Here is a 288358-nt window from a genome sequence, read left to right on the forward strand (position 1 = left end):
TGGTTTGTTTCCTATTGATGTAGCCCTAAGCAGAGACTTGCACAAATCACTTTCATGGAAAGGGGTTGCCAAGCTTCCAAAAAACTACAAGTTTCCTGAAATGTCAGCACACATTATTTCACCCAATCTTGATGACAATTTCAGGTAATGATCAGTACCCCAGTGCCACTTGGCTCACCAAATTTCGTACTTCTAGGTTAAACCGTTCGTTGGCAGTAACAGTTTTTATTTTTATTTTTCACTCTGTTTTCTCCTATATGGAAACATGTAGTTGGAACTCTAAATCAAACACGGTTTGTGCTAGCTCTTTGAAACTTGACACAATAAAGTAGTTCCAAGTCCTGTCTCTATGGTTTCTCTCCTATTGATGTAGCCCTAAGCAGAGACTGGCGCAAATCACTTTCATGGAAAGAAGTTGCCAAGCTTCCAAAAAACTACGAGTTTCCTGAAATCTCAGCACACATTTTTTCACCAATCTTGATGACACTTTCAGGTCATGATCAGTACCCCAATCCCACTTGGCTCACCAAATTTCCTTCTTCTAGGTTAAACTCTTAGTTGGCAGTAACAGTTTTAATTTTTAGGTTTCACTGTTATCTCCTATATGGATACATGTAGTTGGAACTGTAAATCAAACACCTTTTGTGCTAGCTCTTTGAAACTTGACACAATAAAGTAGTTCCAAGTTGTATCATATGGCTTTTTTCCTATTGATGTAGCCCTAAGCAGAGACCGGCAAAAATCACTTTAATGGAAAGGGGTTGCCAGGCTTCCAAAAAACTACGAGTTTCCTGATATCTCAGCACATATTTTTTCACCCAATCTTGATGACATTTTCAGGTAATGATCAGTACCCCAATCCCACTTGGCTCACCAAATTTCGTTCTTCAATATTAAACCGTTCGTTCGTAGTAACAGTTTTAATTTTTAGGTTTCACTCTGTTTTCTCCTATATGGATACATGTAGTTGGAACTCTAAATCAAACAGGGTTTGTGCTAGCTTTTGAAACTTGACACAATAAAGTAGTTCCAAGTTCTATCTCTATGGTTTGTTTCCTATTGATGTAGCCCTAAGCAGAGACCTACACAAATCACTTTCATGGAAAGGGGTTGCCAAGCTTCCAAAAAACTACGAGTTTCCTGAAATCTCAGCACACATTTTTTCACCCAATCTTGATGACACTTTCAGGTAATGATCAGTACCCCAGTGCCACTTGGCTCACCAAATTTCGTTCTTCTAGGTTAAACCGTTCGTTGGCAGTAACAGTTTTTATTTTTAGGTTTCACTCTGTTTTCTCCTATATGGATACATGTATTTGGAACTCTAAATCAAACAGGGTTTGTGCTAGCTCTTTGAAACTTGACACAATAAAGTAGTTCCTTGTTCTATCTCTATGGTTTGTTTCCTATTGATATAGCCCTAAGCAGAGACCGCCACAAATCACTTTCATGGAAAGGGGTTGCCAACCTTCCAAAAAACTACGAGTTTCCTGAAATCTCAGCACACATTTTTTCACCCAATCTTGATGACACTTACAGGTAATGATCAGTACCCCAGTGCCACTTGGCTCACCAAATTTCGTTCTTCTAGGTTAAACCGTTCGTTGGCAGTAACAGTTTTAATTTTTAGGTTTCACTCTGTTTTCTCCTATATGGATACATGTAGTTGGAACTCTAAATCAAACACGGTTTGTGCTAGCTCTTTGAAACTTGACACAATAAAGTAGTTCCTAGTTCTATCTCTATGGTTTGTTTCCTATTGATATAGCCCTAAGCAGAGACCGGCATAAATCACTTTCATGGAAAGGGGTTGCCAACCTTCCAAAAAACTACGAGTTTCCTGAAATCTCAGCACACATTTTTTCACCCAATCTTGATGACACTTACAGGTAATGATCAGTACCCCAGTGCCACTTGGCTCCCCAAATTTCGTTCTGCTAGGTTAAACCGTTCGTTGCCAGTAACAGTTTTAATTTTTAGGTTTCACTCTGTTTTCTCCTATATGGATACATGTAGATGGAACACTAAATCAAAGACGATTTTTGCTAGCTCTTTGAAACTTGACACACTAATGTAGTGCCAAGTCCTATCTCTATGGTTTGTTTCCTATTGATGTAGCCCTAAGCAGAGACCGGCGCAAATCACTTTCATGGAAAGGGGTTGCCAAGCTTCCAAAAAACTACGAGTTTCCTGAAATCTCAGCACACATTTTTTCACCCAATCTTGATGACACTTTCAGGTAATGTTCAGTACCCCAATCACACTTGGCTCACCAAATTTCCCTCTTCTAGGTTAAACCATTTGTTGGCAGTAACAGTTTTAATTTTTAGGTTTCACTCTGTTTTCTCCTATATGGATACATGTAGTTGGAACTCTAAATCAAACAGGGTTTGTGCAAGCTCCTTGAAACTTGACACAATAAAGTAGTTCCAAGTTCTATCTCTATTGTTTTTTTTCCTATTGATGTAGCCCTAAGCAGAGACCTGCACAAATCACTTTCATGGAAAGGGGTTGCCAAGCTTCCAAAAAACTACGAGTTTCCTGAAATCTCAGCACACATTTTTTCACCCAATCTTGATGACACTTTCAGGTAATGATCAGTACCCCAGTGCCACTTGGCTCACCAAATTTCGTTCTTCTACGTTAAACCATTTGTTGGCAGTACCAGTTTTTATTTTTAGGTTTCACTCTGTTTTCTCCTATATGGATACATGTAGTTGGAACTCTAAATCAAACACGGTTTGTGCTAGCTCTTTGAAACTTGACACAATAAAGTAGTTCCTAGTTCTATCTCTATGGTGTGTTTCCTATTGATATAGCCCTAAGCAGAGACCGGCACAAATCACTTTCATGGAAAGGGGTTGCCAACCTTCCTAAAAACTACGAGTTTCCTGATATCTCAGCACACATTTTTTCACCCAATCTTGATGACACTTACAGGTAATGATCAGTACCCCAGTGCCACTTGGCTGACCAAATTTCGTTCTTCTAGGTTAAACCGTTTGTTGGCAGTAACAGTTTTAAGTTTTAGGTTTCACTCTGTTTTCTCCTATATGGATACATGTAGTTGGAACTCTAAATCAAAGACGGTTTATGCTAGCTCTTTGAAACTTGACACAATAAAGTAGTTTCAAGTTCCATCTCTATGGTTTGCTTCCTATTGATGTAGCCCTAAGCAGAGACTGGTGCAAATCATTCTCATGGAAAAGGGTTGCCAAGCTTCTAGAAAACTACAAGTTACATGAAATCTCAGCACACATTTTTTCACCCAATCTTGATGACACTTTCAGGTAATGATCAGTTCCCCAATCCCACTTTGCTCACCAAATTTCGTTCTCTTAGGTTAAACTGTTCGTTGGCAGTAACAGTTTTAATTTTTCGGTTTCACTCTGTTTTCTCCTATATGTATACATGTAGTTGGAACTCTAAATCAAACACGGTTTGTGCTAGCTCTTTCAAACTTGACACAATAAAGTAGTTCCAAGTTCTATCTCTACGGTTTGTTTCCTATTGATGTAGCCCTAAGCAGAGACCGGCGCAAATCACTTTCATGGAAAGGGGTTGCCAAGCTTCCAAAAAACTACGAGTTTCCTGAAATCTCAGCACACATTTTTTCACCCAATATTGATGACACGTTCAGGTCATGATCAGTACCCCCATCCCACTAGGCTCAACAAATTTCGTTCTTCTAGGTTAAAATGTTCGTTGGCAGTAACAGTTTTAATTTTTAGGTTTCACTCCGTTTTCTCCTATATGGATACATGTAGTTGGAACTCTAAATCAAAGACGGTTTATGCTAGCTCTTTGAAACTTGACACAATAAAGTAGTTCCTAGTTCTATCTCTAAGGTTTGTTTCCTATTGATGTAGCCCTAAGCAGAGACTGGCGCAAATCACTTTCATGGAAAGGGGTTTCCAAGCTTCTAAAAAACTACGTGTTTTCTGAAATCTCAGCACACGTTTTTTCACCCAGTATTGATGACACTTTCAGGTAATGATCAGTACCCTAATCCCACTTGGCTCACCTAATTTCATTCTCCTAGGTTAAACCGTTCGTTCGCAGTAACAGTTTTAATTTTTAGGTTTCACTCTGTTTTCTCCTATATGGATACATGTAGTTGGAACTCTAAATCAAACACGGTTTGTGCTAGCTTTTTGAAACTTGACACAATAAAGTAGTTCCAAGTTCCATCTGTATGGTTTGTTTCCTATTGATGTAGCCCTAAGCAGAGACTGGCGCAAATCACTTTCATGGAAAGGGGTTGCCAATCTTCCAAAAAATTATGAGATTCCTGAAATCTCAGCACACATTTTTTCACCCAATATTGATGACACGTTCAGGTAATGATCAGTAACCTAATCCCACTTGGCTCACCTAATTTCATTCTCCTAGGTTAAACCGTTCGTTCGCAGTAACAATTTTAATTTTTAGGTTTCACTCTGTTTTCTCCTATATGGATACATGTAGTTGGAACTCTAAATCAAACACGGTTTGTGCTAGCTTTTTGAAACTTGACACAATAAAGTAGTTCCAAGTTCCATCTGTATGGTTTGTTTCCTATTGATGTATCCCAAAGCAGAGACTGGCGCAAATCACTTTCATGAAAGGGGTTGCCAAGCTTCCAAAAAACTACGAGTTTCCTGAAATCTCAGCACAAATTTTTTGACCAAATCTTGATGACACTTTCAGGTAATGATCAGTACCCCAATCACACTTGGCTCACCAAATTTCGTTCTTCTAGGTTAAACCGTTCGTTGGCAGTAACAGTTTTAATATTTAGGTTTCAGTCTGTTTTCGCCTATATGGATACATGTAGTTGGAACTCTAAATCAAACACGGTTTGTGCTAGCTCTTTGAAACTTGACACAATAAAGTAGTTCCAAGTTATATCTCTATGGTTTGTTTCCTATTGATGTAGCCCTAAGGAGAGACCGGTGCAAATCACTTTAATGGAAAGGGGTTGCCAAGCTTCTAAAAAACAACGAGTTTCCAGAAATCTCAGCACACATTTTTTCACCCAATCTTGATGACACTTTCAGGTAATGATCAGTACCCCAATCCCACTTGGCTCACCATATTTTGTTCTTCTAGGTTAAACCGTTCGTTGGCAGTAACAGTTTTAATTTTTAGGTTTCACTCTGTTTTCTCCTATATGGATACATGTAGTTGGAACTCTAAATCAAAGACGGTTTATTCTAGCTCTTTGAAACTTGACACAATAAAGTAGTTTCAAGTTCCATCTCTATGGTTTGCTTCCTATTGATGTAGCCCTAAGCAGAGACTGGCGAAAATCACTTTCATGGATAGGGTTTGCCAGACTTCTAAAAAACTACAAGTTTCCTGAAATCTCAGCACACATTTTTTCACCCAATCTTGATGACACTTTCAGGTAATGATCAGTTCCCCAATCCCACTTGGCTCACCAAATTTCGTTCTCTTAGGTTAAACTGTTCGTTGGCAGTAACAGTTTTAATTTTTCGGTTTCACTCTGTTTTCTCCGATATGTATACATGTAGTTGGAACTCTAAATCAAACACGGTTTGTGCTAGCTCTTTGAAACTTGACACAAAAAAGTAGTTCCAAGTTCTATCTCTATGGTATGTTTAATATTGATGTAGCCCTAAGCAGAGACTGGCGCAAATCACTTTCATGGAAAGGGGTTGGGGGGCTTCCAAAAATTACGAGTTTCCTGAAATCTCAGCACACATTTTTCACCCAATCTTGATGGCACTTTCAGGTAATGATCAGTACCCCAATCCCAATTGGCTCACCAAATTTCGTTATTCTAGGTTAAACCATTCATTGGCAGTAACACTTTTAATTTTTAGGTTACACTCTGTTTTCTCCTACATGGATGCATGTAGTTGGAACTCTAAATCAAAGACCATTTGTACTAGCTCTTTGAAACTTGACACAATAAAGTAGTTCCAAGTTCTATCTCTATGGTTTGTTTCCTATTGATGTAGCCCTAATCAGAGAATGGCGCAAATCACTTTCATGGAAAGTGATTGGCAAGCTTCTAAAAAACTACGAGTTTCCTGAAATCTCAGCACACATTTTTTCACCCAATCGTGATGACACTTTCAGGTAATGATCAGTACCCAATCCCACTTGGCTCAACAAATTTCATTCTTCTAGGTTAAACCATTCGTTGGCAGTAACAGTTTTAATTTTTAGGTTTCACTCTGTTTTCTCCTATATGGATACATGTAGTTGGGACTCTAAATCAAACACGGTTTGTGCTAGCTCTTTGAAACTTGACAAAATAAAGTAGGTCCAAGGTCTATCTCTATGGTTTGTTTCCTATTTATGTCGCCCTAAGGAGAGACTGGCGCAATTCACTATCATGGAAAGGGGTTGCCAAGCTTCCAGAACACTACGAGTTTCCTGAAATCTCAGCACACATTTTTTCACCCAATCTTGATGAAATTTTCAGGTAACGATCAGTACCACAATCCCACTTGGCTCACCAAATTTCATTCTTCTAGGTTAAACATTTTCTTGGCAGTAACAGTTTAAATTTTTAGGTTTCACTCTGTTTTCTCCTATATGGATACATGTATTTGGAACTCTAAATCAAACACGGTTTGTGCTAGCTCTTTGAAACTTGACACAATAAAGTAGTTCCAAGTTCTATCTCTATGGTTTGTTTAATATTGATGTAGCCCTAAGCAGAGACTGGCGCAAGTCACTTTCATGGAAAGGGGTTGCCAAGCTTCCAAAATCTACGAGTTTCCTGAAATCTCAGCACACATTTTTTCACCCAATCTTGATGACACTTTCAGGTAATGATCAGTACCATAATCCCACTTGACTCACCAAATTTTGTTCTTCTAGGTTAAACAGTTCGTTGGCAGTAACAGTTTTAATTTTTAGGTTTCACTCTGTTTTCTCCTATATGGATACATGTATTTGGAACTCTAAATCAAACATGGTTTGTGCTAGCTCTTTGAAACTTGACACAATAAAGTAGTTCCAAGTTCCATCTCTATGGTTTGTTTCCTATTGATGTAGCCCTAAGCAGAGTCTGGCGCAAATCACTTTCATGGAAAGGGGTTGCCAAGCTTCCAAAAAACTACGAGTTTCCTGAAATCTCAGCAAACATTTTTCAACCCAATCTTGATGACACTTTCAAGTAATGATCAGTACCCCAATCCCACTTGGCTCAAAAAATATCGTTCTTCTAGGTTAAACCGTTCGTAGGTAGTAACAGTTTTAATTTTTAGGTTTCACTCTGTTTTCTCCTATATGGATACATGTAGTTGGGACTCTAAATCAAACACGGTTTGTGCTAGCTCTTTGAAACTTGACAAAATAAAGTAGGTCCAAGGTCTATCTCTATGGTTTGTTTCCTATTTATGTCGCCCTAAGGAGAGACTGGCGCAATTCACTATCATGGAAAGGGGTTGCCAAGCTTCCAGAACACTACGAGTTTCCTGAAATCTCAGCACACATTTTTTCACCCAATCTTGATGAAATTTTCAGGTAACGATCAGTACCACAATCCCACTTGGCTCACCAAATTTCATTCTTCTAGGTTAAACATTTTCTTGGCAGTAACAGTTTAAATTTTTAGGTTTCACTCTGTTTTCTCCTATATGGATACATGTATTTGGAACTCTAAATCAAACACGGTTTGTGCTAGCTCTTTGAAACTTGACACAATAAAGTAGTTCCAAGTTCTATCTCTATGGTTTGTTTAATATTGATGTAGCCCTAAGCAGAGACTGGCGCAAGTCACTTTCATGGAAAGGGGTTGCCAAGCTTCCAAAATCTACGAGTTTCCTGAAATCTCAGCACACATTTTTTCACCCAATCTTGATGACACTTTCAGGTAATGATCAGTACCATAATCCCACTTGACTCACCAAATTTTGTTCTTCTAGGTTAAACAGTTCGTTGGCAGTAACAGTTTTAATTTTTAGGTTTCACTCTGTTTTCTCCTATATGGATACATGTATTTGGAACTCTAAATCAAACATGGTTTGTGCTAGCTCTTTGAAACTTGACACAATAAAGTAGTTCCAAGTTCCATCTCTATGGTTTGTTTCCTATTGATGTAGCCCTAAGCAGAGTCTGGCGCAAATCACTTTCATGGAAAGGGGTTGCCAAGCTTCCAAAAAACTACGAGTTTCCTGAAATCTCAGCAAACATTTTTCAACCCAATCTTGATGACACTTTCAAGTAATGATCAGTACCCCAATCCCACTTGGCTCAAAAAATATCGTTCTTCTAGGTTAAACCGTTCGTAGGTAGTAACTGTTTTAATTTTTAGGTTTCACTCTGTTTTCTCCTATATGGATACATGTAGTTGGAACTCTAAATCAAACACGGTTTGTGCTAGCTCTTTGAACCTTGACACAATAAAATAGTTCCAAGTTCTGTCTCTAAGGTTTGTTTCCTATTGATGTAGCCCTAAGCAGAGACTGGCGCAAATATCTTTCAATGAAAGGTGTTGCCAAGCTTCCAAAAAACGACAAGTTTCCTGAAATCTCAGCAAACATTTTTAAAACCAATCATCATGACACTTTCAGGTAATGATCAGTACCCCAATCCCACTTGGCTCACCAAATTTCGTTCTTCTAGGTTAAACCGTTCGTTGGCAGTAACAGTTTTAATTTTTAGGTTTCACTCTGTTTTCTCCTATATGGATACATGTAGTTGGAACTCTAAATCAAACACGGTTTGTGCTAGCTCTTTGAACCTTGACACAATAAAATAGTTCCAAGTTCTGTCTCTATGGTTTTTTTCTTATTGATGTAGCTGTTAGCAGAGACTGGCGCAAATCTCTTTCATGGAAAGGGGTTGCCAAGCTTCCAAAAAACTATGAGTTTCCTGAAATCTCAGCACACATTTTATCACCCAATCTTGATGACACCTTCAGGTAATGATCAGTACCCCGATCCCACGTGGCTCACCAAATTTCATTCTTCTAGGTTAAACGGTTCGTTGGCAGTAAAAGTTTTAATTTTTAGGTTTCACTCTGTTTTCTCCTATATGGATACATATATTTGGAACTCTAAATCAAACACGGTTTGTGCTAGCACTTTGAAACTTGCCACAATAAATTAGTTCCAAGTTCTATCACTATGGTTTGTTACCTATTGTTGTAGCCCTAAGCATAGACCAGCGCAAATCACTTTCATGGAAAGGGGTTGCCAAGCTTCCAAATAACTACGAGTTTCCTGAAATCTTAGCACACATTTTTTCACGCAATATGGATGACACATCATGTAGTGATCAGTACCCGAATCCCACTTGGCTCACCAAATTTCGTTCTTCTAGGTTAAACCGTTCGTTGGCAGTAACAGTTTTAATTTTTAGGTTTCACTCTGTTTTCTCCTATATGGATACATGTAGTTGGAACTCTAAATCTAACACGGTTTTTGCTAGCACTTTGAAACTTGACACAATAATGTAGTTCCAAGTTCTATCTCTATGGTTTGCTTTTAATTGATATAGACCTAAGTAGAGACTGGCGCAAATCACTTTCATGGAAAGGGGTTGCCAAGCTTCCAAAAAACTACGTGTTTCCTGAAATCTCAGCACACATTTTTTCACCCAATCTGGATGACACTTTCAGGTAATGATCAGTACCCCAATCCCACTTGGCTCACCAAATGTCATTCTTCTAGGTAAACCGTTCTTTGGCAGTAACAGTTTTAATTTTTAGGTTTCACTCTGTTTTCTCCAATATATATAAATGTAGATGGAACTCTAAATCAAACACGGTTTCTGCTAGCTCTTTGAAACTTGACACAATAAAGTAGTTCCAAGTTCTATCTCTATGGTTTATTTCCTATTGATGTAGCCCTAAGCAGAGACTGGCGCAAATCACTTTCATGGAAAGGGGTTGCCAAGCTTCTAAAAAACTATGAGTTTCCTGAAGTCTCAGCACACATTTTTCACCCAACCTTGATGACACTTTCATGTAATGATCAGTACTCCAATCCCACTTGGCTCACCAAATTTTGTTCTTGTATGTTAAACAGTTCGTTGGCAGTAACAGTTTTAATTTTTAGGTTTCACTCTGTTTTCTCCTATATGGATACATGTAGTTGGGACTCTAAATCAAACACGGTTTGTGCTAGCTCTTTGAAACTTGACACAATAAAGTAGTTCCAAGGTCTATCTCTATGGTTTGTTTCCTCTTGATGTAGCCCTAAGCAGAGACTGGCGCAAATCACTTTCATGGAGAGGGGTTGCCAAGCTTCCAAAGACTACGAGTTTCCTGAAATCTCAGCACACACTTTTTCACCCAATCTGGATGACACTTTCAGGTAATGATCAGTACCCCAATCCCACTTGGCTCACCAAATTTGTTTCTTCTAGGTTAAACCGTTCGTTGGCAGTAACAGTTTTAATTTTTAGGTTTCACTCTGTTTTCTCCTATATGGATACATAAAGTTGGAACTCTAAATCAAAGACGGTTTGTGCTAGCTCTTTGAAACTTGACACAATAAAGTAGTTCCAAGTTCTATCTCTATGGTTTGTTTCCTATTGATGTAGCCCTAAGCAGAGACTGGCGCAAATCACTTTCATGGAAATGGGTTGGGGGGCTTGCAAAAAACTACGAGTTTCCTGAAATCTCAGCACACATTTTTCACCCAATCTTGATGGCACTTTCAGGTAATGATCAGTACCCCAATCCCAATTGGCTCACCAAATTTCGTTATTCTAGGTTAAACCATTCATTGGCAGTAACACTTTTAATTTTTAGGTTACACTCTGTTTTCTCCTACATGGATGCATGTAGTTGGAACTCTGAATCAAAGAACGTTTGTGCTAGCTCTTTGAAACTTGACACAATAAAGTAGTTGCAAGTTCTATCTCTATGGTTTGTTTCCTATTGATGTAGCCCTAATCAGAGAATGGCGCAAATCACTTTCATGGAAAGTGATTGGCAAGCTTCTAAAAAACTACGAGTTTCCTGAAATCTCAGCACACATTTTTTCACCCAATCGTGATGACACTTTCAGGTAATGATCAGTACCCAATCCCACTTGGCTCAACAAATTTCATTCTTCTAGGTTAAACCGTTCGTTGGCAGTAACAGTTTTAATTTTTAGGTTTCACTCTGTTTTCTCCTATATGGATACATGTAGTTGGGACTCTAAATCAAACACGGTTTGTGCTAGCTCTTTGAAACTTGACACAATAAAGTAGTTCCAAGGTCTATCTCTATGGTTTGTTTCCTATTTATGTCGCCCTAAGGAGAGGCTGGCGCAATTCACTATCATGGAAAGGGGTTGCCAAGCTTCCAGAACACTACGAGTTTCCTGAAATCTCAGCACACATTTTTTCACCCAATCTTGATGACACTTTCAGGTAATGATCAGTACCCCAATCCACTTGGCTCACCAAATTTCATTCTTCTAGGTTAAACATTTTGTTGGCAGTAACAGTTTTAATTTTTAGGTTTCACTCTGTTTTCTCCTATATGGATACATGTAGTTGGGACTCTAAATCAAACACGGTTTGTGCTAGCTCTTTGAAACTTGACACAATAAAGTAGTTCTAAGTTCTATCTTTATGGTTTGTTTCCTATTGATGTAGCCTTAAGCAGAGAATGGCGCAAATCACTTTCATGGAAAGTGGTTGGCAATCTTCAAAAAAACTACGAGTTTCCTGAAATCTCAGCACACATTTTTTCACCCAATCGTGATGACACTTTCAGGTAATGATCAGTACCCAATCCCAATTGGCTCAACAAATTTCGTTCTGCTAGTTTAAACCGTTCGTTGGCAGTAACAGTTTTAATTTTTAGGTTTCACTCTGTTTTCTCCTATATGGATACATGTATTTGGAACACTAAATCAAACACGGTTTGTGCTAGATATTTGAAACTTGACACAATAAAGTAGTTCCAAGTTCTATCTCTATGGTTTGTTTCCTATTAAAGTAGCCCTAAGCAGAGAATGGCACAAATCACTTTCATGAAAAGCGGTTGGCAAGCTTCCAAAAAACTACGAGTTTCCTGAAATCTCAGCACACAATTTTTCACCCAATCTTGATGGCACTTTCAGGTAATGATCAGTACCCCAATCCCACTTGGCTCACCAAATTTCGTTCTTCTAGGTTAAACCGTTCGTTGGCAGTAACAGTTTTAATTTTTACGTTTCACTCTGTTTTCTCCTATATGGATACATGTAGTTGGGACTCTAAATCAAACACGGTTTGTGCTAGCTCTTTGAAACTTGACACAATAAAGTAGTTCTAAGTTCTATCTTTATGGTTTGTTTCCTATTGATGTAGCCTTAAGCAGAGAATGGCGCAAATCACTTTCATGGAAAGTGGTTGGCAATCTTCAAAAAAACTACGAGTTTCCTGAAATCTCAGCACACATTTTTTCACCCAATCGTGATGACACTTTCAGGTAATGATCAGTACCCAATCCCAATTGGCTCAACAAATTTCGTTCTGCTAGGTTAAACCGTTCGTTGGCAGTAACAGTTTTAATTTTTAGGTTTCACTCTGTTTTCTCCTATATGGATACATGTATTTGGAACACTAAATCAAACACGGTTTGTGCTAGATATTTGAAACTTGACACAATAAAGTAGTTCCAAGTTCTATCTCTATGGTTTGTTTCCTATTAAAGTAGCCCTAAGCAGAGAATGGCACAAATCACTTTCATGGAAAGCGGTTGGCAAGCTTCCAAAAAACTACGAGTTTCCTGAAATCTCAGCACACAATTTTTCACCCAATCTTGATGGCACTTTCAGGTAATGATCAGTACCCCAATCCCACTTGGCTCACCAAATTTCGTTCTTCTAGGTTAAACCGTTCGTTGGCAGTAACAGTTTTAATTTTTACCTTTCACTCTGTTTTCTCCTATATGGATACATGTAGATGGAACTCTAAATCAAAGACGGTTTGTGCTAGCTCTTTGAAACTTGACACAATAAAGTAGTTCCAAGTTCCATCTCTATGGTTTGTTTCCTATTGATGTAGCCATAAGCAGAGACTTGCGCAAATCACTTTAAAGAAAAGGGGTTGCCAAGCTTCCAAAAACTACGAGTTTCCTAAAATCTCAGCACACATTTTTTCACCCAATCTTGATGACACTTTCAGGTAATGATCAGTACCCCAATCCCACTTGGCTCATCAAATTTCATTCTTCTAGGTTAAACATTTTGTTGGCAGTAACAGTTTTAATTTTTAGGTTTCACTCTGTTTTCTCTTATATGGTTACTTGTAGTTGGAACTCTAAATCAAACACGGTTTGTGCTAGCTCTTTGAAACTTGACACAATCAAGTAGTTCCAAGTTCTATCTCTATGGTTTGTTTCCTATTGATGTAGCCCTAAGCAGAGACTGGCGCAAATCTCTTTTATGGAAAGGGGTTGCCAAGCTTCCAAAAAAGTAGGAGTTTCCTGGAATCTCAGCAAACATTTTTCAACCCAATCTTCATGACACTTTCAGGTAATGATCAGTACCCCAATCCCACTTGGCTCACCAAATTTCGTTCTTCTAGGTTAAACCGTTCGTTGGCAGTAACAGTTTTAATTTTTAGGATTCAATCTGTTTTCTCCTATATGGATACATGTAGTTGGAAGTCTAAATCAAACACGGTTTGTGCTAGCTCGTTGAAACATGACACAATAAAGTAGTTCCAAGATCTATCTCTATGATTCCTTTCCTATGGATGTAGCGCTAAGCAGAGACTGGCGCAAATCACTTTCATGGAAAGAGGTTGTCAAGCTTCCAAAAAATTAGGAGTTTCCTGAAATACCATCACACATTTTTTTACCCAATCATGATGACACTTTCAGGTAATGATCAGTACCCCAATCCCACTTGGCTCACCAAATTTCCTTCTTCTAGGTTAAACCGTTCGTTGGCAGTAACAGTTTTAATTTTCAGGTTTCACTCTTTTTTCTCCTATATGGATACATGTAGTTGGAACTCTAAATCAAACACGGTTTGTGCTAGCTCTTTGAAACTTGGCACAATAAAGTAGTTCCACATTCTGTCTCTATGGTTTGTTTCCTATTGATGTAGCCCTAAGCAGAGACTGGCGCAAATCACTTTAATTGTAAGGGGTTGCCAAGCTTCCAAAACACTACGAATTACCTGAAATCTCAGCACACATTTTTTCACCCAATCTTGATGACACTTTCTGGTATTGATCAGTGCCCCAATCCCACTTGGCTCACCAAATTTCATTCTTCTAGGTTAAACCATTCGTTGACAGTAACAGTTTTAATTTTTAGGTTTCACTCTGTTTTCTACTATATGGATACATGTAGTTGGAACTCAAAATCAAACACGGTTTGTACTAGCTCTATGTAACTTGACACAATAAAGTAGTTCCAAGTTCTATCTCTATGTTTTGTTTCCTATTGATATAGCCCTAACAGAGACTGGCGCAAATGACTTTCATGGAAAGGGGTTGCCAAGCTTCCAAAAATCTATGAGTTCCCTGACATCTCAGCACATATTTTTTCACCCAATCTTGATGACACTTTCAGGTAATGATCAGTACTCCAATCAAACTTGGCTCACCAAATTTCATTCTTCTAGGTTAAACCGTTCGTTGGCAGTAAGGGTTTTAATTTTTAGGTTTCACTCTGTTTTCTCCTATATGGATACATGTAGTTTGAACTCTAATTCAAACACAGTTTGTGCTACCTCTTTGAAACTTGACACAATAAAGAAGTTCCAAGTTCTATCTCTATGGTTTGATTCCTATTGATGTAGCCCTAAGCAGAGCCTGGCGCAAATCACTTTCGTGGAAAAGGGTTGCCAAGCTTCCAAAAATCTACGAGTTCCCTGACATCCCAGCACACATTTTTTCACCCAATCTTGATGACACTTTCAGGTAATGATCAGTACTCCAATCAAACTTGGCTCACCAAATTTCATTCTTCTAGGTTAAACCGTTCGTTGGCAGTAAGGGTTTTAATTTTTAGGTTTCACTCTTTTTTCTCCTATATGGATACATATAGTTGGAATTCTAAATCAAACACGGTTTGTGCTAGCTCTTTGAAACTTGACACAATAAAGTAGTTCCAAGTTCTATCTCTATGGTTTGTTTCCTATTGATGTAGCCTTAAGCAGAGACTGTCGCAAATCACTTCCATGGTAAGGGGTAGCAAAGCTTCCAAAAAATGACGAGTTTCCTGAAATCTCAGCACACATTTTTTCACCCAATCTTGATGACACTTTCAGATAATGATCAGTACTCCAATCAAACTTGGTTCACCAAATTTCATTCTTCTAGGTTAAACCGTTCGTTGGCAGTAACAGTTTTAATTTTTAGGTTTCACTCTGTTTTCTCCTATATGGATACATGTAGTTTGAACTCTAATTCAAACACGGTTTGTGCTACCTCTTTGAAACTTGACACAATAAAGGAGTTCCAAGTTCTATCTCTATGGTTTGTTTCCTATTGATGTAGCCCTAAGCAGAGCCTGGCGCAAATCACTTTGGTGGAAAAGGGTTGCCAAGCTTCCAAAAATCTACGAGTTCCCTGACATCTCAGCACACATTTTTTCACCCAATCTTGATGACACTTTCAGGTAATGATCAGTACTCCAATCAAACTTGACTCACCAAATTTCATTCTTCTAGGTTAAACTGTTCGTTGGTAGTAAGGGTTTTCATTTTTAGGTTTCACTCTTTTTTCTCCTATATGGATACATATAGTTGGAATTCTAAATCAAACACGGTTTGTGCTAGCTCTTTGTAACTTGACAAAATAAAGTAGTTCCAAGTTCTATCTCTATGGTTTTTTTCCTATTGATATAGCCCTAAGCAGAGACTGTCGCAAATCACTTCCATGGTAAGGGGTTGCCAAGCTTCCAAAAAATGACGAGTTTCCTGAAATCTCAGCACACATTTTTTCACCCAATCTTGATGACACTTTCAGGTAATGATCAGTACTCCAATCAAACTTGGTTCACCAAATTTCATTCTTCTAGGTTAAACCGTTCGTTGGCAGTAACAGTTTTAATTTTTAGGTTTCACTCTGTTTTCTCCTATATGGATAACTGTATTTGGAACTCTAAATCAAACACGGTTTGCGCTGGCTCTTTGAAACTTGACACAATGAAGTTTTCCAAGTTCTATCTCTATGGTTTGTTTCCTATTGTTGTAGCCCTAAGCAGAGACTGGCACAAATCACTTTCATGGAAAGGGGTTGCCAAGCTTCCATAAAACGACGAGTTTCCTGAAATCTCAGCACAAATTTTTTCACCCAATCTTGATGACACTTTCAGGTAAGAATCAGTACCCCAATCCCACTTGGCTCACCAAATTTCGTTCATCTAGGTTAAACCGTTCGTTGGCAGTAACACTTTTAATTTTTAGGTTTCACTCTGTTTTCTCCTATATGGATACATGTAGTTGGAACTCTAAATCAAACACGGTTTGTGCTACCTCTTTGAAACCTGACAGAATAAAGTAGTTCCAAGTTCTGTCTCTATGGTTTGTTTCCTATTGATGTAGCCCTAGGCAGAGACTGGCGAAAATCACTTTCATGGAAAGGGGTTGCCAAGCTTCCAAAAAACTACGAGTTTCCAGAAATCTCATCACACATTTTTTACACAATCTTGATGACACTTTCAGGTAATGATCAGTTCCCCAAGCCCACTTGGCTCACCAAATTTCGTTCTTCTATGTTAAACCGTTAGTTGGCAGTAACGGTTTGAATATTTAGGTTTCACTCTGTTTTCTAATATATGGATATATGTAGTTGGAACTCTACATCAAACACGGTTTGTGCTAGCTCCTTCAAACTTGACACAATAAAGTAGTTCAAAGTTCTATCTCTATGGTTTGTTTCCTATTGTTGTAGCCTTAAGAAGAGACTGGCACAAATCACTTTCATGGAAAGGGTTTGCCAAACTTCCAAAAAACTACGAGTTTCCTGAAATCTCATCACACATTTTTTCACCCTATCTTGATGACACTTTCAGGTAATGATCAGTACCCCAATCCCACTTTGCTCACCAAATTTCATTCTTCTAGGTTAAACCGTTCGTTGGCAGTAAGGGTTTTAATATTTAGGTTTCACTCTGTTTTCTCCTATATGGATACATATAGTTGGAATTCTAAATCAAACACGGTTTGTGCTAGCTCCTTGAAACATGACACAATATAGCAGTTCAAAGTTCTATCTCTATGTTTTGTTTGCTATTGATGTAGCCCTAAGAAGAATCTGGCGCAAATCACTTTCATGGAAAGGGTTTGCCAAACTTCCAAAAAACTACGAGTTTCCTGAAATCTCATCACACATTTTTTCACCCAATCTTGATGACACTTTCATGTAATGATCAGTACCCCAATCCCACTTGGCTCACCAAAATTTGTTCTTCTAGGTTAAACCGTTCGTTGGCAGTAAGGGTTTTAATTTTTACGTTTCACTCTGTTTTCTCCTATATGGATACATGTAGTTGGAAGTCTAAATCAAACACGGTTTGTGCTAGCTCGTTGAAACATGACACAATAAAGTAGTTCCAAGATCTATCTCTATGATTCCTTTCCTATGGATGTAGCGCTAAGCAGAGACTGGCGCAAATCACTTTCATGGAAAGAGGTTGTCAAGCTTCCAAAAAATTAGGAGTTTCCTGAAATACCATCACACATTTTTTTACCCAATCATGATGACACTTTCAGGTAATGATCAGTACCCCAATCCCACTTGGCTCACCAAATTTCCTTCTTCTAGGTTAAACCGTTCGTTGGCAGTAACAGTTTTAATTTTCAGGTTTCACTCTTTTTTCTCCTATATGGATACATGTAGTTGGAACTCTAAATCAAACACGGTTTGTGCTAGCTCTTTGAAACTTGGCACAATAAAGTAGTTCCACATTCTGTCTCTATGGTTTGTTTCCTATTGATGTAGCCCTAAGCAGAGACTGGCGCAAATCACTTTAATTGTAAGGGGTTGCCAAGCTTCCAAAACACTACGAATTACCTGAAATCTCAGCACACATTTTTTCACCCAATCTTGATGACACTTTCTGGTATTGATCAGTGCCCCAATCCCACTTGGCTCACCAAATTTCATTCTTCTAGGTTAAACCATTCGTTGACAGTAACAGTTTTAATTTTTAGGTTTCACTCTGTTTTCTACTATATGGATACATGTAGTTGGAACTCAAAATCAAACACGGTTTGTACTAGCTCTATGTAACTTGACACAATAAAGTAGTTCCAAGTTCTATCTCTATGTTTTGTTTCCTATTGATATAGCCCTAACAGAGACTGGCGCAAATGACTTTCATGGAAAGGGGTTGCCAAGCTTCCAAAAATCTATGAGTTCCCTGACATCTCAGCACATATTTTTTCACCCAATCTTGATGACACTTTCAGGTAATGATCAGTACTCCAATCAAACTTGGCTCACCAAATTTCATTCTTCTAGGTTAAACCGTTCGTTGGCAGTAAGGGTTTTAATTTTTAGGTTTCACTCTGTTTTCTCCTATATGGATACATGTAGTTTGAACTCTAATTCAAACACAGTTTGTGCTACCTCTTTGAAACTTGACACAATAAAGAAGTTCCAAGTTCTATCTCTATGGTTTGATTCCTATTGATGTAGCCCTAAGCAGAGCCTGGCGCAAATCACTTTCGTGGAAAAGGGTTGCCAAGCTTCCAAAAATCTACGAGTTCCCTGACATCCCAGCACACATTTTTTCACCCAATCTTGATGACACTTTCAGGTAATGATCAGTACTCCAATCAAACTTGGCTCACCAAATTTCATTCTTCTAGGTTAAACCGTTCGTTGGCAGTAAGGGTTTTAATTTTTAGGTTTCACTCTTTTTTCTCCTATATGGATACATATAGTTGGAATTCTAAATCAAACACGGTTTGTGCTAGCTCTTTGAAACTTGACACAATAAAGTAGTTCCAAGTTCTATCTCTATGGTTTGTTTCCTATTGATGTAGCCTTAAGCAGAGACTGTCGCAAATCACTTCCATGGTAAGGGGTAGCAAAGCTTCCAAAAAATGACGAGTTTCCTGAAATCTCAGCACACATTTTTTCACCCAATCTTGATGACACTTTCAGATAATGATCAGTACTCCAATCAAACTTGGTTCACCAAATTTCATTCTTCTAGGTTAAACCGTTCGTTGGCAGTAACAGTTTTAATTTTTAGGTTTCACTCTGTTTTCTCCTATATGGATACATGTAGTTTGAACTCTAATTCAAACACGGTTTGTGCTACCTCTTTGAAACTTGACACAATAAAGGAGTTCCAAGTTCTATCTCTATGGTTTGTTTCCTATTGATGTAGCCCTAAGCAGAGCCTGGCGCAAATCACTTTGGTGGAAAAGGGTTGCCAAGCTTCCAAAAATCTACGAGTTCCCTGACATCTCAGCACACATTTTTTCACCCAATCTTGATGACACTTTCAGGTAATGATCAGTACTCCAATCAAACTTGACTCACCAAATTTCATTCTTCTAGGTTAAACTGTTCGTTGGTAGTAAGGGTTTTCATTTTTAGGTTTCACTCTTTTTTCTCCTATATGGATACATATAGTTGGAATTCTAAATCAAACACGGTTTGTGCTAGCTCTTTGTAACTTGACAAAATAAAGTAGTTCCAAGTTCTATCTCTATGGTTTTTTTCCTATTGATATAGCCCTAAGCAGAGACTGTCGCAAATCACTTCCATGGTAAGGGGTTGCCAAGCTTCCAAAAAATGACGAGTTTCCTGAAATCTCAGCACACATTTTTTCACCCAATCTTGATGACACTTTCAGGTAATGATCAGTACTCCAATCAAACTTGGTTCACCAAATTTCATTCTTCTAGGTTAAACCGTTCGTTGGCAGTAACAGTTTTAATTTTTAGGTTTCACTCTGTTTTCTCCTATATGGATAACTGTATTTGGAACTCTAAATCAAACACGGTTTGCGCTGGCTCTTTGAAACTTGACACAATGAAGTTTTCCAAGTTCTATCTCTATGGTTTGTTTCCTATTGTTGTAGCCCTAAGCAGAGACTGGCACAAATCACTTTCATGGAAAGGGGTTGCCAAGCTTCCATAAAACGACGAGTTTCCTGAAATCTCAGCACAAATTTTTTCACCCAATCTTGATGACACTTTCAGGTAAGAATCAGTACCCCAATCCCACTTGGCTCACCAAATTTCGTTCATCTAGGTTAAACCGTTCGTTGGCAGTAACACTTTTAATTTTTAGGTTTCACTCTGTTTTCTCCTATATGGATACATGTAGTTGGAACTCTAAATCAAACACGGTTTGTGCTACCTCTTTGAAACCTGACAGAATAAAGTAGTTCCAAGTTCTGTCTCTATGGTTTGTTTCCTATTGATGTAGCCCTAGGCAGAGACTGGCGAAAATCACTTTCATGGAAAGGGGTTGCCAAGCTTCCAAAAAACTACGAGTTTCCAGAAATCTCATCACACATTTTTTACACAATCTTGATGACACTTTCAGGTAATGATCAGTTCCCCAAGCCCACTTGGCTCACCAAATTTCGTTCTTCTATGTTAAACCGTTAGTTGGCAGTAACGGTTTGAATATTTAGGTTTCACTCTGTTTTCTAATATATGGATATATGTAGTTGGAACTCTACATCAAACACGGTTTGTGCTAGCTCCTTCAAACTTGACACAATAAAGTAGTTCAAAGTTCTATCTCTATGGTTTGTTTCCTATTGTTGTAGCCTTAAGAAGAGACTGGCACAAATCACTTTCATGGAAAGGGTTTGCCAAACTTCCAAAAAACTACGAGTTTCCTGAAATCTCATCACACATTTTTTCACCCTATCTTGATGACACTTTCAGGTAATGATCAGTACCCCAATCCCACTTTGCTCACCAAATTTCATTCTTCTAGGTTAAACCGTTCGTTGGCAGTAAGGGTTTTAATATTTAGGTTTCACTCTGTTTTCTCCTATATGGATACATATAGTTGGAATTCTAAATCAAACACGGTTTGTGCTAGCTCCTTGAAACATGACACAATATAGCAGTTCAAAGTTCTATCTCTATGTTTTGTTTGCTATTGATGTAGCCCTAAGAAGAATCTGGCGCAAATCACTTTCATGGAAAGGGTTTGCCAAACTTCCAAAAAACTACGAGTTTCCTGAAATCTCATCACACATTTTTTCACCCAATCTTGATGACACTTTCATGTAATGATCAGTACCCCAATCCCACTTGGCTCACCAAAATTTGTTCTTCTAGGTTAAACCGTTCGTTGGCAGTAAGGGTTTTAATTTTTACGTTTCACTCTGTTTTCTCCTATATGGATACATGTAGTTGGAACTCTAAATCAAACACGGTTTGTGCTAGCTCTTTGAAACTTGACAGAATAATGTAGTTCCAAGTTCTGTCTCTATGCTTTGTTTCCTATTGATGTAGCCCTAGGCAGAGACTGACGCAAATCATTTTCATGGAAAGGGGTTGCCAAGCTTCCAAAAAACTACGAGTTTCCTGAAATCTCAGCACACATTTTTTCACCCAATCTTGATGACACTTTCAGGTAATGATCAGTTCCCCAATGCCACTTGGCACACCAAATTTCGTTCCTCTAAGTTAAACCGTTCATTGGCAGTAACGGTTTTAATATTTAGGTTTCACTCTGTTTTCTCCTATATGGATATATGTAGTTGGAACTCTAAATCAAACACGGTTTGTGCTAGCTCTTTGAAACTTGACACAACGAAGTAGTTCCAAGTTCTATCTCTATGGTTTGCTTCCTATTGATGTTGCCCTAAGCAGAGACTGGCGCAAATCACTTTCATGGAAAGGGGTTGCCAACCTTCCAAAAAACTACGAGTTTCCTGAAATCTCAGCACACATTTTTTCACCCAATCTTGATGACCCTTTCAGGTAGTGATCAGTACCCCAATCCCACTTGGCTCACCAAACTTTCGTTCTTCTAGGTAAAATCGTTCGTTGGTAGTAACTGTTTAATTTTTAGGTTTCACTGTTTTCTCCTATATGGATACATGTAGTTGGAACTCTAAATCAAACACGGTTTGTGCTAGCTCTTTGAAACTTGACAGAATAAAGTAGTTAAAAGTTCTGTCTCTATGGTTTGTTTCCTATTGATGTAGCCCTAGGCAGAGACTGGCGTAAATCATTTTCATGGAAAGGGGTTGCCAAGCTTCCAAAAAACTACGAGTTTCCTGAAATCTCAGCACATATTTTATCACCAAATCTTGATGACACATTCAGGTAATGATCAGTACCCCAATCCCACTTGGCTCACCAAATTTCGTTCTTCTAGGTTAAACCGTTCGTTGGCAGTAATGGTTTTAATATTTAGGTTTCACTCTGTTTTCTCCTATATGGATACCTGTAGTTGGAACTCTAAATCATACACGGTTTGTGCTAGCTCCTTGAAACTTGACACAATTAAATAGTTCCAAGTTTTAACTCTATGTTTTGTTTCCCATTGATGTAGCCCTAAGCAGAGACTGGCGCAAATCACTTTCATAAAAAGGGGTTGCCAAGCTTCCAAATAACGAAGAGTTTCCAGAAATCAGCACACATTTTTTCACCCAATCTTGATGACACTTTCAGGTAATGATCAGTACCCCAATCCCACTTTGCTCACCAAATTTCGTTCTTCTAGGTTAAATCGTTCGTTGGTAGTAACAGTTATATTTTAGGTTTCACTCTGTTTTCTCCTATATGGATTCATGTAGTTGGAAATCTAAATCAAACACGGTTTGTACTAGCTCTTTGAAACTTGACACAATAAAGTAGTTCCAAGTTCTATCTCTATGTTTTGTTTCCTATTGATGTAGCCCTAAGCAGAGAATGGCGCAAATCACTTTCATGGAAATGGGTGACCAAGCTTCCAAAAAACTACGAGTTTCCTGAAATCTCAGCACACATTTTTTCACCCAAACTTGATGACACTTTCAAGTAATGATCAGTACCCCAATCCCACTTGGCTCAAAAAATATCGTTCTTCTAGGTTAAACCGTTCGTTGGCAGTAACAGTTTTAATTTTTAGGTTTCACTCTGTTATCTCCTATATGGATATATGTAGTTGGAACTCTAAATCAAACACGGTTTGTGCTAGCTCTTTGAACCTTGACACAATAAAGTAGTTCCAAGTTCTGTCTCTAAGGTTTGTTTCCTATTGATGTAGCCCTAAGCAGAGACTGGCGCAAATATCTTTCATGGAAAGGTGTTGCCAAGCTTTCAAAAAACGACAAGTTTCCTGAAATCTCAGCACACATTTTTTCACCCGATCGTGATGACACTTTCAGGTAATGATCAGAACCCCAGTCCAACTTGGCTCACCAAATTTCGTTCTTCTAGGTTAAATCGTTCGTTGGTAGTAACAGTTTAATTTTTAGGTTTCACTCTGTTTTCTCCTATATGGTTACTTGTAGTTGGAACTCTAAATCAAACACGGTTTGTGCTAGCTCTTTCAAACTTGACACAATAAAGTAGTTCCAAGTTCTGTCTCTATGGTTTGTTTCCTATTGATGTAGCCCTAAGCAGAGACTGGCGCAAATCTCTTTCATGGAAAGAGGTTGCCAAGCTTCCAGAAAAGTAGGAGTTTCCTGAAATCTCAGCAAACATTTTTAAAACCAATCTTCATGACACTTTCAGGTAATGATCAGTACCCCAATCCCACTTGGCTCACCAAATTTCGTTCTTCTAGGTTAAACCGTTCGTTGGCAGTAACAGTTTTAATTTTTAGGTTTCTCTCTGTTTTCTCTTATATGGATACATGTAGTTGGAACTCTAAATCAAACACGGTTTGCTAGCTCTTTGAAACTTGACACAATGAAGTAGTTCAAAGTTCTATCTATATGGTTTGTTTCCTATTGATGCAGCCCTAAGCAGAGACTGGCACAAATCACTTCCATTGAAAGGGGTTGCCAAGCTTCCAAAAAACGACGAGTTTCCTGAAATCAGCACACATTTTTTCACCAAATCTTGATGACACTTTCAGGTAATGATCATTACCCCAATCCCACTTGGCTCACCAAATTTCGTTCTTCTAAGTTAAACAGTTCGTTGGCAGTAACTGTTTTAATTTTTAGGTTTCACTCTGTTTTCTCCTATACGGATACATGTAGTTGGAACTCTTTATCAAACACGGTTTGTGCTAGCTCTTTGAAACTTGACACAATAATGTAGTTCCAAGTTCTATCTCTATGGATTGTTTCCTATTGATGTAGCCCTAAGCAGAGACTGGCGCAAATCACTTTCATGGAAAAGGGTTACCAAACTTCCAAAAAACTACGTGTTTCCTGAAATCTCACCACAAATTTTTTCACCCAATCTTGATGACGCTTTCAGGAATTGATCAGTACCCCAATCCCACTTTGCTCACCAAATTTCGTTCTTCTAGGTAAACCGTTCGTTGGCAGTAACGGTTTTAGATTTTAGGTTTCACTCTGTTTTCTCCTATATGGATACATGTAGTTGGAACTCTAAATCAAACACGGTTTGTGCTTGCTCTTTTAAACTTGACACAATAAAGTAATTCCAAGTTCTATCTCTATTGTTTGTTTCCTATTGACGTAGCCCTAAGCAGAGACTGGCGCTAATCACTTTCATGGAAAGGGGTTACCAAACTTCCAAAAAACTACGAGATTCCTCAAATCTCAGCACACATTTTTTTCACCCAATCTTGATGACACTTTCAGGTAATGATCAGTACCCCAATCACACTTTGCTCACCAAATTTCATTCTTCTAGGTTAAACCATTCATTGACAATAACAGTTTTAATTTTTAGGTTTCACTCTGTTTTCTCCCATATGGATACATGTAGTTGGAACTCTAAATCAAACACGGTTTGTGCTAGCTCTTTGAAACTTGACACAATAAATTAATTCCAAGTTCTATCTCTATGGTTTGTTTCCTATTGATTTAGCCCTAAGCAGAGACTGGCGCAAATAACTTACATGGTAAGGGTTTGCCAAGCTTCCAAAAAACGAGGAGTTTCCTGAAATCTCAGCACAAATTTTTTCACCCAATCTTGATGATACTTTCAGGTATTGATCAGTACCCCAATCCCACTTAGCTCACCCAATTTCGTTCTTCTAGATAAAATCGTTCGTTGGTAGTAACAGTTTAATTTTTAGGTTTCACTCTGTTTTCTCATATATGGATACATGTAGTTGGAACTCTAAATCAAACACAGTTTGTAATAGCTCTTTGAAACTTGACACAATAAAGTAGTTCCAAGTTCTATTTCTATGTTTTGTTTCCTATTGATGTAGCCCTAAGCAGAGACTGGCGCAAATCACTTTCATGGAAAGGGGTTGCCAAGCTTCCAAAAAACTACGAGTTTCCTGAAATCTCAGCACACATTTTTTCACTCAATCTTGATGACACTTTCAGGTAATGATCAGTACCCCAATCCCACTTGGCTCACCAAATTTCGTTGCTCTAGTTTAAACCGTTCATTGGCAGTAACACTTTTAATTTTTCGTTTTCACTCTGTTTTCTCCTATAAGGATACATGTATTTGGAACTCTAAATCAAACACGGTTTGTGCTAGCTCTTTGAAACTTGACACAATAATGTAGTTCCACTTTCTATCTCGATGGTTTGTTTCCTATTGATGTAGCCCTAAGCAGAGACTGGCGCAAATCACTTTCATGGAAAGGGGTTGCCAAGCTTCTAAAAAACTACGAGTTTCCTGAAATCTCAGCACACATTTTTCACCCAGTCTTGATGACACTTTCAGGTAATGATCAGTACCCTAATCCCACTTGGCTCACCAAATTTTGTTCTTCTAGGTTAAACCGTTCGTTGGCAGTAACGGTTTTAACTTTTAGGTTGCACTCTTTTTTCTCCTATATGGATACATGTATTTGGAACTCTAAATCAAACACGGTTTGTGCTAGGTTTTTGAAACTTGACACAATAAAGTAGTTCCAAGTTCTGTCTCTAAGGTTTTTTTCCTATTGATGTAGCCCTAAGGAGAGACTGGCGCAAATCACTTTCATGGAAAGGGGTTGCCAAGCTTCTAAAAAACTACGAGTTTCCAGAAATCTCAGCACACATTTTTCACCCAGTCTTGATGACACTTTCAGATAATGATCAGTGCCCCAGTCCCACTTGGCTCACCAAATTTTGTTCTTCTAGTTTAAACCGTTCGTTGGCAGTAACAGTTTTAACTTTTAGGTTGCACTCTGTTTTCTCCTATATGGATACATGTATTTGGAACTCTAAATCAAACACGGTTTGTGCTAGCTCTTTGAAACTTGACACAATAAAGTAGTTCCAAGTTCTATCTCTATGGTTTGTTTCCTATTGATGTAGCCCTAAGCAGAGACTGGCGCAAATCACTTTCATGGAAAGGGGTTGCCAAGCTTCCAAAAAACGAGGAGTTTCCTGAATCTCATCACACATTTTTTCACCCAATCTTGATGACACTTTCATGTAATGATCATAACCGCAATCCCACTTGGCTCACCAAATTTCGTTCGTCTAGGTTAAACCGTTCGTTGGCAGTAAGAGTTTTACTTTTTCGGTTTCACTCTGTTTTCTCCTATATGGATACCTGTAGTTGGAACTCTAAATCAAACACGGTTTGTGATAGCTCTTTGAAACTTGACACAATAATGTAGTTCCAAGTTCTATCTCTATGGTTTGTTTCCTATTGATGTAGCCCTAAGCAGAGACTGGCGCAAATAACTTTCAAGGAAAGGGGTTGCCAAGCTTCCAAAAAACTACGAGTTTCCTGAAATCTCAGCACACATTTTTCACCCAGTCTTGATGACACTTTCACGTAATGATCAGTACCCCAATCCCACTTGCATCACCAAATTTTGTTCTTCTAGGTTAAACCGTTCGTTGGCAGTAACAGTTTTAACTTTTAGGTTGCACTCTGTTTTCTCCTATATGGATACATGTATTTGGAACTCTAAATCAAACACGGTTTGTGCTAGCTCTTTGAAACTTGACACAATAAAGTACTTCCAAGTTCTATCTCTATGGTTTGTTTCCTATTGATGTAGCCCTAAGCAGAGACTGGCGCAAATCACTTTCGTGGAAAGGGGTTGCCAAGCTTCCAACAAACTACGAGTTTCCTGAAATCTCAGCCCACATTTTTTCACCCAATCTTGATGACACTTTCAGGTAATGATCATAACCGCAATCCCACTTGTCTCACCAAATTTCGTTCTTCTTGGATAAACCGTTCGTTGGCAGTAAGAGTTTTAATTTTTCGGTTTCACTCTGTTTTCTCCTCTATGGATACATGTATTTGGAACTCTAAATCAAACACGGTTTGTGCTAGCTCTTTGAAATTTGACACAATAAAGTAGTTCCTAGTTCTATCACTATGATTTGTTTCCTATTGATGTAGCCCTACGCAGAGACTGGCGCAAATCACTTTTATGGAAAGGGGTGGCCAACCTTCTAAAAAACTACGAGTTTCCTGAAATATCAGCACAAATTTTTTCACCCAATCATGATGTCACTTTCAGGTAATGATCAGTACCGCAATCCCACTTGGCTCACCAAATTTCGTTCTTCTACATTAAACCGTTCATTGGCAGTAAGAGTTTTAATTTTTCGGTTTCACTCTGTTTTCTCCTCTATGGATACATGTATTTGGAACTCTAAATCAAACAGGGTTTGTGCAAGCTCCTTGAAACTTGACACAATAAAGTAGTTCCAAGTTCTATCTCTTTGGTTTGTTTCCTATTGATGTAGCCCTAAGCCGAGACCAGCGCAAATCACATTCATGGAAAGGGTTTGCCAAGCTTCCAAAACACTACGTGTTTCCTGAAATCTCAGCACACATTTTTTCACCCAATCTTGATGACACTTTCAGGTAATGATCAGTACCCCAATCCCACTTGGCTTACCAAATCTAGTTCTTCTAGGTTAAACCGTTCGTTGGCAGTAACACTTTTAATTTTTAGGTTTCACTCTGTTTTCTCCTATATGGATACATGTAGTTGGAACTCTAAATCAAACACGGTTTGTGCTACCTCTTTGAAACCTGACAGAATAAAGTAGTTCCAAGTTCTGTCTCTATGGTTTGTTTCCTATTGATGTAGGCCTAGGCAGAGACTGGCGAAAATCACTTTCATGGAAAGGGGTTGCCAAGCTTCCAAAAAACTACGAGTTTCCAGAAATCTCATCACACATTTTTTTACACAATCTTGATGACACTTTCAGGTAATGATCAGTTCCCCAAGCCCACTTGGCTCACCAAATTTCGTTCTTCTATGTTAAACCGTTAGTTGGCAGTAACGGTTTGAATATTTAGGTTTCACTCTGTTTTCTCCTATATGGATACATATAGTTGGAACTCTAAATCAAACACGGTTTGTGCTAGCTCCTTCAAACTTGACACAATCAAGTAGTTCAAAGTTCTATCTCTATGTTTTGTTTGCTATTGATGTAGCCCTAAGCAGAATCTGGCGCAAATCACTTTCATGGAAAGGGTTTGCCAAACTTCCAAAAAACTACGAGTTTCCTGAAATCTCATCACACATTTTTTCACCCAATCTTGATGACACTTTCAGGTAATGATCAGTACCCCAATCCCACTTTGCTCACCAAATTTCATTCTTCTAGGTTAAACCGTTCGTTGGCAGTAAGGGTTTTAATTTTTAGGTTTCACTCTGTTTTCTCCTATATGGATACATATAGTTGGAATTCTAAATCAAACACGGTTTGTGCTAGCTCCTTCAAACTTGACACAATATAGCAGTTCAAAGTTCTATCTCTATGTTTTGTTTCCTATTGATGTAGCCCTAGGCAGAGACTGACGCAAATCATTTTCATGGAAAGGGGTTGCCAAGCTTCCAAAAAACTACGAGTTTCCTGAAATCTCAGCACACATTTTTTCACCCAATCTTGATGACACTTTCAGGTAATGATCAGTACCCCAATGCCACTTGGAACACCAAATTTCGTTCTTCTAAGTTAAACCGTTCATTGGCAGTAATGGTTTTAATATTTAGGTTTCACTGTGTTTTCTCCTATATGGATATATGTAGTTGGAACTCTAAATCAAACACGGTTTGTGCTAGCTCTTTGAAACTTGACACAATGAAGTAGTTCCAAGTTCTATCTCTATGGTTTGCTTCCTATTGATGTTGCCCTAAAAAGAGACTGGCGCAAATCACTTTCAAGGAAAGGGGTTGCCAACCTTCCAAAAAACTACGAGTTTCCTGAAATCTCAGCACACATTTTTTCACCCAATCTTGATGACACTTTCAGGTAATGATCAGTACCCCAATCCCACTTGGCTAACCAAATTTCGTTCTTCTAGGTTAAACCGTTCGTTGGCAGTAACGGTTTTAATATTTAGGTTTCACTCTGTTTTCTCCTATATGGATACCTGTAGTTGGAACTCTAAACCATACACGGTTTGTGCTAGCTCCTTGAAACTTGACACAATTAAATAGTTCCAAGTTTTAACTCTATGTTTTGTTTCCCATTGATGTAGCCCTAAGCAGAGACTGGCGCAAATCACTTTCATAAAAAGGGGTTGCCAAGCTTCCAAATAACGACGAGTTTCCAGAAATCAGCACACATTTTTTCACCCAATCTTGATGACACTTTCAGGTAATGATCAGTACCCCAATCCCACTTTGCTCACCAAATTTCGTTCTTCTAGGTTAAATCGTTCGTTGGTAGTAACCGTTATATTTTAGGTTTCACTCTGTTTTCTCCTATATGGATTCATGTAGTTGGAAATCTAAATCAAACACGGTTTGTACTAGCTCTTTGAACCTTGACACAATAAAGTAGTTCCAAGTTCTGTCTCTAAGGTTTGTTTCCTATTGATGTAGCCCTAAGCAGAGACTGGCACAAATCTCTTTCATGGAAAGAGGTTGCCAAGCTTCCAAAAAAGTAGGAGTTTCCTGAAATCTCAGCAAACAATTTTAAAACCAATCTTCATGACACTTTCAGGTAATGATCAGTACCCCAATCCCACTTGGCTCACCAAATTTCGTTCTTCTAGGTTAAACCGTTCGTTGGCAGTAACAGTTTAAATTTTTAGGTTTCACTCTGTTTTATCCTATATGGATACATGTAGTTGGAACTCTAAATCAAACACGGTTTGTGCTAGCTCTTTCAAACTTGACACAATAATGTAGTTCCAAGTTCTATCTCTATGGTTTGTTTCCTATCGATTTATCCCTAAGCAGAGACTGGCGCAAATCACTTTCATGGAAAGGGGTTGCCAAGCTTCCAAAAAACTATGAGTTTCCTGAAATCTAAGCACACATTTTATCACCCAATCTTGATGACACCTTCAGGTAATGATCAGTACCCCGATCCCACTTGGCTCACCAAATTTCGTTCTTCTAGGTTAAACCGTTCGTTGGCAGTAACGGTTTTTCATTTTAGGTTTCACTCTGTTTTCTCCTATATGGATACATGTAGTTGGAACTCTAAATCAAACACGGTTTGTGCTAGCTCTTTGAAACTTGACACAATAAAGTAGTTCCAAGTTCTGTCTCTATGCTTTGTTTCCTATTGATGTAGCCCTAAGCAAAGAATGGCGCAAATCTCTTTCATGGAAAGGGGTTGCCAAGCTTCCAAAAAACTACGAGTTTCCTGAAATCTCAGCACACATTTTTTCACCCAATCTTGATGACACTTTGAGGAATTGATCAATACCCCAATCCCACTTGGCTCACCAAATTTCGTTCTTCTAAGTTAAACCGTTCGTTGGCAGTAACAGTTTTAATTTTTAGGTTTCTCTCTGTTTTCTCTTATATGGATACATGTAGTTGGAACTCTAAATCAAACACGGTTTGCTAGCTCTTTGAAATTTGACACAATGAAGTAGTTCAAAGTTCTATCTATATGGTTTGTTTCCTATTGATGTAGCCCTAAGCAGAGACTGGCACAAATCACTTCCATTGAAAGGGGTTGCCAAGCTTCCAAAAAACGACGAGTTTCCTGAAATCAGCACACATTTTTTCACCAAATCTTGATGACACTTTCAGGTAATGATCATTACCCCAATCCCACTTGGCTCACCAAATTTCGTTCTTCTAAGTTAAACAGTTCGTTGGCAGTAACAGTTTTAAATTTTAGGTTTCACTCTGTTTTCTCCTATATGGATACATGTAGTTGGAACTCTTTATCAAACACGGTTTGTGCTAGCTCTTTGAAACTTGACACAATAATGTAGTTCCAAGTTCTATCTCTATGGATTGTTTCCTATTGATATACCCTAAGCAGAGACTGGCGCAAATCACTTTAATTGAAAAGGGTTACCAAACTTCCAAAAAACTACGTGTTTCCTGAAATCTCACCACACATTTTTTCACCCAATCTTGATGACGCTTTCAGGAATTGATCAGTACCCCAATCCCACTTTGCTCACCAAATTTCATTCTTCTAGGTAAACCGTTCGTTGGCAGTAACGGTTTTAGATTTTAGGTTTCACTCTGTTTTCTCCTATATGGATACATGTAGTTGGAACTCTAAATCAAACACGGTTTGTGCTTGCTCTTTTAAACTTGACACAATAAAGTAATTCCAAGTTCTGTCTCTATTGTTTGTTTCCTATTGATGTAGCCCTAAGCAGAGACTGGCGCAAATAACTTACATGGTAAGGGGTTGCCAAGCTTCCAAAAAACGAGGAGTTTCCTGAAATCTCAGCACAAATTTTTTCACCCAATCTTGATGATACTTTCAGGTATTGATCAGTACCCCAATCCCACTTGGCTCACCAAATTTCGTTATTCTAGATAAAATCGTTCGTTGGTAGTAACAGTTTAATTTTTAGGTTCACTCTGTTTTCTCCTATATGGATACATGTAGTTGGAACTCTAAATCAAACACAGTTTGTAATAGCTCTTTGAAACTTGACACAATAAAGGAGTTCCAATTTCTATCTCTATGTTTTGTTTCCTATTGATGTAGCCCTAAGCAGAGACTGGCGCAAATCACTTTCATGGAAAGGGGTTGCCAAGCTTCCAAAAAACTACGAGTTTCCTGAAATCTCAGCACACATTTTTTCACTCAATCTTGATGACACTTTCAGGTAATGATCAGTACCCCAATCCCACTTCGCTCACCAAATTTCGTTGCTCTAGGTTAATCCGTTCGTTGGCAGTAACACTTTTAATTTTTAGTTTTCACTCTGTTTTCTCCTATAAGGATACATGTATTTGGAACTCTAAATCAAACACGGTTTGTGCTAGCTCTTTGAAACTTGACACAATAAAGTAGTTCCACTTTCTATCTCGATGGTTTGTTTCCTATTGATGTAGCCCTAAGCAGAGACTGGCGCAAATCACTTTCATGGAAAGGGGTTGCCAGGCTTCTAAGAAACTAAAAGTATCCTGAAATCTCAGCACACATTTTTTTCACCCAATCTTGATGACACTTTCAGGTAATGATCAGTACCCCAATCCCACTTGGATCAGCAAATTTCGTTCTTCTATGTTAAACCGTTCGTTGGCAGTCACAGTTTTAATTTTTAGGTTTCACTCTGTTTTCTCCTATATGGATACATGTAGTTGGAACTCTAAATCAAAGACGGTTTGTGCTAGCTCTTTGAAACTTGACACAATAAAGTAGTTCCAAGTTCTATCTCGATGGTTTGTTTCCTATTGATGTAGCCCTAAGGACAGACTGGCGCAAATCACTTTCATGGAAAGGGGTTGCCAAGCTTCTAAAAAACTACGAGTTTCCAGAAATCTCAGCACACATTTTTCACCCAGTCTTGATGACACTTTCAGATAATGATCAGTGCCCCAGTCCCACTTGGCTCACCAAATTTTGTTCTTCTAGGTTAAACCGTTCGTTGGCAGTAACAGTTTTAACTTTTAGGTTGCACTCTGTTTTCTCCTATATGGATACATGTATTTGGAACTCTAAATCAAACACGGTTTGTGCTAGCTCTTTGAAACTTGACACAATAAAGTAGTTCCAAGTTCTATCTCTATGTTTTGTTTCCTATTGATGTAGCCCTAAGCAGAGACTGGCGCAAATCACTTTCATGGAAAGGGGTTGCCAAGCTTCCAAAAAACGAGGAGTTTCCTGAATCTCAGCACACATTTTTTCACCCAGACTTGATGACACTTTCAGGTAATGATCAGTACCCAATCCCACTTGCATCACCAAATTTTGTTCTTCTAGGTTAAACCGTTCGTTGGCAGTAACAGTTTTAACTTTAAGGTTGCACTCTGTTTTCTCCTATACGGATACATGTATTTGGAACTCTAAATCAAACACGGTTTGTGCTAGCTTTTTGAAACTTGATACAATAAAGTAGTTCCAAGTTCTATCTCTATGGTTTGTTTCCCATTGATGTAGCCCTAAGCAGAGACTGGCGCAAATCACTTTCATGGAAATGGGTTGCCAGGCTTTTAAGAAACTAAAATTATCCTGAAATCTCAGCACTCATTTTTTCACCCAATCTTGATGACACTTTCAGGTAATGATCAGTACCCTAATCCCACTTGGATCAGCAAATTTCGTTCGTCTAGGTTAAACCGTTCGTTGGCAGTAACAGTTTTAATTTTTAGGTTTCACTCTGTTTTCTCCTATATGGATACATATATTTGGAACTCTAAATCAAACACGGTTTGTGTTGGTCTTTGAAACTTGACACAATAAAGTATTCCAGTTTGATCTCTATGGTTTGTTTCCTATTGATGTAGCCCTAAGCAGAGACTGGCGCAAATCACTTTCATGGAAAGGGGTTGCCAAGCTTCTAAAAAACTACGAGTTTTCTGAAATCTCAGCACAAATTTTTTCACCCAATCCTGATGACACTCTCAGGTAATGGTCAGTACCCCAATCCCACTGGGCTCACCAAATTTCGTTCTTCTATGTTAAACCGTTCGTTGGCAGTAACAGTTTTAATTTTTAGGTTTCACTCTGTTTTCTCCTATATGGATACATGTAGTTGGAACTCTAAATCAAAGACGGTTTATGCTAGCTCATTGAAACTTGACACAATAAAGTAGTTCCAAGTTCTATCTCGATGGTTTGTTTCCTATTGATTTAGCCCTAAGGAGAGACTGGCGCAAATCACTTTCATGGAAAGGGGTTGCCAAGCTTCTAAAAAACTACGAGTTTCCTGAAAACTCAGCACACATTTTTCACCCAGTCTTGATGAAACTTTCAGATAATGATCTGTGCCCCAGTCCCACTTGGCTCACCAAATTTTGTTCTTCTAGGTTAAACAGTTCGTTGGCAGTAACAGTTTTAACTTTTAGGTTGCACTCTGTTTTCTCCTATATGGATACATGTATTTGGAACTCGAAATCAAACACGGTTTGTGCTAGCTCTTTGAAACTTGACACAATAAAGTACTTCCAAGTTCTGTCTCTATGGTTTGTTTCCTATTGATGTAGCCCTAAGCAGAGACTGGCGCAAATCACTTTCGTGGAAAGGGGTTGCCAAGCTTCCAAAAAACTACGAGTTTCCTGAAATCTGAGCACACATTTTTTCACCCAATCTTGATGACACTTTCAGGTAATGATCATAACCGCAATCCCACTTGTCTCACCAAATTTCGTTCTTCTAGGATAAACCGTTCGTTGGCAGTAAGAGTTTTAATTTTTCGGTTTCACTCTGTTTTCTCCTATATGGATACATGTAGTTGGAACTCTAAATCAAACATGGTTTGTGCTAGCTCTTTGAAACTTGACACAATAAAGTAGTTCAAAGTTCTATCTCTATGGTTTGTTTCCTATTGATGTAGCCCTAAGCAGAGACTGGAGCAAATCACTTTCATGGAAAGGGGTTGCCAAGCTTCCAAAAACTACGAGTTTCCTGAAATCTCAGTACACATTTTTTCACTCAATCGTGATGACACTTTCAGGTAATGATCCGAAACCCAGTCCAACTTGTCTCCCCAAATTTCCTTCTTCTAGGTTAAACCGTTCGTTGGCAGTAACAGTTTTAATTTTTAGGTTTCACTCTGTTTTCTCCTATATGGATACATGTAGTTGGAACTCTAAAACAAAGACGGTTTGTGCTAGCTCTTTGAAACTTGACACAATAAAGTAGTTCCAAGTTCTATCTCTATGGTTTGTTTCCTATCGATGTAGCCCTAAGCAGAGACTGGCGCAAATCACTTTCATGGAAAGGGGTTCCAACCTTCCAAAAAAATAAGAGTTTCCTGAAATCTCAGCAAATATTTTTCATCCAATCTTGATGACACTTTCAGGTAATGATCAGTACCCCAATCCCTCTTGGCTCCATCATTTTTGTTCTTCTAGGTTAAACCGTTCGTTGGCAGTAACAGTTTTAATTTTTAGGTTTCACTCTGTTTTCTCCTATATGAATAAATGTAGTTGGAACTCTAAATCAAACAGGGTTTGTGCTAGCTCTTTGAAACTTGACACAATAAAGTAGTTCCAAGTTCTATCTCTATGGTTTGTTTCCTATTGATGTAGCCCTAAGCAGAGACTGGCGCAAATCACTTTCACGGAAAGGGGTTGCCAAGCTTCCAAAAAACTACGAATTTCCTGAAATCTCAGCACACATTTTTTCACCCAATCTTGATGGCACTTTCAGGTAATGATCAGTACCCCAATCCAACTTGGCTCCCCGAATTTCGTTCTTCTAGGTTAAACCGTTCGTTTGCAGTAAGACTTTTAATTTTTAGGTTTCACTCTGTTTTCTCCTATAGGATACATGTAGTTGGAACTCTAAATCAAACACGGTCTGTGCTAGCTCTTTGAAACCTGACACCATAAAGTAGTTCCAAGTTCTATCTCTAAGGTTTGTTTCCTATTGATGTAGCCCTAAGCAGAGACCGGCGCAAATCACTTTCAAGGAAAGGAGTTGCAAGGTTCCAAAAAAATATGAGTTTCCTGAAATCTCAGCACACATTTTTTGACCCAATATTGATGACACTTTCAGGTGTTGATCAGGATCCAATCCCACTTGGCTCCCCAAATTTCGTTCTTCTAGGTTAAACCGTTCGTTGAGAGTAACAGTTTTAATTTTTAGGTTTCACTGTTTTCTCCTATATGGATACATGTAGGTGGAACACTAAATCAAATACGGTTTGTGCTAGCTCTTTGAAACTTGACACAATAAAGTCGTTCCAAGTTGTATCTCTATGGCTTGATCCTATTGATGTAGCCCTAAGCAGATACCCGCGCAAATCACTTTCATGAAAAGGGGTTGCCAAGCTTCCAAAAAAATACGAGTCTCCTGAAATCTCAGCACACAATTTTTCACCCAATCTTGATGACACTTTCAGGTCTTGATCAGTACCCCAATCCCACTTGGCTCACCAAATTTCGTTCTTCTAGGTTTAACTGTTAGTTGGCAGTAACAGTTTTAATTTTTAGGTTTCACTATGTTTTCTCCTATATGGATACATGTAGTTGGAACTCTAAATCAAAGACGGTTTGTGGTAGCTCTTTGATACTTGACACAATAAAGTAGTTCCAAGTTCTATCTCTATGGTTTCTTTCCTATTGTTTTAGCCCTAAGCAGAGACTGGCTCAAATCACTTTCATGGAAAGGGGTTGCCAAGCTTCCAAAAAATTACGAGTTTCCTGAAATATCAGCACACATTTTTTCACCCAATCTTGATGACACTTTCAGGTAATGATCAGTACCCCAATCCCACTTGGCTCACCAAATTTTGTTCTTCTAGGTTAAACCGTTCATAGGCAGTAACAGTATTAATTTTTAGGTTTCACTATGTTTTCTCCTATATGGATACATGTAGTTGGAACTCTAAATCAAAGACGGTTTGTGCTAGCTCTTTCATACTTGACACAATAAAGTAGTTCCAAGTTCTATCTCTATGGTTTCTTTCCTATTGTTTTAGCCCTAAGCAGAGACTGGCGCAAATCACTTTCATGGGAAGGGGTTGCCAAGCTTCCAAAAAACTACGAGTTTCCTGAAATCTCAGCACACATTTTTTCACCCAATCGTGATGACACTTTCAGGTAATGATCAGAACCCCAGTCCAACTTGTCTCCCCAAATTTCCTTCTTCTAGGTTAAACCATTCGTTGGCAGTAACAGTTTTAATTTTTAGGTTTCACTCTGTTTTCACATATATGGATACATGTGGTTGGAACTCTAAATCAAACAGGGTTTGTGCTAGCTCTTTGAAACTTGACACAATAAAGTAGTTCCAAGTTCTATCTCTGTGGTTTGTTTCCTATTGATGTAGCCCAAAGCAGAGACCGGCACAAATCACTTTCATGGAAAAGGGGTTGCCAACCTTCCAAAAAACTACGAGTTTCCTGAAATTTCAGCACACATTTTTTCACCCAATCTTGATGACACTTACAGGTAATGATCAGTACCCCAGTGCCACTTGGCTCCCCGAATTTCCTTCTTCTAGGTTAAACCATTCGGTCGCAGTAACAGTTTTAATTTTTAGGTTTCACTCTGTTTTCTCCTATATGGATACATGTAGTTGGAACACTAAATCAAACACGGTTTGTGCTAGCTCTTTGAAACATGACACAATAAAGTAGTTCCACGTTCGATCTCTATGGTTTGTTTCCTATTGATGTAGCCCTAAGCAGAGACCGGCACAAATCACTTTCATGGAAAGGGGTTGCCAAGCTTCCTAAAAAACGACGAGTTTCCTGAAATCTCAGCACACATTTTTTCACCCAATCTTGATGACACTTTCAGGTAATGATCAGTACCCCTATCCCTCTTGGCTCCATCATTTTTGTTCTTCTAGGTTAAACCGTTCGTTGGCAGTAACAGTTTTAATTTTTAGGTTTCACTCTGTTTTCTCCTATATGGATACATGTAGTTGGCACTCTAAATCAAAGACGGTTTGTGCTAGCTCTTTGAAACTTGACACAATAAAGTAGTTCCAAGTTCTATCTCTATGGTTTGTTTCCTATCGATGTAGCCCTAAGCAGAGACTGGCGCAAATCACTTTCATGGAAAGGGGTTCCATGCTTCCAAAAAAATACGAGTTTCCTGAAATCTCAGCACATATTTTTCATCCAATCTTGATGACACTTTCAGGTAATGATCAGTACCCCAATCCCTCTTGACTCCATCATTTTTGTTCTTCTAGGTTAAACCGTTTGTTGGCAGTAACAGTTTTAATTTTTAGGTTTCACTCTGTTTTCTCCTATATGAATACATGTAGTTGGAACTCTAAATCAAACAGGGTTTGTGCTAGCTCTTTGAAACTTGACACAATAAAGTAGTTCCACGTTCTATCTCTATGGTTTGTTTCCTATTGATGTAGCCCTAAGCAGAGACTGGCGCAAATCACTTTCACAGAAAGGGGTTGCCAAGCTTCCAAAAAACTACGAATTTCCTGAAATCTCAGCACACATTTTTTCACCCAATCTTGATGACACTTTCAGGTAATGATCAGTACCCCAATCCCACTTGGCTCCCCGAATTTCGTTCTTCTAAGTTAAACCGTTCGTTTGCAGTAAGACTTTTAATTTTTAGGTTTCACTCTGTTTTCTCCTCTATGGATACATGTATTTGGAACTCTAAATCAAACACGGTTTGTGCTAGCTCTTTGAAACTTGACACAATAAAGTAGTTCCAAGTTCTATCTCTCTGGTTTGTTTCATATTGATGTAGCCCTAAGCAGAGACTGGCGCAAATCACTTTCATGGAAAGGGGTTGCCAGGCTTCCAAAAAACGACGAGTTTCCTGAAATCTCAGCCCACATTTATTTACCCAATCTTGATGACACTTTCAGGTAATGATCAGTACCCCAATCCCACTTGGCTCACTAAATTTCCTTCTTCTAGGTTAAACCGTTCATTGGCAGTAACAGTTTTAATTTTTAGGTTTCACTGTTTTCTCCTATATGGATACATGTAGTTGGAACTCTAAATCAAACACGGTTTGCGCTAGCTCTTTGAAACTTGACACAATAAAGTAGTTCCAAGTCCTATCTCTATGGTTTGTCTCCTATTGATGTAGCCCTAAGCAGAGACTGGCACAAATCACTTTCATGGAAAGGGGTTGCCAAGCTTCCAAAAAACTACGAGTTTCCTGAAATCTCAGCACACATTTTTTCACCCAATCTTGATGACACTTTCAGGTAATGGTCAGTACCCCAATCCCACTTGGCTCCCCGAATTTCCTTCTTCTAGGTTAAACCATTCGGTCGCAGTAACAGTTTTAATTTTTAGGTTTCATTCTGTTTTCTCCTATATGCATACATTAGTTGGAACTCTAAATCAAACACGGTTTGTGCTAGCACTTTGAAACTTGACACAATAAAGTAGTTCCAAGTTGTATCTCTATGGCTTGTTTCCTATTGATGTAGCCCTAAGCAGAGACCAGCGCAAATCACTTTCATTGAAAGGGGTTGCCAAGCTTCCAAAAAACTACGAGATTCCTGAAATCTCAGCACAGGTTTTTTTCACCCAATCTTGATGACACTTTCAGGTAATGATCAGTACCCCAATCCCACTTGGCTCACCAAATTTCGTTCTTCTAGGTTAAACCGTTCCTTGGCAGGAACAGTTTTAATTTTTAGGTTTCACTCTGTTTTCTCCTATATGCATACATGTAGTTGGAACTCTAAATCAAAGACGGTTTGTGCTAGCTCTTTGAAACTTGACACAATAAAGTAGTTCCAAGTTCTATCTCTCTGGTTTGTTTCCTATTGATGCAGCCCTAAGCAGAGACTGGCACAAATCACTTCCATGAAAAGGGCTTTCCAAGCTTCCAAAAAACAACGAGTTTCCTGAAATCTCAGCACACATTTTTTCACTCAATCTTGATGACATTTTCAGGTAATGATCAGTACCCCAATCCCACTTGGCTCACCAAATTTCGTTCTTCAATGTTAAACCGTTCGTTGGTAGTAACAGTTTTAATTTTTAGGTTTCACTCTGTTTTCTCCTATATGGATACATGTAGTTGGAACTCTAAATCAAACACGGTTTGTGCTAGCTCTTTGAAACTTGACACGATCAAGTAGTTCCAAGTTCTATCTCTATGGTTTGTTTTCTATTGATGTAGCCCTAAGCAGAGACTGGCGCAAATCACTTTCATGGAAAGGGGTTGCCAAGCTACCAAAAAACTACGAGTTTCCTGAAATCCCAGCACACAGTTTTTCACCCAATTATCATGACACTTTCAGTTAGTGATCACTACCCCAATCCCACTTGGCTCCCCGATTTTCGTTCTTCTAGGTTAAACCATTATTTGGCAGTAACAGTTTTAATTTTTAGGTTTCACTCTGTTTTCTCCTATATGGATACATGTAGTTGGAACTCTAAATCAAACACGGTTTATGCTAGCTCTTTGAAACTTGCTCAATAAAGTAGTTCCAAATTCTATCTCTATGGTTTGTTTCCTATTGATGTAGCCCTAAGTAGAGACTGGCGCAAATCACTTTCATGGAAATGTTTTGCCAAGCTTCCAAAAAACTACGAGTTTCCTGAAATCTCAGCACACATTATTTCACCCAATCTTGATGACACTTTCAGGTAATGATCTGTACCCCAGTCACACTTGGCTCACCAAATTTCCTTCTTCTAGGTTAAACCGTTCGTTGGCAGTCACAGTTTTAATTTTTAGGTTTCACTCTGTTTTCTCCTATATGGATACATGTAGTTGGAACTCTAAATAAAACACGGTTTGTGCTAGCTCTTTCAAACTTGACACCATAAAGTAGTTCCAAGTCGTATCTCTATGGTTTGTTTCCTATTGATGTAGCCCTAAGCAGAGACTGGCGCAAATCACTTTCATGGAAAGGGGTTGCGAAGCTTCCAAAAAACTACGAGTTTCCTGAAATCTCAGCACACACTTTTCACCCAATCTTGATGACACCTTCAGGTAATGATCAGTACCCCAATCCCACTAGGCTCACCATATTTCCTTCTTCTAGGTTAAACCGTTCATTGGCAGTAACAGTTTTAATTTTTAGGTTTCACTCTGTTTTCTCCTATATGGATACATGTAGTTGGAACTCTAAATCAAACGCGGTTTGTGCTAGCTCTTTGAAACTTGACAGAATAAAGTAGTTCCAAGTTGTATCTCTATGGCTTGTTTCCTATTGATGTAGCCCTCAGCAGAGACCGGTGCAAATCACTTTCAAGGAAAGGGGATGCCAAGCTTCCAAAAAACTACGAGTTTCCTGAAATCTCAGCACACATTTTTTCACCCAATCTTAATGACACTTTCAGGTAATGATCAGTACCCCAATCCCACTTGGCTCACCAAATTTCGTTCTTCAAAGTTAAACCGTTCGTTTGTAGTAACAGTTTTAATTTTTAGGTTACACTCTGTTTTCTCCTATATGGATACATGTAGTTGGAACTATAAATCAAACACGGTTCGTGCTAGCTCTTTGAAACTTAACACAATAAAGTAGTTCCAAGTCCTATCTCTATGGTTTGTCTCCTATTGATGTAGCCCTAAGCAGAGACTGGCACAATTCACTTTCATGGAAAGGAGTTGCCAAGCTTCCAAAAAACTACGAGTTTCCTGAAATCTCAGCACACATTTTTTCACCCTGTCTTGATGACACTTTCAGGTAATGATTAGTACCCCAATCCCATTTGGCTCACCAAATTTCCTTCTTCTAGGTTAAACCATTCGTTGGCAGTAACAGTTTTAATTTTTAGGTTTCACTCTGTTTTCTCCTATATGGATACATGTTGTTGGAACTCTAAATCAAACACGGTTTGTGCTAGCTCTTTGAAACTTGACACGATCAAGTAGTTCCAAGTTCTATCTCTATGGTTTGTTTTCTATTGATGTACCCCTAAGCAGAGACTGGCGCAAATCACTTTCATGGAAAGGGGTTGCCAAGCTTCCAAAAAACTACGAGTTTCCTGAAATCCCAGCACACAGTTTTTCACCCAATTATCATGACACTTTCAGTTAGTGATCACTACCCCAATCCCACTTGGCTCCCCGATTTTCTTTCTTCTAGGTTAAACCATTATTTGGCAGTAAAAGTTTTAATTTTTAGGTTTCACTCTGTTTTCTCCTATATGGATACATGTAGTTGGAACTCTAAATCAAACACGGTTTATGCTAGCTCTTTGAAACTTGCTCAATAAAGTAGTTCCAAATTCTATCTCTATGGTTTGTTTCCTATTGATGTAGCCCTAAGTAGAGACTGGCGCAAATCACTTTCATGGAAATGTTTTGCCAAGCTTCCAAAAAACTACGAGTTTCCTGAAATCTCAGCACACATTATTTCACCCAATCTTGATGACACTTTCAGGTAATGATCTGTACCCCAGTCACACTTGGCTCACCAAATTTCCTTCTTCTAGGTTAAACCGTTCGTTGGCAGTCACAGTTTTAATTTTTAGGTTTCACTCTGTTTTCTCCTATATGGATACATGTAGTTGGAACTCTAAATAAAACACGGTTTGTGCTAGCTCTTTCAAACTTGACACCATAAATTAGTTCCAAGTCGTATCTCTATGGTTTGTTTCCTATTGATGTAGCCCTAAGCAGAGACTGGCGCAAATCACTTTCATGGAAAGGGGTTGCGAAGCTTCCAAAAAACTACGAGTTTCCTGAAATCTCAGCACACACTTTTCACCCAATCTTGATGACACCTTCAGGTAATGATCAGTACCCCAATCCCACTAGGCTCACCATATTTCCTTCTTCTAGGTTAAACCGTTCATTGGCAGTAACAGTTTTAATTTTTAGGTTTCACTCTGTTTTCTCCTATATGGATACATGTAGTTGGAACTCTAAATCAAACGCGGTTTGTGCTAGCTCTTTGAAACTTGACAGAATAAAGTAGTTCCAAGTTGTATCTCTATGGCTTGTTTCCTATTGATGTAGCCCTCAGCAGAGACCGGTGCAAATCACTTTCAAGGAAAGGGGATGCCAAGCTTCCAAAAAACTACGAGTTTCCTGAAATCTCAGCACACATTTTTTCACCCAATCTTAATGACACTTTCAGGTAATGATCAGTACCCCAATCCCACTTGGCTCACCAAATTTCGTTCTTCAAAGTTAAACCGTTCGTTGGTAGTAACAGTTTTAATTTTTAGGTTACACTCTGTTTTCTCCTATATGGATACATGTAGTTGGAACTATAAATCAAACACGGTTCGTGCTAGCTCTTTGAAACTTAACACAATAAAGTAGTTCCAAGTCCTATCTCTATGGTTTGTCTCCTATTGATGTAGCCCTAAGCAGAGACTGGCACAATTCACTTTCATGGAAAGGAGTTGCCAAGCTTCCAAAAAACTACGAGTTTCCTGAAATCTCAGCACACATTTTTTCACCCTGTCTTGATGACACTTTCAGGTAATGACTAGTACCCCAATCCCATTTGGCTCACCAAATTTCCTTCTTCTAGGTTAAACCATTCATTGGCAGTAACAGTTTTAATTTTTAGGTTTCACTCTGTTTTCTCCTATATGGATACATGTTGTTGGAACTCTAAATCAAACACGGTTTGTGCTAGCTCTTTGAAACTTGACACGATCAAGTAGTTCCAAGTTCTATCTCTATGGTTTGTTTTCTATTGATGTACCCCTAAGCAGAGACTGGCGCAAATCACTTTCATGGAAAGGGGTTGCCAAGCTTCCAAAAAACTACGAGTTTCCTGAAATCCCAGCACACAGTTTTTCACCCAATTATCATGACACTTTCAGTTAGTGATCACTACCCCAATCCCACTTGGCTCCCCGATTTTCTTTCTTCTAGGTTAAACCATTATTTGGCAGTAAAAGTTTTAATTTTTAGGTTTCACTCTGTTTTCTCCTATATGGATACATGTATTTGGAACTCTAAATCAAACACGGTTTGTGCTAGCTCTTTGAAACTTGACACAATAAATTAGTTCCAAGTCCTATCTCTATGGTTTGTCTCCTATTGATGTAGCCCTAAGCAGAGACTGGCGCAAATCACTTTCATGGAAAAGAGTTGCCAAGCTTCCAAAAAACTACGAGTTTCCTGAAATCTCAGCACACATTTTTTCACCCAATCTTGATGACACTTTCAGGTCATGATCAGTACCCCAATCCCACTTGGCTCACCAAATTTCCTTCTTCTAGGTTAAACTGTTCGTTGGCAGTAACAGTTTTAATTTTTAGGTTTCACAGTTTTCTCCTATATGGATACATGTAGTTGGAACTCTAAATCAAACACTGTTTGTGCTAGCTCTTTGAAATTTGACACAATAAAGTAGTTCCAAGTTGTATCTCTATGGATTGTCTCCTATTGATGTAGCCCTAAGCAGAGACCTGCACAAATCACTTTCATGGAAAGGGGTTGCCAAGCTTCCAAAACACTACGAGTTTCCTGACATCTCAGCATATATTTTTTCACCCAATCTTGATGACATTTTCAGGTAATGATCACTACCCCAATCCCACTTGGCTCAACAAATTTCATTCTTCAATATTAAACCGTTCGTTCGTAGTAACAGTTTTAATTTTTAGGTTTCACTCTGTTTTCTCCTATATGGATACATGTAGTTGGAACTCTAAATCAAACTCGGTTTGCTAGCTCTTTGAAACTTGACACAATAACGTAGTTCCAAGTCCTATCTCTATGGTTTGTCTCCTATTGATGTAGCCCTAAGCAGAGACTGGCGCAAATCACTTTCATGGAAAGGAGTTCCAAACTTCCAAAAACTACGAGTTTCCTGAAATCTCAGCACACATTTTTTCACCGAATCTTGATGACACATACATGTCATGATCAGTACACCAATGTCACTTGGCTCACCAAATTTCGTTTTTTTAGGTTAAACCGTTCGTTGGCAGTACCACTTTTAATTTTTAGGTTTCACTCTGTTTTCTCCTATGTGGATACACGTATTTGGAACTCTAAATCAAACACGGTTTGTACTATCTCTTTGAAACTTGACACAATAAAGTAGTTCCAAGTTCTATCTCTATGGTTTGTTTCCTATTGATGTAGCCCTAAGCAGAGACTGGCGCAAATCACTTTCATAGAAAAGGGTTGCCAAGCTTCCAAAACACTACGAGTTTCCTGACATCTCAGCATATATTTTTTCACCCAATCTTGATGACATTTTCAGGTAATGATCAGTACCCCAATCCCACTTGGCTCAACAAATTTCATTCTTCAATATTAAACCGTTCGTTCGTAGTAACAGTTTTAATTTTTAGGTTTCACTCTGTTTTCTCCTATATGGATACATGTAGTTGGAACTCTAAATCAAACTCGGTTTGCTAGCTCTTTGAAACTTGACACGATCAAGTAGTTCCAAGTTCTATCTCTATGGTTTGTTTCCTATTGATGTAGCCCTAAGCAGAGACCGGCGCAAATCACTTTAATGGGAAGTGGTTGCCAAGCTTCCAAAAAACTTCATGTTTCCTGAAATCTCAGCACACATTTTTTCACCCAATCTTGATGACACTTACAGGTTATGATCAATACCCCAATGCCACTTGGCTCACCAAATTTTGTTCTTCTAGGTTAAACCGTTCGTTGGCAGTAACAGTTTTAATTTTTAGGTTTCACTCTGTTTTCTCCTATATGGATAAATATAGTTGGAACTCTAAATTAAACACGGTTTGTGCTAGCTCTTTGAAACTTGACACAATAAAGTTGTTCCAAGTTCTATCTCTATGGTTTGTTTCCTATTGATGTAGCCCTAAGCAGAGACTGGCGCAAATCACTTTCATAGAAAAGGGTTGCCAAGCTTCCAAAAAACTACGAGTTTCCTGAAATCTCAGCACACATTTTTTTACCCAATCTTGATGGCACTTACAGGTAATGATCAGTACCCCAATGCTACTTGGCTCACCAAATTTCGTTCTTCTAGGTTAAACCGTTCGTTGGCAGTAACAGTTTTAATTTTTAGGTTTCACTCCGGTTTCTCCTATATGGATACATGTATTTGGAACTCTAAATCAAACACAGTTTGTGCTAGCTCTATGAAACTTGACACAGTAAAGTAGTTTCAACTTCTATCTCTATGGATTGTTTCCTATTGATGTAGCCCTAGGCAGAGACTGGCGCAAATCACTTTCATGGAAAGGGTTTGCCAGGCTTCCAAAAAACTACGAGTTTCCTGAAATCTCAGCACACATTTTTTCACCCAATCTTGATGACACTTACAGGTAATGATCAGCACCCCAATGCCACTTGGCTCACCAAATTTCGTTCTTCTATGTTAAACCGTTCGTTGGCAGTAACAGTTTAAATTTTTAGGTTTCACTCTCTTTTCTCCTATGAGGATACATATACTTGGAAGTCTAAATCAAACACGGTTTGTGCTAGCTCTTTGAAACTTGACACAATAAATTAGTTCCATGATCTATCTCTATGGTTTGTTTCCTATTGATGTAGCCCTAAGCAGAGACTGGCGCAAATCACTTTCATGGAAAGGGTTTGCCAGGCTTCCAAAAAACTACGAGTTTCCTGAAATCTAAGCACACATTTTTTCACCCAATCTTGATGACACTTTCAGATAATGATCAGTACCCCAATCCCACTAGGCTCCCCAAATTTCGTTCTTCTAGGTTAAACCGTTCGTTGGCAGTAACAGTTTTAAATTTTAGGTTTCACTCTGTTTTCTCCTGTATGGATACATGTTGTTGGAACTCTAAATCAAACACGGTTGTGCTAGCTCTTTGAAACTTGACACAATAAAGTGGTTCCAATTTCTATCTCTATGTTTTTTTTCCTATTGATGTAGCCCTAAACAGAGACCAGCGCAAACCACTTTCATGGAAAGGGGTTGCCAAGCTTCCAAAAAACTACGAGTTTCCTGAAATCACAGCACAATTTTTTTACCCAATCTTGATGACACTTTCAGGTAATGATCAGTACCCCAATCCCACTTGGCTCACCAACTTTCGTTGTTCTAGGTTAAACCGTTCGTTGGCAGTAACACTTTTAATTTTACGTTTCACTCTGTTTTCTCCTATATGGATACATGTAGTTGGAACTCTAAATCAAACACGGTTTGTGCTAGCTCTTTGAAACTTGACACAATAAAGTAGTTCCAAGTTCTATCTCTATGGTTTGTTTCCTATTCATGTAACACTAAGCAGAGACTGGCGCAAATCACTTTCATGGAAAGGGGTTGCCAAGGTTCCAAAAAACTACGAGTTTCCTGAAATCTCAGCACACATTTTTTCACCCAAACTTGATGACACTTTCAGGTAATGATCAGTACCCCAATCCCACTTGGCTCACCAAATTTTGTTCTTCTAGATTAAACTGTTGGCAGTAACAGTTTTAATTTTTAGGTTTCACTCTGTTTTCTCCTATATGGATACATGTAGTTGGAACTCTAAATCAAACACGGTTTGTGCTAGCTCTTTGAAACTTGACACAATAAGGTAGTTCCAAGTTCTATCTCTATGGTTTGTTTCCTATTGATGTAGACCTAAGGAGAGACTGGCGCAAATCACTTTCATGGAAACGGGTTGCCAAGCTACCAAAAAACTACGAGTTTCCTGAAATATCAGCACACATTTTTTCACCCAATCTTGATGACACTTACAGGTCATCATCAGTACACTAATGTCACTTGGCTCACCAAATTTCGTTCTTCTAGGTTAAACCGTTCGTTGGCAGTAACACTTTTAATTTTAGGTTTCACTCTGTTTTCTCCTATATGGATACATGTAGTTGGAACTCTAAATCAAACACGGTTTGTGCTAGCTCATTGAAACTTGACACAATAAAGTAGTTTCAAGTTCTATCTCTATGGTTTGTTTCCTATTGATGTAGCCCTAAGGAGAGACTGGCGCAAATCACTTTCATGGAAATGGGTTGCCAATCTTCCAAAAAACTACGAGTTTCCTGAAATCAAAGCACACATTTTTTCACCCAATTTTGATGACACTTTCAGGTAATGATCAGTACCCCAGTCCCACTTGGCTAACCAAATTTCGTTCTTCTAGGTTAAACCGTTCGTTGGCAGTAACAGTTTTAATTTTTAGGTTTCACTCTGTTTTCTCCTATATGGATACATGTAGTTGGAACTCTAAATCAAACACGGTTTCTGCTAGCTCTTTGAAACTTGACACAATAAAGTAGTTCCAAGTTCTATCTCTATGGTTTGTTTCCTATTGATGTAACCCTAAGCAGAGACTGGCGCAAATGACTTTCATGGAAAGGAGTTGCCAAGCTTCCAAAAAACTACGAGTTTCCTGATATCTCAGCACACATTTTTTCACCCAATCTTAATGACACTTTCAGGTAATGATCATTACCCCAATCCCACTTGGCTCACCAAATTTTGTTCTTCTAGATTAAACTGTTTGTTGGCATTAACAGTTTTAATTTTTAGGTTTCACTCTGTTTTCTCCTATATGGATACATGTAGTTGGAACTCTAAATCAAACACGGTTTGTGCTAGCTCTTTGAAACTTGTCACAATATAGTAGTTCCAAGTTGAATCTATATGGCTTGTTTCCTATTGATGTAGCCCTAAGCAGAGACCGGCGCAAATCACTTTCATGGAAAAGGGTTGCCAAGCTTCCAAAAAACTACGAGTTTCCTGAAATCTCAGCACACATTTTTTCACCCAATCTTGATGACACTTACAGGTCATGATAAGTACACCAATGTCACTTGGCTCACCAAATTTCCTTCTTCTAGGTTAAACCTTTCATTCGCAGTAACAGTTTTAATTTTTAGGTTTCACTCTGTTTTCTCCTATATGGATACATGTAGGTGGAACTCTAAATCAAACACGGTTTGTGCTAGCTCTTTGAAACTTGACACAATAAAGTAGTTCCAAGTTCTATCTCTATGGTTTGTTTCCTATTGATGTAGACCTAAGCAGAGACTGGCGCAAATCACTTTCATGGAAAGGGGTTGCCAAGAGTCCAAAAAACTACGAGTTTCCTGAAATCTCAGCACACATTTTTTAACCCATTCTTGATGACACTTTCAGGTGAAGATCAGTACTCCAATCCCACTTGGCTCACCAAATTTTGTTCTTCTAGGTTAAACCGTTCGTTGGCAGTAACAGTTTTAATTTTTAGGTTTCACTCTGTTTTCTCCTATATGGATACATGTAGATGGAACTCTAAATCAAACACGGTTTGTGCTAGCTCTTTGAAACTTGACACAAAAAAGTAGTTCCAAGTTCTATCTCTATGGTTTTTTTTCCTGTTGATGTAGCCCTAAGCAGAGACCAGCGCAAATCACTTTCATGGAAAGGGGTTGCCAAGCTTCCAAAAAACTACGAGTTTCCTGAAATCAAAGCACACATTTTTTCACCCAATCTTGATGACACTTTCAGGTAATGATCAGTACCCCAATCCCACTTGGCTCACCAAATTTCGTTCTTCTAGATTAAACTGTTTGTTGGCAGTAACAGTTTTAATTTTTAGGCTTCACTCTGTTTTCTCCTATATGGATACATGTAGTTGGAACTCTAAATCAAACACGGTTTGTGCAAGCTCTTTGAAACTTGACACAATAAAGTAGTTCCAAGCTCTATCTCTATGGTTTGTTTCCTATTTATGTAGACCTAAGCAGAGACTGGCGCAAATCACTTTCATGGAAAGGGGTTGACAAGCTTCCAAAAAACTACGAGTTTCCTGATATCTAAGCACACATTTTTTCCCAGAATCTTGATGACACTTTCAGGTAATGATCAGGACCCCAATCCCACTTGGCTCACCAAATTTCGTTCTTCTAGGTTAAACCGTTCGTTGGCAGTAACAGTTTTAATTTTTAGGCTCCAGTCTGTTTTCTCCTATATGGATACATGTAGTTGGAACTCTAAATCAAACACGGTTTGTGCTAGCTATTTGAAACTTGACACAATAAAGTAGTTCCAAGTTCTATCTCTATGGTTTGTGTCCTATTGATGTAGCCCTAAGCAAAGACTGGCGCAAATCACTTTCATGGAAAGGGGTTGCCAAGCTTCAAAAAAAATACGAGTTTCCTGAAATCTCAGCACACATTTTTGTCACCCAATCTTGAATACACTTTCAGGTAATGATCAGTACCCCAAACCCACTTGGCTCACCGAATTTCGTTCTTCTAGGTTAAACCGTTCGTTGGCAGTAACTGTTTTAATTTTTACGTTTCACTCGGTTTTCTCCTATATGGATACATGTAGTTGGAACTCTAAATCAAAGACTGTTTGTGCTATCTCTTTGAAACTTGACAAAATAAAGTAGTTCTAATTTGTATCTCTATGACTTGTTTCCTATTGATGTAGCACTAATCAGAGACCAGCGCAAATCACTTTCATTGAAAGGGGTTGCCAATCTTCCAAAAAACTACGAGTTTCCTGAAATCTAAGCACACATTTTTTCACCTAATCTTGATGACACTTACAGGTAATGATCAGTACCTAATCCCACATGGCTCACCGAATTTCGTTCTTCTAGGTTAAACCGTTCGTTGGCAGTAACAGTTTAAATTTTTAGGTTTCACTCGGTTTTCTCCTATATGGATACATGTAGTTGGAACTCTAAATCAAACACGGTTTGTGCTAGCTCTTTGAAACTTGACACAATAAAGTAGTTCCAAGTTCCATCTCTATGGTTTGTTCCCTATTGATGTAGCCCTAAGCAGAGACTGGTGCAAATCACTTTCATGGAAAGGGGTTACCAAGCTTAAAAAAAACTTCGAGTTTCCTGAATTCTCAGCACACATTTTTTTCACCAAATCTTGATGACACTTACATGTAATGATCAGTATCCCAATGCCACTTGGCTCACCACATTTCGTTCTTCTAGGTTAAACCGTTCGTTGGCTGTAGCAGTTTTAATTTTTAGGTTTCACTCTGTTTTCTCTTATATGGATACATGTAGTTGGAACTCTAAATCAAACACAGTTTGTGCTAGCTCTTTGAAAGTTGACACAATAAAGTAGTTCCAAGTTCTATCTCTATGTTTTTTTTTCCTATTTATGTAGCCCTAGGCAGATACTGGCGCAAATCACTTTCATTGAAAAGGGTTGCCAAGCTTCCAAAAAACTACGAGTTTCTTGAAATCTCAGCACACATTTTTTCTCCCAATCTTGATGACACTTTCAGGTAATGATCAGTACCCCAATCCCACTTGGCTCACCAAATTTCTTTCTTCTAGGTTGAACCGTTCGTTAGCAGTAACAGTTTTAATTTTTAGGTTTCACTCTGTTTTCTCCTATATGGATACATGTAGTTGGAACTCTAAATCAAACACGGTTTGTGCTAGCTCTTTGAAACCTGACACAATAAAGTAGCTCCAAGTTCTATTTCTATGGTTTGTTTCCTATTGATGTAGCCCTAAGCAGTGACTGGCGCAAATCACTTTAATGGAAAGGGGTTGCCAAGAGTCCAAAAAACTACGATTTTCCAGAAATCTCAGCACACATTTTTTCACCCAATCTTGATGACACTTTCAGGTAAAGATCAGTACTCAAATCCCACTTGGCTCACCAAATTTCTTTCTTCTAGGTTGAACCGTTCGTTAGCAGTAACAGTTTTAATTTTTAGGTTTCACTCTGTTTTCTCCTATATGGATACATGTATTTGGAACTCTAAATCAAACACGGTTTGTGCTAGCTCTTTAAAACTTGACACAATAAAGTAGTTCCAAGTTCTATCTCTATGGTTTGTGTCCTATTGATGTAGCCCTAAGCAAAGACTGGCGCAAATCACTTTCATGGAAAGGGGTTGCCAAGCTTCAAAAAAAATACGAGTTTCCTGAAATCTCAGCACACATTTTTGTCACCCAAACTTGAATACACTTTCAGTTAATGATCAGTACCCCAAACCCACTTGGCTCACCGAATTTCGTTCTTCTAGGTTAAACCGTTCGTTGGCAGTAACTGTTTTAATTTTTACGTTTCACTCGGTTTTCTCCTATATGGATACATGTAGTTGGAACTCTAAATCAAACACTGTTTGTGCTAGCTCTTTGAAACTTGACACAATAAAGTAGTTCTAATTTGTATCTCTATGACTTGTTTCCTATTGATGTAGCACTAATCAGACCGGCGCAAATCACTTTCATTGAAAGGGGTTGCCAATCTTCCAAAAAACTACGAGTTTCCTGAAATCTAAGCACACATTTTTTCACCTAATCTTGATGACACTTTCAGGTAATGATCAGTACCCCAGTCCCACTTGGCTAACCAAATTTCGTTCTTCTAGGTTAAACCGTTCGTTGGCAGTAACAGTTTTAATTTTTAGGTTTCACTCTGTTTTCTCCTATATGGATACATGTAGTTGGATCTCTAAATCAAACACGGTTTGTGCTAGCTCTTTGAAACTTGACACAATAAAGTAGTTCCAAGTTCTGTCTCTATGGTTTGTTTCCTATTCATGTAACACTAAGCAGAGACTGGCGCAAATCACTTTCATGGAAAGGGGTTGCCAAGGTTCCAAAAAACTACGAGTTTCCTGAAATCTCAGCACACATTTTTTCACCCAAACTTGATGACACTTTCAGGTAATGATAAGTACCCCAATCCCACTTGGCTCACCAAATTTTGTTCTTCTAGATTAAACTGTTGGCAGTAACAGTTTTAATTTTTAGGTTTCACTCTGTTTTCTCCTATATGGATACATGTAGTTGGAACTCTAAATCAAACACGGTTTGTGCTAGCTCTTTGAAACTTGACACAATAAGGTAGTTCCAAGTTCTATCTCTATGGTTTGTTTCCTATTGATGTAGACCTAAGGAGAGACTGGCGCAAATCACTTTCATGGAAACGGGTTGCCAAGCTACCAAAAAACTACGAGTTTCCTGAAATATCAGCACACATTTTTTCACCCAATCTTGATGACACTTACAGGTCATCATCAGTACACTAATGTCACTTGGCTCACCAAATTTCGTTCTTCTAGGTTAAACCGTTCGTTGGCAGTAACACTTTTAATTTTAGGTTTCACTCTGTTTTCTCCTATATGGATACATGTAGTTGGAACTCTAAATCAAACACGGTTTGTGCTAGCTCATTGAAACTTGACACAATAAAGTAGTTTCAAGTTCTATCTCTATGGTTTGTTTCCTATTGATGTAGCCCTAAGGAGAGACTGGCGCAAATCACTTTCATGGAAATGGGTTGCCAATCTTCCAAAAAACTACGAGTTTCCTGAAATCAAAGCACACATTTTTTCACCCAATTTTGATGACACTTTCAGGTAATGATCAGTACCCCAGTCCCACTTGGCTAACCAAATTTCGTTCTTCTAGGTTAAACCGTTCGTTGGCAGTAACAGTTTTAATTTTTAGGTTTCACTCTGTTTTCTCCTATATGGATACATGTAGTTGGAACTCTAAATCAAACACGGTTTCTGCTAGCTCTTTGAAACTTGACACAATAAAGTAGTTCCAAGTTCTATCTCTATGGTTTGTTTCCTATTGATGTAACCCTAAGCAGAGACTGGCGCAAATCACTTTCATGGAAAGGAGTTGCCAAGCTTCCAAAAAACTACGAGTTTCCTGATATCTCAGCACACATTTTTTCACCCAATCTTAATGACACTTTCAGGTAATGATCATTACCCCAATCCCACTTGGCTCACCAAATTTTGTTCTTCTAGATTAAACTGTTTGTTGGCATTAACAGTTTTAATTTTTAGGTTTCACTCTGTTTTCTCCTATATGGATACATGTAGTTGGAACTCTAAATCAAACACGGTTTGTGCTAGCTCTTTGAAACTTGTCACAATATAGTAGTTCCAAGTTGAATCTATATGGCTTGTTTCCTATTGATGTAGCCCTAAGCAGAGACCGGCGCAAATCACTTTCATGGAAAAGGGTTGCCAAGCTTCCAAAAAACTACGAGTTTCCTGAAATCTCAGCACACATTTTTTCACCCAATCTTGATGACACTTACAGGTCATGATAAGTACACCAATGTCACTTGGCTCACCAAATTTCCTTCTTCTAGGTTAAACCTTTCATTCGCAGTAACAGTTTTAATTTTTAGGTTTCACTCTGTTTTCTCCTATATGGATACATGTAGGTGGAACTCTAAATCAAACACGGTTTGTGCTAGCTCTTTGAAACTTGACACAATAAAGTAGTTCCAAGTTCTATCTCTATGGTTTGTTTCCTATTGATGTAGACCTAAGCAGAGACTGGCGCAAATCACTTTCATGGAAAGGGGTTGCCAAGAGTCCAAAAAACTACGAGTTTCCTGAAATCTCAGCACACATTTTTTAACCCAATCTTGATGACACTTTCAGGTGAAGATCAGTACTCCAATCCCACTTGGCTCACCAAATTTTGTTCTTCTAGGTTAAACCGTTCGTTGGCAGTAACAGTTTTAATTTTTAGGTTTCACTCTGTTTTCTCCTATATGGATACATGTAGATGGAACTCTAAATCAAACACGGTTTGTGCTAGCTCTTTGAAACTTGACACAAAAAAGTAGTTCCAAGTTCTATCTCTATGGCTTTTTTTCCTGTTGATGGAGCCCTAAGCAGAGACCAGCGCAAATCACTTTCATGGAAAGGGGTTGCCAAGCTTCCAAAAAACTACGAGTTTCCTGAAATCAAAGCACACATTTTTTCACCCAATCTTGATGACACTTTCAGGTAATGATCAGTACCCCAATCCCACTTGGCTCACCAAATTTCGTTCTTCTAGATTAAACTGTTTGTTGGCAGTAACAGTTTTAATTTTTAGGCTTCACTCTGTTTTCTCCTATATGGATACATGTAGTTGGAACTCTAAATCAAACACGGTTTGTGCAAGCTCTTTGAAACTTGACACAATAAAGTAGTTCCAAGCTCTATCTCTATGGTTTGTTTCCTATTTATGTAGACCTAAGCAGAGACTGGCGCAAATCACTTTCATGGAAAGGGGTTGACAAGCTTCCAAAAAACTACGAGTTTCCTGATATCTAAGCACACATTTTTTCCCAGAATCTTGATGACACTTTCAGGTAATGATCAGGACCCCAATCCCACTTGGCTCACCAAATTTCGTTCTTCTAGGTTAAACCGTTCGTTGGCAGTAACAGTTTTAATTTTTAGGCTCCAGTCTGTTTTCTCCTATATGGATACATGTAGTTGGAACTCTAAATCAAACACGGTTTGTGCTAGCTATTTGAAACTTGACACAATAAAGTAGTTCCAAGTTCTATCTCTATGGTTTGTGTCCTATTGATGTAGCCCTAAGCAAAGACTGGCGCAAATCACTTTCATGGAAAGGGGTTGCCAAGCTTCAAAAAAAATACGAGTTTCCTGAAATCTCAGCACACATTTTTGTCACCCAATCTTGAATACACTTTCAGGTAATGATCAGTACCCCAAACCCACTTGGCTCACCGAATTTCGTTCTTCTAGGTTAAACCGTTCGTTGGCAGTAACTGTTTTAATTTTTACGTTTCACTCGGTTTTCTCCTATATGGATACATGTAGTTGGAACTCTAAATCAAAGACTGTTTGTGCTATCTCTTTGAAACTTGACAAAATAAAGTAGTTCTAATTTGTATCTCTATGACTTGTTTCCTATTGATGTAGCACTAATCAGAGACCAGCGCAAATCACTTTCATGGAAAGGGGTTGCCAAGCTTCCAAAAAACTACGAGTTTCCTGAAATCTAAGCACACATTTTTTCACCTAATCTTGATGACACTTACAGGTAATGATCAGTACCTAATCCCACATGGCTCACCGAATTTCGTTCTTCTAGGTTAAACCGTTCGTTGGCAGTAACAGTTTAAATTTTTAGGTTTCACTCGGTTTTCTCCTATATGGATACATGTAGTTGGAACTCTAAATCAAACACGGTTTGTGCTAGCTCTTTGAAACTTGACACAATAAAGTAGTTCCAAGTTCCATCTCTATGGTTTGTTCCCTATTGATGTAGCCCTAAGCAGAGACTGGTGCAAATCACTTTCATGGAAAGGGGTTACCAAGCTTAAAAAAAACTTCGAGTTTCCTGAATTCTCAGCACACATTTTTTTCACCAAATCTTGATGACACTTACATGTAATGATCAGTATCCCAATGCCACTTGGCTCACCACATTTCGTTCTTCTAGGTTAAACCGTTCGTTGGCTGTAGCAGTTTTAATTTTTAGGTTTCACTCTGTTTTCTCTTATATGGATACATGTAGTTGGAACTCTAAATCAAACACAGTTTGTGCTAGCTCTTTGAAAGTTGACACAATAAAGTAGTTCCAAGTTCTATCTCTATGTTTTTTTTTCCTATTTATGTAGCCCTAGGCAGATACTGGCGCAAATCACTTTCATTGAAAAGGGTTGCCAAGCTTCCAAAAAACTACGAGTTTCCTGAAATCTCAGCACACATTTTTTCTCCCAATCTTGATGACACTTTCAGGTAATGATCAGTACCCCAATCCCACTTGGCTCACCAAATTTCTTTCTTCTAGGTTGAACCGTTCGTTAGCAGTAACAGTTTTAATTTTTAGGTTTCACTCTGTTTTCTCCTATATGGATACATGTAGTTGGAACTCTAAATCAAACACGGTTTGTGCTAGCTCTTTGAAACCTGACACAATAAAGTAGCTCCAAGTTCTATTTCTATGGTTTGTTTCCTATTGATGTAGCCCTAAGCAGTGACTGGCGCAAATCACTTTAATGGAAAGGGGTTGCCAAGAGTCCAAAAAACTACGATTTTCCAGAAATCTCAGCACACATTTTTTCACCCAATCTTGATGACACTTTCAGGTAAAGATCAGTACTCAAATCCCACTTGGCTCACCAAATTTCTTTCTTCTAGGTTGAACCGTTCGTTAGCAGTAACAGTTTTAATTTTTAGGTTTCACTCTGTTTTCTCCTATATGGATACATGTATTTGGAACTCTAAATCAAACACGGTTTGTGCTAGCTCTTTAAAACTTGACACAATAAAGTAGTTCCAAGTTCTATCTCTATGGTTTGTGTCCTATTGATGTAGCCCTAAGCAAAGACTGGCGCAAATCACTTTCATGGAAAGGGGTTGCCAAGCTTCAAAAAAAATACGAGTTTCCTGAAATCTCAGCACACATTTTTGTCACCCAAACTTGAATACACTTTCAGTTAATGATCAGTACCCCAAACCCACTTGGCTCACCGAATTTTGTTCTTCTAGGTTAAACCGTTCGTTGGCAGTAACTGTTTTAATTTTTACGTTTCACTCGGTTTTCTCCTATATGGATACATGTAGTTGGAACTCTAAATCAAACACTGTTTGTGCTAGCTCTTTGAAACTTGACACAATAAAGTAGTTCTAATTTGTATCTCTATGACTTGTTTCCTATTGATGTAGCACTAATCAGACCGGCGCAAATCACTTTCATTGAAAGGGGTTGCCAATCTTCCAAAAAACTACGAGTTTCCTGAAATCTAAGCACACATTTTTTCACCTAATCTTGATGACACTTACAGGTAATGATCAGTACCCCAATCCCACTTGGCTCACCGAATTTCGTTCTTCTCGGTTAAACCGTTCGTTGGCAGTAACAGTTTTAATTTTTAGGTTTCACTCGGTTTTCTCCTATATGGATACATGTAGTTGGAACTCTAAATAAAACACTGTTTGTGCTAGCTCTTTGAAACTTGAACAATAATGTAGTTCTAATTTGCATCTCTATGGCTTGTTTCCTATTGATGTAGCACTAATCAGAGACCAGCGCAAATCACTTTCATGGAAAGGGGTTGCCAAGCTTCCAAAAAACTACGAGTTTCCTGAAATCTCAGCACACATTTTTTCACCCAATCTTGATGACACTTTCAGGTAATGATCAGGACCCCAATCCCACTTGGCTCACCTAATTTTGTTCTTCTAGGTTAAACCGTTCGTTGACAGTAACAGTTTTAATTTTTAGGCTTCACTCTGTTTTCTCCTATAAGGATACATGTATTTGGAACTCTAAATCAAACACGGTTTTTGCTAGCTCTTTGAAACTTGACACAATAAAGTAGTTCCAAGTTCTATCTCTATGGTTTGTGTCCTATTGATGTAGCCCTTAGGAGAGACTGGCGCAAATCACTTTCATGAAAAGGGGTTGCCAAGCTTCCAAAATAACTACAAATTTCCTGAAATCTCAGCACATATGTTTTTACCCAATCTTGATGGCACTTAGAGGTAATGATAAGTACCCCAATCCCACTTGGCTCACCAAATTTCGTTCTTCTAGATTAAACCGTTCGTTGGCAGTAACAGTTTTAATTTTTAGGTTTCACTCTCTTTTCTCCTATATGCATACATGTATTTGGAACTCTAAATCAAACACGGTTTGTGCTAGCTCTTTGAAACTTGACACAATAAAGTAGTTCCAAGTTCTATCTCTATGGTTCGTTTCCTATTGATGTAGCCCTAATCAAAGACTGGCGCAAATCACTTTCATGGAAAGGGGTTGCCAAACTTCCAAAAAACTTCGAGTTTCCTGAAATCTCAGCACATATTTTTTCACCCTATCTTGATGACACTTTCAGGTAATGATCAGTACCCCAATCCCACTTGGCTCACCTAATTTCATTCTTCTTGGTTAAACCGTTCGTTGGCAGTAACAGTTTTAATTTTTAGGTTTCACTCTGTTTTCTCCTATATGGATACATGTAGTTGGAAGTCTAAATCAAACACGGTTTGTGCTAGCTCTTTGAAACTTGACACAATAAAGTAGTTCTAATTTGTATCTCTATGGCTTGTTTCCTCTTGATGTAGCCCTAAGCAGAGACCGGCTTAAATCACTTTAATTGAAAGGGGTTGCCAAGCTTCCAAAACCTACGAGTTTCCTGAAATCTCAGCACACATTTTTGTCACCCAATCTTGAATACACTTTCAGTTAATGATCAGTACCCCAAACCCACTTGGCTCACCGAATTTCGTTCTTCTAGGTTAAACCGTTCGTTGGCAGTAACTGTTTTAATTTTTACTTTTCACTCGGTTTTCTCCTATATGGATACATGTAGTTGGAACTCTAAATCAAACACTGTTTGTGCTAGCTCTTTGAAACTTGACACAATAATGTAGTTCTAATTTGCATCTCTATGGCTTGTTTCCTATTGATGTAGCTCTAATCAGAGACCAGCGCAAATCACTTTCATTGAAAGGGGTTGCCAATCTTCCAAAAAACTACGAGTTTCCTGAAATCTAAGCACACATTTATTCACCTAATCTTGATGGCACTTACAGGTAATGATCAGTACCCCAATCCCACTTGGCTCACCGAATTTCGTTCTTCTAGGTTAAACCGTTCGTTGGCAGTAACAGTTTAAATTTTTAGGTTTCACTCTGTTTTCTCCTATAAGGATACATGTAGTTGGAACTCTAAATCAAACACGGTTTGTGCTAGCTCTTTGAAACTTGACACAGTAAAGTAGTTCCAAGTTCTATCTCTATGCTTTGTTTCCTATTGATGTAGCCCTAAGCAAAGACTGGCGCAAATCACTTTCATGGAAAGGGGTTGCCAAACTTCCAAAAAACTTCGAGTTTCCTGAAATCTCAGCACACATTTTTTCACCCAATCTTGATGACACTTTCAGGTAATGATCAGTACCCCAATGCCACTTGGCTCACAAAATTTCGTTCTTCTAGGTTAAACCGTTCGTTGGCAGTAACAGTTTAAATTTTTAGGTTTCACTCGGTTTTCTCCTATATGGATACATGTAGTTGGAACTCTAAATCAAACACGGTTTGTGCTAGCTCTTTGAAACTTGACAAAATAAAGTAGTTCCAAGTTCTATCTCTATGGTGTGTTTCCTATTGATGTATCCCTAAGCAGAGACCGGCGCAAATCACTTTCATGGAAAGGGGTTGCCAAGCTTCCAAAAAACTACAATTTTCCTGAAATCTCAGCACACATTTTTTCACCCAATATTGATGACACTTTCAGGTAATGATCAGGACCCCAATCCCACTTGGCTCACCTAATTTCGTTCTTCTAGGTTAAACCGTTCGTTGGCAGTAACAGTTTTAATTTTTAGGTTTCACTCGGTTTTCTCCTATAAGGATACATGTAGTTGGAACTCTAAATCAAACACGGTTTGTGCTAGCTCTTTGAAACTTGACACAATAAATTAGTTCCAAGTCTATCTCTATGGTTTGTTTCCTATTGAGGTAGCCCTAAGCAGAGACTGGCGCAAATCACTTTCATGGAAAGGGGTTGCCAAGCTTCCAAAAAACTACGAGTTTCCTGAAATCTCAGCACACAATTTTTTCACCCAATCTTGATGACACTTTCAGGTAATGATCAGTACCCCAGTCCCACTTGGCTCACCAAATTTCGTTCTTCTAGGCTAAACCGTTCGTTGGCAGTAACAGTTTAAATTTTTAGGCTTCACTCTGTTTTATCCTATAAGGATATACATACTTGGAAATCTAAATCAAACACGGTTTGTGCTAGATCTTTGAAACTTGACACAATAAAGTAGTTCCAAGTTCTATCTCTATGGTTTGTTTCCTATTGATGTAGCCCTAAAGAGAGACTGCCGCAAATCACTTTCATGAAAAGGGTTTGCCAAGCTTCCAAAAAAACTGCGAGTTTCCTGAAATCTCAGCACATATTTTTTCACCCAATCTTGATGACACTTTCAGGTAATGATCAGTACCCCAATCCCACTTGGCTCACAAAATTTCGTTCTTCTAGGTTAAACCGTTCATTGGCAGTAACAGTTTAAAAATTTGGTTTCACTCTGTTTTCTCCTATATGGAAACATGTAGTTGGAACTCTAAATCAAACACGGTTTGTGCTAGCTCTTTGAAACTTGACACAATAAAGTAGTTCCAAGTTCTATCTCTATGGTTTGTTTCCTATTCATGTTGCCCTAGGCAGAGACTGGCGCTTATGACTTTCATGGAAAGGTGTTGCCAAGCTTCCAAAAAACTACGAGTTTCCTGAAAACTCAGCACACATTTTTTCACCCAATCTTGATGGCACTTACAGGTAATGTTCAATACGGCAATGCCACTTGGCTCACCAAATTTCGTTCTTCTAGGTTAAACCGTTCGTTAGCAGTAACAGTTTAAATGTTTAGGTTTCACTCTGTTTTCTCCTATAAGGATACATGTAGTTGGAACTCTAAATCAAACATGGTTTGTGCTAGCTCTTTGAAACTTGACACAATAAATTAGTTCCAAGTTCTATCTCTATTGTTTGTTTCCTATTGATGTAGACCTAAGCAGAGACTGGCGCAAATCACTTTAATGGAAAGGGGTTGCCAAGCTTCCAAAAAACTACGAGTTTCCTGCAATCTCAGCACACAATTTTTCCCAGAATGTTGATGACACTTTCAGGTAATGATCAGTACCCCAATCCCACTTGGCTCACTATATTTCGTTCTTCTATGCAAAACCGTTCGGTGGCAGTAACAGTTTTAATTTTTAGGCTTCACTCTGTTTTCTCCTATAAGGATACACATACTTGGAAATCTAAATCAAACATGGTTTGTGCTAGATCTTTGAAACTTGACACAATAAAGTAGTTCCAAGTTCTATCTCTATGGTTTGTTTCCTATTGATGTAGCCCTAAAGAGAGACTGCCGCAAATCACTTTCATGAAAAGGGTTTGCCAAGCTTCCAAAAAAACTGCGAGTTTCCTGAAATCTCAGCACATATTTTTTCACCCAATCTTGATGACACTTTCAGGTAATGATCAGTACCCCAATCCCACTTGGCTCACAAAATTTCGTTCTTCTAGGTTAAACCGTTCATTGGCAGTAACAGTTTAAATTTTTTGGTTTCACTCTGTTTTCTCCTATATGGATACATGTAGTTGGAACTCTAAATCAAACACGGTTTGTGCTAGCTCTTTGAAACTTGACACAATAAAGTAGTTCCAAGTTCTATCTCTATGGTTTGTTTCCTATTCATGTTGCCCTAGGCAGAGACTGGCGCTTATGACTTTCATGGAAAGGTGTTGCCAAGCTTCCAAAAAACTACGAGTTTCCTGAAAACTCAGCACACATTTTTTCACCCAATCTTGATGGCACTTACAGGTAATGTTCAGTACGGCAATGCCACTTGGCTCACCAAATTTCGTTCTTCTAGGTTAAACCGTTCGTTAGCAGTAACAGTTTAAATTTTTAGGTTTCACTCTATTTTCTCCTATAAGGATACATGTAGTTGGAACTCTAAATCAAACATGGTTTGTGCTAGCTCTTTGAAACTTGACACAATAAATTAGTTCCAAGTTCTATCTCTATGGTTTGTTTCCTATTGATGTAGACCTAAGCAGAGACTGGCGCAAATCACTTTAATGGAAAGGGGTTGCCAAGCTTCCAAAAAACTACGAGTTTCCTGCAATCTCAGCACACAGTTTTTCCCAGAATCTTGATGACACTTTCAGGTAATGATCAGTACCCCAATCCCACTTGGCTCACCAAATTTCGTTCTTCTATGCAAAACCGTTCGGTAGCAGTAACAGTTTTAATTTTTAGGCTTCACTCTGTTTTCTCCTATAAGGATACACATACTTGGAAATCTAAATCAAACACGGTTTGTGCTAGATCTTTGAAACTTGACACAATAAAGTAGTTCCAAGTTCTATCTCTATGGTTTGTTTCCTATTGATGTAGCCCTAAAGAGAGACTGGCGCAAATCACTTTCATGAAAAGGGTTTGCCAAGCTTCAAAAAAACTACGAGTTTCCTGAAATCTCAGCACACATTTTTTCACCCAATCTTGATGACACTTTCAGGTAATGATCAGTACCCCAATCCCACTTGGCTCACCAAATTTCGTTCTTCTAGATTCAACCGTTCGTTGGCAGTAACAGTTTAAATTTTTAGGTTTCACTCTGTTTTCTCCTATATGCATACATGTAGTTAAAACTCTAAATCAAACACGGTTTTTGCTAGCTCTTTGAAACTTGACACAATAAAGTAGTTCCAAGTTCTGTCTCTATGGTTTGTGTCCTATTGATGTAGCCCTAAGGAGAGACTGGCGCAAATCACTTTCATGAAAAGTGGTTGCCAAGCTTCCAAAATAACTACGAGTTTCCTGAAATCTCAGCACACATTTTTTCCCAGAAACTTGATGACACTTTCAGGTAATGATCAGAACCCCAATCCCTCTTGGGTCACCAAATTTCGTTCTTCTAGGTTAAACCGTTCGTTGGCAGTAACAGTTTTAATTTTTAGGCTTCAGTCTGTTTTCTCCTATATGGATACATGTAGTTGGAACTCTAAATCAAACACGGTTTTTGCTAGCTCTTTGAAACTTTACACAATAAAGTAGTTCCAAGTTCTATCTCTATGGTTTGTGTCCTATTGATGTAGCCCTAAGGAGAAACTGGCGCAAATCACTTTCATGAAAAGGGGTTGCCAAGCTTCCAAAATAACTACAAATTTCCTGAAATCTCAGCACATATTTTTTTACCCAATCTTGATGGCACTTAGAGGTAATGATAAGTACCCCAATCCCACTTGGCTCACCAAATTTCGTTCTTCTTGATTAAACCGTTCGTTGGCAGTAACAGTTTTAATTTTTAGGTTTCACTCTCTTTTCTCCTATATGCATACATGTAGTTGGAACTCTAAATCAAACACGGTTTGTGCTAGCTCTTTGAAATTTGACACAATAAAGTAGTTCCAAGTTCTATCTCTATGGTTCGTTTCCTATTGATGTAGCCCTAATCAAAGACTGGCGCAAATCACTTTCATGGAAAGGGGTTGCCAAACTTCCAAAAAACTTCGAGTTTCCTGAAATCTCAGCACATATTTTTTCACCCTATCTTGATGACACTTTCAAGTAATGATCAGTACCCCAATCCCACTTGGCTCACCTAATTTCATTCTTCTTGGTTAAACCGTTCGTTGGCAGGACAGTTTTAATTTTTAGGTTTCACTCTGTTTTCTCCTATAAGGATACATATACTTGGAAATCTAAATCAAACACGGTTTGTGCTAGATCTTTGAAACTTGACACAATAAAGTAGTTCCTAGTTCTATCTCTAAGGTTTGTTTCCTATTGATGTAGCCCTAAGGAGAGACTGGCACAAATCACTTTCATGAAAAGGGGTTGCCAAGCTTCCAAAAAAACTACGAGTTTCCTGAAATCTCAGCACACATTTTTTCACCCAATCTTGATGACACTTTAAGGTAATTATCAGTACCCCAATGCCACTTGGCTCACAAAATTTCGTTCTTCTAGGTTAAACCGTTCGTTGGCAGTAACAGTTTTAATTTTTAGGTTTCACTCTGTTTTCTCCTATATGGATACATGTAGTTGGAAGTCTAAATCAAACACGGTTTGTGCTAGCTCTTTGAAACTTGACACAATAAAGTAGTTCTAATTTGTATCTCTATGGCTTGTTTCCTCTTGATGTAGCCCTAAGCAGAGACTGGCGTAAATCACTTTAATTGAAAGGGGTTGCCAAGCTTCCAAAACCTACGAGTTTCCTGAAATCTAAGCACACATTTTTTCACCTAAACTTGATGACACTTACAGTTAATGATCAGTACCCCAATCCCACTTGGCTCACCGAATTTCGTTCTTCTAGGTTAAACCGTTCCTTGGCAGTAGCAGTTTTAATTTTTAGTTTTCACTCTGTTTTCTCCTATATGGACACATGTAGTTGGAATTCTAAATCAAACACGGTTTGTGCTAGCTCTTTGAAACTTGACACAATAAAGTAGTTCCAAGTTCTGTCTCTATGGTTTGTGTCCTATTGATGTAGCCCTAAGGAGAGACTGGCGCAAATCACTTTCATGAAAAGGGGTTGCCAAGCTTCCAAAATAACTACGAGTTTCCTGAAATCTCAGCACACATTTTTTCCCAGAAACTTGATGACACTTTCAGGTAATGATCAGGACCCCAATCCCTCTTGGGTCACCAAATTTCGTTCTTCTAGGTTAAACCGTTCGTTGGCAGTAACAGTTTTAATTTTTAGGCTTCAGTCTGTTTTCTCCTATATGGATACATGTAGTTGGAACTCTAAATCAAACACGGTTTGTGCTAGCTCTTTGAAACTTGACACAATAAAGTAGTTCCAAGTTCTATCTCTATTGTTTGTTCCCAATTGATGTAGCCCTAAGCAGAGACTGGCACAAATCACTTTCATGGAAAAAGGTTGCAAAGCTTCCAAAAAACTATGAGTTTCCTGAAATCTCGGCACACAGTTTTTCCCAGAATCTTGATGACACTTTCAGGTAATGATCAGGACCCCAATCCCACTTGGCTCACCAAATTTCGTTCTTCTAGGCTAAACCGTTCGGTGGCAGTAACAGTTTTAATTTTTAGGCTTCACTCTGTTTTCTCCTATAAGGATACACATACTTGGAAATCTAAATCAAACACGGTTTGTGCTAGATCTTTGAAACTTGACACAATAAAGTAGTTCCAAGTTCTCTCTCTATGGTTTGTTTCCTATTGATGTAGCCCTAAAGAGAGACTGGCGGAAATCACTTTCATGAAAAGGGTTTGCCAAGCTTCCAAAAAAACTACGAGTTTCCTGAAATCTCAGCACACATTTTTTCACCCAATCTTGATGACACTTTCAGGTAATGATCAGTACCCCAATCCCACTTGGCTCACTGAATTTCGTTCTTCTAGGTTAAACCATTCGTTGGCAGTAACAGTTTTAATTTTTTGGTTTCACTCTGTTTTCTCTTATATGGATACATGTAGTTGGAACTCTAAATCAAACACGGTTTGTGCTAGCTCTTTAAAACTTGACACAATAAAGTAGTTCCAAGTTCTATCTCTATGGTTTGTTCCCTATTGATGTAGCCCTAAGCAGAGACTGGCGCAAATCACTTTCATGGAAAGGGGTTACCAAGCTTAAAAAAAACGTCGAGTTTCCTGAAATCTCAGCACACATTTTTTTCACCCAATCTTGATGACAATTACAGGTAATTATCAGTACCCCAATGCCACTTGGCTCACCAAATTTCCTTCTTCTAGGTTAAACCGTTCGTTGGCTGTAACAGTTTTAATTTTTAGGTTTCACTCTGTTTTCTCTTATATGGATACATGTAGTTGGAACTCTAAATCAAACACGGTTTGTGCTAGCTCTTTAAAACTTGACACAATAAAGTAGTTCCAAGTTCTATCTCTATGGTGTGTTTCCTATTGATGTATCCCTAAGCAGTGACCGGCGCAAATCACTTTCATGGAAAAGGGTTGCCAAGCTTCCAAAAAACTACGAGTTTCCTGAAATCTCAGCACACATTTTTTCACCCAATCTTGTTGACACTTTCAGGTAATGATCAGTACCCCATTCCCACTTGGCTCACAAAATTTCGTTCTTCTAGGTTAAACCGTTCATTGACAGTAACAGTTTTAATTTTTTGTTTCACTCTGTTTTCTCCTATATGGATACATGTAGTTGGAAGTCTAAATCAAACACGGTTTGTGCTAGCTCTTTCAAACTTGACACAATAAAGTAGTTCCAAGTTCTATCTCTATGGTTTGTTTCCTATTGATGTAGCCCTAAGCAAAGACTGGTGCAAATCACTTTCATGGAAAGGGGTTGCCAAGCTTCCAAAAAACTACGAGTTTCCTGAAATCTCAGCACACATTTTTTTCACCCAATCTTGATGACACTTTCAGGTAATGATCAGTACCCCAATGCCACTTGGCTCACCAAATTTCATTCTTCTAGGTTAAACCGTTCGTTGGCAGTAACAGTTTTAATTTTTTGGTTTCACTCTGTTTTCTCCTATATGGATACATGTAGTTGGAACTCTAAATCAAACACGGTTTTTGCTAGCTCTTTGAAACTTGAGACAATAAAGTACTTCCAAGTTCTATCTCTATGGTTTGTTTCCTATTCATGTAGCCCTAGGCAGAGACTGGTGCATATCACTTTCATGGAAAGGTGTTGCCAAGCTTCCAAAAAACTACGAGTTTCCTGAAATCGCAGCACACATTTTTTCACCCAATCTTGATGGCACTTACAGGTAATAATCAGTACGGCAATGCCACTTGGCTCACCAAATTTCGTTCTTCTAGGTTAAACCGTTCGTTAGCAGTAACAGTTTTAATTTTTAGGTTTCACTCTGTTTTCTCCTATAAGGATACATGTAGTTGGAACTCTAAATCAAACACGGTTTGTGCTAGCTCTTTGAAACTTGACACAGTAAAGTAGTTCCAAGTTCTATCTCTATGCTTTGTTTCCTATTGATGTAGCCCTAAGCAAAGACTGGCGCAAATCACTTTCATGGAAAGGGGTTGCCAAACTTCCAAAAAACTTCGAGTTTCCTGAAATCTCAGCACACATTTTTTCACCCAATCTTGATGACACTTTCAGGTAATGATCAGTACCCCAATGCCACTTGGCTCACAAAATTTCGTTCTTCTAGGTTAAACCGTTCGTTGGCAGTAACAGTTTTAATTTTTAGGTTTCACTCGGTTTTCTCCTATATGGATACATGTAGTTGGAACTCTAAATCAAACACGGTTTGTGCTAGCTCTTTGAAACTTGACACAATAAAGTAGTTCCAAGTTCTATCTCTATGGTGTGTTTCCTATTGATGTATCCCTAAGCAGAGACCGGCGCAAATCACTTTCATGGAAAGGGGTTGCCAAGCTTCCATAAAACTACGAGTTTCCTGAAATCTCAGCACACATTTTTTCACCCAATATTGATGACACTTTCAGGTAATGATCAGGACCCCAATCCCACTTGGCTCACCTAATTTCGTTCTTCTAGGTTAAACCGTTCGTTGGCAGTAACAGTTTTAATTTTTAGGTTTCACTCGGTTTTCTCCTATAAGGATACATGTAGTTGGAACTCTAAATCAAACACGGTTTGTGCTAGCTCTTTGAAACTTGACACAATAAATTAGTTCTAAGTCTATCTCTATGGTTTGTTTCCTATTGAGGTAGCCCTAAGCAGAGACTGGCGCAAATCACTTTCATGGAAAGGGGTTGCCAAGCTTCCAAAAAACTACGAGTTTCCTGAAATCTCAGCACACAATTTTTTCACCCAATCTTGATGACACTTTCAGGTAATGATCAGTACCCCAGTCCCACTTGGCTCACCAAATTTCGTTCTTCTAGGCTAAACCGTTCGTTGGCAGTAACAGTTTAAATTTTTATTTTTCACTCTGTTTTATCCTATAAGGATATACATACTTGGAAATCTAAATCAAACACGGTTTGTGCTAGATCTTTGAAACTTGACACAATAAAGTATTTCCAAGTTCTATCTCTATGGTTTGTTTCCTATTGAAGTAGCCCTAAAGATAGACTGCCGCAAATCACTTTCATGAAAAGGGTTTGCCAAGCTTCCAAAAAAACTGCGAGTTTCCTGAAATCTCAGCACATATTTTTTCACCCAATCTTGATGACACTTTCAGGTAATGATCAGTACCCCAATCCCACTTGGCTCACAAAATTTCGTTCTTCTAGGTTAAACCGTTCATTGGCAGTAACAGTTTAAATTTTTGGTTTCACTCTGTTTTCTCCTATATGGATACATGTAGTTGGAACTCTAAATCAAACACGGTTTGTGCTAGCTCTTTGAAACTTGACACAATAAAGTAGTTCTAGTTCTATCTCTATGGTTTGTTTCCTATTCATGTTGCCCTAGGCAGAGACTGGCGCTTCTGACTTTCATGGAAAGGTGTTGCCAAGCTTCCAAAAAACTACGAGTTTCCTGAAAACTCAGCACACATTTTTTCACCCAATCTTGATGGCACTTACAGGTAATGTTCAGTACGGCAATGCCACTTGGCTCACCAAATTTCGTTCTTCTAGGTTAAACCGTTCGTTAGCAGTAACAGTTTAAATGTTTAGGTTTCACTCTGTTTTCTCCTATAAGGATACATGTAGTTGGAACTCTAAATCAAACATGGTTTGTGCTAGCTCTTTGAAACTTGACACAATAAATTAGTTCCAAGTTCTATCTCTATTGTTTGTTTCCTATTGATGTAGACCTAAGCAGAGACTGGCACAAATCACTTTAATGGAAAGGGGTTGCCAAGCTTCCAAAAAACTACGAGTTTCCTGCAATCTCAGCACACAATTTTTCCCAGAATCTTGATGACACTTTCAGGTAATGATCAGTACCCCAATCCCACTTGGCTCACCATATTTCGTTCTTCTATGCAAAACCGTTCGGTGGCAGTAACAGTTTTAATTTTTAGGCTTCACTCTGTTTTCTCCTATAAGGATACACATACTTGGAAATCTAAATCAAACACGGTTTGTGCTAGATCTTTGAAACTTGACACAATAAAGTAGTTCCAAGTTCTATCTCTATGGTTTGTTTCCTATTGATGTAGCCCTAAAGAGAGACTGCCGCAAATCACTTTCATGAAAAGGGTTTGCCAAGCTTCCAAAAAAACTGCGAGTTTCCTGAAATCTCAGCACATATTTTTTCACCCAATCTTGATGACACTTTCAGGTAATGATCAGTACCCCAATCCCACTTGGCTCACAAAATTTCGTTCTTCTAGGTTAAACCGTTCATTGGCAGTAACAGTTTAAATTTTTTGGTTTCACTCTGTTTTCTCCTATATGGATACATGTAGTTGGAACTCTAAATCAAACACGGTTTGTGCTAGCTCTTTGAAACTTGACACAATAAAGTAGTTCCAAGTTCTATCTCTATGGTTTGTTTCCTATTCATGTTGCCCTAGGCAGAGACTGGCGCTTATGACTTTCATGGAAAGGTGTTGCCAAGCTTCCAAAAAACTACGAGTTTCCTGAAAACTCAGCACACATTTTTTCACCCAATCTTGATGGCACTTACAGGTAATGTTCAGTACGGCAATGCCACTTGGCTCACCAAATTTCGTTCTTCTAGGTTAAACCGTTCGTTAGCAGTAACAGTTTAAATTTTTAGGTTTCACTCTGTTTTCTCCTATAAGGATACATGTAGTTGGAACTCTAAATCAAACACGGTTTGTGCTAGCTCTTTGAAACTTGACACAATAAATTAGTTCCAAGTTCTATCTCTATGGTTTGTTTCCTATTGATGTAGACCTAAGCAGAGACTGGCGCAAATCACTTTAATGGAAAGGGGTTGCCAAGCTTCCAAAAAACTACGAGTTTCCTGCAATCTCAGCACACAGTTTTTCCCAGAATCTTGATGACACTTTCAGGTAATGATCAGTACCCCAATCCCACTTGGCTCACCAAATTTCGTTCTTCTATGCAAAACCGTTTGGTAGCAGTAACAGTTTTAATTTTTAGGCTTCACTCTGTTTTCTCCTATAAGGATACACATACTTGGAAATCTAAATCAAACACGGTTTGTGCTAGATCTTTGAAACTTGACACAATAAAGTAGTTCCAAGTTCTATCTCTATGGTTTGTTTCCTATTGATGTAGCCCTAAAGAGAGACTGGCGCAAATCACTTTCATGAAAAGGGTTTGCCAAGCTTCAAAAAAACTACGAGTTTCCTGAAATCTCAGCACACATTTTTTCACCCAATCTTGATGACACTTTCAGGTAATGATCAGTACCCCAATCCCACTTGGCTCACCAAATTTCGTTCTTCTAGATTCAACCGTTCGTTGGCAGTAACAGTTTAAATTTTTAGGTTTCACTCTGTTTTCTCCTATATGCATACATGTAGTTAAAACTCTAAATCAAACACGGTTTTTGCTAGCTCTTTGAAACTTGACACAATAAAGTAGTTCCAAGTTCTGTCTCTATGGTTTGTGTCCTATTGATGTAGCCCTAAGGAGAGACTGGCGCAAATCACTTTCATGAAAAGGGGTTGCCAAGCTTCGAAAATAACTACGAGTTTCCTGAAATCTCAGCACACATTTTTTTCCCAGAAACCTGATGACACTTTCAGGTAATGATCAGGACCCCAATCCCTCTTGGGTCACCAAATTTCATTCTTCTAGGTTAAACCGTTCGTTGGCAGTAACAGTTTTAATTTTTAGGCTTCAGTCTGTTTTCTCCTATATAGATACATGTAGTTGGAACTCTAAATCAAACACGGTTTTTGCTAGCTCTTTGAAACTTGACACAATAAAGTAGTTCCAAGTTCTATCTCTATGGTTTGTGTCCTATTGATGTAGCCCTAAGGAGAGACTGGCGCAAATCACTTTCATGAAAAGGGGTTGCCAAGCTTCAAAAAAACTACGAGTTTCTTGAAATCTCAGCACACATTTTTTTTCACCCAATTTGATGACACTTTCAGGTAATGATCAGTACCCCAATCCACTTGGCTCACAAAATTTCGTTCTTCTAGGTTAAACTGTTCGTTGGCAGTAACAGTTTAAATTTTTAGGTTTCACTCCGTTTTCTCCTATATGGATACATGTAGTTGGAACTCTAAATCAAACACGGTTTGTGCTAGCTCTTTGAAACTTGACACAATAAAGTAGTTCCAAGTTCTATCTCTATTGTTTGTTCCCAATTGATGTAGCCCTAAGCAGAGACTGGCACAAATCACTTTCATGGAAAAAGGTTGCAAAGCTTCCAAAAAACTATGAGTTTCCTGAAATCTCAGCACACATTTTTTCCCAGAATCTTGATGACACTTTCAGGTAATGATCAGGACCCCAATCCCACTTGGCTCACCAAATTTCGTTCTTCTAGGCTAAACCGTTCGGTGGCAGTAACAGTTTTAATTTTTAGGCTTCACTCTGTTTTCTCCTATAAGGATACACATACTTGGAAATCTAAATCAAACACGGTTTGTGCTAGATCTTTGAAACTTGACACAATAAAGTAGTTCCAAGTTCTATCTCTATGGTTTGTTTCCTATTGATGTACCCCTAAGCAAAGACTGGCACAAATCACTTTCATGGAAAGGGGTTGCCAAGCTTCCAAAAAACTACGAGTTTCCTGAAATCTCAGCACACATTTTTTCAGCTAATCTTGATGACACTTACAGGTAATGATCAGTACCCCAATCCCACTTGGCTCACCGAATTTCGTTCTTCTAGGTTAAACCGTTCGTTGGCAGTAACAGTTTTAATTTTTGGGTTTCACTCGGTTTTCTCCTATATGGATACATGTAGTTGGAACTCTAAATCAACCCGGTTTGTGCTAGCTCTTTGAAACTTGACACAATAAAGTAGTTCCAAGTTCTATCTCTATGGTTTGTTCCCTATTGATGTAGCCCTAAGCAGAGACTGGCGCAAATCACTTTCATGGAAAGGGGTTACCAAGCTTAAAAAAAACTTCGAGTTTCCTGAAATCTCAGCACACATTTTTTTCACCCAATCTTGATGACAATTACAGGTAATTATCAGTACCCCAATGCCACTTGGCTCACCAAATTTCGTTCTTCTAGTTTAAACCGTTCGTTGGCTGTAACAGTTTTAATTTTTAGGTTTCACTCTGTTTTCTCTTATATGGATACATGTAGTTGGAACTCTAAATCAAACACGGTTTGTGCTACCTCTTTAAAACTTGACACAATAAAGTAGTTCCAAGTTCTATCTCTATGGTGTGTTTCCTATTGATGTATCCCTAAGCAGAGACCGGCGCAAATCACTTTCATGGAAAAGGGTTGCCAAGCTTCCAAAAAACTACGAGTTTCCTGAAATCTCAGCACACATTTTTTCACCCAATCTTGTTGACACTTTCAGGTAATGATCAGTACCCCATTCCCACTTGGCTCACAAAATTTCGTTCTTCTAGGTTAAACCGTTCATTGGCAGTAACAGTTTTAATTTTTTGGTTTCACTCTGTTTTCTCCTATATGGATACATGTAGTTGGAAGTCTAAATCAAACACGGTTTGTGCTAGCTCTTTCAAACTTGACACAATAAAGTAGTTCCAAGTTCTATCTCTATGGTTTGTTACCTATTGATGTAGCCCTAAGCAAAGACTGGGGCAAATCACTTTCATGGAAAGGGGTTGCCAAGCTTCCAAAAAACTACGAGTTTCCTGAAATCTCAGCACACATTTTTTTCACCCAATCTTGATGACACTTTCAGGTAATGATCAGTACCCCAATGCCACTTGGCTCACCAAATTTCGTTCTTCTAGGTTAAACCGTTCGTTGGCAGTAACAGTTTTAATTTTTTGGTTTCACTCTGTTTTCTCCTATATGGATACATGTAGTTGGAACTCTAAATCAAACACGGTTTGTGCAAGCTCTTTGAAACTTGAGACAATAAAGTACTTCCAAGTTCTATCTCTATGGTTTGTTTCCTATTCATGTAGCCCTAGGCAGAGACTGGCGCATATCACTTTCATGGAAAGGTGTTGCCAAGCTTCCAAAAAACTACGAGTTTCCTGAAATCGCAGCACACATTTTTTCACCCAATCTTGATGGCACTTACATGTAATAATCAGTACGGCAATGCCACTTGGCTCACCAAATTTCGTTCTTCTAGGTTAAACCGTTCGTTAGCAGTAAGAGTTTTAATTTTTAGGTTTCACTCTGTTTTCTCCTATAAGGATACATGTAGTTGGAACTCTAAATCAAACACGGTTTGTGCTAGCTCTTTGAAACTTGACACAGTAAAGTAGTTCCAAGTTCTGTCTCTATGCTTTGTTTCCTATTGATGTAGCCCTAAGCAAAGACTGGCGCAAATCACTTTCATGGAAAGGGGTTGCCAAACTTCCAAAAAACTTTGAGTTTCCTGAAATCTCAGCACACAGTTTTTCACCCAATCTTGATGACACTTTCAGGTAATGATCAGTACCCCAATGCCACTTGGCTCACAAAATTTCGTTCTTCTAGGTTAAACCGTTCGTTGGCAGTAACAGTTTTAATTTTTAGGTTTCACTCGGTTTTCTCCTATTTGGATACAAGTAGTTGGAACTCTAAATCAAACACGGTTTGTGCTAGCTCTTTGAAACTTGACACAATAAAGTAGTTCCAAGTTCTATCTCTATTGTTTGTTCCCAATTGATGTAGCCCTAAGCAGAGACTGGCACAAATCACTTTCATGGAAAAAGGTTGCAAAGCTTCCAAAAAACTATGAATTTCCTGAAATCTCAGCACACATTTTTTCCCAGAATCTTGATGACACTTTCAGGTAATGATCAGTACCCCAATCCCACTTGGCTCACCAAATTTCGTTCTTCTAGGCTAAACCGTTCGGTGGCAGTAACAGTTTTAATTTTTAGGCTTCACTCTGTTTTCTCCTATAAGGATACACATACTTGGAAATCTAAATCAAACACGGTTTGTGCTAGATCTTTGAAACTTGACACAATAAAGTAGTTCCAAGTTCTATCTCTATGGTTTGTTTCCTATTGATGTACCCCTAAGCAAAGACTGGCACAAATCACTTTCATGGAAAGGGGTTGCCAAGCTTCCAAAAAACTACGAGTTTCCTGAAATCTCAGCACACATTTTTTCAGCTAATCTTGATGACACTTACAGGTAATGATCAGTACCCCAATCCCACTTGGCTCACCGAATTTCGTTCTTCTAGGTTAAACCGTTCGTTGGCAGTAACAGTTTAAATTTTTAGGTTTTACTCTGTTTTCTCCTATATGGATACATGTAGTTGGAACTCTAAATCAAACACGGTTTGTGCTAGCTCTTTGAAACTTGACACAATAAAGTAGATCCAAGTTCTATCTTTATGGTTTGTTTCCTATTGATGTAGCCCTAAGCAATGACTGGCGCAAATCACTTTCATGGAAAGGGGTTGCCAAGCTTCCAAAAAACTACGAGTTTCCTGAAATCTCAGCACACATTTTTTCACCTAATCTTGATGACGCTTACAGGTAATGATCAGTACCCCAATCCCACTTGGCTCACCGATTTTCGTTCTTCTAGGTTAATCCGTTCGTTGGCAGTAACAGTTTTAATTTTTAGGTTTCACTCGGTTTTCTCCTATATGGATACATGTAGTTGGAACTCTAAATCAAACACGGTTTGTGCTAGCTCTTTGAAACTTGACACAATAAAGTAGTTCCAAGTTCTATCTCTATGGTTTGTTCCCTATTGATGTAGCCCTAAGCAGAGACTGGCGCAAATCACTTTCATAAAAAGGGGTTACCAAGCTTAAAAAAAACTTTGAGTTTCCTGAAATCTCAGCACACAGTTTTTTCACCCAATCTTGATGACACTTACAGGTAATGATGAGTACCTCAATGCCACTTGGCTCACCAAATTTCGTTCTTCTAGGTTAAACCATTCGTTGGCTGTAACAGTTTTAATTTTTAGGTTTCACTCTGTTTTCTCTTATATGGATGCATGTAGTTGGAACTCTAAATCAAACACGGTTTGTGCTAGCTCTTTAAAACTTGACACAATAAAGTAGTTCCAAGTTCTATCTCTATGGTGTGTTTCCTATTGATGTATCCCTAAGCAGAGACCGGCGCAAATCACTTTCATGGAAAGGGGTTGCCAAGCTTCCAAAAAACTTCGAGTTTCCTGAAATCTCAGCACACATTTTTTCACCTAATCTTGATGACACTTACAGGTAATGATCAGTACCCCAATCCCACTTGGCTCACCGATTTTCGTTCTTCTAGGTTAAACCGTTCGTTGGCAGTAACAGTTTTAATTTTTAGGTTTCACTCGGTTTTCTTCTATATGGATACATGTAGTTGGAACTCTAAATCAAACACGGTTTGTGCTAGCTCTTTGAAACTTGACACAATAAAGTAGTGCCAAGTTCTATCTCTATGGTTTGTTCCCTATTGATGTAGCCCTAAGCAGAGACTGGCGCAAATCACTTTCATAAAAAGGGGTTACCAAGCTTAAAAAAAACTTTGAGTTTCCTGAAATCTCAGCACACAGTTTTTTCACCCAATCTTGATGACACTTACAGGTAATGATGAGTAGCCCAATGCCACTTGGCTCACCAAATTTCGTTCTTCTAGGTTAAACCATTCGTTGGCTGTAACAGTTTTAATTTTTAGGTTTCACTCTGTTTTCTCTTATATGGATACATGTAGTTGGAACTCTAAATCAAACACGGTTTGAGCTAGCTCTTTAAAACTTGACACAATAAAGTAGTTCCAAGTTCTATCTCTATGGTGTGTTTCCTATTGATGTATCCCTAAGCAGAGACCGGCGCAAATCACTTTCATGGAAAGGGGTTGCCAAGCTTTCAAAAAACTACGAGTTTCCTTAAATCTCAGCACACATTTTTTCACCCAATCTTGATGACACTTTCAGGTAATGATCAGGACCCCAATCCCACTTGGCTCACCTAATTTCGTTCTTCTAGGTTAAACCGTTCGTTGGCAGTAACAGTTTTAATTTTTAGGCTTCACTCTTTTTTCTCCTATAAGGATACATGTAGCTGGAACTCTAAATCAAACACGGTTTGTGCTAGCTCTTTGAAACTTGACACAATAAAGTAGTTCCAAGTTCTATCTCTATGGTGTGTTTCCTATTGATGTATCCCTAAGCAGAGACCGGCGCAAATCACTTTCATGGAAAGGGGTTGCCAAGCTTTCAAAAAACTACGAGTTTCCTGAAATCTCAGCACACATTTTTTCACCCAATCTTGATGACACTTTCAGGTAATGATCAGTACCCCAATGCCACTTGGCTCACCAAATTTCGTTCTTCTAGGTTAAACCGTTCGTTGGCAGTAACAGTTTTAATTTTTAGGCTTCAGTCTGTTTTCTCCTATATGGATACACGTAGTTGGAACTCTAAATCAAACACGGTTTTTGCTAGCTCTTTGAAACTTGACACAATAAAGTAGTTCCAAGTTCTATCTCTATGGTTTGTGTCCTATTGGTGTAGCCCTAAGGAGAGACTGGCGCAAATCACTTTCATGAAAAGGGGTTGCCAAGCTTCAAAAAAACTACGAGTTTCTTGAAATCTCAGCACACATTTTTTTTCACCCAATTTGATGACACTTTCAGGTAATGATCAGTACCCCAATCCACTTGGCTCACAAAATTTCGTTCTTCTAGGTTAAACTGTTCGTTGGCAGTAACAGTTTAAATTTTTAGGTTTCACTCCGTTTTCTCCTATATTTATACATGTAGTTGGAACTCTAAATCAAACACGGTTTGTGCTAGCTCTTTGAAACTTGACACAATAAAGTAGTTCCAAGTTCTATCTCTATTGTTTGTTCCCAATTGATGTAGCCCTAAGCAGAGACTGGCGCAAATCACTTTCATGGAAAAAGGTTGCAAAGCTTCCAAAAAACTATGAGTTTCCTGAAATCTCAGCACACATTTTTTCCCAGAATCTTGATGACACTTTCAGGTAATGATCAGGACCCCAATCCCACTTGGCTCACCAAATTTCGTTCTTCTAGGCTAAACCGTTCGGTGGCAGTAACAGTTTTAATTTTTAGGCTTCACTCTGTTTTCTCCTATAAGGATACACATACTTGGAAATCTAAATCAAACACGGTTTGTGCTAGATCTTTGAAACTTGACACAATAAAGTAGTTCCAAGATCTATCTCTATGGTTTGTTTCCTATTGATGTAGCCCTAAAGAGAGACTGGCGCAAATCACTTTCATGAAAAGGGTTTGCCAAGCTTCCAAAAAAACTACGAGTTTCCTGAAATCTCAGCACACATTTTTTCACCCAATCTTGATGACACTTTCAGGTAATGATCAGTACCCCAATCCCACTTGGCTCACTGAATTTCGTTCTTCTAGGTTAAACCGTTCGTTGGCAGTAACAGTTTTAATTTTTTGGTTTCACTCTGTTTTCTCCTATATGGATACATGTAGTTGGAATTCTAAATCTAACACGGTTTGTGCTAGCTCTTTGAAACTTGACACAATAAAGTAGTTCCAAGTTCTATCTCTATGGTTTGTTTCCTATTGATGTAGCCCTAAGCAAAGACTGGCACAAATCACTTTCATGGAAAGGGGTTGCCAAGCTTCCAAAAAACAACGAGATTCCTGAAATATCAGCACACAGTTTTTTCACCCAATCTTGATGACACTTTCAGGTAATGATCAGGACCCCAATCCCACTTGGCTCACCAAATTTCGTTCTTCTAGGCTAAAACGTTCGGTGGCAGTAACAGTTTTAATTTTTAGGCTTCACTCTGTTTTCTCCTATAAGGATACACATACTTGGAAATCTAAATCAAACACGGTTTGTGCTAGATCTTTGAAACTTGACACAATAAAGTAGTTCCAAGTTCTATCTCTATGGTTTGTTTCCTATTGATGTAGCCCTAAAGAGAGACTGGCGCAAATCACTTTCATGAGAAGGGTTTGCCAAACTTCCAAAAAAACTACGAGTTTCCTGAAATCTCAGCACGTATTTTTTCACCCAATCTTGATGACACTTTCAGGTAATGATCAGGACCCCAATGCCACTTGGCTCACAAAATTTTGTTCTTCTAGGTTAAACCGATCGTTGGCAGTAACAGTTTAAATTTTTAGGTTTTACTCTGTTTTCTCCTATATGGATACATGTAGTTGGAACTCTAAATCAAACACGGTTTGTGCTAGCTCTTTGAAACTTGACACAATAAAGTAGTTCCAAGTTCTATCTCTATGGTTTGTTTCCTATTGATGTAGCCCTAAGCAAAGACTGGCACAAATCACTTTCATGGAAAGGGGTTGCCAAGCTTCCAAAAAACTACGAGATTCCTGAAATATCAGCACACAGTTTTTTCACCCAATCTTGATGACACTTTCAGGTAATGATCAGGACCCCAATCCCACTTGGCTCACCAAATTTCGTTCTTCTAGGCTAAACCGTTCGTTGGCAGTAACAGTTTTAATTTTTAGGCTTCACTCTGTTTTCTCCTATAAGGATACACATACTTGGAAATCTAAATCAAACACAGTTTGTGCTAGATCTTTGAAACTTGACACAATAAAGTAGTTCCAAATTCTATCTCAATGGTTTGTTTCCTATTGATGTAGCCCTAAAGAGTGACTGGCGCAAATCACTTTCATGAAAAGGGTTTGCCAAGCTTCCAAAAAAACTACGAGTTTCCTGAAATCTCAGCACACACAATTTTTCACCCAATCTTGATGGCACTTACAGGTAATGATCAGTACCCCAATGCCACTTGGCTCACCAAATTTCGTTCTTCTAGGTTAAACCGTTGGTTAGCAGTAACAGTTTTAATTTTTAGGTTTCACTCTGTTTTCTCCTATAAGGATACATGTAGTTGGAACTCTAAATCAAACACGGTTTGTGCTAGGTCTTTGAAACTTGACACAATAAAGTAGTTCCAAGTTCTATCTCTATGCTTTGTTTCCTATTGATGTAGCGCTAAGCAAAGACTGGCGCAAATCACTTTCATGGAAAGGGGTTGCCAAACTTCCAAAATCTTCGATTTTCCTGAAATATCAGCACATATTTTTTCAACCTATCTTGATGACACTTTCAGGTAATGATCAGGACCCCAATCCCACTTGGCTCACCTAATTTCGTTCTTCTAGGTTAAACTGTTCGTTGGCAGTAACAGTTTTAATTTTTAGGCTTCAGTTTGTTTTCTCCTATATGGATACATGTAGTTGGAACTCTAAATCAAACACGGTTTTTGCTAGCTCTTTGAAACTTGACACAATAAAGTAGTTCCAAGTTCTGTCTCTTTGGTTTGTTTCCTATTGATGTAGCCCTAAGCAGAGACTGGCGCAAATCACTTTCCTGGAAAGGGGTTGCAAGGTTCCAAAAAACTACGAGTTTCCTGAAATCTCAGCACACACTTTTTTCACCCAATCTTGATGACACTTTCAGGTAATGATCAGTACCCCAATCCCACTTGGCTCACCAAATTTCGTTCTTCTAGGCTAAACCGTTCGTTGGCAGTAACAGTTTTAATTTTTAGGCTTCACTCTGTTTTTTCCTATAAGGATACACATACTTGGAAATCTAAATCAAACACGGTTTGTGCTAGATCTTTGAAACTTGACAGAATAAAGTAGTTCCAAGTTCTATCTCTATGGTTTGTTTCCTATTGATGTAGCCCTAAAGAGAGACTGGCGCAAATCACTTTCATGAAAAGGGTTTGCCAAGCTTCCAAAAAAACTACGAGTTTCCTGAAATCTCAGCACACATTTTTTCACCCAATCTTGATGACACTTTCAGGTAATGATCAGTACCCCAATCCCACTTGGCTCACAAAATTTCTTTCTTCTAGGTTAAACCGTTCGTTGGCAGTAACAGTTTTAATTTTTAGGTTTCACTCTGTTTTCTCCTATATAAATACATGTAGTTGGAACTCTAAATCAAAGACCATTTGTGCTAGCTCTTTGAAACTTGACACAATAAAGTAGTTCCAAGTTCTATCTCTATGGTTTGTTTCCTATTGATGTAGCCCTAAGCAGAGACTGGCGCAAATCACTTTCATGGAAAGGGGTTGCAAAGCTTCCAAAAAACAACGAGTTTCCTGAAATCTCAGCACATATTTTTTCACCCAATCTTGATGACACGTTTAGGTAATGATCAGTACCCCAATCCCACTTGGCTCACCAAATTTCGTTCTTCTAGTTTAAACCGTTCGTTGGCAGTAACCGTTTTAATTTTTAGGTTTCACTCTGTTTTCTCCTATATGTGTACATGTAGTTGGAACTCTAAATCAAACACGGTTTCTGCTAGCTCTTTGTAACTTGACACAATAAAGTAGTTCCAAGTTCTATCTCTTTGGTTTGTTTCCTATTGATGTAGCCCTAAGCAGTGAACGGGCGCAAATCACATTCATGGAAAGGGGTTGCCAAGCTAACAAAAAACTATGAGTTTCCTGAAAACTCAGCACACATTTTTTCACCCCACCTTGATGACACTTTCAGGTAATGATAAGTACCCCAATCCCAGTTGGCTCACCAAATTTGGTTCTTCTAGGTTAAACCGTTTGTTGGCAGTAACAGTTCTAATTTTTAGGTTAAACTCTGTTTTCTCCTATATGGATACATGTATTTGGAACTCTAAATCAAAACCGCTTGTGCTAGCTCTTTGAAACTTGACACAATAAAGTAGTTCCAACTTCTATCTCTATGGTTTGTTTCCTATTGATGTAGCCCTAAGCAAAGACTGGCACAAATCACTTACATTGAAAGGGGTTGCCAAGCTTCCAAAAAACTACGAGTTTCCTGAAATCTCAGCACACATTTTTTCAACCAATCTTGATGACACTTTTAGGTAATGATCAGCACCCCAATCCCACTTGGCACACAAAATTTCGTTCTTCTACGTTAAACCATTCGTTGGCAGTAACCGTTTTAATTTTTAGGTTTCACTCTGTTTTCTCCTATATGGATACATGTAGTTGGAACTCTAAATCAAACACCGTTTGTGCTAGCTCTTTGAAAATTGACACAATAAAGTAGTTCCAAGTTCTATCTCTATGGTTTGTTTCCTATTGATGTAGCCCTAAGCAGAGACTGGCGCAAATCACTTTCATGGAAAGGGGTTGCCAAGCTTCCAAAAAACTACGAGTTTCCTGGAATCTCAGCACACATTTTTTCACCCAATCTTGGTGACACGTTCAGGTAATGATCAGTACCCCAATCCCACTTGGCTCACCAAATTTCGTTCTTCATGATTAAACCATTCGTTGGCAGTAACAGTTTTAATTTTTAGGTTTCACTCTGTTTTCTCCTATAGGGATATATATAGTTGGAACTCTAAATCAAACACGGTTTGTGCTAGCACTTTGAAACTTGACACAATAAAGTAGTTCCAAGTTCTATCTCTATGGTTTGTTTCCTATTGATGTAGCCTTAAGCATAGACTGGCGCAAATCACTTTCATGGAAAGGGGTTGCAAAGCTTCCAAAAAACAATCAGTTTCCTGAAATCTCAGCACATATTTTTTCACCCAACCTTGATGACACTTTCAGGTAATGATCAGTACCCCAATCCCACTTGGCTCACCAAACTTTCGTTCTTCTAGGTTAAACCGTTCGTTGGCAGTAACCGTTTTAATTTTTACGTTTCACTCTGTTTTCTCCTATATGTGTACATGTAGTTGGAACTCTAAATCAAACACGGTTTGTGCTAGCTCTTTGAAACTTGACAGAATAAAGTAGTTCCAAGTTCTATCTCTATGGTTTGTTTCCTATTGATGTAGCCCTAAGCAGTGACTGGCGCAAATCACTTTCATGGAAAGTGGTTGCCACGCTCACAAAAAACTATGAGTTTCCTGAAATCTCAGCACACATTTTTTCACGCCACCGTGATGACACTTTCAGGTAATGATAAGTACCCCAATCCCAGTTGGCTCACCAAATTTCGTTCTTCTAAGTTAAACCGTTCGTTGGCAATAACTCTTTTAATTTTTAGGTTACACTCTGTTTTCTCCTATATGGATACATGTAGTTGCAATTCTAAATCAAACACGGTTTGTGCTAGCTCTTTGAAACTTGACACAAAAAAGAAGTTGCAAGTTCTATCTCTATGGTTTGTTTCATATTGATGTAGCCCTCAGCAGAGACTGGCGCAAATCACTTTCATGGAAAGGGGTTGCCAAGCTTCCAAAAAACAACGAGTTTCCTGAAATCTCAGCACATATTTTTTCACCCAACCTTGATGACACTTTCAGGTAATGATCAGTACCCCAATCCCACTTGGCTCACCAAACTTGCGTTCTAGTAGGTTAAACCGTTCGTTGGCAGTAACCGTTTTAATTTTTACGTTTCACTCTGTTTTCTCCTATATGTGTACATGTAGTTGGAACTCTAAATCAAACACGGTTTGTGCTAGCTCTTTGAAACTTGACAGAATAAAGTAGTTCCAAGTTCTATCTCTATGGTTTGTTTCCTATTGATGTAGCCCTAAGCAGTGACTGGCGCAAATCACTTTCATGGAAAGTGGTTGCCAAGCTCACAAAAAACTATGAGTTTCCTGAAATCTCAGCACACATTTTTTCTCGCCACCTTGATGACACTTTCAGGTAATGATAAGTACCCCAATCCCAGTTGGCTCACCAAATTTCGTTCTTCTAAGTTAATCCGTTCGTTGGCAATAACTGTTTTAATTTTTAGGTTTCACTCTGTTTTCTCCTATATGGATACATGTAGTTGCAATTCTAAATCAAACACGGTTTGTGCTAGCTCTTTGAAACTTGACACAAAAAAGAAGTTGCAAGTTCTATCTCTATGGTTTGTTTCATATTGATGTAGTCCTCAGCAGAGACTGGCGCAAATCACTGTCATGGAAAGGGGTTGCCAACCTTCCAAAAAACTAAGAGTTTCCTGAAATCTCAGCACACATTTTTTCACCCAATCTTGATGGCACTTACAGGTAATGATCAGGACCCCAATGCCACTTGGCTCACCAAATTTCGTTCTTCTAGGTTAAACCGTTCGTTAGCAGTAACAGTTTTAATTTTTAGGTTTCACTCTGTTTTCTCCTATAAGGATACATGTAGTTGGAACTCTAAATCAAACACGGTTTGTGCTAGGTCTTTGAAACTTGACACAATAAAGTAGTTCCAAGTTCTATCTCTATGCTTTGTTTCCTATTGATGTAGCCCTAAGCAAAGACTGGCTCAAATCACTTTCATGGAAAGGGGTTGCCAAACTTCCAAAATCTTCGATTTTCCTGAAATATCAGCACACATTTTTTCAACCTATCTTGATGACACTTTCAGGTAATGATCAGGACCCCAATCCCACTTGGCTCACCTAATTTCGTTCTTCTAGGTTAAACCGTTCGTTGGCAGTAACCGTTTTAATTTTTAGGCTTCACTCTGTTTTCTCCTATAAGGATACATGTAGTTGGAACTCTAAATCAAACACGGTTTGTGCTAGCTCTTTGAAACTTGACACAATAAATTAGTTCCAAGTTCTATCTCTATGGTTTGTTTCCTATTGATGTAGACCTAAGCAGAGACTGGTGCAAATCACTTTAATGGAAAGGGGTTGCCAAGCTTCCAAAAAACTACGAGTTTCCTGCAATCTCAGCACACATTTTTTCCCAGAATCTTGATGACACTTTCAGTTAATGATCAGGACCCAAATCCCACTTCACTCACCAAGTTACGTTCTTCTAGGTTAAACTGTTCGTTGGCAGTAACAGTTTTAATTTTTAGGCTTCAGTTTGTTTTCTCCTATATGGATACATGTAGTTGGAACTCTAAATCAAACACGGTTTTTGCAAGCTCTTTGAAACTTGACACAATAAAGTAGTTCCAAGTTCTATCTCTTTGGTTTGTTTCCTATTGATGTAGCCCTAAGCAGAGACTGGCGCAAATCACTTTCATGGAAAGGGGTTGCAAAGCTTCCAAAAAACAATCAGTTTCCTGAAATCTCAGCACATATTTTTTCAACCAATCTTGATGACACTTTTAGGTAATGATCAGTACCCCAATCCCACTCGGCTCACCAAATTTCGTTCTTCTAGTTTAAACCGTTCGTTGGCAGTAACCGTTTTAATTTTTAGGTTTCACTCCGTTTTCTCCTATATGTGTACATGTAGTTGGAACTCTAAATCAAACACGGTTTGTGCTAGCTCTTTGTAACTTGACACAATAAAGTAGTTCCAAGTTCTATCTCTTTGGTTTGTTTCCTATTGATGTAGCCCTAAGCAGTGACTGGCGCAAATCCCATTCATGGAAAGGGGTTGCCAAGCTAACAAAAAACTATGAGTTTCCTGAAAACTCAGCACACATTTTTTCACCCCACCTTGATGACACTTTCAGGTAATGATCAGGACCCCAATGCCACTTGGCTCACCAAATTTCGTTCTTCTAGGTTAAACCGTTCGTTAGCAGTAACAGTTTTAATTTTTAGGTTTCACTCTGTTTTCTCCTATAAGGATACATGTAGTTGGAACTCTAAATCAAACACGGTTTGTGCTAGGTCTTTGAAACTTGACACAATAAAGTAGTTCCAAGTTCTATCTCTATGCTTTGTTTCCTATTGATGTAGCCCTAAGCAAAGACTGGCTCAAATCACTTTCATGGAAAGGGGTTGCCAAACTTCCAAAATCTTCGATTTTCCTGAAATATCAGCACACATTTTTTCAACCTATCTTGATGACACTTTCAGGTAATGATCAGGACCCCAATCCCACTTGGCTCACCTAATTTCGTTCTTCCAGTTTAAACCGTTCGTTGGCAGTAACCGTTTTAATTTTTAGGTTTCACTCCGTTTTCTCCTATATGTGTACATGTAGTTGGAACTCTAAATCAAACACGGTTTGTGCTAGCTCTTTGTAACTTGACACAATAAAGTAGTTCCAAGTTCTATCTCTTTGGTTTGTTTCCTATTGATGTAGCCCTAAGCAGTGACTGGCGCAAATCCCATTCATGGAAAGGGGTTGCCAAGCTAACAAAAAACTATGAGTTTCCTGAAAACTCAGCACACATTTTTTCACCCCACCTTGATGACACTTTCAGGTAATGATAAGTACCCCAATCCCAGTTGGCTCACCAAATTTGGTTCTTCTATGTTAAACCGTTTGTTGGCAGTAACAGTTCTAATTTTTAGGTTAAACTCTGTTTTCTCCTATATGGATACATGTATTTGGAACTCTAAATCAAAACCGCTTGTTCTAGCTCTTTGAAACTTGACACAATAAAGTAGTTCCAACTTCTATCTCTATGGTTTGTTTCCTATTGATGTAGCCCTAAGCAACGACTGGCACAAATCACTTTCATTGAAAGGGGTTGCCAAGCTTCCAAAAAACTACGAGTTTCCTGAAATCTCAGCACACATTTTTTCAACCAATCTTGATGACACTTTTAGGTAATGATCAGCACCCCAATCCCACTTGGCACACCAAATTTCGTTCTTCTACGTTAAACCATTCGTTGGCAGTAACCGTTTTAATTTTTAGGTTTCACTCTGTTTTCTCCTATATGGGTACATGTAGTTGGAACCCTAAATCAAACACGGTTTGTGCTACCTCTTTGAAACTTGACACAATAAATAAGTTCCAAGTTCTATCTCTATGGTTTGTTTCCTATTGATGTAGCCCTAAGCAGAGACTGGCGCAAATCACTTTCATGGAAAGGGGTTGCCAAGCTTCCAAATAACTAGGAATTTCCTGAAATCTAAGCACACATTTTTTCACCCAATCTTGATGACACGTTCAGGTATAATCAGTACCCCAATCCCACTTGGCTCAACAAATTTCGTTCTTCTAGGTTAAACCTTCGTTGGCAAGTAACAGTTTTAATTTTTAGGTTTCACTCTGTTTTCTCCTATATGGATACATGTAGTTGGAACTCTAAATCAAACACCGTTTGTGCTAGCTCTTTGAAAATTGACACAATAAAGTAGTTCCAAGTTCTATCTCTATGGTTGTTTCCTATTGATGTATCCCTAAGCAGAGACTGGCGCAAATCACTTTCATGGAAAGGTGTTGCCAAGCTTCCAAAAAACTACGAGTTTCCTGAAATCTCAGCACACATTTTTTCACCCAATCTTGGTGACACGTTCAGGTAATGATCAGTACCCCAATCCCACTTGGCTCACCAAATTTCGGTCTTCTAGGTTGAACCGTTCGTTGGCAGTAACAGTTTTAATTTTTAGGTTTCACTCTGTTTTCTCCTATAGGGATATATGTAGTTGGAACTCTAAATCAAACACGGTTTGTGCTAGCACTTTGAAACTTGACACAATAAAGTAGTTCCAAGTTCTATCTCTATGGTTTGTTTCTTATTGATGTAGCACTAAGCAGAGACTGGCGCATATCACTTTAATGGAAAGGGGTTGCCAAGCTTCCAAAAAACAACGAGTTTCCTGAAATCTCAGCACACATTTTTTCACCCAATCTTGATGACACTTTCAGGTAATGATCAGTACCCCAATCCCACTTGGCTCACCAAATTTCGTTCTTCTAGTTTAAACCGTTCGTTGGCAAGTAACAGTTTTAATATTTAGGTTTCACTCTGTTTTCTCCTATATGGATACATGTTGTTGGAACTCTAAATCAAACACTGTTTGTGCTAGCTCTTTGAAACTTGACACAATAAAGTAGTTCCAAGTTCTATCTCTATGGTTTGTTTCCTATTGATGTAGCCCTAAGCAGTGACTGGCGCAAATCACTTTCATGGAAAGTGGTTGCCAAGCTCACAAAAAACTATGAGTTTCCTGAAATCTCAGCACACATTTATTCACGCCACCTTGATGACACTTTCTGGTAATGATAAGTACCCCAATCCCAGTTGGCTCACCAAATTTCGTTCTTCTAGGTTAATCCGTTCGTTGGCAATAACTGTTTTAATTTTTAGTTTACACTCTGTTTTCTCCTATATGGATACATGTAGTTGCAATTCTAAATCAAACACGGTTTGTGCTAGCTCTTTGAAACTTGACACAAAAAAGAAGTTGCAAGTTCTATCTCTATAGTTTGTTTCATATTGATGTAGCCCTCAGCAGAGACTGGCGCAAATCACTTTCATGGAAAGGGGTTGCCAACCTTCCAAAAAACTAAGAGTTTCATGAAATCTCAGCACACATTTTTTCACCCAATCTTGATGACACGTTCAGGTATAATCAGTACCCCAATCCCACATGGCTCACCAACTTTCGTTCTTCTAGATTAAACCTTCGTTGGCAAGTAACAGTTTTAATTTTTAGGTTTCACTCTGTTTTCTCCTATATGGATACATGTAGTTGGAACTCTAAATCAAACATGGTTTGTGCTAGCTCTTTGAAAATTGACACAATAATGTAGTTCCAAGTTCTATCTCTATGGTTTGTTTCCTATTGATGTAGCCCTAAGCAGAGACTGGCGCAAATCACTTTCATTGAAAGGGGTTGCCAAGCTTCCAAAAACTACGAGTTTCCTGAAATCTCAGCACACATTTTTTCACCTAATCTTGATGACACGTTCAGGTAATGATCAGTACCCCAATCCCACTTGGCACACCAAATTTCGTTCTTCTAGGTTAAACCGTTCGTTGGCAGTAACCGTTTTAATTTTTAGGTTTCACTCTGTTTTCTCCTATATGGGTTCATGTAGTTGGAACTCTAAATCAAACACGGTTTGTGCTAGCTATTTGAAACTTGACACAATAAAGTAGTTCCAAGTTCTATTTCTATGGTTTGTTTCCTATTGATGTAGCCCTAGGCAGAGACTGGCGCAAATCACTTTCATGGAAAGGGGTTGCCAAGCTTCCAAAAAACTAGGAGTTTTCTGAAATCTCAGCACACATTTTTTCACCCAATCTTGATGACACGTTCAGGTAATGATCAGTACCCCAATCCCACTTGGCTCACCAAATTTCGTTCTTCTAGGTTAAACCGTTCATTGGCAGTAACCGTTTTAATTTTTAGATTTCACTCTGTTTTCTCCTATATGGGTACATGTAGTTGGAACTCTAAATAAAACACGGTTTGTGCTACCTCTTTGAAACTTGACAGAATAAATAAGTTCCAAGTTCTATCTCTATGGTTTGATTCCTATTGATGTAGCCCTAAGCAGAGACTGGCGCAAATCTCTTTCATGGAAAAGGGTTGCCAAGCTTCCAAAAAACGAGTTTCCTGAAATATCCGCACACATTTTTTCACCCAATCTTGATGACACTTTCAGGTAATGATAAGTACCCCAATCCCACTTGGCTCACCAAATTTCGTTCTTCTAGGTTAAATCGTTCGTTGGCAAGTAACAGTTTTAATTTTTAGGTTTCACTCTGTTTTCTCCTATATGGATACATGTATTTGGAACTCTAAATCAAACACGGTTTGTGCTAGCTCTTTGAAACTTGACAGAATAAAGTAGTTCCAAGTTCTATCTCTATGGTTTGTTTACTATTGATGTTGCCCCACGCAGAGACTGGCGCAAATCACTTTCATGGAAAGGGGTTGCCAAGCTTCCAAAAAAGTACGAGTTTCCTGAAATCTCAGCACACATTTTTTCACCCAATCTTGATGACACGTTCAGGTAATGATCAGTACCCCAATCCAACTTGGCTCACCAAATTTCGTTCTTCTAGTTTAAACCGTTCGTTGGCAAGTAAGAGTTTTAATTTTTTGGTTTCACTCTGTTTTCTCCTATATGGATACATGTATTTGGAACTCTAAATAAAACACGGTTTGTGCTACCTCTTTGAAACTTGACAGAATAAATAAGTTCCAAGTTCTGTCTCTATGGTTTGATTCCTATTGATGTAGCCCTAAGCAGAGACTGGCACATATCACTTTCATGGAAAGGGGTTGCCAAGCTTCCAAAAAACTACGAGTTTCCTGAAATCTCAGCACACATTTTTTCACCCAATCTTGATGACACGTTCAGGTAATGATAAGTACCCCAATCCCAGTTGGCTCACCAAATTTGGTTCTTCTATGTTAAACCGTTTGTTGGCAGTAACAGTTCTAATTTTTAGGTTAAACTCTGTTTTCTCCTATATGAATCATGTATTTGAAACTCTAAATCAAAGACCTCTTGTGCTAGCTCTTTGAAATTGACACAATAAAGTAGTTCCAAGTTCTATCTCTATGGTTTGTTTCCTATTGATGTAGCCCTAAGCAGAGACTGGCGCAAATCACTTTCATGGAAAGGGGTTGCCAAGCTTCCAAAAAACTACGAGTTTCCTGAAATCTCAGCACATATTTTTTCAACCAATCTGGATGACACATTCAGGTAATGATCAGCACCAAAATCCCACTTGGCACACCAAATTTCGTTCTTCTAGGTTAAACCATTCGTTGGCAGTAACCGTTTTAATTTTTAGGTTTCACTCTGTTTTCTCCTATATGGGTACATGTAGATGGAACTCTAAATCAAACACGGTTTGTGCTACCTCTTTGAAACTTGACACAATAAAGAAGTTCCAAGTTCTATCTCTATGGTTTGTTTCCTATTGATGTAGCCCTAAGCAGAGACTGGCGCAAATAACTTTCATGGAAAGGGGTTGCCAAGCTTCCCAAAAACTACGAGTTTCCTGAAATCTCAGCACACATTTTTTCACCCAATATTTATGACACTTTCAGGTAATGATCAGTACCCCAATCCCACTTCCTCACCAAATTTCGTTCTTCTAGGTTAAACCGTTCGTTGGCAATAACTGTTTTAATTTTTAGTTTTCACTCTGTTTTCTCCTATATGGATACATGTAGTTTCAATTCTAAATCAAACACGGTTTGTGCTAGCTCTTTGAAACTTGACACAAAAAAAGAAGTTCCAAGTTCTATCTCTATGGTTTGTTTCCTATTGATGTAGCCCTCAGCAGAACTGGCGCAAATCACTTTCATGGAAAGGGGTTGCCAAGCTTCCAAAAAACTAAGAGTTTCCTGAAATCTCAGCACACATTTTTTCACCCAATCTTGAGGACACGTTCAGGTAATTATCAGTACCCCAATCCCACTTGGCTCACCAAATTTCGTTCTTCTAGGTTAAACCGTTCATTGGCAGTAACCGTATTAATTTTTAGATTTCACTCTGTTTTCTCCTATATGGGTACATGTAGTTGGAACTATAAATCAAACACGGTTTGTGCTACCTCTTTGAAACTTGACACAATAAATAAGTTCCAAATTCTATCTCTATGGTTTGTTTCCTATTGATGTAGCCCTAAGCAGAGACTGGCGCAAATCACTTTCATGGAACGGGGTTGCCAAGCTACCAAAAAACTACGAGTTTCCTGAAATCTCAGCACACATTTTTTCAACCAGTCTTGATGACACGTTCAGGTATTATCAGTACCCCAATCCCACTTGGCTCACCAAATTTCGTTCTTCCTGGTTAAACCGTTCGTTGGCAGTAACAGTTTTAATTTTTAGGTTTCACTCTGTTTTCTCCTATTTGGATACATGTAGTTGGAACTCTAAATCGAACACGGTTTGTGCTAGCTCTTTGAAACTTGACACAATAAAGAAGTTCCAAGTTCTATCTCTATGGTTTGTTTCCTATTGATGTAGCCCTAAGCAGAGACTGGTGCAAATAACTTTCATGGAAAGGGGTTGCCAAGCTTTCAAACAACTACAAGTTTCCTGAATTCTCAGCACACATTTTTTCACCCAATCTGGATGAAACTTTTAGTTAATGATCAGCACCCCAATCCCACTTGGCACACCAAATTTTGTTCTTCTAGTTTAAACCGTTTGTTGGCAGTAATAGTTTTAATTTTCAGGTTTCACTCTGTTTTCTCCTATATGGATACATGTAGTTGGAACTCTATATCAAACACGGTTTGTGCTAGCTCTTTGAAACTTGACACAATAAAGTAGTTCCAAGTTCTATCTCTATGGTTCGTTTCCTATTGATGTAGCCCTAAGCAGAGACTGGCGCAAATCCCTTTCATGCAAAGGGGTTGCCAAGCTTCCAAAAAACTACGAGTTTCCTGAAATCTCAGCACACATTTTTTCACCCAATCTTCATGGCACTTTCAGGTCATGATCAGTACCACAATCCAACTTGGCTCACCAAATTTCGTTCTTCTAGGTTAAACCGTTCGTTGGCAGTAACAGTTTTAATTTTTATGTTTCACTCTGTTTTCTCCTATATGGATACATGTAGATGGTACTCTAAATCAAAGACGGTTTGTGCTAGCTCTTTGAAACTTGACAAAATAAAGAAGTTCCAAGTTCTATCTCTATGATTTGTTTCCTATTGATATCGCCCTAAGCAGAGACTGGCGCAAATCACTTTCATGGAAAGGGGTTGCCAAGCTTCCAAAAAACAACGAGTTTCCTGAAACCTCTGCACACATTTTTTCACCCAATCTGGATGACACGTTCAGGTAATGATCAGTACCCCAATCCCACTTGGCTCAAAAAATTTCGTTCTTCTAGGTTAAACCGTTCGTTGGCAGTAACCGTTTTAATTTTTAGGTTTCACTCTGTTTTCTCCTATATGGGTACATGTAGTTGGAACTCTAAATCAAACACGGTTTGTGCTACCTCTTTGAAACTTGACACAATAAAGTAGTTCCAAGTTCTATCTCTATGGTTTGTTTCCTATTGATGTAGCCCTAAGCAGAGACTGTTGCAAATCACTTTCATTGAAAGGGGTTGCCAACTTCCAAAAAACTACGAGTTTCCTTAAATCTCAGCACACATTTTTTCAACCAATCTGGATGACACTTTCAGTTAATGATCAGCACCCCAATCCCACTTGGCACAACAAATTTTGTTCTTCTAGGTTAAACCGTTCGTTGGCAGTAACAGTTTTAATTTTTAGGTTTCACTCTGTTTTCTACTATATGGGTACATGTAGTTGGAACTCTAAATCAAACACGGTTTCTGCTAGCTCTTTGAAACTTGACACAATAAAGAAGTTTTAAGTTCTATCTCTATGGTTTGTTTTCTATTGATGTAGCCCTAAGCAGAGACTGGCGCAAATCACTTTAATGGAAAGGGCTTGCCAATCTTCCAAAAAACGACGTGTTTCCTGAAATCTCAGCACACATTTTTTCACCCAATCTTGATGACACGTTCAGGTAATTATCAGTACCCCAATCCCACTTGGCTCACCAAATTTCGTTCTTCTAGGTTAAACCGTTCATTGGCAGTAACCGTATTAATTTTTAGATTTCACTCTGTTGTCTCCTATATGGGTACATGTAGTTGGAACTATAAATCAAACACGGTTTGTGCTAGCTCTTTGAAACTTGACACAATAAAGTAGTTCCGAGTTCTATCTCTATGGTTTGTTTCCTATTGATGTAGCCCTAAGCAGAGACTGGCGCAAATCACTTTCATGGAAAGGGGTTGCCAAGCTTCTAAAAAATTACGAGTTTCCTGAAATCTCAGCACACATTTTTCAAACCAATCTTGATGACACCCTCAGGTAATGATCAGTACCCCAATCCCACTTGGCTCACCAAATTTTGTTCTTCTAGGTTAAACCGTTCGTTGGCAGTAACAGTTTTAATTTTTAGGTTTCACTCTGTTTTCTCCTATATGGATACATGTAGTTGGAACTCTAAATCAAACACGGTTTGTGCTAGCTCTTTGAAACTTGACACAATGAAGTAGTTCCAAGTTCTGCCTCTATGGTTTTCTTCCTATTGATGCAGCCCTAAGCAGATACTGGCGCAAATTACTTCAATTGAAAGGGGTTGCCGAGCTTCCAATAAACGACGAGTTTCCTGAAATCAGCACACATTTTTTCACCCAATCTTGATGACACTTTCAGGTAATGATCAGTACCCCAATCCCACTTGGCTCACCAAATTTCATTCTTCTAGGTTAAACCGTTCGTTGGCAATAACTGTTTTAATTTTTAGGTTTCACTCTGTTTTCTCCTATATGGATACATGTAGTTGCAATTCTAAATCAAACACGGTTTGTCCTAGCTCTTTGAAACTTGACACAAAAAAGAAGTACCAAGTTCTATCTCTATGGTTTGTTTCCTATTGATGTAGCCCTCAGCAGAGACTGGCGCAAATCACTTTCATGGAAAGGGGTTGCCAAGCTTCCAAAAAACTAAGAGTTTCCTGAAATCTCAGCACACATTTTTTCACCCAATCTTGATGACACTTTCAGGTAATGATCAGTACCCCAATCCCACTTGGCTCACCAAATTTCGTTCTTCTAGGATAAACTGTTCACTGGCAGTAAGCGTTTTAATTATTAGATTTCACTCTGTTTTCTCCTATATGGGTACATGTAGTTGGAACCCTAAATCAAACACGGTTTGTGCTACCTCTTTGAAACTTGACCCAATAAATAAGTTCCAAATTCTATCTCTATGGTTTGTTTACTATTCATGTAGCCCTTAGCAGAGACTGGCGCAAATCACTTTCATGGAAAGGGGTTGCCAAGCTTCCAAAAAACTACGAGTTTCCTCAAATCTCAGCACACATTTTTTCACCCAATCTTGATGACACGTTCAGGTATAATCAGTACCCCAATCCCACTTGGCTCACCAACTTTCGTTCTTCCAGATTAAACCTTCGTTGGCAGTAACAGTTTTAATTTTTAGGTTTCACTCTGTTTTCTCCTATATGGATATATGTAGTTGGAACTCTAATTCAAACACGGTTTGTGCTAGCTCTTTGAAAATTGACACAATAAAATAGTTCCAAGTTCTATCTCTATGGTTTGTTTCCTATTGATGTAGCCTTAAGCAGAGACTGGCGCAAATCACTTTCATGGAAAGGAGTTGCCAAGCTTCCAAAAAACTAAGAGTTTCCTGAAATCTCCGCACACATTTTTTCACCCAATCTTGTTGACACTTTCAGGTAATGATCAGTACCCCAATCCCACTTGGCTCACCAACTTTCATTCTTCTAGATTAAACCTTCGTTGGCAAGTAACAGTTTTAATTTTTAGGTTTCACTCTCTTTTCTCCTATATGGATACATGTATTTGGAACTCTAAATAAAACACGGTTTGTGCTAGCTCTTTGAAACTTGACACAATAAAGTAGTTCCAAGTTCTATCTCTATGGTTTGTTTCCTATTGATGTAGCCCTAAGCAGAGACTGGAGCAAATCACTTTCATTGAAAGGCGTTGCCAAGCTTCCAAAAAACGACGAGTTTCCTGAAATCTCAGCACACATTTTTTCACCCAATATTGATGACACTTTCAGGTAATGATCAGTACCCCAATCCAACTTGGCTCACCAAATTTTGTTCTTGTAGGTTAAACCGTTCATTGGCAATAACTGTTTAAATTTTTAGGTTTCACTCTGTTTTCTCCTATATGGATACATGTAGTTGCAATTCTAAATCAAACACGGTTATTGCTATCTCTTTGAAACTTGACACAAAAAAGAAGTTCCAAGTTCTATCTCTATGGTTTGTTTCCTATTGATGTAGCCCTCAGCAGAGACTGGCGCAAATCACTTTCATTGAAAGGGGTTGCCAAGCTTCCAAAAAACTAAGAGTTTCCTGAAATCTCAGCACACATTTTTTCACCCAATATTGATGACACTTTCAGGTAATGATCAGTACCCCAATCCCACTTGGCTCACCAAATTTCATTCTTCTAGGTTAAACCGTTCGTTGGCAATAACTGTTTTAATTTTTAGGTTTCACTCTGTTTTCTCCTATATGGATACATGTAGTTGCAATTCTAAATCAAACACGGTTTGTCCTAGCTCTTTGAAACTTGACACAAAAAAGAAGTACCAAGTTCTATCTCTATGGTTTGTTTCCTATTGATGTAGCCCTCAGCAGAGACTGGCGCAAATCACTTTCATGGAAAGGGGTTGCCAAGCTTCCAAAAAACTAAGAGTTTCCTGAAATCTCAGCACACATTTTTTCACCCAACCTTGATGACACTTTCAGGTAATGATCAGTACCCCAATCCCAGTTGGATCACCAAATTTGGTTCTTCTAGGTTAAACCGTTTGTTGGCAGTAACAGTTTTAATTTTTAGGTTTCACTCTGTTTTCTACTGTATGGATACATTTAGTTGGAACTCTAAATCAAAAACGGTTTGTGGTAGCTCTTTGAAACTGGACACAATAAAGTAGATCCAAGTTATATCTCTATGGTGTGTTTCCTATTAATGTAGCCCTAAGCAGAGACCAGCGCAAATCGCTTTCATGGAAAGGGGTTGCCAAGCTTCTAAAAAACTACGAGTTTCCTGAAATCTCAGCACACATGTTTTCATCCAATCTTCATGACACTTTCAGGTAATGATCAGTACCCCAATCCCACTTGGCTCACCATATTTCGTTCTTCTAGGTTAAACCATTCGTTCACAGTAACAGTTTTAATTTTTAGGTTTCAATCCGTTTTCTCCATTATGGATACATGTATTTGGAACTCTAAATCAAAGATGGTTTATGCTAGCTCTTTGAAACTTGACACAATAAAGTAGTTCCAAGTTCTATCTCTATGGTTCGTTTCCTATTGATGTAGCCCAAAGCAGAGACTGGCGCAAATCACTTTCATGGAAAGGGGTTTCCAAGCTTCTAAAAAACTACGAGTTTCCGGAAATCTCAGCACACATTTTTTCACCCAATCTTGATGACACTTTCAGGTAATGATCAGTACGCAAATCCCACTTGGCTCACCATATTTCGTTATTCTAAGTTAAACCGTTCGTTGGCAGTAAGAGTTTTAAATTTTAGGTTTCACTCTGGTTTCTCCTATATGGATACATGCATTTGGAACTCTAAATCAAACACGGTTTGTGCTAGCTCTTTGATACTTGACACAATAATGTAGTTCCAAGTTATATCTCTATGCTTTGTTTCCTATTGATGTAGCCCTAAGCAGAAACCAGCTCAAATTAGTTTCATTGAAAGGGGTTGCCAAGCTTCCAAAAAACTACGAGTTTCCTGAAATCTCAGCACACATTTTTCACCCAATCTTGATGACACTTTTAGGTAATGATTAGTACCCCATTCCAACTAGGCTCACCAAATTTCGTTCTTCTAGGTTAAACCGTTCGTTGGCAGTAACAGTTTTAATTTTTAGGTTTCACTCTGTTTTCTACTATATGGATACATGTAGTTGGAACTCTAAATCAAACACGGTTTGTGCTAGCTCTTTGAAACTTGACAGAATAAAGTAGTTCCAAGTTCTGTCTCTATGGTTTGTTTCCTATTGATGTAGCCCTAGGCAGAGACTGGCGCAAATCACTTTCATGGAAAAGGGTTGCCAAGCTTCCAAAACACTACGAGTTTCCTGAAATCTCAGCACACATTTTTCAACCCAATCTTGATGACAGTTTCAGGTAATGATCATTACTCCAATCCCACTTGGCTCAACAAATTTCGTTCTTCTAGGTTAAACCGTTCGTTGGCAGTAACAGTTTTAATTTTTAGGTTTCACTCTGTTTTCTCCTATATGGAATAATGTAGTTAGAACTCTAAATCAAACACGGTTTGTGCTAGCTCTTTGAAACTTGACACAATGATGTAGTTCCAAGTTCTATCTCTATGGTTTGTTTCCTATTGATGTAGCCCAAAGCAGAGACTGGCGCAAATCAATTCCATTGAAAGTTGTTGCCAAGCTTCCAAAAAACTAAGAGTTTCCTGAAATCTCAGCACACATTTTTTCACCCAATCTTGATGACACTTTCAGGTAATGATCAGTACCCCAATCCCACTTGGCTCACCAAATTTCGTTCTTCTAAGTTAAACCGTTCGTTGGCAGTAACAGTTTTAGATTTTATGTTTCCCTCTGTTTTCTCCTATATGGATACATGTAGTTGGAACTCTAAATCAAATACGGTTTGTGCTAGCTCTTTGAAACTTGACACAATAAAGTAGTTCCAAGTTCTATCTCTATGTTTTGTTTCCTATTGATGTAGCCCTAAGCAGAGACTAGTGCAAATCACTTTCATGAAAAGGGGTTGCCAAGCTTCCAATACACTACGAGTTTCCTGAAATCTCAGCACACATTTTTTCACCCAATCTTGATGACACTTTCAGGTAATGATCAGTACCCCAATCCCACTTGGCTCACCAAATTTCGTTCTTCTAGATTAAACCGTTCGTTGGCAGTAACAGTTTTAATTTTTAGCTTTCACTCTGTTTTCTCCTATATGGATACATGTAGTTGGAACTCTTAATCAAACACGGATTGTGCTAGATCTTTGAAACTTGACAGAATAAAGTACTTCCAAGTTCTGTCTCTATGGTTTGTTTCCTATTGATGTACCCTAGGCAGAGACTGGCGCAAATCACGTTCATGGAAAGGGGTTGCCAAGCTTCGAAAAAACGACGAGTTTCTTGAAATCTCAGCACAAATTTTTTCACCCAATCTTGATGACACTTTCAGGTAATGATCAGTACCCAAAGCCCACTTGGCTCACCAAATTTCGTTCTTCTACATTAAATCGTTCGTTGGTAGTAAGAGTTTAATTTTTAGGTTTCACTCCGTTTTATCCTATATGGATACATGTATTTGGAACTCTAAATCAAACACGGTTTATGCTAGCTCTTTGAAACTTGACACAATAAAGTAGTTCCAAGTTCTATCTCTATGGTTTGTTTCCTATTGATGTAGCCTTAAGCAGAGACTGGCGCCAATCACTTTCATGGAAAGGGGTTGCCAAGCTTCCAAAAAACTACGAGTTTCCTGAAATCTCCGCACACATTTTTTCACCCAATCTTGATGACGCGTTCATTTAATGATCAGTACCCCAATCCCAGTTGGCTCACCAAATTTGGTTCTTCTAGGTTAAACCGTTTGTTGGCAGTAACAGTTTTAATTTTTAGGTTTCACTCTGTTTTCTCCTATATGGGTACATGTAGTTGGAACCCTAAATCAAACACGGTTTGTGCTACCTCTTTGAAACTTGACCCAATAAATAAGTTCCAAATTCTATCTCTATGGTTTGTTTCCTACTCATGTAGCCCTTAGCAGAGACTGGCGCAAATCACTTTCATGGAAAGGGGTTGCCAAGCTTCCAAAAAACTACGAGTTTCCTCAAATCTCAGCACACATTTTTTCACCCAATCTTGATGACACGTTCAGGTATAATCAGTACCCCAATCCCACTTGGCTCACCAACTTTCGTTCTTGCAGATTAAACCTTCGTTGGCAGTAACAGTTTTAATTTTTAGGTTTCACTCTGTTTTCTCCTATATGGATACATGTAGTTGGAACTCTAATTCAAACACGGTTTGTGCTAGCTCTTTGAAAATTGACACAATAAAGTAGTTCCAAGTTCTATCTCTATGGTTTGTTTCCTATTGATGTAGCCTTAAGCAGAGACTGGCGCAAATCACTTTCATGGAAAGGAGTTGCCAAGCTTCCAAAAAACTACGAGTTTCCTGAAATCTCAGCACACATTTTTTCACCCAACCTTGATGACACCTTCAGGTAATGATCAGTACCCCAATCCCAGTTGGATCACCAAATTTGGTTCTTCTAGGTTAAACCGTTTGTTGGCAGTAACAGTTTTAATTTTTAGGTTTCACTCTGTTTTCTACTGTATGGATACATTTAGTTGGAACTCTAAATCAAAAACGGTTTGTGGTAGCTCTTTGAAACTGGACACAATAAAGTAGATCCAAGTTATATCTCTATGGTGTGTTTCCTATTAATGTAGCCCTAAGCAGAGACCAGCGCAAATCGCTTTCATGGAAAGGGGTTGCCAAGCTTCTAAAAAACTACGAGTTTCCTGAAATCTCAGCACACATTTTTTCATCCAATCTTCATGACACTTTCAGGTAATGATCAGTACCCCAATCCCACTTGGCTCACCATATTTCGTTCTTCTAGGTTAAACCATTCGTTCACAGTAACAGTTTTAATTTTTAGGTTTCAATCCGTTTTCTCCATTATGGATACATGTATTTGGAACTCTAAATCAAAGACGGTTTATGCTAGCTCTTTGAAACTTGACACAATAAAGTAGTTCCAAGTTCTATCTCTATGGTTCGTTTCCTATTGATGTAGCCCAAAGCAGAGACTGGCGCAAATCACTTTCATGGAAAGGGGTTTCCAAGCTTCTAAAAAACTACGAGTTTCCGGAAATCTCAGCACACATTTTTTCACCCAATCTTGATGACACTTTCAGGTAATGATCAGTACGCAAATCCCACTTGGCTCACCATATTTCGTTATTCTAAGTTAAACCGTTCGTTGGCAGTAAGAGTTTTAAATTTTAGGTTTCACTCTGGTTTCTCCTATATGGATACATGCATTTGGAACTCTAAATCAAACACGGTTTGTGCTAGCTCTTTGATACTTGACACAATAATGTAGTTCCAAGTTATATCTCTATGCTTTGTTTCCTATTGATGTAGCCCTAAGCAGAAACCAGCTCAAATTAGTTTCATGGAAAGGGGTTGCCAAGCTTCCAAAAAACTACGAGTTTCCTGAAATCTCAGCACACATTTTTCACCCAATCTTGATGACACTTTTAGGTAATGATTAGTACCCCATTCCCACTAGGCTCACCAAATTTCGTTCTTCTAGGTTAAACCGTTCGTTGGCAGTAACAGTTTTAATTTTTAGGTTTCACTCTGTTTTCTACTATATGGACACATGTTTTTGGATCTCTAAATCAAACACGGTTTGTGCTAGCTCTTTGAAACTGGACACAATAAAGTAGTTCCAAGTTCCATCTCTATTGTTTGTTTCCTATTGATGTAGCCCTAAGGAGAGACTGGTGCAAATCACTTTCATGGAAAGGGGTTGCCAAGCTTCTAAAAAACTACGAGTTTCCTTAAATGTCAGCACACATTTTTTCACCTAAGCTTGATGACACTTTCAGGTAATGATCAGGACCCCAATTCCACTTGGCTCACCAAATTTCATTCTTCTAGGTTAAACCGTTCGTTGGCAGTAACAGTTTTAATTTTTAGGTTTCACTCTGTTTTCGCCAATATGGATACATGTAGTTGGAACGCTAAATCAAACACGGTTTGTGCTAGCTCTTTGAAACTTTACACAATAAAGTAGTTCCAAGTTGTATCTCTATGGTTTGTTTCCTATTGACGTAGCCCTAAGAAGAGACTGGCGCAAATCGCTTTCATGGAAAGGGTTTGCCAAGCTTCCAAAAAACTACTAGTTTCCTGAAATCACAGCACACATTTTTTCACCCAGTCTTGATGACACTTTCACGTAATGATCAGTACCCCAATCGGACTTGGCTCGCCAAATTTTGTTCTTCTAGGTTAAACAATTCTTTGGCAGTAACAGTTTTAATTTTTAGTTTTCACTCTGTTTTCTCCTACATGGATACATGTAGTTGGAACTCTAAATCAAACACGGTTTGTGCTAGCTCTTTGAAACTTGACACAATAAAGTAGTTGCAAGGTGTATCTCTATGCTTTGTTTCCTATTGATGTCGTCCTCAGCAGAGACTGGCGCAAATCACTTTCATGGAAAAGGGTTGCCAAGCTTCTAAAAAACTACGAGTTTCCAGAAAACACAGCACACATTTTTTCACCCAATATTGATGACACTTTCAGGTAATGAACAGTACCCCCATCCAACTTGGCTCACCAAATTTCGTTCTCCTAGGTTAAGCTGTTCGTTCGCAGTAACAGTTTTAATTTATAGGTTTCACTCTGTTTTCTCCTATATGGATACATGTATTTGGAACTCTAAATCAAAGACGGTTTATGCTAGCTCTTTGAAACTTGACACAATAAAGTAGTTCCAAGTTCTGTCTCTATGGTTTGTTTCCTATTGATGTAGCCCTAAAAGAGACCGGCGAAAATCACTTTCATGGAAAGGGTTTGCAAAGCTTCCAAAAAACTACGAGTTTCCTGAAATCTCAGCACACATTTTTTCACCCAATCTTGATGACACATTCAGGTAATGATCAGTACCCCAATCCCACTTGGCTCACCATATTTCCTTCTCTTAGGTTAAACTGTTCATTTCCAGTAACAGTTTTAATTTTTAGGTTTCACTCTGTTTTCTCCTATATGGATACATACAGTTGGAACTCTAAATCAAACAAGGTTTGTGCTACCTCTTGAAACTTGACACAATAAAGTAGTTCCAAGTTCCATCTCTATGGTTTGTTTCCTATTGATGTAGCCCTAAGCAAAGAATGGCACAAATAACTTTCATGGAAAGGGGTTTCCAAGCTGCTAAAAAACTTCGAGTTTCCTGAAATCTCAGCACACATTTTTTCACCCAATCTTGATGACACTTTCAGGTAATGATCAGTACCCCAATCCCACTTGGCTCACCAAATTTCGTTCTCTTAGGTTAAACTGTTCATTGGCAGTAACACTTTTAATTTTTAGGTTTCACTCTGTTTTCTCCTATATGGATACATGTAGTTGGAACTCTAAATCAAACACGGTTTGTGCTAGCTCTTTGAAACTTGTCACAATATAGTAGTTCCAAGTTGAATCTATATGGCTTGTTTCCTATTGATGTAGCCCTAAGCAGAGACCGGCGCAAATCACTTTCATTAAAAGGGGTTGCCAAGCTTCCAGAAAACTACGAGTTTCCTGAAATCTCAGCACACACTTTTTCACCCAAACTTGATGACACTTTCAGGTAATGATCAGTACCCCAATCCAACTTGGCTCACCAAATTTTGTTCTTCTAGGTTAAACCGTTCGTTGGCAGTAACAGTTTTAATTTTTAGGTTTCATTCTGTTTTCGCCTATATGGATACATGTAGTTGGAACTCTAAATCAAACACGGTTTGTGCTAGCTCTCTGAAACTTGACACTATAAAGTAGTTCCAAGTTCTATCACAATGGTTTGTTTCCTGTTGATGTAGCCCTAAGCAGAGACCCGCGCAAATCACTTTCATGGAAAGGGGTTGCCAACCTTCCAAAAAACTACGAGTTTCCTGAAATATCAGGACACATTTTTTTCACCCAATCTTGATGACACTTTCAGGTAATTATCAGTACCCCAATCCCACTTGGATCACCAAATTTCGTTCTTCTAGGTTAAACCATTCATTGGCACTAAGAGTTTTAATTTTTATGTTTCTCTCTGGTTTCTCCTATATGGATACATGTATTTGGAACTCTAAATCAAACACGGTTTGTGCTAGCTCTTTGAAACTGCACACAATAAAGTAGTTCCAAGTTATATCTCTATGGTTTGTTTCCTATTGATGTAGCCCTAAGCGGAGACCAGCGCAAATCACTTTCATTGTAAAGGGGTTGCCAAGCTATCAAAAAACTACGAGTTTCCTGAATCTCAGCACACATTTTATCAGCCAATCTTGATGACACTTTCAGGTAATGATCAGAACTGCAATCCCACTTGGCTCACCATATTTCGTTCTTCTAGGTTAAACCATTCCTTGGCAGTAAGAGTGTTAATTTTTAGGTTTCACTCTGGTTTCTCCTATATAGATACATGTATTTGGAACTCTAAATCAAACACGGTTTGTGCTAGCTCTGAAACTTGACACAATAAAGTAGTTGCAAGTTGTATCTCTATGCTTTGTTTACTATTGATGTCGTCCTCAGCAGAGACTGGCGCAAATCACTTTCATGGAAAGGGGTTGCCAAGCTTCTAAAAAACTACGAGTTTCCAGAAAACACAGCACACATTTTTTCACCCAATATTGATGACACTTTCAGGTAATGAACAGTACCCCAATCCAACTTGGCTCACCAAATTTCGTTCTCCTAGGTTAAGCTGTTCGTTCGCAGTAACAGTTTTAATTTATAGGTTTCACTCTGTTTTCTCCTATATGGATACATGTAGTTGGAACTCTAAATCAAAGACGGTTTATGCTAGCTCTTTGAAACTTGACACAATAAAGTAGTTCCAAGTTCTGTCTCTATGGTTTGTTTCCTATTGATGTAGCCCTAAGCAGAGACCGGCGAAAATCACTTTCATGGAAAGGGTTTGCAAAGCTTCCAAAAAACTACGAGTTTCCTGAAATCTCAGCACACATTTTTTCACCCAATCTTGATGACACATTCAGGTAATGATCACTACCCCAATCCCACTTGGCTCACCATATTTCCTTCTCTTAGGTTAAACTGTTCATTGCCAGTAACAGTTTTAATTTTTAGGTTTCACTCTGTTTTCTCCTATATGGATACATGTAGTTGGAACTCTAAATCAAACAAGGTTTGTGCTACCTCTTGAAACTTGACACAATAAAGTAGTTCCAAGTTCCATCTCTATGGTTTGTTTCCTATTTATGTAGCCCTAAGCAAAGAATGGCACAAATAACTTTCATGGAAAGGGGTTTCCAAGCTGCTAAAAAACTTCGAGTTTCCTGAAATCTCAGCACACATTTTTTCACCCAATCTGGATGACACTTTCAGATAGGGATCTGTACCTCAATCCCACTTGGCTCACCAAATTTCGTTCTTCTAGGTTAAATCGTTCGTTGGCAGAAACAGTTTTAATTTTTAATTTTCACTCTGTTTTCTCCTATATGGATACATGTAGTTGGGACTCTAAATCAAACACGGTTTGTGCTAGCTCTTTGAAACTTGACACAATAAAGTAGTTCCAAGTTCCATCTCTATGGTTTGTTTCCTATTGATATAGCCCTAAGCAGAGACTTACGCAAATCACTTTCAAGAAAAGGGTTTGCCAAGCTTCCAAAAAACTACGAGTTTCCTAAAATCTCAGTACACATTTTTCACCCAAACTTGATGACACTTTCAGGTAATGATCAGTACCCCAATCCCACTTTTCTCACCAAATTTCGTTCTTCTAGGTTAAACCGTTCGATGGCAGAAACAGTTTTAATTTTTAATTTTCACTCTGTTTTCTCCTATATGGATACATGTATTTGGGACTCTAAATCAAACACGGTTTCTGCTAGCTCCATGAAACATGACAAAATAAAGTAGTTCCAAGTTCTATCTCTATGGATTGTTTCCTATTGATGTAGCCTTAGCAGAGACTGGCGCAAATCACTTTCATGGAAAGGGGTTGCCAAGCTTCCAAAAAACTACGAGTTTCCTGAAATCTCAGCACACATTTTTTCACCCCATCTGGATGACAATTTCAGGTAATGATCAGTACCCCAATCCCACTTGGCTCACCAAATTTCGTTATTCTGGTTAAACCATTCATTGGCAGTAACAGTTTTAATTTTTAGGTTTCACTCTGTTTTCTCCTTTATGGATTCATGTAGTTGGAACTCTAAATCAAAGACGGTTTGTGCTAGCTCTTTGAAACTTGACACAATAAAGTAGTTCCAAGTTCTATCTCTATGGATTGTTTCCTACTGATGTAGCCCTAAGCAGAGAATGGCGCAAATCACTTTCATGGAAAGTGATTGGCAACCTTCCAAAAAACTACGATTTTCCTGAAATCTCAGCACACATTTTTTTCACCCAATCGTGATGACACTTTCAGGTAATGATCAGTAACCAATCCCACTTGGCTCACCAAATTTCGTTCTTCTAGGTTAAACCGTTCGTTGGCAGTAACAGTTTCAATTTTTAGGTTTCCCTCTGTTTTCTCCTATATGGATATATGTATTTGTGACTCTAAATCAAACACGGTTTGTGCTAGCTCTTTGAAACTTGACACAATAAAGTAGTTCCAAGGTCTATCTCTATGTTTTGTTTCCTATTGATGTAGCCCTAAGCAGAGACTGGCGCAATTCACTTTCATGGAAAGGGGTTGCCAAGCTTCCAGAACACTACGAATTTCCTGAAATATCAGCACACATTTTTTCACCCAATCTTGATGACACTTTCAGGTAACGATCAGTACCACAATCCCACTTGGCTCACCAAATTTCGTTCTTCTAGGTTAAACCGTTCGTTGGCAGTAACAGTTTTAATTTTTACGTTTCACTCTGTTTTCTCCTATAGGGATACATGTAGTTGGAACTCTAAATCAAGCACGGTTTCTGCTAGCTCTTTGAAACTTGACACAATAAAGTAGTTTCAAGTTCTATCTCTATGGTTTGTTTTCTATTTATGTAGCCCTAAGCAGAGACTGGCGCAAATCACTTTCATGGAAAGGGGTTGCCAAGCTTCCAAAACACTACGAGTTTCCTGAAATCTCAGCACGCATTTATTCACCCAAACTTGATGACACTTTAAGGTAATGATCAGTACCCGATTCCCACTTGGCTCACCAAATTTCGTTCTTCTAAGTTAAACATTTTGTTGACAGTAACAGTTTTAATTTTGAGGTTTCACTCTGTTTTCCTTATATATATATACATATATTTGGAACTCTAAATCAAACAAGGTTTGTGCTAGCTCTTTGAAACTTGACACAATAAAGTAGTTCAAAGTTCTATCTCTATGGTTTGTTTTCTATTGATGTAGCCCTAAGCATAGACTGGCGCAAATCACTTTCATGGAAAGGGGTTGCCAAACTTCCAAAAAACGACGAGTTCCCTGAAGTCTCAGCACAAATTTTATCACCCAATCTTGATGACACTTTCAGGTAATGATCAGTACCCCAATCCCACTTGGCTCACCAAATTTCGTTCTTCTAGGTTAAATCATTTGTTGTTAGTAACAGTTTAATTTTTATGTTTCACTCTGTTTTCTCCTATATGGATACATGTAGTTGGAACTCTAAATCAAACACAGTTTGTACGAGCTCCTTGAAACTTGACACAATAAAATACTTCAAAGTTCTATCTCTATGTTTTGTTTGCTATTGATGTAGCCCTAAGCAGAGACTGGCGCAAATCTCTTTCATGGAAAGTGGTTGCCAAGCTTCCAAAAAACTACGAGTTTCCTGAAATTTCAGCACACATTTTTTCACCCAATCTTGATGACACTTTCAGATAATGATCAGTACCCCAATCCCACTTGGCTCACCAAATTTCATTCTTCTAGGTTAAACCGTTCGTTCGCAGTAACGGTTTTAATATTTAGGTTTCACTCTCTTTTCTCCTATATGGATACATGTATTTGGAACTCTAAATCAAACACGGTTTGTGCTAGCTCTCTGAAACTTGACACAATGAAGTAGTTCCAAGTTCTATCTCTATGGTTTGTTTCCTATTGATGTAGCCCTAAGCAGAGACTGGCGCAAATCACTTCCATTGAAAGTGGTTGCCAAGATTAAAAGAAACGAGGAGTTTCCTGAAATCAGCACACATTTTCTCACCCAATCTTGATGACACTTTCAGGTTATGATCATTACCCCAATCACACTTGGCTCACCAAATTTCGTTCTTCTAAGTTAAACCTTTCGTTGGCAGTAACAGTTTTAATTTTTAGGTTTCACTCTGTTTTCTCCTATATGGATACATGTAGTTGGAACTCTAAATCAAACACGGTTTGTGCTAGATCTTTGAAACTTGACACAATAATGTAGTTCCAAGTTCTATCTCTATGATTTCTTTCCTACTGATGTAGCCCTAAGCAGAGACTGGCGCAAATCACTTCCATGGAAAGGGGTTGCCAAGCTTCCAAAAAACGACGATTTTCCAGAAATCAGCACACATTTTTTCACCCAATCTTGATGACACTTTCAGGTAATGATCAGTACCCTATTCCCACTTGGCTCACCAAATTTCATTCTTCTATGTTAAACCATTCGTTGGCAGTAACAGTTTTAATTTTTAGGTTTCACTCTGTTTTCTCCTATATGGATACATGTATTTGGAACTCTAAATCAAACACAGTTTGTGCTAGCTCTTTGAAACTTGACAGAATAAAGTACTTCCAAGTTCTGTCTCTATTGTTTGCTTCCTATTGAAGTAGCCCTAAGCAGAGACTGGCCCAAATCACTTTCTTGGAAAGGGGTTGCCAAGCTTTTAAAAAACTAGGACTTTCCTGAAATCTCAGCACACATTTTTTCAACCAATCCTGATGACACTTTCAGGTAATGATCAGTACCCCAATCCCACTTGGCTCACCAAATTTCGTTCTTCTAAGTTAAACCGTTCGTTGGCAGTATCAGTTTTAATTTTTAGGTTTCACTCTGTTTTCTCCTATATGGATACATGTAGTTGGAACTCTAAATCAAACACGGTTTGTGCTAGCTCTTTGAAACTTGACACAATAAAGTAGTTCCAAGTTCTATCTGTATGGTTTGTTTCCTATTGATGTAGCCCTAAGCAGAGACTGGCGCAAATCACTTTCAAGAAAAGGGGTTGCCAAGCTTCCAATACACTACGAGTTTCCTGAAATCTCAGGACACATTTTTTCACCCAATCTTGATGACACTTTCAGGTAATGATCAGTACCCGATTCCCACTTGGCTCACCAAATTTCGTTCTTGTAGGTTAAACCGGTCGTTAGCAGTAACGGTTTTACATTTTAGGTTTCACTCTGTTTTCTCCTATATGGATACATGTAGTTGGAACTCTAAATCAAACACGGTTTGTGCTAGATCTTTGAAACTTGACACAATAAAGTAGTTCCAAGTTCTGTCTCTATGCTTTGTTTCCTATTGATGTAGCCCTAAGCAGAGACTGGCGCAAATCACTTTCATGGAAAGGGGTTGCCAAGCTTCCAATAAACGACGATTTTCCAGAAATCAACACACATTTTTTCACCCAATGTTCATGCCACTGTCAGGTCATGATCATTACCCGATTCCCACTTGGCTCACCAAATTTCGTTCTTCTAAGTTAAACCGTTCGTTGGCAGTATCAGTTTTAATTTTTAGGTTTCACTCCGTTTTCTCCTATATGGATACATGTAGTTGGAACTCTAAATCAAACACGGTTTGTGCTAGCTCTTTGAAACTTGACAAAATGAAGTAGTTCCAAGTTCTATCTCTATGGTTTGTTTCCTATTGATGTAGCCCTAAGCAGAGACTGGCACAAATCACTTCCATGGTAAGGGGTTGCCAAGCTTCCAAAAAACGACGAGTTTCCTGAAATCTCAGCACAAATTTTTTCACCCAATCTTGATGACACTTTCAGGTAATGATCAGTACCCCAATCCCACTTGGCTCACCAAACTTCGTTCTTCTAGGTAAAATCGTTCGTTGGTAGTAACTGTTTAATTTTTAGGTTTCACTCTGTTTTCTCCTATATGGATACATGTAGTTGGAACTCTAAATCAAACACGGTTTGTTCTAGCTCTTTGAAACTTGACACAATAAAGTAATTCCAAGTTCTATCTCTATGGTTTGCTTCCTATTGATGTAGCCCTAAGCAGAGACTGGCGCAAATCACTTTCATGGAAAGGGGTTGCCAAGCTTCCAAACAACTAGGAGTTTCCTGAAATCTCAGCACTCATTTTTCAACCAATCCTGATGACACTTTCAGGTAATGATCAGTACCCCAATCCCACTTGGCTCACCAAATTTCGTTCTTCTAGGTTAAACCGTTCGTTGGCAGTAACGGTTTTAATATTTAGGTTTCACTCTGTTTTCTCCTATATGGATACATGTAGTTGGTACTCTAAATCATAAACGGTTTGTGCTAGCTCCTGGAAACTTGACCCAATAAAATAGTTACAAGTTATATCTCTATGTTTTGTTTCCTATTGATGTAGCCCTAAGCAGAGACTGGCGCAAATCACTTTCATGGAAAGGGGTTGCCATGCTTCCAAAAAACGACGATTTTCCAGAAATCAGCACACATTTTTTCACCCAATCTTGATGACACTTTCAGGTAATGATCAGTACCCCAATCCCACTTGGCTCATCACATTTCGTTCTTCTAGGTTAAACCGTTCGTTGGTACTAACAGTTTAATTTTTAGGTTTCACTCTGTTTTCTCCTATATGGATACATGTAGTTGGAGCTCTAAATCAAACACGGTTTGTGCTAGCTCTTTGAAACTTGACACAATAAAGTAGTTCCAAGTTCTATCTCTATGGTTTGTTTCCTATTGATGTAGCCCTAAGCAGAGACTGGCGCAAATCACTTTCTTGGAAAGGGGTTGCCAAGGTTCCAATACAGTACGAGTTTCCTGAAATCTCAGCACACATTCTTTCACCCAATCTTGATGACACTTTCAGGTAATGATCAGTACCCCAATCCCACTTGGCTCAACAAATTTCATTCGTCTAGGTAAAACCATTCATTGACAGTAACAGTTTTAATTTTTAGGTTTCACTCTGTTTTCTCTATATGGAAAATGTAGTTGGAACTCTAAATCAAACACGGTTTGTGCTATCTCTTTGAAACTTGACAAAATAAAGTGATTCCAAGTTCTAGCTCTATGGTTTGTTTCCTATTGATGTAGCCCTAAGCAGTGACTGGCGCAAATCACTTTCATGGAAAGAGGTTGCCAAGCTTCAAAAAACTACGAGTTTCCTGAAATCTCAGCACACATTTTTCAACCCAATCTTGATGACACTTTCAGGTAATGATCAGTACCCTAGTCCAACTTGGCTCACCAAATTTTGTTCTTCTAAGTTAAACCGTTCGTTGGCAGTAACAGTTTTAATTTTTAGGTTTCACTCTGTTTTCTCCTATATGGATACATGTAGTTGGAACTCTAAATCAAACACGGTTTGTGCTAGCTCTTTGAAAATTGACAAAATGAAGAAGTTCCAAGTTCTATCTCTATGGTTTGTTTCCTATTGATGTAGCCCTAAGCAGAGACTGGTGCAAATCACTTCCATTGAAAGGGGTTGCCAAGATTCCAAAAAACGAGGAGTTTCCTGAAATCAGCACACATTTTCTCACCCAATCTTGATGACACTTTCAGGTAATGATCAGTACCCCAATCCCACTTGGCTCACCAAATTTCGTTCTTCTAAGTTAAACCGTTCGTTGGCAGTATCAGTTTTAATTTTTAGGTTTCACTCTGTTTTCTCCTATACGGATACATGTAGTTGGAACTCTAAATCAAACACGGTTTGTGCTAGCTCTTTGAAACTTGACACAATAAAGTAGTTCCAAGTTTTATCCCTATGTTTTGTTTCCTATTGATGTAGCCCTAAGCAGAGACTAGTGCAAATCACTTTCATGGAAAGGGGTTGCCAAGCTTCCCATACACTACGAGTTTCCTGAAATCTCAGTACACATTTTTTTCACCCAATCTTGATGACACTTTCAGGTAATGATCAGTACCCCAATCCCACTTGGCTCACCAAATTTCGTTCTTCTAGGTAAAATCGTTCGTTGGTAGTAACAGTTTAATTTTTAGGTTTCACTCTGTTTTCTCCTATATGGATACATGTAGTTGGAACTCTAAATCAAACACGGTTTGTGCTAGCTCTTTGAAACTTGACACAATAAAGTAATTCCAAGTTCTATCTCTATGTTTTGCTTCCTATTGATGTAGCCCTAAGCAGAGACTGGCGCAAATCACTTTCATGTAAAGGTGTTGCCAAGCTTCCAAAAAACTACGAGTTTCCTGAAATCTCAGCACACATTTTTTCAACCAATATTGATGACACCTTCAGGTAATGATCAGTACCCCAATCCCACTTGGCTCACCAAATTTCGATCTTCTAGGTTAAACCGTTCTTTGGCAGTAACGGTTTTAGATTTTAGGTTTCACTCTGTTTTCTCCTGTATGGATACATGTAGTTGGAACTCTAAATCAAATCGGTTTGTGCTAGCTCTTTGAAACTTGACACAATAAAGTAGTGCCAAGTTCTATCTCCATGTTTTGTTTCCTATTGATGTAGCCCTAAGCAAAGACTGGCGCAAATACTTTCATGGAAAGGGGTTGCCAAGCTTCCAAAACAGTAGGAGTTTCCTGAAATCTGAGCAAACATTTTTCAACTTAATCTTGATGACACTTTCAGGTAATGATCAGTACCCCAATCCCACTTGGCTCACCAAATTTCATTCTTCTAGGTTAAACGGTTCTTTGGCAGTAACAGTTTTAATTTTTAGGTTTCACTCTGTTTTCTCCTATATGGATACATGTAGTTGGAATTCTAAATAAAACACGGTTTGTGCTAGCTCTTTGAAACTTGACACAATAAAGTAATTCCAAGTTCTATCTCTATGGTTTGTTTTCTATTGATGTAGCCCTAAGCAGAGACTGGTGCAAATCACTTTCATGGTAAGGGGTTGCCAAGCTTCCAAAAAACGACGAGTTTCGTGAAATCAGCACACATTTTTTTCACCCAATCTTGATGACACTTTCAGGTAATGATCAGTACCCCATTCCTACTTGGATCACCAAATTTCCTTCTTCTAGGTTAAACCGTTCGTTGGCAGTAACGGTTTTAATATTTAGGTTTCACTCAGTTTTCTCCTATATGGATACATGTAGTTGGAACTCTATATCAAACACGAGTTGTGCTAGCTCCTTGAAACTTGACACAATAAAATAGTTCCTAGTTCTATCTCTATGGTTTGTTTCATATTGATGTAGCCCTAAGCAGAGACTGTCGCAAATCACTTTCATGGAAAGGGGTACCAAACTTCCAAAAAACGACGAGTTTCCTGAAATTTCAGCACACATTTTTTCACCCAATCTTGATGACAGTTTCAGGAATTGATCAGTACCCCAATCCCACTTGGCTCACCAAATTTTGTTCTTCTAGGTAAAATCGTTCGTTGGTAGTAACAGTTTAATATTTAGGTTTCACTCTGTTTTCTCCCATATGGATACATGTGGTTGGAACTCAAATCAAACACGGTTTGTGCTAGCTCTTTGAAACTTGACAGAATAAAATAGTTCCAAGTTCTTTCTTTATGGTTTGTTTCCTATTGTTGTAGCCCTAACCAGAGACTGGCTCAAATCACTTTAATTGTAAGGGGTTGCCAAGCTTCCAAAAAACGACGAGTTTCCTGAAATCTCAGGAAATATTTTCACCCAATCTTGATGAGACTTTCAGGTAATGAACAGTACTCCAATCCTACTTGGCTCACCCAATTTCGTTCTTCTAGGTTAAACCGTTCGTTGGCAGTAACACTTTTAATTTTTAGGTTTCACTCGGTTTTCTCCTATAGGGATACATGTATTTGGAACTGTAAATCAAACACGGTTTGTGCTAGCTCTTTGAAACTTGACACAATAAAGTACTTCAACGTTCTATCTCTATGGTTTGTTTCCTATTAATGTAGCCCTAAGCAGAGAATGGCACAAATCACTTTCATGGAAAGGGGTTGCCAAGCTTCCAAACAACTAGGAGTTTCCTGAAATCTCAGCACTCATTTTTCAACCAATCCTGATGACACTTTCAGGTAATGATCAGTACCCCAATCCCACTTGGCTCACCAAATTTCGTTCTTCTACGTTAAACCGTTCGTTGGCAGTAACGGTTTTAATATTTAGGTTTCACTCTGTTTTCTCCTATATGGATACATGTAGTTGGTACTCTAAATCATAAACGGTTTGTGCTAGCTCCTGGAAACTTGACCCAATAAAATAGTTACAAGTTATATCTCTATGTTTTGTTTCCTATTGATGTAGCCCTAAGCAGAGACTGGCGCAAATCACTTTCATGGAAAGGGGTTGCCATGCTTCCAAAAAACGACGATTTTCCAGAAATCAGCACACATTTTTTCACCCAATCTTGATGACACTTTCAGGTAATGATCAGTACCCCAATCCCACTTGGCTCATCACATTTCGTTCTTCTAGGTTAAACCGTTCGTTGGTACTAACAGTTTAATTTTTAGGTTTCACTCTGTTTTCTCCTATATGGATACATGTAGTTGGAGCTCTAAATCAAACACGGTTTGTGCTAGCTCTTTGAAACTTGACACAATAAAGTAGTTCCAAGTTCTATCTCTATGGTTTGTTTCCTATTGATGTAGCCCTAAGCAGAGACTGGCGCAAATCACTTTCTTGGAAAGGGGTTGCCAAGCTTCCAATACAGTACGAGTTTCCTGAAATCTCAGCACACATTCTTTCACCCAATCTTGATGACACTTTCAGGTAATGATCAGTACCCCAATCCCACTTGGCTCAACAAATTTCATTCGTCTAGGTAAAACCATTCATTGACAGTAACAGTTTTAATTTTTAGGTTTCACTCTGTTTTCTCTATATGGAAAATATCGTTGGAACTCTAAATCAAACACGGTTTGTGCTATCTCTTTGAAACTTGACAAAATAAAGTGATTCCAAGTTCTATCTCTATGGTTTGTTTCCTATTGATGTAGCCCTAAGCAGTGACTGGCGCAAATCACTTTCATGGAAAGAGGTTGCCAAGCTTCAAAAAACTACGAGTTTCCTGAAATCTCAGCACACATTTTTCAACCCAATCTTGATGACACTTTCAGGTAATGATCAGTACCCTAGTCCAACTTGGCTCACCAAAATTTGTTCTTCTAAGTTAAACCGTTCGTTGGCAGTAACAGTTTTAATTTTTAGGTTTCACTCTGTTTTCTCCTATATGGATACATGTAGTTGGAACTCTAAATCAAACACGGTTTGTGCTAGCTCTTTGAAAATTGACAAAATGAAGAAGTTCCAAGTTCTATCTCTATGGTTTGTTTCCTATTGATGTAGCCCTAAGCAGAGACTGGTGCAAATCACTTCCATTGAAAGGGGTTGCCAAGATTCCAAAAAACGAGGAGTTTCCTGAAATCAGCACACATTTTCTCACCCAATCTTGATGACACTTTCAGGTAATGATCAGTACCCCAATCCCACTTGGCTCACCAAATTTCGTTCTTCTAAGTTAAACCGTTCGTTGGCAGTATCAGTTTTAATTTTTAGGTTTCACTCTGTTTTCTCCTATACGGATACATGTAGTTGGAACTCTAAATCAAACACGGTTTGTGCTAGCTCTTTGAAACTTGACACAATAAAGTAGTTCCAAGTTTTATCCCTATGTTTTGTTTCCTATTGATGTAGCCCTAAGCAGAGACTAGTGCAAATCACTTTCATGGAAAGGGGTTGCCAAGCTTCCCATACACTACGAGTTTCCTGAAATCTCAGCACACATTTTTTCACCCAATCTTGATGACACTTTCAGGTAATGATCAGTACCCCAATCCCACTTGGCTCACCAAATTTCGTTCTACTAGGTTAAACCGTTTGTTAGCAGTAACGGTTTTAATTTTTAGGTTTCACTCTGTTTTCTCCTATATGGATACATGTAGTTGAAACTCTAAATCAAACACGGTTTGTGCTAGCTCTTTTAAACTTGATACAATAAAGTAGTTCCAAGTTCTGTCTCTATGGTTTGTTTCCTATTGATGTAGCCCTAGGCAGAGACTGGCACAAATCACTTTCATGGAAAGGGGTTGCCAAGCTTCCAAAAAACGATGAGTTTCCTGAAATCTCAGCACACATTTTTTTCACTTAATCTTGATGACACTTTCAGGTAATGATCATTATCCCAATCCCACTTGGCTCACCAAATTTTGTTCTTCTAAGTTAAACCGTTCGTTGGCAGTAAGAGTTTTAATTATTAGGTTTCACTCTGTTTTCTCCTATATGGATAAATGTAGTTGGAACTCTAAATAAAAAACGGTTTGTGCTAGCTCTTTGAAACTTGACACAATAATGTAGTTCCAAGTTCTATCTCTATGGTTTGTTTCCTATTGATGTAGCCCTAAGCAGAGACTGGCGCAAATCACTTTCATGGAAAGGGGTTGCCAAGCTTCTAAAAAATTACGAGTTTCCTGAAATCTCAGCACACATTTTATCACCCAATCTTGATGACACCATCAGGTAATGATCAGTATCCCAATCCCACTTGGCTCACCAAATTTTGTTCTTCTAGGTTAAACCGTTCGTTGGCAGTAACAGTTTTAATTTTTAGGTTTCACTCTGTTTTCTCCTATATGGATACATGTAGTTGGAACTCTAAATCAAACATGGTTTGTGCTAGCTCTTTGAAACTTGACACAATGAAGTAGTTCCAAGTTCTATCTCTATGGTTTTTTTCCTATTGATGTAGCCCTAAGGAGGTACTGGCGCAAATCACTTAAATTGAAAGGGGTTGCCAAGCTTTCAAAAAATGACGAGTTTCCTGCAATCAGCACTCATTTTTTCACCCAATCTTGATGACACTTTCAGGTAATGATCAGTACCCCAATCCCACTTGGCTCACCAAATTTCGTTCTTCTAGGTAAAATCGTTCGTTGGTAGTAACAGTTTAATTTTTAGGTTTCACTCTGTTTTCTCCTATATGGATACATGTAGTTGGAACTCTAAATCAAACACGGTTTGTGCTAGCTCTTTGAAACTTGACACAATAAAGTAATTCCAAGTTCTATCTCTATGTTTTGCTTCCTATTGATGTAGCCCTAAGCAGAGACTGGCGCAAATCACTTTCATGTAAAGGTGTTGCCAAGCTTCCAAAAAACTACGAGTTTCCTGAAATCTCAGCACACATTTTTTCAACCAATCTTGATGACACCTTCAGGTAATGATCAGTACCCCAATCCCACTTGGCTCACCAAATTTCGATCTTCTAGGTTAAACCGTTCTTTGGCAGTAACGGTTTTAGATTTTAGGTTTCACTCTGTTTTCTCCTGTATGGATACATGTAGTTGGAACTCTAAATCAAATCGGTTTGTGCTAGCTCTTTGAAACTTGACACAATAAAGTAGTGCCAAGTTCTATCTCCATGTTTTGTTTCCTATTGATGTAGCCCTAAGCAAAGACTGGCGCAAATACTTTCATGGAAAGGGGTTGCCAAGCTTCCAAAACAGTAGTAGTTTCCTGAAATCTGAGCAAACATTTTTCAACTTAATCTTTATGACACTTTCAGGTAATGATCAGTACCCCAATCCCACTTGGCTCACCAAATTTCATTCTTCTAGGTTAAACGGTTCTTTGGCAGTAACAATTTTAATTTTTAGGTTTCACTCTGTTTTCTCCTATATGGATACATGTAGTTGGAACTCTAAATAAAACACGGTTTGTGCTAGCTCTTTGAAACTTGACACAATAAAGTAATTCCAAGTTCTATCTCTATGGTTTGTTTTCTATTGATGTAGCCCTAAGCAGAGACTGGTGCAAATCACTTTCATGGTAAGGGGTTGCCAAGCTTCCAAAAAACGACGAGTTTCGTGAAATCAGCACACATTTTTTTCACCCAATCTTGATGACACTTTCAGGTAATGATCAGTACCCCATTCCTACTTGGATCACCAAATTTCCTTCTTCTAGGTTAAACCGTTCGTTGGCAGTAACGGTTTTAATATTTAGGTTTCACTCAGTTTTCTCCTATATGGATACATGTAGTTGGAACTCTATATCAAACACGAGTTGTGCTAGCTCCTTGAAACTTGACACAATAAAATAGTTCCTAGTTCTATCTCAATGGTTTGTTTCATATTGATGTAGCCCTAAGCAGAGACTGTCGCAAATCACTTTCATGGAAAGGGGTACCAAACTTCCAAAAAACGACGAGTTTCCTGAAATCTCAGCACACATTTTTTCACCCAATCTTGATGACAGTTTCAGGAATTGATCAGTACCCCAATCCCACTTGGCTCACCAAATTTTGTTCTTCTAGGTAAAATCGTTCGTTGGTAGTAACAGTTTAATATTTAGGTTTCACTCTGTTTTCTCCCATATGGATACATGTGGTTGGAACTCAAATCAAACACGGTTTGTGCTAGCTCTTTGAAACTTGACAGAATAAAATAGTTCCAAGTTCTTTCTTTATGGTTTGTTTCCTATTGTTGTAGCCCTAACCAGAGACTGGCTCAAATCACTTTAATTGTAAGGGGTTGCCAAGCTTCCAAAAAACGACGAGTTTCCTGAAATCTCAGGAAATATTTTCACCCAATCTTGATGAGACTTTCAGGTAATGAACAGTACTCCAATCCTACTTGGCTCACCCAATTTCGTTCTTCTAGGTTAAACCGTTCGTTGGCAGTAACACTTTTAATTTTTAGGTTTCACTCGGTTTTCTCCTATAGGGATACATGTATTTGGAACTGTAAATCAAACACGGTTTGTGCTAGCTCTTTGAAACTTGACACAATAAAGTACTTCAACGTTCTATCTCTATGGTTTGTTTCCTATTAATGTAGCCCTAAGCAGAGAATGGCAAAAATCACTTTCATGGAAAGGGGTTGCCAAGCTTCCAAATAACTACGAGATTCCTGAAATCTCAGCACACATTTTTTCACCCAAACTTGATGACACTTTCAGATAATGATCAGTACCCCAGTCCCACTTGGCTCACCAAATTTCGTTCTTCTAGGTTAAACCGTTCGTTGGCAGTAACAGTTTTAATTTTTAGGTTTCACTCTGTTTTCTCCTATAGGGATACATGTAGTTGGAACTCTAAATCAAACACGGTTTGTGCTAGCTTTTTGAAACTTGATACAATAAAGTAGTTCCAAGGTCTATCTCTATGGTTTCTTTCCTATTGATGTAGCCCTAAGCAGAGGGTGGCGCAAATCACTTTCATGAAAAGGGGTTGCCAAGCTTCCAGAATACTACGAGTTTCCTGAAATCTCAGCACACATTTTTTCACCCAATCTTGATGACACTTTAAGGTAATGATCAGTACCCCAATCCCACTGGGCTCACCAAATTTCGTTCTTCTAGGTTAAATCGTTCGTTGGCAGTAACGGTTTTAATATTTATTTTTCACTCTGTTTTCTCCTATATGGATACATGTAGTTGGAACTCTAAATCAAACACGGTTTGTGCTAGCTCCTTGAAACTTGACACAATAAAATAGTTCCAAGTTCTATCTCTATGGGTTGTTTCCTATTGATGTAGCCCTAAGCAGTGACTGGCGCAAATCACTTTCATGGAAAGGGGTTGCCAAACTTCCAAAAAACTACGAGTTTCCTGAAATCTCAGCACATTTTTTTTCACCCAATCTGGATGACACTTTCAGGTAATGATCTGTACCCCAATCCCACTTGGCTCACCAAATTTCCTTCTTCTAGGTTAAACCGTTCGTTGGTAGTAACAGTTTAATTTTTAGGTTTCACTCTATTTTCTCCTATATGGATACATGTAGTTGGAACTCTAAATCAAACACGGTTTGTGCTAGCTCTTTGATACTTAACACAATAAAGTAGGTCCAAGTTCTATCTCTATGGTTTGTTTCCTATTGATGTAGCCCTAAGCAGAGACTGGAGCAAATCACTTTCATGGAAAGGGGTTGCCAAGCTTCCAAAAAACTACGAGTTTCCTGAAATCTCAGCAAACATTTTTCAACTCAATCTTGATGACATTTTCATGTAATGATCAGTACCCCAATCCCACTTGGCTCACCAAATTTTGTTCTTCTAGGTTAAACCGTTCGTTGGCAGTAACTGTTTTAATTTTTAGGTTTCACTCTGTTTTCTCCTATATGGATACATGTAGTTGGAACTCTAAATGAAACACGGTTTGTGCTAGCTCTTTGAAACTTGACACAGTAAAGTAGTTCCAAATTCTATCTCTATGGTTTGTTTCCTATTTATGTAGCCCTAAGCAGAGACTGGCACAAATCACTTTCATGGAAAGGGGTTGCCAAGCTTCAAAAAAACTACGAGTTTCCTGAAATCTAAGCACACATTTTTTCACCCAATCTTGATGACACTTTCAGGTAATGATCAGTACCCCAATCCCACTGGGCTCACCAAATTTCGTTCTTCTAGGTTAAACCGTTCGTTGGCAGTAACAGTTTAAATTTTTAGGTTTCACTCTGTTTTCTCCTATATGGATGCATGTAGTTGGAACTCTAAATCAAAGACGGTTTGTGCTAGCTCTTTGAAACTTGACAAAATAAAGTAGTTCCAAGTTGTATCTCTATGGTTTTTTTTCCTATTGATGTAGCCCTAAGCAGAGAATGGCGCAAATCACTTTCATGGAAAGTGATTGGAAAGCTTCCAAAAAACTACAAGTTTCCTGAAATCTCAGCACACATTTTTTCACCCAATCTTGATGACACTTTCAGGTAATGATCAGTTCCCAATCCAACTTGGCTCAACTAATTTCGTTCTTCTAGGTTAAACCGTTCGTTGGCAGTAACAGTTTTAATTTTTAGGTTTCACTCTGTTTTCTCCTATATGGATACATGTACTTTGAACTCTAAATCAAACACGGTTTGTGCTAGCTCTTTGAAACTTGACACAATAAAGTAGTTCCAAGTTCTATCTCTATGGTTTGTTTCCTATTAATGTAGCCCTAAGCAGAGACTGGCGCAAATCACTTTAATGGAAAGGGGTTGCCAAGCTTCCAAAAAAGTACGAGTTTCCTGAAATCTCAGCACACATTTTTTCACCCAATCTTGATGACTCTTTCAGGTAATGATCAGTACCCTAATGCCACTTGGCTCACCAAATTTCGTTCTTCTAGGTTAAACCGTTCGTTGGCAGTAACAGTTTTAATTTTTAGGTTTCACTCTGATTTCTAATATAGTGATACATGTAGTTGGAACTCTAAATCAAACACGGTTTGTGCTAGCTCTATGAAACTTGATACAATAAAGTAGTTCCAAGTTCTATCTCTATGGTTTGTTTTCTATTTTTGTAGCCCTAAGCAGAGACTGGCCCAAATCACCTTCATGGAAAGGGGTTGCTAAGCTTCCAAAATACTACGAGTTTCCTGAAATCTCAGCACACATTTTTTCACCCAATTTTGATGACACTTTCAGGTAACGATCAGTACCACAATCCCACTTGGCTCACCAAATTTCATTCTTCTAGGTTAAACCTTTTGTTGGCAGTAACAGTTTTAATTTTTAGGTTTCACTCTGTTTTCTCCTATATGGATACATGTAGTTGGAACTCTAAATCAAACACGGTTTGTGCTAGCTTCTTGAAACTTGACACAATAAAATAGTTCCAAGTTCTATCTCTATATTTTGTTTCTTATTGATGTAGCCCTAAGCAGAGACCGGCGCAAATCACTTTCATGGAAAGGGGTTGCCAAACTTCCAAAAAACTACGAGTTTCCTGAAATCTCAGCACACATTTTTTCACCCAATCTGGATGACACTTTCAGGTAATGATCAGTACTCCAATCCCACTTGGCTCACCAAATTTCGTTCTTCTAGGTTAAACCGTTCGTTGGCAGTAATGATTTAAATTTTTAGGTTTCACTCTGTTTTCTCCTACATGGATACATGTAGTTGGAACTCTAAATCAAACACGGTTTGTGCTAGCTCTTTGAAACTTGACACAATAAAGTAGTTCCAAGTTCTATCTCTATGTTTTGTTTTCTATTGATGTAGCCCTAAGCATAGACTGGCGCAAATCACTTTTTTGGAAAGGGTTGCCAAGCTTCCAAAAAACGACGAGTTCCCTGAAGTATCAGCACAAATTTTATCACCCAATCTTGATGACACTTTCAGGTAATGATCAATACCCCAATCCCACTGGGCTCACCAAATTTCGTTCTTCTAGGTTAAATCGTTTGTTGGCAGTAACAGTTTAATTTTTACGTTTCACTCTGTTTTCTCCTATATGGATACATGTAATTGGAACGCTAAATCAAACACGGTTTGTTCTAGCTCTTTGAAACTTGACAAAATGAAGTAGTTCCAAGTTCTATCTCTATGGTTTGTTTCCTATTGATGTAGCCCTAAGCAGAGACTGGCGCAAATCACTTTCATGGAAAGGGGTTGCCAAGCTTCCAATATACTACGCGTTTCCTGAAATCTCAGCACACATTTTTTCACCCAATCTTGATGACACCATCAGGTAATGATCAGTATCCCAATCCCACTTGGCTCACCAAATTTTGTTCTTCTAGGTTAAACAGTTCGTTGGCAGTAACAGTTTTAATTTTTAGGTTTCACTCTGTTTTCTCCTATATGGATACATGTAGTTGGAACTCTAAATCAAACATGGTTTGTGCTAGCTCTTTGAAACTTGACACAATGAAGTAGTTCCAAGTTCTATCTCTATGGTTTTTTTCCTATTGATGTAGCCCTAAGGAGGTACTGGCGCAAATCACTTAAATTGAAAGGGGTTGCCAAGCTTCCAAAAAATGACGAGTTTCCTGCAATCAGCACTCATTTTTTCACCCAATCTTGATGACACTTTCAGGTAATGATCAGTACCCCAATCCCACTTGGCTCACCAAATTTCGTTCTTCTAGGTAAAATCGTTCGTTGGTAGTAACAGTTTAATTTTTAGGTTTCACTCTGTTTTCTCCTATATGGATACATGTAGTTGGAACTCTAAATCAAACACGGTTTGTGCTAGCTCTTTGAAACTTGACACAATAAAGTAATTCCAAGTTCTATCTCTATGTTTTGCTTCCTATTGATGTAGCCCTAAGCAGAGACTGGCGCAAATCACTTTCATGTAAAGGTGTTGCCAAGCTTCCAAAAAACTACGAGTTTCCTGAAATCTCAGCACACATTTTTTCAACCAATCTTGATGACACCTTCAGGTAATGATCAGTACCCCAATCCCACTTGGCTCACCAAATTTCGATCTTCTAGGTTAAACCGTTCTTTGGCAGTAACGGTTTTAGATTTTAGGTTTCACTCTGTTTTCTCCTGTATGGATACATGTAGTTGGAACTCTAAATCAAATCGGTTTGTGCTAGCTCTTTGAAACTTGACACAATAAAGTAGTGCCAAGTTCTATCTCCATGTTTTGTTTCCTATTGATGTAGCCCTAAGCAAAGACTGGCGCAAATACTTTCATGGAAAGGGGTTGCCAAGCTTCCAAAACAGTAGTAGTTTCCTGAAATCTGAGCAAACATTTTTCAACTTAATCTTTATGACACTTTCAGGTAATGATCAGTACCCCAATCCCACTTGGCTCACCAAATTTCATTCTTCTAGGTTAAACGGTTCTTTGGCAGTAACAATTTTAATTTTTAGGTTTCACTCTGTTTTCTCCTATATGGATACATGTAGTTGGAACTCTAAATAAAACACGGTTTGTGCTAGCTCTTTGAAACTTGACACAATAAAGTAATTCCAAGTTCTATCTCTATGGTTTGTTTTCTATTGATGTAGCCCTAAGCAGAGACTGGTGCAAATCACTTTCATGGTAAGGGGTTGCCAAGCTTCCAAAAAACGACGAGTTTCGTGAAATCAGCACACATTTTTTTCACCCAATCTTGATGACACTTTCAGGTAATGATCAGTACCCCATTCCTACTTGGATCACCAAATTTCCTTCTTCTAGGTTAAACCGTTCGTTGGCAGTAACGGTTTTAATATTTAGGTTTCACTCAGTTTTCTCCTATATGGATACATGTAGTTGGAACTCTATATCAAACACGAGTTGTGCTAGCTCCTTGAAACTTGACACAATAAAATAGTTCCTAGTTCTATCTCTATGGTTTGTTTCATATTGATGTAGCCCTAAGCAGAGACTGTCGCAAATCACTTTCATGGAAAGGGGTACCAAACTTCCAAAAAACGACGAGTTTCCTGAAATCTCAGCACACATTTTTTCACCCAATCTTGATGACAGTTTCAGGAATTGATCAGTACCCCAATCCCACTTGGCTCACCAAATTTTGTTCTTCTAGGTAAAATCGTTCGTTGGTAGTAACAGTTTAATATTTAGGTTTCACTCTGTTTTCTCCCATATGGATACATGTGGTTGGAACTCAAATCAAACACGGTTTGTGCTAGCTCTTTGAAACTTGACAGAATAAAATAGTTCCAAGTTCTTTCTTTATGGTTTGTTTCCTATTGTTGTAGCCCTAACCAGAGACTGGCTCAAATCACTTTAATTGTAAGGGGTTGCCAAGCTTCCAAAAAACGACGAGTTTCCTGAAATCTCAGGAAATATTTTCACCCAATCTTGATGAGACTTTCAGGTAATGAACAGTACTCCAATCCTACTTGGCTCACCCAATTTCGTTCTTCTAGGTTAAACCGTTCGTTGGCAGTAACACTTTTAATTTTTAGGTTTCACTCGGTTTTCTCCTATAGGGATACATGTATTTGGAACTGTAAATCAAACACGGTTTGTGCTAGCTCTTTGAAACTTGACACAATAAAGTACTTCAACGTTCTATCTCTATGGTTTGTTTCCTATTAATGTAGCCCTAAGCATAGAATGGCACAAATCACTTTCATGGAAAGGGGTTGCCAAGCTTCCAAATAACTACGAGATTCCTGAAATCTCAGCACACATTTTTTCACCCAAACTTGATGACACTTTCAGATAATGATCAGTACCCCAGTCCCACTTGGCTCACCAAATTTCGTTCTTCTAGGTTAAACCGTTCGTTGGCAGTAACAGTTTTAATTTTTAGGTTTCACTCTGTTTTCTCCTATAGGGATACATGTAGTTGGAACTCTAAATCAAACACGGTTTGTGCTAGCTTTTTGAAACTTGATACAATAAAGTAGTTCCAAGGTCTATCTCTATGGTTTCTTTCCTATTGATGTAGCCCTAAGCAGAGGGTGGCGCAAATCACTTTCATGAAAAGGGGTTGCCAAGCTTCCAGAATACTACGAGTTTCCTGAAATCTCAGCACACATTTTTTCACCCAATCTTGATGACACTTTAAGGTAATGATCAGTACCCCAATCCCACTGGGCTCACCAAATTTCGTTCTTCTAGGTTAAATCGTTCGTTGGCAGTAACGGTTTAAATATTTATTTTTCACTCTGTTTTCTCCTATATGGATACATGTAGTTGGAACTCTAAATCAAACACGGTTTGTGCTAGCTCCTTGAAACTTGACACAATAAAATAGTTCCAAGTTCTATCTCTATGGGTTGTTTCCTATTGATGTAGCCCTAAGCAGTGACTGGCGCAAATCACTTTCATGGAAAGGGGTTGCCAAACTTCCAAAAAACTACGAGTTTCCTGAAATCTCAGCACATTTTTTTTCACCCAATCTGGATGACACTTTCAGGTAATGATCTGTACCCCAATCCCACTTGGCTCACCAAATTTCCTTCTTCTAGGTTAAACCGTTCGTTGGTAGTAACAGTTTAATTTTTAGGTTTCACTCTATTTTCTCCTATATGGATACATGTAGTTGGAACTCTAAATCAAACACGGTTTGTGCTAGCTCTTTGAAACTTAACACAATAAAGTAGGTCCAAGTTCTATCTCTATGGTTTGTTTCCTATTGATGTAGCCCTAAGCAGAGACTGGAGCAAATCACTTTCATGGAAAGGGGTTGCCAAGCTTCCAATATACTACGAGTTTCCTGAAATCTCAGCACACATTTTTTCACCCAATCTTGATGACACGTTCAGGTAATTATCAGTACCCCAATCCCACTTGGCTCACCAAATTTCATTCTTCTAGGTTAAACCGTTCGTGGGCAGTAACATTTTTAATTTTTAGGTTTCACTCTGTTTTCTCCTATATGGATACATGTAGTTGGAACTCTAAATCAAAGATGGTTTGTGGTAGCTTTTTGAAACTTGACACAATGAAGTAGTTCCAAGTTCTATCTCTATGGTTTGTTTCCTTTTAATGTAGCCCTAAGCAGAGACTGGCGCAAATCACTTCCATTGAAAGGGGTTGCCAAGCTTCCAAAAAACGACGAGTTTCCTAAAATCAGCACAGAATTTTTCACCCAATCTTGATGACACTTTCAGGTAATGATCATTACCCCAATCCCACTTGGCTCAACAAATTTCGTTCTTCTATATTAAACCGTTCGTTGGCAGTAACAGTTTTAATATTTATTTTTCACTCTATTTTCTCCTATATGGATTCATGTATTTGGAACTCTAAATCAAACACGGTTTGTGCTAGCTCCTTGAAACTTGACAGAATAAAATAGTTCCAAGTTCTATCTCTATGTTTTGTTTCTTATTGATGTAGCCCTAAGCAGAGACCGGCGCAAATCACTTACATGGAAAGGGGTTGCCAAACTTCCAAAGAACTACTGGTTTCCTGAAATCTCAGCACACATTTTTTCACCCAATCTGGATGACACTTTCAGGTAATGATCAGTAGCCCAATCCCACTTGGATCACCAAATTTCGTTCTTCTAGGTTAAATCGTTCGTTGGTATTAACAGTTTAATTTTCAGGTTTCACTCTGTTTTCTCCTATATGGATACATGTAGTTGGAACTCTAAATCAAACACGGTTTGTGCTAGCTCTTTGATACTTGACACAATAAAGTAGTTCCAAGTTATATCTTTATGGTGTGTTTCCTATTGACGTAGCCCTAAGCAAAGACTGGCGCAAATCACTTTCATGGAAAGGGGTTGCCAAGCTTCCAAAAAACTACGAGTTTCCTGAAATCTCATCAAACATTTTTCATCCCAATCTTGATGACACTTTCAAGTAATGATCAGTACCCCAATCACACTTGGCTCAAAAAATATCGTTCTTCTAGGTTAAACCGTTCGTTGGCAGTAACAGTTTTAATTTTTAGGTTTCACTCTCTTTTCTCCTATATGGATACATGTAGTTGGAACTCTAAATCAAACACGGTTTGGGCTAGCTATTTGAAACTTGACACAATAAAGTAGGTCCAATTTCTGTCTCTATGGTTTGTTTCCTATTGATGTAGCCCTAAGCAGAGACTGGCGCAAATCACTTTCATGGAAAGGGGTTGCCAAGCTTCCAAAAAACTACGAGTTTCCTGAAATCTCAGCACACATTTTTCAACCCAATATTGATGACACATTCAGGTATTGATCAGTACTCCAATCCCACTTGGCTCACCAAATTTCGTTCTTCTACGTTAAACCGTTCGTTGGCAGTAACAGTTTCGATTTTTAGGTTTCACTCTGTTTTCTCCAATATGGATACATGTAGTTGGAACTGTAAATCAAACACGGTTTGTGCTAGCTCCTTGAAACTTGACACAATAAAATAGTTCAAAGTTCTATCTCTATGTTTTGTTTGCTATTTATGTAGCCCTAAGCAGAGACTGGCGCAAATCACTTTCATGGAAAGGGTTTGCCAAACTTCCAAAAAACTATGAGTTTCCTGAAATCTCAGCACACATTTTTTCACCCAATCTTGATGACACTTTCAGGTAATGATCAGTACCCCAATCCCACTTGGCTCTCCAAATTTCGTTCTTCTAGGTTAAACCGTTCGTTGCAGTAACGGTTTTAGATTTTAGGTTTCACTTTTTTTCTCCTATATGGATACATGTATTTGGAACTCTAAATCAAACACGGTTTGGGCTAGCTCTTTGAAACTTGACACAATAAAGTAGTTCCAAGTTCTATCTCTATGGTTTGTTTCCTATTGATGTAGCCCTAAGCAGAGACTGGCACAAATCTCTTTCATGGAAAGGGGTTGCCAAGCTTCCAAAAAAACTACGAGTTTCCTGAAATCTCAGCACACATTTTTTCACCCAATCTTGATGACACTTTCAGGTAATGATCAGTACGCCAATCCCACTTCCCTCAGCAAATTTCGTTCTTCTAGGTTAAACCGTTCGTTGGCAGTAACAGTTTTAATATTTATTTTTCACTCTGTTTTCTCCTATATGGATACATGTAGTTGGAACGCTAAATCAAACACGGTTTGTGCTAGCTTTTTGAAACTTGACACAATAAATTCGTTCCAAGTTCTATCTGTATGGTTTGTTTCCTATTGATGTAGCCCTAAGCAGAGACTGGCGCAAATCACTTTCAGGGAAAGGGGTTGCCAAGCTTCCAAAAAAGTAGGAGTTTCCTGCAATCTCATCACACATTTTTTCACCCAATCTTGATGACACTTTCAGGAAATGATCAGTACCCCAATCCCACTTGGCTTACCAAATTTCGTTCTTCTATGTTAAACCGTTCATTGGCAGTAACAGTTTTAATATTTATTTTTCACTCTATTTTCTCCTATATGGATACATGTAGTTGGAACTCTAAATCAAACATGGTTTGTGCTAGCTCTATGAAACTTGACACAATAAAGTAGTTCCAAGTTCTATCTCTATGGGTTGTTTCCTATTTATGTAGCCCTAAGCAGAGACTGGCGCAAATCACTTTCATCGAAAGGGGTTGCCAAGCTTCCAAAAAACGACGAGTTTCCTGAAATCTGAGCACAAATTTTTTCACCCAATCTTGATGACACTTTCAGGTAATGATCAGTACCCCAATCCCACTTGGCTCACCAAATTTCGTTCTTCTAGGTTAAACCGTTCGTTGGCAGTAACAGTTTTAATTTTTAGGTTTCACTCTGTTTTCTCCTATATGGATACATGTAGTTGGAACTCTAAATAAAACACGGCTTGTGCTACCTCTTTGAAACTTGACAAAATGAAGTAGTTCCAAGTTCTATCTCTATGGTTTGTTTCCTATTTATGTAGCCCTAAGCAGAGACTGGTGCAAATCACTTTCATCGAAAGGGTTTGCCAAGCTTCCAAAAAACGACGAGTTTCCTGAAATCTGAGCACAAATTTTTTCACCCAATCTTGATGAGACTTTCAGGTAATTATCAGTACTGCAATCCCACTTGGCTCACCAAATTTCGTTCTTCCAGGTAAAATCGTTCGTTGGTAGTAACAGTTTAATTTTTAGGTTTAACTCGGTTTTCTCCTATATGGATACATGTAGTTGGAACTCTAAATCAAACACGGTTTGTGCTAGCTCCTTGAAACTTGATACAATAAAATAGTTCCAAGTTCTATCTCTATGTTTTCTTTCCTATTGATGTAGCCCTAAGCAGAGACTGGCGCAAATCACTTTCATGGAAAGGGGTTGCCAAGCTTCCAAAAAAGTAGGAGTTTCCTGAAATCACATCACACATTTTATCACCCAATCTTGATGACTCTTTCAGGTAATGATCAGTACCCCAATCTCAATGGGCTCACGAAATTTCGTTCTTCTAGGTTAAACCGTTCGTTGGCAGTAACAGTTTTAAATTTTAGGTTTCACTCTGTTTTCTCCTATATGGATACATGTAGTTGGAACTCTAAATCAAACACGGTTTGTGTTAGCTCTTTGAAAATTGACAGAATAAAGAAGTTAAAAGTTCTGTCTCTATGGTTTGTTTCCTATTGATGTAGCCCTAGGCAGAGACTGGCGCAAATCATTTTCATGGAAAGGGGTTGCCAAGCTTCCAAAAAACGACGAGTTTCCTGAAATCTCAGCACACATTTTTTCACCCAATCTTGATGACACTTTCAGGTAATGATCAGTACCCCAATCCCACTTGGCTCACCAAATTTCGTTCTTCTAGGTAAAATCCTTCGTTGGTAGTAACTGTTTAATTTTTAGGTTTCACTCTGTTTTCTCCTATATGGATACATGTAGTTGGAACTCTAAATCAAACACGGTTTGTGTTAGCTCTTTGAAAATTGACAGAATAAAGTAGTTAAAAGTTCTGTCTCTATGGTTTGTTTCCTATTGATGTAGCCCTAGGCAGAGACTGGCGCAAATCATTTTCATGGAAAGGGGTTGCCAAGCTTCCAAAAAACTACGAGTTTCCTGAAATCTCAGCACACATTTTTTCACCCAATCTTGATGACACTTTCAAGTAATGATCAGTACCCCAATCCCACTTGGCTCACCAAATTTCGTTCTTCTAAGTTAAACCGTTCATTGGCAGTAACGGTTTTAATATTTAGGTTTCACTCTGTTTTCTCCTATATGGATATATGTAGTTGGAACTCTAAATCAAACAGGGTTTGTGCTAGCTCTTTGAAACTTGACACAATGAAGTAGTTCCAAGTTATATCTCTATGGTTTGCTTCCTATTGATGTTGCCCTAAGCAGAGACTGGTGCAAATCACTTTCATGTAAAGGGGATGCCAAGCTTCCAAAAAACTACGAGTTTCCTGAAATCTCATCAAACATTTTTCATCCCAATCTTGATGACACTTTCAAGTAATGATCAGTACCCCAATCCCACTTGGCTCACCAAATTTCGTTCTTCTAGATTAAATCGTTCGTTGGTAGTAACAGTTATATTTTAGGTTTCACTCTGTTTTCTCCTATGTGGATTCATGTAGTTGGAAATCTAAATCAAACACGGTTTGTGCTAGCTCTTTGATACTTGACACAATAAAGTAGTTCCAAGTTATATCTTTATGGTGTGTTTCCTATTGACGTAGCCCTAAGCAAAGACTGGCGCAAATCACTTTCATGGAAAGGGGTTGCCAAGCTTCCAAAAAACTACGAGTTTCCTGAAATCTCATCAAACATTTTTCATCCCAATCTTGATGACACTTTCAAGTAATGATCAGTACCCCAATCACACTTGGCTCAAAAAATATCGTTCTTCTAGGTTAAACCGTTCGTTGGCAGTAACAGTTTTAATTTTTAGGTTTCACTCTCTTTTCTCCTATATGGATACATGTAGTTGGAACTCTAAATCAAACACGGTTTGGGCTAGCTATTTGAAACTTGACACAATAAAGTAGGTCCAATTTCTGTCTCTATGGTTTGTTTCCTATTGATGTAGCCCTAAGCAGAGACTGGCGCAAATCACTTTCATGGAAAGGGGTTGCCAAGCTTCCAAAAAACTACGAGTTTCCTGAAATCTCAGCACACATTTTTCAACCCAATATTGATGACACATTCAGGTATTGATCAGTACTCCAATCCCACTTGGCTCACCAAATTTCGTTCTTCTACGTTAAACCGTTCGTTGGCAGTAACAGTTTCGATTTTTAGGTTTCACTCTGTTTTCTCCAATATGGATACATGTAGTTGGAACTGTAAATCAAACACGGTTTGTGCTAGCTCCTTGAAACTTGACACAATAAAATAGTTCAAAGTTCTATCTCTATGTTTTGTTTGCTATTTATGTAGCCCTAAGCAGAGACTGGCGCAAATCACTTTCATGGAAAGGGTTTGCCAAACTTCCAAAAAACTATGAGTTTCCTGAAATCTCAGCACACATTTTTTCACCCAATCTTGATGACACTTTCAGGTAATGATCAGTACCCCAATCCCACTTGGCTCTCCAAATTTCGTTCTTCTAGGTTAAACCGTTCGTTGCAGTAACGGTTTTAGATTTTAGGTTTCACTTTTTTTCTCCTATATGGATACATGTATTTGGAACTCTAAATCAAACACGGTTTGGGCTAGCTCTTTGAAACTTGACACAATAAAGTAGTTCCAAGTTCTATCTCTATGGTTTGTTTCCTATTGATGTAGCCCTAAGCAGAGACTGGCGCAAATCTCTTTCATGGAAAGGGGTTGCCAAGCTTCCAAAAAAACTACGAGTTTCCTGAAATCTCAGCACACATTTTTTCACCCAATCTTGATGACACTTTCAGGTAATGATCAGTACGCCAATCCCACTTCCCTCAGCAAATTTCGTTCTTCTAGGTTAAACCGTTCGTTGGCAGTAACAGTTTTAATATTTATTTTTCACTCTGTTTTCTCCTATATGGATACATGTAGTTGGAACGCTAAATCAAACACGGTTTGTGCTAGCTTTTTGAAACTTGACACAATAAATTCGTTCCAAGTTCTATCTGTATGGTTTGTTTCCTATTGATGTAGCCCTAAGCAGAGACTGGCGCAAATCACTTTCAGGGAAAGGGGTTGCCAAGCTTCCAAAAAAGTAGGAGTTTCCTGCAATCTCATCACACATTTTTTCACCCAATCTTGATGACACTTTCAGGAAATGATCAGTACCCCAATCCCACTTGGCTTACCAAATTTCGTTCTTCTATGTTAAACCGTTCATTGGCAGTAACAGTTTTAATATTTATTTTTCACTCTATTTTCTCCTATATGGATACATGTAGTTGGAACTCTAAATCAAACATGGTTTGTGCTAGCTCTATGAAACTTGACACAATAAAGTAGTTCCAAGTTCTATCTCTATGGTTTGTTTCCTATTTATGTAGCCCTAAGCAGAGACTGGCGCAAATCACTTTCATTGAAAGGGGTTGCCAAGCTTCCAAAAAACTACGAGTTTCCTGAAATCTCAGCACACATTTTTTCACCCAATCTTGATGACACTTTCAAGTAATGATCAGTACCCCAATCCCACTTGGCTCACCAAATTTCGTTCTTCTAGGTTAAACCGTTTGTTAGCAGTAACAGTTTTAATTTTCAGGTTTCACTCTGTTTTCTCCTATATGGATACGTGTAGTTGGAACTCTAAATCAAACAAGGTTTGTGCTAGCTCTTTGAAATTTGACACAATAAAGTAGTTCCAAGTCCTATCTCTATGGTTTGTCTCCTATTGATGTAGCCCTAAGCAGAGACTGGCGCAAATCACATTCATGGAAAGGAGTTGCCAAGCTTCCAAAAAACTACGAGTTTCCTGAAATCTCAGCACACATTTTTTCACCCAATCTTGATGACACTTTCAGGTAATGATGAGTACCCCAATCCCACTTGGCTCACCAAATTTCCTTCTTCTAGGTTAAACCGTTCGTTGGTAGTAACAGTTTTAATTTTTAGGTTTCACTCTGTTTTCTCCTATATGGATACATGTAGTTGGAACTCTAAATCAAACATGGTTTGTGCTAGCTCTTTCAAACTTGACACAATAAAGTAGTTCCAAGTTCTATCTCTATGGTTTGTTTCCTATTGATGTAGCCCTAAGCAGAGACTGGCGCAAATCACTTTCATGGAAAGGGGTGCCAAGCTTCCAAAAAACTACGAGTTTCCTGAAATCTCAGCACACATTTTTTCACCCAATCTTGATGACACTTTCAGGTAATGATCAGTACCCCACTGCCACTTGGCTCACCAAATTTCGTTCTTCTAGGTTAAACCGTTCGTTGGCAGTAACAGTTTTAATTTTTAGGTTTCACTCTGTTTTCTTCTATATGGATACATGTAGTTGGAACTCTAAATCAAACACGGTTTGTGTTAGCTCTTTGAAAATTGACAGAATAAAGTAGTTAAAAGTTCTGTCTCTATGGTTTGTTTCCTATTGATGTAGCCCTAGGCAGAGACTGGCGCAAATCATTTTCATGGAAAGGGGTTGCCAAGCTTCCAAAAAACGACGAGTTTCCTGAAATCTCAGCACACATTTTTTCACCCAATCTTGATGACACTTTCAGGTAATGATCAGTACCCCAATCCCACTTGGCTCACCAAATTTCGTTCTTCTAGGTAAAATCCTTCGTTGGTAGTAACTGTTTAATTTTTAGGTTTCACTCTGTTTTCTCCTATATGGATACATGTAGTTGGAACTCTAAATCAAACACGGTTTGTGTTAGCTCTTTGAAAATTGACAGAATAAAGTAGTTAAAAGTTCTGTCTCTATGGTTTGTTTCCTATTGATGTAGCCCTAGGCAGAGACTGGCGCAAATCATTTTCATGGAAAGGGGTTGCCAAGCTTCCAAAAAACTACGAGTTTCCTGAAATCTCAGCACACATTTTTTCACCCAATCTTGATGACACTTTCAAGTAATGATCAGTACCCCAATCCCACTTGGCTCACCAAATTTCGTTCTTCTAAGTTAAACCGTTCATTGGCAGTAACGGTTTTAATATTTAGGTTTCACTCTGTTTTCTCCTATATGGATATATGTAGTTGGAACTCTAAATCAAACAGGGTTTGTGCTAGCTCTTTGAAACTTGACACAATGAAGTAGTTCCAAGTTATATCTCTATGGTTTGCTTCCTATTGATGTTGCCCTAAGCAGAGACTGGTGCAAATCACTTTCATGTAAAGGGGATGCCAAGCTTCCAAAAAACTACGAGTTTCCTGAAATCTCATCAAACATTTTTCATCCCAATCTTGATGACACTTTCAAGTAATGATCAGTACCCCAATCCCACTTGGCTCACCAAATTTCGTTCTTCTAGATTAAATCGTTCGTTGGTAGTAACAGTTATATTTTAGGTTTCACTCTGTTTTCTCCTATGTGGATTCATGTAGTTGGAACTCTAAATCAAACACGGTTTGTGTTAGCTCTTTGAAAATTGACAGAATAAAGTAGTTAAAAGTTCTGTCTCTATGGTTTGTTTCCTATTGATGTAGCCCTAAGCAGAGACTGGCACAAATCACTTTTTTAGAAATTGGTTGCCAAGCTTCTAAAACACTACGAGTTTCCTGAATTCTCAGCACACATTTTTTCACCCAATCTTGATGACACTTTCAGGTAATGATCAGTACCCCAATCCCACTTGGTTCACCAAATTTCATTCATCTACGTTAAACCGTTCATTGACAGTAACAGTTTTAATTTTTAGGTTTCTCTCTGTTTTCTACTATATGGATACATGTATTTGGATCTCTAAATCAAACACGGTTTATGCTAGCTCTTTGAAACTTGACAGAATAAAGTAGTTCCATGTTCTCTTTCTATGGTTTGTTCCTATTGATGTAGCCCTAGGCAGAGACTGTGGCAAATCACTTTCATGGAAAGGGGTTGCCAAGCTTCCAAAAACTACGAGTTTCCTGAAATCTCAGCACACATTTTTTCACCCAATCTTGATGACACGTTCAGGTAATGATCAGTACCCCAATCCCACTTGGCTCACCAAATTTCGTTCTTCTAGGTTAAACCGTTCGTTGGCAGTAACAGTTTTAATATTTAGGTTTCACTCTGTTTTCTCCTATATGGATACATGTTGTTGGAACTCTAAATCAAACACGGTTTGTGCTAGCTCCATGAAACTTGACAAAATAAAATAGTTCCAAGTTCTATCTCTATGTTTTGTTTGCTATTGATGTAGCCCTAAGCAGAGACTGGCGCAAATCACTTTCATGGATAGGGGTTGCCAAGCTTCCAAAAAACTACGAGTTTCCTGAAATCTCAGCACACATTTTTTCACCCAATCTTGATGACACTTTCAGGTAATGATCAGTACCCCAATCCCACTTGGATCACCAAATTTCGTTCTTCTAGGTTAAATCGTTCGTTGGTAGTAAGAGTTTAATTTTTAGGTTTCACTCTGTTTTATCCTATATGGATACATGTATTTGGAACTCTAAATCAAACACGGTTTGTTCTAGCTCTTTGAAACTTGACACAATAAAGTAGTTCCAAGTTCTATATCTATGGTTTGTTTCCTATTGATGTAGCCTTAAGCAGAGACTGGCGCAAATCACTTTCATGGAAGGGGTTTCCAAGCTTCCAAAAAACTACGAGTTTACTGAAATCTTAGCACACATTTTTCAAACCAATCTTGATGAAACTTTCAGGTAATGATCAGTACCCTAATTCCACTTAGGACACCAAATTTCGTTCTTCTACGTTAAACCGTCCGTTGGCAGTAACAGTTTTAATTTTTAGGTTTCACTCTGTTTTCTCCTATATGGATACATGTTGTTGGAACTCTAAATCAAACACGGTTTGTGCTAGCTCTTTGAAACTTGACACAATATAGTAGTTCCAAATTTTGTCTCTATGGTTTGTTTCCTATTGATGTAGCCCTAAGCAGAGACTGGCGAAAATCACTTTCTTGGAAATGGGTTGCCAAGCTTCTAAAACACTACGAGTTTCCTGAAATCTCAGCACACATTTTTTCACCCAATCTTGATGACACTTTCAGGTAGTGATCAGTACCCCAATCCCACTTGGTTCACCAAATTTCATTCGTCTAGGTTAAACCGTTCATTGACAGTAACAGTTTTAATTTTTAGGTTTCACTCTGTTTTCTCCTATATGGATACATGTAGTTGGATCTCTAAATCAAACACGGTTTGTGCTAGCTCTTTGAAACTTGACACAATAAAGTAGTTCCAAGTTCTATCTCTATGGTTTGTTTCCTATTGATGTAACCCTAAGCAGAGACTGGCGCAAATCACTTTCATGGAAAGGGGTTGCCAAGCTTCCAAAAAACTACGAGTTTCCTGAAATTTCAGCACACATTTTTTCACCCAATCTTGAATGCACTTTCAGTAAGGATCAGTACCCCAATCCGACTTGGCTCACCAAATTTCATTCCTCTAGGTTAAACCGTTCGTTGGCAGTAACAGTTTTAATTTTTAGGTTTCACTCTGTTTTCTCCTATATGGATACATGTAGTTGGAACTCTAAATCAAAGACGGTTTATGCTAGCTCTTTGAAACTTGACACAATAAAGTAGTTCCAAGTTCTATCACTATGGTTTGTTTCCTATTCATGTAGCCCTAAGTAGAGATTGGCTCAAATCACTTTCATGGAAAAGGGTTGCCAAGCTTCCAAAAAACTACGAGTTTCCTGAAATCCCAGCTCACATTTTTTCACCCAATCTTGATGACATTTTCAGGTAATGATCAGTACCCCAATCCCACTTGGCTCAACAAATTTCGTTCTTCTAGGTTAAACCGTTCGTTGGCAGTAACAGTTTTAATTTTTAGGTTTCACTCTGTTTTCGGCAATATGGATACATGTAGTTGGAACTCTAAATCAAACACGTTTTGTGCTAGCTCTTTGAAACTTGACACAATAAAGTAGTTCTAAGTTCTATCTCTATGGTTTGTTTCCTATTGATGTAGCCCTAAGCAGAGACTGGCGCAAATCACTTTCATGGAAAGGGGTTGCCAGGCTTCTAAAAAACTAAAAGTTTCCTGAAATCTCAGCACCTTTTTTTCACCCAATGTGGATGACACTTTCAGGTAATGATCAGTACGCCAATCCCACTTGTCTCACCAAATTTCGTTCTTCTAGGTTAAACAGTTCGTTGTCAGTAACAGTTTTAATTTTTAGGTTTCATTCTGTTTTCTCCTATATGGATACATGTAGTTGGAACTCTAAATCAAAGATGGTTTATGCTAGCTCTTTGAACTTGACACAATAATGTAGTTCCATGTTCTATATCTATGGTTTGTTTCCTATTGATGTAGCCCTAAGCAGAGACTGGCGCAAATCACTTTCATGGAAAGGGGTTGCCTAGCTTCCAAAAAACTACGAGTTTCCTGAAATCTCAGCACATATTTATTCACCCAAACTTGATGACACTTTCAGGTAATGATCAGTACCCGAATCCCACTTGGCTCACCATATTTCGTTCTTCTAGGTTAAACCGTTCGTTGTCAGTAACAGTTTTAATTTTTAGGTTTCACTCTGTTTTCTCCTATATGGATACATGTAGTTGGAACTCTAAATCAAAGACGGTTTATGCTAGCTCTTTGAAACTTGACACAATAAATTAGTTCCAAGTTCTATCTCGATGGTTTGTTTCCTATTGATGTAGCCCTAAGCAGAGAATGGCTCAAATCACTTTCATGGAAATGGTTTGCCAAGCTTCCAAAAAACTACGAGTTTCCTGAAATCCGAGCTCACATTTTTTCACCCAGTCTTGATGATACTTTAAGGTAATGATCAGTACCCCAATCCCACTTGGTTCACCAAATTCCGTTTTTCTAGGTTAAACCGTTCGTTGGCAGTAACAATTTTAATTTTTCGGTTTCACTCTGTTTTCTCCTATATGGACACATGTAGTCGGAACTCTAAATTGAACACGGTTTGTGCTAGCTCTTTGAAACTTGACACAATAAAGTAGTTCCAAGATCTGTCTCTATGCTTTGTTTCCTATTGATGTAGCCCTAAGCAGAGACTGACACAAATCTCTTTCATGGAAAGGGGTTGCCAAGCTTCAAAAAAACTACGAGTTTCCTGAAATCTAAGCACACATTTTTTCAACCAATCTTGATGACACTTTCAGATAATGATCTGTACCCCAATCCCACTTGGCTCACCAAATTTTGTTCTTCTAGGTTAAACCGTTCGTTGGCAGTAACGGTTTTAATATTTACGTTTCACTCTGTTTTCTCCTATATGGATACATGTAGTTGGAACTCTAAATCAAACACGGTTTGTGCTAGCTCTTTGAAACTTGACACAATGAAGTAGTTCCAAGTTCTATCTCTATGGTTTGTTTATTATTGATGTAGCCCTAAGCAGAGACTGGCACAAATCACTTTCATGGAAAGGGGTTGCCAAGCTTCCAAAAAACTATGTGTTTCCTGAAATCTCAGCACACAATTTTTCAACCAATCTTGATGACACGTTCAGGTAATGATCAGTTCCCCAATACCACTTGGCTCACAAAATTTCGTTCTTCTAGGTTAAACCGTTCGTTGGCAGTAACCGTTTTAAATTTTAGATTTCACTCTGTTTTCTCCTATATGGGTACATGTATTTGGAACTCTAAATCAAACACGGTTTGTGCTACCTCTTTGAAACTTGACACAATAAAGAAGTTCCAAGTTATATCACTATGGTTTGTTTCCTATTGATGTAGCCCTAAGCAGAGACTGGCACAAATCACTTTCATGGAAAGGGGTTGCCAAGCTTCAAAAAAACAAGAAGTTTCCTGAAATCTCCGCACACATTTTTTCACCCAATCTTGATGACACTTTCAGGTAATGATCAGTACCCCAATCCCACTTGGCTCACGAACTTTCGTTCTTCTAGTTTAAACCTTCGTTGGCAAGTAACAGTTTTAATTTTTAGGTTTCACTCTGTTTTCTCCTATATGGATACATGTATTTGGAACTCTAAATCAAACACGGTTTGTGCTAGCTCTTTGAAACTTGACACAATAAAGAAGTTCCAAGTTCTATCTCTATGGTTTGTTTCTTATTGATGTAGCCTTAAGCAGAGACTGGTGCAAATCAATTCATGGATAGGGGTTGGCAAGCTTCCAAAAAACTACGAGTTTCCTGAAATCTCAGCACACATTTTTTCACCCAATCTTGATGACACATGCAGGTAATGATCAGTTCCCCAATCCCACTTGGCACACCAAATTTCGTTCTTCTAGGTTAAACAGTTCGTTGGCAGTAACAGTTTTAATTTTTAGGTTTCACTCTGTTTTCTCCTATATGGGTACATGTATTTGGAAATCTAAATCAAATACGGTTTGTGCTAGCTCTTTGAAACTTGACACAATAAAGTAGTTCCAAGTTCTATCTCTATGGTTTGTTTCCTATTGATGTAGCCCTAAGCAGAGACTGGCGCAAACCAGTTAATTGAAAGGGGTTGCCAAGCTCCAAAAAACAACGAGTTTCCAGGAATCTCAGCACATATTTTTTCACCCAATCTTGATGACACTTTCAGGTAATGATCAGCACCCCAATCCCACTTGGCACACCAAATTTCGTTCTTCTAGGTTAAACCGTTCCTTGGCAGTAACAGTTTTAATTTTTAGGTTTCACTCTGTTTTCTCTTATATGGATACATGTAGTTGGAACTCTAAATCAAACACGGTTTTTGCAGGCTCTTTGAAACTTGACACAATAAAGAAGTTCCAAGTTCTATCTCTATGGTTTGTTTCCTATTGATGTAGCCCTAAGCAGAGACTGGTGCAAATCACTTTCATGGAAAGGGGTTGCCAAGCTTCCAAAAAACTAAGAGTTTCCTGAAATGTCAGCACAATTTTTTCACCCAACCTTGATGACACTTTCAGGTAATGATCAGTACCCCAATCCCAGTTGGCTCACCAAATTTGGTTCTTCTAGGTTAAACCGTTTGTTGGCAGTAACAGTTCTAATTTTTAGGTTTCACTCTGTTTTCTCCTATATGGATACATGTAGTAGGAACTCTAAATCAAAGACCGCTTGTGCTAGCTCTTTGAAACTTGACACAATAAAGTAGTTCCAAGTTCTATCTCTATGGTTTGTTTCCTATTGATGTAGCCCTAAGCAGAGACTGATGCAAATCACTTTCATGGAAAGGGGTTGCCAACTTCCAAAAAACTACGAGTTTCCTGAAATCTTAGCACACATTTTTTTAACCAATCTGGATGACACTTTCAGGTAATGATCAGCACCCCAATCCCACTTGGCACACCAAATTTCGTTCTTCTAAGTTAAACCGTTCGTTCGCAGTAACAGTTTTAATTCTTAGGTTTCACTCTGTTTTCTCCAATATGGTTACATATTTTTGGAACTCTAAATCACACAGGGTTTGTGCTAGCTCTTTGAAACTGGACACAATAAAGAAGTTCCAAGTTCTATCTCTGTGGCTTGTTTCCTATTGATGTAGCCCTAAGCAGAGGCCGGCGCAAATCACTTTCATGGAAAGGGGTTGCCAAGCTTCCAAAAAACTACGAGTTTCCTGAAATCTCAGCACACATTTTTTCACCCAATCTTGATGACACTTTCAGGTAATGATCAGTACCCCAATCCCACTTGGCTCCCCAAATTTCGTTCTTCTAGGTTAAACCATTCGTTGGCAGTAACAGTTTTAATTTTTAGGTTTCACTCTGTTTTCTCCTATATGGATACATGTAGTTGGAACTCTAAATCAAACACGGTTTGTGCTAGCTCTTTGAAACTTGACACAATAAAGTAGTTCCAAGTTCTATATCTATGGTTTGTTTCCTATTGATGTAGCCCTAAGCAGAGGGTGGCGCAAATCACTTTCATGGAAAGGGGTTTCCAAGCTTCCAAAAAACTACGAGTTTCCTGAAATCTCAGCACACATTTTTTCACCCAATCTTGATGACACTTTTAGGTAATGATCACTACCCCAATCCCACTTGGCTCTCGAAATTTCGTTCTTCAATGTTAAACCGTTCGTTGGTAGTAACAGATTTAATTTTTAGGTTTCACTCTGTTTCTCCTATATGGATACATGTAGTTGGAACTCTAAATCAAACAGGGTTTGTGCTAGCTCTTTGAAACTTGACACAATAAAGTAGTTCCAAGTTGTATCTCTATGGCTTTTTTCCTATTGATGTAGCCCTAAGCAGAGACCGGCGCAAATTACTTTCATGGAAAGGGGTTGCCAAGCTTCCAAAAAACTACGAGTTTCCTGAAATGTCAGCACAATTTTTTCACCCAACCTTGATGACACTTTCAGGTAATGATCAGTACCCCAATCCCAGTTGGCTCACCAAATTTGGTTCTTCTAGGTTAAACCGTTTGTTGGCAGTAACAGTTTTAATTTTTAAGTTTCACTCTGTTTTCTCCTATATGGATACATGTAGTTGGAACTCTAAATCAAACACGGTTTGTGCTAGCTCTTTGAAACTTGACACAATAAAGTAGTTCCAAGTTCTGTCTCTATGGTTTGTTTCCTATTGATGTAGCACTAAGCAGAGACTGGCACAAATCACTTTCATGGAAAGGGGTTGCCAACCTTCCAAAAACTACGAGTTTCCTGAAATCTCAGCACACATTTTTTCATCCAAACTTGATGACACTTTCAGGTAATGATCAGAACCCCAATCCCACTTGGCTCCCCAAATATCGTTCTTCTAGGTTAAACCGTTCCTTGGCAGTAACAGATTTAATTTTTAGGTTTCACTCTGTTTTCTCCTATATGGATACATGTAGTTGGAACTCTAAATCAAACATGGTTTGTGCTAGCTCTTTGAAACTTGACACAGTAAAGTAGTTCCAAGTTCTATCTCTATGGTTTGTTTCCTATTGATGTAGCCCTAAACAGAGACTGGCGCAAATCACTTTCATGGAAAGGGGTTTCCAAGCTTCCAAAAAACTACGAGTTTCCTGATATCTCAGCACACATTTTTTCACCCAATCTTGATGACACTTTCAGGTAATGATCAGTACCCCAATCCCACTTGGCTCACCAAATTTCGTTCTTCAAGGTTAAACCGTTCGTCGGTAGTAACAGTTTTAATTTTTAGGTTTCACTCTGTTTTCTCCTATATGGATACATGTAGTTGGAACTCTAAATCAAACAGGGTTTGTGCTAGCTCTTTGAAACTTGACACAATAAAGTAGTTCCAAGTTCTATCTCTATGGTTTGTATCCTATTGATGTAGCCCTAAAAGAGACCAGCACAAATCACTTTCATGGAAAGGGGTTGCCAACCTTCCAAAAAACTACGAGTTTCCTGAAATGTCAGCACACACTTTTTCACCCAATCTTGATGACACTTACAGGTAATGATCAGTACCCCAGTGCCACTTGGCTCACCAAATTTCGTTCTTCTAGGTTAAACTGTTCGTTGGAAGTAACAGTTTTAATTTTTAGGTTTCACTCTGTTTTCTCCTATATGGATACATGTAGTTGGAACTCTAAATCAAACACGGTTTGTGCTAGCTCTTTGAAACTTGACACAATAAAAGAGTTCCTAATTCTATCTCTATGGTTTGTTTCATATTGATGTAGCCCTAAGCAGAGACTGTCGCAAATCACTTTCATGGAAAGGGGTTACCAAACTTCCAAAAAACGACGAGTTTCCTGAAATCTCAGCACACATTTTTTCACCCAAACTTGATGACACTTTCAGGAATTGATCAGTCCCCCAATCCCACTTGGCTCACTAAATTTTGTTCTTCTAGGTTAAACCGTTCGTTGGCAGTAACAGTTTTAATTTTTAGGTTTCACTCTGTTTTCTCCTATATGGAATAATGTAGTTGGAACTCTAAATCAAACACGGTTTGTGCTAGCTCTTTGAAACTTGACACAATGAAGTAGTTCCAAGTTCTATCTCTATGGTTTGTTTCCTATTGATGTAGCCCAAAGCAGAGACTGGCGCAAATCAATTCCATTGAAAGTTGTTGCCAAGCTTCCAAAAAACTACGAGTTTCCTGAAATCTCAGCACACATTTTTTCATCCAAACTTGATAACGCTTTCAGGAATTGGTCAGTACCCCAATCCCACTTGGCTAACCAAATTTCGTTCTAGGTTAAACCGTTCATTGGCAGTAACACTTTTAATTTTTAGGTTTCACTCTGTTTTCTCCTATATGGATACATGTAGTTGGAAATCTAAATCAAACACGATTTGTGCTAGCACCTTGAAACTTGACACAATAAAATAGTTCCTAGTTCTATCTCTATGTTTTCTTTCCGATTGATGTAGCCCTAAGCAGAGACTGGCGCAAATCACTTTCATGGAAACGGGTTACCAAATTTCCAAAAAACTATGAGTTTCCTGAAATCTCAGCACACATTTTTTCACCCAATCTTGATGACGCTTTCATGAATTGATCATTACCCCAATTCCACTTGGCTCACCAAATTTTGTTCTTCTAGGTTAAACCGTTCATTGGCAGTAACACTTTTAAATTTTAGGTTCACTCTGTTTTCTCCTATATGGATACGTGTAGTTGGAACTCTTAATCAAACACGGTTTGTGCTAGATCTTTGAAACTTGACAGAATAAAGTAGTTCCATGTTCTGTCTCTATGGTTTTTTTCCTATTGATGTACCCTAGGCAGAGACTGGCGCAAATCACTTTCATGGAAAGTGGTTGCCAAACTTCCAAAAAACTACGAGTTTCCTGAAATATCAGCACACATTTTTTCACCCAATTTGATGACACTTTCAGGTAATGATCAGTACCACAATCCCACTTGAGTAACCAAATTTCATTCTTCTACGTTAAACCGTTCGTTGGCAGTAACACTTTTAATTTTTAGGTTTCACTCTGTTTTCTCCTATATGGATACATGAAGTTGGAACTCTTAATCAAACACGGTTTGTGCTAGATATTTGAAACTTGAGAGAATAAAGTAGTTCCAAGTTCTGTATCTATGGTTTGTTTCCTATTGATGTACCCTAGGCAGAGACTGGCGCAAATCACTTTCATTGAAGGGGGATGCCAATCTTCCAAAAAACTAGGAGTTTCCTGAAATCTCAGCACACATTTTTCAACCCAATCTTGATGACACTTTCAGGTAATGATCAGTACTCCTATCCTACTTGGCTCACCAATTTTCGTTTTTCTAGGTTAAACCGTTCGTTGGCAGTAACAGTTTTAATTTTTAGGTTTCACTCTGTTTTCTCCTACATGGATACATGTAGTTGGAACTCTAAATCAAACACGGTTTGTGCTAGCTCTTTGAAACTTGACACAATAAAGTAAATCCAAGTTCTATCTCTATGGTTTGCTTCCTATTGATGAAGCCCTAAGCAGAGACTGGCGCAAATCACTTTCATTGAAATGGGTTGCCAATCTTCCAAAAAACAACGAGTTTCCTGAAATCTCACAACACATTTTATCACCCAATCTTGATGACACCTTCAGGTAATGATCAGTACCCAATCCCTCTTGGCTCACCAAATTTCGTACTTCTAGGTTAAACTGTTCGTTGGCAGTAACGGATTTAGGTTTTAGGTTTCACTCTGTTTTCTCCTATATGGATACATGTAGTTGGAACTCTAAATCAAAGACGGTTTGCGCTAGGTCTTTTAAACTTGACACAATAAAGTAGTTCCAAGTTCTGTCTCTATGGTTTGTTTCCTATTGATATAGTCCTAAGCAGAGACTGGCGCAAATCTCTTTCATGGAAAGGGGTTGCCAAGCTTCCAGAAAACTACGAGTTTCCTGAAATCTCAGCACACATTTTTTCACCCAATCTTAATGACACTTTCAACTAATGATCAGTACCCCAATCCCACTTGGCTCACCAAATTTCATTCTTCTAGGTTAAACCGTTCGTTGGCAGTAACGGTTTTAATATTTATTTTTCACTCTGTTTTCTCCTATATGGATACATGTAGTTGGAACTCTAAATCAAACACGGTTTGTGCTAGCTCCTTGAAACTTGACACAATAAAATAGTTCCAAGTTCTATCTCTATGGGTTGTTTCCTATTGATGTAGCCCTAAGCAGTGACTGGCGCAAATCACTTTCATGGAAAGGGGTTGCCAAACTTCCAAAAAACTACGAGTTTCCTGAAATCTCAGCACATTTTTTTTCACCAAATCTGGTTGACACTTTCAAGTAATGATCTGTACCCCAATCGCACTTGGCTTACCAAATTTCGTTCTTCTAGGTTAAATCGTTCGTTGGTAGTAACAGTTTTAATTTTTAGGTTTCACTCTGATTTCTCCTATAGGGATACATGTAGTTGGAACTCTAAATCAAACACGGTTTGTGCTAGCTCTTTGAAACTTGATACAATAAAGTAGTTCCAAGTTCTATCTCTATGGTTTGTTTTCTATTTATGGAGCCCTAAGCAGAGACTGGCCCAAATCACCTTCATGGAAAGGGGTTGCCAAGCTTCCAAAATACTACGAGTTTCCTGAAATCTCAGCACACATTTTTTCACCCAATTTTGATGACACTTTCAGGTAACGATCAGTACCACAATCCCACTTGGCTCACCAAATTTCATTCTTCTAGTTGAAACCTTTTGTTGGCAGTAACAGTTTTAATTTTTAGGTTTCACTCTGTTTTGTCCTATATATATACATATATTTGGAACTCTAAATCAAACAAGGTTTGTGCTAGCTCTTTGAAACTTGACACAATAAAGTAGTTCCAAGTTCTATCTCTATGGTTTTTTTTCTATTGATGTAGCCCTAAGCATAGACTGGCGCAAATCACTTTCATTGAAAGGGTTGCCAAGCTTCCAAAAAACTACGAGTTACCTGAAATCTCAGCACACATTTTTTCACCCAATCTTGATGACACTTTCAGGTATTGATCAGTACGACAATCCCACTTGGCTCACCTAATTTCGTTCTTGTAGGTTAAACTGTTTGTTGGCAATAACGGTTTAAATTTTTAGGTTTCACTCTGTTTTCTCCTATATGAATACATGTAGTTGGAATTCTAAATCAAACACGGTTTGTGCTAGCTCTTTGAAACTTGACACAATAAAGAAATTCCAAGTTCTATCTCTATGGTTTGTTTCCTAATGATGTAGCCCTAAGCAGAGACTGGCGCAAATCACTTCCAAGGTAAGTGGTTGACAAGCTTCCAAAAAACGACCAGTTTCCTGAAATCTCAGCACACATTTTTTCACCCAATCTTGATGACACTTTCAGGTAATTATCAGTACCCCAATCCCACTTGGCTCACCAAATTTCATTCTTCTAGCTTAAATCGTTCGTTGGTAGTAACAGTTTAATTTTTAGGTTTCACTCTGTTGTCTCCTATATGGATACATGTAGTTGGAACTCTAAAACAAACACGGTTTGTGCTAGCTCTTTGAAACTTGACACAATAAAGTAGTTCCAAGTTCTATCTCTATGGTTTGTTTCCTATCGATGTAGCCCTAAGCAGAGACTGGCGCAAATCACTTTCATGGAAAGGGGTTGCCAAGTTTCCAAAAAAGTAGGAGTTTCCAGAACTCTCAGCAAACTTTTTTCAACCCAATCTTGATGACCCTTTCAGGTAATAATCAGTACCCCAATCCCACTTGGCTCACCAAATTTCGTTCTTCTATGTTGAACCGTTCGTTGGCAGTAACAGTTTAAATTTTTAGGTTTCACTCTGTTTTCTCCTATATGGATACATGTAGTTGGAACTCTAAATCAAAGACGGTTTGTGGTAGCTCTTTGAAACTTGACACAATGAAGTAGTTCCAAGTTCTATCTCTATGGTTTGTTTCCTATTGATGTAGCCCTAAGCAGAGACTGGCGCAAATCACTTCAATGGAAAGGGGTTGCCAAACTTCCAAAAAACTAGGATTTTCCTGAAATCAGCACACATTTTTTCACCCAATCTTGAAGACACTTTCAGGTAATGATCAGTACCCCAATCCCACTTGGCTCACCAAATTTCGTTCTTCTATGTTAAACCATTCGTTGGCAGTAACAGTTTTAATTTTTAGGTTTCACTCTGTTTTCTCCTATATGGATACATGTAGTTGGAACTCTAAATCAAACACGGTTTGTGCTAGCTCTTTGAAACTTTACAGAATAAAGTAGTTCCAAGTTCTGTCTCTATGGTTTGTTTCCTATTGATGTAGCCCTAGGCAGAGACTGGCGCAAATCACTTTCATGGAAAGGGGTTGCTAATCTTCCAAAAAACTACGAGTTTCCTGCAATCACATCACACATTTTTTCACCCAATCTGGATGACACTTTCAGGTAAAGATCAGTACCCCAATACCACTTGGCTCACCAAATTTCGTTCTTCTAGGTTAAACCGTTCGTTGGCAGTAACAGTTTTAATATTTAGGTTTCACTCTGTTTTCTCCAATATGGATACATATAGTTGGAACTCTAAATCAAACACGGTTTGTGCTAGCTCCTTGAAACTTGACACAATAAAATAGTTCAAAGTTCTATCTCTATGTTTTGTTTGCTATTGATGTAGCCCTAAGCAGAGACTGGCGCAAATCACTTTCATGGAAAGGGGTTGCCGAACTTCCAAATAACTATGAGTTTCCTGATATTTCAGCACACATTTTTTCACCCAATCTTGATGACACTTTCAGGTAATGATCAGTACGCCAATTCCACTTGGCTCACCAAATTTCGTTCTTCTAGGTTAAATCATTCGTTTGTAGTAACAGTTTAATTTTTAGGTTTCACTTTGTTTTCTCCTATATAGATACATGTATTTGGAACTCTATATCAAAAACGGTTTTTACTAGCTCTTTGAACCTTGACACAATAGAGACGTTCCAAGTTCTGTCTCTATGGTTTGTTTCCTATTGGTGTAGCCCTTAGCACAGACTAGCGCAAATCTCTTTCATGGAAAGGGGTTGCCAAGCTTCCAAAAAACTATGAGTTTCCTGAAATCTCAGCACACATTTTTTCAGACAATCTTGATGACACTTTCAGGTAATAATCAGTACCCCAATCCCACTTGGCTCACCAAATTTCGTTCTTCTAGGTTAAACCGTTCGTTGGCACTAACGGTTTTAATATTTATTTTTCACTCTGTTTTCTCCTATATGGATACATGTATTTGGAACTCTAAATCAAACACGGTTTGTGCTAGCTCCTTGAAACTTGACACAATAAAATAGTTCAAAGTTCTATCTCTATGTTTTGTTTCCTATTGATGTAGCCCTAAGCCGAGACCAGCGCAAATCACTTTCATGGAAACGGGTTGCCAAGCTTCCAAAATACTACGCGTTTCCTGAAATCTCAGCACACATTTTTCAACCCAATCTTGATGACACTTTCAGGTATTGATCAGTACTCCAATCCCACTTGGCTCACCAAATTTCGTTCTTCTAGGTTAAACCGTTCGTTGGCAGTAACAGTTTTAATTTTTACTTTTCACTCTGTTTTCTACTATATGGATACATGTAGTTGGAACTCTAAATCAATGACGGTTTGTGCTAGCTCTTTGAAACTTGACACAATAAAGTAGTTCCAAGTTCTATCTCTATGGTTTGTTTCCTATTGATGCAGCCCTTAGCAGAGACTGGCGCAAATCACTTTCATGGAAAGGGGTTGCCAAGCTTCCAAAGACTACGAGTTTCCTGAAATCTCAGCACACATTTTTTCACCCAATCTGGATGACACTTTCAGGTAATGATCAGTACGTCAATCCCACTTGGCTCACCAAATTTCGTTCTTCTAGGTTAAACCGTTCGGTGGCAGTAACAGTTTTAATTTTTAGGTTTCACTCTTTTTTCTCCTATATGGATACATGAATTTGAAACTCTAAATCAAAGACGGTTTGTGCTAGCTCCTTGAAACTTGACACAATAAAGAAGTTCCAAGTTCTATCTCTATGGATTTATTCCTATTGATGTAGCCCTAAGTAGAGACTCGCGCAAATCACTTTCATGGAAAGGGGTTGCCAAGCTTCCAAAAAAGTACGAGTTTCCTGAAATCTCAGCACACATTTTTTCACCCAATCTTGATGACACTTTCAGGTAATGATCAGTACCCCAATCCCACTTGGCTCACCAAATTTCGTTCTTCTAGGTTAAACCGTTCGTTGGCAGTAACAGTTTTAATTTTTAGGTTTCACTCTGTTTTCTCCTATATATATACATATATTTGGAACTCTAAATCAAACAAGGTTTGTGCTAGCTCTTTGAAACTTGACACAATAAAGAAGTTCCAAGTTCTATCTCTATGGTTTGTTTTCTATTGATGTAGCCCTAAGCATAGACTGGCGCAAATCACTTTCATGGAAAGGGGTTGCCAAGCTTCCAAAAAACGATATGTTCCCTGAAGTATCAGCACAAATTTTATCACCCAATCTTGATGACACTTTCAGGTAATGATCAGTACCCCAATCCCACTTGGCTCACCAAATTTCGTTCTTCTAGGTTAAATCGTTTGTTGGCAGTAACATTTTAATTATACGTTTCACTCTGTTTTCTCCTATATGGATACATGTAGTTGGAACTCTAAATCAAACATGGTTTGTTCTAGATCTTTGAAACTTGACAAAATAATGTAGTTCCAAGTTCTATCTCTATGGTTTGTTTCCTATTGATGTAGCCCTTAGCAGAGACTGGCGCAAATCACTTTCATGGAAACTGGTTACCATGCTTCCAAAAAACTACGAGTTTCCTGAAAACTCAGCACACATTTTTTCACCCAATCTTGATGACACTTTCAAGTAATGATAAGTACACCAATCCCACTTGGCTCACCAAATTTCGTTCTTCTAGGTTAAACCGTTCGTTGGCAGTAACAGTTTTAATTTTTAGGTTTCACTCTGTTTTCTCCTATATAGATACATGTAGATGGAACTCTAAATCAAAGACGGTTTGTGCTAGCTCTTTGAAACTTGACACAATAAAGTAGTTCCAAGTTCCATCTCTATGGTTTGTTTCCTATTGATATAGCCCTAAGCAGAGACTTACGCAAATCACTTTCAAGAAAAGGTTTTGCCAAGCTTCCAATAAACTACGAGTTTCCTAAAATCTCAGTACACATTTTTCACACAATCTTGATGACACTTTCAGTTAATGATCAGTACCCCAATCCCACTATTCTCACAAAATTTTGTTCTTCTAGGTTAAACCGTTCGATGGCAGAAACAGTTTTAATTTTTAATTTTCACTCTGTTTTCTCCTATATGGATACATGTATTTGGGACTCTAAATCAAACACGGTTTGTGCTAGCTCTATGAAACATGACAAAATAAAGTACTTCCAAGTTCTATCTCTATGGTTTGTTTTCTATTGATGTAGCCTTAGCAGAGACTGGAGCAAATCACTTTCATGGAAAGGGGTTGCCAAGCTTCCAAAAAACTACGAGTTTCCTGAAATCTCAGCACACATTTTTTCACCCAATCTGGATGACAATTTCAGGTAATGATCAGTACCCCAATCTAAATTGGCTCACCAAGTTTCGATCTTCTAGGTTAAACCGTTCGTTGGCAGTAACAGTTTTAATTTTTAGGTTTCACTCTCTTTTCTCCTATATGGATATATGAAGTTGGAACTCTAAATCAAACACGGTTTGTGCTAGCTCTTTGAAACTTGACACAATAATGTAGTTCCAAGTTCTATCTCTATGGTTTGTTTCCTATTGATGTAGCCCTAAGCAGAGACTAGTGCAAATCACTTTCATGGAAAGGGGTTGCCAACCTTCCAAAAAACTACGAGTTTCCTGAAATCTCAGCACACATTTTTTCACCCAAACTTGATGACACTTTCAGGTAATGATCAGTACCCTAATCCCACTTAGCTCACCAAATTTTGTTCTTCTAGGTTAAACCGTTCGTTGGCAGTAACAGTTTTAATTTTTAGGTTTCACTCTGTATTCTCCTATATGGATACATGTAGTTGGAACTCTAAATCAAACAGGGTTTGTGCTAGCTATTTGAAACTTGACACAATAAAGTAGTTCCAAGTTCCATCTCTATGGTTTGTTTCCTATTGATGTAGCCCTAGCAGAGACTGCCGCAAATCACTTTCATGGAAAGGGGTTGCCAAGCTTCCAAAAAACTACGAGATTCCTGAAATCTCAGCACACATTTTTTTACCCAATCTGGATGACACTTTCAGGTAGTGATCAGTACCCCAATCCCACTTGGCTCACCAAATTTCATTCTACTAGGTTAAACCGATCGTTGACAGAAACAGTTTTAATTTTTAATTTTCACTCTGTTTTCTCCTATATGGATACATGTAGTTGGGACTCTAAATCAAACACGGTTTGTGCTAGCTCTTTGAAACTTGACACAATGAAGTAGTTCCAAGTTCTGTCTCTATGGTTTGTTTACTATTGATGTAGCCCTTAGCAGAGACTGGCAAAATTCAGTTTCATGGAAAGGGGTTGCCAAGCTTCCAAAAAATTACGAGTTTCCTGAAATCTCAGCACACATTTTTTCACCCAATCTGGATGACACTTTCAGGTAGGTATCAGTACTCCAATCCCACTTGGCTCACCAAATTTCGTTCTTCTAGGTTAAACCGTTCGTTGGCAGTAACAGTTTTAATTTTTAATTTTCAATCTGTTTTCTCCTGTATGGATACATGTAGTTGGAACTCTAAATCTAACACGGTTTGTGCGAGATCTTTGAAACTTGACAATATAAAGTAGTTCCAAGTTCTATCTCTATGGTTTGTTTCCTATTGATGTAGCCCTAAGCAGAGACTGGCGCAAATCACTTTCAGGGAAAGGGGTTGCCAACCTTCCAAAAAACTACGAGTTTCCTGAAATCTCAGTACACATTTTTTCACCCAATCTTGATGGCACTTTCAGGTAATGGTCAGTACCCCAATCCCACTTGGCTCACCAAATTTCATTCTTCTAGATGAAACCGCTCGTTGGGAGTAACAGTTTTAATTTTAATTTTCACTCTGTTTTCTCCTATATGGATACATGTAGTTGGGACTCTAAATCAAGCACAGTTTGTGCTAGCTCTATGAAACATGACACAATAAAGTAGTTCCAAGTTCTATCTCTATGGTTTGTTTCCTATTGATGTAGCCCTTAGCAGAGACTGGTGCAAATCACTTTCATGGAAAGCGGTTGCCAAGCTTCCAAAAAACTATGAGTTTCCTGAAATCTCAGCACACATTTTTTCACCCAATCTGGATGACATTTTCAGGTACTGATCAGTACCCCAATCCCACTTGACTCACCAAATTTTGTTCTTCTAGGTAAAACCGTTTGTTGGCAGTAACAGTTTTAATTATTAGGTTTCACTGTGATTTCTCCTATATGGGTACATGTAGTTGGAACTCTAAATCTAACACGGTTTGTGCGAGATCTTTGAAACTTGACAATATAAAACAGTTCCAAGTTCTATCTCTATGGTTTGTTTCCTATTGATGTAGCCCTAAGCAGAGACTGGCGCAAATCACTTTCATGGAAAGGGGTTGCCAACCTTCCAAAAAACTACGAGTTTCCTGAAATCTCAGCACACATTTTTTCACCCAATCTTGATGGCACTTTCAGGTAATGATCAGTACCCCAATCCCACTTGGCTCACCAAATTTCGTAATTCTAGATTAAACCGTTCGTTGGCAGTAACAGTTTTAATTTTTAGGTTTCACTAGGTTTTCTCCTATATGGATACATGTAGTTGGGACTCTAAATCAAACACGGTTTGCGCTAGCTCTTTGAAACTTGACACAATAAAGTATTTCCAAGGTCTATCTCTATGGCTTGTTTCCAATTGATGTAGCCCTTAGCAGAGACTGGCGCATATCACTTACATGGAAAGGGGTTGCCAAGCTTCCAAAAAACTACGAGTTTCCTGAAATCTCAGCACACATTTTTTCACCCAATCTGGATGACAATTTCAGGTAATGATCAGTACGCCAATCCCACTTGGCTCACCAAATTTCATTCTTCTAGATTAAACCGTTCGTTGGCAGTAACAGTTTTAATTTTTAGCTTTCACTCTGTTTTCTCCTATATGGATACATGAAGTTGGAACTCTAAATCAAACACGGTTTGTGCGAGATCTTTGAAACTTGACAATATAAAGTAGTTCCAAGTTCTATCTCTATGGTTTGTTTCCTATTGATGTAGCCCTAAGCAGAGACTGGCGCAAATCACTTTCAAGGAAAGGGGTTGCCAACCTTCCAAAAAACTACGAGTTTCCTGAAATCTCAGTACACATTTTTTCACCCAATCTTGATGGCACTTTCAGGTAATGATCAGTACCCATATCCCACTTGGCTCACCAAATTTCATTCTTTTAGATGAAACAGCTCGTTGGGAGTAACAGTTTTAATTTTAATTTTCACTCTGTTTTCTCCTATATGGATACATGTAGTTTGGACTCTAAATCAAGCACGGTTTGTGCTAGCTCTATGAAACATGACACAATAAAGTAGTTCCAAGTTCTATCTCTATGGTTTGTTTTCTATTGATGTAGCCCTTAGCAGAGACTGGCGCAAATCACTTTCATGGAAAGGGGTTGCCAAGCTTCCAAAAAACTATGAGTTTCCTGAAATCTCAGCACACATTTTTTCACCCAATCTGGATGACACTTTCAGGTACTGATCAGTACCCCAATCCCACTTGACTCACCAAATTTTGTTCTTCTAGGTAAAACCGTTATTGGCAGTAACAGTTTTAATTTTTAGGTTTCACTGTGTTTTCTCCTATATGGGTACATGTAGTTGGAACTCTAAATCTAACACGGTTTGTGCGAGATCTTTGAAACTTGACAATATAAAATAGTTCCAAGTTCTGTTTCTATGGTTTCTTTCCTATTGATGTAGCCCTAAGCAGAGATTGGCGCAAATCTCTTTCATGGAAAGGGGTTGCCAAGCTTCCAAAATACTACGCGTTTCCTGAAATCTCAGCACACATTTTTCAACCCAATCTTGATGACACTTTCAGGTATTGATGAGTACTCCAACCCCACTTGGCTCACAAAATTTCGTTCTTCTAGGTTAAACCGTTCGTTGGCAGTAAGAGTTTTAATTTTTAGGTTTCATTCTGTTTTCTCCTATATGGATAAATGTAGTTGGAACTCTAAATCAAACACGGTTTGTGCTAGCTCTTTGAAACTTGACACAATGAAGTAGTTCCAAGTTCTATCTCTATGGTTTGTTTCCTATTGATGTGGCCCTAAACAGAGACTGGCCGAAATCACTTTCATGGAAAGGGGTTGCTAAGCTTCCAATAAACGACGAGTTTTTTGAAATCTCAGCACAAAATTTTTCATCCAATCTTGATGACACATTCAGGTAAGGATCAGTACCCCAATCCCACTTGGCTCACCAAGTTTCGTTCTTCTAGTTTAAACCGTTCGTTGGCAGTAACAGATTTAATATTTAGGTTTCACTCTGTTTTCTCCTATACGGATACATGTTGTTGGAACTCTAAATCAAACACGGTTTGTGCTAGCTCCTTTGAACTTGACACAATAAAATAGTTCCAAGTTTTATCTCTATGTTTTGTTTCCTATTGATGTAGCCCTAAGTCGAGACCAGTGCAAATCACTTTCATGGAAAGGGGTTGCCAAGCTTCCAAAATACTATGAGTTTCCTGAAATCTCAGTACACATTTTTTCACCCAATCTTGATGACACTTTCAGGTAATGATCAGTACCCCAATCCCACTTTGCTCACCAAATTTCGTTCTTCTAAGTTAAACCGTTCGTTGGCAGTAACAGTTTTAATATTTAGGTTTCACTCTGTTTTCTCCAATATGGATACATATAGTTGGAACTCTAAATCAAACACGGTTTGTGCTAGCTCCTTGAAACTTGACACAATAAAATAGTTCAAAGTTCTATCTCTATGTTTTGTTTGCTATTGATGTAGCCCTAAGCAGAGACTGGCGCAAATCACTTTCATGGAAAGGGGTTGACAAACTTCCAAAAAACTATGAGTTTCCTGATATCTCAGCACGCATTTTTTCAACCAATCTTGATGACACTTTCAGGTAATGATCAGTACCCCAATCCCACTTGGCTCACCAAATTTTGTTCTTCTAGGTTAAACCGTTCGTTGGCAGTAATGGTTTTAATATTTATTTTTCACTCTGTTTTCTCCTATATGGATACATGTAGTTGGAACTCTAAATCAAACACGGTTTGTGCTAGCTCTTTGAAACTTGACACAATAAAGTAGTTCCAAGTTCTTTTTCTATGGTTTCTTTGCTATTAATGTAGCCCTAAGCAGAGATTGGCGCAAATCTCTTTCATGGAAAGGGGTTGCCAAGCTTCCAAAATACTACGCGTTTCCTGAAATCTCAGCACACATTTTTCAACCCAATCTTGATGACACTTTCAGGTATTGATCAGTACTCCAACCCCACTTGGCTCACAAAATTTCGTTCTTCTAGGTTAAACCGTTCGTTGGCAGTAAGAGTTTTAATTTTTAGGTTTCACTCTGTTTTCTCCTATATGGATAAATGTAGTTGGAACTCTAAATCAAACACGGTTTGTGCTAGCTCTTTGAAACTTGACACAATGAAGTAGTTCCAAGTTCTATATCTATGGTTTGTTTCCTATTGATGTAGCCCTAAGCAGAGACTGGCGCAAATCACTTTCATGGAAAGGGGTTGCCAAGCTTCCAATAAACGATGAGTTTTTTGAAATCTCAGCACAAATTTTTTCATCCAATCTTGATGACACTTTCAGTTAAGGATCAGTACCCCAATCCCACTTGGCTCACCAAGTTTCGTTCTTCTAGGTTAAAGCGTTCGTTGGCAGTAACGGTTTTAATATTTAGGTTTCACTCTGTTTTCTCCTATATGGATACATGTAGTTGGAACTCTAAATCAAACACGGTTTGTGCTAGCTCCTTGAAACTTGACACAATAAAATAGTTCAAAGTTCTATCTCTATGTTTTGTTTGCTATTGATGTAGCCCTAAGCAGAGACTGGCGCAAATCACTTTCATGGAAAGGGGTTGCCAAACTTCCAAAAAACTATGAGTTTCTTGAAATCTCAGCACACATTTTTTCACCCAATCTTGATGACACTTTCAGGTAATGATCAGTACCCGATTCCCACTTTGCTCACCAAATTTCGTTCTTCTAGGTTAAACCGTTTGTTGGCAGTAACAGTTTAAATTTTTAGGTTTCACTCTGTTTTCTCCTATATGGATACATGTAGTTGGGACTCTAAATAAAACACGGTTTGTGCTAGCTCTTTGAAACTTGACACAATAAAGTAGTTCCAAGGTCTATCTCTATGGTTTGTTTCCTATTGATGTAGCCCTAAGCAGAGACTGGCGCAAATCACTTTCATGGAAAGGGGTTGCCAAACTTCCAAAAAACTATGAGTTTCTTGAAATCTCAGCACACATTTTTTCACCCAATCTTGATGACACTTTCAGGTAATGATCAGTACCCGATTCCCACTTTGCTCACCAAATTTCGTTCTTCTAGGTTAAACCGTTTGTTGGCAGTAACAGTTTAAATTTTTAGGTTTCACTCTGTTTTCTCCTATATGGATACATGTAGTTGGGACTCTAAATAAAACACGGTTTGTGCTAGCTCTTTGAAACTTGACACAATAAAGTAGTTCCAAGGTCTATCTCTATGGTTTGTTTCCTATTGATGTAGCCCTAACGAGAGACTGGCGCAAATCACTTTCATGGAAAGGGGTTGCCAAGCTTCCAGAACACTACGATTTTCCTGAAATCTCAGCACATATTTTTTCACCCAATCTTGATGACACTTTCGGTAACGATCAGTACCACAATCCCACTTAGCTCACCAAATTTCATTCTTCTTGGTTAAACCTTTTGTTGGCAGTAACATTTTAAATTTTTAGGTTTCACTCTGTTTTCTACTATATATATATATATATATATATATATATATATATATATATATATATATATATATATATATATATATAGTTGGAACTCTAAATCAAACAAGGTTTGTGCTAGCTCTTTGAAACTTCACACAATAAAGTAGCTCCAAGTTCTATCTCTATGGTTTGTTTTCTATTGATGTAGCCCTAAGCAGAGAATGGCGCAAATCACTTTCATGGAAAGGGGTTGCCAAGCTTCCAAAAAACGATGAGTTCCCTAAAGTCTCAGCAAAAATTTTTTCACCCAATCTTGATGACACTTTCAGGTAAGGATCAGTACCCCAATCCCACTTGGCTCAAAAATTTCGTTCTTCTATGTTAAACCGTTTGTTGGCAGTAACAGTTTAAATTTTTAGGTTTCACTCAGTTTTCTCCTATATGGATACATGTAGTTGGAACTCTAAATCAAACTCGGTTTGTGCTAGCTCTTTGAAACTTGACACAATAATGTAGTTCCACGTTCTATCTCTATGGTTTGTTTCCTATTGATGTATCCCTAAGAAGACACAGTCGCAAATCTCTTTCATTGAAATGGGTTGCCAAGCTTCCAAAAAACTACGAGTTTCTTGAAATCTCAGCACACATTTTATCACCCAATCTTGATGACACCTTCAGGTAGTGATCAGTACCCCAATCCCACTTGGCTCACCAAATTTCGTTCTTCTAGTTTAAACCGTTCGTTGGCAGTAACGGTTTTATATTCTAGGTTTCACTCTGTTTTCTCCTATATGGATACATGTAGTTGGAACTCTAAATCAAACACCGTTTCTGCTAGCTCTTTGAAATTGACACAATAAAGTAGTTCCAAATTCTGTCTCTATGGTTTGTTTCCTATTGATGTAGCCCTAAGCAGAGACTGGCGCAAATCTCTTTCATGGAAAGGTGTTAACAAGCTTCCAAAAAAGGACAAGTTTCCTGAAATCTCAGCACACATTTTTTCACCCAAACTTTATGACACTTTCATGTAATGATCAGTACCCCAATCCCACTTGGCTCACCAAATTTCGTTCTTCTAGGTTAAATCGTTCGTTGGTAGTAACAGTTTAATTTTTAGGTTTCACTCTGTTTTCTCCTATATGGATACTTGTAGTTGGAACTCTAAATCAAACACGGTTTCTGCTAGTTCTTTGAAACTTGACACAATAAAGTAGTTCCAAGTTCTATCTCTATGATTCGTTTCCTAAAGATGTAGCCCTAAGCAGAGACTCGCGCAAAACACTTTCATGGAAAGAGGTTGTCAAGCTTCCAAAAAATTAGGAGTTTCCTGAAATCTCATCACACATTTTTTTCACCCAATCTTGATGACACTTTCAGGTAATGTTCAGTACCCCAATCCCACTTGGCTCACCAAATTTCATTCTTCTAAGTTAAACCGTTTTTTGACAGTAACAGTTTTAATTTTTAAGTTTCACTCTGTTTTCTACTATATGGATACATGTAGTTGGAACTCTAAATCAAACACGGTTTGTACTATTTCTTTGAAACTTGACACAATAAAGTAGTTCCAAGTTCTATCTTTATGTTTTGTTTCCTCCTGATGTAGCCCTAAGCAGAGACTGGCGCAAATCACTTTCATGGAAGGGCGTTGCCAAGCTTCCAAAAAACTACGAGTTTCCTGAAATCCCAGCACACATTTTTTCACCCAATCTTGATGACACTTTCAGGTAATGATCAGAACTCCAATCAAACGTGGCTCACCAAATTTCGTTCTTCTAGGTTAAACCGTTCGTTGGCAGTAACAGTTTAAATTTTTAGGTTTCACTCTGTTTTCTCCTATATGGATACATGTAGTTGGGAGTCTAAATCAAACACGGTTTGTGCTAGCTCTTTGAAACTTGACACAATAAAGTAGTTCCAAGGTCTATATCTATGGTTTGTTTCCTATTGATGTAGCCCTAAGCAGAGACTGGCGCAAATCACTTTCATGGAAAGGGGTTGCTAAGCTTCCAGAACACTACGAGTTTCCTGAAATCTCAGCACATATTTTTTCACCCAATCTTGATGACACTTTCGGTAACGATCAGTACCACAATCCCACTTAGCTCACCAAATTTCATTCTTCTAGGTTAAACCTTTTGTTGGCAGTAACATTTCTAATTTTTAGGTTTCACTCTGTTTTCTCCTATATGGATACATATAGTTGGAAGTCTAAACAAAAGACAGATTGTGCTAGCTCTTTGAAACTTGACACTATAAAGTAGTTCCGAGTTCTATCTCTATGGTTTGTTTGCCATTGATGTAGCCCTAAGCAGAGACTGGTGCAAATCACTTTCATGGAAAGGGGTTGCCATCTTCCAAAAAACTACGAGTTTCCTGAAATCTCAGCACACATTTTTTCAACAAATCTGAATGACACTTTCAAGTAATGATCAGCACCCCATTCCCACTTGGCACACCAAATTTCGTTCTTCTAGGTTAAACCGTTCGTTGGCAGTAACAGTTTTAATTTTTAGGTTTCACTCTGTTTTCTACTATATGGATACATGTAGTTGGGACTCAAAATCAAACACGGTTTGTCCTAGTTTTTTGAAACTTGACACAATAAAGAAGTTCCAAATTCTATCTCTATGGTTTGTTTCCTATTGATGTAGCCCTAAGCAGAGACTGGCGCAAATCACTTTCATGGAAAGGGGTTGCCAAGCTTCCAAAAAACTACGAGTTTCCTGAAATCTCAGCACACATTTTTTCACCCAAACTTGATGACACGTTCAGGTAATGATCAGGACCCGAATCCCACTTGGCTCACCAAATTTCGTTCTTCTAGGTTAAACCGTTCGTTGGCAGTAACAGTTTTAATTTTTAGGTTTCACTCTGTTTTCTCCTATATGGATACATGTAGTTGGAACTCTAAATCAAACACGGTTTGTGCTAGCTCTTTGAAACTTGACACAATAAAGTAGTTCCAAGTTCCATCTCTATGGTTTGTTTGTTATTGATGTAGCCCTAAGCAGAGACTGGCGCATATCACTTTCATGGAAAGGGGTTGCCAAGCTTCCAAAAAACTAGGAGTTTCCTGAATTCTCAGCACACATTTTTCACCAATCTGAATGACACTTTCAGGTAATGATCAGATCCCCAGTCCCTCTTGGCACACCAAATTTCGTTCTTCTAGGTTAAACCGTTCGTTGGCAGTAACAGTTTTAATTTTTAGGTTTCACTCTGTTTTCTCCTATATGGGTACATGTATTTGGAAGTCTAAATCAAACACGGTTTGTGCTAGCTCTTTGAAACTTGACACAATAAAGTAGTTCCAAGTTCTATCTCTATGGTTTGTTTCCTATTGATGTAGCCCTAAGCAGAGACTGGCGAAAATCACGTTAATGGAAAGGGGTTGCCAAGCGTCCAAATAACAACGAGTTTCCAGAAATCTCAGCACATATTTTTTCACCCAATCTTTATGACACTTTCAGGTATTGATCAGTACCCCAATCCCTCTTGGCTCACCAAATTTCGTTCTTCTAGTTTAAACCGTTCATTGGCAGTAACCGTTTTAATTTTTAGGTTTCACTCTGTTTTCTCCTATATGGGTACATGTAGTTGGAACTCTAAATCAAACACCGTTTGTGCTAGCTCTTTGAAACTTGACACAATATAGTAGTTCCAAGTTCTATCTCTATGGTTTGTTTCCTATTGATGTAGCCCTAAGCAGAGACTGGCGCAAATCACGTTAATGGAAAGGGGTTGCCAAGCGTCCAAAAAACAACGAGTTTCCAGAAATCTCAGCACACATTTTGTCACCCAATCTTGATGACACTTTCAGGTAATGATCAGTACACCAATCCCACTTGGCTCACCAAATTTCGTTCTTCTAGGTTAAACCATTCGTTGGCAGTAACAGTTTTAATTTTTAGTTTTCACTCTGTTTTCTCCTATATGGATATGTGTAGTTTGAACTCTAAATCAAAGAACGTTTGTGCTAACTCTTTGAAACTTGACACAATAAAGTAGTTCCAAGTTCTATCTCTATGGTTTGTTTCCTATTGTTGTAGCCCTAAGCAGAGACTGGCGCAAATCACTTTCATGAAAAGGGGTTGCCAAGCTTCCAAAAAAATATGAGTTTCCTCAAATCTCAGAACACATTTTTTCACCCATTCTTGATGACACTTTCAGGTAATGATCAGTACCCCAATCCCACTTTGTTCACCAAATTTCGTTCTTCTAGTTTAAACCGTTCGTTGGCAGTAACACTTTTAATTTTTAGGTTTCACTCTGTTTTCTACTATATGGGTACATGTAGTTGGAACTCTAAATCAAACACGGTTTGTGCTAGCTTTTTGAATCTTGACACAATAAAGAAGTTCCAAATTCTATCTCTATGGTTTGTTTTCTACTGATGTAGCCCTAAGCAGAGACTGGCGCAAATCAGTTTCATGGAAAAGAGTTGCCAAGCTTCCAAAAAACTACGAGCTTCCTGACATCTCAGCACAGATTTTTTCACCCATTCTTGATGACACTTTCAGGTAATGATCAGTACCCCAATCCCACTTTGGTCACCAAATTTCGTTCTTCTAGTTTAAACCGTTCGTTGGCAGTAACACTTTTAATTTTTAGGTTTCACTCTGTTTTCTACTATATGGGTACATGTAGTTGGAACTCTAAATCAAACACGGTTTGTGCTAGCTTTTTGAAACTTGACACAATAAAGAAGTTCCAAATTCTATCTCTATGGTTTGTTTCCTACTGATGTAGCCCTAAGCAGAGACTGGCGCAAATCAGTTTCATGGAAAAGAGTTGCCAAGCTTCCAAAAAACTACGAGCTTCCTGACATCTCAGCACAGATTTTTTCACCCAATCTTGATGACACGTTCAGGTAATGATCAGTACCCGAATCCCACTTGGCTCACCAAATTTCTTTCTTCTAGGTTAAACCGTTCGTTGGCAGTAACAGTTTTAATTTTTAGGTTTCACTCTGTTTTCTCCTATATGGATGCATGTAGTTGGAACTCTAAATCAAAGACCGCTTGTGCTAGCTCTTTGAAACTTGACACAATAAAGTAGTTCCCAGTTCTATCTCTATGGTTTGTTTCCTATTGATGTAGCCCTAAGCAGAGAGTGGTGGAAATCACTTTCATGGAAAGGGGTTGCCAAGCTTCCAAAAAACTACGAGTTTCCTGAAATCTTAGCACACTTTTTTTAACCAATCTGGATGACACTTTCAGGTAATGATCAGCACCCCAATCCCACTTGGCACACCAAATTTCGTTCTTCTAGGTTAAACCGTTCGTTCGCAGTAACAGTTTTAATTTTTAGGTTTCACTCTGTTTTCTCCAATATGGTTACATATTGTTGGAACTCTAAACCAAACACGGATTGTGCTAGCTCTTTGAAACTTGACACAATAAAGTAGTTCCAAGTTCTATCTCTGTGGTTTTTTTGCTATTGATGTAGCCTTAAGCAGAGACTGGCGCAAATCACTTTCATGGAAAGGGGTTGCCAAGGTTCCAAAAAACTACGAGTTTCCTGAAATCTCAGCACACATTTTTTCAGCCAATCTTGATGACACTTTCAGGTAATGATCAGTACCCCAATCCCACTTGGCACACCACATTTCGTTCTTCTAGGTTAAACCGTTCGTTCGCAGTAACAGTTTTAATTTTTAGGTTTCACTCTGTTTTCTCCAATATGGTTACATGTTGTTGGAACTCTAAATCAAACACGGTTTGTGCTAGCTCTTTGAAACTTGACACAATAAAGTAGTTCCAAGTTCTATCTCTATGGTTTGTTTCCTATTGATGTAGCCTTAAGCAGAGACTGGCGCAAATAACTTTCATGGAAAGGGGTTGCCAAGGTTCCAAAAAACTACGAGTTTCCTGAAATCTCAGCACACATTTTTTCAACCTATGTTGATGACACTTTCAGGTAATGATCAGGACCCCAATGCCACTTGGTTCACCAAATTTTGTTCTTCAGGTTAAACCGTTCGTTGGCATAACAGTTTTAATTTTTAGGTTTCACTCTGTTTTCTCCTATATGGATACATGTAGTTGGAACTCTAAATCAAACACGGTTTTTGCTAGCTCTTTGAAACTTGACACAATAAAGTAGTTCCAAGTTCTGTCTGTTGGTTTCTTTCCTATTGATGTAGCCCTAATCAGAGCCTGGCGCAATTCACTTTCATGGAAAGCGGTTGCCAAGCTTCCAAAAAGTACGAGGTTCCTGAAATCTCCGGACACATTTTTTCACCCAAACTTGATGACACTTTCAGGTAATGATCAGCACCCAAATCCCACTTGGCACACCAAATTTCATTCTTCTAGATTAAACCGTTCGATGGTTGTAACAGTTTAAATTTTTAGGTTTCACTCTGTTTTCTCCTATATGGATACATGTAGTTGAAACTCTAAATCAAACACGGTTTGTGCTAGCTCTTTGAAACTTGACACAATAAAGTAGTTCCGAGTTCTATCTCTATGGTTTGTTTCCTATTGATGTAGCAATAAGCAGAGACTGGCGCAAAACACTTTCATGGAAAGGGTTTGCCAAGCTTCCAAAAAACTACGAGTTTCCTGAAATCTCAGCACACATTTTTTCACCCAATCTTGATGGCACTTACAGGTAATGATCAGTACCCCAGTGCCACTTGGCTCACCAAATTTCGTTCTTCTAGGTTAAACCGTTCGTTGGCAGTAACAGTTTAAATTTTTAGGTTTCACTCTGTTTTCTCCTATATGGATACATGAAGTTGGAACTCTAAATCAAACACGGTTTGTGCTCGCTCTTTGAAACTTCACAAAATAAAGTAGTTCCAAGTTCTATCTCTATGTTTTGTTTCCTATTGATGTAGCCCTAAGCAGAGACTGGCAAAAATCACTTTGTTGGAAAGGGGTTGCCAAGCTTCCAAAAAACTACGAGTTTCCTGAAATCTCAGCACACATTTTTTCACCCATTCTTGGTGACACTTACAGTTAATGATCAGTAGCCCAATGCCACTTGGCTCACCAAATTTCGTTCTTCTAGGTTAAACCTTTCTTTGGCAGTAACAGTTTTAATTTTTAGGTTTCACTCTGTTTTCTCCTATATGGATACATGTATTTGGAACTCTAAATAAAACACGGTTTGTGCTAGCTCTTTGAAACTTGACACAATAAAGTAGTTCCAAGTTCTATCTCTATGTTTTGTTTCCTATTGATGTAGCCCTAAGCAGAGACTGGCACAAATCACTTTCATGGAAAAGTTTTGCCAAGCTTCCAAAAAACTATGAGTTTCCTGAAATCGGAGCACACATTTTTTTCACCCAATCTTGATGACACTGTCAGGTAATGATCATTACCCCAATCCCACTTGGCTCACCAAATTTCGTTCTTCTAGGTTAAACCGTTCGTTGGCAGTAACAGTTTTAATTTTTAGGTTTCACTCTGTTTTCTCCTATATGGATACATGTACTTGGAACTCTAAATCAAACACGGTTTGTGCTAGCTCTTTGAACTTGACACAATTAAGTAGTTCCAAGTTCTATCTCTATGGTTTGTTTCCTATTGATGTAGCCCTAAGCAGAGACTGGCGCAAATCACTTTCATGGAAAGGTGTTGCCAAGCTTCACAAAAACTTCGAGGTTCCTGAAATCTCAGCACACATTTTTCATCCTATCTTGATGACACTTTCAGGTAATGATCAGTACCCCAATGCCACTTGGCTCACCAAGTTTCGTTCTTCTAGGTTAAAGGGTTCGTTGGCAGTAACGGTTTAATATTTAGGTTTCACTCTGTTTTCTCCTATATGGATACATGTAGTTGGAACTCTAAATCAAACACGGTTTGTGCTAGCTCCTTGAAACTTGACACAATAAAATAGTTCAAAGTTCTATCTCTATGTTTTGTTTGCTATTGATGTAGCCCTAAGCAGAGACTGGCGCAAATCACTTTCATGGAAAGGGGTTGCCAAACTTCCAAAAAACTATGAGTTTCTTGAAATCTCAGCACACATTTTTTCACCCAATCTTGATGACACTTTCAGGTAATGATCAGTACCCGATTCCCACTTTGCTCACCAAATTTCGTTCTTCTAGGTTAAACCGTTTGTTGGCAGTAACAGTTTAAATTTTTAGGTTTCATTCTGTTTTCTCCTATATGGATACATGTAGTTGGGACTCTAAATAAAACAAGGTTTGTGCTAGCTCTTTGAAACTTGACACAATAAAGTAGTTCCAAGGTCTATCTCTATGGTTTGTTTCCTATTGATGTAGCCCTAAGGAGAGACTCGCGCAAATCACTTTCATGGAAAGGGGTTGCCAAGCTTCCAGAACACTACGATTTTCCTGAAATCTCAGCACATATTTTTTCACCCAATCTTGATGACACTTTCGGTAACGATCAGTACTACAATCCCACTTAGCTCACCAAATTTCATTCTTCTTGGTTAAACCTTTTGTTGGCAGTAACATTTTAAATTTTTAGGTTTCACTCTGTTTTCAACTATATATATATATATATATATATATAGTTGGAACTCTAAATCAAACAAGGTTTGTGCTAGCTCTTTGAAACTTCACACAATAAAGTAGCTCCAAGTTCTATCTCTATGGTTTGTTTTCTATTGATGTAGCCCTAAGCAGAGAATGGCGCAAATCACTTTCATGGAAAGGGGTTGCCAAGCTTCCAAATAACGATGAGTTCCCTAAAGTCTCAGCAAAAATTTTTTCACCCAATCTTGATGACACTTTCAGGTAAGGATCAGTACCCCAATCCCACTTGGCTCTTTGAATTTCGTTCTTCTATGTTAAACCGTTTGTTGGCAGTAACAGTTTAAATTTTTAGGTTTCACTCAGTTTTCTCCTATATGGATACATGTAGTTGGAACTCTAAATCAAACTCGGTTTGTGCTAGCTCTTTGAAACTTGACACAATAATGTAGTTCCAAGTTCTATCTCTATGGTTTGTTTCCTATTGATGTATCCCTAAGAAGACACAGGCGCAAATCTCTTTCATTGAAATGGGTTGCCAAGCTTCCAAAAAACTACGAGTTTCTTGAAATCTCAGCACACATTTTATCACCCAATCTTGATGACACCTTCAGGTATTGATCAGTACCCCAATCCCACTTGGCTCACCAAATTTCGTTCTTCTAGTTTAAACCGTTCGTTGGCAGTAACGGTTTTATATTCTAGGTTTCACTCTGTTTTCTCCTAATGATACATGTAGTTGGAACTCTAAATCAAACACCGTTTCTGATAGCTCTTTGAAATTGACACAATAAAGTAGTTCCAAATTCTGTCTCTATGGTTTGTTTCCTATTGATGTAGCCCTAAGCAGAGACTGGCGCAAATCTCTTTCATGGAAAGGTGTTAACAAGCTTTCAAAAAAGGACAAGTTTCCTGAAATCTCAGCACACATTTTTTCACCCAAACTTGATGACACTTTCATGTAATGATCAGTACCCCAATCCCACTTGGCTCACCAAATTTCGTTCTTCTAGGTTAAATCGTTCGTTGGTACAAACAGTTTAATTTTTAGATTTCACTCTGTTTTCTCCTATATGGATACTTGTAGTTGGAACTCTAAATCAAACACGGTTTCTGCTAGTTCTTTGAAACTTGACAGAATAGAGTAGTTCCAAGTTCTATCTCTATGGTTTGTTTCCTAATGATGTACCCCTAAGCAGAGACTGGCGCAAATCTCTTTCATGGAAAGGGGTTGCCAAGCTTCCAAAAAAGTAGGAGTTTCCTGAAATCTAAGCAAAACATTTTCAACCCAATCTTGATGACACTTTCAGGTAATGATTAGTACCCCATTTCCACTTGGCTCACCAAATTTCGTTCTTCTAGGTTAAACCGTTCGTTGGCAGTAACAGTTTTAATTTTTAAGTTTCACTCTGTTTTCTCCTATATGGATACATGTAGTTGAAACTCTAAATCAAACACGGTTTGTGCTAGCTCTTTGAATGTTGACACAATAAAGTAGTTCCAAGTTCTATCTCTATGATTCGTTTCCTAAAGATGTAGCCCTAAGCAGAGATTCGCGCAAATCACTTTCATGGAAAGAGGTTGTCAAGCTTCCAAAAAATTAGGAGTTTCCTGAAATCTCATCACACATTTTTTTCACCCAATCTTGATGACACTTTCAGGTAATGTTCAGTACCCCAATCCCACTTGGCTCACCAAATTTCATTCTTCTAAGTTAAACCGTTCGTTGAGAGTAACAGTTTTAATTTTTAAGTTTCACTCTGTTTTCTACTATATGGATACATGTATTTGGAACTCTAAATCAAACACGGTTTGTACTATTTCTTTGAAACTTGACACAATAAAGTAGTTCCAAGTTCCATCTTTATGTTTTGTTTCCTCCTGATGTAGCCCTAAGCAGAGACTGGCGCAAATCACTTTCATGGAAGGGCGTTGCCAAGCTTCCAAAAAGCTACAAGTTTCCAGAAATCCCAGCACACATTTTTTCACCCAATCTTGATGACACTTTCAGGTAATGATCAGTACTCCAATCAAACGTGGCTCACCAAATTTCGTTCTTCTAGGTTAAACCGTTCATTGGCAGTAACAGTTTAAATTTTTAGGTTTAACTCTGTTTTCTCCTATATGGATACATGTAGTTGGGAGTCTAAATCAAACACGGTTTGTGCTAGCTCTTTGAAACCTGACACAATAAAATAGTTCCAAGTTCTATCTCTATGTTTTCTTTCCTATTGATGTAGCCCTAAGCAGAGACTGGCGAAAATCACTTTCATGGAAAGGAGTGACCAAGCTTCCAAAAAACTACGAGTTTCCTGAAATCTCAGCACACATTTTTTCACCCAATCTTGATGACACCTTCAGGTAATGATCAGTACCCCAATCCCACTTGGCTCACCAAATTTCGTTCTTCTAGGTTAAACCGTTCGTTGGCAGTAACGGTTTTAGATTTTAGGTTTCACTCTGTTTTCTCCTATATGGATACATGTAGTTGGAACTCTAAATCAAACACGGTTTGTGCTAGCTCTTTGAAACTTGACACAATAAAGTACTTCCAAGTTCTATGTCTATGGTTTGTTTCCTATTGATGTACCCCTAAGCAGAGACTGGCGCAAATCTCTTTCATGGAAAGGGGTTGCCAAGCTTCCAAAAAACTACGAGTTTCCTGAAATCTAAGCACACATTTTTTCAACCAATCTTGATGACACTTTCAGATAATGATGAGTACCCCAATCCCACTTGGCTCACCAAATTTCGTTCTTCTAGGTTAAACCGTTCGTTGGCAGTAACGGTTTTAATATTTACGTTTCACTCTGTTTTCTCCTATATGGATACATGTAGTTGGAACTCTAAATCAAACACGATTTGTGCTAGCTCCTTGAAACTTGACCCAATAAAATAGTTCCAAATTCTATCTCTATGTTTTCTTTCCTATTGATGTAGCCCTAAGCAGAGACTGGCGCAAATCACTTTCATGGAAATGGGTTTTCAAGCTTCCAAAAAACTACGAGTTTCCTGAAATCTCAGCACACATTTTTTCACCCAATCTTGATGACACTTTCAGGTAATGATCAGTACCCCAATCGACTTGGCTCACCAAATGTTGTTCTTCTAGTTTAAACCGTTCGTTGGCAGTAACAGTTTTAATTTTTAGGTTTCACTCTGTTTTCTCCTATATGGGTACATGTAGTTGGAACTCTAAATCAAACACAGTTTGTGCTACCTCTTTGAAACTTGACACAATACAGAAGTTCCAAGTTCTATCACTATGGTTTGTTTCCTATTGATGTAGCCCTAAGCAGAGAATGGCGCAAATCACTTTCATGGAAAGGGGTTGCCAAGCTTACAAAAAACAACCAGTTTCCTGAAATCTGCGCACACATTTTTTTACCCAACCTTGATGACACTTTCAGGTAATGATCAGCACCCAAATCCCACTTGGCACACCAACTTTCGTTCTTCTAGGTTAAACCGTTCGTTGGCAGTAACAGTTTTAATTTTTAGGTTTCACTCTGTTTTCTCCTATAGGGGTTCATATAGTTGGAACTCTAAAAAACACGGTTTGTGCTAGCTCTTTGAAACTTGACACAATACAGAAGTTCCAAGTTCTATCTCTATGGTTTGTTTCCTATTGATGTAGCCCTAAGCAGAGAATGGTGCAAATCACTTTCATGGAAAGGGGTTGCCAGGCTTCCAAAAAAATACGAGTTTCCTGAAATCTCAGCACACATTTTTTCAACCAATTTGGATGACAATTTCAGGTAATGATCAGTACCTTAATCCCACTTGGCTCACCAAATTTCGTTCTTCTAATTTAAACCGTTCGTTGGCAGTAACAGTTTCCTGAAATCTCAGCACACATTTTTTCACCCAACCTTGATGACACTTTCAGGTAATGATCAGTACTCCAACAAATTGGCTCACCAAATTTGGTTCTTCTAGGTTAAACCGTTTGTTGGCAGTAACAGTTCTAATTTTTAGGTTTTACTCTGTTTTCTCCTATATGGATACATATAGTTGGAAGTCTAAACAAAAGACAGCTTGTGCTAGCTCTTTGAAACTTGACACAATAAAGTAGTTTCGAGTTCTATCTCTATGGTTTGTTTGCCATTGATGTAGCCCTAAGCAGAGACTGGTGCAAATCACTTTCATGGAAAGGGGTTGCCAAACTTCCAAAAAACTACGAGTTTCCTGAAATCTCAGCACACATTTTTTCAACCAATCTGAATGACACTTTCAAGTAATGATCAGCACCCCATTCCCACTTGGCACACCAAATTTCGTTCTTCTAGGTTAAACCGTTCGTTGGCAGTAACAGTTTTAATTTTTAGGTTTCACTCTGTTTTCTACTATATGGGTACATGTAGTTGGGACTCAAAATCAAACACGGTTTGTCCTAGCTTTTTGAAACTTGACACAATAAAGAAGTTCCAAATTCTATCTCTATGGTTTGTTTCCTATTGATGTAGCCCTAAGCAGAGACTGGCGAAAATCACTTTCATGGAAAGGGGTTGCCAAGGTTCCAAAAAACTACGAGTTTCCTGAAATCTCAGCACACATTTTTTCACCCAAACTTGATGACACGTTCAAGTAATGATCAGGACCCGAATCCCACTTGGATCACCAAATTTCGTTCTTCTAGGTTAAACCGTTCGTTGGCAGTAACAGTTTTAATTTTTAGGTTTCACTCTGTTTTCTCCTATATGGATACATGTAGTTGGAACTCTAAATCAAACACGGTTTGTGCTAGCTCTTTGAAACTTGACACAATAAAGTAGTTCCAAGTTCCATCTCTATGGTTTGTTTCCTATTGATGTAGCCCTAAGCAGAGACTGGCGCATATCACTTTCATGGAAAGGGGTTGCCAAGCTTCCAAAAAACTAGGAGTTTCCTGAATTCTCAGCACACATTTTTTCACCCAATCTGAATGACACTTTCAGGTAATGATCAGTTCCCCAGTCCCACTTGGCACACCAAATTTCGTTCTTCTAAGTTAAACCGTTCGTTGGCAGTAACAGTTTTAATTTTTAGGTTTCACTCTGTTTTCTCCTATATGGGTACATGTATTTGGAAGTCTAAATCAAACACGGTTTGTGCTAGCTCTTTGAAACTTGACACAATAAAGTACTACCAACTTCTATCTCTATGGTTTGTTTCCTATTGATGTAGCCCTAAGCAGAGACTGGCCCAAATCACGTTAATAGAAAGGGGTTGCCAAGATTCCAAAAAACAACGAGTTTCCAGAAATCTCAGCACATATTTTTTCACCCAATCTTTATGACACTTTCAGGTAATGATCAGTACCCCAATCCCACTTGGCTCACCAAATTTCGTTCTTCTAGGTTAAACCATTCGTTGGCAGTAACCGTTTAAATTTTTAGTTTTCACTCTGTTTTCTCCTATATGGATACGTGTAGTTTGAACTCTAAATAAAAGAACGTTTGTGCTAACTCTTTGAAACTTGACACAATAAAGTAGTTCCAAGTTCTATCTCTATGGTTTGTTTCCTATTGTTGTAGCCCTAAGCAGAGACTGGCGCAAATCACTTTCATGGAAAGGGGTTGCCAAGCTTCCAAAAAAATACGAGTTTCCTCAAATCTCAGAACACATTTTTTCACCCATTCTTGATGACACTTTCAGGTAATGATCAGTACCCCAATCCCACTTTGGTCACCAAATTTCGTTCTTCTAGTTTAAACCGTTCGTTGGCAGTAACAGTTTTAATTTTTAGGTTTCACTCTGTTTTCTACTATATGGATACATGTAGTTGGAACTCTAAATCAAACACGGTTTGTGCTAGCTTTTTGAAACTTGACACAATAAAGAAGTTCCAAATTCTATCTCTATGGTTTGTTTCCTACTGATGTAGCTCTAAGCAGAGACTGTCGCAAATCAGTTTCATGGAAAAGAGTTGCCAAGCTTCCAAAAAACTACGAGCTTCCTGACATCTCAGCAGAGATTTTTTCACCCAATCTTGATGACACGTTCAGGTAATGATCAGTACCCCAATCCCACTTGGCTCACCAAATTTCATTCTTCTAGGTTATACTGTTCGTTGGCAGTAACTGTTTTAATTTTAAGGTTTCACTCTGTTTTCTCCTATATGGATACATGTAGTTGGAACTCTAAATCAAACACGGTTTGTGCTAGCTCTTTGAAACTTGACACAATAAAGTAGTTCCAAGTTCTGTCTTTATGGTTTGTTTCCTATTGATGTAGCCCTAAGCAGAGACTGGCGCAAATCACTTTTATGGAAAGGGTTTGCCAAGCTTCCAAAAAACTACGAGTTACCTGAAATCTGAGCACACATTTTTTCACCCAATCTTGATGACACGTTCAGGTAATGATCAGTACCCCAATCCCACTTGGCTCACCAAATTTCGTTCTTCTAGGTTAAACCGTTCGTTGGCAGTAACAGTTTTAATTTTTAGGTTTCACTCTGTTTTCTCCTATATGGATACATGTAGTTGGAACTCTAAATCAAACACGGTTTGTGCTAGCTCTTTGAAACTTGACACAGTAAAGTAGTTCCAAGTTCTATCTCTATGGTTTGTTTCCTATTGATGTAGCCCTAAGCAGAGACTGGCGCAAATCACTTTCATAGAAAGGGGTTGCCAAGCTTCCAAAAAACTAAGAGTTTCCTGAAATCTCAGCACACATTTTTTCACCCAATCTTGATGGCACTTACAGGTAATGATCAGAACCCCAATGCCACTTGGCTCACCAAATTTCTTTCTTCTAGTTTAAACTGTTCGTTGGCAGTAACAGTTTTAATTTTTAGGTTTCACTCTGTTTTCTCCTATAGGGATACATGTAGTTGGAACTCTAAATCAAACACGGTTTGTGCTAGCTCTTTGAAACTTGACACAATAAAGTAGTTCCAAGTTCTATCTCTATGGTTTGTTTCCTATTAATGTAGCCCTAAGCACAGACCGGAGCAAATCACTTTCATGGAAAGGGGTTGCCAAGATTCCAAAAAGTACGAATTTCCTGAAATCTCAGCACACATTTTTTCACCCATTCTTGATGACACTGTCATGTAATGATCAGTACCCCAATCCCACTTGGCTCAACAAATTTCGTTCTTCTAGGTTAAACCGTTCGTTGGCAGTAACAGTTTTAATTTTTAGGTTTCACTCTGTTTTCTCCTATATGGATACATGTAGTTGGAACCCTAAATCAAACACGGTTTGTGCTAGCTCTTTGAAACTTGACACAATAAAGTAGTTCCAAGTTCTATCTCTATGGTTTGTTTCCTATTAATGTAGCCCTAAGCAGAGACTGGCGCAAATCACTTTCATGGAAAGGGGTTGCCAAGCTTCCAAAAAACTTCGAGTTTCCTGAAATCTCAGCACACATTTTTTCACCCAATCTTGATGACACTTTCAGGTAATGATCAGTACCCCAATCCCACTTGGCTCACCAAATTTTGTTCTTCTAGATTAAACTGTTCGTTGGCAGTAACAGTTTTAATTTTTATGTTTCACTCTGTTTTCTCCTATATGGATACATGTAGTTGGAACTCTATATCAATCACGGTTTGTGCTAGCTCTTTGAAACATGACACCAAAAAGTAGTTCCAAGTTCTATCTCTATAATTTTTTTCCTATTGATGTAGCCATAAGCAGAGACCAGCGCAAATCACTTTCATGGAAAGGGGTTGCCAAGCTTCCAAAAAACTACGAGTTTCCTGAAATCACAGCTCACATTTTTTCATCCAATCTTTATGACACTTTCAGGTAATGATCAGAACCCCAATCCCACTTGGCTCACCAAATTTCGTTCTTCTAGTTTAAACCGTTCGTTGGCAGTAACAGTTTAAATTTTTAGGTTTCACTCTGTTTTCTCCTATATGGATACATGTATTTGGAACTCTAAATCAAACACGGTTTGTGCTAGCTCTTTGAAACTTGACACAATAAAGTAGTTCCAAGTTCTATCACTATGGTTTGTTTCCTATTGATGTAACCCTAAGCAGAGACTGGCGCAAATCACTTTCATGGAATAGTGGTTGCCAAGCTTCCAAAAAACTACAAGTTTCCTGAAATCTCAGCACACATTTTTTCACACAATCTTGATGACACTTTCAGGTAATGATCAGTACCCCAATCCCACTTGGCTCACCAAATTTTGTTCTTCTAGATTAAACTGTTCGTTGGCAGTAACAGTTTTAATTTTTATGTTTCACTCTGTTTTCTCCTATATGGATACATGTAGTTGGAACTCTATATCAATCACGGTTTGTGCTAGCTCTTTGAAACATGACACCAAAAAGTAGTTCCAAGTTCTATCTCTATAATTTTTTTCCTATTGATGTAGCCATAAGCAGAGACCAGCGCAAATCACTTTCATGGAAAGGGGTTGCCAAGCTTCCAAAAAACTACGAGTTTCCTGAAATCACAGCTCACATTTTTTCATCCAATCTTTATGACACTTTCAGGTAATGATCAGTACCCCAATCCCACTTGGCTCACCAAATTTCGTTCTTCTAGTTTAAACCGTTCGTTGGCAGTAACAGTTTAAATTTTTAGGTTTCACTCTGTTTTCTCCTATATGGATACATGTATTTGGAACTCTAAATCAAACACGGTTTGTGCTAGCTCTTTGAAACTTGACACAATAAAGTAGTTCCAAGTTCTATCACTATGGTTTGTTTCCTATTGATGTAACCCTAAGCAGAGACTGGCGCAAATCACTTTCATGGAATAGTGGTTGCCAAGCTTCCAAAAAACTACAAGTTTCCTGAAATCTCAGCACACATTTTTTCACACAATCTTGATGACACTTTCAGGTAATGATCAGTACCCCAATCCCACTTGGCTCACCAAATTTTGTTCTTCTAGATTAAACTCTTCGTTGGCAGTAACAGTTTTAATTTTTATGTTTCACTCTGTTTTCTCCTATATGGATACATGTAGTTGGAACTCTAAATCAAACACGGTTTATGCTAGATCTTTGAAACTTGACACAATAAAGTAGTTCCAAGTTCTATCTCTATTTTTTGTTTCCTATTGATGTAGCCCTAAGCAGAGACTGGCACAAATCACTTTCATGGAAACGGGTTGCCAAGCTTCCAAAAAACTACGAGTTTCCTGAAATCTCAGCACACATTTTTTCAACCAATCTTGATGACACTTACAGGTCATGATCAGTACACTAGTGTCACTTGGATCACCAAATTTCGTTCTTCTAGGTTAAACAGTTCGTTGGCAGTAACACTTTTAATTTTAGGTTTCACTCTGTTTTCTCCTATATGGATACATGTAGTTGGAACTCTAAATCAAACACGGTTTGTGCTCGCTCTTTGAAACTTGACACAATAAAATAGTTCCAAGTTCTATCTCTATGGTTTGTTTCCTATTGATGTAGCCCTAAGCAGAGACTGGTGCAAATCACTTTCATAGAAAGGGTTACCAAGCTTCCAAAAAACTACGAGTCTCCTGAAATCTCAGCACACATTTTTTCACCCAATCTTGATGGAACTTACACGTAATGATGAGTACCCCAATGCCACTTGGCTCACCAAATTTCTTTCTTCTAGGTTAAACCGTTCGTTGAAAGTAACAGTTTTAATTTTTAGGTTTCACTCTGTTTTCTCCTATATGGATACATGTATTTGGAACTCTAAATCAAACACGGTTTGTGCTAGCTCTTTGAAACTTGACACAATAAAGTAGTTCCAAGTTCTATCTCTATGGATTGTTTCCTATTAATGTAGCCCTAAGCACAGACCGGAGCAAATCACTTTCATGGAAAGGGGTTGCCAACGTTCCAAAAAGTACGAGTTTCCTGAAATCTCAGCACACATTTTTTCACCCAATCTTGATGACACTTTCAGGTAATGATCAGTACCCCAATCCCACTTGGCTCACCAAATTTCATTCTTCTAGGTTATACTGTTCGTTGGCAGTAACTGTTTTAATTTTAAGGTTTCACTCTGTTTTCTCCTATATGGATACATGTAGTTGGAACTCTAAATCAAACACGGTTTGTGCAAGCTCTTTGAAACTTGAGACAATAAAGTAGTTCCAAGTTCTGTCTTTATGGTTTGTTTCCTATTGATGTATCCCTAAGCAGAGACTGGCGCAAATCTCTTTCATGGAAAGGGGTTGCCAAGCTTCCAAAAACTTCGAGTTTCCTGAAATCTCAGCAAACTATTTTCACCCAATATTGATGACACTTTCAGGTAATGATCAGTACCCCAATCCCACTTGGCTCACCAAATTTTGTTCTTCTAGATTAAACTGTTCGTTGGCAGTAACAGTTTTAATTTTTATGTTTCACTCTGTTTTCTTCTATATGGATACATGTAGTTGGAACTCTAAATCAAACACGGTTTGTGCTAGCTCTTTGAAACTTGACACAATAAGGTAGTTCCAAGTTCTATGTCTATGGTTTGTTTCCTATTGATGTAGCCCTAAGTAGAGACTGGCGCAAATCACTTTTTTGGAAAGGGGTTGCCAAGCTTCAAAAAAACTACGAGTTTCCTGAAATCTCAGCACACATTTTTTCACCCAATCTTGATGACACCTTCAGGTAATGATCAGTACCCCAATCCCACTGGGTTCACCAAATTTCGTTCTTCTAGGTTAAACCGTTCGTTGGCAGTAACAGTTTAAATTTTTAGGTTTCACTCTGTTTTCTGCTATATGGATACATGTACCTGGTACTCTAAATCAAAGATGTTTGTGCTAGCTCTTTGAAACTCACACAATAAAGTACTTCCAACTTCTATCTCTATGGTTTGTTTCCTATTGATGTAGCCCTGAACAGAGACTGGCGCAAATCACTTTCATGGAAAGGGGTTGCCAAGCTTCCAAAAAACTACGAGTTTCCTGAAATCTCAGCACACATTTTTTCACCCAATCTTGATGACACTTTCAGGTAATGATCAGTACCCCAATCCCACTTGGCACACCAAATTTTGTTCTTCTAGGTTAAACCGTTCGTTGGCAGTAACAGTTTTAATTTTTAGGTTTCACTCTGTTTTCTTCTATATGGATACATGTAATTGGAACTCTAAATCAAAGATGGTTTGTGGTAGCTCTTTGAAACTTGACACAATAAAGTAGTTCCAAGTTCTATCTCTATGGTTTGTTTCCTATTGATGTAGCCCTGAACAGAGACTGGCGCAAATCACTTTCATGGAAAGGGGTTGCCAAGCTTCCAAAAAACTACGAGTTTCCTGAAATCTCAGCACACATTTTTTCACCCAATTATGATGACACTTTCAGGTAATGATCAGTACCCCAATCCCACTTGGCACACCAAATTTCGTTATTCTAGTTTAAACCGTTCGTTGGCAGTAACAGTTTTAATTTTTAGGTTTCACTCTGTTTTCTCCTATATGGATACATGTAGTTGGAACTCTAAATCAAAGACGGTTTGTGGTAGCTCTTTGAAACTTGACACAATAAAGTAGTTCCAAGTTCTATCTCTATGGTTTGTTTACTATTGATGTATCCCTAAGCAGAGACTGGCGCAAATCACTTTCATGGAAAGGGGTTGCCAAGATTCCAAAAAACTACGAGTTTCCTGAAATGTCAGCACACATTTTTTCACCCAATCTTGTTGACACTTTCAGGTAATGATCAGTACCCCAATGCCACTTGGCTCCCAAATTTCGTTCTTCTAGGTTAAACCATTTGTTGGCAGTAACAGTTTAAATTTTTAGGTTTCACTCTGTTTTCTCCTATATGGATACATGTAGTTGGAACTCTAAATCAAACACGGTTTGTGCTAGCTCTTTGAAACTTGACACAATAAAGTAGTTCCAAGTTCTGTCTCTATTGTTTCTTTCCTATTGATGTAGCCCTAAGCAGAGACTGGTGCAAATCAATTTCATGGAAAGGGGTTGCCAAGCTTCCAAAAAACTACGAGTTTCCTGAAATTTAAGCACACATTTTTTTACCCAACCTTGATGACACTTTCAGGTAACGATAAGTACCCCAATCCCACTTGGCTCACCAAATTTCGTTCTTCTTGTTTAAACCGTTTGTTTGCAGTAACAGTTTTAATTCTTAGGTTTCACTCTGTTTTCTCCTATATGGATACATGTAGTTAAAACTCTAATTCAAACACGGTTTGTGCTACCTCTTTGAAACTTGACACAATAAAGAAGTTCCAAGTTCTATCTCTATGGTTTGTTTCCTATTGAGGTAGCCAAAAGCAGAGCCTGGCGCAAATCACTTTCGTGGAAAGGGGTTGCCAAGCTTCCAAAAACTACGAGTTTCCTGAAATCTCAGCACACATTTTTTCACCCAATCTTGATGACACTTTCAGGTAGTGATCAGTACCCCAATCCAACTTGGCTCACCAAATTTCGTTCTTCTAGGTTTAACCGTTCGTTGTCACTAACAGTTTTAATTTTTAGGTTTCACTCTGTTTTCTCCTATATGGATACATGTAGTTGGAACTCTAAATCAAAGATGGTTTGTGGTAGCTCTTTGAAACTTAACACAATAAAGTAGTTCCAAGTTCTATCTCTATGGTTTGTTTCCTATTGATGTAGCCCTGAACAGAGACTGGCGCAAATCACTTTCATGGAAAGGGGTTGCCAAGCTTCCAAAAAACTACGAGTTTCCTGAAATCTCAGCACACATTTTTTCACCCAATTATGATGACACTTTCAGGTAATGATCAGTACCCCAATCCCACTTGGCTCACCAAATTTCATTCTTCTAGATTAAACCGTTCGTTGGCAGTAACAGTTTAAATTTTTAGGTTTCACTCAGTTTTCTCCTATATGGATACATATAGTTGGAACTCTAAATCAAACATGGTTTGTGCTAGCTCTTTGAAACTTGACAGAATAAAGTAGTTCCAAGTTCTATCTCTATGGTTTGTTTCCTATTGATGTAGCCCCAAGCAGAGACTGGCGCAAATCACGTTCATTGAAAGGGGTTGCCAAGCTTCCAAAAAACTATGAGTTTCCTGAAATGTCAGCACACATTTTTTCACCCAATCTTGATGACACTTTCAGGTAATGATCAGTACCCCAATCCCACTTGGCACACCAAATTTCGTTATTCTAGTATAAACCGTTTGTTGGCAGTAACAGTTTTAATTTTAAGGTTTCACTCTGTTTTCTCCTATATGGATACATGTAGTTGGAACTCTAAATCAAACACGGTTTGTGCTAGCTATTTGAAACTTGGCACAATAAAGTAGTTCCAAGTTCTATCTCTATCGTTTGTTTCCTACTGATGTAATCCTAAGCAGAGACTGGTGGAAATCACTTTCATGGAAAGGGGTTGCCAAGCTTCCAAAAAACTATGAGTTTCCTGAACTCTCAGCACAGATTTTTTCACCCAATCATGATGACACTTTCAGGTAATGATCAGTACCCCAATCCCACTGGGCTCACCAAATTTCGTTCTTCTAGGTTAAACCGTTCGTTGGAAGTAACAGTTTTAATATTTAGGTTTCACTCTGTTTTCTTCTATATGGATACATGTAGTTGGAACTCTAAATCAAAGACGGTTTGTGGTAGCTCTTTGAAACTTGACATAATAAAATTGTTCCAAGTTCTATCTCTATGGTTTTTTTCCTATTGATGTAGCCCTGAACAGAGACTGGCGCAAATCACTTTCATGGAAAGGGGTTGCCAAGCTTCCAAAAAACTACGAGTTTCCTGAACTCTCAGCACACATTTTTTCACCCAATCTTGATGACACTTTCATGTACTGATCAGTACCCCAATCCTACTTGGCTCACCAAATTTCGTTCTTCTAGGTTAAACCGTTCGTTGGCAGTAACAGTTTTAATTTTTGGGTTTCACTCTGTTTTCTCCTATATTTATACAAGTAGTTGGAACTTTAATCAAAGACGGTTTGTGGTAGCTCTTTGAAACTTGACACAATAAAGTAGTTCCAAGTTCTATCTCTATGGTTTGTTTCCTATTGATGTAGCCCTAAGCAGAGACTGGCGCAAATCACTTTCATGGAAAGGGGTTTCCAAACTTCCAAAAAACTACGAGTTTCCTGAAATCTCAGCACACATTTTTTCACCCAATCTTGATGACACTTTCAGGTAATGATCAGTACCCCAATCCCACTTGGCTCACCAAATTTCGTTCTTCTAGGTTAAACCGTTCGTTGGCAGTAACAGTTTTAATTTTTAGGTTTCACTCTGTTTTCTCCTATATGGATACATGTAGTTGGAACTCTAAATCAAAGACGGTTTGTGGTAGCTCTTTGAAACTTGACACAATAAAGTAGTTCCAAGTTCTATCTCTATGGTTTGTTTCCTATTGATGTAGCCCTAAGTAGAGACTGCCGCAAATCACTTTCATGGAAAGGGGTTGCCAAGATTCCAAAAAACTACGAGTTTCCTGAAATGTCAGCACACATTTTTTCACCCAATCTTGTTGACACTTTCAGGTAATGATCAGTACCCCAATGCCACTTGGCTCCCAAATTTCCTTCTTCTAGGTTAAACCATTTGTTGGCAGTAACAGTTTAAATTTTTAGGTTTCACTCTGTTTTCTCCTATATGGATACATGTAGTTGGAACTCTAAATCAAACACGGTTTGTGCTAGCTCTTTGAAACTTGACACAATAAAGTAGTTCCAAGTTCTGTCTCTATTGTTTCTTTCCCATTGATGTAGCCCTAAGCAGAGACTGGTGCAAAACAATTTCATGGAAAGGGGTTGCCAAGCTTCCAAAAAACTATGAGTTTCCTGAAATTTAAGCACACATTTTTTTACCCAACCTTGATGACACTTTCAGGTAATGATAAGTACCCCAATCCCACTTGGCACACCAAATTTCGTTCTTCTTGTTTAAACCGATGGTTTGCAGTAACAGTTTTAATTTTTATGTTTCACTCTGTTTTCTCCTATATGGATACATGTAGTTGGAACTCTAATTCAAACACGGTTTGTGCTACCTCTTTGAAACTTGACACAATAAAGAAGTTCCAAGTTCTATCTCTATGGTTTGTTTCCTATTGATGTAGCCAAAAGCAGAGCCTGGCGCAAATCACTTTCGTGGAAAGGGGTTGCCAAGCTTCCAAAAACTACAAGTTTCCTGAAATCTCAGCACACATTTTTTCACCCAATCTTGATGACACTTTCAGGTAGTGATCAGTACCCCTATCCAACTTGGCTCACCAAATTTCGTTCTTCTAGGTTTAACCGTTCGTTGGCAGTAACAGTTTTAATTTTTAGGTTTCACTCTGTTTTCTCCTATATGGATACATGTAGTTGGATCTCTAAATCAAACATGGTTTGTGCTAGCTCTTTGAAACTTGACATAATAAAGTAGTTCCAAGTTCAATCTCTATGGTTTGTTTCCTATTGATGTAGCCCTAAGCAGAGACTGGTGGAAATCACTTTCATGGAAAGGGGTTGCCAAGCTTCCAAAAAACTACGAGTTTCCTGAAATGTCAGCACACATTTTTTCACCCAATCTTGATGACACTTTCAGGTAATGATCAGTACCCCAATCCCACTTGGCACACCAAATTTCGTTATTCTAGTTTAAACCGTTCGTTGGCAGTAACAGTTTTAATTTTTAGGTTTCACTCTGTTTTCTCCTATATGGATACATGTAGTTGGAACTCTAAATCAAAGACGGTTTGTGGTAGCTCTTTGAAACTTGACACAATAAAGTAGTTCCAAGTTCTATCTCTATGGTTTGTTTCCTATTGATGTAGCCCTAAGTAGAGACTGCCGCAAATCACTTTCATGGAAAGGGGTTGCCAAGATTCCAAAAAACTACGAGTTTCCTGAAATGTCAGCACACATTTTTTCACCCAATCTTGTTGACACTTTCATGTAATGATCAGTACCCCAATGCCACTTGGCTCCCAAATTTCGTTCTTCTAGGTTAAACCATTTGTTGGCAGTAACAGTTTAAATTTTTAGGTTTCACTCTGTTTTCTCCTATATGGATACATGTAGTTGGAACTCTAAATCAAACACGGTTTGTGCTAGCTCTTTGAAACTTGACACAATAAAGTAGTTCCAAGTTCTGTCTCTATTGTTTCTTTCCCATTGATGTAGCCCTAAGCAGAGACTGGTGCAAATCAATTTCATGGAAAGGGGTTGCCAAGCTTCCAAAAAACTACGAGTTTCCTGAAATTTATGCACACATTTTTTTATCCAACCTTGATGACACTTTTAGGTAAAGATAAGTACCCCAATCCCACTTGGCTCACCAAATTTCGTTCTTCTTGTTTAAACCGATTGTTTGCAGTAACAGTTTTAATTTTTAAGTTTCACTCTGTTTTCTCCTATATGGATACATGTAGTTGGAACTCTAATTCAAACACGGTTTGTGCTACCTCTTTGAAACTTGACACAATAAAGAAGTTCCAAGTTCTATCTCTATGGTTTGTTTCCTATTGATGTAGCCAAAAGCAGAGCCTGGCGCAAATCACTTTCGTGGAAAGGGGTTGCCAAGCTTCCAAAAACTACGAGTTTCCTGAAATCTCAGCACACATTTTTTCACCCAATCTTGATGACACGTTCAGGTAATGATCAGTACCCCAATCCCACTTGGCTCATCAAATTTCGTTCTTCTAGGTTAAACCGTTCGTTGGCAGTAACAGTTCTAATTTTTAGGTTTCACTCTGTTTTCTCCTATATGGATACATGTAGTTGGAACTCTAAATCAAACACGGTTTGTGCTAGCTCTTTGAAACTTGACACAATAAAGTAGTTCCAAGTTCTATCTCTATGGTTTGTTTCCTATTGATGTAGCCCTTAGAAGAGACTGGTGCAAATCACTTTCATGGAAAGGGGTTGCCAACTTCCAAAAAACTACGAGTTTCCTGAAATGTCAGCACACATTTTTTCAACCAATCTCGATGACACCTTCAGGTAATGATCAGTACCCCAATCCCACTTGGCTCACCAAATTTCGTTCTTCTAGGTTAAACCGTTCACTGGCAGTAACCGTTTTAATTTTTAGATTTCACTCTGTTTTCTCCTATATGGGTACATGTATTTGGAACTCTAAATCAAACACGGTTTGTGCTACCTCTTTGAAACTTGACACAATAAATAAGTTCCAAATTCTATCTCTATGGTTTGATTCCTATTGATGTAGCCCTAAGCAGAGACTGGCACAAATCACTTTCATGGAAAGGGGTTGCCAAGCTTCCAAAAAACTACGAGTTTCCTGAAATCTCAGCACATATTTTTTCACCCAATCTTGATGACACGTTCAGGTATAATCAGTACCCCAATCCCACTTGGCTCACCAACTTTAGTTCTTCTAGATTAAACATTCGTTGGCAAGTAACAGTTCTAATTTTTAGGTTTCACTCTGTTTTCTCCTATATGGATACATGTAGTTGGAAATCTAAATCAAAGACCACTTGTGCTAGCTCTTTGAAACTTGACACAATAAAGTAGTTCCAAGTTCTATCTCTATGGTTCGTTTCCTATTGATGTAGCCCTAAGCAGAGACTGGTGCAAATCACTTTCATGGAAAGGGGTTGCCAACTTCCAAAAAACTACGAGTTTCCTGAAATCTCAGCACACATTTTTTCAACCAATCTGGATGACAATTTCAGGTAATGATCAGCACCCCAATCCCACTTGGCACACCAAATTTCGTTCTTCTAGTTTAAACCGTTCGTTGGCAAGTAACAGTTTTAATTTTTAGGTTTCACTCTGTTTTCTCCTATATGGATACATGTTGTTGGAACTCTAAATCAAACAAGGTGTGTGCTAGCTCTTTGAAAGTTGACACAACAAAGTAGTTCCAAGTTCTATCTCTATGGTTTGTTTCCTATTGATGTAGCCCTAAGCAGAGACTGGCGCAAATCACTTTCATGGAAAGGGGTTGCCAAGGTTCCAAAAAACTACGAGTTTCCTGAAATCTCAGCACACATTTTTTCACCCAATCTTGATGACACTTTCAGGTAATGATCAGTACCCCAATCCCAGTTGGCTCACCAAATTTGGTTCTTCTAGGTTAAACCGTTTGTTGGCAGTAACAGGTCTAATTTTTAGGTTTCACTCTGTTTTCTCTTATATGGATACATGTATTTAGTACTCTAAATCAAAGACCGCTTGTGCTAGCTCTTTGAATCTTGACACAATAAAGTAGTTCCAAGTTCTATCTCTATGGTTTGTTTCCTATTGATGTAGCCCTGAACAGAGACTGGCGCAAATCACTTTCATGGAAAGGGGTTGCCAAGCTTCCAAAAAACTAAGAGTTTCCTGAAATCTCAGCACACATTTTTTCACCCAATCTTGATGACACTTTCAGGTAATGATCAGTACCCCAATCCCACTTGGCACACCAAATTTCGTTCTTCTAGGTTAAACCGTTTGTTGGCAGTAACAGTTTTAATTTTTAGGTTTCACTCTGTTTTCTCCTATATGGATACATGTAGTTGGAACTCTAAATCAAACACGGTTTGTGCTAGCTATTTGAAACTTGCACAATAAAGTAGTTCCAAGTTCTAACTCTATCGTTTGTTTCCTACTGATGTAATCCTAAGCAGAGACTGGTGGAAATCACTTTCATGGAAAGGGGTTGCCAAGCTTCCAAAAAACTACGAGTTTCCTGAACTCTCAGCACACATTTTTTCACCCAATCATGATGACACTTTCAGGTAATGATCAGTACCCCAATCCCACTGGGCTCACCAAATTTCGTTCTTCTAGGTTAAACCGTTCATTGGCAGTAACAGTTTTAATTTTTAGGTTTCACTCTGTTTTCTTCTATATGGATACATGTAGTTGGAACTCTAAATCAAAGACGGTTTGTGGTAGCTCTTTGAAACTTGACATAATAAAATTGTTCCAAGTTCTATCTCTATGGTTTGTTTCCTATTGATGTAGCCCTGAACAGAGACTGGCGCAAATCACTTTCATGGAAAGGGGTTGCCAAGCTTCCAAAAAACTACGAGTTGCCTGAACTCTCAGCACACATTTTTTCACCCAATCTTGATGACACTTTCATGTACTGATCAGTACCCCAATCCTACTTGGCTCACCAAATTTCGTTCTTCTAGGTTAAACCGTTCGTTGGCAGTAACAGTTTTAATTTTTGGGTTTCACTCTGTTTTCTCCTATATTTATACAAGTAGTTGGAACTTTAATCAAAGACGGTTTGTGGTAGCTCTTTGAAACACAATAAAGAAGTTCCAAGTTCTATTTCTATGGTTTTTTTCCTATTGATGTAGCCCTAAGCAGAGACTGGCGCAAATCACTTTCATGGAAAGGGGTTGCCAACTTCCAAAAAACTATGAGTTTCCTGAAATCTCAGCACACAGTTTTTCAACCAATCTCAATGACAATTTCAGGTAATGATGAGCACCCCAATCCCACTTGGCACACCAAATTTCGTTCTTCTAGGTTAAACCTTTTCTTGGCAGTAACAGTTTTAATTTTTAGGTTTCACTCTGTTTTCTCCTATATGGTTACATGTAGTTGGAACTCAAAATCAAACACGGTTTGTGCTAGCTCTTTGAAACTTGACACAATAAAGAAGTTCAAAGTTCTATCTCTATGGTTTGTTTCCTATTGATGGAGCACTAAGCCGAGACTGGCGCAAATCGCTTTCAGGGAAAGGGGTTGCCAAGCTTCCAAAAAACTACGAGTTTCCTCAAATGTCAGCACAATTTTTTCACCCAACCTTGATGACACTTACAGGTAATGATCAGTACCCCAATCCCAGTTGGCTAACCATTTTTGGTTCTTCTAGGTTAAACCGTTCGTTGACAGAAACAGTTTTAATTTTTAGGTTTCACTCTGTTTTCTCCTATATAAATACATGTAGTTGGAACTCTAAATCAAAGACCATTTGTGCTAGCTCTTTGAAACTTGACACAATAAAGTAGTTCCAAGTACTATCTCTATGGTTTGTTTCTTATTGATGTAGCACTAAGCAGAGACTGGCGCATATCACTTTCATGGAAAGGGGTTGCCAAGCTTCCAAAAAACTACGAGGTTCCTGAAATCTCAGCACACATTTTTTCACCCAATCTTGATGACACGTTCAGGTATAATCAGTACCCCAATCCCACTTGGCACACCAAATTTCATTCTTCTAGGTTAAACCGTTCGTTGGCAGTAACAGTTTTAATTTTTAGGTTTCACTCTGTTTTCTCCTATATGGGTTCATGTATTTGGAACTCTAAATCAAACACGGTTTGTGCTAGCTCTTTGAAACTTGACACAATAAAGTAGTTCCAAGTTCCATCTCTATGGTTTGTTTCCTATTGATGTAGCCCTAAGCAGAGACTGGCGCAAATCACGTTATTGGAAAGGGGTTGCCAAGCTTCCAAAAAACTACGTGTTTCCTGAAATCTCTGCCCACATTTTTTCACCCAATCTTGATGACACTTTCAGGTAATGATCAGTACCCCAATCCCACTTGGCTCACCAAATTTCGTTCTTCTAGGTTAATCCGTTCGTTGGCAGTAACAGTTTTAATTTTTAGGTTTCACTCTGTTTTCTCCTATATAAATACATGTAGTTGGAACTCTAAATCAAAGACCATTTGTGCTAGCTCTTTGAAACTTGACACAATAAAGTAGTTCCAACTACTATCTCTATGGTTTGTTTCTTATTGATGTAGCACTAAGCAGAGACTGGCGCATATCACTTTCATGGAAAGGGGTTGCCAAGCTTCCAAAAAAAAACGAGTTTCCTGAAATCTCCGCACACATTTTTTCAACCAATCTTGATGACACTTTCAGGTAATGATCAGTACCCCAATCCCACTTGGCTCACCAAATTTCGTTCTTCTAGGTTAAACTGTTCATTGGCAGTAACAGTTTTAATTTTTAGGTTTCAGTCTGTTTTCTCCTATATGGATACATGTAGTTGGAACTCTAAATCAAACACGGTTTGTGCTAGCACTTTGAAACTTGACACAATAATGTAGTTCCAAGTTCTATCTCTATGGTTTGTTTCCTATTGATGTAGCCCTAAGCAGAGACTGGCGCAAATCACGTTAATGGAAAAGGGTTGCCAAGCTTCCAAAAAACAACGAGTTTCCTGAAATCTCAGCACACATTTATTCACGCCACCTTGATGACACTTTCAGGTAATGAGAAGTACCCCAATCCCAGTTGGCTCACCAAATTTCGTTCTTCTAGGTTAATCCGTTCGTTGGCAATAACTGTTTTAATTTTTAGGTTACACTCTGTTTTCTCCTATATGGGTTCATGTATTTGGAACTCTAAATCAAACACGGTTTGTGCTAGCTCTTTGAAACTTGACACAATAAAGTAGTTCCAAGTTCTATCTCTATGGTTTGTTTCCTATTGATGTAGCCCTAAGCAGAGACTGGCGCAAATCACGTTATTGGAAAGGGGTTGCCAAGCTTCCAAAAAACTACGTGTTTCCTGAAATCTCTGCCCACATTTTTTCACCCAATCTTGATGACACTTTCAGGTAATGATCAGTACCCCAATCCCACTTGGCTCACCAAATTTCGTTCTTCTAGGTTAATCCGTTCGTTGGCAGTAACAGTTTTAATTTTTAGGTTTCACTCTGTTTTCTCCTATATAAATACATGTAGTTGGAACTCTAAATCAAAGACCATTTGTGCTAGCTCTTTGAAACTTGACACAATAAAGTAGTTCCAACTACTATCTCTATGGTTTGTTTCTTATTGATGTAGCACTAAGCAGAGACTGGCGCATATCACTTTCATGGAAAGGGGTTGCCAAGCTTCCAAAAAAAAACGAGTTTCCTGAAATCTCCGCACACATTTTTTCAACCAATCTTGATGACACTTTCAGGTAATGATCAGTACCCCAATCCCACTTGGCTCACCAAATTTCGTTCTTCTAGGTTAAACTGTTCATTGGCAGTAACAGTTTTAATTTTTAGGTTTCAGTCTGTTTTCTCCTATATGGATACATGTAGTTGGAACTCTAAATCAAACACGGTTTGTGCTAGCACTTTGAAACTTGACACAATAATGTAGTTCCAAGTTCTATCTCTATGGTTTGTTTCCTATTGATGTAGCCCTAAGCAGAGACTGGCGCAAATCACGTTAATGGAAAAGGGTTGCCAAGCTTCCAAAAAACAACGAGTTTCCTGAAATCTCAGCACACATTTATTCACGCCACCTTGATGACACTTTCAGGTAATGAGAAGTACCCCAATCCCAGTTGGCTCACCAAATTTCGTTCTTCTAGGTTAATCCGTTCGTTGGCAATAACTGTTTTAATTTTTAGGTTACACTCTGTTTTCTCCTATATGGATACATGTAGTTGCAATTCTAAATCAAACACGGTTTGTGCTAGCTCTTTGAAACTTGACACAAAAAAGAAGTTGCAAGTTCTATCTCTATGGTTTGTTTCATATTGATGTAGCCCTCAGCAGAGACTGGCGCAAATCACTTTCATGGAAAGGGGTTGCCAACCTTCCAAAAAACTCAGAGTTTCCTGAAATCTCAGCACACATTTTTTCACCCAATCTTGATGACACTTTCAGGTAATGATCAGTACCCCAATCACACTTGGCTCACCAAATTTCGTTCTTCTAGGTTAAACCGTTCATTTGCAGTAACCGTTTCAATTTTTAGATTTCACTCTGTTTTCTTCTATATGGGTACATGTAGTTGGAACTCTAAATCAAACTCCGTTTGTGCTACCTCTTTGAAACTTGACACAATAAATAAGTTCCAAATTCTATCTCTATGGTTTGTTTCCTATTGATGTAGCCCTAAGCAGAGACTGGCGCAAATCACTTTCATGGAACGGGGTTGCCAAGCTTCCAAAAAACTACGAGTTGCCTGAACTCTCAGCACACATTTTTTCACCCAATCTTGATGACACGTTCAGGTATAATCAGTACCCCAATCCCACATGGCTCACCAACTTTCGTTCTTCTAGATTAAACCTTCGTTGGCAAGTAACAGTTTTAATTTTTAGGTTTCACTCTGTTTTCTCCTATATGGATACATGTAGTTGGAACTCTAAATCAAACATGGTTTGTGCTAGCTCTTTGAAAATTGACACAATAATGTAGTTCCAAGTTCTATCTCTATGGTTTGTTTCCTATTGATGTAGCCCTAAGTAGAGACTGGCGCAAATCACTTTCATGGAAAGGTGTTGCCAAGCTTCCAAAAAACTACGAGTTTCCTGAAATCTCAGCACACATTTTTTCACCCAATCTTGATGACACGTTCAGGTAATGATCAGTACCCCAATCCCACTTGGCACACCAAATTTCATTCTTCTAGGTTAAACCGTTCGTTGGCAGTAACAGTTTTAATTTTTAGGTTTCACTCTGTTTTCTCCTATATGGGTTCATGTAGTTGGAACTCTAAATCAAACACGGTTTGTGCTAGCTCTTTAAAACTTGACACAATAAAGTAGTTCCAAGTTCTATCTCTATGGTTTGTTTCCTATTGATGTAGCCCTAAGCAGAGACTGGCACAAATCACGTTATTGGAAAGGGGTTGCCAAGCTTCCAAAAAACTACGTGTTTCCTGAAATCTCAGCCCACATTTTTTCACCCAATCTTGATGACACTTTCAGGTAATGATCAGTACCCCAATCCCACTTGGCTCACCAAATTTCGTTCTTCTAGGTTAAACCGTTCGTTGGCAGTAACAGTTTTAATTTTTAGGTTTCACTCTGTTTTCTCCTAAATGGATACATGTAGTTGGAACTCTAAATCAAACACGGTTTGTGCTAGCTCTTTGAAACTTGACACAATAAAGAAGTTCCAAGTTCTATCTCTATGGTTTGTTTCCTATTGATGTATCCCTACGCAGAGACTGGCGCAAATCACTTTCATGGAAAGGGGTTACCAAGCTTCCAAAAAACTACGAGTTTCCTGAAATCTCAGCACACATTTTTTCACCCAAACTTGATGACACTTTCAGGTAATGATCAGTACCCCAATCCCACTTGGCTCTCCAACTTTCGTTCTCCTAGGTTAAACCGTTCGTTGGCAGTAACAGTTTTAATTTTTAGGTTTCACTCTGTTTTCTCCTATATGGATATATGTAGTTGGAAATCTAAATCAAACACGGTTTGTGCTAGCTCTTTGAAACTTGACACAATAAAGAAGTTTCAAGTTCTATCCCTATGGTTTGTTTCCTATTGATGTAGCCCTAAGCAGAGACTGGCGCAAATCACTTTCATGGAAAGGGGTTGCCAAGCTTCCAAAAAACAACGAGTTTACTGAAATCTCAGCACACATTTTTTCACCCAATGTTGATGACACTTTCAGGTAATGATCAGTACCCCAATCCCAGTTGGCTCACCAAATTTGGTTCTTCTAGGTTAAACCATTTGTTGGCAGTAACAGTTCTAATTTTTAGGTTTCACTCTGTTTTCTCCTATAGGGATACATGTAGTTGGAACTCTAAATCAAAGACCGCTTGTGCTTCCTCTTTGAAACTTGACACAATAAAGTAGTTCCAAGTTCTATCTCTATGGTTTGTTTCCTATTGATGTAGCCCTAAGCAGAGACTGGTGCAAATCACTTTCATGGAAAGGGGTTGCCAACTTCCAAAAAACTACGAGTTTCCTGAAATCTCAGCACACATTTTTAAACCCAATCTTGATGACACGTTCAGGTAATGATCACTACCCATATCCCACTTGGCACACCAAATTTCATTCTTCTAGGTTAAACCGTTCGTTGGCAGTAACAGATTTAATTTTTAGGTTTCACTCTGTTTTCTCCTATATGGGTTCATGTATTTGGAACTCTAAATCAAACACGGTTTGTGCTAGCTCTTTGAAACTTGACACAATAAAGTAGTTCCAAGTTCTATCTGTATGGTTTGTTTCCTATTGATGTAGCCTTAAGCAGAGACTGGCATAAATAACTTTCATGGAAAGGGGTTGCCAAGCTTCCAAAAAACTACGAGTTTACTGAAATCTCAGCACACATTTTTTCACCCAACCTTGATGACACTTTCAGGTAATGATCAGTACCCCAATCCCAGTTGGCTCACCAAATTTGGTTCTTCTAGTTTAAACCGTTTGTTGGCAGTAACATTTCTAATTTTTAGGTTTCACTCTGTTTTCTCCTATAGAGATACATGTAATTGGAATTCTAAATCAAAGACCGCTTGTGCTACCTCTTTGAAACTTGACACAATAAAGTAGTTCCAAGTTCTATCTCTATGGTTTGTTTCCTATTGATGTAGCCCTAAGAAGAGACTGGTGCAAATCACTTTCATAAAAAGGGGTTGCCAACTTCCAAAAAACTACGAGTTTCCTGAAATCTCAGCACACATTTTTTCAACCAATCTGGATGACACTTTCAGTTAATGATCAGCAACCCAATCCCACTTGGCACACCAAATTTTGTTCTTCTAGGTTAAACCGTTCGTTGGCAGTAACAGTTTTAATTTTTAGGTTTCACTCTGTTTTCCACTATATGGGTACATGTAGTTGGAACTCTAAATCAAACACGGTTTGTGCTAGCTCTTTGAAACTTGACACAATAAAGAAGTTTCAAGTTCTATCCCTATGGTTTGTTTCCTATTGATGTAGCCCTAAGCAGAGACTGGCGCAAATCACTTTCATGGAAAGGGGTTGCCAAGCTTCCAAAAAACAACGAGTTTCCTGAAATCTCCGCTCACATTTTTTCACCCAATCTTGATGACACTGTCAGGTAATGATCAGTACCCCAATCCCACTTGGCTCACCAAATTTCGTTCTTCTAGTTTCAACCGTTCATTGGCAAGTAACAGTTTGAATTTTTAGGTTTCATTCTGTTTTCTCCTATATGGATACATGTAGTTGGAACTCTAAATCAAACACGGTTTGTGCTAGCTCTTTGAAACTTGAACAATAAAGTAGTTCCAAGTTCTATCTTTATGGTTTGTTTCCTATTGATGTAGACTTAAGCAGAGACTGGCGCAAATCACTTTCATGGAAAGGGGTTGCCAAGCTTCCAAAAAACTACGAGTTTCCTTAAATATCAGCACACATTTTTTCTCCCAACATTGATGACACTTTCAGGTAATGATCAGTACCCCAATCCCACTTGGCTCAGCAAATTTTGTTCTTCTAGGTTAAACCGTTTGTTGGCAGTAACAGTTTTAATTTTTAGGTTTCACTCTGTTTTCTCCTATATGGATATATGTAGTTGGAACTCTAAATCAAACACGGTTTGTGCTAGCTCTTTGAAACTTGACACAATAAAGTAGTTCCAAGTTCTATCTCTATGGTATGTTTCTTATTGATGTAGCACAAAGCAGAGACTGGCGCATATCACTTACATGGAAAGGGGTTGCCAAGCTTCCAAAAAACAACGAGTTTCCTGAAATCTCATCACACATTTTTTCACCAAATCCTGAAGACACGACCAGGTAATGATCAGTACCCCAATCCCACTTGGCACACCAAATTTCATTCTTCTATGTTAAACCGTTCGTTGGCAGTAACAGTTTTAATTTTTAGGTTTCACTCTGTTTTCTCTTATATGGGTTCATGTAGTTGGAACTCTAAATCAAACACGGTTTGTGCTAGCTCTTTGAAACTTGACACAATAAAGTAGTTCCAAGTTCTATCTCTATGGTTTGTTTCCTATTGATGTAGCCCTAAGCAGAGACTGGCGCAAATCACGTTAATGGAAAAGGGTTGCCAAGCTTCCAAAAAACAACGAGTTTCCTGAAATCTCCGCACATATTTTTTCACCCAATGTTGATGACACTTTCAGGTAATGATCAGTACCCCAATCCCACTTGGCTCACCAAATTTCGTTCTTCTAGGTTAAGCCGTTCTTTGGCAGTAACCGTTTTAATTTTTACGTTTCACTCTGTTTTCTCCTATATGTGTACATGTAGTTGGAACACTAAATCAAACACAGTTTGTGCTAGCTCTTTGAAACTTGACACAATAAAGTAGTTCCAAGTTCTATCTCTTTGGTTTCTTTCCTATTGATGTAGCCCTAAGCAGTGACTGGCGCAAATCACTTTCATAGAAAAAGGTTGCCAAGCTAACAAAAAACTACGAGTTTCCTGAAATCTCAGCACAGATTTTTTCACCCAATCTTGATTACACTTTCAGGTAATGATCAGTACACCAATCCCACTTGGCTCAAAAAATTTCGTTCTTCTAGGTTAAACCGTTCGTTGGCAGTAACCGTTTTAATTTTTAGGTTTCACTCTGTTTTCTCCTATATGGGTACATGTAGTTGGAACTCTAAATCAAACACGGTTTGTGCTACCTCTTTGAAACTTGACACAATAAAGAAGTTCCAAGTTCTATCTCTATGGTTTGTTTCCTATTGATGTAGCCCTAAGCAGAGACTGGCGCAAATCACTTTCATGGAAAGGGGTTGCCAAGCTTCCAAAAATCTAGGAGATTCCTGAATTCTCAGCACACATTTTTTCACCCAATCTGGATAACACTTTCAGGTAATGATCAGTACCTCAATTGTACTTGGCACACCAAATTTCGTTTTTCTAGGTTAAACCGTTCGTTTGCAGTAACAGTTTTAATTTTTAGGTTTCACACTGTTTTCTCCTATATGGGTACATGTAGTTGGAACTCTAAATCAAACACGGTTTGTGCTAGCTCTTTGAAACTTGACACAATAAAGAAGTTCCAAGTTCTATCTCTATGGTTTGTTTCCTATTGATGTAGCCCTAAGCAGAGACTGGCGCAAATAACTTTCATGGAAAGGGGTTGCCAAGCTTCCAAAAAACGACGAGTTTCCTGAAATCTCAGCACACATTTTTTCACCCAATATTGAGTACACTTTCAGGTAATGATCAGTACCCCAATCCCACTTGGCACACCAAATTTCGTTCTTCCAGGTTAAACCGTTCATTGGCAGTAACCGTTTTAATTTTTAGATTTCACTCTGTATTCTCCTATATGGGTTCATGTAGTTGGAACTCTAAATCAAACACGGTTTGTGCTAGCTCTTTGAAACTTGACACAATAAAGTAGTTCCAAGTTCTATCTCTATGGTTTGTTTCCTATTGATGTAGCCCTAAGCAGAGACTGGCGCAAATAACTTTCATGGAAAGGGGTTGCCAAGCTTCCAAAAAACTACGAGTTTCCTGAAATCTCAGCACACATTTTTTCAACCAATCTGGATGACACTTTCAGGTAATGATCAGCACCCCAATCCCACTTGGCACACCAAATTTTGTTCTTCTTGGTTAAACCGTTCGTTGGCAGTAACAGTTTTGATTTTTAGGTTTCACTCTGTTTTCTCCTATATGGATACATGTAGTTGGAACTCTAAATAAAACACGGTTTGTGCTAGCTCTTTGAAACTTGACACAATAAAGTAGTCCAAGTTCTGTCTCTATGGTTTGTTTCCTATTGATGCAGAACTAAGCAGAGACTGGCGCAAATCACTTTCATGGAAAGGGGTTGCCAAGCTTCCAAAAAACTACGAGTTTCCTGAAATCTCAGCACACATTTTTTCACCCCATCTTGATGACACTTTCAGGTAATGATCAGTACCCCAATCCCACTTGGCTCACCAAATTTCGTTCTTCTAGGTTAAACCGTTCGTTTGAAGTAACAGTTTTAATTTTTAGGTTTCACTCTGTTTTCTCCTATATGGATACATGTAGTTGGAACTCTAAATCAAACACGGTTTGTGCAAGCTCTTTGAAACTTGACACAATAAAGTAGTTCCAAGTTCTATCTCTATGGTTTGTTTCCTATTGATGTAGCCCTAAGCAGAGACTGGCGCAAATCACTTTCATGGAAAGGGGTTGCCAAGCTTCCAAAAAACTACGAGTTTCCTGAAATCTCAGCGCACATTTTTTCACCCAATCTTGATGACACTTTCAGTTAATGATCAGTACCCCAATCCCACTTGCCTCACCAAATTTCGTTCTTCTAGGTTAAACCGTTCGTTGGCAGTAACAGTTTTAATTTTTAGGTTTCACTCTGTTTTCTCCTATATGGATACATGTAGTTGGAACTCTAAATCAAACACGGTTTGTGCAAGCTCTTTGAAACTTGACACAATAAAATAGTTTCATGTTCTATCTTTATGGTTTGTTTCCTATTGATGTAGCCCTAAGCAGAGACTGGCACATATCACTTTCATGGGAAGGGGTTGCCAAGCTTCCAAAAAACTATGAGTTTCCTGAAATCTCAGCAGACATTTTTTCACCCAATCTTGATGACACCCTCAGGTAATGATCAGTACCCCAATCCCACTTGGCTCACCTAATTTGGTTCTTCTAGGTTAAACCGTTCGTTGGCAGTAACAGTTTTAATTTTTAGGTTTCACTCTGTTTTCTCCTATAGGGATACATGTATTTGGAACTCTAAATCAAACACGGTTTGTGCTAGCTCTTTGAAACTTGACACAATAAAGTAGTTCCAAGTTCTATCTCTATGGATTGTTTCCTATTAATGTAGCCCTAAGCACAGACCGGAGCAAATCACTTTAATGGAAAGGGGTTGCCAACGTTCCAAAAAGTACGAGTTTCCTGAAATCTCAGCATACATTTTTTCACCCAATCTTGATGACACTTGCAGGTAATGATCAGTACCCCAATCCCACTTGGCTCACCAAATTTCATTCTTCTAGGTTATACTGTTCGTTGGCAGTAACTGTTTTAATTTTAAGGTTTCACTCTGTTTTCTCCTATATGGATACATGTAGTTGGAACTCTAAATCAAACACTGTTTGTGCTAGCTCTTTGAAACTTGACACAATAAAGTAGTTCCAAGTTCTGTCTTTATGGTTTGTTTCCTATTGATGTAGCCCTAAGCAGAGACTGGCGCAAATCACTTTTATGGAAAGGGTTTGCCAAGCTTCCAAAAAACTACGAGTTTCCTGAAATCTCAGCACACATTTTTTCACCAAATCTTGATGACACTTACAGGTAATGATCAGTACCCCAATGCCACTTGGCTCACCAAATTTCGATCTTCTAGGTTAAACCGTTCTTTGGCAGTAACACTTTTAATTTTTAGGTTTCACTCTGGTTTCTCCTATGTGGATACATGTAGTTGGAACTCTAAATCAAACACGGTTTGTGCTAGCTCTTTGAAACTTGACACAGTAAAGTAGTTCCAAGTTCTATCTCTATGGTTTGTTTCCTATTGATGTAGCACTAACAGAGACTGGCGCAAATAACTTTCATAGAAAGGGGTTGCCAAGCTTCCAAAAAACTAGGAGTTTCCTGAAATCTCAGCACGCATTTTTTCACCCAACCTTGATGACACTTTCAGGTAATGATCATTACCCCAATCCCACTTGGCTCACCAAATTTCGTTCTTCTATGTTAAACCGTTCTTGGCAGTAACAGTTTTAATTTTTAGGCTTCACTCTGTTTTCTCCTGTATGGATACATGTAGTTGGAACTCTAAATCAAACACGGTTTGTGCTAGCTCTTTGAAACTTGACACAATAAAGTAGTTCCTAGTTCTATCTCTATGGTTTGTTACCTATTGATGTAGCCCTAAGCAGAAACCGGCACAAATCACTTTCATGGAAAGGGGTTGCCAACCTTCCAAAAAACTACGAGTTTCCTGATATCTCAGCACACATTTTTTCACCCAATCTTGATGACACTTACAGGTAATGATCAGTACCCCAGTGCCACTTCGCTGACCAAATTTCGTTCTTATAGGTTAAACCGTTTGTTAGCAGTAACAGTTTTAATTTTTAGGTTTCACTCTGTTTTCTCCTATATGGATACATGTAGTTGGAACTCTAAATCAAACAAGGTTTGTGCTAGCTCTTTGAAATTTGACACAATAAAGTAGTTCCAAGTCCTATCTCTATGGTTTGTCTCCTATTGATGTAGCCCTAAGCAGATACTGGCGCAAATCACATTCATGGAAAGGAGTTGCCAAGCTTCCAAAAAACTACGAGTTTCCTTAAATCTCAGCACACATTTTTTCACCCAATCTTGATGACACTTTCAGGTAATGATGAGTACCCCAATCCCACTTGGCTCACCAAATTTCCTTCTTCTAGGTTAAACCGTTCGTTGGCAGTAAGAGTTTTAATTTTTAGGTTTCACTCTGTTTTCTCCTATATGGATACATGTAGTTGGAACTCTAAATCAAACACGGTTTGTGCTAGCTCTTTCAAACTTGACACAATAAAGTAGTTCCAAGTTCCATCTCTATGGTTTGTTTCCTATTGATGTAGCCCTAAGCAGAGACTGGCGCAAATCACTTTCATGGAAAGGGGTGCCAAGCTTCCAAAAAACTACGAGTTTCCTGAAATCTCAGCACACATTTTTTCACCCAATCTTGATGACACTTTCAGGTAATGATCAGTACCCCACTGCCACTTGGCTCACCAAATTTCGTTCTTCTAGGTTAAACCGTTCGTTGGCAGTAACAGTTTTAATTTTTAGGTTTCACTCTGTTTTCTTCTATATGGATACATGTAGTTGGAACTCTAAATAAAACACGGTTTGTGCTAGCTCTTTGAAACTTGACTCAATCAAGTAGTTCCAAGTTCTATCTCTATGGTTTGTTTCCTATTGATGTAGCCCTAAGCAGAGACCGGCGCAAATCACTTTAATGGAAAGGGGTTGCCAAGCTTCCAAAAAACTACGAGTTTCCTGAAATCTCAGCACACATTTTTTCACCCAATCTTGATGACACTTTCAGGTAATGATCAGTACCCCAGTCCCACTTGGCTCACCAAATTTCCTTCTTCTAGGTTAAACCGTTCGTTGGCAGTAACAGTTTTAATTTTTAGGTTTCACTCTGTTTTCTCCTATATGGATACATGTAGTTGGAACTCTAAATCAAACAGGTTTTGTGCTAGCTCTTTGAAACTTGACACAATAAAGTAGTTCCTAGCTCTATCGCTATGGTTTGTTTCCTATTGATATAGCCCTAAGCAGAGACCGGCACAAATCACTTTCATGGAAAGGGTTTGCCAAGCTTCCAAAAAACTACGAGTTTCGTGAAATCTCAGCACACATTTTTTCACCCAATCTTGATGACACTTACAGGTAATGATCAGTACCCCAGTGCCACTTGGCTCACCAAATTTCGTTCTTCTAGGTTAAACCGTTCGTTGGCAGTAACAGTTTTAATTTTTAGGTTTCACTCTGTTTTCTCCTATATGGATACATGTAGTTGGAACTCTAAATCAAACACGGTTTGTGCTAGCTCTTTCAAACTTGACACAATAATGTAGTGCCAAGTCCTATCTCTATGGTTTGTTTCCTATTGATGTAGCCCTAAGCAGAGACTGGCGCAAATCACTTTCATGGAAAGGGGTTGCCAAGCTTCCAAAAAACTACGAGTTTCCTGAAATCTCAGCACACATTTTTTCACCCAATCTTGATGACACTTTCAGGTCATGATCAGTACCCCAATCCCACTTGGCTCACCAAATTTCCTTCTTCTAGGTTAAACCGTTCGTTTGAAGTAACAGTTTTAATTTTTAGGTTTCACTGTTATCTCCTATATGGATACATGTAGTTGGAACTGTAAATCAAACACTGTTTGTGCTAGCTCTTTGAAACTTGACACAATAAAGTAGTTCCAAGTTGTATCATATGGCTTTTTTCCTATTGATGTAGCCCTAAGCAGAGACCGGCAAAAATCACTTTAATGGAAAGGGGTTGCCAGGCTTCCAAAAAACTACGAGTTTCCTGAAATCTCAGCACACATTTTTTCACCCAATCTTGATGACACTTTCAGGTAATGTTCAGTACCCCAATCACACTTGGCTCACCAAATTTCCTTCTTCTAGGTTAAACCGTTCGTTGGCAGTAACAGTTTTAATTTTTAGGTTTCACTCTGTTTTCTCCTATATGGATACATGTATTTGGAACTCTAAATCAAACACGGTTTGTGCTAGCTCTTTGAAACTTGACACAATAAAGTAGTTCCAAGTTCTATCTCTATGGATTGTTTCCTATTAATGTAGCCCTAAGCACAGACCGGAGCAAATCACTTTAATGGAAAGGGGTTGCCAACGTTCCAAAAAGTACGAGTTTCCTGAAATCTCAGCATACATTTTTTCACCCAATCTTGATGACACTTGCAGGTAATGATCAGTACCCCAATCCCACTTGGCTCACCAAATTTCATTCTTCTAGGTTATACTGTTCGTTGGCAGTAACTGTTTTAATTTTAAGGTTTCACTCTGTTTTCTCCTATATGGATACATGTAGTTGGAACTCTAAATCAAACACTGTTTGTGCTAGCTCTTTGAAACTTGACACAATAAAGTAGTTCCAAGTTCTGTCTTTATGGTTTGTTTCCTATTGATGTAGCCCTAAGCAGAGACTGGCGCAAATCACTTTTATGGAAAGGGTTTGCCAAGCTTCCAAAAAACTACGAGTTTCCTGAAATCTCAGCACACATTTTTTCACCAAATCTTGATGACACTTACAGGTAATGATCAGTACCCCAATGCCACTTGGCTCACCAAATTTCGATCTTCTAGGTTAAACCGTTCTTTGGCAGTAACACTTTTAATTTTTAGGTTTCACTCTGTTTTCTCCTATGTGGATACATGTAGTTGGAACTCTAAATCAAACACGGTTTGTGCTAGCTCTTTGAAACTTGACACAGTAAAGTAGTTCCAAGTTCTATCTCTATGGTTTGTTTCCTATTGATGTAGCACTAACAGAGACTGGCGCAAATAACTTTCATAGAAAGGGGTTGCCAAGCTTCCAAAAAACTAGGAGTTTCCTGAAATCTCAGCACGCATTTTTTCACCCAACCTTGATGACACTTTCAGGTAATGATCATTACCCCAATCCCACTTGGCTCACCAAATTTCGTTCTTCTATGTTAAACCGTTCTTGGCAGTAACAGTTTTAATTTTTAGGCTTCACTCTGTTTTCTCCTGTATGGATACATGTAGTTGGAACTCTAAATCAAACACGGTTTGTGCTAGCTCTTTGAAACTTGACACAATAAAGTAGTTCCTAGTTCTATCTCTATGGTTTGTTACCTATTGATGTAGCCCTAAGCAGAAACCGGCACAAATCACTTTCATGGAAAGGGGTTGCCAACCTTCCAAAAAACTACGAGTTTCCTGATATCTCAGCACACATTTTTTCACCCAATCTTGATGACACTTACAGGTAATGATCAGTACCCCAGTGCCACTTGGCTGACCAAATTTCGTTCTTATAGGTTAAACCGTTTGTTAGCAGTAACAGTTTTAATTTTTAGGTTTCACTCTGTTTTCTCCTATATGGATACATGTAGTTGGAACTCTAAATCAAACAAGGTTTGTGCTAGCTCTTTGAAATTTGACACAATAAAGTAGTTCCAAGTCCTATCTCTATGGTTTGTCTCCTATTGATGTAGCCGTAAGCAGAGACTGGCGCAAATCACATTCATGGAAAGGAGTTGCCAAGCTTCCAAAAAACTACGAGTTTCCTGAAATCTCAGCACACATTTTTTCACCCAATCTTGATGACACTTTCAGGTAATGATGAGTACCCCAATCCCACTTGGCTCACCAAATTTCCTTCTTCTAGGTTAAACCGTTCTGTGGCAGTAAGAGTTTTAATTTTTAGGTTTCACTCTGTTTTCTCCTATATGGATACATGTAGTTGGAACTCTAAATCAAACACGGTTTGTGCTAGCTCTTTCAAACTTGACACAATAAAGTAGTTCCAAGTTCCATCTCTATGGTTTGTTTCCTATTGATGTAGCCCTAAGCAGAGACTGGCGCAAATCACTTTCATGGAAAGGGGTGCCAAGCTTCCAAAAAACTACGAGTTTCCTGAAATCTCAGCACACATTTTTTCACCCAATCTTGATGACACTTTCAGGTAATGATCAGTACCCCACTGCCACTTGGCTCACCAAATTTCGTTCTTCTAGGTTAAACCGTTCGTTGGCAGTAACAGTTTTAATTTTTAGGTTTCACTCTGTTTTCTTCTATATGGATACATGTAGTTGGAACTCTAAATAAAACACGGTTTGTGCTAGCTCTTTGAAACTTGACTCAATCAAGTAGTTCCAAGTTCTATCTCTATGGTTTGTTTCCTATTGATGTAGCCCTAAGCAGAGACCGGCGCAAATCACTTTCATGGAAAGGGGTTGCCAAGCTTCCAAAAAACTACGAGTTTCCTGAAATCTCAGCACACATTTTTTCACCCAATCTTGATGACACTTTCAGGTAATGATCAGTACCCCAGTCCCACTTGGCTCACCAAATTTCCTTCTTCTAGGTTAAACCGTTCGTTGGCAGTAACAGTTTTAATTTTTAGGTTTCACTCTGTTTTCTCCTATATGGATACATGTAGTTGGAACTCTAAATCAAACAGGTTTTGTGCTAGCTCTTTGAAACTTGACACAATAAAGTAGTTCCTAGCTCTATCGCTATGGTTTGTTTCCTATTGATATAGCCCTAAGCAGAGACCGGCACAAATCACTTTCATGGAAAGGGTTTGCCAAGCTTCCAAAAAACTACGAGTTTCGTGAAATCTCAGGACACATTTTTTCACCCAATCTTGATGACACTTACAGGTAATGATCAGTACCCCAGTGCCACTTGGCTCACCAAATTTCGTTCTTCTAGGTTAAACCGTTCGTTGGCAGTAACAGTTTTAATTTTTAGGTTTCACTCTGTTTTCTCCTATATGGATACATGTAGTTGGAACTCTAAATCAAACACGGTTTGTGCTAGCTCTTTCAAACTTGACACAATAATGTAGTGCCAAGTCCTATCTCTATGGTTTGTTTCCTATTGATGTAGCCCTAAGCAGAGACTGGCGCAAATCACTTTCATGGAAAGGGGTTGCCAAGCTTCCAAAAAACTACGAGTTTCCTGAAATCTCAGCACACATTTTTTCACCCAATCTTGATGACACTTTCAGGTCATGATCAGTACCCCAATCCCACTTGGCTCACCAAATTTCCTTCTTCTAGGTTAAACTCTTAGTTGGCAGTAACAGTTTTAATTTTTAGGTTTCACTGTTATCTCCTATATGGATACATGTAGTTGGAACTGTAAATCAAACACTGTTTGTGCTAGCTCTTTGAAACTTGACACAATAAAGTAGTTCCAAGTTGTATCATATGGCTTTTTTCCTATTGATGTAGCCCTAAGCAGAGACCGGCAAAAATCACTTTAATGGAAAGGGGTTGCCAGGCTTCCAAAAAACTACGAGTTTCCTGAAATCTCAGCACACATTTTTTCACCCAATCTTGATGACACTTTCAGGTAATGTTCAGTACCCCAATCACACTTGGCTCACCAAATTTCCCTCTTCTTGGTTAAACCATTCGTTGGCAGTAACAGTTTTAATTTTTAGGTTTCACTCTGTTTTCTCCTATATGGATACATGTAGTTGGAACTCTAAATCAAACAGGGTTTGTGCAAGCTCCTTGAAACTTGACACAATAAAGTAGTTCCAAGTTCTATCTCTATGGTTTGTTTCCTATTGATGTAGCCCTAAGAAGAGACCTGCACAAATCACTTTCATGGAAAGGGGTTGCCAAGCTTCCAAAAAACTACGAGTTTCCTGAAATCTCAGCACACATTTTTTCACCCAATCTTGATGACACTTTCAGGTAATGATCAGTACCCCAGTGCCACTTGGCTCACCAAATTTCGTTCTTCTAGGTTAAACCGTTTGTTGGCAGTAACAGTTTTTATTTTTAGGTTTCACTCTGTTTTCTCCTATATGGATACATGTAGTTGGAACTCTAAATCAAACACGGTTTGTGCTAGCTCTTTGAAACTTGACACAATAAAGTAGTTCCTAGTTCTATCTCTATGGTTTGTTTCCTATTGATATAGCCCTAAGCAGAGACCGGCACAAATCACTTACATGGAAAGGGGTTGCCAACCTTCCAAAAAACTACGAGTTTCCTGATATCTCAGCACACATTTTTTCACCCAATCTTGATGACACTTTCAGGTAATGATCAGTACCCCAGTGCCACTTGGCTGACCAAATTTCGTTCTTCTAGGTTAAACCGTTTGTTAGCAGTAACAGTTTTAATTTTTAGGTTTCACTCTGTTTTCTCCTATAAGGATACATGTAGTTGGAACTCTAAATCAAACAACGTTTGTGCTAGCTCTTTGAAATTTGACACAATAAAGTAGTTCCAAGTCCTATCTCTATGGTTTGTCTCCTATTGATGTACCCTAAGCAGAGACTGGCGCAAATCACATTCATGGAAAGGAGTTGCCAAACTTCCAAAAAACTACGAGTTTCCTGAAATCTCAGCACACATTTTTTCACCCAATCTTGATGACACTTTCAGGTAATGATGAGTACCCCAATCCCACTTGGCTCACCAAATTTCCTTCTTCTAGGTTAAACCGTTCGTTGGCAGTAACAGTTTTAATTTTTAGGTTTCACTCTGTTTTCTCCTATATGGATACATGTAGTTGGAACTCTAAATCAAACACGGTTTGTGCTAGCTCTTTCAAACTTGACACAATAAAGTAGTTCCAAGTTCTATCTCTATGGTTTGTTTCCTATTGATGTAGCCCTAAGCAGAGACTGGCGCAAATCACTTTCATGGAAAGGGGTGCCAAGCTTCCAAAAAACTACGAGTTTCCTGAAATCTCAGCACACATTTTTTCACCCAATCTTGATGACACTTTCAGGTAATGATCAGTACCCCACTGCCACTTGGCTCACCAAATTTCGTTCTTCTAGGTTAAACCGTTCGTTGGCAGTAACAGTTTTAATTTTTAGGTTTCACTCTGTTTTCTTCTATATGGATACATGTAGTTGGAACTCTAAATCAAACACGGTTTGTGCTAGCTCTTTGAAACTTGACACAATAATGTAGTGCCAAGTCCTATCTCTATGCTTTGTTTCCTATTGATGTAGCCCTAAGCAGAGACTGGCGCAAATCACTTTCATGGAAAGGGGTTGCCAAGCTTCCAAAAAAACTACGAGTTTCCTGAAATCTCAGCACACATTTTTTCACCCAATCTTGATGACACTTTCAGGTAATGATCAGTACCCTAATCCCACTTGACTCCCCGAATTTCGTTCTTCTAGGTTAAACCGTTCGTTGGCAGTAACAGTTTTAATTTTTAGGTTTCACTCTGTTTTCTCCTATATGGATACATGTAGTTGGAACTCTAAATAAAACACGGTTTGTGCTAGCTCTTTGAAACTTGACTCAATCAAGTAGTTCCAAGTTCTATCTCTATGGTTTGTTTCCTATTGATGTAGCCCTAAGCAGAGACCTGCACAAATCACTTTCATGGAAAGGGGTTGCCAAGCTTCCAAAAAACTACAAGTTTCCTGAAATGTCAGCACACATTATTTCACCCAATCTTGATGACAATTTCAGGTAATGATCAGTACCCCAGTGCCACTTGGCTCACCAAATTTCGTTCTTCTAGGTTAAACCGTTCGTTGGCAGTAACAGTTTTTATTTTTATTTTTCACTCTGTTTTCTCCTATATGGATACATGTAGTTGGAACTCTAAATCAAACAGGTTTTGTGCTAGCTCTTTGAAACTTGACACAATAAAGTAGTTCCTAGCTCTATCGCTATGGTTTGTTTCCTATTGATATAGCCCTAAGCAGAGACCGGCACAAATCACTTTCATGGAAAGGGTTTGCCAAGCTTCCAAAAAACTACGAGTTTCGTGAAATCTCAGCACACATTTTTTCACCCAATCTTGATGACACTTACAGGTAATGATCAGTACCCCAGTGCCACTTGGCTCACCAAATTTCGTTCTTCTAGGTTAAACCGTTCGTTGGCAGTAACAGTTTTAATTTTTAGGTTTCACTCTGTTTTCTCCTATATGGATACATGTAGTTGGAACTCTAAATCAAACACGGTTTGTGCTAGCTCTTTCAAACTTGACACAATAATGTAGTGCCAAGTCCTATCTCTATGGTTTGTTTCCTATTGATGTATCCCTAAGCAGAGACTGGTGCAAATCACTTTCATGAAAGGGGTTGCCAAGCTTCCAAAAAACTACGAATTTTCTGAAATCTCAGCACACATTTTTTCACCCAATCTTGATGACACTTTTTGGTAATGATCAGTACCCCAATTCCACTAGGCTCACCAAATTTCGTTCTTATAGGTTAAACCGTTCGTTGCCAGTAACAGTTTAAATTTTTAGATTTCACTCTGTTTTCTACTGTATGGATACATGTAGATGGAACTCTAAATCAAACACGGTTTGTGCTAGCTCTTTGAAACTTGACACAATAAAGTAGTTCCAAGTTCTATCTTTATGGTTTGTTTCCTATTGATGTAGCCCTAAGCAGAGACCAGCGCAAATCACTTTCATGGAAAGGGGTTGCCAAGCTTCCAAATAACTATGAGTTCCCTGAAATCTCAGCACCCATTTTTTTCACCCAATCTTGATGACACTTTCAGGTAATGGTCAGTACCACAATCCAACTTGGCTGAACAAATTTCGTTCTTCTAGGTTAAACTGTTCGTTGGCAGTAAAAGTTTTAATTTTTAGGTTTCACTCTGGTTTCTCCTATATGGATACATATATTTGGAACTCTAAATCAAACAACGTTTGTGCTAGCTCTTTGAAACTTGACACAATAAAGTAGTTCCAAGTTATATCCCTATGCTTTGTTTCCTATTGATGTAGCTCTAAGCAGAGACCGGCGCAAATCACTTTCATGGAAAGGTGTTGCCAAGCTTCCAAAAAACTACGATTTTCCTGAAATATTAGCAAACATTTTTTCACTCAATCTTGATGACACTTTCAGGTTATGATCAGTACCCGAATCCCACTTGGCTCACCAAATTTCGTTCTTCTAGGTTAAACCGTTCGTTGGCAGTAACAGTTTTAATTTTTAGGTTTCACTCTGTTTTCTCCTATATGGATACATGTAGTTGGAACTCTAAATCTAACACGGTTTTTGCTAGCACTTTGAAACTTGACACAATAATGTAGTTCCAAGTTCTATCTCTATGGTTTGTTTTTTATTGATATAGCCCTAAGTAGAGACTGGCGCAAATCACTTTCATGGAAAGGGGTTGCCAAGCTTCCAAAAAACTACTTGTTTCCTGAAATCTCAGCACACATTTTTTCACCCAATCTGGATGACACTTTCAGGTAAAGATCAGTACCCCAATCCCACTTGGCTCACCAAATTTCGTTCTTCTAGGTTAAACCGTTCGTTGGCAGTAAGAGTTTTAATTTTTACGTTTCACTCTGTTTTCTCCTATATGGATACATGTAGTTGGAACTCTAAATCTAACACGGTTTGTGCTAGCTCTTTGAAACTTGACACAATAAAGTAGTTCAAAGTTCTATCTCTATGGTTTGTTTCCTATTGATGTAGCCCTAAGCAGAGACTGGCGCAAATCACTTCCATGGAAATGGGTTGGCAAGCTTCCAAAAATCTACGAGTTTCCTGAAATCTCAGCACACATTTTTTCACCCAATCTGGATGACACTTTCAGGTAATGATCAGTACCCCAATCCCACTTGGCTCACCAAATTTCGTTCTTCTAGGTTAAACCGTTCGTTGGCAGTAACAGTTTTAATTTTTAGGTTTCACTCTGTTTTCTCCAATATATATAAATGTAGATGGAACTCTAAATCAAACACGGTTTCTGCTAGCTCTTTGAAACTTGACACAATAAAGTAGTTCCAAGTTCTATCTCTATGGTTTATTTCCTATTGATGTAGCCCTAAGCAGAGACTGGCGCAAATCACTTTCATGGGAAGGGGTTGCCAAGCTTCCAAAAAACTACGAGTTTCCTGAAATCTCAGCACACATTTTTTCACCCAATCTTGATGACACATACATGTAATGATCAGTACCCGAAACCCAATTGGCTCACCAAAATTCGTTCTTCTATATTAAACCGTTCGTTGGCAGTAAAAGTTTTAATTTTTAGGTTTCACTCTCTTTTCTCCTATATGGATACATGTAGTTGGAACTCTAAATCAAACACGGTTTGTGCAAGCTCTTTGAAAATTGACATAATAAATTAGTTCCAAGTTCTGTCTCTATGATTTGTTTCCTATTGATGTGGCCCTAAGCAGAGACTGGCGCAAATCACTTTCATGGAAATTGGTTGCCAAGCTTCCAAAAAACTACGATATTCTTGAAATCTCAGCACACATTTTTTCATCCAATCTGGATGACACTTTCAGGTAATGATCAGTACCCCAATCCCTCTTGGCTCACCAAATTTCGTTCTTCTAGGTTAAACCGTTCGTTGGCAGTAACAGTTTTAATTTTTAGGTTTCACTCTGTTTTCTCCTATATGGGTACATGTATTTGGAACTCTAAATCAAACACGGTTTCTGCTAGCTCTTTGAAACTTGAAACAATAAGTAGTTCCAAGTTCTATCTCTATGGATTATTTCCTATTGATGTAGCCCTAAGCAGAGACTGGCGCAAATCACTTTCATGGAAGGGGGTTGCCAAGCTTCCAAAAAAATACGAGTTTCCTGAAATCTCAGCACACATTTTTTCAACCAATCTTGATGACACTTTCAGGTAATGATCAGTACACCAATCCCACTTGGCTCACCAAATTTCGTTCTTCTAGATTAAACCGTTCGTTGGCAGTAACAGTTTTAATTTTTAGGTTTCACTCTGTTTTCTCCTATATGGATACATGTAGATGGAACTCTAAATCAAAGACGGTTTGTGATAGCTCTTTGAAACTTGACACAATAAAGTAGTTCCAAGTTCCCTTTCTATGGTTTGTTTCCTATTGATGTAGCCCTAGCAGAGACTTACGCAAATAACTTTCAAAAAAAGGGTTTCCCAAGCTTACAAAAAACTATGAGTGTCCTAAAATCTCAGTACACATTTTTCACCCAATCTTGATGACACTCTCAGGTAATGATCAGTACCCCAGTCCCACGTGGCTCACCAAATTTCATTCTTGTATGTTAAACGGTTCGTTGGCAGTAAAAGTTTTAATTTTTAGGTTTCACTCTGTTTTCTCCTATATGGATACATATATTTGGAACTCTAAATCCAACACGGTTTGTGCTAGCACTTTGAAACTTGCCACAATAAAGTAGTTCCAAGTTCTATCACTATGGTTTGTTACCTATTGTTGTAGCCCTAAGCAGAGACCAGCGCAAATCACTTTCATGGAAAGGGGTTGCCAAGCTTCCAAATAACTATGAGTTTCCTGAAATCTCAGCACACATTTTTTCACAAAATCTTGATGACACTTTCAGGTAATGATCAGAACCCCAATCCCACTTGGCTCACCAAATTTCGTTCTCTTAGGTTAAACCATTCGTTGGCAGTAAGAGTTTTAATTTTTAGGTTTCACTCTGATTTCTCCTATATGGATACATGTAGTTGGAACTCTAAATCAAACACGGTTTGTGCTAGCTCTTTGAAACTTGACACAATAAAGTAGTTCCAAGTTCAATCTCTATGGTTTGTTTCCTATTGAAGTAGCCCTTAGCAGAGACTGGCGCAAATCACTTTCATGGAAAGGGGTTGCCAAGCTTCCAAAATCTACGAGTTTCCTGAAATCTCAGCACACATTTTTTCACCCAATCTTGATGACACTTTCAGGTAATGATCAGTACCATAATCCCACTTGACTCACCAAATTTTGTTCTTCTAGGTTAAACAGTTCGTTGGCAGTAACAGTTTTAATTTTTAGGTTTCACTCTGTTTTCTCCTATATGGATACATGTATTTGGAACTCTAAATAAAACACGGTTTGTGCTAGCTCTTTGAAACTTGACACAATAAAGTAGTTCCAAGTTCCATCTCTATGGTTTGTTTCCTATTGATGTAGCCCTAAGCAGAGACTGGCGCAAATCACTTTCATGGAAAGGGGTTGCCAAGCTTCCAAAAAACTACGAGTTTCCTGAAATCTCAGCAGACATTTTTCAACCCAATCTTGATGACACTTTCAAGTAATGATCAGTACCCCAATCCCACTTGGCTCAAAAAATATCGTTCTTCTAGGTTAAACCGTTCGTAGGTATAACTGTTTTAATTTTTAGGTTTCACTCTGTTTTCTCCTATATGGATACATGTAGTTGGAACTCTAAATCAAACACGGTTTGTGCTAGCTCTTTGAACCTTGACACAATAAAGTAGTTCCAAGTTCTGTCTCTAAGGTTTGTTTCCTATTGATGTAGCCCTAAGCAGAGACTGGCGCAAATATCTTTCATGGAAAGGTGTTGCCAAGCTTCCAAAAAACGACAAGTTTCCTGAAATCTCAGCACACATTTTTTCACCCAAACTTGATGACAATTTCAGGTAATGATCAGTACCCCAATCCCACTTGGCTCACCAAATTTCGTTCTTCTAGGTTAAATCGTTCGTTGGTAGTAACAGTTTAATTTTTTGGTTTCACTCTGTTTTCTCCTATATGGTTACTTGTAGTTGGAACTCTAAATCAAACACGGTTTGTGCTAGCTCTTTGAAACTTGACACAATAAAGTAGTTCCAATTTCTATCTCTATGGTTTGTTTCCTATTGATGTAGCGCTAAGAAGAGACTGGCGCAAATCTCTTTCATGGAAAGAGGTTGCCAAGCTTCCAAAAAAGTAGGAGTTTCCTGAAATCTCAGCAAACATTTTTAAAACCAATCATCATGACACTTTCAGGTAATGATCAGTACCCCAATCCCACTTGGCTCACAAAATTTCGTTCTTCTAGGTTAAACCGTTCGTTGGCAGTAACAGTTTTAATTTTTAGGTTTCACTCTGTTTTTTCCTATATGGATACATGTAGTTGGAACTCTAAATAAAACACGGTTTGTGCTAGCTCTTTGAACCTTGACACAATAAAGTAGTTCCAAGTTCTGTCTCTATGGTTTCTTTCTTATTGATGTAGCTGTTAGCAGAGACTGGCGCAAATCTCTTTCATGGAAAGGGGTTGCCAAGCTTCCAAAAAACTATGAGTTTCCTGAAATCTCAGCACACATTTTATCACCCAATCTTGATGACACCTTCAGGTAATGATCAGTACCCAGATCCCACGTGGCTCACCAAATTTCATTCTTCTAGGTTAAACGGTTCGTTGGCAGTAAAAGTTTTAATTTTTAGGTTTCACTCTGTTTTCTCCTATATGGATACATATATTTGGAACTCTAAATCAAACACGGTTTGTGCTAGCACTTTGAAACTTGCCACAATAAATTAGTTCCTAGTTCTATCACTATGGTTTGTTACCTATTGTTGTAGCCCTAAGCAGAGACCAGCGCAAATCACTTTCATGGAAGGGGTTGCAAAGCTTCCAAATAACTACGAGTTTCCTGAAATCTTAGCACACATTTTTTCACGCAATCTTGATGACACATTCAGGTAGTGATCAGTACCCGAATCCCACTTGGCTCACCAAATTTCGTTCTTCTAGGTTAAACCGTTCGTTGGCAGTAACAGTTTTAATTTTTAGGTTTCACTCTGTTTTCTCCTATATGGATACATGTAGTTGGAACTCTAAATCTAACACGGTTTTTGCTAGCACTTTGAAACTTGACACAATAATGTAGTTCCAAGTTCTATCTCTATGGTTTGTTTTTTATTGATATAGCCCTAAGTAGAGACTGGCGCAAATCACTTTCATGGAAAGGGGTTGCCAAGCTTCCAAAAAACTACGTGTTTCCTGAAATCTCAGCACACATTTTTTCACCCAATCTGGATGACACTTTCAGGTAATGATCAGTACCCCAATCCCACTTGGCTCACCAAATTTCGTTCTTCTAGGTAAACCGTTCTTTGGCAGTAACAGTTTTAATTTTTAGGTTTCACTCTGTTTTCTCCAATATATATAAATATAGATGGAACTCTAAATCAAACACGGTTTCTGCTAGCTCTTTGAAACTTGACACAATAAAGTAGTTCCAAGTTCTATCTCTATGGTTTATTTCCTATTGATGTAGCCCTAAGCAGAGACTGGCGCAAATCACTTTCATGGAAAGGGGTTGCCAAGCTTCTAAAAAACTATGAGTTTCCTGAAGTCTCAGCACACATTTTTCACCCAATCTTGATGACACTTTCATGTAATGATCAGTACTCCAATCCCACTTGGCCCACCAAATTTTGTTCTTGTAGGTTAAACAGTTCGTTGGCAATAACAGTTTTAATTTTTAGGTTTCACTCTGTTTTCTCCTATATGGATACATGTAGTTGGGACTCTAAATCAAACACGGTTTGTGCTAGCTCTGTGAAACTTGACACAATAAAGTAGTTCCAAGGTCTATCTCTATGGTTTGTTTCCTATTGATGTAGCCCTAAGCAGAGACTGGCGCCAATCACTTTCATGGAGAGGGGTTGCCAAGCTTCCAAAGACTACGAGTTTCCTGAAATCTCAGCACACACTTTTTCACCCAATCTGGATGACACTTTCAGGTAATGATCAGTACCCCAATCCCACTTGGCTCACCAAATTTCTTTCTTCTAGGTTAAACCGTTCGTTGGCAGTAACAGTTTTAATTTTTAGGTTTCACTCTGTTTTCTCCTATATGGATACATAAAGTTGGAACTCTAAATCAAAGACGGTTTGTGCTAGCTCTTTGAAACTTGACACAATAAAGTAGTTCCAAGTTCTATCTCTATGGTTTGTTTCCTATTGATGTAGCCCTAAGCAGAGACTGGCGCAAATCACTTTCATGGAAATGGGTTGGGGGGCTTGCAAAAAACTACGAGTTTCCTGAAATCTCAGCACACATTTTTCACCCAATCTTGATGGCACTTTCAGGTAATGATCAGTACCCCAATCCAATTGGCTCACCAAATTTCGTTATTCTAGGTTAAACCATTCATTGGCAGTAACACTTTTAATTTTTAGGTTACACTCTGTTTTCTCCTACATGGATGCATGTAGTTGGAACTCTAAATCAAAGAACGTTTGTGCTAGCTCTTTGAAACTTGACACAATAAAGTAGTTGCAAGTTCTATCTCTATGGTTTGTTTCCTATTGATGTAGCCCTAATCAGAGAATGGCGCAAATCACTTTCATGGAAAGTGATTGGCAAGCTTCTAAAAAACTACGAGTTTCCTGAAATCTCAGAACACATTTTTTCACCCAATCGTGATTACACTTTCAGGTAATGATCAGTACCCAATCCCACTTGGCTCAACAAATTTCATTCTTCTAGGTTAAACCGTTCGTTGGCAGTAACAGTTTTAATTTTTAGGTTTCACTCTGTTTTCTCCTATATGGATACATGTAGTTGGGACTCTAAATCAAACACGGTTTGTGCTAGCTCTTTGAAACTTCACACAATAAAGTAGTTCCAAGGTCTATCTCTATGGTTTGTTTCCTATTTATGTCGCCCTAAGGAGAGGCTGGCGCAATTCACTATCATGGAAAGGGGTTGCCAAGCTTCCAGAACACTACGAGGTTCCTGAAATCTCAGCACACATTTTTTCACCCAATCTTGATGACTCTTTCAGGTAATGATCAGTACCCCAATCCCACTTGGCTCACCAAATTTCATTCTTCTAGGTTAAACATTTTGTTGGCAGTAACAGTTTTAATTTTTAGGTTTCACTCTGTTTTCTCCTATATGGATACATGTAGTTGGGACTCTAAATCAAACACGGTTTGTGCTAGCTATTTGAAACTTGACACAATAAAGTAGTTCCAAGTTCTATCTCTATGGTTTGTTTTCTATTAAAGTAGCCCTAAGCAGAGAATGGCACAAATCACTTTCATGGAAAGTGGTTGGCAAGCTTCCAAAAAACTACGAGTTTCCTGAAATCTCAGCACACAATTTTTCACCCAATCTTGATGGCACTTTCAGGTAATGATCAGTACCCCAATCCCACTTGGCTCACCAAATTTCGTTCTTCTAGGTTAAACCGTTCGTTGGCAGTAACAGTTTTAATTTTTACGTTTCACTCTGTTTTCTCCTATATGGATACATGAGATGGAACTCTAAATCAAAGACGGTTTGTGCTAGCTCTTTGAAACTTGACACAATAAAGTAGTTCCAAGTTCCATCTCTATGGTTTGTTTCCTATTGATGTAGCCATAAGCAGAGACTTGCGCAAATCACTTTCAAGAAAAGGGGTTGCCAAGCTTCCAAAAACTACGAGTTTCCTAAAATCTCAGCACACATTTTTTCACCCAATCTTGATGACACTTTCAGGTAATGATCAGTACCCCAATCCCACTTGGCTCATCAAATTTCATTCTTCAAGGTTAAACATTTTGTTGGAAGTAACAGTTTTAATTTTTAGGTTTCACTCTGTTTTCTCTTATATGGTTACTTGTAGTTGGAACTCTAAATCAAACACGGTTTGTGCTAGCTCTTTGAAACTTGACACAATAAAGTAGTTCCAAGTTGTATCTCTATGGTTTGTTTCCTATTGATGTAGCCCTAAGCAGAGACTGGCGCAAATCTCTTTCATGGAAAGGGGTTGCCAAGCTTCCAAAAAAGTAGGAGTTTCCTGAAATCTCAGCAAACATTTTTCAACCCAATATTCATGACACTTTCAGGTAATGATCAGTACCCCAATCCCACTTGGCTCACCAAATTTCGTTCTTCTAGGTTAAACCGTTCGTTGGCAGTAACAGTTTTAATTTTTAGGATTCAATCTGTTTTCTCCTATATGGATACATGTAGTTGGAAGTCTAAATCAAACACGGTTTGTGCTAGCTCTTTGAAACATGACACAATAAAGTAGTTCCAAGATCTATCTCTATGATTCCTTTCCTATGGATGTAGCCCTAAGCAGAGACTGGCGCAAATCACTTTCATGGAAAGAGGCTGTCAAGCTTCCAAAAAATTAGGAGTTTCCTGAAATACCATCACACATTTTTTTACCCAATCATGATGACACTTTCAGGTAATGATCAGTACCCCAATCCCACTTGGCTCACCAAATTTCCTTCTTCTAGGTTAAACCGTTCGTTGGCAGTAACAGTTTTAATTTTCAGGTTTCACTCTTTTTTCTCCTATATGGATACATGTAGTTGGAACTCTAAATTAAACACGGTTTGTGCTAGCTCTTTGAAACTTGGTACAATAAAGTAGTTCCACATTCTGTCTCTATGGTTTGTTTCCTATTGATGTAGCCCTAAGCAGAGACTGGCGCAAATCACTTTAATTGTAAGGGGTTGCCAAGCTTCCAAAACACTACGAATTACCTGAAATCTCTGCACACATTTTTTCACCCAATCTTGATGACACTTTCAGGTTTTGATCAGTGCCCCAATCCCACTTGGCTCACCAAATTTCATTCTTCTAGTTTAAACCATTCGTTGACAGTAACAGTTTTAATTTTTAGGTTTCACTCTGTTTTCTCCTATATGGATACATGTAGTTTGAACTCTAATTCAAACACAGTTTGTGCTACCTCTTTGAAACTTGACACAATAAAGAAGTTCCAAGTTCTATCTCTATGGTTTGTTTCCTATTGATGTAGCCCTAAGCAGAGCCTGGCGCAAATCACTTTCGTGGAAAAGTGTTGCCAAGCTTCCAAAAATCTACGCGTTCCCTGACATCCCAGCACACATTTTTTCACCCAATCTTGATGACACTTTCAGGTAATGATCAGTACTCCAATCAAACTTGGCTCACCAAATTTCATTCTTCTAGGTTAAACCGTTCGTTGGCAGTAAGGGTTTTAATTTTTAGGTTTCACTCTGTTTTCTCCTATATGGATACATATAGTTGGAATTCTAAATCAAACACGGTTTGTGCTAGCTCTTTGAAACTTGACACAATAAAGTAGTTCCAAGTTCTATCTCTATGGTTTGTTTCCTATTGATGTAGCCCTAAGCAGAGACTGTCGCAAATCACTTCCATGGTAAGGGGTAGCCAAGCTTCCAAAAAATGACGAGTTTCCTGAAATCTCAGCACACATTTTTTCACCCAATCTTGATGACACTTTCAGGTAATGATCAGTACTCCAATCAAACTTGGTTCACCAAATTTCATTCTTCTAGGTTAAACCGTTCGTTGGCAGTAACAGTTTTAATTTTTAGGTTTCACTCTGTTTTCTCCTATATGGATACATGTAGTTTGAACTCTAATTCAAACACGGTTTGTGCTACCTCTTTGAAACTTGACACAATAAAGGAGTTCCAAGTTCTATCTCTATGGTTTGTTTCCTATTGATGTAGCCCTAAGTAGAGCCTGGCGCAAATCACTTTCGTGGAAAAGGGTTGCCAAGCTTCCAAAAATCTACGAGTTCCCTGACATCTCAGCACACATTTTTTCACCCAATCTTGATGACACTTTCAGGTAATGATCAGTCCTCCAATCAAACTTGACTCACCAAATTTCATTCTTCTAGGTTAAACTGTTCGTTGGTAGTAAGGGTTTTAATTTTTAGGTTTCACTCTGTTTTCTCCTATATGGATACATATAGTTGGAATTCTAAATCAAACACGGTTTGTGCTAGCTCTTTGTAACTTGACAAAATAAAGTAGTTCCAAGTTCTATCTCTATGGTTTTTTTTCCTATTGATATAGCCCTAAGCAGAGACTGTCGCAAATCACTTCCATGGTAAGGGGTTGCCAAGCTTCCAAAAAATGACGAGTTTCCTGAAATCTCAGCACACATTTTTTCAACCAATCTTGATGACACTTTCAGATAATGATGAGTACCCCAATCCCACTTGGCTCACCAAATTTCGTTCTTCTAGGTTAAACCGTTCGTTGGCAGTAACGGTTTTAATATTTACGTTTCACTCTGTTTTCTCCTATATGGATACATGTAGTTGGAACTCTAAATCAAACACGATTTGTGCTAGCTCCTTGAAACTTGACCCAATAAAATAGTTCCAAATTCTATCTCTATGTTTTCTTTCCTATTGATGTAGCCCTAAGCAGAGACTGGCGCAAATCACTTTCATGGAAATGGGTTGCCAAGCTTCCAAAAAACTACGAGTTTCCTGAAATCTCAGCACACATTTTTTCACCCAATCTTGATGACACTTTCAGGTAATGATCAGTACCCCAATCGACTTGGCTCACCAAATGTCGTTCTTCTAGTTTAAACCGTTCGTTGGCAGTAACAGTTTTAATTTTTAGGTTTCACTCTGTTTTCTCCTATATGGGTACATGTAGTTGGAACTCTAAATCAAACACAGTTTGTGCTACTTCTTTGAAACTTGACACAATAAAGAAGTTCCAAGTTCTATCACTATGGTTTGTTTCCTATTGATGTAGCCCTAAGCAGAGAATGGTGCAAATCACTTTCATGGAAAGGGGTTGCCAGGCTTCCAAAAAAATACGAGTTTCCTGAAATCTCAGCACACATTTTTTCAACCAATTTGGATGACAATTTCAGGTAATGATCAGTACCTTAATCCCACTTGGCTCACATAATTTCGTTCTTCTAATTTAAACCCTTCGTTGGCAAGTAACAGTATTAATTTTTAGGTTTACTCTGTTTTCTCCTATATGGATACATGTAGTTGGAACTCTAAATCAAACACGGTTTGTTCTAGCTCTTTGAAACTTGACACAATAAAGTAGTTCCAAGTTCTATCTCTATGGTTTGTTTCCTACTGATGTAGCCCTAAGCAGAGACTGGCGCAAATCACTTTCATGGAAAGGGGTTGTCAAGCTTCCAAAAAACAACCAGTTTCCTGAAATCTCAGCACACATTTTTTCACCCAACCTTGATGACACTTTCAGGTAATGATCAGTACTCCAACCAATTGGCTCACCAAATTTGGTTCTTTTGGGTTAAACCGTTTGTTGGCAGTAACAGTTCTAATTTTTAGGTTTTACTCTGTTTTCTCCTATATGGATACATATAGTTGGAAGTCTAAACAAAAGACAGCTTGTGCTAGCTCTTTGAAACTTGACACAATAAAGTAGTTCCGAGTTCTATCTCTATGGTTTGTTTGCCATTGATGTAGCCCTAAGCAGAGACTGGTGCAAATCACTTTCATGGAAAGGGGTTGCCAAGCTTCCAAAAAACTACGAGTTTCCTGAAATCTCAGCGCACATTTTTTCAACCAATCTGAATGACACTTTAAAGTAATGATCAGCACCCCATTCCCACTTGGCACACCAAATTTCGTTATTCTAGGTTAAACCGTTCGTTGGCAGTAACAGTTTTAATTTTTAGGTTTCACTCTGTTTTCTACTATATGGGTACATGTAGTTGGGACTCAAAATCAAACACGGTTTGTCCTAGCTTTTTGAAACTTGACACAATAAAGAAGTTCCAAATTCTATCTCTATGGTTTGTTTCCTATTGATGTAGCCCTAAGCAGAGACTGGCGCAAATCACTTTCATGGAAAGGGGTTGCCAAGCTTCCAAAAAACTACGAGTTTCCTGAAATCTCAGCACACATTTTTTCACCCAAACTTGATGACACATTCAGGTAATGATCAGGACCCGAATCCCACTTGGATCACCAAATTTCGTTCTTCTAGGTTAAACCGTTCGTTGGCAGTAACAGTTTTAATTTTTAGGTTTCACTCTGTTTTCTCCTATATGGATACATGTAGTTGGAACTCTAAATCAAACACGGTTTGTGCTAGCTCTTTGAAACTTGACACAATAAAGTAGTTCCAAGTTCCATCTCTATGGTTTGTTTCTTATTGATGTAGCCCTAAGCAGAGACTGGCGCATATCACTTTCATGGAAAGGGGTTGCCAAGCTTCCAAAAAACTAGGAGTTTCCTGAATACTCAGCACACATTTTTTCACCCAATCTGAATGACACTTTCAGGTAATGATCAGTTCCCCAGTCCCACTTGGCACACCAAATTTCGTTCTTCTAAGTTAAACCGTTCGTTGGCAGTAACAGTTTTAATTTTTAGGTTTCACTCTGTTTTCTCCTATATGGGTACATGTATTTGGAAGTCTAAATCAAACACGGTTTGTGCTAGCTCTTTGAAACTTGACACAATAAAGTAGTTCCAAGTTCTATCTCTATGGTTTGTTTCCTATTGATGTAGCCCTAAGCAGAGACTGGCGCAAATCACGTTAATGGAAAGGGGTTGCCAAGCTTCCAAAAAACAACGAGTTTCCAGAAATCTCAGCACATATTTTTTCACCCAATCTTTATGACACTTTCAGGTAATGATCAGTACCCCAATCCCACTTGGCTCACCAAATTTCGTTCTTCTAGTTTAAACCGTTCATTGGCAGTAACCGTTTTAATTTTTAGGTTTCACTCTGTTTTCTCCTATATGGGTACATGTAGTTGGAACTCTAAATCAAACACGGTTTGTGCTAGCTCTTTGAAACTTGACACAATATAGTAGTTCCAAGTTCTATCTCTATGATTTGTTTCCTATTGATGTAGCCATAAGCAGAGATTGGCGCAAATCACGTTATTGGAAAGGGGTTGCCAAGCTTCCAAAAAACAACGAGTTTCCTGAAATCTCAGCACACATTTTTTCACCCAATCTTGATGACACTTTCAGGTAATGATCAGTACACCAATCCCACTTGGCTCACCAAATTTCTTTCTTCTAGGTTAAAGCGTTCGTTGGCAGTAACAGTTTTAATTTTTAGTTTTCACTCTGTTTTCTCCTATATGGATACGTGTAGTTTGAACTCTAAATCAAAGAACGTTTGTGCTAACTCTTTGAAACTTGACACAATAAAGTAGTTCCAAGTTCTATCTCTATGGTTTGTTTCCTATTGTTGTAGCCCTAAGCAGAGACTGGCGCAAATCACTTTCATGGAAAGGGGTTGCCAAGCTTCCAAAAAAATACGAGTTTCCTCAAATCTCAGAACACATTTTTTCACCCATTCTTGATGACACTTTCAGGTAATGATCAGTACCCCAATCCCACTTTGGTCACCAAATTTTGTTCTTCTAGTTTAAACCGTTCGTTGGCAGTAACAGTTTTAATTTTTATGTTTCACTCTGTTTTCTACTATATGGATACATGTAGTTGGAACTCTAAATCAAACACGGTTTGTGCTAGCTTTTTGAAACTTGACACAATAAAGAAGTTCCAAATTCTATCTCTATGGTTTGTTTCCTACTGATGTAGCTCTAAGCAGAGACTGGCGCAAATCAGTTTCATGGAAAAGAGTTGCCAAGCTTCCAAAAAACTACGAGCTTCCTGACATCTCAGCACAGATTTTTTCACCCAATCTTGATGACACGTTCAGGTAATGATCAGTACCCCAATCCCACTTGGCTCACCAAATTTCATTCTTCTAGGTTATACTGTTCGTTGGCAGTAACTGTTTTAATTTTAAGGTTTCACTCTGTTTTCTCCTATATGGATACATGTAGTTGGAACTCTAAATCAAACACGGTTTGTGCTAGCTCTTTGAAACTTGAAACAATAAAGTAGTTCCAAGTTCTGTCTTTATGGTTTGTTTCCTATTGATGTAGCCCTAAGCAGAGACTGGCGCAAATCACTTTTATGGAAAGGGTTTGCCAAGCTTCCAAAAAACTACGAGTTACCTGAAATCTCAGCACACATTTTTTCACCCAATCTTGATGACACTTACAGGTTATGATCAGTACCCCAATGCAACTTGGCTCACCAAATTTCGTTCTTCTAGGTTAAACAGTTCGTTGGCAGTAACACTTTTAATTTTAGGTTTCACTTTGTTTTCTCCTATATGGATACATGTAGTTGGAACTCTAAATCAAACACGGTTTGTGCTAGCTCTTTGAAACTTGACACAATAAAATAGTTCCAAGTTCTATCTCTATGTTTTGTTTCCTATTGATGTAGCCCTAAGCAGAGACTGGCGCAAATCTCTTTCATAGAAAGGGTTACCAAGCTTCCAAAAAACTACGAGTTTCCTGAAATCTCAGCACACATTTTTTCACCCAATCTTGATGGCACTTACACGTAATGATCAGTACCCCAATGCCACTTGGCTCACCAAATTTCTTTCTTCTAGGTTAAACCGTTCGTTGAAAGTAACAGTTTTAATTTTTAGGTTTCCCTCTGTTTTCTCCTATAGGGATACATGTATTTGGAACTCTAAATCAAACACGGTTTGTGCTAGCTCTTTGAAACTTGACACAATAAAGTAGTTCCAAGTTCTATCTCTATGGATTGTTTCCTATTAATGTAGCCCTAAGCACAGACCGGAGCAAATCACTTTCATGGAAAGGGGTTGCCAACGTTCCAAAAAGTACGAGTTTCCTGAAATCTCAGCACACATTTTTTCACTCAATCTTGATGACACTTTCAGGTAATGATCAGTACCCCAATCCCACTTGGCTCACCAAATTTCATTCTTCTAGGTTATACTGTTCGTTGGCAGTAACTGTTTTAATTTCAAGGTTTCACTCTGTTTTCTCCTATATGGATACATGTAGTTGGAACTCTAAATCAAACACGGTTTGTGCTAGCTCTTTGAAACTTGAGACAATAAAGTAGTTCCAAGTTCTGTCTTTATGGTTTGTTTCCTATTGATGTAGCCCTAAGCAGAGACTGGCGCAAATCTCTTTCATGGAAAGGGGTTGCCAAGCTTCCAAAAAACTTCGAGTTTCCTGAAATCTCAGCAAACTATTTTCACCCAATCTTGATGACACTTTCAGGTAATGATCAGTACCCCAATCCCACTTGGCTCACCAAATTTTGTTCTTCTAGATTAAACTGTTCGTTGGCAGTAACAGTTTTAATTTTTATGTTTCACTCTGTTTTCTCCTATATGGATACATGTCGTTGGAACTCTAAATCAAACACGGTTTGTGCTAGCTCTTTGAAACTTGACACAATAAAGTAGTTCCAAGTACTATCTCCATGGTTTGTTTCCTATTGATGTAGCCCTTAGCAGAGACAGGTGCAAATCACTTCCATGGAAAGGGGTTGCCAAGCTTCTAAAACTACGAGTTTCCTGAAATCTCAGCACACATTTTTTCACTCAATCTTGAAGACACTTTCAGGCAATGATCATTACCCAAATCCCACTTGGCTCACCAAATTTCGTTCTTTTAGTTTAAACCGTTCGTTGGCAAGTAACAGTTTTAATTTTTAGGTTTCACTCTGTTTTCTCCTATATGGATACATGTAGTTGGAACTCTAAATCAAACACTGTTTGTGCTAGCTCTTTGAAACTTGACACAATAAAGTAGTTCCAAGATCTATCTCTATGGTTTGTTTCCTATTGATGTAGCCCTAAGCAGAGACTGGCACAAGTCACTTTCATGGAAAGGGGATGCCAAGCTTCCAAAAAACTACGAGTTTCCTGAAATTTCAGCACACATTTTTTCACCCAATTTTGATGACACTTTAAGGTAATGATCAATACCCCAATCCCACTTGGCTTAACAAATTTCGTTCTTCTAGGTTAAAGCGTTCGTTGGCAGTAACAGTTTTAATTTTTAGGTTTCACTCTGTTTTCTCCTATATGGATGCATGTAGTTGGAATTCTAAATCAAAGACGGTTTGTGCTAGCTCTTTGAAACTTGACACAATAAATTAGTTACAAGTTCTATCTCTATGGTTTGTTTCCTATTGATGTAGCCCTAAGCAGAGACTGGCGCAGATCACATTCATGGAAAGGGTTTGCCAAGCTTCCAAAAAACTACGAGTTTCCTGAAATCTCAGCACACATTTTTTCACCCAATCTTGATGACACTTTCACGTAATGATCAGTACCCCAATCCTACTTGGCTCACCAAATTTCTTTCTTCTAGGTTAAAGCGTTCGTTGGCAGTAACAGTTTTAATTTTACGTTTCACTCTGTTTTCTCCTATATGAATACATGTATTTGGAACTCTAAATCAAAGATGGTTTTTGCTAGCTCTTTTAAACTTGACACAGTAAAGTAGTTCCAAGTTCTATCTCTATGGTTTGTTTCCTATTGATGTAGCCCTAAGCAGAGACTGGCGCAAATCACTTTCATAGAAAGGGGTTGCCAAGCTTCCAAAAAACTATGAGTTTCCTGAAATCTCAGCACACAATTTTTCACCCAATCTTGATGGCACTTACAGGTAATGATCAGAACCCCAATGCCACTTGGCTCACCAAATTTCTTTCTTCTAGTTTAAACCGTTCGTTGGCAGTAACAGTTTTAATATTTAGGTTTCACTCTGTTTTCTCCTATATGGATATATGTAGTTGGAACTCTAAATCAAACAGGGTTTGTGCTAGCTCTTTGAAACTTGACACAATGAAGTAGTTCCAAGTTCTATCTCTATGGTTTGCTTCCTATTGATGTTGCCCTAAGCAGAGACTGGTGCAAATCACTTTCATGTAAAGGGGTTGCCAAGCTTCCAAAAAACTACGAGTTTACTGAAATCTCAGCACACATTTTTTCACCCTATCTTGATGACACTTTCAGGTAATGATCAGTACCCCAATCCCACTTGGCTCACCAAATTTCTTTCTTCTAGGTTAAAGCGTTCGTTGGCAGTAACAGTTTTAATTTTTAGGTTTCACTCTGTTTTCTCCTATATGAATACATGTAGTTGGAACTCTAAATCAAACACGGTTTGTGCTAGCTCTTTGAAACTTGACACAATAAAGTAGTTCCAAGTTCTGTCTTTATGGTTTGTTTCCTATTGATGTAGCCCTAAGCAGAGACTGGCGCAAATCACTTTTATGGAAAGGGTTTGCCAAGCTTCCAAAAAACTACGAGTTTCCTGAAATCTCAGCACACATTTTTTCACCCAATCTTGATGACACTTACAGGTAATGATCAGTACCCCAATGCCACTTGGCTCACCAAATTTCGTTCTTCTAGGTTAAACCGTTCGTTGGCAGTAACAGTTTTAATTTTTAGGTTTCACTCTGTTTTCTCCTATATGGATACATGTAGTTGGAACTCTAAATCAAACACTGTTTGTGCTAGCTCTTTGAAACTTGACACAATAAAGTAGTTCCAAGTTCTATCTCCATGGTTTGTTTCCTATTGATGTAGCCCTAAGCAGAGACTGGCGCAAATCACTTTTATGGAAAGGGTTTGCCAAGCTTCCAAAAAACTACGAGTTTCCTGAAATCTCAGCACACATTTTTTCACCAAATCTTGATGACACTTACAGGTAATGATCAGTACCCCAATGCCACTTGGCTCACCAAATTTCGTTCTTCTAGGTTAAACCGTTCGTTGGTAGTAACACTTTTAATTTTTAGGTTTCACTCTGTTTTCTCCTATGTGGATACATGTAGTTGGAACTCTAAATCAAACACGGTTTGTGCTAGCTCTTTGAAACTTGACACAGTAAAGTAGTTCCAAGTTCTATCTCTATGGTTTGTTTCCTATTGATGTAGCCCTAACAGAGACTGGCGCAAATAACTTTCATAGAAAGGGGTTGCCAAGCTTCCACAAAACTAGGAGTTTCCTGAAATCTCAGCACGCATTTTTTCACCCAATCTTGATGACACTTTCAGGTAATGATCAGTACCCCAATCCCACTTGGCTCACCAAATTTCGTTCTTCTATGTTAAACCGTTCTTGGCAGTAACAGTTTTAATTTTTAGGCTTCACTCTGTTTTTTCCTGTATGGATACATGTAGTTGGAACTCTAAATCAAACACGGTTTGTGCTAGCTCTTTGAAACTTGACACAATAAAGTAGTTCCAAGTTCTATCTCTATGGTTTGTTTCCTATTGATGTAGCCCTAAGCAGAGACTGGCGCAAATCACTTTCATAGAAAGGGGTTGCCAAGCTTCCAAAAAACTAAGAGTTTCCTGAAATCTCAGCACACATTTTTTCACCCAATCTTGATGGCACTTACAGGTAATGATCAGAACCCCAATGCCACTTGGCTCACCAAATTTCTTTCTTCTAGTTTAAACCGTTCGTTGGCAGTAACAGTTTTAATTTTTAGGTTTCACTCTGTTTTCTTCTATAGGGATACATGTAGTTGGAACTCTAAATCAAACACGGTTTGTGCTAGCTCTTTGAAACTTGACACAATAAAGTAGTTCCAAGTTCTATCTCTATGGTTTGTTTCCTATTAATGTAGCCCTAAGCACAGACCGGAGCAAATCACTTTCATGGAAAGGGGTTGCCAAGCTTCCAAAAAGTACGAGTTTCCTGAAATCTCAGCACACATTTTTTCACCCTATCTTGATGACACTGTCATGTAATGATCAGTACCCCAATCCCACTTGGCTCAACAAATTTCGTTCTTCTAGATTAAACCGTTCGTTGGCAGTAACAGTTTTAATTTTTAGGTTTCACTCTGTTTTCTCCTATATGGATACATGTAGTTGGAACTCTAAATCAAACACGGTTTGTGCTAGCTCTTTGAAACTTGACACAATAAAGTAGTTCCAAGTTCTGTCTTTATGGTTTGTTTCCTATTGATGTAGCCCTAAGCAGAGACTGGCGCAAATCACTTTTATGGAAAGGTTTGCCAAGCTTCCAAAAAACTACGATTTTCCTGAAATCTCAGCACACATTTTTTCACCCAATCTTGATGACACTTACAGGTAATGATCAGTACCCCAATGCCACTTGGCTCACCAAATTTCGTTCTTCTAGGTTAAACCGTTCGTTGGTAGTAACAGTTTTAATTTTTATGTTTCACTATGTTTTCTCCTATATGGATACATGTATTTGGAACTCTAAATCAAACACGGTTTGTGCTAGCTCTTTGAAACTTGACACAGTAAAGTAGTTCCAAGTTCTATCTCTATGGTTTGTTTCCTATTGATGTAGCCCTAAGCAGAGACTGGCGCAAATCACTTTCATAGAAAGGGGTTGCCAAGCTTCCAAAAAACTACGAGTTTCCTGAAGTCTCAGCACACATTTTTTCACACTATCTTGATGACACTTTCAGGTAATGATCAGTACCCCAATCCCACTTGGCTCACCAAATTTCTTTCTTCTAGGTTAAAGCGTTCGTTGGCAGTAACAGTTTTAATTTTTAGGTTTCACTCTGTTTTCTCCTATATGGATACATGTAGTTGGAACTCTAAATCAAAGATGCTTTGTGCTAGCTCTTTGAAACTTGACACAATAAAGTAGTTCCAAGTTCTATCTCTATGGTTTGTTTCCTATTGATGTAGCCCTAAGAAGCGACTGGTGCAAATCACTTTCATGGAAAGGGGTTGCCAAGCTTCCAAAAAACTAAGATGTTTTCTGAAATCTCAGCACACATTTTTTCACCCAATCTTGAAGACACTTTCAGGTAATGATCAGTACCCGAATCCCACTTGGCACACCAAATTTCGTCCTTCTAGGTTAAACCGTTTGTTGGCAGTAACACTTTAAATTTTTAGGTTTTACTCTGTTTTCTCCTATATGGATACATGTATTTGGAACTCTAAATCAAACACGGTTTGTGCTAGCTCTTTGAAACTTGACACAATAAAGTAGTTCCAAGATCTATCTCTATGGTTTGTTTCCTATTGATGTAGCCCTAAGCAGAGACTGGCGCAAATCACTTTCATGGAAAGGGGTTGCCAAGCTTCCAAAAAACTAAGAGTTTCCTGAAATCTCAGCACACATTTTTTCACCCAATTTTGATGACACTTTCAGGTAATGATCAGTACCCCAATCCCAGAGGCACAACAAATTTCGTTCTTCTAGGTTAAACAGTTTGTTGGCAGTAACAGTTTAAATTTTTGGTTTCACTCTGTTTTCTCCTATATGGATACATGTAGTTGGAACTCTAAATCAAACACGGTTTGTGCTAGCTCTTTGAAACTTGAGACAATAAAGTAGTTCCAAGTTGTATCTCTATGGTTTGTTTCCTATTAATGTAGCCCTAAGCACAGACCGGAGCAAATCACTTTCATGGAAAGGGGTTGCCAAGCTTCCAAAAAGTACGAGTTCTTGAAATCTCAGCACACATTTTTTCACCCAATCTTGATGACACTTTCAGGTAATGATCAGTATCCCAATCCCAATTGGCTCACCAAATTTCGTTTTTCTAGGTTATACTGTTCGTTGGCAGTAACAGTTTTAATTTTTAGGTTTCACTGTGTTTTCTCCTATATGGATACATGTAGTTGGAACTCTAAATCAAAGACGGTTTGTGCTAGCTCTTTGAAACTTGACACAATAAAATAGTTCCATGTTCTATCTCTATGGTTTGTTGCCTATTGATGTAGCCCGAAGCCGAGACTGGCACATATCACTTTCATGGAAAGGGGTTGCCAAGCTTCCAAAAAACTACGAGTTTCCTGAAATCTCAGCACACATTTTTTCACCCAATCTTGATGACACATTCAGGTAATGATCAGTACCCCAATCCCACTTGGCTCTCCATTTTTCGTTCTTCTAGTTTAAACCGTTCGTTGGCAGTAACATTTTAAATTTTTAGTTTTCACTCTGTTTTCTCCTATATGGATACATGTAGTTGGAACTCTAAATCAAACACTGTTTGTGCTAGCTCCTTGAAACTTGACACAATAAAGAAGTTCCAAGTTCTATCTCTATGGTTTGTTTACCTATTGATGTAGCCCTAAGGAGAGACTGGTGCAAATCACTTTAGTGGAAAGGGGTTGCCAAGCTTCCAAAAAACTACGAGTTTCCTGAAATCTCAGCACACATTTTTTCACCCAATCTTGATGACACTTTCAGGTAATGATCAGTACCCTAATCCAACTTGGCTCACCAAATTTCGTTCTTCTAGGTTAAACCGTTCGTTGGCAGTAACAGTTTTAATTTTTAGGTTTCACTCTGTTTTCTCCTATATGGATACATGTAGTTGGAACTCTAAATCAAACACGGTTTGTGCTAGCTCTTTGAAACTTGACACAGTAAAGTAGTTCCAAGTTCTATCTCTATGGTTTGTTTCCTATTGATGTAGCCCTAACAGAGACTGGCGCAAATAACTTTCATAGAAAGGGGTTGTCAAGCTTCCAAAAAACTAGGAGTTTCCTGAAATCTCAGCACACATTTTTTCACCCAATCTTGATGACACTTTCAGGTAATGATCAGTACTTCAATCCCACTTGGCTCACCAAATTTCGTTCTTCTATGTTAAACCGTTCGTTGGCAGTAACAGTTTTAATTTTTAGGCTTCACTCTGTTTTCTCCTGTATGGATACATGTATTTGGAACTCTAAATCAAACACGGTTTGTGCTAGCTCTTTGAAACTTGACACAATAAAGTAGTTACAAGTTCTATCTCTATGGTTTGTTTCCTATTGATGTAGCCCTAAGCAGAGACTGGCGCAAATCACTTTCATGGAAAGGGGTTGCCAAGGTTCCAAAAAACTACGAGTTTCCTGAAATCTCAGCACACATTTTTTCACCCTATCTTGATGACACTTTCAGGTAATGATCAGTACCCCAATCCCACTTGGCTCACCAAATTTCTTTCTTCTAGGTTAAAGCGTTCGTTGGCAGTAACAGTTTTAATTTTTAGGTTTCACTCTGTTTTCTCCTATATGAATACATGTAGTTGGAACTCTAAATCAAACACGGTTTGTGCTAGCTCTTTGAAACTTGACACAATAAAGTAGTTCCAAGATCTATCTCTATGGTTTGTTACCTATTGATGTAGCCCTAAGCAGAGACTGGCGCAAATCACTTTCATGGAAAGGGGTTGCCAAGCTTCCAAAAAACTAAGAGTTTCCTGAAATCTCAGCACACATTTTTTTACCCAATTTTGATGACACTTTCAGGTAATGAGCAGTACCCCAATCCCACTTGGCTTAACAAATTTCGTTCTTCTAGGTTAAACCGTTTGTTGGCAGTAACACTTTAAATTTTTAGGTTTCACTCTGTTTTCTCCTATATGGATGCATGTAGTTGGAACTCTAAATCAAAGACGGTTTGTGCTAGCTCTTTGAAACTTTACACAATAAAGTAGTTCCAAATTCTATCTCTATGGATTCTTTCCTATTAATGTAGCCCTAAGCACAGACCGGAGCAAATCACTTTAATGGAAAGGGGTTGCCAAGGTTCCAAAAAGAACGAGTTTCCTGAAATCTCAGCATACATTTTTTTACCCAATCTTGATGACACTTTCAGGTAATGATCAGTACCCCAATCCCACTTGGCTCATTAAATTTCATTCTTCTAGGTTATACTGTTCGTTGGCAGTAACTGTTTTAATTTTAAGGTTTCACTCTGTTTTCTCCTATATGGATACATGTAGTTGGAACTCTAAATCAAACACTGTTTGTGCTAGCTCTTTGAAACTTGACACAATAATGTAGTTCCAAGTTCTGTCTTTATGGTTTGTTTCCTATTGATGTAGCCTTAAGCAGAGACTGGCGCAAATCACTTTTATGGAAAGGGTTTGCCAAGCTTCCAAAAAACTACGAGTTTCCTGAAATCTCAGCACACATTTTTTCACCAAATCTTGATGACACTTACAGGTAATGATCAGTACCCCAATGCCACTTGGCTCACCAAATTTCGTTCTTTTAGGTTAAACCGTTCGTTGGCAGTAACACTTTTAATTTTTAGGTTTCACTCTGTTTTCTCCTATGTGGATACATGTAGTTGGAACTCTAAATCAAACACGGTTTGTGCTAGCTCTTTGAAACTTGACACAGTAAAGTAGTTCCAAGTTCTATCTCTATGGTTTGTTTCCTAATGATGTAGCCCTAAGCAGAGACTGGCGCAAATCACTTTCATAGAAAGGGTTGCCAAGCTTCCAAAAAACTAAGAGTTTCCTGAAATCTCAGCACACATTTTTTCACCCAATCTTGATGGCACTTACAGGTAATGATCAGAACCCCAATGCCACTTGGCTCACCAAATTTCTTTCTTCTAGTTTAAACTGTTCGTTGGCAGTAACAGTTTTAATTTTTAGGTTTCACTCTGTTTTCTCCTATAGGGATACATGTAGTTGGAACTCTAAATCAAACACGGTTTGTGCTAGCTCTTTGAAACTTGACACAATAAAGTAGTTCCAAGTTCTATCTCTATGGTTTGTTTCCTATTAATGTAGACCTAAGCACAGACCGGAGCAAATCACTTTCATGGAAAGGGGTTGCCAAGCTTCCAAAAAGTACGAGTTTCCTGAAAACTCAGCACACATTTTTTCACCCAATCTTGATGACACTGTCATGTAATGATCAGTACCCCAATCCCACTTGGCTCAACAAATTTCGTTCTTCTAGATTAAACCGTTCGTTGGCAGTAACAGTTTTAATTTTTAGGTTTCACTCTGTTTTCTCCTATATGGATACATGTAGTTGGAACTCTAAATCAAACACGGTTTGTGCTAGCTCTTTGAAACTTGACACAATAAAGTAGTTCCAAGTTCTGTCTTTATGATTTGTTTCCTATTGATGTAGCCCTAAGCAGAGACTGGCGCAAATCACTTTTATGGAAAGGTTTGCCAAGCTTCCAAAAAACTACGATTTTCCTGAAATCTCAGCACACATTTTTTCACCCAATCTTGATGACACTTACAGGTAATGATCAGTACCCCAATGCCACTTGGGTCACCAAATTTCGTTCTTCTAGGTTAAACCGTTCGTTGGTAGTAACAGTTTTAATTTTTATGTTTCACTATGTTTTCTCCTATATGGATACATGTAGTTGGAACTCTAAATCAAACACGGTTTGTGCTAGCTCTTTGAAACTTGACACAGTAAAGTAGTTCCAAGTTCTATCTCTATGGTTTGTTTCCTATTGATGTAGCCCTAAGCAGAGACTGGCGCAAATCACTTTCATGGAAGGGGGTTGCCAAGCTTCCAAAAAACTACGAGTTTCCTGAAATCTCAGCACACATTTTTTCACCCTATCTTGATGACACTTTCACGTAATGATCAGTACCCCAATCCCACTTGGCTCACCAAATTTCTTTCTTCTAGGTTAAAGCGTTCGTTGGCAGTAACAGTTTTAATTTTTAGGTTTCACTCTGTTTTCTCCTATATGAATACATGTAGTTGGAACTCTAAATCAAAGATGCTTTGTGCTAGCTCTTTGAAACTTGACACAATAAAGTAGTTCCAAGTTCTATCTCTATGGTTTGTTTCCTATTGATGTAGCCCTAAGAAGAGACTGGTGCAAATCACTTTCATGGAAAGGGGTTGCCAAGCTTCCAAAAAACTAAGATGTTTTCTGAAATCTCAGCACACATTTTTTCACCCAATCTTGAAGACAATTTCAGGTAATGATCAGTACCCGAATCCCACTTGGCACACCAAATTTCGTCCTTCAAGGTTAAACCGTTTGTTGGCAGTAACACTTTAAATTTTTAGGTTTCACTCTGTTTTCTCCTATATGGATACATGTAGTTGGAACTCTAAATCAAACACGGTTTGTGCTAGCTCTTTGAAACTTGACACACTAATGTAGTGCCAAGTCCTATCTCTATGGTTTGTTTCCTATTGATGTAGCCCTAAGCAGAGACTGGTGCAAGTCACTTTCATGGAAAGGGGTTGCCAAACTTCCAAAAAACTATGAGTTTCCTGAAATCTCAGCACACATTTTTTCATCCAGCATTGATGACACTTTCAGGTAATTATCAGTACCCCAATCCCACTTGGCACACCAAATTTCGTTCTTCTAGGTAAAGCGTTTGTTGGCAGTAACAGTTTAAATTTTTAGGTTTCACTCTCTTTTCTCCTATATGGATACATGTAGTTGGAACACAAAATCAAACAAGGGTTTTGCTAGCTCTTTGAAACTTGACAAAATAAAGTAGTCCCAAGTTCTATCTCTATGGTTTGTTTCCTATTGATGTAGCCCAAAGCAGAGACTGGCGCAAATCACTTTCATGGAAAGGGGTTGCCAAGCTTCCAAAAAACTACGAGTTTCCTGAAATCTCAGCACACATTTTTTCACCCAATCTTGATGACATTTTCAGGTAAAGATCAGTACCCCAATCCCACTTGGCACACCAAATTTCGTTCTTCTATGTTAAACCGCTCATTGGTAGTAACAGTTTTAATTTTTAGGTTTCACTCTGTATTCTCCTATATGGATACATGTAGTTGGAACTCTAAATCAAACACGGTTTGTGCTAGCTCTTTGAAACTTGACACAGTAAAGTAGTTCCAAGTTCTATCTCTATGGTTTGTTTCCTATTCATGTAGCCCTAAGCAGAAACTGGCGCAAATCACTTTCATGGAAACGGATTGCCACGCTTCCAAAAAACTACGAGTTTCCTGAAATCTCAGCACACATTTTCTCAAGCAAACTTGATGACACTTTCAGGTAATGATCAGAAACCAAATCCCACTTGGCTCAACAAATTTCGTTCTTCTAAGTTAAACAGTTTGTTGGCAGTAACAGTTTTAATTTTTAGGTTTCACTCTGTTTTCCCCCATATGGATACATGTTGTTGGAACTCTAAATCAAAGACAGTTTGTGCTAGCTCTTTGAAACTTGACACAATAAAGTAGTTCCAAGTTCTATCTCTATGGTTTGTTTCCTATTGTTGTAGCCCTAAGCAGAGACTGGCGCAAATCACTTTCATGGAAAGGGGTTGCCAAGCTTCCAAAAAACTAAGAGTTTCCTGAAATCTCAGCACACATTTTTTCACCCAATCTTGATGACACTTTCAGGTAATGATCAGTACCCCAATCCCACTTGGCTCACCAAATTTCGTTCTTCTATGTTAAACCGTTCGTTGGCAGTAACAGTTTTAATTTTTAGGTTTCACTCTGTTTTCTCCTATATGGATGCATGTGTTTGGAACTCTAAATCAAAGACGGTTTGTGCTAGCTCTTTGAAACTTGACAAAATAAAGGAGTTCCAAGTTCTATCTCTATGGTTGTTTCCTATTGATGTAGCCCTAAGGAGAGACTGGCGCAAATCACTTTCATGGAAAGGGGTTGCCAAACTTCCAAAAAACTACGAGTTTCCTGAAATCTCAGCACACATTTTTTCACCCAATCTTGATGACACTTTCACGTAATGATCAGTACCCCAATCCCACTTGGCTCACCAAGTTTCATTCTTCTAGGGTAAACCGTTCGTTGGCACTAACAGTTTTAATTTTTAGGTTTCACTCTGTTTTCTCCTATATGGATACATGTAGTTGGAACTCTAAATCAAAGACGATATGTGCTAGCTCTTTGAAACTTGACACAATAAAGTAGTTAAAAGTTCTATCTCTATGGTTTGTTTCCTATTGATGTAGCCCTAAGCAGAGACTGGCGCAAATCACTTTCATGGAAAGGGGTTGCCAAGCTTCCAAAAAACGACGATTTTCCTGAAATCTCAGCACACATTTTTTCACCCAGCCTTTTTGACACTTTCAGGTAATGATCAGTACGCCAATCCCACTTGGCACACCAAGTTTCGTTCTTCTAGGTTAAAGTGTTCGTTGGCAGTAACAGTTTTAATTTTTAGGTTTCACTCTGTTTTCTCCTATATGGATACATGTAGTTGGACCACTAAATCAAAGACCATTAGTGCTAGCTCTTTGAAACTTGACCAAATAAAGTAGTTCCATGTTCTATCTCTATGGTTGTTTCCGATTGATGTAGCCCTAAGCAGAGACTGGCGCAAAAAACTTTCATGTAAAGGGGTTGCCAGGCTTCCAAAAAACTACGAGTTTCCTGAAATCTCAGCACACATTTTTTCACCCAATCTTGATGACACTTTCACGTAATGATCAGTACCCCAATCCCACTTGGCACACCAAATTTCGTTCTTCTAGGTTAAAGAATTTGTTGGCAGTAACAGTTTAAATTTTTAGGTTTCACTCTGTTTTCTCTTATATGGATACATGTAGTTGGAACTCTAAATCAAACACGGTTTGTGCTAGCTCTTTGAAACTTGACTCAATAATGTAGTTAGAAGTTCTATCTCTATGTTTTGTTTCCTATTGATGTAGTCCGAAGTAGAGACTGGCGCAAATCACTTTCATTTAAAGTGGTTTCCAGGCTTCCAAAAAACTACGAGTATCATGAAATCTCAGCACACATTTTTTCACCCAATCTTGATGACACTTTCAGGTAATGATCAGTACGCCAATCCCACTTGGCACACCAAATTTCGTTCTTCTAGGTTAAAGTGTTCGTTGGCAGTAACAGTTTTAATTTTTAAATTTCACTCTGTTTTGTCATATATGGATACATGTAGTTGGAACACTAAATCAAAGACCGTTAGTGCTAGCTCTTTGAAACTTGACAAAATAAAGTAGTTCCATGTTCTATCTCTATGGTTGTTTCCTATTGATGTAGCCCTAAGCAGAGACTGGCGCAAATCACTTTCATGTAAAGGGGTTGCCAGGCTTCCAAAAAACTACGAGTTTCCTGAAATCTCAGCACACATTTTTTCACCCAAACTTGATGACACTTTCAGGTAATGATCAGTACCCCAATCCCACTTGGCACACCAAATTTCATTCTTCTAGGTTAAACAGTTCGTGGCAGTAACAGTTTTAATTTTTAGGTTTCACTCTGTTTTCTCCTATATGGATACATGTATTTGGAACTCTAAATCAAATACGGTTTGTGATAGCTCTTTGAAACTTGAAACAATAAAGTAGTTCCAAGTTCTACCTCTATGGTTTGTTTCCTATTGATGTAGCCCTAAGCAGATACCGGGGAAATCAATTCAATTGAAAGGGGTTGCCAAGCTTCCAAAAAACTACGAGTTTCCTGAAATCTCAGCACACATTTTTTCACCCAATCTTGATGACACTTTCACGTAATGATCAGTACCCATATCCCACTTTGCTCACCAAATTTCGTTCTTCTAGGTTAATCCATTCGTTGGCAGTAACAGTTTTAATTTTTAGGTTTCACTCTGTTTTCTCCTATATGGATACATGTCGTTGGAACTCTAAATCAAAGACCGTTTGTGCTAGCTCTTTGAAACTTGACAAAATAAAGTAGTTCTATGTTCTATCTCTATGGTTGTTTCCTATTGATGTAGCCCTAAGCAGAGACTGGCGCATATCACTTTCATGGAAAGGGTTTGCCAAGCTTCCAAAAAACTACGAGTTTCCTGAAATCTCAGCACACATTTTTTCACCAAATCTTGATGACACTTTCAGGTAATGATCAGTACCCCAATCCCACTTGGCTCACCAAATTTCATTCTTCTATGTTAAACCGTTCGTTGGCAGTAACAGTTTTAATTTTTAGGTTTCACTCTGTTTTCTCCTATATGGATACATGTAGTTGGAACTCTAAATCAAAGACGGTTTGTGTTAGCTCTTTGAAACTTGAAACAATAAGGTAGTTCCAAGTTCTATCTCTATTTTTTGTTTCCTATTGATGTAGCCCTAAGCAGAGACTGGCACAAATCACTTTCATGGAAAGGGGTTGCCAAGCTTCCAAAAAACTACGAGTTTCCTGAAATCTCAGCACACATTTTTTCACCCAATCTTGATGACACTTTCAGGAAATGATCACTATCTCAATCCCACTTGGCTCACCAAATTTCGTTCTTGTAGGTTAAACCGTTCGTTGGCAGTAACAGTTTTAATTTTTAGGTTTCACTCTGTTTTCTTCTATAGGGATATATGTATTTGGAACTCTAAATCAAACACGGTTTGTGCTCACTCTTTGAAACTTGACAAAATAAAGTAGTTCCAAGTTCTATCTCTATGGATGGTTTCCTATTAATGTAGCCCTAAGCACAGACCGGAGCATATCACTTTCATGGAAAGGTGTTGCCAACGTTCCAAAAAGTAGGAGTTTCCTGAAATCTCAGCACACATTTTTTCACCCAATCTTGATGACACTTTCAGGTAATGATCAGTACCCCAATCCCACTTGGCTCACCAAATTTCGTTCTTCTAGGTTAAACCGTTCTTTGGCAGGAACAGTTTTAATTTTTACGTTTCACTCTGTTTTCTCCTATATGGATACATGTCGTTGGAACTCTAAATCAAACACGGTTTGTGCTAGCTCTTTGAAACTTGACACAATAAAGTAGTTCCAAGTTCTATCTCCATGGTTTGTTTCCTATTGATGTAGCCCTAAGCAGAGACAGGTGCAAATCACTTCCATGGAAAGGGGTTGCCAAGCTTCTAAAAACTACGAGTTTCCTGAAATCTCAGCACACATTTTTTCACCCAATCTTGAAGACACTTTCAGGCAATGATCATTACCCAAATCCCACTTGGCTCACCAAATTTCGTTCTTTTAGTTTAAACCGTTCGTTGGCAAGTAACAGTTTTAATTTTTATGTTTCACTCTGTTTTCTCCTATATGGATACATGTAGTTGGAACTCTAAATCAAACACTGTTTGTGCTAGCTCTTTGAAACTTGACACAATAAAGTAGTTCCAAGATCTATCTCTATGGTTTGTTTCCTATTGATGTAGCCCTAAGCAGAGACTGGCGCAAGTCACTTTCATGGAAAGGGGTTGCCAAGCTTCCAAAAAACTACGAGTTTCCTGAAATCTCAGCACACATTTTTTCACACAATTTTGATGACACTTTAAGGTAATGATCAATACCCCAATCCCACTTGGCTTAACAAATTTCGTTCTTCTAGGTTAAACCGTTCGTTGGCAGTAACAGTTTTAATTTTTAGGTTTCACTCTGTTTTCTCCTATATGGATGCATGTTGTTGGAATTCTAAATCAAAGACGGTTTGTGCTAGCTCTTTGAAACTTGACACAATAAATTAGTTACAAGTTCTATCTCTATGGTTTGTTTCCTATTGATGTAGCCCTAAGTAGAGACTGGCGCAGCTCACTTTCATGGAAAGGGTTTGCCAAGCTTCCAAAAAACTACGAGTTTCCTGAAATCTCAGCACACATTTTTTCACCAATCTTGATGACACTTTCACGTAATGATCAGTACCCCAATCCTACTTGGCTCACCAAATTTCTTTCTTCTAGGTTAAAGCGTTTTTTGGCAGTAACAGTTTTAATTTTTAGGTTTCACTCTGTTTTCTCCTATATGAATACATGTAGTTGGAACTCTAAATCAAAGATGGTTTGTGCTAGCTCTTTGAAACTTGACACAATAAAGTAGTTCCAAGTTCTATCTCTATGGTTTGTTTCCTATTGATGTAGCCCTAGGAAGAGACTGGTGCAAATCACTTTCATGGAAAGGGGTTGCCAAGCTTCCAAAAAACTAAGATGTTTTCTGAAATCTCAGCACACATTTTTTCACCCAATATTGAAGACACTTTCAGTTAATGATCAGTACCCAAATCCCACTTGGCAAACCAAATTTCGTCCTTCTAGGTTAAACCGTTCGTTGGCAGTAACCATTTTAAATTTTAGATTTCACTCTGTTTTCTCTTATATGGGTACATGTAGTTGGAACTCTAAATCAAACACGGTTTGTGTTACCTCTTTGAAACTTGACACAATAAATAAGTTCCAAGTTCTATCACTATGGTTTGTTTCCTATTGATGTAGCCCTAAGCAGAGACTGGCGCAAATCACTTTCATGGAAAGGGGTTGCCAAGCTTCCAAAAAACAACCAGTTTCCTGAAATCTCCGCACACATTTTTTCACCCAATCTTGATGACACTTTCAGGTAATGATCAGTACCCCAATCGCACTTAGCTCACGAACTTTCGTTCTTCTAGTTTAAACCTTCGTTGGCAAGTAACAGTTTTAATTTTTAGGTTTCACTCTGTTTTCTCCTATAGGGATACATGTATTTGGAACTCTAAATCAAAGACCGCTTGTGCTAGCTCTTTGAAACTTGACACAATAAAGTAGTTTCCAGTTCTATCTCTATGGTTTGTTTCCTATTGATGTATCCCTAAGCAGAGACTGCTGCAAATCACTTTAATGGAAAGGGGTTGCCAACTTCCAAAAAACTACGATTTTCCTGAATTCTCAGCACACATTTTTTCACCCAATCTGGATGACACTTTCAGGTAATGATCAGTACCCCAATCCAACTTGGCACACCAAATTTCGTTCTTCTAGGTTAAACCGTTCATTGGCAGTAACATTTTTAATTTTTAGGTTTCACTCTGTTTTCTCCTATATGGGTACATGTATTTGAAAATCTAAATTAAACACGGTTTTTGCTAGCTCTTTGAAACTTGACACAATATAGTAGTTCCAAGTTCTATCTCAATGGTTTGTTTCCTATTGATATAGCCCTAAGCAGAGACTGGCGCAAATCACGTTATTGGAAAGGGGTTGCCAAGCTTCCAAAAAACAACGAGTTTCCTGAAATCTCAGCACACATTTTTTCACCCAATCTTGATGACACTTTCAGATAATGATCATAACCGCAAATCCACTTGGCTCACCAAATTTCGTTCTTCTAGATTAAACACTTCGTTGGCAGTAACAGTTTAAATTTTTAGGTTTCACTCTGTTTTCTCCTATATGGATACATGTAGTTAGAACTCTAAATCAAACACGGTTTGTGCTAGCTCTTTGAAACTTGACACAACCAAGTAGTTCCAAGTTCTATCTCTATGGTTTGTTTCCTATTGATGTAGCCCTAAGCAGAGAACGGCGCAAATCACTTTCATGGAAAGGGGTTGCCAAGCTTCCAAAAAACTACAAGTTTCCTCAAACCTCAGCACGCATTTTTTCACCCAATCTTGATGACATTTTCAGGTAATGATCAGTACCCCAATCCCACTTGGCTCACCAAATTTCTTTCTTCTAGTTTAAACAGTTCGTTGGCAGTAACAGTTTAAATTTTTAGGTTTCAATCTGTTTTCTCCAATATGGATACATGTAGTTGGAACTCTAAGGCAAACACTGTTTGTGCTAGCTCTTTGAAACATGACACAATAAAGTAGTTCCAAGTTTTATCTCTATGGATGTTTCCTATTGATGTAGCCCTAAGCAGAAACAGGCCAAATCACTTTCATGGAAAGGGTTTGCCAAGCTTCCAAAAAAATACGAGTTTCCTGAAATCTCAGCACAAATTTTTTCACCCAATCTTGATGACACTTTCAGGTAATGATCCGTACCCCAATCCAACTTGGCTCACCAAATATCATTCTTCTAGGTTAAACCGTTCGTTGGCAGTAACAGTTTTAATTTTTAGGTTTCAATCTGTTTTCTCCTATATGGATACATGTAGTTTGAACACTAAATCAAAGAACGTTTATGCTAGCTCTTTGAAACTTGACACAATAAAGTAGTTCCATGTTCTATCTCTAAGGTTTGTTTCCTGTTGACGTTGCCCTAAGCAGAGACTGGCGCAAATCACTTTCATGGAAAGGCTTGCCAAGCTTCCAAAAACAACACGAGTTTCCTGCTATCCCCGCACACATTTTTTCACCCAGTTTGATGACAGTTTCAAGTAATGATCTGAACTGCAATCCCCCTGGGCTCACCAAATTTCATTCTTCTAGGTTAAACCATTCGGTGGCAGTAAGAGTTTTAATTTTTAGGTTTCACTCTGTTTTCTCTTATATGGATACATGTATTTGGAACTCTAAATAAAACACGGTTTGTGCTAGCTCTTTGAAACATGACACAATAAAGTAGTTTCATGTTCTATCTCTATAGTTTGTTTCCTATTGGTGTAGCCCTAAGCAGAGACCGGCGCAAATCACTTTCATGGAAAGGAGTTGCCAACTTCCAAAAAACTACGATTTTCCTGTATCTCAGCACACATTTTTTTACCCAATCTTGATGACACTTTCAGGTAATGATCAGAACCGCAATCCCACTTGGCTCACCAAATTTCGTTCTTCTAGGTTAAACAGTTCGTTGGCAGTAAGAGTTTTAATTTTTAGGTTTCACTCTGTTTTCTCCTATATGGATACATGTATTTGGAACTCTAAATCAAACACGGTTTGTTCTAGCTCTTTGAAACTTGACACAATAAAGTAGTTCCAAGTTCTATCTCTATGGTTTGTTTCCTATTGATGTAGCACTAAGCAGAGAACAGTGCAAATCACTTTCATGGAAAGGGGTTGCAAAGCTTCCAAAAACCTCGAGTTTCCTGAAATCTCAGCACACATTGTTTCACCCAAACTTGATGACACTTTCAGGTAATGATAAGTACCCCAATCCCACTTGGCTCTCCAAATTTCATTCTTCTAGGTTAAACAGTTCGTTGGCAGTAACAGTTTTAATTTTTAGGTTTCACTCTGTTTTCTCCTATATGGATACATGTAGTTGGAACTCTAAATCAAACACGGTTTGTGCTAGCTCTTTGAAACTTGACACAAGAAAGTAGTTCCAAGTTCTGTCTCTATGGTTTGTTTCCTATTGATGTAGCCCTAAGCAGAGACTGGCGCAAATCACTTTCATGGAAAGGGGTTGCCAAGCTTCCAAAAAACTACGAGTTTCCTGAAATCTCAGCACATATTTTTTCACCCAATCTTGATGACACTTTCAGGTAATGATCAGTACCCCAATCCCACTTGGCTCACCAAATTTCGTTCTTCTAGGTTAAACCGTTCGTTGGCAGTAACAATTTTAATTTTTAGGTTTTACTCTGTTTTCTCCTATATGGATACATGTAGTTGGAACTCTAAATCAAACACGGTTTGTGCTAGCTCTTTGAAACTTGACACAACCAAGTAGTTCCAAGTTCTATCTCTATGGTTTGTTTCCTATTGATGTAGCCCTAAGGAGAGACTGGCGCAAATCACTTTCATGGAAAGGTGTTGCCAAGCTTCCAAAAAACTACGAGTTTCCTGAAATCTCAGCACATATTTTTTCACCCAATCTTGATGACACTTTCAGGTAATGATCAGTACCCCAATCCCACTTGGCTCACCAAATTTAGTTCTTCTCGTTTAAACGTTCTTTGGCAGTAACATTTTAAATTTTTAGGTTTCACTCTGTTTTCTCCTATATGGATACATGTAGTTAGAACTCTAAATCAAACACGGTTTGTGCTAGCTCTTTGAAACTTTACACAATAAAGTAGTTCCAAGTTCTATCTCTATGGTTTGTTTCCTATTGATGTAGCCCTAAGGAGAGACTGGCGCAAATCACTTTCATGGAAAGGGGTTGCCAAGATTCCAAAAAACAACGAGTTTCCTGAAATCTCAGCACACATTTTTTCACCCAATCTTGATGACACTTTCAGGTAATGATCAGTACCCCAATCCCACTTGGCTCACCAAATTTAGTTCTTCTAATTTAAACCGTTCGTTGGCAGTAACATTTTAAATTTTTAGGTTTCACTCTGTTTTCTCCTATATGGATACATGTAGTTGGAACTCTAAATCAAACACTGTTTGTGCTAGCTCCTTGAAACTTGACACAATAAAGAAATTCCAAGTTCTATCTCTATGGTTTGTTACCTATTGATGTAGCCCCAAGGAGGGACTGGTGCCAATCACTTTAGTGGAAAGGGGTTGCCAAGCTTCCAAAAAACTACGAGTTTCCTAAAATCTCAGCACACATTTTTTCACCCAATCTTGATGACACATTCAGGTAATGATCAGTACCCTAATCCCACTTGGCTCACCAAATTTCGTTCTTCTAGGTTAAACCGTTCGTTGGCAGGAACAGTTTTAATTTTTAGGTTTCACTCTGTATTCTCCTATATGGATACATGTAGTTAGAACTCTAAATCAAACACGGTTTGTGCTAGCTCTTTGAAACTTTACACAATAAAGTAGTTCCAAGTTCTATCTCTATGGTTTGTTTCCTATTGATGTAGCCCTAAGGAGAGACTGGCGCAAATCACTTTCATGGAAAGGGGTTGCCAAGCTTCCAAAAAACTACGAGTTTCCTGAAATCTCAGCACACATTTTTTCACCCAATCTTGATGACACTTTCAGGTAATGATCAGTACCCCAATACCACTTGGCTCACCAAATTTAGTTCTTCTAGTTTAAACCGTTCGTTGGCAGTAACATATTAAATTTTAGGTTTCACTCTGTTTTCTCCTATATGGATACATGTAGTTGGAACTCTAAATCAAACACTGTTTGTGCTAGCTCCTTGAAACTTGACACAATATAGTAGTTCCAAGTTCTATCTCTTTGGTTTGTTTCCTATTGATGTAGCCATAAGCAGAGACTGGCGCAAATCACTTTCATGGAAAGGGGTTGCCAAGCTTCCAAAAAACTACGAGTTTCCTGAAATCTCAGCACACATTTTTTTCACCCAATCTTAATGACACTTTCAGGTAATGATCAGTACCCCAAACCCACTTGGCTCACCAAATTTCTTTCTTCTAGGTTAAACCGTTCGTTAGCAGTAACAGTTTTAATTTTTAGGTTTCACTCTGTTTTCTCCTATATGGATACATGTAGTTGGAACTCTAAATCAAACACGGTTTGTGCAAGCTCTTTGAAACTTGACACAATAAAGTAGTTCCAAGTTCTATCTCTATGGTTTGTTTCCTATTGATGTAGCCCTAAACAGAGACCGGAGCAAATCACTTTCATGGAAATGGGTTGCCAAGCTTCCAAAAAACTACGAGTTTTCTGAATCTCAGCACATATTTTTTCACCCAATCTTGATGACACTTTCAGGTAATGATCAGAACTGCAATCCCACTTGGCTCACCAAATTTTGTTCTTCTTGGTTAAACCGTTCGTTTGCAGTAACAGTTTTAATTTTTAGGTTTCACTCTGTTTTCTCCTATATGGATACATGTAGTTGGAACTCTGAATCAAACACGGTTTGTGCAAGCTCTTTGAAACTTGACACAATAAAGTAGTTCCAAGTTCTATCTCTATGGTTTGTTTCCTATTGATGTAGCCCTAAGCAGAGACTGGCGCAAAACACTTTCATGGAAAGGGGTTGCCAAGCTTCCAAAAAACTACGAGTTTCCTGAAATCTCAGCACACATTTTTTCACCCAATCTTGATGACACTTTCAGTTAATGATCAGTACTCCAATCCCACTTGGCTCACCAAATTTCGTTCTTCTAGGTTAAACCGTTCGTTGGCAGTAACAGTTTTAATTTTTAGGTTTCACTCTGTTTTCTCCTATATGGATACATGTAGTTGGAACTCTAAATCAAACACGGTTTGTGCAAGCTCTTTGAAACTTGACACAATAAAATAGTTTCATGTTCTATCTTTATGGTTTGTTTCCTATTGATGTAGCCCTAAGCAGAGACTGGCACATATCACTTTCATGGAAAGGGGTTGCCAAGCTTCCAAAAAACTATGAGTTTCCTGAAATCTCAGCACACATTTTTTCACCCAATCTTGATGACACCCTCAGGTAATGATCAGTACCCCAATCCCACTTGGCTCACCTAATTTCGTTCTTCTAGGTTAAACCGTTCGTTGGCAGTAACAATTTTAATTTTTAGGTTTTCCTCTGTTTTCTCCTATATGGATACATGTAGTTGGAACTCTAAATCAAACACGGTTTGTGCTACCTCTTTGAAACTTGACACAACCAAGTAGTTCCAAGTTCTATCTCTATGGTTTGTTTCCTATTGATGTAGCCCTAAGCAGAGACTGGCACATATCACTTTCATGGAAAGGTGTTGCCAAGCTTCCAAAAAACTACGAGTTTCCTGAAATCTCAGCACACATTTTTTCACCCAATCTTGATGACACTTTCAGGTAATGATCAGTACCCCAATCCCACTTGGCTCACCAAATTTAGTTCTTCTAGTTTAAACGTTCTTTGGCAGTAAAATTTTAAATTTTTTGGTTTCACTCTTTTTTCTCCTATATGGATACATGTAGTTGGAACTCTAAATCAAACACTGTTTGTGCTAGCTCCTTGAAACTTGACACAATCAAGTAGTTCCAAGTTCTATCTCTATGGTTTTTTACCTATTGATGTAGCCCTAAGGAGAGACTGGTGCAAATCCCATTAGTGGAAAGGGGTTGCCAATCTTCCAAAAAAATACGAGTTTCCTGAAATCTCAGCACACAATTTTTCACCCAATCTTGATGACACTTTAAGGTAATGATAAGTACCCCAGTCCCACTTGGCTCACCAAATTTCGTTCTTCTAGGTTAAACTGTTCGTTGGCAGTAACAGTTTTAATTTTTAGTTTTCACTCTGTTTTCTCCTATATGGATACATGTATTTGGAACTCTAATTCAAACACGGTTTGTGCAAGCTCTTTGAAACTTGACACAATAAAATAGTTCCATGTTCTATCTCTATGGTTTGTTGCCTATTGATGTAGCCCTAAGCAGAGACTGGCACATATCACTTTCATGGAAAGGGGTTGCCAAGCTTCCAAAAAACTACGAGTTTCCTGAAATCTCAGCACACATTTTTTCACCCAATCTTGATGACACTTTCAGGTAATGATCAGTACCCCAATCCCACTTGGCTCACCAAATTTCGTTCTTCTAGGTTAAAACATTCGTTGGCAGTAACAATTTTAATTTTTAGGTTTCACTCTGTATTCTCCTATATGGATATATGTAGTTGGAAGTCTAAATCAAACACGGTTTGTGATAGCTCTTTGAAACTTTACACAATAATGTAGTTCCAAGTTCTATCTCTATGGTTTTTTTCCTTATTGATGTAGATCTAAGGAGAGACTGTGCAAATCACTTTCATGGAAAGGGGTTGCCAAGCTTCCAAAAAACTCCGAGTTTCCTGAAATCTCAGCACACATTTTTTCACCCAATCTTGATGACACTTTCAGGTAATGATCAGTACCCCAATCCCCCTTGGCTCACCAAATTTAGTTCTTCTAGTTTAAACCGTTCGTTGGCAGTAAATATTAAATTTTAGGTTTCACTCTGTTTTCTCCTATATGGATACATGTAGTTGGAACTCTAAATCAAACACTGTTTGTGCTAGCTCCTTGAAACTTGACACAATATAGTAGTTCCAAGTTCTATCTCTTTGGTTTGTTTCCTATTGATGTAGCCATAAGCAGAGACTGGCGCAAATCACTTTCATGGAAAGGGGTTGCCAAGCTTCCAAAAAACTACGAGTTTCCTGAAATCTCAGGACACATTTTTTCACCCAATCTTAATGACACTTTCATGTAATGATCAGTACCCCAATCCCCCTTGGCTCACCAAATTTAGTTCTTCTAGTTTAAACCGTTCGTTGGCAGTAACATATTAAATTTTAGGTTTCACTCTGTTTTCTCCTATATGGATACATGTAGTTGGAACTCTAAATCAAACACTGTTTGTGCTAGCTCCTTGAAACTTGACACAATATAGTAGTTCCAAGTTCTATCTCTTTGGTTTGTTTCCTATTGATGTAGCCATAAGCAGAGACTGGCGCAAATCACTTTCATGGAAAGGGGTTGCCAAGCTTCCAAAAAACTACGAGTTTCCTGAAATCTCAGGACACATTTTTTCACCCAATCTTAATGACACTTTCATGTAATGATCAGTACCCCAAACCCACTTGGCTCACCAAATTTCGATCTTCTAGGTTAAACCGTTCGTTGGCAGTAACAGTTTTAATTTTTAGGTTTCACTCTGTTTTCTCCTATATGGATACATGTAGTTGGAACTCTAAATGAAACACGGTTTGTGCTAGCTCTTTGAAACTTGACACAATAAAGTAGTTCCAAGTTCTATCTCTATGGTTTGTTTCCTATTGATGTAGCCCTAAGCAGAGACTGGCGCAAATCACTTTCATGGAAAGGGGTTGCCAAGCTTCCAAAAAACTACGAGTTTCCCGAAATCTCAGCACACATTTTTTCACCCAATCTTAATGACACTTTCAGGTAATGATCAGTACCCCAAACCCACTTGGCTCACCAAATTTCGATCTTCTAGGTTAAACCGTTCGTTGGCAGTAACAGTTTTAATTTTTAGGTTTCACTCTGTTTTCTCCTATATGGATACATGTAGTTGGAACTCTAAATGAAACACGGTTTGTGCTAGCTCTTTGAAACTTGACACAATAAAGTAGTTCCAAGTTCTATCTCTATGGTTTGTTTCCTATTGATGTAGCCCTAAGCAGAGACCGGAGCAAATCACTTTCATGGAAAGGGGTTGCCAAGCTTCCAAAAAACTACGAGTTTCCTGAATCTCAGCACACATTTTTTCACCCAATCTTGATGACACTTTCAGGTAATGATCAGAACTGCAATCCCACTTGGCTCAAAAATTTTGTTCTTCTAGGTTAAACCGTTCGTTGGCAGTAACAGTTTTGATTTTTAGGTTTCACTCTGTTTTCTCCTATATGGATACATGTAGTTGGAACTCTAAATCAAACACTGTTTGTGCTAGCTCCTTGAAACTTGACACAATAAAGAACTATTAAGTTCTATCTCTATGGTTTTTTACCTATTGATGTAGCCCTAAAGAGAGACTGGTGCAAATCCCATTAGTGGAAAGGGGTTGCCAAGCTTCCAAAAAACTACGAGTTTTCTGAAATCTCAGCACACATTTTTTCACCCAATATTGATGACACTTTAAGGTAGTGATCAGTACCCCAATCCCACTTGGTTCACCAAATTTCGTTCTTCTAGGTTAAACTGTTCGTTGGCAGTAACAGTTTTAATTTTTAGGTTTCACTCTGTTTTCTCCTATATGGATACATGTATTTGGAACTCTAAATCAAACACGGTTTGTGCAAGCTCTTTGAAACTTGACACAATAAAGTAGTTCCATGTTCTATCTCTATGGTTTGTTTCCTATTGATGTAGCCCTAAGGAGAGACTGGCGCAAATCACTTTCATAGAAAGGGGTTGCCAAGCTTCCAAAAAACTACGAGTTTCATGAAATCTCAGCACATATTTTTTCACCCAATCTTGATGACACTTTCAGGTAATGATCAGTACCCCAATCCCACTTGGCTCACCAAATTTAGTTCTTCTAGTTTAAACCGTTCGTTGGCAGTAACATATTAAATTTTAGGTTTCACTCTGTTTTCTCCTATATGGATACATGTAGTTGGAACTCTAAATCAAACACTGTTTGTGCTAGCTCCTTGAAACTTGACACAATAAAGTAGTTCCAAGTTCTATCTCTTTGGTTTGTTTCCTATTGATGTAGCCATAAGCAGAGACTGGCGCAAATCACTTTCATGGAAAGGGGTTGCCAAGCTTCCAAAAAACTACGAGTTTCCTGAAATCTCAGCACACATTTTTTCACCCCATCTTGATGACACTTTCAGGTAATGATCAGTACCCCAATCCCACTTGGCTCACCAAATTTCGTTTTTCTAGGTTAAACCGTTCGCTGGCGGTAACAGTTTTAATTTTTAGGTTACACTCTGTTTTCTGCTATATGGATACATGTAGTTGGAACTCTAAATGAAAGATGGTTTGTGCTAGCTCTTTGAAACTTGACACAATAAAGTAGTTTCAAGTTCTATCTCTATGGTTTGTTTCCTATTGATGTAGCCCTAAGCAGAGACCGGAGCAAATCACTTTCATGGAAAGGGGTTGCCAAGCTTCCAAAAAACTACGAGTTTCCTGAATCTCAGCACACATTTTTTCACCCAATCTTGATGACACTTTCAGGTAATGATCAGAACTGCAATCCCACTTGGCTCACCAAATTTTGTTCTTCTAGGTTAAACCGTTCGTTGGCAGTAACAGTTTTAATTTTTAGGTTTCACTCTGTTTTCTCCTATATGGATACATGTAGTTGGAACTCTAAATCAAACACGGTTTGTGCTAGCTCTTTGAAACTTGACACAATAAAGAAGTTCCAAGTTCTGTCTCTATGGTTTGTTACCTATTGATGTAGCCCTAAGGAGAGACTGGTGCAAATCACTTTAGTGGAAAGGGGTTGCCAAGCTTCCAAAAAACTACGAGTTTCCTGAAATCTCAGCACACATTTTTTCACCCAATCTTGATGACACTTTCAGATAATGATCAGTACCCTAATCCCACTTGGCTCACCAAATTTCGTTCTTCTAGGTTAAACCGTTCGTTGGCAGTAACAGTTTTAATTTTTAGGTTTCACTCTGTATTCTCCTATATGGATACATGTAGATGGAACTCTAAATCAAACACGGTTTGTGCTAGCTCTTTGAAACTTGACACAACCAAGTAGTTCCAAGTTCTATCTCTATGGTTTGTTTCCTATTGATGTAGCCCTAAGCAGAGACTGGCGCAAATCACTTTCATGGAAAGGGGTTGCCAAGCTTCCAAAAAACTACGAGTTTCCTGAAATCTCAGCACACATTTTTTCACCCAATCTTGATGACACTTTCAGTTAATGATCAGTACTCCAATCCCACTTGGCTCACCAAATTTTGTTCTTCTAGGTTAAACCGTTCGTTGGCAGTAACAGTTTTAATTTTTAGGTTTCACTCTGTTTTCTCCTATATGGATACATGTAGTTGGAACTCTAAATCAAACACGGTTTGTGCAAGCTCTTTGAAACTTGACACAATAAAATAGTTTCATGTTCTATCTTTATGGTTTGTTTCCTATTGATGTAGCCCTAAGCAGAGACTGGCACATATCACTTTCATGGAAAGGGGTTGCCAAGCTTCCAAAAAACTATGAGTTTCCTGAAATCTCAGCACACATTTTTTCACCCAATCTTGATGATACCCTCAGGTAATGATCAGTACCCCAATCCCACTTGGCTCACCTAATTTCGTTCTTCTACGTTAAACCGTTCGTTGGCAGTAACAATTTTAATTTTTAGGTTTTCCTCTGTTTTCTCCTATATGGATACATGTAGTTGGAACTCTAAATCAAACACGGTTTGTGCTAGCTCTTTGAAACTTGACACAACCAAGTAGTTCCAAGTTCTATCTCTATGGTTTGTTTCCTATTGATGTAGCCCTAAGCAGAGACTGGCACATATCACTTTCATGGAAAGGTGTTGCCAAGCTTCCAAAAAACTACGAGTTTCCTGAAATCTCAGCACACATTTTTTCACCCAATCTTGATGACACTTTCAGGTAATGATCAGTACCCCAATCCCACTTGGCTCACCAAATTTAGTTCTTCTAGTTTAAACGTTCTTTGGCAGTAAAATTTTAAATTTTTTGGTTTCACTCTTTTTTCTCCTATATGGATACATGTAGTTGGAACTCTAAATCAAACACTGTTTGTGCTAGCTCCTTGAAACTTGACACAATAAAGAAGTTCCAAGTTCTATCTCTATGGTTTTTTACCTATTGATGTAGCCCTAAGGAGAGACTGGTGCAAATCCCATTAGTGGAAAGGGGTTGCCAATCTTCCAAAAAAATACGAGTTTCCTGAAATCTCAGCACACATTTTTTCACCCAATCTTGATGACACTTTAAGGTAATGATAAGTACCCCAGTCCCACTTGGCTCACCAAATTTCGTTCTTCTAGGTTAAACTGTTCGTTGGCAGTAACAGTTTTAATTTTTAGGTTTCACTCTGTTTTCTCCTATATGGATACATGTATTTGGAACTCTAAATCAAACACGGTTTGTGCAAGCTCTTTGAAACTTGACACAATAAAATAGTTCCATGTTCTATCTCTATGGTTTGTTGCCTATTGATGTAGCCCTAAGCAGAGACTGGCACATATCACTTTCATGGAAAGGGGTTGCCAAGCTTCCAAAAAACTACGAGTTTCCTGAAATCTCAGCACACATTTTTTCACCCAATCTTGATGACACTTTCAGGTAATGATCAGTACCCCAATCCCACTTGGCTCACCAAATTTCGTTCTTCTAGGTTAAAACATTCGTTGGCAGTAACAATTTTAATTTTTAGGTTTCACTCTGTATTCTCCTATATGGATACATGTAGTTGGAAGTCTAAATCAAACACGGTTTGTGATAGCTCTTTGAAACTTTACACAATAATGTAGTTCCAAGTTCTATCTCTATGGTTTTTTTTTCCTTATTGATGTAGATCTAAGGAGAGACTGTGCAAATCACTTTCATGGAAAGGGGTTGCCAAGCTTCCAAAAAACTACGAGTTTCCTGAAATCTCAGCACACATTTTTTCACCCAATCTTGATGACACTTTCAGGTAATGATCAGTACCCCAATCCCACTTGGCTCACCATTTTTCGTTCTTCTAGTTTAAACCGTTCGTTGGCAGTAACATTTTAAATTTTTAGGTTTCACTCTGTTTTCTTCTATATGGATACATGGAGTTGGAACTCTAAATCAAACACTGTTTGTGCTAGCTCCTTGAAACTTGACACAATAAAGAAGTTCCAAGTTCTATCTCTATGGTTTTATACCTATTGATGTAGCCCTAAGGAGAGACTGGTGCAAATCACTTTAGTGGAAAGGGGTTGCCAAGCTTCCAAAAAACTACGAGTTTCCTGAAATCTCAGCACACATTTTTTCACCCAATCTTGATGACACTTTCAGGTAATGATCAGTACCCTAATCCCACTTGGCTCACCAAATTTCGTTCTTCTAGGTTAAACCGTTCGTTGGCAGTAACAGTTTTAATTTTTAGGTTTCACTCTGTATTCTCCTATATGGATACATGTAGTTGGAACTCTAAATCAAACACGGTTTGTGCTAGCTCTTTGAAACTTGACACAATAAAGTAGTTCCAAGTTCTATCTCTATGGTTTGTTTCCTATTGATGTAGCCCTAAGGAGAGACTGGCGCAAATCACTTTCATGGAAAGGGGTTGCCAAGCTTCCAAAAAACTCCGAGTTTCCTGAAATCTCAGCACACATTTTTTCACCCAATCTTGATGACACTTTCAGGTAATGATCAGTACCCCAATCCCACTTGGCTCACCAAATTTAGTTCTTCTAGTTTAAACCGTTCGTTGGCAGTAACATATTAAATTTTAGGTTTCACTCTGTTTTCTCCTATATGGATACATGTAGTTGGAACTCTAAATCAAACACTGTTTGTGCTAGCTCCTTGAAACTTGACACAATATAGTAGTTCCAAGTTCTATCTCTTTGGTTTGTTTCCTATTGATGTAGCCCTAAGCAGAGACTGGCGCAAATCACTTTCATGGAAAAGGGTTGCCAAGCTTCCAAAAAACTACGAGTTTCCTGAACTCTCAGCACACAGTTTTTCACCCAATAATGATGACACTTTCAGTTCATGATCAGTACGCCAATCCCACATGGCACACCAAATTTCGTTCTTCTAGGTTAAACCGTTCGTTGGCAGTAACAGTTTTAATTTTTAGGTTTTACTCTGTTTTCTCCTATATGGATACATGTAGTTGGAACTCTAAAACAAAGACGGTTTGTGGTAGCTCTTTGAAACTTGACACAATAAAGTAGTTCCAAGTTCTATCTCTATGGTTTGTTTCCTATTGATGTAGCCCTAAGCAGAGACTTGCACAAATCACGTTCATGGAAAGGGGTTGCCAAGCTTCCAAAATCTACATGTTCCCTGAAATGTCAGCACACATTTTTTCACCCAATCTTGATGACACTTTCAGGTAATGATCAGTACCCCAATGCCACTTGGCTCACCAAATTTCGTTCCTCTAGGTTAAACCGTTTGTTGTCAGTAACAGTTTTAATTTTTAGGTTTCACTCTGTTTTCTCCTATATGGCTACATGTAGTTGGAACTCTAAATCAAACACGGTTTGTGCTAGCTCTTTGAATCTTGACACAATAAAATAGTTCCAAGTTCTATCTCTATCGTTTGTTTCCTATTGATGTAATCCTAAGCAGAGACTGGTGGAAATCACTTTCTTGGAAAGGGGTTGCCAAGGTTCCAAAAAACTACGAGTTTCCTGAAATCTCAGCACACATTTTTTCACCCCATCTGGATGACATTTTCAGGATATGATCAGTACCCCAATCTCACTTGGCTCACTAAATTTCGTTCTTCTAGGTTAAACTGTTTGTTAGCAGTAACAGTTTTAATTTTTAGGTTTCACTCTGTTTTCTCCTATATGGATACATGTAGTTGGAACTCTAAATCAAACACGGTTTGTGCTAGCTCTTTGAAACTTGACACAATAAGGTAGTTCCTAGTTCTATGTCTTGGTTTGTTTCCTATTGATGTAGCCCTAAGTAGAGATTGGCTCAAATAACTTTCATAAAAAGGGGTTGTCAAGATTCAAAAAAACTACAAGTTTCCTGAACTCTCAGCACACATTTTTTCACCCAATCATGATGACACTTTCAGATAATGATCAGTACCCAATCCCACTTGGCTCACCAAATTTCGTTCTTCTAGGTTAAACCGTTCGTTGGCAGTAACAGTTTTAATTTTTAGGTTTCACTCTGTATTCTCCTATATGGATACATGTAGTTAGAACTCTAAATCAAACACGGTTTGTGCTAGCTCTTTGAAACTTTACACAATAAAGTAGTTCCAAGTTCTATCTCTATGGTTTGTTTCCTATTGATGTAGCCCTAAGGAGAGACTGGCGCAAATCACTTTCATGGAAAGGGGTTGCCAAGCTTCCAAAAAACTACGAGTTTCCTGAAATCTCAGCACACATTTTTTCACCCAATCTTGATGACACTTTCAGGTAATGATCAGTACCCCAATACCACTTGGCTCACCAAATTTAGTTCTTCTAGTTTAAACCGTTCGTTGGCAGTAACATATTAAATTTTAGGTTTCACTCTGTTTTCTCCTATATGGATACATGTAGTTGGAACTCTAAATCAAACACTGTTTGTGCTAGCTCCTTGAAACTTGACACAATATAGTAGTTCCAAGTTCTATCTCTTTGGTTTGTTTCCTATTGATGTAGCCATAAGCAGAGACTGGCGCAAATCACTTTCATGGAAAGGGGTTGCCAAGCTTCCAAAAAACTACGAGTTTCCTGAAATCTCAGCACACATTTTTTTCACCCAATCTTAATGACACTTTCAGGTAATGATCAGTACCCCAAACCCACTTGGCTCACCAAATTTCTTTCTTCTAGGTTAAACCGTTCGTTAGCAGTAACAGTTTTAATTTTTAGGTTTCACTCTGTTTTCTCCTATATGGATACATGTAGTTGGAACTCTAAATCAAACACGGTTTGTGCAAGCTCTTTGAAACTTGACACAATAAAGTAGTTCCAAGTTCTATCTCTATGGTTTGTTTCCTATTGATGTAGCCCTAAACAGAGACCGGAGCAAATCACTTTCATGGAAATGGGTTGCCAAGCTTCCAAAAAACTACGAGTTTTCTGAATCTCAGCACATATTTTTTCACCCAATCTTGATGACACTTTCAGGTAATGATCAGAACTGCAATCCCACTTGGCTCACCAAATTTTGTTCTTCTTGGTTAAACCGTTCGTTTGCAGTAACAGTTTTAATTTTTAGGTTTCACTCTGTTTTCTCCTATATGGATACATGTAGTTGGAACTCTGAATCAAACACGGTTTGTGCAAGCTCTTTGAAACTTGACACAATAAAGTAGTTCCAAGTTCTATCTCTATGGTTTGTTTCCTATTGATGTAGCCCTAAGCAGAGACTGGCGCAAAACACTTTCATGGAAAGGGGTTGCCAAGCTTCCAAAAAACTACGAGTTTCCTGAAATCTCAGCACACATTTTTTCACCCAATCTTGATGACACTTTCAGTTAATGATCAGTACTCCAATCCCACTTGGCTCACCAAATTTCGTTCTTCTAGGTTAAACCGTTCGTTGGCAGTAACAGTTTTAATTTTTAGGTTTCACTCTGTTTTCTCCTATATGGATACATGTAGTTGGAACTCTAAATCAAACACGGTTTGTGCAAGCTCTTTGAAACTTGACACAATAAAATAGTTTCATGTTCTATCTTTATGGTTTGTTTCCTATTGATGTAGCCCTAAGCAGAGACTGGCACATATCACTTTCATGGAAAGGGGTTGCCAAGCTTCCAAAAAACTATGAGTTTCCTGAAATCTCAGCACACATTTTTTCACCCAATCTTGATGACACCCTCAGGTAATGATCAGTACCCCAATCCCACTTGGCTCACCTAATTTCGTTCTTCTAGGTTAAACCGTTCGTTGGCAGTAACAATTTTAATTTTTAGGTTTTCCTCTGTTTTCTCCTATATGGATACATGTAGTTGGAACTCTAAATCAAACACGGTTTGTGCTACCTCTTTGAAACTTGACACAACCAAGTAGTTCCAAGTTCTATCTCTATGGTTTGTTTCCTATTGATGTAGCCCTAAGCAGAGACTGGCACATATCACTTTCATGGAAAGGTGTTGCCAAGCTTCCAAAAAACTACGAGTTTCCTGAAATCTCAGCACACATTTTTTCACCCAATCTTGATGACACTTTCAGGTAATGATCAGTACCCCAATCCCACTTGGCTCACCAAATTTAGTTCTTCTAGTTTAAACGTTCTTTGGCAGTAAAATTTTAAATTTTTTGGTTTCACTCTTTTTTCTCCTATATGGATACATGTAGTTGGAACTCTAAATCAAACACTGTTTGTGCTAGCTCCTTGAAACTTGACACAATCAAGTAGTTCCAAGTTCTATCTCTATGGTTTTTTACCTATTGATGTAGCCCTAAGGAGAGACTGGTGCAAATCCCATTAGTGGAAAGGGGTTGCCAATCTTCCAAAAAAATACGAGTTTCCTGAAATCTCAGCACACAATTTTTCACCCAATCTTGATGACACTTTAAGGTAATGATAAGTACCCCAGTCCCACTTGGCTCACCAAATTTCGTTCTTCTAGGTTAAACTGTTCGTTGGCAGTAACAGTTTTAATTTTTAGTTTTCACTCTGTTTTCTCCTATATGGATACATGTATTTGGAACTCTAATTCAAACACGGTTTGTGCAAGCTCTTTGAAACTTGACACAATAAAATAGTTCCATGTTCTATCTCTATGGTTTGTTGCCTATTGATGTAGCCCTAAGCAGAGACTGGCACATATCACTTTCATGGAAAGGGGTTGCCAAGCTTCCAAAAAACTACGAGTTTCCTGAAATCTCAGCACACATTTTTTCACCCAATCTTGATGACACTTTCAGGTAATGATCAGTACCCCAATCCCACTTGGCTCACCAAATTTCGTTCTTCTAGGTTAAAACATTCGTTGGCAGTAACAATTTTAATTTTTAGGTTTCACTCTGTATTCTCCTATATGGATATATGTAGTTGGAAGTCTAAATCAAACACGGTTTGTGATAGCTCTTTGAAACTTTACACAATAATGTAGTTCCAAGTTCTATCTCTATGGTTTTTTTCCTTATTGATGTAGATCTAAGGAGAGACTGTGCAAATCACTTTCATGGAAAGGGGTTGCCAAGCTTCCAAAAAACTCCGAGTTTCCTGAAATCTCAGCACACATTTTTTCACCCAATCTTGATGACACTTTCAGGTAATGATCAGTACCCCAATCCCCCTTGGCTCACCAAATTTAGTTCTTCTAGTTTAAACCGTTCGTTGGCAGTAAATATTAAATTTTAGGTTTCACTCTGTTTTCTCCTATATGGATACATGTAGTTGGAACTCTAAATCAAACACTGTTTGTGCTAGCTCCTTGAAACTTGACACAATATAGTAGTTCCAAGTTCTATCTCTTTGGTTTGTTTCCTATTGATGTAGCCATAAGCAGAGACTGGCGCAAATCACTTTCATGGAAAGGGGTTGCCAAGCTTCCAAAAAACTACGAGTTTCCTGAAATCTCAGGACACATTTTTTCACCCAATCTTAATGACACTTTCATGTAATGATCAGTACCCCAATCCCCCTTGGCTCACCAAATTTAGTTCTTCTAGTTTAAACCGTTCGTTGGCAGTAACATATTAAATTTTAGGTTTCACTCTGTTTTCTCCTATATGGATACATGTAGTTGGAACTCTAAATCAAACACTGTTTGTGCTAGCTCCTTGAAACTTGACACAATATAGTAGTTCCAAGTTCTATCTCTTTGGTTTGTTTCCTATTGATGTAGCCATAAGCAGAGACTGGCGCAAATCACTTTCATGGAAAGGGGTTGCCAAGCTTCCAAAAAACTACGAGTTTCCTGAAATCTCAGGACACATTTTTTCACCCAATCTTAATGACACTTTCATGTAATGATCAGTACCCCAAACCCACTTGGCTCACCAAATTTCGATCTTCTAGGTTAAACCGTTCGTTGGCAGTAACAGTTTTAATTTTATGTTTCACTCTGTTTTCTCCTATATGGATACATGTAGTTGGAACTCTAAATGAAACACGGTTTGTGCTAGCTCTTTGAAACTTGACACAATAAAGTAGTTCCAAGTTCTATCTCTATGGTTTGTTTCCTATTGATGTAGCCCTAAGCAGAGACTGGCGCAAATCACTTTCATGGAAAGGGGTTGCCAATCTTCCAAAAAACTACGAGTTTCCCGAAATCTCAGCACACATTTTTTCACCCAATCTTAATGACACTTTCAGGTAATGATCAGTACCCCAAACCCACTTGGCTCACCAAATTTCGATCTTCTAGGTTAAACCGTTCGTTGGCAGTAACAGTTTTAATTTTTAGGTTTCACTCTGTTTTCTCCTATATGGATACATGTAGTTGGAACTCTAAATGAAACACGGTTTGTGCTAGCTCTTTGAAACTTGACACAATAAAGTAGTTCCAAGTTCTATCTCTATGGTTTGTTTCCTATTGATGTAGCCCTAAGCAGAGACCAGAGCAAATCACTTTCATGGAAAGGGGTTGCCAAGCTTCCAAAAAACTACGAGTTTCCTGAATCTCAGCACACATTTTTTCACCCAATCTTGATGACACTTTCAGGTAATGATCAGAACTGCAATCCCACTTGGCTCAAAAATTTTGTTCTTCTAGGTTAAACCGTTCGTTGGCAGTAACAGTTTTGATTTTTAGGTTTCACTCTGTTTTCTCCTATATGGATACATGTAGTTGGAACTCTAAATCAAACACTGTTTGTGCTAGCTCCTTGAAACTTGACACAATAAAGAACTATTAAGTTCTATCTCTATGGTTTTTTACCTATTGATGTAGCCCTAAAGAGAGACTGGTGCAAATCCCATTAGTGGAAAGGGGTTGCCAAGCTTCCAAAAAACTACGAGTTTTCTGAAATCTCAGCACACATTTTTTCACCCAATATTGATGACACTTTAAGGTAGTGATCAGTACCCCAATCCCACTTGGTTCACCAAATTTCGTTCTTCTAGGTTAAACTGTTCGTTGGCAGTAACAGTTTTAATTTTTAGGTTTCACTCTGTTTTCTCCTATATGGATACATGTATTTGGAACTCTAAATCAAACACGGTTTGTGCAAGCTCTTTGAAACTTGACACAATAAAGTAGTTCCATGTTCTATCTCTATGGTTTGTTTCCTATTGATGTAGCCCTAAGGAGAGACTGGCGCAAATCACTTTCATAGAAAGGGGTTGCCAAGCTTCCAAAAAACTACGAGTTTCATGAAATCTCAGCACATATTTTTTCACCCAATCTTGATGACACTTTCAGGTAATGATCAGTACCCCAATCCCACTTGGCTCACCAAATTTAGTTCTTCTAGTTTAAACCGTTCGTTGGCAGTAACATATTAAATTTTAGGTTTCACTCTGTTTTCTCCTATATGGATACATGTAGTTGGAACTCTAAATCAAACACTGTTTGTGCTAGCTCCTTGAAACTTGACACAATAAAGTAGTTCCAAGTTCTATCTCTTTGGTTTGTTTCCTATTGATGTAGCCATAAGCAGAGACTGGCGCAAATCACTTTCATGGAAAGGGGTTGCCAAGCTTCCAAAAAACTACGAGTTTCCTGAAATCTCAGCACACATTTTTTCACCCCATCTTGATGACACTTTCAGGTAATGATCAGTACCCCAATCCCACTTGGCTCACCAAATTTCGTTTTTCTAGGTTAAACCGTTCGCTGGCGGTAACAGTTTTAATTTTTAGGTTACACTCTGTTTTCTGCTATATGGATACATGTAGTTGGAACTCTAAATGAAAGATGGTTTGTGCTAGCTCTTTGAAACTTGACACAATAAAGTAGTTTCAAGTTCTATCTCTATGGTTTGTTTCCTATTGATGTAGCCCTAAGCAGAGACCGGAGCAAATCACTTTCATGGAAAGGGGTTGCCAAGCTTCCAAAAAACTACGAGTTTCCTGAATCTCAGCACACATTTTTTCACCCAATCTTGATGACACTTTCAGGTAATGATCAGAACTGCAATCCCACTTGGCTCACCAAATTTTGTTCTTCTAGGTTAAACCGTTCGTTGGCAGTAACAGTTTTAATTTTTAGGTTTCACTCTGTTTTCTCCTATATGGATACATGTAGTTGGAACTCTAAATCAAACACGGTTTGTGCTAGCTCTTTGAAACTTGACACAATAAAGAAGTTCCAAGTTCTGTCTCTATGGTTTGTTACCTATTGATGTAGCCCTAAGGAGAGACTGGTGCAAATCACTTTAGTGGAAAGGGGTTGCCAAGCTTCCAAAAAACTACGAGTTTCCTGAAATCTCAGCACACATTTTTTCACCCAATCTTGATGACACTTTCAGATAATGATCAGTACCCTAATCCCACTTGGCTCACCAAATTTCGTTCTTCTAGGTTAAACCGTTCGTTGGCAGTAACAGTTTTAATTTTTAGGTTTCACTCTGTATTCTCCTATATGGATACATGTAGATGGAACTCTAAATCAAACACGGTTTGTGCTAGCTCTTTGAAACTTGACACAACCAAGTAGTTCCAAGTTCTATCTCTATGGTTTGTTTCCTATTGATGTAGCCCTAAGCAGAGACTGGCGCAAATCACTTTCATGGAAAGGGGTTGCCAAGCTTCCAAAAAACTACGAGTTTCCTGAAATCTCAGCACACATTTTTTCACCCAATCTTGATGACACTTTCAGTTAATGATCAGTACTCTAATCCCACTTGGCTCACCAAATTTCGTTCTTCTAGGTTAAACCGTTCGTTGGCAGTAACAGTTTTAATTTTTAGGTTTCACTCTGTTTTCTCCTATATGGATACATGTAGTTGGAACTCTAAATCAAACACGGTTTGTGCAAGCTCTTTGAAACTTGACACAATAAAATAGTTTCATGTTCTATCTTTATGGTTTGTTTCCTATTGATGTAGCCCTAAGCAGAGACTGGCACATATCACTTTCATGGAAAGGGGTTGCCAAGCTTCCAAAAAACTATGAGTTTCCTGAAATCTCAGCACACATTTTTTCACCCAATCTTGATGATACCCTCAGGTAATGATCAGTACCCCAATCCCACTTGGCTCACCTAATTTCGTTCTTCTACGTTAAACCGTTCGTTGGCAGTAACAATTTTAATTTTTAGGTTTTCCTCTGTTTTCTCCTATATGGATACATGTAGTTGGAACTCTAAATCAAACACGGTTTGTGCTAGCTCTTTGAAACTTGACACAACCAAGTAGTTCCAAGTTCTATCTCTATGGTTTGTTTCCTATTGATGTAGCCCTAAGCAGAGACTGGCACATATCACTTTCATGGAAAGGTGTTGCCAAGCTTCCAAAAAACTACGAGTTTCCTGAAATCTCAGCACACATTTTTTCACCCAATCTTGATGACACTTTCAGGTAATGATCAGTACCCCAATCCCACTTGGCTCACCAAATTTAGTTCTTCTAGTTTAAACGTTCTTTGGCAGTAAAATTTTAAATTTTTTGGTTTCACTCTTTTTTCTCCTATATGGATACATGTAGTTGGAACTCTAAATCAAACACTGTTTGTGCTAGCTCCTTGAAACTTGACACAATAAAGAAGTTCCAAGTTCTATCTCTATGGTTTTTTACCTATTGATGTAGCCCTAAGGAGAGACTGGTGCAAATCCCATTAGTGGAAAGGGGTTGCCAATCTTCCAAAAAAATACGAGTTTCCTGAAATCTCAGCACACATTTTTTCACCCAATCTTGATGACACTTTAAGGTAATGATAAGTACCCCAGTCCCACTTGGCTCACCAAATTTCGTTCTTCTAGGTTAAACTGTTCGTTGGCAGTAACAGTTTTAATTTTTAGGTTTCACTCTGTTTTCTCCTATATGGATACATGTATTTGGAACTCTAAATCAAACACGGTTTGTGCAAGCTCTTTGAAACTTGACACAATAAAATAGTTCCATGTTCTATCTCTATGGTTTGTTGCCTATTGATGTAGCCCTAAGCAGAGACTGGCACATATCACTTTCATGGAAAGGGGTTGCCAAGCTTCCAAAAAACTACGAGTTTCCTGAAATCTCAGCACACATTTTTTCACCCAATCTTGATGACACTTTCAGGTAATGATCAGTACCCCAATCCCACTTGGCTCACCAAATTTCGTTCTTCTAGGTTAAAACATTCGTTGGCAGTAACAATTTTAATTTTTAGGTTTCACTCTGTATTCTCCTATATGGATACATGTAGTTGGAAGTCTAAATCAAACACGGTTTGTGATAGCTCTTTGAAACTTTACACAATAATGTAGTTCCAAGTTCTATCTCTATGGTTTTTTTTTTCCTTATTGATGTAGATCTAAGGAGAGACTGTGCAAATCACTTTCATGGAAAGGGGTTGCCAAGCTTCCAAAAAACTACGAGTTTCCTGAAATCTCAGCACACATTTTTTCACCCAATCTTGATGACACTTTCAGGTAATGATCAGTACCCCAATCCCACTTGGCTCACCATTTTTCGTTCTTCTAGTTTAAACCGTTCGTTGGCAGTAACATTTTAAATTTTTAGGTTTCACTCTGTTTTCTTCTATATGGATACATGGAGTTGGAACTCTAAATCAAACACTGTTTGTGCTAGCTCCTTGAAACTTGACACAATAAAGAAGTTCCAAGTTCTATCTCTATGGTTTTTTACCTATTGATGTAGCCCTAAGGAGAGACTGGTGCAAATCACTTTAGTGGAAAGGGGTTGCCAAGCTTCCAAAAAACTACGAGTTTCCTGAAATCTCAGCACACATTTTTTCACCCAATCTTGATGACACTTTCAGGTAATGATCAGTACCCTAATCCCACTTGGCTCACCAAATTTCGTTCTTCTAGGTTAAACCGTTCGTTGGCAGTAACAGTTTTAATTTTTAGGTTTCACTCTGTATTCTCCTATATGGATACATGTAGTTGGAACTCTAAATCAAACACGGTTTGTGCTAGCTCTTTGAAACTTGACACAATAAAGTAGTTCCAAGTTCTATCTCTATGGTTTGTTTCCTATTGATGTAGCCCTAAGGAGAGACTGGCGCAAATCACTTTCATGGAAAGGGGTTGCCAAGCTTCCAAAAAACTCCGAGTTTCCTGAAATCTCAGCACACATTTTTTCACCCAATCTTGATGACACTTTCAGGTAATGATCAGTACCCCAATCCCACTTGGCTCACCAAATTTAGTTCTTCTAGTTTAAACCGTTCGTTGGCAGTAACATATTAAATTTTAGGTTTCACTCTGTTTTCTCCTATATGGATACATGTAGTTGGAACTCTAAATCAAACACTGTTTGTGCTAGCTCCTTGAAACTTGACACAATATAGTAGTTCCAAGTTCTATCTCTTTGGTTTGTTTCCTATTGATGTAGCCCTAAGCAGAGACTGGCGCAAATCACTTTCATGGAAAAGGGTTGCCAAGCTTCCAAAAAACTACGAGTTTCCTGAACTCTCAGCACACAGTTTTTCACCCAATAATGATGACACTTTCAGTTCATGATCAGTACGCCAATCCCACATGGCACACCAAATTTCGTTCTTCTAGGTTAAACCGTTCGTTGGCAGTAACAGTTTTAATTTTTAGGTTTTACTCTGTTTTCTCCTATATGGATACATGTAGTTGGAACTCTAAAACAAAGACGGTTTGTGGTAGCTCTTTGAAACTTGACACAATAAAGTAGTTCCAAGTTCTATCTCTATGGTTTGTTTCCTATTGATGTAGCCCTAAGCAGAGACTTGCACAAATCACGTTCATGGAAAGGGGTTGCCAAGCTTCCAAAATCTACATGTTCCCTGAAATGTCAGCACACATTTTTTCACCCAATCTTGATGACACTTTCAGGTAATGATCAGTACCCCAATGCCACTTGGCTCACCAAATTTCGTTCCTCTAGGTTAAACCGTTTGTTGTCAGTAACAGTTTTAATTTTTAGGTTTCACTCTGTATTCTCCTATATGGCTACATGTAGTTGGAACTCTAAATCAAACACGGTTTGTGCTAGCTCTTTGAATCTTGACACAATAAAATAGTTCCAAGTTCTATCTCTATCGTTTGTTTCCTATTGATGTTATCCTAAGCAGAGACTGGTGGAAATCACTTTCTTGGAAAGGGGTTGCCAAGGTTCCAAAAAACTACGAGTTTCCTGAAATCTCAGCACACATTTTTTCACCCCATCTGGATGACATTTTCAGGATATGATCAGTACCCCAATCTCACTTGGCTCACTAAATTTCGTTCTTCTAGGTTAAACCGTTTGTTAGCAGTAACAGTTTTAATTTTTAGGTTTCACTCTGTTTTCTCCTATATGGATACATGTAGTTGGAACTCTAAATCAAACACGGTTTGTGCTAGCTCTTTGAAACTTGACACAATAAGGTAGTTCCTAGTTCTATGTCTTGGTTTGTTTCCTATTGATGTAGCCCTAAGTAGAGATTGGCGCAAATAACTTTCATAAAAAGGGGTTGTCAAGATTCAAAAAAACTACAAGTTTCCTGAACTCTCAGCACACATTTTTTCACCCAATCATGATGACACTTTCAGATAATGATCAGTACCCAATCCCACTTGGCTCACCAAATTTCGTTCTTCTAGGTTAAACCGTTCGTTGGCAGTAACAGTTTTAATTATTAGGTTTCACTCTGTTTTCTCCTATATGGATACATGTAGGTGGAAATCGAAATCAAACATGTTTTGTGCAAGCTCTTTGAAACTTGACACAATAAATTAGCTCCAAGTTCTATCTCTATGGTTTGTTTCCTATTGATGACGCCCTAAGCAGAGACTGGCACAAATCACTTTCATGGAAAGGGGTTGCCAAGCTTCCAAAAAACTACGAGTTTCCTGAAATGTCAGCACACATTTTTTCACCCCATCTGGATGAAAATTTCAGGTAATGATCAGTACCCCAATCCCACTTGGCTCACCATATATCATTCTTCTAGGTTAAACCGTTCGTTGGCAGTAACTGTTTTAATTTTTAGGTTTCACTTTCTTTTCTACTATATGGATACATGTTTTTGGAACTCTAAATGAAACACGGTTTGTGCTAGCTCTTTGTAACTTGACACAATAAGGTAGTTCCAAGTTCTATGTCTATGGTTTGTTTCCTATTGATGTAGCCCTAAGTAGAGACTGGCGCAAATCACTTCCATGGAAAGGGGTTGCCGAACTTCAAAAAAACTACGAGTTTCCTGAAATCTCAGCACACATTTTTTCACCCCATCTTGATGACACTTTCAGGTAATGATCAGTACCCAAATCCCACTGGGCTCAACAAATTTCGTTCTTCTAGGTTAAACCGTTCGTTGGCAGTAAGAGTTTAAATTTTTAGGTTTCACTCTGTTTTCTTCTATATGGATACATGTAGTTGGAACTCTAAATCAAAGATGGTTTGTGCTAGCTCTCTGAAACATGACACAATAAAGAAGTTCCAAGTTCTATCTCTATGGTTTGTTTCCTATTGATGTAGCCCTAAGCAGAGACTGGCGCAAATCACTTACATGGAAAGGGGTTGCCAAGCTTCCAAAAAACTACGAGTTTCCTGAAATCTCAGCACACATTTTTTCACCCAACCTTGATAACACTTTCCGGTAATGATCAGTACCCCAATCCTAGTTGTCTCACCAAATTTGGTTCTTCTAGGTTAAACCGTTCGTTGGCACTAACAGTTCTAATTTTTAGATTTCACTCCGTTTTCTCTTATATGGATACATGTATTTGGAACTCTAAATCAAAGACCGCTTGTGCTAGCTCATTGAAACTTGACACAATAAAGTAGTTCCAAGTTCTATCTCTATGGTTTGTTTTTTATTGATGTAGCCCTAAGCAGAGGCTGGCGCAAATCACTTACATCGAAAGGGGTTGCCAAGCTTCCAAAAAACTACGAGTTTCCTGAAATCTCATCACACATTCTTTCACCAAATCTTGATGACACTTTCAGGTACTGATCAGTACACCAATCCCACTTGGCTCACCAAATTTCGTTCTTCTAGGTTAAACCGTTCGTTGGCAGTAAGAGTTTTAATTTTTAGGTTTCACTCTGTTTTCTCCTATATGGATACATGTAGTTGGAACTCTAAATCAAAGACGGTTTGTGCTAGCTCTTTGAAACATGACACAATAAAGAAGTTCCAAGTTCTATCTCTATGGTTTGTTTCCTATTGATGTATCCCTAAGTAGAGACTGGCGTAAATCACTTTCATGGAAAGGGGTTGCCAAGCTTCCAAAAAACTACGAGATTCCTGAAATCTCAGCACACATTTTTTCACCCAACCTTAATGACACTTTCAGGCAATGATCAGTACCCCAATCCCACTTGGCACAACAAATTTCGTTCTTCTAGGTTAAAGCGTTTGTTGGCAGTAACAGTTTTAATTTTTAGGTTTCACTCTGTTTTCTCCTATATGGGTACAAGTAGTTGGAACTCTAAATCAAACACGGTTTGTGCTAGCTCTTTGAAACTTGACACAATAAAGTAGTTCCAAGTTCTATCTCTATGGTTTGTTTCCTATTGATGTAGCCCTAAGCAGAGACTGGCGCAAATCACTTTCATGCAAAGGGGTTGCCAAGCTTCCAAAAAACTACGAGTTTCCTGAAATCTCAGCACACATTTTATCATCCAATTTGATGACACTTTCAGGTAATGATCAGTACCCCAATCCCACTTGGCACACCAAATTTCCTTCTTCTAGGTTAAACTGTTTGTTGGCAGTAACAGTTTATATTTTTAGGTTTCACTCTGTTTTCTTTTATATAGATACATGTAGTTGGAACTCTAAATCAAACACTGTTTGTGCTAGCTCTTTGAAACTTGACACAATAAAGTAGTTCCAAGTTCTATCTCTATGGTTTGTTTCCTATTGATGTAGCCCTATGCAGAGACTGGCGCAAATCACTTTCATGGAAAGGTGTTGCCAAGCTTCCAAAAAACTACGAGTTTCCTGAAATCTCACCAAACATTTTATCACCCAATTTGATGACATTTTCAGGTAATGATCAGTAACCCAATCCCACTTGGCTCACCAAATTTCGTTCTTCTAGGTTAAACCATTCCTTGGCAGTAACAGTTGTAATTTTTAGGTTTCACTCTGTTTTCTCCTATGTGGATACATGTATTTGGAACTCTAAATCAAAAACAGTTTGTGCTAGCTTTGAAAATTGACACAATAAAGTAGTTCCAAGTTCTATCTCTATGGTTTGTTTCCTATTGATGTAGCCCTGAACAGAGACTGGCGCAAATCACTTTCATGGAAAGGGGTTGCCAAGCTTCCAAAAAACTACGAGTTTCCTTGAATCTCAGCACACATTTATTCACCCAATGTTGATGACACTTTCAGGTATTGATCAGTACCTCGATCCCACTTGGCTCACCAAATTTCGTTCTTCTAGTTTAAACCGTTTGTTGGCTGTAACAGTTTTAATTTTTAGGTTTCACACTGTTTTCTCCTATATGGATACATGTTGTTGGAACTCTAAATCAAAGGCGGTTTGTGCTAGCTCTTTGAAACATGACACAATAAAGTAGTTCCAAGTTCTATCTCTATGTTTTGTTTCCTATTGATGTATCCCTAAGTAGAGTCTGGCGCAAATCAATTTCATGGACAGGGGTTGCCAAGCTTCCAAAAAACTACGAGTTTCCTGAAATCTCCGCAGAAATTTTTTCACCCAATCGTGATGACACTTTCAGGTAATGATCAGTACCCCAATCCCTCTTGGCACACCAAATTTCGTTCTTCTAGGTTAAACCGTTCATTGGCAGTAACAGTTTAAATTTTTAGGTTTCACTCTGTTTTCTCCTATATGGATACATGTAGTTGGAACTCTAAATCAAAGATGGTTTGTGCTAGCTCTCTGAAACATGACACAATAAAGAAGTTCCAAGTTCTATCTCTATGGTTTGTTTCCTATTGATGTAGCCCTAAGCAGAGACTGGCGCAAATCACTTACATGGAAAGGGGTTGCCAAGCTTCCAAAAAACTACGAGTATCCGGAAATCTCAGCAAACATTTTTTCACCCAATCTGGATGACACTTTCAGGTAATGATCAGTACCCCAATCGCTCTTGGCACACCAATATTCGTTCTTTTGGGTTAAACCGTTCGTTGGCAGTAACAGTTTAAATTTTTAAGTTTCACTCTGTTTTCTCCTATATGGATACTTGTATTTGGAACTCTAAATCAAACATGGTTTGTGCTAGCTCTTTGAAACTTGACACAATAAAGTAGTTCCAAGTTCTATCTCTATGGTTTGTTTCCTATTGATGTAGCCCTAAGCAGAGACTGGCGCAAATCACTTACATGGAAAGGCGTTGCCAAGCTTCCAAAAAACTACGAGTTTCCTGAAATCTCATCACACATTCTTTCACCCAATCTTGATGACACTTTCAGGTACTGATCAGTACACCAATCCCACTTGGCTCACCAAATTTCGTTCTTCTAGGTTAAACCGTTCGTTGGCAGTAACAGTTTTAATTTTTAGGTTTCACTCTGTTTTCTCCTATATGGATACATGTAGTTGGAACTCTAAATCAAAGACGGTTTGTGCTAGCTCTTTGAAACATGACACAATAAAGAAGTTCCAAGTTCTATCTCTATGTTTTGTTTCCTATTGATGTATCCCTAAGTAGAGACTGGCGTAAATCACTTTCATGGAAAGGGATTGCCAAGCTTCCAAAAAACTACGAGTTTCCTGAAATCCAGCACACATTTTTTCACCCAACCTTAATGACACTTTCAGGCCATGATCAGTACCCCAATCCCACTTGGCACAACAAATTTCGTTCTTCTAGGTTAAAGCGTTTGTTGGCAGTAACAGTTTTAATTTTTAGGTTTCACTCTGTTTTCTCCTATATGGGTACATGTAGGTGGAACTCTAAATCAAACACGGTTTGTGCTAGCTCTTTGAAACTTGACACAATAAAGTAGTTCCAAGTTCTATCTCTATGGTTTGTTTCCTATTGATGTAGCCCTAAGCAGAGACTGGCACAAATCACTTTCATGGAAAGGGGTTGCCAAGCTTCCAAAAAACTACGAGTTTCCTGAAATCTCAGCACACATTTTTTCACCCAATCTTGATGACACTTTCAGGTAATGATCAGTACCCCAATCCCACTTGGCTCACCAAATTTCGTTCTTCTAGGTTAAAACATTCGTTGGCAGTAACAATTTTAATTTTTAGGTTTCACTCTGTATTCTCCTATATGGATACATGTAGTTGGAAGTCTAAATCAAACACGGTTTGTGATAGCTCTTTGAAACTTTACACAATAATGTAGTTCCAAGTTCTATCTCTATGGTTTTTTTCCTTATTGATGTAGATCTAAGGAGAGACTGTGCAAATCACTTTCATGGAAAGGGGTTGCCAAGCTTCCAAAAAACTCCGAGTTTCCTGAAATCTCAGCACACATTTTTTCACCCAATCTTGATGACACTTTCAGGTAATGATCAGTACCCCAATCCCCCTTGGCTCACCAAATTTAGTTCTTCTAGTTTAAACCGTTCGTTGGCAGTAAATAGTAAATTTTAGGTTTCACTCTGTTTTCTCCTATATGGATACATGTAGTTGGAACTCTAAATCAAACACTGTTTGTGCTAGCTCCTTGAAACTTGACACAATATAGTAGTTCCAAGTTCTATCTCTTTGGTTTGTTTCCTATTGATGTAGCCATAAGCAGAGACTGGCGCAAATCACTTTCATGGAAAGGGGTTGCCAAGCTTCCAAAAAACTACGAGTTTCCTGAAATATCAGGACACATTTTTTCACCCAATCTTAATGACACTTTCATGTAATGATCAGTACCCCAAACCCACTTGGCTCACCAAATTTCGATCTTCTAGGTTAAACCGTTCGTTGGCAGTAACAGTTTTAATTTTTAGGTTTCACTCTGTTTTCTCCTATATGGATACATGTAGTTGGAACTCTAAATGAAACACGGTTTGTGCTAGCTCTTTGAAACTTGACACAATAAAGTAGTTCCAAGTTCTATCTCTATGGTTTGTTTCCTATTGATGTAGCCCTAAGCAGAGACTGGCGCAAATCACTTTCATGGAAAGGGGTTGCCAAGCTTCCAAAAAACTACGAGTTTCCCAAAATCTCAGCACACATTTTTTCACCCAATCTTAATGACACTTTCAGGTAATGATCAGTACCCCAAACCCACTTGGCTCACCAAATTTCGATCTTCTAGGTTAAACCGTTCGTTGGCAGTAACAGTTTTAATTTTTAGGTTTCACTCTGTTTTCTACTATATGGATACATGTAGTTGGAACTCTAAATGAAACACGGTTTGTGCTAGCTCTTTGAAACTTGACAGAATAAAGTAGTTCCAAGTTCTATCTCTATGGTTTGTTTCCTATTGATGTAGCCCTAAGCAGAGACCGGAGCAAATCACTTTCATGGAAAGGGGTTGCCAAGCTTCCAAAAAACTACGAGTTTCCTGAATCTCAGCACACATTTTTTCACCCAATCTTGATGACACTTTCAGGTAATGATCAGAACTGCAATCCCACTTGGCTCAAAAATTTTGTTCTTCTAGGTTAAACCATTCGTTGGCAGTAACAGTTTTGATTTTTAGGTTTCACTCTGTTTTCTCCTATATGGATACATGTAGTTGGAACTCTAAATCAAACACTGTTTGTGCTAGCTCCTTGAAACTTGACACAATAAAGAACTTCCAAGTTCTATCTCTATGGTTTTTTACCTATTGATGTAGCCCTAAAGAGAGACTGGTGCAAATCCCATTAGTGGAAAGGGGTTGCCAAGCTTCCAAAAAACTACGAGTTTTCTGAAATCTCAGCACACATTTTTTCACCCAATATTGATGACACTTTAAGGTAGTGATCAGTACCCCAATCCCACTTGGTTCACCAAATTTCGTTCTTCTAGGTTAAACTGTTCGTTGGCAGTAACAGTTTTAATTTTTAGGTTTCACTCTGTTTTCTCCTATATGGATACATGTATTTGGAACTCTAAATCAAACACGGTTTGTGCAAGCTCTTTGAAACTTGACACAATAAAGTAGTTCCATGTTCTATCTCTATGGTTTGTTTCCTATTGATGTAGCCCTAAGGAGAGACTGGCGCAAATCACTTTCATAGAAAGGGGTTGCCAAGCTTCCAAAAAACTACGAGTTTCATGAAATCTCAGCACATATTTTTTCACCCAATCTTGATGACACTTTCAGGTAATGATCAGTACCCCAATCCCACTTGGCTCACCAAATTTAGTTCTTCTAGTTTAAACCGTTCGTTGGCAGTAACATATTAAATTTTAGGTTTCACTCTGTTTTCTCCTATATGGATACATGTAGTTGGAACTCTAAATCAAACACTGTTTGTGCTAGCTCCTTGAAACTTGACACAATAAAGTAGTTCCAAGTTCTATCTCTTTGGTTTGTTTCCTATTGATGTAGCCATAAGCAGAGACTGGCGCAAATCACTTTCATGGAAAGGGGTTGCCAAGCTTCCAAAAAACTACGAGTTTCCTGAAATCTCAGCACACATTTTTTCACCCCATCTTGATGACACTTTCAGGTAATGATCAGTACCCCAATCCCACTTGGCTCACCAAATTTCGTTTTTCTAGGTTAAACCGTTCGCTGGCGGTAACAGTTTTAATTTTTAGGTTACACTCTGTTTTCTGCTATATGGATACATGTAGTTGGAACTCTAAATGAAAGATGGTTTGTGCTAGCTCTTTGAAACTTGACACAATAAAGTAGTTTCAAGTTCTATCTCTATGGTTTGTTTCCTATTGATGTAGCCCTAAGCAGAGACCGGAGCAAATCACTTTCATGGAAAGGGGTTGCCAAGCTTCCAAAAAACTACGAGTTTCCTGAATCTCAGCACACATTTTTTCACCCAATCTTGATGACACTTTCAGGTAATGATCAGAACTGCAATCCCACTTGGCTCACCAAATTTTGTTCTTCTAGGTTAAACCGTTCGTTGGCAGTAACAGTTTTAATTTTAGGTTTCACTCTGTTTTCTCCTATATGGATACATGTAGTTGGAACTCTAAATCAAACACGGTTTGTGCTAGCTCTTTGAAACTTGACACAATAAAGAAGTTCCAAGTTCTGTCTCTATGGTTTGTTACCTATTGATGTAGCCCTAAGGAGAGACTGGTGCAAATCACTTTAGTGGAAAGGGGTTGCCAAGCTTCCAAAAAACTACGAGTTTCCTGAAATCTCAGCACACATTTTTTCACCCAATCTTGATGACACTTTCAGATAATGATCAGTACCCTAATCCCACTTGGCTCACCAAATTTCGTTCTTCTAGGTTAAACCGTTCGTTGGCAGTAACAGTTTTAATTTTTAGGTTTCACTCTGTATTCTCCTATATGGATACATGTAGATGGAACTCTAAATCAAACACGGTTTGTGCTAGCTCTTTGAAACTTGACACAACCAAGTAGTTCCAAGTTCTATCTCTATGGTTTGTTTCCTATTGATGTAGCCCTAAGCAGAGACTGGCGCAAATCACTTTCATGGAAAGGGGTTGCGAAGCTTCCAAAAAACTACGAGTTTCCTGAAATCTCAGCACACATTTTTTCACCCAATCTTGATGACACTTTCAGTTAATGATCAGTACTCCAATCCCACTTGGCTCACCAAATTTCGTTCTTCTAGGTTAAACCGTTCGTTGGCAGTAACAGTTTTAATTTTTAGGTTTCACTCTGTTTTCTCCTATATGGATACATGTAGTTGGAACTCTAAATCAAACACGGTTTGTGCAAGCTCTTTGAAACTTGACACAATAAAATAGTTTCATGTTCTATCTTTATGGTTTGTTTCCTATTGATGTAGCCCTAAGCAGAGACTGGCACATATCACTTTCATGGAAAGGGGTTGCCAAGCTTCCAAAAAACTATGAGTTTCCTGAAATCTCAGCACACATTTTTTCACCCAATCTTGATGATACCCTCAGGTAATGATCAGTACCCCAATCCCACTTGGCTCACCTAATTTCGTTCTTCTACGTTAAACCGTTCGTTGGCAGTAACAATTTTAATTTTTAGGTTTTCCTCTGTTTTCTCCTATATGGATACATGTAGTTGGAACTCTAAATCAAACACGGTTTGTGCTAGCTCTTTGAAACTTGACACAACCAAGTAGTTCCAAGTTCTATCTCTATGGTTTGTTTCCTATTGATGTAGCCCTAAGCAGAGACTGGCACATATCACTTTCATGGAAAGGTGTTGCCAAGCTTCCAAAAAACTACGAGTTTCCTGAAATCTCAGCACACATTTTTTCACCCAATCATGATGACACTTTCAGGTAATGATCAGTACCCCAATCCCACTTGGCTCACCAAATTTAGTTCTTCTAGTTTAAACGTTCTTTGGCAGTAAAATTTTAAATTTTTTGGTTTCACTCTTTTTTCTCCTATATGGATACATGTAGTTGGAACTCTAAATCAAACACTGTTTGTGCTAGCTCCTTGAAACTTGACACAATAAAGAAGTTCCAAGTTCTATCTCTATGGTTTTTTACCTATTGATGTAGCCCTAAGGAGAGACTGGTGCAAATCCCATTAGTGGAAAGGGGTTGCCAATCTTCCAAAAAAATACGAGTTTCCTGAAATCTCAGCACACATTTTTTCACCCAATCTTGATGACACTTTAAGGTAATGATAAGTACCCCAGTCCCACTTGGCTCACCAAATTTCGTTCTTCTAGGTTAAACTGTTCGTTGGCAGTAACAGTTTTAATTTTTAGGTTTCACTCTGTTTTCTCCTATATGGATACATGTATTTGGAACTCTAAATCAAACACGGTTTGTGCAAGCTCTTTGAAACTTGACACAATAAAATAGTTCCATGTTCTATCTCTATGGTTTGTTGCCTATTGATGTAGCCCTAAGCAGAGACTGGCACATATCACTTTCATGGAAATGGGTTGCCAAGCTTCCAAAAAACTACGAGTTTCCTGAAATCTCAGCACACATTTTTTCACCCAATCTTGATGACACTTTCAGGTAATGATCAGTACCCCAATCCCACTTGGCTCACCAAATTTCGTTCTTCTAGGTTAAAACATTCGTTGGCAGTAACAATTTTAATTTTTAGGTTTCACTCTGTATTCTCCTATATGGATACATGTAGTTGGAAGTCTAAATCAAACACGGTTTGTGATAGCTCTTTGAAACTTTACACAATAATGTAGTTCCAAGTTCTATCTCTATGTTTTTTTTTCCTTATTGATGTAGATCTAAGGAGAGACTGTGCAAATCACTTTCATGGAAAGGGGTTGCCAAGCTTCCAAAAAACTACGAGTTTCCTGAAATCTCAGCACACATTTTTTCACCCAATCTTGATGACACTTTCAGGTAATGATCAGTACCCCAATCCCACTTGGCTCACCATTTTTCGTTCTTCTAGTTTAAACCGTTCGTTGGCAGTAACATTTTAAATTTTTAGGTTTCACTCTGTTTTCTTCTATATGGATACATGGAGTTGGAACTCTAAATCAAACACTGTTTGTGCTAGCTCCTTGAAACTTGACACAATAAAGAAGTTCCAAGTTCTATCTCTATGGTTTTTTACCTATTGATGTAGCCCTAAGGAGAGACTGGTGCAAATCACTTTAGTGGAAAGGGGTTGCCAAGCTTCCAAAAAACTACGAGTTTCCTGAAATCTCAGCACACATTTTTTCACCCAATCTTGATGACACTTTCAGGTAATGATCAGTACCCTAATCCCACTTGGCTCACCAAATTTCGTTCTTCTAGGTTAAACCGTTCGTTGGCAGTAACAGTTTTAATTTTTAGGTTTCACTCTGTATTCTCCTATATGGATACATGTAGTTGGAACTCTAAATCAAACACGGTTTGTGCTAGCTCTTTGAAACTTGACACAATAAAGTAGTTCCAAGTTCTATCTCTATGGTTTGTTTCCTATTGATGTAGCCCTAAGGAGAGACTGGCGCAAATCACTTTCATGGAAAGGGGTTGCCAAGCTTCCAAAAAACTCCGAGTTTCCTGAAATCTCAGCACACATTTTTTCACCCAATCTTGATGACACTTTCAGGTAATGATCAGTACCCCAATCCCACTTGGCTCACCAAATTTAGTTCTTCTAGTTTAAACCGTTCGTTGGCAGTAACATATTAAATTTTAGGTTTCACTCTGTTTTCTCCTATATGGATACATGTAGTTGGAACTCTAAATCAAACACTGTTTGTGCTAGCTCTTTGAAACTTGACACAATATAGTAGTTCCAAGTTCTATCTCTTTGGTTTGTTTCCTATTGATGTAGCCATAAGCAGAGACTGGCGCAAATCACTTTCATGGAAAGGGGTTGCCAAGCTTCCAAAAAACTACGAGTTTCCTGAAATCTCAGGACACATTTTTTCACCCAATCTTAATGACACTTTCATGTAATGATCAGTACCCCAAACCCACTTGGCTCACCAAATTTCGATCTTCTAGGTTAAACCGTTCGTTGGCAGTAACAGTTTTAATTTTTAGGTTTCACTCTGTTTTCTCCTATATGGATACATGTAGTTGGAACTCTAAATGAAACACGGTTTGTGCTAGCTCTTTGAAACTTGACACAATAATGTAGTTCCAAGTTCTATCTCTATGGTTTGTTTCCTATTGATGTAGCCCTAAGCAGAGACTGGCGCAAATCACTTTCATGGAAAGGGGTTGCCAAGCTTCCAAAAAACTACGAGTTTCCTGAAATCTCAGCACACATTTTTTCACCCCATCTTGATGACACTTTCAGGTAATGATCAGTACCCCAATCCCACTTGGCTCACCAAATTTCGTTTTTCTAGGTTAAACCGTTCGCTGGCGGAAACAGTTTTAATTTTTAGGTTACACTCTGTTTTCTGCTATATGGATACATGCAGTTGGAACTCTAAATAAAAGATGGTTTGTGCTAGCTCTTTGAAACTTGACACAATAAAGTAGTTCCATGTTCTATCTCTATGGTTTGTTTCCTATTGATGTAGCCATAAGCAGAGACTGGCACATATCACTTTCATGGAAAGGGGTTGCCAAGCTTCCAAAAAACTACGAGTTTCCTGAAATCTCAGCACACATTTTTTCACCCAATCTTGATGACACTTTCAGATAATGATCAGTACCCTAATCCCACTTGGCTCACCAAATTTCGTTCTTCTAGGTTAAACCGTTCGTTGGCAGTAACAGTTTTAATTTTTAGGTTTCAATCTGTTTTCTCCTATATGGGTACATGTAGTTGGAACTCTAAATCAAACACGGTTTGTGCTAGCTCTTTGAAACTTGACAGAATAAAGTAGTTCCAAGTTCTATCTCTATGGTTTGTTTCCTATTGATGTAGCCCTAAGCAGAGACTGGCGCAAATCACTTATATGGAAAGGGGTTGCCAAGCTTCCAAAAAACTACGAGTTTCCTGAAATCTCAGCACACATTGTTTCACCCAATCTTGATGACACTTCCAGGTAATGATCAGTACCGCAATCCCACTTGGCTCACCAAATTTCGTTCTTCTAGGTTAAACCGTTCGTTGGCAGTAACAGTTTTAATTTTTAGGTTTCACTCTGTTTTCTCCTATATGGGTACATGTAGTTGGAACTGTAAATCAAAGACCGCTTGTGCTAGCTTTTTGAAACTTGAAACAATAAAGTAGTTCCAAGTTCTATCTCTATGGTTTGTGTCCTATTGATGTAGCCCTAAGCAGAGACTGGCGCAAATCACTTCCATGGAAAGGGGTTGCCAACTTCCAAAAAACTACGAGTTTCCTGAAATGTCAGCACACATTTTTTCAACCAACCTCAATGACACTTTCAGGTAATGATCAGCACCCCAATCCCACTTGGCACACCAAATTTCGTTCTTCTAGGTTAAACCGTTCGTTGGCAGTAACAGTTTTAATTTTTAGGTTTCACTCTGTTTTCTCCTATATGGATACATGTATTTGGAACTCTAAATCAAACATGGTTTGTGCTAGCTCTTTGAAACTTGACACAATAAAGTAGTTCCAAGTTCTATCTCTATGGTTTGTTTCCTATTGATGTAGCCCTAAGCAGAGACTGGCGGAAATCACTTTCATGGAAAGGGGTTGCCAAGCTTCCAAAAAACTACGAGTTTCCTGAAATCTCAGCACACATGTTTTCACCCAATCTGGATGACACTTTCAGGTAATGATCAGTACCCAAATCCCACTTGGCTCACCAAATTTCGTTCTTCTACGTTAAACCGTTCGTTGGCAGTAACAGTTTTAATTTTTAGGTTTTACTCTGTTTTCTCCTATATGGATACATGTAGTTGGAACTCTAAATCAAACAGGGTTTGTACTAGCTCTTTGAAACTTGACACAATAAAGTAGTTCCAGGTTCTGTCTCTATGGTTTGTTTCCTATTGATGTAGCCCTAGGCAGAGACTGGCGCAAAACACTTTCATGGAAAGGGGTTGGAAAGCTTCCAAAAAACTACTAGTTTCTTGAAATCTCAGCACACATTTTTCACCCAATCTTGATGACACTTTCAGGTAATGATCAGTACCCCATTCACACTTGGCTTAACAAATTTCGTTCTTCTAGGTTACACCGTTCGTTGGCAGTAACAGTTTTAATTTTTAGGTTTCACTCTGTTTTCTCCTATAAGGGTACATGTAGTTGGAACTCTAAATCAAACACGGTTTGTGCTAGCTCTTTGAAACTTGACACAATAAAGTACTTCCAAGTTCTATCTCTATGGTTTGTTTCCTATTGATGTAGCCCTAAGCAGAGACTGGTCAAATCACTTTCATGGAAAGGGGTTGCCAAGCTTCTAAAAAACTACGAGTTTCCTGAAATGTCAGCACACATTTTTTCACCCCATCTTGATGACACGTTCAGGTAATGATCAGTACCCCAATCCCACTTGGCACACCAAATTTCGTTCTTCTAGGTTAAAACGTTCGTTGGCAGTAACAGTTTTAATTTTTAGGTTTCACTCTGTTTTCTACTATATGGATCCATGTAGTTGGAACTCTAAATCAAACACGGTTTGTGCTAGCTCTTTGAAACTTGACACAATAAAGTAGTTCCAAGTTCTATCTCTATGGTTTGTTTCCTATTGATGTAGCCCTAAGCAGAGACTGGCGCAAATCACTTTCATGGAAAGTGGTTGCCAAGCTTCCAAAAAACTACGAGTTTCCTGAAATCTCAGCACACATTTTTTCACCCAATTGGATGACACTTTCAGGTAATGATCAGTACCCCAATCCCAGTTGGCTCACCAAATTTCGTTCTTCTAGGTTAAACCGTTCGTTGGCAGTAACAGTTTTAATTTTTAGGTTTCACTCTGTTTTCTCCTATATGGATACATGTAGTTGGAACTCTAAATCAAACAGGGTTTGTACTAGCTCTTTGAAACTTGACACAATAAAGTAGTTCCAGGTTCTGTCTCTATGGTTTGTTTCCTATTGATGTAGCCCTAAGCAGAGACTGGCACAAAACACTTTCATGGAAAGGGGTTGGAAAGCTTCCAAAAAACTACGAGTTTCTTGAAATCTCAGCACACAATTTTTCACCTAATCTTGATGACACTTTCAGGTAATGATCAGTACCCCATTCCCACTTGTCTCAACAAATTTCGTTCTTCTAGGTTACACCGTTCGTTGGCAGTAACAGTTTAAATTTTTAGGTTTCACTCTTTTTTCTCCTATATGGATACATGTAGTTGGAACTCTATATCAAACACGGTTTGTGCTAGCTCTTTGAAACTTGACACAATAAAGTACTTCCAAGTTCTATCTCTATGGTTTGTTTCCTATTGATGTAGCCCTAAGCAGAGACTGGCGCAAATCACTTCCATGGAAAGGGGTTGCCAACTTCCAAAAAACTACGAGTTTCCTGAAATGTCAGCACACATTTTTTCAACCAATCTCAATGACACTTTCAGGTAATGATCAGCACCCCAATCCCACTTGGCACACCAAATTTCGTTCTTCTAGGTTAAACCGTTCGTTGGCAGTAACAGTTTTAATTTTTTAGGTTTCACTCTGTTTTCTCCTATATGGATACATGTAGTTGGAACTCTAAATCAAACACGGTTTGTGCTAGCTCTTTGAAACTTGACACAATAAAGAAGTTCCAAGTTCTATCTCTATGGTTTGTTTCCTATTGATGTACCCTTAGCAGAGACTGGCGCAAATCACTTTCATGGAAAGGGGTTGCCAAGCTTCCCAAAAACTACGAGTTTCCTGAAATCTCAGCACACATTTTTTCACCCAAACTTGATGACACTTTCAGGTAATGATCAGTACCCCAAACCCACTTGGCTCACCAAATTTCGATCTTCTAGGTTAAACCGTTCGTTGGCAGTAACAGTTTAATTTTTAGGTTTCACTCTGTTTTCTCCTATATGGATACATGTAGTTAGAACTCTAAATCTAACACGGTTTGTGCTAGGTCTTTGAAACTTGACACAATAAAGTAGTTCCAAGTTCTATCTCTATGGTTTGTTTCCTATTGATGTAGCCCTAAGCAGAGACTGGCGTAAATCACTTACATCGAAAGGGGTTGCCAACCTTCCAAAAAACTACGAGTTTCCTGAAATCTCAGCACATATTTTTTCACCCAATGTTGATGGGACTTTCAGGTAATGATCAGTACCCCAATCCCACTTGGCTCACCAAACTTCGTTCTTCTAGGTTAATCCGTTCGTTGGCAGTAACAGTTTTAATTTTTAGGTTTCACTCTCTTTTCTCCTATATGGATACATGTAGTTGGAACTCTAAATCAAAGACGGTTTATGCTAGCTCTTTGAAACTTGACAAAATAAAGTAGTTCCAAGTTCTATCTTTATGGTTTGTTTCCTATTGATGTAGCCCTAAGCAGATACTGGTGCAAATCACTCTCATGGAAAAGGGTTGCCAAGCTTCTAAAAAACTACAAGTTACCTGAAATCTCAGCACACATTTTTTACCCAATCTTGATGACACTTTCAGGTAATGATCAGTACCGCAATCCCACTTGGCACACCAAATTTCATTCTTCTACGTTAAACCGTTCGTTGGCAGTAAGAGTTTTAATTTTTAGGTTTCACTCTGTTTTCTCCTATATGGATACATGTTGTTGGAACTCTAAATCAAACACGGTTTGTGCTAGCTCTTTGAAACTTGACACAATAAAGTAGTTCCAAGTTCTATCTATATGGTTTATTTCCTATTGATGTAGCCCTAAGGAGGGACTGGCGCAAATCACTTTCATGGAAAGGGTTTGCCAAGCTTCCAAAAATCTACGAGTTTCCTGAAATCTCAGCACACATTTTTTCACCCAATATTGATTACACATTCAGGTAATGATCAGTACCCGAATCCCACTTGGCTCACCAAATTTCGTTCTTCTATATTAAACCATTCGTTGGCAGTAACAGTTTTAATTTTTAGGTTTCACTCTGTTTTCTCCTACATGGATACATGTAGTTGGAACTCTAAATCAAACACGGTTTGTGCAAGCTCTTTGAAAATTGACACAATAAATTAGTTCCAAGTTCTATCTCTATGGTTTGTTTCCTATTGATGTATCCCTAAGCAGAGAATGGCGCAAATCACTTTCATGGAAAGGGGTTGCCAAGCTTCCAAAAAACTACGAGTTTCCTGAAATTCCAGCCCACATTTTTTCACCAAATCTTCATGACACTTTCAGGTAATGATCAGTACCCCAATCCCACTTGGCTCACCAAATTTCTTTCTTCTAGGTTAAACCGTTCGTTGAAAGTAACAGTTTTAATTTTTAGGTTTCACTCTGTTTTCTCCTATATGGATACATGTAGTTGGAACTTTAAATCAAACACGGTTTGTGCTAGCTCTTTGAAACTTGACACAATAAAATAGTTCCAAGTTCTATCACTATGGTTTGTTTCCTATTGATGTAGCCCTAAGCAGAGAATGGCGCAAATCACTTTCATGGAAAGGGGTTGCCAAGCTTCCAAAAAACTACGTGTTTCCTGAAATATCAGCACACATTTTTTCACCCAATCTGGATGACACTTTCAGGTAATGATCAGTACCCAAATCCCACTTGGCTCACCAAATTTCGTTCTTCTAGGTAAAACCGTTCGTTGGCAGTAACAGTTTTAATTTTTAGGTTTCACTCTGTTTTCTCCAATATGGATAAATGTAGATGGAACTCTAAATCAAACACGGTTTGTGCTAGCTCTTTGAAACTTGACACAATAAATTAGTTCCAAGTTTCATCTCTATGCTTTGTTTCCTATTGATGTAGCCCTAAGCAGAGACGTACACAAATCCCTTTCAAGGAAAGGGGTTGCCAAGCTTCCAAAAAACAACGAGTTTCCTGAAATCTCAGCACACATTTTTTCACCCAATCTGGATGACACTTTCAGGTAATGATCAGTACCCCAATCCCACTTGGCTCACCAAATTTCATTCTTATAGATTAAACCGTTCGTTGGGAGTAACAGTTTTAATTTTTAGGTTTCACTCTGTTTTCTCCTATATGGGTACACGTAGTTGGAACTCGAAATCAAACACGGTTTGTGCTAGCTCTTTGAAACTTGACACAATAAAGTAGTTCCAAGTTCTATCATTATTGTTTGTTTCCTATTGATGAAGCCCTAAGCAGAGACTAGCGCAAATCACTTTCATGGAAATTGGTTGCCAAGCTTCCAAAAAACTACGAGTTTCCTGAAATCTCAGCACACATTTTTTCATCCAATCTTCATGACACTTTCAGGTAATGATCAGTACCCCAATCCCACTTGGCTCACCAAATTTCGTTCTTCTAGGTTAAACATTTCGTTGGCAGTAACAGTTTTAATTTTTAGGTTTCACTCTGTTTTCTCCTATATGGATACATGACGTTGGAACTCTAAATCAAACACGGTTTGTGCTAGCTCTTTGAAACTGGACACAATAAAATAGTTCCAAGTTCTATCACTATGGTTTGTTTCCTATTAATGTAGCCCTAAGCAGAGACTGGCGCAAATCACTTTCATGGAAATTGGTTGCCAAGCTTCCAAAAAACTACGAATTTCCTGAAATCTCAGCACACATTTTTTCATCCAATCTTGATGGCACTTTCAGGTAATGATCAGTACCCCAATCCCACATTTCTCACCAAATTTCTTTCATCAAGGTTAAACCGTTCATTGGCAGTAACAGTTTAAATTTTTAGGTTTCACTCTCTTTTCTCCTATATGGATACATGTAGTTGGAACTCTAAATCTAACACGGTTTGTGCTAGCTCTTTGAAATTTGACACAATAAAGTAGTTCCAAGTTCTATCTCTATGGTTTGTTTCCTATTGATGTAGCCCTTAGCAGAGACTGGCGCAAATCACTTTCATGGAAAGGGGTTGCCAAGCTTCCAAAAAACTACGAGTTACCTGAAATCTCAGCACACATTTTTTCACCCAATCTGGATGAAAATTTCAGGTAATGATCAGTACCCCAATCCCACTTGGCTCACCAAATTTAATTCTTCTAGGTTAAACCGTTTGTTAGCAGTAACAGTTTTAATTTTTAGGTTTCACTCTGTTTTCTCCTATATGGATACATGAAGTTGGAACTCTAAATCAAACACGGTTTGTGCTAGCTCTTTGAAACTTGACACAATAATGTAGTTCCAAGTTCTATCTCTATGGGTTGTTTCCTATTGATGTAGCCCTAAGCAGAGACTAGTGAAAATCACTTTCATGGAAAGGGGTTGCCAACCTTCCAAAAAACTATGAGTTTCCTGAAATCTCAGCACACATTTTTTCACCCAATCTTGATGACACTTTCAGGTAATGATCAGTACCCCAATCCCACTTGGCTCAGCAAATTTCGTTCTACTAGGTTAAACTGTTCGTTGGCAGAAACAGTTTTAATTTTTAATTTTCACTCTGTTTTCTCCTATATGGATACATGTAGTTGGGACTCTAATTCTAACACGGTTTGTGCTAGCTATTTGAAACTTGACACAATGAAGTTGTTCCAAGTTCTATCTCTATGGTTTGTTTCCTATTGATCTAGCCCTTAGCAGAGACTGGCGAAATTCACTTTCATGGAAAGGGGTTGCCAAGTTTCCAAAAAACTACGAGTTTCCTGAAATCTCAGCACACATTTTTTCTCCCAATCTGGATGACACTTTCAGGTAGTTATCAGTACCCCATCCCACTTGGCTCACCAAATTTCGTTCTTCTAGGTTAAACCGTTCGTTGGTAGTAACAGTTTTATTTTTTAATTTTCACTCTGTTTTCTCCTATATGGATACATGTAGTTGGGACTCTAAATCAAACACGGTTTGTGCTAGCTCTTTGAAATTTGACACAATAAAGTAGTTCCAAGTTCTATCTCTATGGTTTGTTTCCTATTGATGTAGCCCTTAGCAGAGACTGGCGCAAATCACTTTCATGGAAAGGGGTTGCCAAGCTTCCCAAAAACTACGAGTTTCCTGAAATCTCAGCACACATTTTTTCACCCAATCTTGATGACACTTTCAGGTAAGGATCAGAACTCGAATCCCACTTGGCTCACCAAATTTCGTTCTTCTAGGTTAAACCGTTCGTTGGCAGTAACAGTTTTAATTTTTAGGTTTCACTCTGTTTTCTCCTATATGGATACATGTAGTTAGAACTCTAAATCTAACACGGTTTGTGCTAGGTCTTTGAAACTTGACACAATAAAGTAGTTCCAAGTTCTATCTCTATGGTTTGTTTCCTATTGATGTAGCCCTAAGCAGAGACTGGCGTAAATCACTTACATGGAAAGGGGTTGCCAACCTTCCAAAAAACTACGAGTTTCCTGAAATCTCAGCACATATTTTTTCACCCAATGTTGATGGCACTTTCAGGTAATGATCAGTACCCCAATCCCACTTGGCTCACCAAACTTCGTTCTTCTAGGTTAATCCGTTCGTTGGCAGTAACAGTTTTAATTTTTAGGTGTCACTAGTTTTTCTCCTATATGGATACATGTAGTTGGGACTCTAAATCAAACACGGTTTTCGCTAGCTCTTTGAAACTTGACACAATAAAGTAGTTCCAAGTTCTATCTCTTTGGATTGTTTCCTATTGATGTAGCCCTAAGCAGAGACTGGCGCAAATCACTTTCATGGAAAGGGGTTGCCAAGCTTCCAAAACACTACGAGTTTCCTGAAATCTCAGCACATTTTTTCACCCAATCTGGATGACATTTTCAGGTAATGATCAGTACCCCAATCCCACTTTTCTCACCAAATTTCGTTCTTCTAGGTTAAACCGTTCGTTGGCAGTAACAGTTTTAATTTTTAGGTTTCACTCTCTTTTCTCCTATATGGATACATGTAGTTGGAACTCTAAATCAAAGACGGTTTATGCTAGCTCCTTGAAACTTGACAAAATAAAGTAGTTCCAAGTTCTATCTTTATGGTTTGTTTTCTATTGATGTAGCCCTAAGCAGAGACTGGTGCAAATCACTTTCATGGAAAGGGGTTGCCAAGCTTCTAAAAAACTACGAGTTTCCTGAAAACTCAGCACACATTTTTTCACCCAATCTTGATGACACTTTCAGGTAATGATCAGTACCCCAATCCCACTTGGTTCACCAAATTTCGTTCTTCTAGGTTAAACCGTTCGTTGGCAGTAACAGTTTTAATTTTTAGGTTTCACTCTGTTTTCTCCTATATGGATACATGACGTTGGAACTCTAAATCAAACACGGTTTCAGCTAGCTCTTTGAAACTTTACACAATAAAGTAGTTGCAAGTTGTATTTCTATGCTTTGTTTCCTATTGATGTAGCCCTAAGCAGAGACTGGTGCAAATCACTTTCATGGAAAGGGGTTGCCAATCTTCCAAAAAACAACGAGTTTCCTGAAATCTCAGCACAAATTTTTTCACCCAATCTTGATGACACTTTCAGGTAATGATCAGTACCCCAATCCCACTTGGCTCACCATATATTGTTCTTCTAGGTTAAACCATTCGTTGGCAGTAACAGTTTTAATTTTTAGGTTTCACTCTCTTTTCTCCTATATGGATACATGTAGTTGGAACTCTAAATCAAAGACGGTTTATGCTAGCTCTTTGAAACTTGACACAATAAAGTAGTTTCAAGTTCCATCTCTATGGTTTGCTTCCTATTGATGTAGCCCTAAGCAGAGAATGCTGCAAATCACTCTCATGGAAAAGGGTTGCCAAGCTTCTAGAATACTACAAGTTACCTGAAATCTCAGCACACATTTTTTCACCCAATATTGTTGACACGTTCAGGTAATGATCAGTATCCCAATCCCACTAGGCTCAACAAAATTCGTTCTTCTAGGTTAAACCGTTCGTTCTCAGTAACAGATTTAATTTTAGGTTTCACTCTGCTTTCTCCTATATGGATACATGTAGTTGGAACTCTAAACCAAACACGGTTTGTGCTAGCTCTTTGAAACTTGACACAATAAAATAGTTCCAAGTTTTATCACTATGGTTTGTTTCCTATTGATGTAGCCCTAAGCAGAGACCGTCGCAAATCACTTCCATGGAAATGGGTTGCCAAGCTTCCAAAAAACTACGAGTTTCCTGAAATCTCAGCACACATTTTTTCACCCATTCTTGATGACACTTTCAGGTAATGATCAGAACTGCAATCCCACTTGGCTCACCATATTTCGTTCTTCTATGTTAAAGCATTCGTTGGCAGTAAGAGTGTTAATTTTTAGGTTTCACTTGGTTTCTCCTATATGGATACATGTATTTGGAACTCTAAATCAAACACGGTTTGTGCTAGCTCTTTGAAACTTGACACAATAAAGTAGTTCCAAGTTACATCTCTATGCTTTGTTTCGTATTAATGTAGCCCTAAGCAGAGACCGGCGCAAATCACTTTCATGGAAAGGGGTTGCTAGGCTTCCAAAAAACTACGAGTTTCCTGAAATCTCAGCACACATTTTTTCACCCAATCTTGATGACACTTTCAGGTAATGATCAGTACCGCAATCCCACGTGGCTCACCAAATTTCGTTCTTCTAGGTTAAACGGTTCGTTGGCAGTAAGAGTTTTAATTTTTAGGTTTCACTCTGGTTTCTCCTATATGGATACATGCATTTGGAACTCTAAATCAACACGGTTTGTGCTAGCTCTTTGATACTTGACACAATAAAGTAGTTCCAAGTTATATCTCTATGCTTTGTTTCCTATTGATGTAGCCCTAAGCAGAGACCAGCGCAAATCACTTTCATGGAAAGGGGTTGCCAAGCTTCCAAAAAACTACGAGTTTCCTGAAATCTCAGCACACATTTTTTCACCCAAACTTGATGACACTTCTAGGTAATGATCAGTACCCCAATCCCACTAGGCTCACCAAATTTCATTCTTCTAAGTTAAACCGTTCGTTGGCAGTAACAGTTTTAATTTTTAGGTTTCACTCTGTTTTCTTCTATATGGATACATGACGTTGGAACTCTAAATCAAACACGGTTTCAGCAAGCTCTTTGAAACTTTACACAATAAAGTAGTTGCAAGTTGTATTTCTATGCTTTCTTTCCTATTGATGTAGCCCTAAGCAGATACTGGCGCAAATCACTTTCATGGAAAGGGGTTGCCAAGCTTCTAAAAAACTACGAGTTTCCTCAAAACTCAGCACACATTTTTTCACCCAGTATTGATGACACTTTCAGGTAATGATCAGTACCCCAATCACACTTGGCTCACCATATTTCGTTCTCCTAGGTTAAACCGTTCGTTCGCAGTAACAGTTTTAATTTTTAGGTTTCACTCTGTTTTCGCCTATATGGATACATGTAGTTGGAACTCTAAATCAAACACTGTTTGTGCTAGCTCTTTGAAACTTGACACAATAAAGTAGTTCCAAGTTATATCTCTATGGTTTGTTTCCTATTGATGTAGCCCTAAGAAGAGACTGGTGAAAATCACTTTAATGGAAAGGGGTTGCGAAGCTTCTAAAAAACAACGAGTTTCCTGATCTCACCACAAATTTTTTCACCCAATCTTGATGACACTTTCAGGTAATGATCAGTACCCCAATCCCACTTGGCTCACCATATTTTGTTCTTCTAGGTTAAACCGTTCGTTGGCAGTAACAGTTTTAATTTTTAGGTTTCACTCTGTTTTCTCCTATATGGATACATGTAGTTGGAACTCTAAATCAAAGACGGTTTATGCTAGCTCTTTGAAACTTGACACAATAAAGTAGTTTCAAGTTCCATCTCTATGGTTTGCTTCCTATTGATGTAGCCCTAAGCAGAGACTGGTGCAAATCACTCTCATGGAAAAGGGTTGCCAAGCTTCTAGAAAACTACAAGTTACCTGAAATATCAGCACACATTTTTTCACCCAATCTTGATGACACTTTCAGGTAATGATCAGTTCCCCAATCCCACTTGGCTCACCAAATTTCGTTCTCTTAGGTTAAACTGTTCGTTGGCAGTACAGTTTTAATTTTTCGGTTTCACTCTGTTTTCTCCTATATGGATACATGTAGTTGGAACTCTAAATCAAACACGGTTTGTGCTAGCTCTTTGAAACTTGATACAATAAAGTAGTTCCAAGTTCTATCTCTACGGTTTGTTTCCTATTGATGTAGCCCTAAGCAGAGACCGGCGCAAATCACTTTCATGGAAAGGGGTTGCCAAGCTTCCAAAAAACTACGAGTTTCCTGAAATCTCAGCACACATTTTTTCACCCAATATTGATGACACGTTCAGGTAATGATCAGTACCCCCATCCCACTAGGCTCAACAAACTTCGTTCTTCTAGGTTAAAATGTTCGTTGGCAGTAGCAGTTTTAATTTTTAGGTTTCACTCCGTTTTCTCCTATATGGATACATGTAGTTGGAACTCTAAATCAAAGACGGTTTATGCTAGCTCTTTGAAACTTGACACAATAAAGTAGTTCCTAGTTCTATCCCTAAGGTTTGTTTCCTATTGATGTAGCCTTAAGCAGAGACTGGCGCAAATCACTTTCATGGAAAGGGGTTTCCAAGCTTCTAAAAAACTACGTGTTTTCTGAAATCTCAGCACACGTTTTTTCACCCAGTATTGATGACACTTTCAGGTAATGATCAGTACCCCAATCCCACTTGGCTCACCAAATTTCGTTCTCTTAGGTTAAACTGTTCGTTGGCAGTAACAGTTTTAATTTTTAGGTTTCACTCTGTTTTCTCCTATATGGATACATGTTGTTGGAACTCTAAATCAAACACGGTTTGTGCTAGCTTTTTGAAACTTGACACAATAAAGTAGTTCCAAGTTCCATCTGTATGGTTTGTTTCCTATTGATGTATCCCTAAGGAGAGACTGGCGCAAATCACTTTCATGAAAGGGGTTGCCAAGCTTCCAAAAAACTACGAGTTTCCTGAAATGTCAGCACACATTTTTTCACCCAATCTTGATGACACTTGCAGGTAATGATCAGTACCGCAATCCCACGTGGCTCACCAAATTTCGTTCTTCTAGGTTAAACGGTTCGTTGGCAGTAAGAGTTTTAATTTTTAGGTTTCACTCTGGTTTCTCCTATATGGATACATGCATTTGGAACTCTAAATCAAACACGGTTTGTGCTAGCTCTTTGATACTTGACACAATAAAGTAGTTCCAAGTTATATCTCTATGCTTTGTTTCCTATTGATGTAGCCCTAAGCAGAGACCGGCGCAAATCACTTTCATGGAAAGGGGTTGCCAAGCTTCCAAAAAACTACGAGTTTCCTGAAATCTCAGCACAAATTTTTTTCACCCAAACTTGATGACACTTTTAGGTAATGATCAGTACCCCAATCCCACTAGGCTCACCAATTTTCGTTCTTCTAAGTTAAACCGTTCGTTGGCAGTAACAGTTTTAATTTTTAGGTTTCACTCTGTTTTCTCCTATATGGATACATGTAGTTGGAACTCTAAATCAAAGACGGTTTATGCTAGCTCCTTGAAACTTGACAAAATAAAGTAGTTCCAAGTTCTATCTTTATGCTTTGTTTTCTATTGATGTAGCCCTAAGCAGAGACTGGCGCAAATCACTTTCATGGAAAGGGGTTGCCAAGCTTCTAAAAAACTACGAGTTTCCTGAAAACTCAGCACACATTTTTTCACCCAGTATTGATGACACTTTCAGGTAATGATCAGTACCCCAATCCCACTTGGTTCACCAAATTTCGTTCTTCTAGGTTAAACCGTTCGTTGGCAGTAAGAGTTTTAATTTTTAGGTTTCACTCTGTTTTCTCCTATATGGATACATGACGTTGGAACTCTAAATCAAACACGGTTTCAGCTAGCTCTTTGAAACTTTACACAATAAAGTAGTTGCAAGTTGTATTTCTATGCTTTGTTTCCTATTGATGTAGCCCTAAGCAGAGACTGGCGCAAATCACTTTCATGGAAAGGGGTTGCCAATCTTCCAAAAAATTATGAGTTTCCTGAAATCTCAGCACACATTTTTTCACCCAATATTGATGACACGTTCAGGTAATGATCAGTACACCAATCCCACATGGCTCACCTAATTTCATTCTCCTAGGTTAAACCGTTCGTTCGCAGTAACAGTTTTAATTTTTAGGTTTCACTCTGTTTTCTCCTATATGGATACATGTAGTTGGAACTCTAAATCAAACACGGTTTGTGCTAGCTTTTTGAAACTTGACACAATAAAGTAGTTCCAAGTTCCATCTGTATGGTTTGTTTCCTATTGATGTATCCCTAAGCAGAGACTGGCGCAAATCACTTTCATGAAAGGGGTTGCCAAGCTTCCAAAAAACTACGAGTTTCCTGAAATCTCAGCACAAATTTTTTGACCAAATCTTGATGACACTTTCAGGTAATGATCAGTACCCCAATCACACTTGGCTCACCAAATTTCGTTCTTCTATGTTAAAGCATTCGTTGGCAGTAAGAGTGTTAATTTTTAGGTTTCACTTGGTTTCTCCTATATGGATACATGTATTTGGAACTCTAAATCAAACACGGTTTGTGCTAGCTCTTTGAAACTTGACACAATAAAGTAGTTCCAAGTTACATCTCTATGCTTTGTTTCGTATTAATGTAGCCCTAAGCAGAGACCGGCGCAAATCACTTTCATGGAAAGGGGTTGCTAGGCTTCCAAAAAACTACGAGTTTCCTGAAATCTCAGCACACATTTTTTCACCCAATCTTGATGACACTTTCAGGTAATGATCAGTACCGCAATCCCACGTGGCTCACCAAATTTCGTTCTTCTAGGTTAAACGGTTCGTTGGCAGTAAGAGTTTTAATTTTTAGGTTTCACTCTGGTTTCTCCTATATGGATACATGCATTTGGAACTCTAAATCAACACGGTTTGTGCTAGCTCTTTGATACTTGACACAATAAAGTAGTTCCAAGTTATATCTCTATGCTTTGTTTCCTATTGATGTAGCCCTAAGCAGAGACCAGCGCAAATCACTTTCATGGAAAGGGGTTGCCAAGCTTCCAAAAAACTACGAGTTTCCTGAAATCTCAGCACACATTTTTTCACCCAAACTTGATGACACTTCTAGGTAATGATCAGTACCCCAATCCCACTAGGCTCACCAAATTTCATTCTTCTAAGTTAAACCGTTCGTTGGCAGTAACAGTTTTAATTTTTAGGTTTCACTCTGTTTTCTTCTATATGGATACATGACGTTGGAACTCTAAATCAAACACGGTTTCAGCAAGCTCTTTGAAACTTTACACAATAAAGTAGTTGCAAGTTGTATTTCTATGCTTTCTTTCCTATTGATGTAGCCCTAAGCAGATACTGGCGCAAATCACTTTCATGGAAAGGGGTTGCCAAGCTTCTAAAAAACTACGAGTTTCCTCAAAACTCAGCACACATTTTTTCACCCAGTATTGATGACACTTTCAGGTAATGATCAGTACCCCAATCACACTTGGCTCACCATATTTCGTTCTCCTAGGTTAAACCGTTCGTTCGCAGTAACAGTTTTAATTTTTAGGTTTCACTCTGTTTTCGCCTATATGGATACATGTAGTTGGAACTCTAAATCAAACACTGTTTGTGCTAGCTCTTTGAAACTTGACACAATAAAGTAGTTCCAAGTTATATCTCTATGGTTTGTTTCCTATTGATGTAGCCCTAAGAAGAGACTGGTGAAAATCACTTTAATGGAAAGGGGTTGCGAAGCTTCTAAAAAACAACGAGTTTCCTGATCTCACCACAAATTTTTTCACCCAATCTTGATGACACTTTCAGGTAATGATCAGTACCCCAATCCCACTTGGCTCACCATATTTTGTTCTTCTAGGTTAAACCGTTCGTTGGCAGTAACAGTTTTAATTTTTAGGTTTCACTCTGTTTTCTCCTATATGGATACATGTAGTTGGAACTCTAAATCAAAGACGGTTTATGCTAGCTCTTTGAAACTTGACACAATAAAGTAGTTTCAAGTTCCATCTCTATGGTTTGTTTCCTATTGATGTAGCCCTAAGCAGAGACTGGTGCAAATCACTCTCATGGAAAAGGGTTGCCAAGCTTCTAGAAAACTACAAGTTACCTGAAATCTCAGCACACATTTTTTCACCCAATCTTGATGACACTTTCAGGTAATGATCAGTTCCCCAATCCCACTTGGCTCACCAAATTTCGTTCTCTTAGGTTAAACTGTTCGTTGGCAGTACAGTTTTAATTTTTCGGTTTCACTCTGTTTTCTCCTATATGGATACATGTAGTTGGAACTCTAAATCAAACACGGTTTGTGCTAGCTCTTTGAAACTTGATACAATAAAGTAGTTCCAAGTTCTATCTCTACGGTTTGTTTCCTATTGATGTAGCCCTAAGCAGAGACCGGCGCAAATCACTTTCATGGAAAGGGGTTGCCAAGCTTCCAAAAAACTACGAGTTTCCTGAAATCTCAGCACACATTTTTTCACCCAATATTGATGACACGTTCAGGTAATGATCAGTACCCCCATCCCACTAGGCTCAACAAATTTCGTTCTTCTAGGTTAAAATGTTCGTTGGCAGTAGCAGTTTTAATTTTTAGGTTTCACTCCGTTTTCTCCTATATGGATACATGTAGTTGGAACTCTAAATCAAAGACGGTTTATGCTAGCTCTTTGAAACTTGACACAATAAAGTAGTTCCTAGTTCTATCCCTAAGGTTTGTTTCCTATTGATGTAGCCTTAAGCAGAGACTGGCGCAAATCACTTTCATGGAAAGGGGTTTCCAAGCCTCTAAAAAACTACGTGTTTTCTGAAATCTCAGCACACGTTTTTTCACCCAGTATTGATGACACTTTCAGGTAATGATCAGTACCCCAATCCCACTTGGCTCACCAAATTTCGTTCTCTTAGGTTAAACTGTTCGTTGGCAGTAACAGTTTTAATTTTTAGGTTTCACTCTGTTTTCTCCTATATGGATACATGTTGTTGGAACTCTAAATCAAACACGGTTTGTGCTAGCTTTTTGAAACTTGACACAATAAAGTAGTTCCAAGTTCCATCTGTATGGTTTGTTTCCTATTGATGTATCCCTAAGGAGAGACTGGCGCAAATCACTTTCATGAAAGGGGTTGCCAAGCTTCCAAAAAACTACGAGTTTCCTGAAATGTCAGCACACATTTTTTCACCCAATCTTGATGACACTTGCAGGTAATGATCAGTACCGCAATCCCACGTGGCTCACCAAATTTCGTTCTTCTAGGTTAAACGGTTCGTTGGCAGTAAGAGTTTTAATTTTTAGGTTTCACTCTGGTTTCTCCTATATGGATACATGCATTTGGAACTCTAAATCAAACACGGTTTGTGCTAGCTCTTTGATACTTGACACAATAAAGTAGTTCCAAGTTATATCTCTATGCTTTGTTTCCTATTGATGTAGCCCTAAGCAGAGACCGGCGCAAATCACTTTCATGGAAAGGGGTTGCCAAGCTTCCAAAAAACTACGAGTTTCCTGAAATCTCAGCACAAATTTTTTTCACCCAAACTTGATGACACTTTTAGGTAATGATCAGTACCCCAATCCCACTAGGCTCACCAATTTTCGTTCTTCTAAGTTAAACCGTTCGTTGGCAGTAACAGTTTTAATTTTTAGGTTTCACTCTGTTTTCTCCTATATGGATACATGTAGTTGGAACTCTAAATCAAAGACGGTTTATGCTAGCTCATTGAAACTTGACAAAATAAAGTAGTTCCAAGTTCTATCTTTATGCTTTGTTTTCTATTGATGTAGCCCTAAGCAGAGACTGGCGCAAATCACTTTCATGGAAAGGGGTTGCCAAGCTTCTAAAAAACTACGAGTTTCCTGAAAACTCAGCACACATTTTTTCACCCAGTATTGATGACACTTTCAGGTAATGATCAGTACCCCAATCCCACTTGGTTCACCAAATTTCGTTCTTCTAGGTTAAACCGTTCGTTGGCAGTAAGAGTTTTAATTTTTAGGTTTCACTCTGTTTTCTCCTATATGGATACATGACGTTGGAACTCTAAATCAAACACGGTTTCAGCTAGCTCTTTGAAACTTTACACAATAAAGTAGTTGCAAGTTGTATTTCTATGCTTTGTTTCCTATTGATGTAGCCCTAAGCAGAGACTGGCGCAAATCACTTTCATGGAAAGGGGTTGCCAATCTTCCAAAAAATTATGAGTTTCCTGAAATCTCAGCACACATTTTTTCACCCAATATTGATGACACGTTCAGGTAATGATCAGTACCCCAATCCCACATGGCTCACCTAATTTCATTCTCCTAGGTTAAACCGTTCGTTCGCAGTAACAGTTTTAATTTTTAGGTTTCACTCTGTTTTCTCCTATATGGATACATGTAGTTGGAACTCTAAATCAAACACGGTTTGTGCTAGCTTTTTGAAACTTGACACAATAAAGTAGTTCCAAGTTCCATCTGTATGGTTTGTTTCCTATTGATGTATCCCTAAGCAGAGACTGGCGCAAATCACTTTCATGAAAGGGGTTGCCAAGCTTCCAAAAAACTACGAGTTTCCTGAAATCTCAGCACAAATTTTTTGACCAAATCTTGATGACACTTTCAGGTAATGATCAGTACCCCAATCACACTTGGCTCACCAAATTTCGTTCTTCTAGGTTAAACCATTCGTTGGCAGTAACAGTTTTAATATTTAGGTTTCACTCTGTTTTCGCCTATATGGATACATGTAGTTGGAACTCTAAATCAAACACGGTTTGTGCTAGCTCTTTGAAACTTGACACAATAAAGTAGTTCCAAGTTATATCTCTATGGTTTGTTTCCTATTGATGTACCCCTAAGGAGAGACCGGTGCAAATCACTTTAATGGAAAGGGGTTGCCAAGCTTCTAAAAAACAACGAGTTTCCTGAAATCTCAGCACACATTTTTTCACCCAATCTTAATGACACTTTCAGGTAATGATCAGTACCCCAATCCCACTTGGCTCACCATATTTTGTTCTTCTAGGTTAAACCGTTTGTTGGCAGTAACAGTTTTAATTTTTAGGTTTCACTCTGTTTTCTCCTATATGGATACATGTAGTTGGAACTCTAAATCAAAGACGGTTTATTCTAGCTCTTTGAAACTTGACACAATAAAGTAGTTTCAAGTTCCATCTCTATGGTTTGCTTCCTATTGATGTAGCACTAAGCAGAGACTGGCGAAAATCACTTTCATGGATAGGGGTTGCCAGACTACTAAAAAACTACAAGTTTCCTGAAATCTCAGCACACATTTTTTCACCCAATCTTGATGACACTTTCAGTTAATGATCAGTTCCCCAATCCCACTTGGCTCACCAAATTTCGTTCTCTTAGGTTAAACTGTTCGTTGGCAGTAACAGTTTTAATTTTTCGGTTTCACTCTGTTTTCTCCGATATGTATACATGTAGTTGGAACTCTAAATCAAACACGGTTTGTGCTAGCTCTTTGAAACTTGACACAATAAAGTAGTTCCAAGTTCTGTCTCTACGGTTTGTTTCCTATTGATGTAGCCCTAAGCAGAGACCGGCGCAAATCACTTTCATGGAAAGGGGTTGCCAAGCTTCCAAAAAACTACGAGTTTCCTGAAATCTCAGCACACATTTTTTCACCCAATATTGATGACACGTTCAGGTAATGATCAGTACCCCAATCCCACTAGGCTCAACAAATTTCGTTCTTCTAGGTTAAAACGTTCGTTGGCAGTAACAGTTTTAATTTTTAGGTTTCACTCCGTTTTCTCCTATATGGATACATGTAGTTGGAACTCTAAATCAAAGACGGTTTATGCTAGCTCTTTGAAACTTGACAAAATAAGGTAGTTCCAAGTTCTATCTTTATGGTTTGTTTCCTATTGATGTAGCCCTAAGCAGAGACTGGTGCAAATCACTCTCATGGAAAAGGGTTGCCAAGCTTCTAGAAAACTACAAGTTACCTGAAATCTCAGCACACATTTTTTACCCAATCTTGGTGACACTTTCAGGTAATGATC

The sequence above is a fragment of the Spermophilus citellus genome (genome assembly GCF_964194105.1).
Source record: "Spermophilus citellus genome assembly, chromosome: 14".
Lineage (NCBI taxonomy): Eukaryota > Metazoa > Chordata > Mammalia > Rodentia > Sciuridae > Spermophilus > Spermophilus citellus.